The 231,348-nt window shown below is 37.4% G+C and overlaps 10 protein-coding genes across 28 annotated transcripts; all 10 read left to right on the top strand.

Annotated features, from left to right (window-relative positions):
• The first annotated feature begins 418 nt into the window (after positions 1-418).
• fastk (Fas-activated serine/threonine kinase) lies at positions 419-13,320 on the top strand. The gene is made up of 10 exons (XM_079613450.1): positions 419-1,073; positions 2,583-3,399; positions 5,536-6,009; positions 7,236-7,384; positions 7,537-7,753; positions 8,520-8,679; positions 8,764-8,855; positions 9,677-10,343; positions 10,442-10,556; positions 11,615-13,320. Exons 2-10 carry the CDS (start codon positions 2,625-2,627, stop codon positions 11,699-11,701), a joined length of 2,736 nt encoding a protein of 911 aa, XP_079469576.1. The 5' UTR covers positions 419-1,073; positions 2,583-2,624; the 3' UTR covers positions 11,702-13,320.
• Positions 13,321-13,767: 447 nt separating this feature from the next.
• tmub1 (transmembrane and ubiquitin-like domain containing 1) lies at positions 13,768-23,802 on the top strand. 2 transcript variants are annotated; one of them, XM_079613503.1, is made up of 4 exons: positions 13,768-14,010; positions 14,211-14,328; positions 18,417-18,985; positions 22,675-23,802. In XM_079613503.1, exons 3-4 carry the CDS (start codon positions 18,462-18,464, stop codon positions 23,024-23,026), a joined length of 876 nt encoding a protein of 291 aa, XP_079469629.1. In that variant the 5' UTR covers positions 13,768-14,010; positions 14,211-14,328; positions 18,417-18,461; the 3' UTR covers positions 23,027-23,802. The 2 variants fall into 2 exon arrangements, with proteins under 2 accessions (XP_079469629.1, XP_079469630.1); XM_079613504.1 differs by lacking the exon at positions 13,768-14,010 and having other exon boundaries at positions 14,190-14,328.
• Positions 23,803-24,613: 811 nt separating this feature from the next.
• smarcd3a (SWI/SNF related BAF chromatin remodeling complex subunit D3a) lies at positions 24,614-45,958 on the top strand. Of its 4 annotated transcripts, none has more exons than XM_079613493.1 (14): positions 24,616-24,851; positions 29,139-29,326; positions 31,204-31,293; positions 33,924-33,966; positions 35,328-35,450; positions 35,541-35,663; positions 36,173-36,268; positions 40,222-40,323; positions 41,664-41,825; positions 41,923-42,020; positions 42,467-42,602; positions 42,782-42,904; positions 43,143-43,244; positions 44,627-45,958. In XM_079613493.1, the coding sequence occupies exons 1-14, from the start codon at positions 24,840-24,842 to the stop codon at positions 44,678-44,680; spliced, it is 1,452 nt and encodes a 483-aa protein (XP_079469619.1). In that variant the 5' UTR covers positions 24,616-24,839; the 3' UTR covers positions 44,681-45,958. The 4 variants fall into 4 exon arrangements, with proteins under 4 accessions (XP_079469621.1, XP_079469619.1, XP_079469620.1 ...); XM_079613492.1 differs by lacking the exon at positions 24,616-24,851 and adding an exon at positions 26,677-26,901; XM_079613495.1 differs by lacking the exon at positions 31,204-31,293 and having other exon boundaries at positions 24,614-24,851.
• Positions 45,959-47,302: 1,344 nt separating this feature from the next.
• Positions 47,303-54,071, top strand: abcf2a (ATP-binding cassette, sub-family F (GCN20), member 2a). Its single transcript, XM_079613288.1, has 15 exons — positions 47,303-47,486; positions 48,371-48,554; positions 49,116-49,328; positions 49,436-49,618; positions 50,001-50,172; positions 50,393-50,488; positions 50,987-51,089; positions 51,179-51,274; positions 51,360-51,479; positions 51,581-51,670; positions 51,762-51,872; positions 52,001-52,063; positions 52,197-52,325; positions 52,416-52,619; positions 52,740-54,071. Exons 2-15 carry the CDS (start codon positions 48,410-48,412, stop codon positions 52,854-52,856), a joined length of 1,842 nt encoding a protein of 613 aa, XP_079469414.1. The 5' UTR covers positions 47,303-47,486; positions 48,371-48,409; the 3' UTR covers positions 52,857-54,071.
• Positions 54,072-54,356: 285 nt separating this feature from the next.
• On the top strand, positions 54,357-64,215 carry faim2a (Fas apoptotic inhibitory molecule 2a). Its single transcript, XM_079612505.1, has 12 exons — positions 54,357-54,488; positions 56,151-56,313; positions 56,462-56,595; positions 58,488-58,552; positions 58,640-58,693; positions 58,798-58,848; positions 58,989-59,028; positions 59,127-59,164; positions 59,938-60,025; positions 60,109-60,204; positions 61,856-61,909; positions 61,993-64,215. Exons 2-12 carry the CDS (start codon positions 56,157-56,159, stop codon positions 62,137-62,139), a joined length of 924 nt encoding a protein of 307 aa, XP_079468631.1. The 5' UTR covers positions 54,357-54,488; positions 56,151-56,156; the 3' UTR covers positions 62,140-64,215.
• Positions 64,216-64,986: 771 nt separating this feature from the next.
• ttc19 (tetratricopeptide repeat domain 19) lies at positions 64,987-70,131 on the top strand. Of its 3 annotated transcripts, none has more exons than XM_079613579.1 (10): positions 64,987-65,297; positions 65,484-65,569; positions 67,034-67,144; positions 67,731-67,769; positions 67,870-67,926; positions 68,097-68,158; positions 68,265-68,359; positions 68,438-68,592; positions 68,776-68,938; positions 69,316-70,131. In XM_079613579.1, the coding sequence occupies exons 1-10, from the start codon at positions 65,027-65,029 to the stop codon at positions 69,480-69,482; spliced, it is 1,206 nt and encodes a 401-aa protein (XP_079469705.1). In that variant the 5' UTR covers positions 64,987-65,026; the 3' UTR covers positions 69,483-70,131. The 3 variants fall into 3 exon arrangements, with proteins under 3 accessions (XP_079469705.1, XP_079469706.1, XP_079469707.1); XM_079613581.1 differs by having other exon boundaries at positions 65,253-65,297; positions 67,039-67,144; positions 69,316-69,850; XM_079613580.1 differs by lacking the exon at positions 67,034-67,144 and having other exon boundaries at positions 65,001-65,297; positions 69,316-69,850.
• Positions 70,132-76,037: 5,906 nt separating this feature from the next.
• Positions 76,038-105,343, top strand: slc4a2a (solute carrier family 4 member 2a). Of its 4 annotated transcripts, none has more exons than XM_079613512.1 (25): positions 76,038-76,250; positions 80,610-80,675; positions 84,492-84,650; positions 90,206-90,362; positions 90,735-90,991; positions 91,066-91,202; positions 91,279-91,511; positions 92,452-92,591; positions 93,453-93,509; positions 94,929-95,109; positions 96,072-96,207; positions 96,358-96,547; positions 96,642-96,747; positions 96,850-97,034; positions 97,658-97,874; positions 97,989-98,192; positions 98,293-98,441; positions 99,319-99,513; positions 99,791-100,003; positions 100,111-100,200; positions 101,314-101,480; positions 101,568-101,821; positions 102,941-103,110; positions 103,239-103,412; positions 103,752-105,343. In XM_079613512.1, the coding sequence occupies exons 3-25, from the start codon at positions 84,591-84,593 to the stop codon at positions 103,830-103,832; spliced, it is 3,753 nt and encodes a 1,250-aa protein (XP_079469638.1). In that variant the 5' UTR covers positions 76,038-76,250; positions 80,610-80,675; positions 84,492-84,590; the 3' UTR covers positions 103,833-105,343. The 4 variants fall into 4 exon arrangements, with proteins under 4 accessions (XP_079469638.1, XP_079469636.1, XP_079469637.1 ...); XM_079613510.1 differs by lacking the exon at positions 76,038-76,250 and adding an exon at positions 91,979-92,098 and having other exon boundaries at positions 80,539-80,675; XM_079613511.1 differs by lacking the exon at positions 76,038-76,250 and having other exon boundaries at positions 80,539-80,675.
• Positions 105,344-107,193: 1,850 nt separating this feature from the next.
• Positions 107,194-118,931, top strand: ubtfl (upstream binding transcription factor, like). 8 transcript variants are annotated; one of them, XM_079613521.1, is made up of 20 exons: positions 107,194-107,334; positions 110,566-110,672; positions 110,809-110,990; positions 111,198-111,281; positions 111,409-111,564; positions 112,372-112,436; positions 112,531-112,651; positions 112,851-112,961; positions 113,064-113,191; positions 113,415-113,556; positions 114,356-114,397; positions 114,510-114,620; positions 114,735-114,890; positions 115,106-115,216; positions 115,700-115,785; positions 116,075-116,264; positions 117,010-117,057; positions 117,436-117,501; positions 117,770-117,889; positions 117,984-118,931. In XM_079613521.1, exons 2-20 carry the CDS (start codon positions 110,615-110,617, stop codon positions 118,068-118,070), a joined length of 2,064 nt encoding a protein of 687 aa, XP_079469647.1. In that variant the 5' UTR covers positions 107,194-107,334; positions 110,566-110,614; the 3' UTR covers positions 118,071-118,931. The 8 variants fall into 8 exon arrangements, with proteins under 8 accessions (XP_079469647.1, XP_079469646.1, XP_079469643.1 ...); XM_079613520.1 differs by having other exon boundaries at positions 117,767-117,889; XM_079613517.1 differs by having other exon boundaries at positions 117,436-117,567.
• A 587-nt stretch (positions 118,932-119,518) lies between these two features.
• On the top strand, positions 119,519-166,757 carry asap1a (ArfGAP with SH3 domain, ankyrin repeat and PH domain 1a). 3 transcript variants are annotated; one of them, XM_079613568.1, is made up of 30 exons: positions 119,519-119,706; positions 120,132-120,216; positions 121,695-121,821; positions 135,464-135,536; positions 140,087-140,232; positions 141,603-141,677; positions 146,276-146,325; positions 146,560-146,689; positions 147,608-147,693; positions 148,768-148,843; positions 149,212-149,298; positions 150,571-150,671; positions 151,766-151,835; positions 153,567-153,654; positions 153,844-153,892; positions 154,721-154,884; positions 155,072-155,205; positions 155,879-155,970; positions 156,112-156,298; positions 156,493-156,578; positions 156,676-156,791; positions 157,619-157,686; positions 157,874-157,981; positions 159,455-159,680; positions 160,109-160,270; positions 162,513-162,588; positions 162,800-162,864; positions 162,955-163,511; positions 164,475-164,597; positions 164,679-166,757. In XM_079613568.1, the coding sequence occupies exons 2-30, from the start codon at positions 120,158-120,160 to the stop codon at positions 164,751-164,753; spliced, it is 3,456 nt and encodes a 1,151-aa protein (XP_079469694.1). In that variant the 5' UTR covers positions 119,519-119,706; positions 120,132-120,157; the 3' UTR covers positions 164,754-166,757. The 3 variants fall into 3 exon arrangements, with proteins under 3 accessions (XP_079469694.1, XP_079469695.1, XP_079469696.1); XM_079613569.1 differs by lacking the exon at positions 160,109-160,270 and having other exon boundaries at positions 119,586-119,706; XM_079613570.1 differs by lacking the exons at positions 119,519-119,706; positions 120,132-120,216; positions 160,109-160,270 and having other exon boundaries at positions 121,191-121,821.
• Positions 166,758-167,050: 293 nt separating this feature from the next.
• Positions 167,051-184,682, top strand: fam49ba (family with sequence similarity 49 member Ba). The gene is made up of 11 exons (XM_079611915.1): positions 167,051-167,512; positions 175,666-175,755; positions 177,539-177,660; positions 177,805-177,910; positions 179,053-179,189; positions 182,231-182,308; positions 183,091-183,207; positions 183,460-183,539; positions 183,649-183,775; positions 184,019-184,089; positions 184,256-184,682. The coding sequence occupies exons 2-11, from the start codon at positions 175,683-175,685 to the stop codon at positions 184,320-184,322; spliced, it is 978 nt and encodes a 325-aa protein (XP_079468041.1). The 5' UTR covers positions 167,051-167,512; positions 175,666-175,682; the 3' UTR covers positions 184,323-184,682.
• The last annotated feature ends 46,666 nt before the right edge of the window (positions 184,683-231,348 follow it).

The raw sequence follows: 231,348 nt of genomic DNA, 5'->3' as shown, positions 1-231,348 counted from the left end.
TTCTACGTTATTTGTGTATGTATACTGTATTGTACATACATTTTGATTGATTTTGATACTTGATTTTTATCTTAGTGTCTGTCTTTTTTTTCCTCTCACTTAAATTCTGATTTATTTATTTTTTGTAAAGCACTTTGGATCAACTACGGTTGTGTTAAAATTTGCTCTATAAAAATACTTGACTTGATATAACACTTTTAGACACACTAACTTTGGCCCAAGTGCTGTTAGTTTTCAAAAGCTTATTAACATGATCCCTCAAGAAAAATTAATGTTAGTGTGATTAATTAAAAATTCCTTAATGATAGATAGATAGATAGAAAGAAAAGCCTATAGAGACGTTAATTGTATGATAAAACAAAAACTATGATATAACTCAGAAAAAACTAATATTATGGAAGAAAAAAAACTGACAAACACGTGTTTCCGGGCTGCCTCTGTTGACTTCCGGGAACATGGCGAACACCGGGGCGGCGGACGACCACTGGCGGAGTGCAAGGGGAGTGTAGCGGAAGACTGGGCACCCCGAGGTTACCAGGCCCTGACAGACGAGTCCGCCGAGGCGACATGAGATTATGAGTCTGTATCGAGATCATACAGATAAATAGTTCCGATCAGGCAGCTTTACCTTCACCTACACTGATAATCACTGACTTTAGCTGCTGGGGAAGTCGTGCATGTTGATCAAGCCATGCCCTGCCGGATCGCACCAGATTCACGCACTGTATTTTTAGCCATATTTTAGTACAACTCTTAGCGTTTCGCGACACGGAGCAAAACAACCGCAGCTTCAACGCGCAGATACTGTAAAATCATCGGTGTAGCAGTTCGTTAGCAGCGCTCAGCTCTGCTCTTCTTCCGGGGCCTCAGCAGATGCTCCATAAATCCAGCTTTTACAACATGTCAGTCCACTTAAAACGTTTATTAAAGATCAGTTTGTGAATCCACACCGCTGTGCAACACAGTCAACCGTCGAATCGGCAATAATATTGCCAATGCCACCGACTCCTGCGGGCAAATTCCTCCTCCTGACCCTGCACATCCATCCACGCGCCATCCTCTGAGATAAACATGTAAGCCTGCTTTTAACCATCACGCGAGGTCGTATGGCAGCAATTGTAATGTTTAATCTTTTTATAGTGGTGTATTTTTCAAGACAAATCAATATTTTCTGACTCGAAACTATTAACAAGTGACAAAGGGAATGCTAGAAGTTTAGGTCAAACATCTTGTCATTATTTACTCGTCGTCATGTTGTTCCAAACCAGATTGACTTTCTATCTTCTGTGGCACAGAAGGTCGAATGAGAATGGGAGCTGTCAAGCTCCAAAAAAAGCACAATTTAAGTAGTTCATATAACTATATTGCAAGTCTGTAACCATTATTCTAGTCTTTGGTGTCAAATGATCCTTTTGAAATCATTCTAATATGGTGCTCAAGAAACATTTCTTCTTATTATTAATGTTGAAAACAATGATGTTGTTGATCAAAATTTATTTTGTGAACCATTATTAAAAAAGCATAATTAAAGTGGTTCATATGTCTATTTTCCAATTCCTATCTCTTTAAAGGGGACAAATGCTTTGGAAATGGTACAACCAATGACACACCAACATGAGACAATGACAGCAGATGCATTTAATGTCAATCTCTGTTTACAGCAATTAAACTTATATTGAAATATTCAATATCCAATATATGCATTAGTGCTGGTTTGATATGCATTTTTCAGTGCTTTAGTAGATTTGGTCCCTCTGAACCTGAATATGTGATTAAACAACTGTTAAAAGGTTTGGAGTTGGTAAGGCTTTTTAAAGATGATGTTGAAAGTCAACATGCTCACCAAGGCTGCATATTGTTACAATTTAAAATAACTGTTTTCAATATTAATGTATTTTTTTTCCTGTGATGGCAAAGCTGAATTTCCAGCATCATTACTCCAGTCTTCAGTGTCATCTGAGCCTTCAGAAATCATTTTAATATGCTGATTTGGCGCTTGAGTAACATTTCTTCTTCTTATTAATCTAAAGACTAATCTAAATGTATTCATCTAAAATTTAAACTAAAGTTCCATATAACAGTTTTTACTTGAGAGAGACATTTTTTGACATTATAAATGTCTTTAATACCTTTGATCAATTTAATGCATCCTTGCTGAATGAAAGTATTAATTTTTTTTTTTAAATAACCTTACTGACCCCAAGCTTTGGTGTACATTCAAATCTAGATGCACATTTGATCCGTTTTAAAGTTTTGTATCTGGATCAACCTCATAATCATAATAATTGTATTTTTGTGTAATGACAATTCATAAACGTCTGATTCAGATGTGAGGATGGGATATCCTCTCCTCCTCTCAGCCCCTGAAGGAAAGGGCACATCAGTTTGACAATTCTCAAGTTACCATCTATTTCTGGAGCTGCTCCTGCCTGCTTCATTGGTGTGGAGATGACTTTCCATAAGTGCTGAACCATAATTTTGCATTTCACTGTGGTTCAGCACTAAAATCTGCTGTATACAGATTGAAAAAATCATTTGGACTATGAAGTGTATTTAATAAAGGATGTACTTTCTATTTGCAGGAATGTTCTCTTGAACTTTACATTTGAACCACCCTATATACCATGCTGGGGCTGCCAGTTCGCTTTGGCCTTTTAACCTGCAGGAGATTCTCCTCGCCCCACCAGCCTTCTCGCCTGCTGAGTCTAGGTGCTCTTACTAGTATGTACACCACACGCATGTACAGCGGTGGTGGGGGCAAGCCAGGTCGGCGCATCAGCCTGATGGGAGGAGGGCCGCCCATGTTGGAGAACCACCATCATCCACTCCCTCCACATCACCCTCATGTCCATCATCCTCAGAGCTACCCACCCGTTTATCAAGCCCGTCTAGATGCCCACCGGCCCCATTACCAGACCCACCAGCACTACCACACGCACCCTCAAGTCGCCCACCTCCCCCCTCCGCACTACCAGCCTCATGCACATTTGCACCACGGCAAGAAGAAGACCTGGAACTTCATCCATGAGAAGATGAGCTACGACACCTTCTTCACCATGAAGCGACTGATCGATCGCTCACGCACCGTGGATGAAGTCCTCCGCTGGGTCACGCAGAATCCAGGCAAGATCTCGCACAATCATTACCCCATTGCCCTACAGAAGATCGGTCAGCTCCTGGTACTGCAGCAGGCTGGAGGTCAGGCGGGTGGCGGCGGCGGTGGAGGGGCGGGCGAAGGAGCCTTGCCAGCGACCTCTGTTGGAGGTTCAGGGGAGAACGCTATACGACACATTCTGGATAACCAGGACTTTCAGACTCTCTGTGATGCCATTGTCAATGACTGCTCCAAGTTTGACAACTTCAGCATTGTTAACTGCCTTTATGCTGTTGCTGCTCTTGGTGAGTCCTTCCCTTTCAGTTCAATGACAATGTACTCAGATTACATCGACGGGAACTTTAAACGTATATTCTTTTGCACTATTATTAGTTTATTAATTAAAAACGCACATTTTTTACATTGTCCATGTGACCTCAATCCTTAAAAGGTCAGATTTCCTTACTACTTAATATTTTGTCTCTGAAATATCAGGGATATTTTAAATGAAGGTGATTTACAGGGCTTGAAATGTCAGTGACTTATTACAATTTTATCAGTTTTCACGACAAGTCGTGGAGCTTTCTATAATAAATATTACTTTTAAGTTAAAAAGCTGTTATGCGCAGTGCAAAAATATATATTTTTTTCAATTGAAAAATATTTGTAACAAATTAAACGAATTGTTATAAAATATTAGGAAAATATGTTATTATAATAATCATTCAAGAAAAGAAAAAGAGAAAAGCCTGCACACAATATATACTCAAAAATATATTTAAGAGAAAAGGTGGTTCAAAAAGGGCTTAGTGCAAACACAAAATACAATTTCTGTGCCAGCTCAAGTGTATGCTGCTATTAAAGCAAAAGGACATGGCAATACTAAGTACATTATTCACCAATACCAACAAACAATGACACTGATATATTTTAAGATATGTCAGTGCAAGTTACTTTCAGTTAAAACAGCTCAAACGTGCATTTAGTCTGAGCCTAGGCTTAAGCCTTGTCTGTGAAACCGGCGGTTAATCTCCTACAAATCTGTACCCAATAGGCTTTAATATTATGCATTTCCAAGTGTTTGAATAATAACAACACCTCTTTTTTATCAAACAGATCCTTTATAGTGGTTATACCAATGTCTCTCTACAACGTGAAACCATTATTCCAGGCTGGAAATCAAAATGTCTTTGTATTGGAGTAATAGGCGACAGAGTTTTGGCTTTTCTTTCCCAACTCCTGATTAACTTCCACACATGTAATGTGTTACTAACAATCCTGTTCTGCCCTAGACCAGTTATTTTTTAATGTCTAAAACAAAATGAACCATTGCCTGAGTTGAGTGATTCAATATCCAACCAAACTGAATCTGGATCATGTTCACCCATTCAAAATTATACCGAAACTGTGATATCCGGAATCACAAGACATCCTTTATTTCTGGGAAGTTGCTTAGTAAATTTTTGTTGTTTCTTTCGGTTCCCAAAAAAAGAGCTGAACCAGCCATTAATACGTTTAATTATAGTGCAATTTTGAAGAATTGGGATAATGTGAAATAAGTACAAGAAACGAGGCAATGCTATTATCTTGGTCAAAGCAATCCTTCCTAACATAGACAATAGCAGGGGAGTGCATCTATCCGAATCCTCATGTATAGTCCTATACATGCTGTAATTTTATATCCTGAAACTTTACTAAACTGTTCAATCATTTCCATAATCACTGGAATAGACTTCTCCGGTTGAGTAACAAACAAAAGGATGTCGTCTGCATACAAAGCAATTTTATGTAGTCGTTTATACAAGTATCCAGTGTAAAATTTTGTTAATTAGAATACACACTCCACTATAATTTGAAGTAAACGATGCAAAAAATACATGGAACAACACAGTCTCTCTGGAGCTTCATCTCGAAGCAGAGCTTATCAACCTTTTTATTCTTCAAAAAGGAAATAACATTTTTCCCTCTTCCACGATCAAAATTTTAACGTTGATTGGTCCATTGCTGTAGAAACGTTTCTCATTTTCAAATTGTTTTATGTCAGCTTAAAAATATTTAATTTAAATTATTTAAATAAATTATCAAATATTTGAAAAAGTAATAATAATTATTTATTTAAAGAAAATAAAAAAACCTATACAATATTCATATAAAATATCTTTAAGAATATTTTCAAGAATTTATTAAAAGGGAAAAAAGTGCTCAGTTCCAGTGCAATATATGTTTCCTGTGCCAGCTAAAGTGTATGTTGTTATTTAAGCAAATGTGCTTAGAAAATTGTTATAAAAGTAGATTTTTTTTGTTTCAAATAGTTTTAGGTGAAATACAGCATCTGACACTCCTGTCACTGCTTGTTGTGTCATTCAGCCATCAAGTTACAGTCTATATTTTCTACATCTATATTTTGACTTTTAATCGTATGTGCTCTCCATCTCATTTAGGGCTGCCCAGTGACTCTCAGATTGTGCAGGTGCTGGAGGAAGAGTCCCAGGCGCGTCTGTCCCAGTTCAACCAAAAGGACATCTCCATGGTTTTCAGCAGCAGCATGAAGCTGCACCCGTCCAGCCAGCATCCGTTGATTGAGTCATGTCTCGCCGGGCTAGAGAAGAACATCGAGAGGGAACGCCACCCCCAGACGCTCTTCCTCCTGCTCTCCTACTACCGCACTAAATGGAGAGCGCTGCGGGCGGCGGATGGAGCCTCCCCGGAGCTGCTGGTGGTGAACCGGAAGATCCTGCGGTTGGTGAAGCACACGCTGGCCAGCGTTAGCAGCGTCAGGGACCATGAGATGGCTCTGCTGGATGAGATGCTGTCAGCATGTGCCAGGGAGGCTAGCAACAAGAGCCTCGAGCTTATCTTCAGCTCTCACCTCTTCTACCAGAACAGGCAGGAGAAGTTTGTGAGCAGTCTTGCAGGTGAGTTAATGACACATTTGTCTTCATAAGGTTAGCCTGTCATTTTTCACTACACTTAAAGGAACACACCGACTTTTTGGGACTTTAGCTTATTCACCGTATCCCCCAGAGTTAGATAAGTCCACATACCCTTTTTATCTCCGTGCGTGCCGTAACTCTGTCTGACGCACCCACCGCTAGCCTAGCTTAGCACAAAGACTGGAGGTAAACGGCTCCAGCTAGCATACTGCTCCCAATAAGTGACAAAATAACGTCAACATTTTCCTATTTACATGTTGTGATTTGTATAGTCACAGCGTGTACAAATAACAAGGTCACATGAGAAAGTTATCTTCTAACCGTATACATACTGGGAACTATATTCTCAGAAGGCGAAGCACTGCTACTTCTGTGGAGTGATTTGCTCGCAGCACCCAAGAAGCCCTGTGGTGAGGAGCAGAGAGTTCGCTCAGAGTGTTGCGCTAATCACTCCGCCCAAGTGCTTCGCCTCGTAATTTATATATACGCTACCTTTCAAAAGGTCAGGGTCGGGTTTTGAAAGAGTTTAACTAGCCAACCATGCTTTAAAAAAAAAAAAAAAAAAAAATGTAAAAACAGTAATATTGTGAAATTTTCATTAAAATTTAATTTATTCCTAAAATGGCTAAGCTGAATTTTCAAACCATGACCAAATCTTTTTATGCATTCTTCCTGAATAAGAGTATTGATTTATTTAAATAAATACAGTATGGTTGTGTTATCTATCTATCTATCTATCTATCTATCTATCTATCTATCTATCTATCTATCTATCTATCTATCTATCTGTGTGTGTGTATAAAGCATATTTTCATATTTCTATATTTCATGTATTATATATCAGAAAACAATTCAGAAATATGGTGAAAAATATACTTTGTATTTCATATATCACATGAGCAATTTCTTTAAAACATAATAGGTGTGTGATGTGTGAAAAGTGATGTATTTAAAAAATCCATCATAAAATGCTTATAGAAGCCAAAAGATAGACTGTTGTGGTAAACCGAATTTTCTGTAAAAATTCTGAAATGTCTATGAAAATTATAATGTGTCCAAGGTGAAATCTAATGGTGATCTTCCAGCAGGGGCCAAACATTGATCGCTTGATATTTATAATGATAACATTTTTGCTAAAATTATGCTAAATAATTCCTGTTGCTAAGATCTGAATGAGACTAACTTTAAATCCTTTTTTGTCTTTTTAGAGGAGTTGCCTAAAAAGGTTGATAGCATCACGCCTTACACCATGGCCCTCATTGCCAAGTACATCGCTCGCCATCGTCTCAGAGAAACACGCTTGCTAGACACTATCGCTGACTTCTTGGTCAAGAAGGGTGAATACCTGGACAGCAAGGTTAGGCAAATGGACTGGTTTCAGTACTAAAGGGTTGTTTATGTATTTAATAAATAATAAAATAAAAACTGGCTTCCTTTTCTGTGTTATGTAATTGTTTTGAAACCAGTGTATTGTATTTAAGATTTCCTCTTTCAATTTCCTCTGTCCAGGTGATCCAGAAGCTTGTTTTCCCATTCAGTCGTATGAGTTATCGGCCAGCTAATGAGGCTCAGTTTTTTTCCAAGCTGGAGATGGTGCTTGAACTAAAGGCTCTGAGCTCTCCATTGGCAACTGTAAACATCCTCATGTCCTTGTTCCAGCTGGGACATTTTCCTGGGCTTGTTCTTCACCGTGTCTTTTCTCCATCGTTCATCAGCAATGTCACCAGTGAGTTGGAGTTTGTCATTACTGAATGCGCGTTTTGAAAGCAAGCTAACTGGCATGTTTGTTGAGTGCTAAGAAGACCAGCACTTCTCTCTTGAGAAGATAAAATAGTCAGTCCTTATGTACTCAGATGGTCAACAGCTTCATGTTTGATTTTGAATGTTTAATGTTTTATTTATAATATCCTAGGCACCCATAAGTAAACACTGAAATTGCTTTGGAGCAGGAAACACTCATGCAAACAAATCATAGGGAACATACATCAATGGTGACCTCTGCTGGTGGATTTATTTCTTTAAAAACATTAAAAATGAATTCCACAAAGGATAAAGAAATTTCTAGAAATCTAGGCTAACTGACTAGAAATTAAATAATTGAATTGATACACTACTATTCAAAAGTTTAAAATAACTAATTTTTAATAACTAGTTTTAATATATTTTAAAACGTTATTTATTACTGTGATGGAAAAGCTGGATTTTCTGCATCATTACTCCAGTCTTCAGTGTCACATGATCCTTCAGAAATCATTCTAATATGCTGATTGGGTGCTCAAGAAACATTTCTTATTATTATGTGAAATGCTGCTTTTTTTTTAGTGGAAACACTGATTTTTTCTGATTCTTTGATTAATAGGAATTATTAATTAGAATGGATTATTATTTGATTAATTTCAATTGATTTCACCCAGGCATGTTTTTGGCTGAATTGTTGACTGGAGAGGACAGTAAAGTTTGAGCTTAACTCTGTTCTATCTTTTTCCATATAGACAGCCCGTACGCCCTGATCGTACGTCGGTACCTTTCACTACTGGATTCAGCCGTAGAGCTGGAATACAGGGAGTACACTGGACCTCGCCTTCAGGACACCCACAAAGTGCTCATGTTTGACCACGCTTTAACTGCAGATGAGGTGAACCGCAAATACAGGTAAGTGACTTTAGAAGTCTGCCGGTATCCTGAAATAGAGAAGTGGCACAAATTTCCAGGTAACAGCGAGTATTTGTGTTTCAGTTATAAAGGTCTGGTTGCAGAGGCACTCCGGCAGCTTGTTGGCGAGCACGGCTACAAACAAGATGAAGTTCTCGCACCAGGATATTACACGGGTGATTTTCTTTTTGCAATCCAGACATTCGTTGGGTTTTTACGAATTTATTTAGTTGTACCCGCTTTTTGCCGTGTTTGCACCGCAGGAACTGGGAACGATTTTAGTTCTAGGAACTAAATTAGCTCCTACTTCAGAGTTAGGGTCTAAACCAGCACAATAAGAAATACCAGTGATGTAATTGTACACTGATTGGCAGAATGCACCAAACACCAGCACCCGCCATTAAAAAAAAAAAAAAAAAAGCTGCGTACACAGTCACACACAGTTTATAGCCTTTATATTTACTCCACAAACTTACTCTGTGAACATGGAAAACTGTGATAGATGGACCTCTTAACCTTTATTCTAAGGAGAAAATCCAACATGATTATTTATTTCTGCTCAGCTAGCGTCATTGTTATTCAACCACACGGTAAACGTGTACCATTTACTTTCTTTGTATAACATAACAGTTCTATCTAATAACGTATCAGACAAGACTGTTGTATACTAATGAAGATGGAGATTGGGAGCGCTGTGTGCTCAGGCTCTGGCGTTCTCAGTGCCGTCAAAATAAAAGTCACAACAACAAGAGCAGCTTACATCACTTCAGAGTCCTAGTGGCGGTGCGAATACAACCAGGAAAATGGCCCTAGGGTATCATTTAGATTTTGAGGAACCGCCCTGGTGGCGACAACTAAGTTCCTATAACTACCCTGTGCAAAAGTCCCTTTTGTCACTTGGGATGAAACCATCTGCTAAATGCATAAATGTAAATTTGTGCCACAAACGGCATGCTCAAATTCTATGAAATTGATGTGCAGTTTTCTCTTACGGCAGATTTCCTGCTGTGGATCGACAGCACAGGCCGCGTCCTCCCCATCAGAACAGGCACACCAGCAGCATCATTAGCCACTGGTTCAACCCCATGTGTAGTACTGAACCTTAAAACTCCAGATGGGTCCGGATCTGTCGCGGCCCTCACTACCGACTTCCATAAGTTCTCTCCCTTTGCCCCGTCACTGGAGGAAGGGGCTGACAAACGAGCTGGAGAGGAGTCTGCCTTCCTCTCCGCTCACATGCGTCCTCCAGCGGCAGCAGCAGGATCTCAAAGGGTCGGCCCTAATGGAACGGTCTCGCTGGACTACAACCCATATTACACTTCAGATTATTACTCGACTCTAGCCAAGGAACACTCTCTGGAGAGCCAGGACAGCTCCACCCTCAGTAGCCCCTCAGACTGCCTGACCCAGACAGGACCCTCCGTTCCAGGGACGGTTGCACCGCAAGACTCCCTGTTCCAGTTCTCCATTGGAAAAATCCTGGAGGACGAGGGGGGTGCTGCGACAGGAGCGAACCCAGTGCCGGACTGTGAGATCACTACGTTTTACGAAAGTGTGTCATACCCAGAGGGTGGCGAGAGTGATGTAGTGGCCGGTTCTCCACTGCAGCTTCACAACCCTGACAACCCTGAAGCTGACCGGACCTCAGGAGAGCAGGTGAAGAGGTCAGTCCTTCCTGAATCAGTCAAACTATGTGTCATCTGGGCTTGAATGTCTTGCTCATCATCTTTAACACATTCTTTCTGTCCTTCCTCATATGCAGGGTTATTATGTCTGTAAATGATAAATGGCATTATTGCCATAATTCTGACGTGCTGGTGGGATCCAGGGCCATGAGAGATCGTCACCTGCACTTACTGGGCTACGTTATACTACAGGTAAACACTGAACAATTTAGATTTATCCTGTTATTAATTACACTTGCAGGCTTAAGATATCATGCTATGTTATGCTGTCTAGTTTATTTAAAACAGTAGAGATTAATTTAAATGTTCTCACACACTCTATGAGTGTGCGTGCGTGCGTGTGTGCGTGTGTGTGTATATAGTTATGGGGAGTATAAAAAATCTGTAATCAAAATCTAATTATCTAATTTCCTATATAAAAATTAAATTATATACTAAAATGCAGTGAAAGTCGACACATTTACATTAAAATGCATTTGAAAACTAGTTATTCTAAAAAAAAAGTGTTTGAATGGGAAACATATCATTAAGAATCTTTTTAAAGAAATTAGTATTTCTATTCAGCAAAGAAGCATTAAATTGGTCAAAAAGTGTCAGTAAAGACATTTATAATGTAATGGAAAATTTCTATTACGAATAAATGCTGTTGTCAACATTGATAGTAATAAGAAATGTTTCTTGAGCACCAAATCTTAGCATATTAAAATTATTTCTGAAAGATCATGCGACACTGAAGACTGCAGCAATGGCTGCTGAAAATTCAGCTTTGCCATGACAGGAATTAATTACATATTAAAATTATTATTCAAATAGAAAAGTTATTTTAAATTGTAACAATACTTCACAATATTACTGTTTTTACTGTACTTTTTATAAAATAAATGGAGTTTACTGACCCCAAACCTTTGAATGCTAGTGTGCTTGTTATATTGTAAAACTTTCTAAAAAGGGGATTAACTGTTAGTCCTATTACGTGTATCATGTAAAAGATGAAAACAATTACCGAAACTTTGTATCCTGTAAAGGGACCATGGTGCAGTTATGGTATCGCATGCTAGTACTACTAGTATTGAACAATTACCTATTATAAACTATTGTATTTACATGGCATACCAATGTACTGAACAAAAAAAATACCATGGTATTAGCAAGATACATTCCCAAAAACAACATATTGTCATGTCATGGTTCTACCTTACTAATGCATGCAGAATTTCTCTGTGTCTCATTTAACTCTTGTTTTATTGTAGTTGCCCTATCTGGAGTTGGAGAAGCTGAATGGGATTGAGGAAGTGAAGCAGTACCTACACAAAAAGCTCCTGGAGGTTATTTTATGACGACATAAACGAAGCGAGTGTGTGTTCATGTGCTTCAGTGAGCATGTGCGACTTCTGCATTTTCAAGAGGTTTTGTTGTTTTCAGAAAGACTATGGTGTATGTATGTGTCTGTGTGTGTATGTGAGCGTCTGTATGTGCGTTTGTACACAGAGGATGTGAACAGTCCTTGTTTTCAGGACAAAACATCAGTTGACACAAGGAATCTGGGTGGGTGTTATTGTCATTCTTTAATTATTCAGAGGTCTCCTCTGGGCAAAAATCAAAAAGGTTAATGTAGTAAGTCTAACTGTGCCTGGAAAACAGCTTATTTAACGTCATCAAGAATACAGTACTTCCCTCAGTGAGTGATCGAGGACCATTTCATTCTCAATGAACAGTATATTCAGCAAAACTTCTGAAATGTTTTATATTTTGTCCGGAGTGAGTGTTTTTGGTATATATATTCGGGGGGTGAGAGGAGCGGGTGGTTTATTACATGTTCCCCAGCATTTTATTTTTTGTTTTTGATGGTGTTCCCAGATCCACTTTCATGTCCTCTCTGTTATTTTGGTGTGTTTAGGTGCAGGCTTTAGAGTAGGCAATAATTTTGTCTTTTGGGGCAAGTATGAGGAGCATAATATATTTTATGGATGCGGACACAAGTGTGCAGAGGTCTGGTGATGAGCCACAGATATTTGTATTTCAGATGCTGCCACCACAGCCACTGCTGCTCTTTGGTTTTAAACCTAAAATAATTGAGGGTTTGGGGAAAAATATGGACATATATATTAATAAATAAGTGAAGTTGTTGATTGAAAGTCTTATGATGTGAACTGTATCGAGTTACAGAATAGAAATGTTGGAATGTACAATAATTATTATATGCAGGAATGGGTTATGTTTATATATTTTATTTTCTCAAAATGAATGATGCTTTGGTATCATGTGAGGGGAAAAGCAATGCACAAAATCGACTGCAGGATAGTTATTAAATAATGTTTTCATCTCCCATGTGGAGAATGTTGCATTTTTAGATTGTGCCTTTAGCGTATGGATCTGTCCTCATTGTAATCTTCAGATAAATTCTAAACAAAACGTTTAATGAAAGTTATATGAATAGACAAGTAAAATTTAGCAGCAATTAAAAAAAAATGTTAATTTTATCATTAAAAAGAATGTAATCCATGGAATCTAGTTGGATTTGTCACGTTAAAATTTTTATCACAGTGACGGGCAACAATTAAGTGTAATATTTAAGTATTATCATAATCTATTTTACTAAGTACAACATTTTGCATAGTTTGTTTTAACTAAAGCCATGAAGGTTTGTTAAATGAAGGCCTTGCTTGCCTCTACATGAATATGAAACGTATAAAGATCCTAAAGTCAGATCTTATTAATATGGAAGATGTATTTTGTGCGAGTCAACCATGTACCACTTTATCTGTGTGCATTTGCTTTGCTCTTTCTTTAGAGGGAAAGATAATTTATTATGGGAAGTGAATGTAAGTGGACTGTGTGAGTGAATGTCTGTGTCAGGTAGCAGGTGGGGAAATGGATCGAAATGTCTGTTTATATATACATATTAAAATGTCTATATAAAAAAAGATTATTAAAAATAAAAAAGCAGATAACTGTCTTGAATTTTTCTTTTTTTCAAACTAGGAAGAAATCCTTTTTAAGCCTCCCCTTCTTGTATCTAGTTGGAACTGATATGCAGAGTTATTTTAGTATAATTTATATACTATTAGAGTATTTATTAACATTTTAAATTAGCTTTTTTTTATAGTTTTAGTTTTGTGCTTTTTTTTTTTGTATTTTTTTTTTTTTTGTAAAATTTACTTCAGTTTTATTTTTAATATTTGTGCTTTAAATTAAAGCCACCATGAAATAAAATGAACTTATTTTTTTATAGAATATTGCCTTATTATAAATTATGAACTCAGCAGAAGTTTTTCAATATTAATACTTCAGCTTCATTTTTCAATTATATCTGCTGATATGTCCTATTAATGTTCCCATCAAAAGCTGAATATGTAATTATGAAATGATTGGCTTAAAAAGGTATTCTGCAATCATCTTCAACATAATGGATTCTGCCTGTTTAACAGTCTGAGCAGATGGTAGTGGCAGCTCAAGTTTGTCATTTACTGTCTGACACAACTAAGCATCTGTGTGTGAAAGGACAGACAGTAAAGACAACATATTCAGACTATCTAGTTGCAAAATACATGCACCACGTGGTAACTAAAGAGAAGTGCATGTTAATTTGAATGTAACTCAGAAGCTATATTGGCACCGGCAGCACACTTGACAGGTAAAATGTTGAGTTCTATTGTATGTTTATATGGACATTGTATTTCTTAAAACATAATTTTCATTACACAGGAGACAGAAATTGTGGGTAAGTAAATTTTGACTGAATTTTCATTTTTGGGTGAAAAAAAAAAGGCGATTAAAATGGTTTAATTTCTGACTATATTATTTCTTGTATGATTTGTGTCAAACCAATAAACCTTTATTTTGAAGAAAGATTTTTTTAACCGGAAGTAGTATTTGTGGCATCGTTCTAACCTGCCAGTGATCAGGAAGCGCAGACGTTAAACGGTGTGAATCATGGACCATCATACGATGTGATATGTCAACGGTAAGTCATTTTGGAGCCTCATATAGGTTGTTTACAAAGTTTAAATTCTACTAATTTCGAGGACACGATAAATTGAGGCGTAACAGCTGTGTTGAGCGCGTGTTAGCTGCTCTCGAGCTTGTTTCGTGGCTGTAGCGGTGCGCGAGCGCTCACCTGCATGTACGTTCACAGACAGATCTTCACTAATAAACACACACCTGATGCTCTTGACCCCTAAACTCATGGCTTTAGAAAAGATGAGAGTTGGACGTTGTTGTAAAAAAATAGTTAACTTCAACTTTTTCTGTAGGTAATGGCTACGTGGCTGTTGACATTTAGGGTGTATTCACACCTGCCTTGTTTGGTTCGATTGAATCGAACTCTAGTTCGTTTCCCCCCTTGGTGCGGACCTTTTGGGCAGGTGTGAATACAGCAATCGAACTCTGGTGCGGACCAAACAATCGAACCGAGACCCAGCTGAAGAGGTGGTCTCGGTACGGTTCCAAACGAACTCTGGTACGGTTCGTTTACGATGTGAACATGAACCGACCCAATATCGGCCCAATATCAATATCGACCCAATATTGTTCATTCAAGTGCGAAAGAGAATTCCATTCCGGCGCGCTGTCTGGCCACACAATACTGTTGCGCGTCATTCTGCGCGTCGTGTGTGCATCATTGGCAGTGTTGTGCATGAACGTGTTCACTGAACGCGTTCATATTTTCGCCGAACGCTGAACGAATCACTTTTAATACAATGAACGTGAACGAGAGATTTTTCGAGAGAACTCATCTGATTTTTTTGTACATATTTGCCTATTTGTTAGGATTTTAGTATCATAATGATTAGGCTAATAAATGCACGCACAATTATCCGTGAACTTGATTTGAACAAATGCCTTTCAACTTGTGTGTGCAAAATTCAGAATTAAATTAATGTGCAGAAATTTGTACAAATAGAGAGTAGGATATGTAGGCCTAATATACTGTTGTAGCCATTTAAAAAAGCGCGTTTCATATTTGTTAATTTATGTTGATTTATGAAAAGTGAACAGCACGACCGAGATAGGATGCGCAATATGAGACATGGAGCGGGTCAGACATGATTTTGACCGTTGAAGTTGAAGTTGTTATAGAAAGCCTTTCTTTAAAGTGAATTTCGTTTTGTATAAATTGTATCTTAATTTTAATACATTTTTCATCAACCAATTGCCTGTATTTAATGAATAGGCCAACGAAACAAATATAACGGAGGCGCCCGCGCGCTATTGCACGTGAACTGAGCACATCCTAACTTAACGAATCTCAGTGTATGCCTCACACAGACATGACAAATACACCAAATACACAAAGCTTGAAATGTCTTTAAACGAAATAATTCAAAACGAAAAAAGAAAAAGGCTACTCTCTGATTATGTAATCCATTATTAGGCTTATTTATGTTCATTTCTCTCTATAAGCGCGTTCTCACGGAGATGGCGATCGTCAACTTCATCTTTGCAGCCGAGTCGACACTTTTAGAGAAAACACTTGTTTATTAATAAAAATCAATACACGCGTCACCGGATTTACAGATGCACGCACACATATTATTTCGAAATAACGAGACAGTAAAATAACAAATATTGCAGTAGCCTACGAAATATCTCCAAATTTATTTTTAATTAATTTTTATATTTTTTATATCTCCGAGCCTTTTTTTGTTGCACTTCCTGATTTCCCTACTTGAGAATCCTTGTCCAATGAATGGACGACCTTAGCACACGTGTGGTTTTGTTTACACATTTTGGTTCACTTGCAAAAAGAGCAGTGTGAAAGCGAACCGTACCAAACAAAAAAACAAAAAAAATGATTTGGTCCGGACCAAAGCAAGTGAACTATCGGACTTTCCTGGTGTGAATACACCCTTAGACTTCGTTTCCTGTTCTTATTCGTACTTTTACATTATATTTCATGATTTAACGTTAGACGCGTAAATTCACTTGCTGTTCATGTTATCACACCTTTTGATTTAAATATATTTAATCATATCCCCTTTAAAATGTATTGCTTTTAAAGGGATAGTTCACCTCAAAATTAAAAGTCTGAAATAATTTACTCGCCCTCATGTCTCGCCGTATGGCTTTATTTCTGTTTTCGCAGAATGACAGTTAATTGAATGTAAAAATGCTATGAAAGTGAAAAGACTGAGGCTGTCAGCCCCTGATATTCTGCCTACTTTCTCCTCTTTTGTTCTATCGGTAAAAGGAAGTCATAGAGGTTTTAACTATATTCTGATAAACATATTTGACCCTTTTTGCTTTTTTTAGAAAAATGTGCTGTGCCATTGACTTCATTCATAATCAGAGGGGCAGTCTGTCATCAGGAGGCATGATGAGATATGGCCTGAAACTTGCTGATAGATGGCCACAGTTAAAGAGGGGAGATATCTGATTTACTGAAGGGACCACTTCGCTGCTTTTGTGTTCAAAGGTTGCGGCTTATGCTTGTAACAGTTGGACTGTACACAGAGATTATTACTGCTTACACAGTCATGCTCTGGGAAAACAAACTTTATTGACCAGTTTATTAGCTTAAAATGATCTTTAGTTTTTAATGCAAGACAAAAAACATATACACTGGTCAATTTTGAGATTTTGGGCTTCCTCTTTCAGATAAGTGGAAAGAAAACATCCAAAATACACTTAAGGGTTTACTTTAGTACACTTTATCTATTTGCGTTTCTGGATTTCAATTGCACTACATATCTGTAAAAGGCCATTTCCTCAACATTAGTTCCGCTGAGCCAGAAATCTTTACTTCAGTATGCCAACAAAATGAAATTAGAATTGTGAATCTGGCTTTGTCCAATATTTTTGTTCTGGAAATGTAGATACCGTAATGCCGTATTTGATTATTTAAACGCAACTTTTAGAAAACGTCTAAAACAGTTGTCTTATTGTACTTCAATTTGGGAAATATGGTGATTATCTATTACCATATATACGGTAGTTAATTTTTTTTACCCTATTTACCTGTTGTCTTGCCTTAAAGATGATCTCAATCTTTTATTGCTCTAGAAACTCCCATCTATGATCATTGGTTCAAATTTGGCTCATTTGAAAAACACCTAAGTCTGGTATTTATTCTGGTATTATGGGTAAAATAAACACTTTAATGGGGTAAGAATTTGTGTAACATTTTTTAGATTGAATTTCAACTAAAGGTTTTTCGATTATTTTTGGCATTTCATATTTTATAATAACTTCTAAATGATTCTGCTATTACTAAATGGTGTACATCTTGAAGGTCACATTCGTATTTCACAAATAAATCATTGTAACCTAAAGGTGCAGTAAGTGATTTCTGAGAATCATCGTTGAACACTGTTGATATTTGAAATCAACCCAAACAAACGCACCCTCCCTTCATTGTAGTGATGCTCCGATTGATCGGATATTGGCTAAAAATAGCTTGATCGGCGAACCCCAAAAGCGCTGGGGTTTGCATCAATCTTTGCATCATTTCTTATTAATATGATCAGGGTTCCCAATCATGGTCATGAAAAACCTGCAAATATCTGTGAATTTTTAACGTGTTTTCATGCAATAGTCAGAACAGTTTATTGAATTTTTTCTCTTCTGAGAAAATTGCTTTATTCTCTTAGTACCCTTTAAAAGTGTTTTATTCAAGTTATTCGAAATGTAGTTTTAGAATTTATAGGAACAATTTTTAAATAAAGTTTTCACCATGAAAATAGCCAGAGAAACTGTCATGGCGTTAAAAAAACAAAATGAGGCAGATCTTTCAAAGTTATTTACATGTTTATAGTGAACATCGATTGTTCTAGTATTGCTTCAAAAAGTGCTTGTCCAGTAATAAGTATAATTGTAAATCTAGTCATATAAATTGCTTAATATAAATATAATATAACATAAATCTCTGATTTATAGTCTTTGATTTAAAATATTGATAAGTGATTAAAAAGCCTTATCCAGTTATGACTGGAAAGGTCAGGATATTTACTGAAAACTGTGGGAACCCTGAATGATGCATAATGCAGAGCTTCCATTTGATAGAAATAATGAACTGGCATGAATGTGATCAGTAATTGTGAACATGTGCTTTAGGTGCCTAGTCTGAAGTTGCCTTAGTCCAGGACATAGCAGACCAGGATGGCTCTAATAGAGGGGGTGGGTGATGAGGTCACCCTGCTCTTTGGAGTGGTGTTCCTGGTGCTCGTCCTGGTTCTGGCCTGGGCTTCCACTCACACTGTTGAACCCCCTGAACACCTCCTCTCACCCAGCCCAGGGACCTCCCCCTCCACAGAGACTGACAGCCAGGAGCCGCTCCCCTCGGGTAACACGGACTCGTCGCCCAGCGGTGTCAGGGAGAATGATAAGAGTGAGCCTGGAACAGAAGCGGGAGCGGTGGGACAGTCCTCGGATGATAGTAGGGCTGGAGGAGGTGAGGGAGGCCTCCTGGAGGAAGCAGGGATTGAGAGAGATGGGTTGAGACATCGAGATTCAGCGGGTCCCTCGACTCAACTTCCAGCCAGCGCCCCAAGTGCCACACAGCCTTCGACCGAAGAAGCACCGAATGACACCCAAAGGAACATGGTGCTCAGGCTGAAGTTCTTGAATGATACAGAGAGGACAGCGCAAGTGAATCTTCAAGACACGATTGGTTACATTAAACGGTAAGCAACTGAATGCTCAACCTAAAATAATTTTGGTATCAAATGTTTGTTATATTTAAGATAAGACACTCAAGGCAGCATACAGATAGCAGCAGATGAAAACAATTAGCCTATTTAGGTTATAATGGTTTAAAAACGGTTAAAATTTAGCTATATAAATTGGCGAAATAACAACACCCCACAGAATTAAATTAAATATTTAACTTGTATATATATAGTTATATTTAAAAAAGATTAAATTAATACATTTAAGTAATTTATTTATTTATTTATTTTTTAAAGCTGAATGTACTGTGGGGTGGGGGACTGGGGGTAGTTTCTAGTCTGCAAATTTCTTAGATTTTTATTTATTTATTTTTTATTCTATGTCCACCCAGGGATAGTCCACCCACAAAATCATAATTTACTCTCTTGTCATTCCAAGCCTGTATGCATTTCTTTTTTCTGCTGAACAAAAAGGAAGATACTTGAAAGAATGTTGATAACAGTTTCGTACCCATTAACTTCCATTGTATTTTTTGTCCAATGATAGTTAATGACACTTTTTAGCTACTAAAACATTCTTAATATTCTTCAAAATATCTTGTTTTGGCTTCCACAGAAAAAAAAAAGGTCATATAAGTTTGGAACAACACGAGGATGAGTAAGTGAAGACAGAATTTAAAATATGGGAAAGACAATCTCTTTAATTTCCTGCAGTTCTGTGTCCTGTTTGGTACAGTACCTAAATTCAAATTCAGAACTTCAATTGGATTTTAACAGAAGTTCTCAATTCGGTACTAAATGCTTTTGCTTCTGTTTGTCTCCTGTTTTCACATTTATAACAAGATAGTGTATAGTAACCTTAAGAAAGCATTTTTGGTGTTTTTTTAGCATTTTGGTGATTTTTGCATATGGATTGTATCCTTGGCTACCTGCTAATTGTCATCAGGCAACATACATTTTTGTCAGTCAATAAGAAAGTTTCTGCCAAGAAAATTTCAGCAAAAACAGCCCACATACAGTTACCGACCAGAGACCTTTTGTTTTGTTCCAACACCACTTCTCTTTCCTATGCAGTGTGTACCACCATTCTTTCAGTCAGAAGAGAGAACCAAAAAACAGACCTCCTTGAACCTCATGAGACACAATTATCCATTCTTACAAGCAGTAACCATTCTATTAAAATGAGGCAGAATGGTCCTTCAAGTCTTCTGGAAACATGAGGCATTGAGTGTGTGGGAGTTCACATCATGTTTGCAGTAGGTGAATGCGCCCTTTTAAGAGGTCAGATTGGAGAGTTTCAGTTTTGAAAAGTTATTCATTGGGGAAGGCAGCTTGTGTGTTTGCAAGGAAAATCGCTGCACAATCCTCTACATTTGTTGTGGAGTTTTTCTTCTGTTTTAAATGGAATTTAAACATTGCTGAGCAGCTTTACAAAATATCTACATTCTCTGCAAACGATAGTGTTTAAAACAGTATTTCATTCAGTTTTTTTGTTTTTAAATTCTTCAGTTATTCCAAACTACCTAAGAATGTTCCATTAAAATAGTTTAAATGCACCAGCACAGCATTTTTAGATGACAAAACTAATTTTTTTTGTGCTTGCATTTTTGTTTGAATGGTGTGAACTTGAAAGGTTTTTCTGATTTTTTTTTTTTAGGATTTCTGAAGGCTGTGAGGCCTTTTGTTATTATGGTTCTTTGTCATTTGTTTGTCTGGAGCTAAACAATTTGACCAAAAAAATCATATTGCGATTGACATTGTGATTTGAACTTTAATATGGTAAACTTTGTACATCTTTTATATCAAAGCTAAACTACAATCAGAATGAAAGAACAGCTCTTCTATTCTCAACCCAACATAAACTGCTTTTAGAACCCCTTTTATTTAAAGGGGCTATATAATATATAGGAAATGTTCATGGATTACTCACTATTTTTATTGGCGATGTGTAAACAGCTTGAAATGAGACCTTCCCCGACTCCCTAGATTGTTTATAGGCTGTAGACTAATTTTTATGTGATGGACTCGGGACGTTTCTGCCGGGTAAATGAAAAGGATGTGATGTTTATGCGTGCTCTAGAGAGCTTCTCTTCAGCTCTGTGACGCATGAAATAAATGCTTATGCTCAGGATAATGCCGAAAGAGCTATTCTGTACTGGAATGTCAATGTGTCATGCAAAGAAAAATGATTCATTCAAACTAGGGCTGCACAGTTAATCGCAATGAAACCGCACGCGATTTGGTAAAGGCTGCGATTTATTTTATGCGCAGCTTGTCATTGCAGCACGGCTGATCGGTAGTAAATGCTGCTCCATCTGAACGCCAGAGGGCGCTCTCATGCAGACATGCTAAATATGCCCTGCCGCAGAAGTACGATAACGTACATCTTTACAGGAAATTCGTATGGGCATCATCTCACAGAAGGATGCTCACCTGTCGTTATGAAGTGAGAGTAATAGCATGTTATTAAATGTTGTCTTTGGTTGGACAAGTGGTTCATAAATGCTTCACCTGTTTTGGAAAGATGTTTGACGCGTTGCTTTTTCAAATGTGAGTCAAACTCAGTGTTTACAGAGCCGTATATCAATGACAAGCTGCGCATAAAAAATAATCACAGCCTTTGCGATTTCATAATCGTGATAAGCCAAATCGGTTTAAGTGTGATTACATGTAAATTGCGATTAATCGTGCAGTACTAAATATAGTTTATATATATATATAAATATTATATATATATATATATGCGAGCATAAGCAATGACTGCAGTTCAGGTCGCTAATAACAAGGGTTTCTGAATTCTTCATATAGAATAAAAAAACAACCCAGTTCTAAATGCATTCACAATGTAGGCTACCTGTACTTGAAATTTGTTTTGTTCACTTTAATTCTGTCCCCGCCATTGATGGAATTTTCTCTGTTATATGGTAGGGGGCGCTATTAGGCATCTTCTGTAAGACTACTGAATCTCCTGATCAAAACAGAGGCAAAGAAGCAGCAGAAACAAGCTATTGCAGATGCATATGTAATTAATGCGATCATCGATATTAAACGGCATACGAATCAAAACTGCCTAATGGTACCGAATGAAATGTTGACCCAGGACGAGCTCTAGGACTGTGAAGCCTTGAGGGTTGTTGATGGACTCGATCTACTCCATCTATGTTTTGATCATCGTTCTGAATCCGATCCAGACGTAGGTTTAGACAAAAACGTGATTTTCTCAAAATTATGCTTTTTTATTAAACGTACCCATTAAACGTATTGTTAAAAAAGGAATATATGAAGCAAGATTAAAACGTTTAAGCAGAGGTTTTGTTCTTTCTTTTGATATATTGCATGTTTTTGCAATATTGAATATTTACAACAAAATATTCTGGGGGCCATGAAACTTTTTGTGAAAATGATCAAAAATTCTGGTGCTAGCTGGCAATTTTTACTGTATTTTACTCTGGTGTTAATAGGGTCTCAGTCTACATTTCATTTACACTCTTCTATGGTATGATTATATTGATTATTGTTAGGTGTGTAGCCTATATTTCTGACCTTTTTTTTCCACCTTCATGCAGTATTGTGAGGCGTCTACTTAAACCAGTTTCTGTGGTTAAACAGTAATTCCATTGTTGTGAGCACAGATTCAAGCAGACCAGAATGTGTAGCTGTTTGTATTTGTGTGTATATAATCTTCTGTTTGATTGCATTTTCAGAACTTACTTTGCTGGACAGGAGCACCAGGTACGTCTGATTTACCAGGGCCAGCTCCTTCAGGACGATGCCCAGACGCTGGCCTCTCTCAACCTGGCTGACAACAGTGTTCTGCACTGCCACATCTCGCAGCATGCCACACGAGCCATGCCTGCCGGGGCACGGGCTGCTGACCAGGTGCATGTGGCTCTCAACGTGGGGAGCCTCATGGTGCCTCTGTTCGTGCTTATGCTGTCTGTGCTCTGGTACTTCCAGATCCAGTACCGGCAGTTCTTCACTGCACCTGCCACCGCCTCACTCGTGGGCATCACCATCTTCTTTAGTTTTGTTGCGTTTGGGGTATACCGCCGTTGATGGCTGATTCTGTCCAGTTATATTCAGCATATACGTGTTTGCGCACATACAGATACTCATTCTTTGCACTTGCTCACTTACCAGTGCCAGTGGCAATGTCTTCTGGGATTTCTGGACTTCTCAGTTTTTGCTGAAGGCTGTGATTTCAGAGAAACATCTCTGAGGTTGTCTCTTTTTTTTTTTTTTTGTTATTGTGGTTTTCGTTTGTGTTATTTTTTGTTCATCACTTTTGCCATTTTTCATCTGCACCAAGTTTATGCTTGTCACAGATAGGAATATGCTATATATTTTATTTTTAAAGAAAACTAGAGATGTTTATTGTGCCTGTCCTCTTTTTCTTTTCTTTTTTTTCTTTCCACATGCATGCTGCCAGTGTGAAACTGGGGCTTGCTTGTAAGAGGGTGTATGAAATGATGGTGTTCGAGTTTCAAGCAGAGGCTCGTCTGGCTGTTTGCCGGACTCAAACTGTAGTAAAGCAGGTCAGTAGAGCTGCTCTTGTATGTTGGAACAATTCAAATAATTTGTGTACAATAAGGCTTTTGAAATGGAGATATAATCTATTAAATCATTCTTTTATTTACTGGTGACTTGTCATTTCTGAAATGCTTTACCGCTGCTCATATAATTATTATGAGAATGATTTGTCTGTTTTCTCCAAAATGGTGCAGATGTTAGTGTTTACTATAGCCCCAAAACTGTAGACACTTCTGGACACTAAAGAAAATGTCTGAATGTCATTAAATAAAAAAATTAATATAACACCAAATGGCATCTGCAAACAAATGATCAGTTTTTCTCAGAACTAGATTCACTTTTTCTCACCCATCTCTCCAACCACTTTTAACTGACTGGTGTCATTGAAAATGTTTGGTTTCAATGTTAGGATGTTTCAAGTTACTTCCCCTCAAGTTCGCAATGAGGTCCTGGCAGAGTAAGTACAGGTGTAGTTAATTGCATTTACAATGACATGATTCAAAGTTTGACAAGAAAATGTGGCAAAAGTGAAAACTACCACAATAGCGTTTGTCTTAATTTTGAAGATTATATATTTTAAATTTATATATTAAATAAAATATATTATATATTCATATAAAAATGTGCTTGTGCTTATTTTCTTTTAAAATAAATGCCACTTGGTATGACGTTTCGTTACATTCAAAATACATTTCAATTTGTGAATCAAGGGGGGTTTAAGTATCCAAATAGCTTTCAGGGTCACTACATATGTTCATATAGGCCTATGTGTGAGTGAGTAATGTAAATAAATGCATGTAAAATAGGCTATATGTGTATTTGGGTACATTTAATGTTTAGGTAAGTAGGCATCGGTTCTCCCTCAGCTTTCTTTGGCCCTCACATTTGAGTCTCACTAAAAACCTTGTAGTATTTACACAGGAAAGATTCTCTTTTGTTGCACTGTGCATTTGAGTTCATCTCGGTGGTGAACAGAAAAAAAATCCTTTATTCTTAATACGATAATGTACATTTATAGTTATCTGGCCGAAATGTACAAATTGCTTCCATTTTCCTGTAGTTTGACGACGTTCCCTTAAACCTTCATTGAATCGCTTGTGTTGGACGATCCCCGCGCCTGCGCTGCTGCGTCTGCCGCACTCACCGCCGCCAGAGCCCGACTGAAATCACAGACACGGGGCCTTCCTCGCCTGCATCCCTCCATCCAGCGCTCTTTCCCAGGGGAGGGGGGAGTAGCCGAGAATCTGTCTGGAACAACGAGGAAGTTGCTGGACATCCACCGCGTGTAATTTACAGGTTTCACCTCTTCAGCTGAACTGAGAGCATCAAACTTGCAGCAATGGAAAGAAAGGTATGAATGCAACGCCATCGCTCACAGCGTCATTATCCGCTTCAATCTCAGATGCGTTTTCAGCATTCATTATTTCTTGCAACGAGAGTCCTATTCAGACGTCTACGCTATTGTAATTTAGCTTTTTTTATGCATTGATAATAATTGCCAATGTTATTTGACTATAAACAGTTTAACGCTTAATTGACACCTGTCTATTGAACTATTGCTCTTGTCATTCAGTTATTATGTAGGGAATGCATCATCTTTTTTTTGCACCCATATGAATGCACAGTTTTGAATAGCTTAGAATTACCATATCTGGTTATGATCAACAACAGTCTGTCTCAAAACTTCTTCCAGCTGCTTTGATACTGATGTATCATCTAACTTGTATACACTGCTGATGAACGTCCTTGTTTAGCACAACATCTGCATTGCATTGTGTCTGTGCTTCCAGACAGTGTTGTTTGCAATACTGAAGTTCGTAATTCCAGTGGCCTGTACCTCAGCAATACAACATTACATTTACTCCTTTAGTGCATGTACGGGATATTCAGTGCCTTTCTCATAAAGAGACCATGACTAGAAACTATGTAGGCTATCTAACCATACTGAAAATAAGTTAACTAATAGGAGCATGATTGATCTTTGAAGCACATTTTCTGTGTGTGCATTTGGACAACTGAGCTCACAGCTTCCCAGAGCCTGTTTTCCCTCTGCAGCACCCCTTTCACTCGATTGAATGGGGCATTGCCATTCTTCTGTATTAGCCTTTATGGGGGTCCTTAAAGGGGGTCTTCTACTACAGAAATATATTTTTCTTCCTCTTCTATATAGTATTTGTAATAGTTTTTGTAATATATTTTGTAATAGTGCTTAGTTGGTGCAAACAGTGCAAAACTTTATGCAAATCAGTAAAAACAATTATGACAATTTACATATTTGGGTATTATAATGAATAATTTACATATTTGGATGTTTATATCACAGTCTCTTCCTCATTATCAGTGGTATTAAAAAAATACCACTTTATTATTTGTAACTTAAAACATTTTAATCTCTCTACTTTAATCTTGAATTTCAATGATTTACTGAACAACTTGTACCCAAACCTACAAAAAAATGTAATGTATTAGTTGACAAACATTATATTATGCAATAATATCTCATCTTTTGTTTTAATGTTTGTTTGGACCATCTGAAAGATTTAGCAGCATATTTAAATCCAACAGAGATGGGCTTGGGTTAAAAGGAAAGTTCATGCAAAATGAAATTTTGTCCATACAATGCTAAATTAACTGCGGACCAATGTTGTTTGGACCTCATGTTTTTCTAAATATATTTTGTGTCCCACAGAAGATAGAACACCACACAGATTTGAAACGCCATGTAAAAGATGACAGAATTAAAATGTTTGCGTGAACTATCCCTTTAATTGCTTACTTATAGACAAAATCGAAGTATTCCCATTAGGGCAGTTCACAGACAATTCTTCAAAACCCTGCTAGTAAAAACATTCCTTCAGAGATTCCCTATGGTTAGTCATTCAGACTTTACCATGATGTAATTCTCGGACTTAATAACCAGCTTTGAGATCACACAGGTACTAATTTACCGCCACATAACTGTCCATTGGAACAGCACAATGGCTGTGTTTTGGTAGTCCTGCTTGCCGTGTGTCACTATTTTCAGCGGCATTCCCCAACACATTGGTGGTCCAGCGACAGCCCCCTTCACAGCCCCCCCATCCTTCCCAACCCAGAGTCTGTGAGGGAAGCTGCACTAATACAGAGAGAGAGAGAGACTCGACTCTGGCCACACGCTGACATGCTTTAAAAAGAGAGAGAGAGAGTGGAGAAAGGGAACGTCAGAGTGAGGAGAAGGAGGGAGGGAGCACTCTCTTTTGGAGGAGAGGAAAAGTGAGGGAAGCGCACAGTGGCAGAGGTACCCAGGAATAGAGGAAACAAAAGAGGGACTGGGGATTTTATAAATGGACATGGAGGATTCTGCCGGAGGAGCTCGTAAAGCCACCAAGAGTAAACTGTTTGAGTTTCTCGTCCATGGAGTGGTGAGTGAGTGAGTGAGTGTGTTTGTGCATGTGGAAGCGTGTCAATAGCTCTGTGGCTCTGCTCACGGGAGAACTAAGATGCAGTCGTTGTTACCGCTCATTTTTATCTAGATTATTAAAAAGAAAAAACAGGAACAGCTGAGGAGGACAGAGTGTAGGAGAAAGGGTGTAAGGTTATTGTGTTTAACAAATGAAGGAGGATACACAAGAAAAGAGAAACGCCGGTGCTGGAAGTAAGAGAGATACTTGTATTTTGAGGGACGAGTACCAGTATGAAATAAAGGATGCTCTTTTGCTGTGTGTGCAGGAGGGTGTGTATCAGGAACACCCTGAGGGTAGATCACACTTAAATATCCTGCTGTGTTATTTTATTCAGTCCTGAACATGTAGTGGAAGCAAACTTGATGTATGTTTCATGGTGTTTACTGCTTACAAATGTGGAAGAATAAAGGTTATGGAGACTTTTGAGAACTTTTGGTGGTCATGCAACTATTTTGAAGTGCTATTTGATATCAAACCAAATACAAGGTATTATTTCTAGAGGCTTATTGCTAAAACAACCTTCAAGACATACTGACCCTCTATGTTCCAGTATTATTATTTGTATTCCACAGTGGATGGATTGGGGTTGAATGCAGGCTTTTAAGGGGTGGTTTCTGGTGATCTCCATGGTTTATAAATAAAGATCACTTGGCCTATGATTGCTAACTGACCTTGTACATTTTTTATTTAGTTTTTAGTTTATCAGTTTATGAGTTAAATACCTTTTCATTATTACCAGGTTGAACCACTACAAACCCATTGATATATATTTTCCCTTTTAGTAAAGATTTACATGGTTATTAAGTCCAGAAAGTGTTCTTCTGTAACTTATCCTCTGTGATAGTCTCCTCCTGTGCCCTGGACACCTCCATTGCGACCTTGAGAGCTAGGGATTGGCAGAGACCTGCACTGGTTCCCGCTGCGTCCACATGTTCACATCCCACTGCCTCTTCACTCAGATGTTCTGAGATTGGACCAGGCCTGGACACCCCTGGAGCTTGGCCTACTTTGGAAAGCGATGATCGGGTCATGAGGGTCACCGCACCATACGGGATCGTCTCCATCAGGGATGTACTGTACCCGCACTGTAGGGAGGACTGGAGCTGGGGACGTTGGCTCACATTCTGGATGTTTCCACAACTTTGGTGCACATCCAGAGTCACAGGGACTTTGCAACTCTGCCATTATGAGTCATGAACAACAGACCTCAAATCTCCTCTGCAGCACACAAACTGAACTGAGAAATAATAACAGGACAAAAACGATAAAATTGCTCGTTTCAGTCGAGTAACACTTCACAATGAGGTTAATTTTTATTTTTGTTTTACATTAATTGATTGGTGTTGTGAACAACAATGAACAACATTTTACAGCACTTATTAATCTAAGTATTTTTTTTAGATATACTGTTGTTTTTATGTTATAATATGTTGTAAGTATATATGCTATGATGTTAAAATTTAATTTGCATTTAATTTGTTAATTATTAATTAAATCATAATTTATACAGATTTGTGAAACAAAAATGTTGCATATTTGTGCATGCATAAATGAACAATAACCTAGAATAATATATACCGGTACTGTAAAATTATTCACAATAATACATATTTAATTTTAGCTATTGCATTAACTGCTGTTAACGAGTTGATTCTTATTGTGAAATTTACATTTATTGTGATTTCTATTCAATTCCCATCAGATTTATTTATACAGCACTTTTCCCAATAAAAATCAGTCTAGGTTTATATTGGAAAAATGGAAAAAAATATATTCTCTGTTTAATGTCTAATGGCAGAAAGGACAATGTATGTATTGATATTTGACATCACACTTTGCACAGTTGCCCTTTAGACTGCATTTGACTGACTTTCCCAGCACCTCTGTGTTTCGGTAGAGAGCGAGCAGCTGTCGCTTCAGAAATGACAGGCACAGGTGCGAGAGGCCCTGGCCTAATTCAGCTGCGGGTACTGGAGAAGGAGTTCATTACAGCACCCTGTAGTGCCTTAGCGTAAAATGGTCTTTGTGTATTATGTGAACTTGCTTTAATTGTGAATAAGTGCACATGTATCTTCATATTTATTGTGTGTCAAAGATATTTGGGGGAAACTTCCTATAACACGTCAAGTGAGTTCAACAAAGACATTTTTTGGTACCTGACCTTTACTCTACTTTTTTTTTTTTCACCCCCACAGCGTCCAGGGATGACCTCAGGGGCACGGATGCCCCATCAAGGAGCTCCCATGGGTCCTCCTGGACCTCCATATGGAGGAACACCGCCCATTCGACCAGGGATGCCTAACCCAGCCCTCGACCCCAACCGAAAACGTCCTGCCCCGACCCAGCCTGTGCAACCTCCCCCTGTCCAGAACCGTCCCAGGAAGTGAGTGACACTCTTCTCTGACCTCTCACTTTTTATGTTGATTTTAGTTCTGTGCACACAACAGATGAGAAATAATAGACATGTATTCGCTGAGCCTTTCTTGAGGGCAAACTGGGCGTATTGGTTTTGATGCACTACTTAATGCCTGTATGAAATTTTATTACGATTTTATAGTATTTTTCTTTGCTCCTACAATTCGCCTGGGAGCCCTTACCAAGTATAGCGATCTCTAGTGACTGGAATATTATGTTTGGCTAGTTCAGGTGCTCTAACTTTAGACACTAACATTTTGATCGCTATTAAATGCCAAAATATTTCTTGGTGAATATTAATAGTAAACACAGTTATCATAAGTAATCACTTAGGCACACTTACATCTAATGCATTTTAAAAGTGAGGATCACAGTTCCCTATCTACTCAGAAGTGCAGAGCACTTGAAATGAAGTCTGAAGTATGCAGTGCATTACTGTCTCATATGTCCAAGTACAGGCTGTACTAAATGGCACATAGATATGTCACTGACACTTTATAATCAGAACTGGACTGTTTACTAGCTTGACATCAAAATTTGTTTATAGATATTCGAGTTCTAGCCAATAAGACCTAGCATCATATATTGAATCTTTATGTCTTGATTGATTCTCACTGCTCTCTTTGTGGCATTTGCTTCAAAAACGTTTTACATGCACATCAGGATCATGTGATCACAAAGGGCAAAATTGCGTCCTCAAAGTCACGATCGCCTCTGAACTTCACTAACAGGCGTGTGGTAGGGACCTTCGCGAAGGGATTACATTGCTCATTTTCATTGAAAACGACCCTGCTAATAGCATTCCCTTCCCAAGGGCATAAAAGTGACGTTTGGAATTCGCTGTTAGTTTTCTCAGCTTTTCATCTGTCTTGTTGTTGTACTGTAATTGTCCTTGTATTTTTATTTCAACTGTTTATGCTTGTAAGGGTGTCTGTTGTGATCATTAATGGGAAGCTTACTAAATTCAGCAGATCATGTTTAAAATTCAAATGGTTTAACACATGTTAGACTTTTATTATGAAAATACAAAACATTAATCTTAATGCATTCTGAGCTAGAGTTGCATCAGCTTTACAATACTATTTAATAGTGATGCACATATATCCTGCTTGATATAGCATACATTATGAAAAATGGATTGTAATGGGTATCCATTCAGTAAATATTTAAATAAAGATTACATTTTTGTCCTTATTGAATTATTAGTGGTTTAAAAAAAAAAAAATCCAGTAAGAAAAAAAGTCTCTATTAAACTCAAGGCTGCATTCGTTTGAGCAAAAATACTGTTCAAAAATACTATTTTAATTTTCAGCAGTTACTCCAGTCTTCAGTGTCACATGATCCTTCAAAAATCATTCTAAAATGCTGAGTTAGTGCTCAAGAAACATTTCTTATATTGAAAACCTGTTGTGTTGCTTAATATTTTTGTGATATATTTGATGCATTTTTTTCAAGATTATATTCTATCAATAATATATTAAACAGCATTTATTAAACAGCTGTTTAATATATTATATATATATATTATATTAATATATTTAATATATATATACAGCTGTTTATTAAACAGCATTTATTTCAAATAGATTTTTTTATTGTAAGTGTCTTTAATGTCACTTTGGATCAACTTTAACATATTATTGCATTGATTTGCATTAATAAAAAAAAAATTCAACTGAAACCTTTGAATATAGTCAGATATTGTGTATAATATATATATACACGTGTACAATAGTGACTGTTACCGGGAAAATAAAACTCTTAATATCGGCCAATGTTATTCCATCTATAATGCATCTCTACTGTTTAAGTAACTAACTAGAGGTACCCCAAATCAACCTATAGGAAACCACTTGGATTTCCAGCAACAAATGAGATATCCGTGAGACAGATGGACATGAGAGAAGCCCAGTCAGATCCTGCAATTGGATCCAAGTAGGCTATTTATTCTGCTGCATGTTAGTTTGACAGTTTGTGATGGACATGTCGCTGCCTGATCTGTTCCCGTTTGAAGCATCAAACTTGACATATTTCCCCCAATGCATGTGTGCACTTGAGGTAACAGATTAAAGTAAACCCCCCTCAAAAAAAACTTTCACTAAATGGACACAATAGTCAACATGACCTGAGGATGAGTGTCCTGTTCCAGTGCATGTGATGTAGAACATGCGCTTGCGGTTCTTTAGCTGTGAATGCGGACTGCATGACCCTTCTGTCATGCTGTTTGTGTTAATTCAGAATTTTCTCTCTCTTATTGTTGCCTTACGTTCAGTAACACACATTTTTTTTCCATCTAAATGCATTAATCAAGAAAATGTGATGAGGCATTTACTCTCCCCCCACTGCATCTCGGTCTCCGCTTCTCAGCCTCTCCCGGAGGAGCAGTGTGGCTTGGGGTGGACGAGTCGGACCATGAGAAAGTTTATTCTCCAGAGGAATGGGGATGTGAATGTGGACAGATATTTCCTGCTCCAAATGGGTCATGTGCTCCTCGGCTCTGGACCTGAGGAGCTCTCGGTGTCCGTAGGAGTGTGGCATGTCTGTCAGTGGAAAAAGTTTATCGAATTATATGCATTATGTTTGGGAACGTCTTTCTGTAAACGGCAATTGGATGCGACTCCAGATTTTGTGGTCCAAATTGATGCTGGGAATTACATTTTAGAAGTCTGTGTTTTCAGACATTTGGAAGGCAAAAATCTGGTTTCCCAAATGTTATGGGCTGCTCACACAGGACATGTTCTTATGTTGATCTGCACTGTTTTTCTACACTGATACACAAATATCTCATTAAATTTACAGTAAAAAAAATATCAGCTGTATTTGCCTGAAATCCATTTTGACAATGTTTCCAGTACTACAAGATGACATATTGGTGCCTGTATATTTTTCAACTTTTAACGGTATATTTCATTAAGGGTGTTCACACTTGGCATGTTTGGTTCATTAAAACGGACTCTGGTGTGATTGCTCTGTTAGTGCGGTTCATTTGAATAAGTGCGAACGCTGCCATCCGAACCCTGGTGCGCACCAAACAAGTGAACAAATGAACTCTGGTGCTGTTCGAATGAAATATGAAGGCAACAAGGAGCAAAGACATGTAAACGAACCAAAAACAGGAAGATGAGACCCTAAAAAGGACAAGAATTCTCTAGCACCTGTTTTTTCTCGTCATTGTCGCGATGTTTCCCGTCACAGTTCGGTACAGGCTTTAGAACCGTGTGTGTGAGTGTGAGACAGAGGGATTCCCGCCACTGTTTCGACTCCTTTACACATTTTATAAGCTCACGTTCTCTGCTGGTCAAAATACCATCATATGTAGGCTACGCAACATACAACAAGAGCATTTATCCCAGCGCACAGGATTGCTTTGGCTGTAAGGCGAGTTCAATCTCAAAATAGGCCATACGTCATAAAAGCTGACCAATCAGGTTGTGAACGTATCCCTTCCCTGTGCCTTCGGTATCTTTAGGTTTGGTGTTAAAAATGCCAATGTGAACGCTAAGCAGACCGGGACTAAATGTTGTTGTTTTTTGTCACAAACCAAGCGAACCGAACTGAACTACAAGTGTGAACTTGAACTAAGTGATACCAAAAATCAGTTTTTTACCTTAAGTAATAACCACCATAAATACTAGTAGTAAAACAGAGAGCCACATGATGCATCAGAGTTATTTGAAAATACAGTGCACAGGTTCATACGCAAAAAGACAAAACAATATAATAAAATAATGCAATAAATATTAACTAAGTTACATAAATTGTGACACAAATCACAGATGTGATGTCACTTAGGGACTCCTGGGAATGTCCATACTGTTTTTTCCCCCCAGTAAATTTTATGGTAAAAAAAATAAATAATAATAATAATCTTGAAAGATTTTACAGTAAAATGACATATAATGCAACATTTAAACCATTTACACTTTTTAACTGTATATGGTAAGGTAACTTGCAGTTAAAAAGTTCATAGGTTTTTCCTGTAGCATTTTACAGTCCCTTTCTGTAAAAATGACAAACATTTGTATGGTATGTTAACAAAGGCAAGGGGGTGCATGTCTTGCTGTTCTTTCAGCATCTTGTGACATGAATGAAGAGGTTTCGAGACAGTTACATCTTTCGATTTTTGAATGCAAGAACGTGTCCTGTGTGAAATCTGTCCCCTTTACAATAACTGAGACTGCCAGATGTTAAATCAGCAAGAAACCTCTCCCATAATTATAATAGTGTTATTTTCTATTTGTCTTTTTCCCTCTTATATTCTCTCTCCTCTCTCTCTCTCTCTCTCTCTCTCTCTCTCTCTCTCTCTCTCTCTCTCTCTCTCTCTCTCTCTCTCTCTCTCTCTCCTCTCTCTCTCTCTCTCTCTCTCTCTCTCTCTCTCTCTCTCTCTCTCTCTCCTCACACACTTACACTCAAACACACACACAGCTGGAAAAACGTCTGGATAGGTCCCAGTTATTCAGCAGATGGCCTGTGGACTCTGATATCAGTCACCATAGTAACATGCTTTCTCTCCCTCTCTCTCTTTCTCTTTCTTTCTCTTTCTCTCTGTTTTCCCCCATCCGTAGTGCCAAGAGAAGAAAAATGGCAGACAAGATTCTCCCTCAGAGGGTGAGGTCCATCACTGCTGCTTTTATCTGTTTGTCTGTGTTTGTTTATTCATCTCTTAATTTTCAGTGCCATGTCAAGAGTGATCGCACAGTACAGGTAATTGTGCTGGGTTCTTAATTTTTTCCCGGGGGTAAAAAAGTGAAAGGGGGTGAGTAAGAGGACTCCACTGTGTCACAAAGACTTCTCTTGTGTATTTGGTGTTTTCTGTCAGTGGAATAGGGTTTGATTCCCAAGGAATGTAATGGTGTGTGTGGTTGCATGGAGAAGTAGGCTGTGTGCAGGAACACGACTATTTAGGTAAAATGTCTCCATCGGGATGAGACGCAGTAATACGCCACAATAACAGGAATTGAAATGGGCAATCCTCCTAATGTCTTTGTAGGGCTTTTTACATGCAAAACAAAAGGTCTTAATTCATTGTGATGGGGTTTGTAAAATACTGGTGGTCACATGGGATGGAGAGAATGATGCAACACTGTGAAAATCCGGAGAGAGTCAAGTTACAATTTTACTGTGTGTGACACAAGGACATACATGATTTGTTTCAGTAACAAGAAGTATCAAATGAGAATCAGAATGTTAAACTGTCATTGACTTGGTAAAGTGGTGCAAACGCATGGTGAAATCTTAATCGTTTGATGTTCGCAAAGAATAGCTGATTTGGTGCGGCTTTAATATAGGCCTAGAATTTTGATAAATATAGACTAGGGTATTGTCAGAATCAGGATATGGATAATTACTCTTTATAATACTAATGGAGTTTTACCTCAAATCATTTCCTCATTCTAAGGTAGTAAGAAAAAAAAATCATACTAAATATGAGTTCACTTGCATTGAGGATAAAATGTGTTTTAGGCAGTGGGTTTTTGTCTGCTAAGAGCATGAAACCATTGAAAGTCAAACCAAAATTGGCAATTGTCAGGTTTGTTAATAATTTTGCATATACTATATTTATACAATAATTCTATTAATACAATAATGTTATAATTGAATGTTATCATTTATTATAAATTAGTTTTTAAAATCATAAAAATACATTAATATAATATTTCTTATATAAATATAATAATAACGTTAATATACCCATGTTTTTTATATATATATATTGGTGCACAATAAAAAAACAATTTGATACTGTTTTTAGTTTCCATTTAATCTTCCAAAATCTGGGACCTGAAACAAAACCAGCTGAAAACCACTGCGCTATGCTTTAGTGCCGCATCTTCAGTCATAACTGAGATTTATAAAAAAACAGAGAGTTAATGGTTCATGGGAAATATTGTACTATACCATACACTTTATGTGTTGAATATTATCAAACTGCTTAGAAAACATTTAAAATGAGTGATGCATTTCATTAGATCCGTGAACTGGTGCCAGAGTCCCAGGCGTACATGGACCTCCTGGCCTTTGAGCGCAAACTTGACCAAACCATTATGAGGAAGAGGGTGGATATACAGGAAGCCCTCAAAAGACCAATGAAGGTATGTGATTTCAGTTAAAGTACACATTTATAGTGAGATTTTACATACCGGTAGTTAACTACGACATGAAAATGTGCTCTTCTGTTCTAGCAAAAGCGGAAGCTGCGATTGTACATTTCAAACACTTACAACCCTGCCAAACCTGACGCAGAAGACTCGGAGGGCAGCATTGCATCCTGGGAGCTGCGTGTAGAGGGCAAGTTGTTGGATGATGTAAGCACTGAGTTTGCATTCATAATCTTACCATCTGTTCTATAATGCAGTGTTGAATTAATTTGTCTTGAACAATCGTTATTATTATTATTTTAAATGTTAGTCAGAATTTTTTTTATTTTTTTTTGCTGCTTGTTCAATTAAATTAATTAAAATGAGCAAATGTAACAATTCCTGACCACTTTGTCACAACTTAATTTCATTGCGTGCAATCAGTTGCTGTTTAATCAATGCATGAATAATTTTCATTGACCATAACCGAATCCAATTTAGTATTTTTTTATTGCATCTAGCATACATAACATTTATTTAAGCTTGTAGGCTAGAACAAATCTATTCAATGCATGCAATCTATTCTAATTGCATGGGACAATTTAATTATGTTAATTTAATAGTTTTTTTTGTTGATATTATTCTGCTGATGCTAATCTTTGTTTAGGCTTCATTCAATTTTCTAGTTCTTTTTAAGTCCCTTTAATTTTGTATCTTTTATTCCCTGTGCACTTTAGCCTGGAAAACTAAAGAGGAAGTTTTCATCTTTCTTTAAGAGCCTTGTTATTGAGCTGGACAAGGATCTATACGGCCCTGACAACCACTTAGTGGAGGTGAGCATTAACTCACTCGACATACGACAATAAACCATTGCCGAACCATATTTGATATTCAATCTTAACAAAAGTTGAAAGCATTTACAGTTGTGGTCAGAATTATTGGTACCCCTGGTAAATATGATCAAAGATTACTGTAAAAATAAATCTACATTGTTTATCCTTTTGATATTTCATTCAAAATATTCGCAAAAATCTAACCTTTCATTTAAGTTAACTGTGTTGCTCATGACGTCATAAAAAGTGAAGCCACCATGCCGCCATATTGGTATTCTCTAGTAATGCTCACACGTTCTATAGCATTAATAGGAAATTAAGTGAATTTACTGAGAAAACAGCCTAATGACACATCGTTTTTATACCTGCAGGCTTTATTGTATAGGCTTTTCGAATCAATTTATGCAACTAAACACAGCTATATGTTCATGTTTAATATTTTCTCCATAATTATGTACATACATTTTTGTGTTAGGTTACCTTCTGTCGGAAGTGTGCAGTTGACACACCCACATTAACTATTTCAATATATGACTTGTCCTCTCAAAAAAAAAAGACCATAAACATTACAGATAACATCTGAAGTAAAAATTAATTAACATATATCATAAAATGAATCCTGTGAGACTGAGACGCTGCAAATCGTGTTTTGGCTGTAAAACAATGATGGCCTCTGTCGGTAGGGAATAGTAAGATGGCCGCTCGAACACTTCCGGTGGGTTCACCGCCTACTGGCAGTTTAGAACGCAATGAGCAATCCAGTCATCATACAGATCAGTGGGAGGTAAATCACATTATTAAATAAATGCTTTTCTCCAAAACACGCTGCCCATAATTATTGGCACCCTTTTACTAAATACTTTTTGCAACCTCCTTTTGCCATGATAACAGCTCTGAGTCGTCTTCTATAAGGCCTGATGAGTTTGGAGAACACCTGACAAGAGATCAGAGACCGTTCCTCCACACAGAATCTCTCCAGATCCTTCAGATTCCCACAACTCCATGTTGGTGCTTCTTCTCTTCAGTTCAGCCCACTCATTTTTTTTTTTATAGGTTTCAGGTCAAGGAACTGGGACGGCCATAGCAGAAGCTTCATTTTGTGCTCAGTGACACATTTTTTGTGTTGATTGTTTTTTTCTTTTTTTGATCATTGTCCTGATGGAAGATCCAACCACGGCCCATTATATTATATTTCTAGAAGAAGCAGTCAGGTTTAGATTTTTTATCTGTTGGTATTTGCTAGAATACATGTATCTGAACAAGATGTCCAGGCTCTCCAGCAAAAAAATAGTCCCTCAACATTAAAGATCCATGGGTACTTTTCAATCCTTGTTTGCACAAAACTGGTGGGCTTGCTGCCAAGAAGCTCTTCTTTTTTTTCTTTTTTTTAATCATCTGACCTTAGAATCCGGTCTCTTTTGAAGTTTCAGTCATGTCTGACAATTGAATATGCCAGAGTTTATTTTTGGATGAGCAAGGAGGATTTTTCTTGAAACCCTCCCAAACAACATGTGGTGATGTAGGAGCTGTTTGATCTTTTTTTTGTGGCTTTCTGACCCCAAGACTCAACTAATCTCTGCAATTCTCCATATGTGAGGCTTTGGTCACTCGAACTCTCCTCCTCACCATGCATTAAGACAATATAGACACAAGTCCTCTTCCAGGCAGATTCTAAACATCTTTTAGTTAATTGTAAACTTCTCAATTTTTGCCTTGATGGTGGAAATGGGAATTTTCAATGCTTTAGCTATTTTCTTATTGCCACTTTCTATTTAGTGAAGATCAAGAATCTTTTGCTGCACATCAGAACTACATTCTTTGATTTTACTCATTGGGCTGAATGATTAAATGAAATTTGGCCTTGTTTCACAGGAGTATAAATACAAGGAAACACAGTCATAGCTAGACAATTTCAAGTTTCTAGTCACCCTGATGTGCTAAAAACACACACACTTTTTGCGTGTTTTTTTTTTTTAATGAAAAATCAATAAGATAAACAATGCAGATTTATTTTTACAGCCATCTTTGGTCATGTGTTACCAGGGATGCCAATAATTCTGACCACAACTGTAATATGGGAGAATATCAAGAGTCTTCTTTGCATTTCAAAGGTTGAGGACAGTAACACAGGGTGAAATCGTCACATTTCAATGTGTCCACGAGCATCTCTTGTCCTCTACTGTGTGACGGATTGAATTGGAATGCAATAGAAAAGTCAATGTCATAATGAAAAGTTCAGTGAAACATTCTTCATGTAAGACATGTCTTAGTGGTTTCCATAGCAACAGTTACATGAGGAAGTTGCCCATGACACTGTGGAGTGATGACACTGCAGCCAGCACAGAGTTTTGGGCAGCATTAACGCGAGAAAAGAAATGCATTTCGGAAGACAAACACTTAAAAAACCTTTTACAGCACCCTGAACTGAGAGGCTTTGTATTCAGCAAGTGTGTTTTACTCTATTTTAGTGGAGGAACCATTGTGCATAGGTGCTATTCAGACACTCAGGCATTTACATTACACAAGGGAGCCTTCCCAGCTGCCTCACGCACTTAATATTTATATGCACTTTGTTAGGGACATTCAGGTTTAGGGAAGGCATATTCACAGAAGTGGTCTGCGGCTCTCGAGGAGTGACCCTTGTGCCTCCGGCCCATTGGAACTGGCTGTACGCACCGCATTTGAGTTTATTCATTCGGCAGCTCTTTAAATTGTCCTTGGTGACTGTGGGTTTTCATCACAACAGACACCAGATTGAGCCGGGCGATAAAAAGAGTGATTTACCTGTGTAGAAGGACGGCATTGAAAACACCTCCAATGTCAAGCAAAGCTAATTGAGTCGAGCTGTGAGTCCTTGCCATTATGTTGTCTTTCAAATAGCGCTGAAACGTGAAGATTCTGGGAAAATGCAAGTGAGATCTCATAAGTGCCTAATCATTTTATTCACTCACAAGCTTAAATGTATCCTGCGTGCATAAACAGCGCATACGGAGGGGGGTGTTAAGGTTTTCAATGGCTAATGTGGCTCAATAATAATAATGTACAGGCAAGTTATATTACTGGTGAAACACTCTCATAATCAGGGTTGTAGATTTCAACAAACACATAACCATAAATATTAAAGGAACGGTTCACCCAAAAATTTTCATTATCCTATAGTTTACTCACCCTCAAGCCGTCCTAGGTGTATATGACTTTCTACTTTCAGCCGAACACAATCAGAGTTCTATTAAATAATATCCTGGCTCGTCCCAGCTTTGTAATGACATTGAATAGTGTAGTTATTTTCCTTACAAAAACCCATCGCTTCACTTCAGAACGCATTTATTAACCCACTGCTGTCGTATGGATTACTTTTATGATGGATGGATGGGCTTTTTTGAGCTTCAAATGTCATTACAAAGCTGGGAAGAGCCAGGATATTATTTAATTGAACTCTGATTGTGTTCGGCTGAAAGAAGAAAGTCATATACACCTATAATGGCTTCAGGGCAAGTAAATTGTAGGATAATCTTCATTTTTGGGTGAACTATCCCTTTAATTTTGGGTGTGTAGCTCTGCTTATTAAGTAAAGTCAGATTTACGATTATCGCCTTGTGTGCAATAAAATGGGCAAAAATCCCACAGACTGAAGAAAACACTAAAAAAAGGACCCAGTCGTATCTAGTAACAAGAATATCATAGAGACTACCGAAAACCACACAGAATACTCTAGAAATCAAGTAGCAATTGCATAGCAACCTGCTAAAAAATCACTCTGAACACCATAGCAACACTCTAACAACCACTAAGAACATCTTAGCAACTGCATGACCTGGCAAAACACCCTTAACACAGACGAACACTACTGATATAAAAATTGAGTTTAAAATTGTATTGCACATCTTGTGCCGCAGCGCAGTTATATATTATAGTCCTTTTGCTTAGATTCCGTATGTGTTTAATCCTAACAGTGGCACCGCACCGCTACGACCCAGGAGACCGATGGCTTCCAGGTGAAGAGGCCCGGCGATGTGAATGTGCGCTGTACCCTCTTGCTCATGCTGGATTACCAGGTGCGTGCAGGAATGCTGGATTATTACTAGACGGTTTGTATGCCGTAGTTGGTTTTATGTGTCTTTAAAGTCTTTAAATAATGACTATGTGAAAAATCTACTCTGGGGTCTAAAAGTTGGAGGCCACTCTAAAAATGTGGGATTCAAAATCGAATTTAAACCTTGAAATAAAGTTTAAAATAAAGATTGATTTATTTTAAACTACATTTATTGTAGCAATTATTTTGCAAAAATGTGTAGCACCAAATAAATGTATTGAGAAAGACACCAGTTAGAAATGAATCTGCATAATGATAGCTTAAGCTGGTCTTTTCCATTTTAAAAAGCACTGTTAACACCTATAGTGGAGTCATTAATCCCTAAAAGTTTGATTGCCCTTCTCTATTCACTAAAGTAGCTATACAGTGGCTTGTGAGTAAATGGCTCATTTAATTACAGCAGTTTTCACTTTGCTAACTACATCCTGATGGGAAGAAGCTCAATCTGTTAGAAAACTAAAGCTATGTTTTTAAACAATGGAGTTTAAAATCGTGAAAAAACATCTGCAATTGTGTCGTTAGCATGAAATCTCCTGTTTCTAGCTGAACCACATGCTATAATCATTATCTAAAACTAGTTTATATTTTATAGATTTGTCACACAGAAGAATTTAAATGAACTTGTGAAGTCATTATAAAATAAATAGTTTACAGCAGCTAAGAAGTTCAGGTTCCCTCATGTTGTATATACACTACCTTTCAAAAGTTTGTTTTTTAAATAAGTCTCTTATGTTCACAAAGGCTGCATTTATTTGATAAAAAAAAAAATATTATTTAAAATAATTGTATTCAATCGAATTTTTTTTTACATTTATTTTAAAATGTTATTTATTCTTGTGATGGCAAATCTGTACTTTCAGCATCATTACTCTACATTTTTTTGGTGTCACATGATCCTTCAGAAATCATTCTAATGAGATGATTTGGTGCTCAAGCAACATCTTTGTCATTATCAATGTAAAAAAAATAATCTTGTGATTACCAATGTTGAAAACTGATTATTTGATGAATAGAAATATCAAAAGGACAGCATCCATTTTAATGCATCCTTGCTGAATAGAATATTAATTTCTTTAAAAGTCTTACTGATCCCACATTTTTTAACAGTAGCATAAATTTGAACTTAAAACCTTGCTGTTGAATAAAGCGCATTGACATGTTATGTCAGCTACTCAAGTATACTGAATTGAAATTGTAGTAGGGATAATGTAGTAAATATGTGATTTTTTTATAACTGCACCGCTCTGTTCAGATATTTCTGAATACGTTTATTTCATTTCTTTTATTCCTTGTGCATTTCAGCCTCCTCAGTTTAAGTTGGATCCTCGTCTCGCACGTCTCCTTGGCATCCACACTCAAACCCGCTCCTGCATCATCCAGGCATTATGGCAGTACGTCAAGACCAACAAGCTGCAGGATCCTCATGAAAAGGAGTACATCAACTGTGATAAATATTTCCAGCAGGCACTGACATACTTTTGTCAAATAAAATACTCTCTTCATTTTGGTGGTAACATTTTGCCTGATAAGCATACCTGATAATTTTTTTTATTTCTTCCAGATCTTCGACTGTCCTCGTCTAAAGTTCTGCGAGATCCCTCAGCGACTAACCAACCTGTTGCTACCGCCGGATCCTATCGTGATCAATCATATTATTAGGTAATTAGTCAAAAATGTACAATGTATTTCCATTTTTTGTTTCCTCAAACAATAGCAGTTTTAAGGCCTGTGACACAAATGTACCTTTTAGAGGGATGATTTACTTTAGAATTTAAAGGGATAATTCACTCCCCAAAAAACGAATTCTGTTGTTAACACACCCTCATATTGTTCCAAACCTGTATTCTGTTATTTTTTTATGGAATACTGCAAAAGAAAAAACATCATTTTTAAAAAATATTCTTTAAATAGTTTTTTTCCTCACAACAGAAGTTCATTGTGTGAGTCTCCAAAAAGGACAAAGTTGTCATGTATTGTTGTGTTACACTTGAAAAAATAACAGCATATAGCTTTAAAATGGCATAAGAGTGAGTAACTAATGACAGAATTTCTATATACAGGTGAACTGTTCCTTTAAATGCCTTTTTTTGTTTTTATTTGATCAGTGTGGATCCAAATGACCAGAAGAAGACAGCCTGCTATGACATTGATGTTGAAGTTGATGATCCTCTTAAGAGTCAGATGAATGGATTCTTGCTGTCCACAGCCAATCAACAAGAGATTGCATCCCTAGACAACAAGGTCAGAAGGAGCTTTATTGTTCAAATGTGAGAGAGATCTTGGCAATAAATAATGTATCATTTGAATATTATCATTATGTTGCTTTATTTAACTCCATATATAAACCCTATGGCATGAGTTTCTGCATAACATATGTACATTCATAGTTTAAATTCACATCATCACCTTTTCTCCTTTAGATCCATGAAACTATCGAGTCCATCAACCAACTTAAGATCCAAAGGGATTTCATGCTCAGCTTCTCCAGAGACCCCAAAGGCTACATCCAGGACTGGATCTGCTCCCAGAACCGGGATCTTAAGGTGAATGTTAACCATGTGTACTGCTCTAAATCATATGCACATACGGTATTATTATATCAAATATATATTTTTAAAAAAGCCTTTATGCATGTCCAAATCAGGTTTGTATACGGTAAGTTAAACATTGAACATTTTTGAAACAATGTCTACACCTAGTGGGGGAAAGGATGTAACTGCTTTTAAAGAAATTTTATTTTTTTGTCGTTTTGAACTGGATTGGATGTATTTTTGGTTGCAGTTGATGACAGATACAGCTGGTAATCCAGAGGAAGAGAGAAGAGCAGAATTTTATAACCAGCCCTGGTCTCAGGAAGCTGTCAGTCGCTACTTCTATTGCAAGGTGAGGGGAACATGACTGAATCGTGTTTGATACAAAAGTTTGGGCTCTGTTAGATTTTGCTGTATTTGGCCGAGCGGTCGTTAGGGTGGCTGGCCAATGTATCCGATTTTTCTTATACATCAAATAAGTAAGCTTGACCAGAGTTCTTGTGGGGAGAAGAATTTATAGAAGGTTGTAGTGTAGCACAATCCTTCAGCAGCGATGTAAGCTTGTCGGCCTTTAAAAAATCTTAACCCAAAGTTCTGTCTGTGTGACATTACTCCAGTCTTCTATGGAAGCTTGCTTCCACCACAGAAAAAAAAACACGTAAAATATAAACGTAAAATTGCACATTTTTAGCTCACAAAAGTTTTTCTTTTTTTCCTTTTTGCAAATTGCAAGAAATAAACTCGCATCAGATTTGCAAGATATAAAATTTCGCAAGATATAAAATTACAGATATAAACTGTGTGACAGAACTTTATACATGAAGACAAAAGGTCTACATACAAAGGAAAACTGTTAGAACCTCCCACAGGAGATTGATCTACACTGCAATCTACTTTGAGCAATGTTGTTTCTTTGACATTCACACCCATCAGTTTCTATAGGCCATACGTCTGTATGGGCCATTTGGTTCACACCTTTACAGACACTGTTTCAGTTGATTGCATCTTGAGGCACAGTAACAATGTAAATGCATCTGACTAAAGTTAACTGAAAATACACATAATCTTTCAGCTCAGTAAGATTTAAGAAAAAGTGACAGTGAATAAATGTATAATATTTAAAATAAATGATTTTCTTTTTATACTTTCTACTTATCAAATAATCCAAAAAAAAAAAATGATAACGGTTTCTGCAAAAATATTAAGCCACACAACTGTTTTCAACATTGATAATAGTTATCCATTTTTCTTGAACAGCATATTAGAATGATTTCTGAAGGATAATGTGACTCTAAAGACTATGGATGGTTGTTTCTGCCACTGAGTAAAAAGGAAATTGGTAATTTTTATCTCAGAATTTCGAGATATAAACTCGAGAAAAAAAGTCTGGAACAAAAGTTGTACTTTTTTTCCTCAGAATTGCGAGTTTATATCTTGCAATTTGCAAAAAGTAAAAAAAGTAAAACTTTTGTGAGATAAAAATGTGCAATTTTACGTTTATATTTTACGTTTTTTATTCTGTGGCGGAAGCAAGCTTCCATAGAAGACTGGAGTAATGATGCTAAAAATTCAGCTTTTGCCGTCACAGGAATAAACTACAATAAAACAATAAAAAACAGTTATTTTAAATTTAAATGATATGTCACTTATCAAAGGAAGTGTATGTCAGAATCAAAAGTGATCATTTCACTTGCTCTTTTCATTTACAAATGTATGTTTTTTTCTGTTATGTAGATTCAACAACGAAGACAGGAGCTAGAACAAGCTTTAGCACTGCGAACCACTTAACTCAACTAATCTGTTTCTCCAGTGGCGTGGCCACTTTTATGCTGGCGGTCTCCACACTGGCAGTTTTGTTTTTTAATGGACATGAAAGTATTAGACCCCCTTCTCAGTATTGAGGTTTGGACTGATTTTAATCAATGAAAAGTGTACTCTTATTTTATGTTTGTTTAATGTACAATGTATATAATCTCACAGTACAATGAATTTAAGAATGTAGCTTGGGAATGACACTTTCACACTGACTACACACAAATACAGCGGCTATTATAATTGTTTATCAGTTTTGTGATGCACATGAAGTGCAGATATGATACTGTCTCTCTTCTTGGAAAGGTAAAAATACAACGAATGAAACTTTGATGCCTGTGAAATCATTTTAACCATTAATGACATGCCAAATGTTAATATGTAAGTATAGATATTAAATCTGTCATGTTTTTTTTTCTACCCGCTTGAATATGACGCCATATTCTTCTTGCAGCTTTCTTCTATGTTTTTTCTGTCTTTAAATTTGCACTGTGCAAAAAGAGTTAATGAAGAAATCCACTGGATTAAAATAAGCCAGCTAACTTTATTTGCAATAAGTGACATTTATTGTCATCATTTTGATACGTTCTATAAATGGAAATTAACACTAAAGATTCATGCTACAATATGCTAAATCATTCTGATTTGTGAATACTTGTCTTAACAATACAGATTTTTGTGAATTGTTAGACTCTAAACATGATTTCTCATATAGGCAATCTTTATAAATGATGGTTGACAATGTCTTCATTTTCAGAGGCTTTAAATGCCGGTAAAACAAAAAATGTGTTATAAATATGTTGTGTTGAAAAAACAATAATGCATGTTGCATGTGAATATTTTTGTTTTTTTAGGGGTTTCTTTTTTAGCATGATTCAGAAATGTTTTTATTTTTATATTTGTTGCCTTATTAAATCACTGAGATGCACCAGAAGCATTAACCAAAGGTTAAGTACAGTTACATCATCATTGCGAATGCTAATAAATTACTTAATTTTACTGAATATTTCATCACGTAAGTAAGTGATGGCATGTATTCCTGTGGCCTGAGGTGTGCTTGATGCACAAGTGTAACAAATGAGAATTAAATCTGGTATACATGAATGTCAAAAAGTGTTCATATTCAGATGCATTAATTGACCCTTTACCTTTTTACAATACATTCTTATTGTGTTCTGTATTTTATTTAAATACAGGTGCGGTGTGTGTCTGTAAAGGACATTTTGAAAAAGATTAATAAAATCATGATCATTATTTTGATTCTTTCTTTTAGTTGAGAAGTTGGTCCAATTCATAAAACGAGTATGAATGAGTTTTGCTCCACAGATGTAGTATTGGGGGAAATATGAGAGTGAGTAAATAGGCTACTGACAGAATTATCTTTTCTTCTAAGGAAAAAATGAACTATAAATCATGAGCAAATAGCATAACCTTGCAATTGTCAGGTCTGTATGATTCACATTAACTGCAATTTGAACATATTACTAATTGTATGTCATTTTGTGTGACTCAACCGGGAAACAAGACAGGCCCAGACAGTGGTGTAGTCTACGTGATACGCAGGTATACGCCGTATACCCACTAGGAAATGCCAAGTATTTCCGTATACCCACTAAAAAAGCGTGAGGATACGTAACAACTTCGTTTTGTGACAGAACTTTCACACTTTCATTCATAAATTCACCACGTCTGTGTTTGCAATGGACACAGATCAAATCGCGTGAATATTAAAAACTCAAAGAGACTGCAGTTGTTCAACGCGTCTCTGGGAATGAGCGCTCAATGTGTGCTTTACTACACACACACACACACACTGAAGCAAGCGCGTGCTTGTGTCAGCGCTTCACTGTAGCTATGAGGACATGATATAGCTACACATGTGCACTTCATCACAGAACTGCTATGAGAGTCACTTCATGAGAATTTCACCATTTCATTTGATAAAACTATCGTCATTCATTCGTATCATACACACACAGAAACTGTAATGTCTTTACGACAACCTGTCAAAATAAAAGTTCGGTATAAACTCAAAGAAATTATGAAAGAAATTGCACAGTAAAATGTACTGTAAAATAATAATAATGATGAAATCTATTAAAACTTATTTTTAAAAGGAATATCAAACAAGTTTTCATACATGTTTTAATTTAAACAGTAAACTTGCCAAAACAATAACACAATTTTCTTTCAAAAGCACCATTTCTAAAAGTAAATTTGTATTTGTGCCTATAATGTTTCATTTTTATTTTTTTTATTGTCAGCTGATAAAACCTGTGCTTCAGGGACCATATTCATATAACATCTAAGGCTAAATGTAGAAAATCAGTCCAGTCTCCTCAGCTGTAAATGTCATTGGCTGTTAAAGTCTTGTGTTGCTTATAATAAATTGACATGTTGATAACACTTAGTCTCATAATGCTCTCAATTACATGTTGTTGCATACTGTATGCATTAGTGAGTGTGGTGGTGCTTATGGGGTGATGAGACGGGTTAGGCGGGGGGGCATGGGGGGGGGGGTCACAGTATACTCACTACAAAAAACTAGACTACACCACTGGGCCCAGATATTAAGAGTGATTCTACAAGAAAACTGCTAACAGAGAGCGGCTTTGCTGTTATGCAAAGAAGTGGGTGGAGATTTATTATGCATCGGCATCTGATTGGCTGCCGTGCCGGTATTGGTGACACGCGCCTCACACCGCTCGTAGCGCTGCGCGGGCCATGAGATGAGACGGCTTCTCCGGTGCTGCTAGTAGCGCTTCGTCAGGAATAGATCTAGGTAAGAATACGGCCTAATTCAACAAAGGTTCATTATTTACTTGTGATAGTTATATATCTCTGTGAAGATCGATGTCTACAAAAAAATTCATACCTTATTTACTCGTTTAGTTTGGTTGTCCGGACATCTTTCGGATTAACAGGCTAGTTTTACCGGCTGTTAGCTCGCCGGCTAGCTCGTGGGGACAAGAGAGTCGCGTGCGTCCCTCAACCAGTTTAACATTGTTTATCGGTTGATGCCTCTATTATAGATGTTATCGCATTTTTTAAAATATAAACTAGTTCTATGTCCAGGGAATACGATTTACTCGTGATCTGGGATACACCGTTATGGCTAGCACTAGAGTTAGCATGGTTGGTGAAGTGGCACATTGGTCGGGCCTTTAGAGTTAACCGACACATTTTTACCTCTTGAGAGCAGCAGCGATGGTATGTCGCTATATAATCGGTAATTTGTGCTTTCCGAACGCATCACGATCTCGTTCGTGTAATAGGCTCTTTTTTGTGCCGGTATCACTTTATCATTGCCGTTATACGCCTAACGTTAGACTGCGTCAGGGAAAAGTACTGGCCGACTGTACTCCACGTGAGCCGAGCCGAACCACTGCCCTCTGCTGCCTGAAGCTTGGTTTGTAAAAAAAAAGGCTTTTTTATTTTTCTTACAGAGAATACATGTTTATGATATACTACTTTGTATATAATACACAAAATGTATTAACAATATGAGAAAAGAGCAGTTTTGTTAAAACAAAATATGCATAAGTGACTAATCGAGTGTCGATTGAACCGGAAGTCGTTTGGGAACAGTGTGTACTTTTTTTTTTTTTTTTCAGTCCTAGTAGAGCATCTTAACCTCCAACTAATCTTTTTGTATCTCTCCCTCAGATTTTCAGAAGTGCTCTGTTCCTGTGATCTGCAGCTAAAATGCCATCCGATTTAGCAAAAAAGAAGGCGGCAAAGAAAAAAGAAGCAGCCAAAGCTCGCCAACGTACGAAGAAACCAGAGGATGGAGTGGATGGTGATGAAGAAAAACCTGAGGACCAGCAGAACGGAGCAGCCGAGTTCAATGGTAAGAGGGGCCATTAAAAGACCGTTCTACGGCCTGTTCACACCAAGATTAATATTTGGTGTAATCGTCTCTGTACTCTGAAATTGTTATTTGATAAACCATAAAGAATGGGTATTTGATAACTACTATTAATGCTTGGATTAATTCATTCACATTAACCGTTGTTGAGACAACTTTTGCAGGCAAAATCCTGTTTTATTAATTAGGAATCCATGCCGTTGTGGGAGGGAGAAAAGTTTTCCACCAGTTGAGTCCATGAACTTTTGCCAAAAAAAGTCCTAATGTGACCACACCTTTTACGATGATATTTCTGCTATTATATAATTGCAACCTATGATAATAGGGTGACTTTGCATTTTTGTTCTGACGTTTTTACCCACTGATGTGAATTGACATCGCATTGGAATATTGGAACGAGTTCTCATGCTGAACATTCGTGTTAGTGTAACATGTCTTTAAACTTTTGTAAATCTGAGTTTCCCCCACCAAGTGTTTCAAAACTAAAAAAATGTATCTTCCTCCTTGAAATCCATTTGAATAATTTATTTTCTTTTATCTTAGGGGTTGCCAGTTTGACGAAGGAGCTGGATGAGTTTGAGCTGAAGAAAACTGAGGCCCGTGCAGTCACTGGAGTGTTGGCATCTCATCCCAACAGCACTGATGTGCACGTCAGCAGCTTGTCTCTCACCTTTCACGGACAGGAGCTGCTCAGTGACACTAGTTTGGAGCTCAACTCTGGCCGTCGATATGGCCTTATCGGACTCAATGGAACTGGTAAGTGTAGAATCTGTTCATGTTGGGCTAATAAATCTCCACTTAGTGGCTTTAGAAGTGATCTCAATTTACATAAATAACTGACTTGCATTTAAACTTTTGTGTAGGTAAATCAATGCTGCTGTCAGCAATTGGTCACAGGGAGGTGCCGATTCCAGAGCACATAGATATCTACCACCTGACCCGTGAGATGGCACCAAGTGAGAAGACCGCTCTGCAGTGTGTGATGGAGGTAGATGAGGCGAGGATCCAGCTGGAGAGAGAGGCTGAACGACTAGCTCATGAGGACTGTGAGTTTCAACAACTGATCAAAAGCACATGGAGTAGTTTGAAAGGAATAGTTTGCCTGGAAATGAAAATTGGCATTTACTTGTTCAAAACCATCAACTTTATTCATCATCAATTGTTTGATCCCAAGATGTGTGAGAACCAATGAGGGTAAATATGTAATGAGTATATATAGTGAACATTTTTCAAATAATTTTTCCACGTTTTCATAGGAACTGTTTTTGTAACAGCTTCCTTTCCTAGGCGTGGTATATTGAATATCTCGGTTGGAGAGGACTCCTTAATTCTGCACTGTGTTTAAGGAATCTCCTTGAGGAACACTTGTGTGTTTATTATGCTTATTTGAATGTTTGTTAATTTAACTTTAAATTTGTTAAATTTTAGCTGAATGTGAGAAGCTGATGGAGCTGTATGAGCGTTTGGAGGAACTGGATGCTGATAAAGCGGAGATGAGGGCCTCGCGGATCCTCCATGGTCTGGGCTTCACTGCGGCCATGCAGCAGAAGAAACTCAAAGACTTCAGCGGTGGCTGGAGGATGCGTGTTGCTCTTGCTCGGTGAGTCTTCAGAATCTCTTTCCGAAGTTCAAAACTCCTGGGAAATGATGTAATAAAAGGCCGAATGATAGCGCAGTTGCTTTGTGCTAACTGTGCAATGACAAAAACTGTCCGAAGCGAATTTTCTGATCCCTTTAGCTCTTTCAATGAGCGCATTTGCATATCTTTCAACTATCTTTGGAGTCTTGGTTCATTCGTGGTTGGGTTTTTTTATCTTCAGGGCACTGTTCCTCAAGCCTTTCATGTTGCTGTTGGATGAGCCAACAAACCACCTGGACTTGGATGCATGTGTGTGGCTGGAGGAAGAGCTCAGCCAGTAAGTCTTTCTTTTTTTTTAAGTCTTTGGTTTTCATTTAGTTTTTTTTTTTTTAGTTTTTTACTATGGGTTGTTTCTGATGACATGATGTAAACAAAAGGCCGAATTGTAGCTCTTCCATCAAGCAGTTTGTTCTTGTTACGGATAGAGCTTTGACAAAAACTAGACCGAAGCGTTTAACTGATCTGTCAGCGCAACCCAGATGCAGTTTTGTTTTTGTAGAGGTTACGGTAACACTTTATTTTACTGTGTCCTTATTACACGTTATATTTACTTGCTGTAGTAATAACAAATGAAGCATAATTACAAGCAGCTAATCCTAACTCTGTAATAAATTCATGTTAATTAAGAACTCTTTACCCAACTGTTTAAATGCACTGTAATGGACACCTTGACATAAAGTGTAACCGTTACTTTACAAAATGTATTGTTCTGTTATTGTGTTGCAAACACCATGCTGAGAGCTGTATGATAAAGTGTTTCTTTTTCCCCTGACAGGTTTAAAAGAATTCTGGTTTTAATATCCCATTCCCAGGACTTCCTCAATGGCGTTTGTACCAACATTATTCACCTGCACCAGCGCAAGCTTAAATATTACACGGTAAAGAGACAAATTATTTTCCCTGTAAAGCGGTTTTCCTATAATTACAAATGTGCAATTTATTTTATCATTCATCCTCTTGTGTAAAGGGTAATTATGACCAGTATATAAAGACCAGAGAGGAACTGGAGGAGAATCAGATGAAGCGGTTTAACTGGGAGCAGGACCAGATAACGCACATGAAGGTAAACTATTTCTATATGTACCCTTTGTAAATATTGTTCAGCTTGTGATTGTGGTTATTTAAATAGTTTTCCTGTTGATCCGTAGAATTACATTGCTCGGTTTGGTCACGGATCTGCCAAGCTGGCCAGACAAGCTCAGAGTAAAGAGAAGACGCTACAGAAGATGGTCGCCTCTGGTCTTACTGAGCGTGTTGTGAATGACAAGGTGAGAAAAGAGCTTTCTGTCTTGATATGTAATTTACCTTTTTAATGCTTTTAGTCAGTAGTAGAAATTACTTCTCTTTTTTTTTTCTCTTTTTCCTTCAGACCCTGTCATTTTATTTTCCTCCCTGTGGGAAGATCCCCCCTCCTGTCATTATGGTTCAGAATGTCAGCTTCAGGTATTCGGATAATACGGTAAGCAGAACCATCTAATCTTCAAAAACACGTTTTACACACACTTCTTCTCTGGATTGAGGTTCTCACATGTCTCCTTTGTTTTATATAGCCGCATATTTATAATAACCTGGAGTTTGGAATTGACTTGGACACACGGGTGGCCCTTGTAGGGCCCAATGGGGCTGGCAAATCTACTTTGCTGAAGCTCCTTGCTGGAGAGGTAAGGAATATTTTAACTTAAATCTATAAACCTAAAATCATACCAAGGGTTGCATGCATTTTATGTGGCTTGGAATCTTTAGTATCGTGGTTTATTCCCCATTTGTAAGGCATTCTCTCTTCTTTCAGCTCCTGCCTTCAGATGGTATGATTAGAAAAAACTCCCATGTGAAAATTGGGCGATATCATCAGGTCGGTGCAGACCATTTGTCATGCCATTATTATATTATAGTTGATGTAACTTATTAATAAATTCTGCCATAATTAGTTCTGTGGCACCAGACTGATTTCTAATAGTATTTAACTTGCGGGGTTTCTTCTATAGCATCTAACAGAGCAATTGGAGCTTGACCTTTCTCCTCTGGAATACATGATGAAGTGTTACCCTGAGATTAAGGAGAAGGAAGAGATGAGGAAAATCATTGGCCGCTATGGACTCACTGGCAAACAGCAGGTAGGTTTTTTTTTTTTTTTTTTTTTTTTACTCGCTTTGATTTTTAATCTGTGAAGTCCAGACTTCATTTTTATTTATTTATTAAACTAGGTGAGCCCCATTAGGAATCTGTCTGATGGGCAGAAGTGTCGTGTCTGCTTTGCCTGGCTGGCCTGGCAGACTCCACACTTGCTCTTTCTTGATGAGCCGACCAATCACCTTGACATTGAAACTATTGATGCTCTGGCTGAGGCGATCAACGAGTTTGAGGGTGGAATGATGCTGGTTAGCCACGACTTCAGGCTTATTCAGCAGGTAATGTGAAACTTTTGGTTAGGTTTTTGCCCATCTTGTTGTACATGTCATTAATGTTTTCTTTGTCAAGCTAATGCCGTTGATTTGATTACATTGTAATATTGTTTTGCTTCCTTGCAGGTGGCTCAGGAGATCTGGGTTTGTGAAAAGCAGACCATCACAAAATGGACCAGGGACATTCTGGCTTACAAGGAACATCTGAAATCAAAAATCGATAAACAGATGCATGATTTATAGCCAATAGAGCGCCCCCCATCACATAGACGACAGTTCCAACTTCCAACATCTCTGCCAACCAGACTTTTGCTCTCCAGGAAAAATACAAGCATGCTTGTTAGACTGGAGTCCGTTACTGGGGTTGCAAGGGGAACTCAGTCATGTTTTCTTTTTTGTGTGTTAACATGCATCACACTATTTGGACTTTACTTTTGAAAAACCTATTAAAAACCATGGTTGTGCACTTACATTTTTTTTTTTTATTAGTGGAGGGCAGGTCTATAGGACAAAGACTGTAATATGAACGATAAAATAAACTTCAAGGAGTCTTCATGAGTTTTTTTTTATTGTATCAAATATTGTTTAAAGCTGTATTTGCCATAAAGATGTCTAATTAAAAAAGCGTACATTAATTGATTTGGCTTGTGCATTTTCTTTGGTTTCTATCTTTGTACAATTTGCTCAAGATTTATTTCCTTGATTTCTAAGAGCAGAGAATCAACGGTTCCGTCTACCTAGTTGAAATATGCCTCTGTAGCTTTGCAATCAAATTCAATTAAGAAATGTAAAAAAAATTATTCACACCTATTTTCTTATCTTTACTCTATTAATTTACATGTTTGTGTACAGGCTTGTGAGGGCCAAATGTGAAGTCCATTCCTGCCACATAATAATTTTTTTTTTAGCATAAGTCAATTACAAGATAAAAAAAAAATTGATCTGACGTATGGAAGCACATTCCCGGCCGCCACATAAGGGAAAAAAAAGATCAAGTCGAAATTACTACATTATGATTTACTAAATTGAAATTATGAGATTAAAAAATTGAAATTATGACTCTCACTAATAGAGTGAAATAATATGTCAACTGACTAATGAGGACATTTTACTGGTTCTAACTAGTTAAAAAGGTTTTTGCTATGGTGACATGTCTACTAAGTAGCCTTTTTCTAGTGCTAGATTATAATTCAATGTATTCTTTAAAAAAAAAAAAATACTAAGAGGCATTGTTTCTTTTCTGGGAATTTACATTTTGGTTAAATGTAATGTTAAAAAATTGTCTATATATTTGGATCTTATTCATATCTTTATTTTCTATTTTACTATCTGTATACTGTTGTTGTTGTCTCTGTGTACTGAAAGCTTCTTCTGTCCTATACTGTATGCTTCTGTCACCAAAACAAATTCCTTGAGTATGCAAACATACTTGGCAATAAACCTCTTTCTGATTCTATCAAAAAATATATGTGTGATAAATGTGTCTCCTAAATGCGAGTTATTTTGTTTTTCTAACTTGCATTGAGATTCAACAGGACATGTTTTCACTGTAAAACAAATTTGCATCATATAGAGACGGTACGTTTTGCAAAAAAATAAATGCTATCACTTAACGCTTTTTTTTATTTTTATTAATGCATAAAACAATACAGAAGTAATAACAGATAACAACAGAATACAAAAACAACAAAAAACAAAACAATGGGGGGAATAATATAAATTAAACATATTGACAAATTATGAGAATTACATGACACTGAATCGCTTCACACGTTCGCGTTTGTCATTTCCGGAAACACCGGAAATACGTAATTGAACGATTGAGTTCATTGTTTTTACTTGGATCTCGAGTGTCACATTAGCAGTTACAGTAAGGTAAGTTGAAATACACAGCTTACTCTAGAATTAATTTGTTAGAGCCTACATTTTGATGTAGGTTCTAACAATGTTATTCGCATATGCGCAAAGCATTTGTCGTCTCCTGCACCATAGAATGGGCTTGAAAAGAGTCACCGATGTGCTAGCTAAGCTAAGCGCTGTCAACCGTTATATCAGTCCTGTTGCAAATTATTTTAGTATAACAGTAAGTTACTCCCCTCGTTAAGACTAATAATTTAGATCTAATAATTTAGAATAAAAGACTTGTGCTTTGTGTTTGATAGCTCTACATGCACTAGCCGGGTCAACATGAATCTAAACTGATGTTTTCTTTACTACTTATAATAACTGTATAACGTTAACTGTACTGTATCATAGAAACAATAATTTCTAACTCATAATTATCAGTATGATAACAACTTTGCTGAAGAAAATCTGTTGTGCACAATTGTACTGCATGCCTTCTGCCCTCTTATTTATAGTTTGAATATTACAACAAAATAACCTTTTAGTATAATTGTAAATGTCCACCATCAGGTCATCATGGTACACGTGTCTTTTTGCTGTCAAATATTTAATGATTTTTATAGAGTAAACGTAAGAATACATTTTATATTATTAGTAATATTGCAAAATGAACTTTTACTAGACTGTAGCAACCCATGTTCACACACACATATACATGTATCAAGTCAAGTGTGATAGGCATCTTAGGAATGTTCTAAATAAAACTAGTCACTCTTGATCATAAAACTAAGCAATTAAATATCATCTTACTAAGACATATTTTTTGGTGAAATTGTATGACACTGTTGTATTTAAAAAATATATGATTTTATTTTGACTATTACCGGTAATTCATTGGTATGTCAGGCTTCACATGGTTAATCTATAATCATTATACATTATAAGCCCAGTTAAAAGGAAATATTATTAAGCTGTTCTCCCTCTGGTGTTCTTAAGTATTTTTTCTCAAAAAAAAAATTTATTTAGATTTTTATTTTTATCGAAATGGTTCAAAACTTGATAAAGGTTTTGGCACTTGCTATGTGAAAAAAAAAATCATGGACATGATTCGAAAAGGTTAAATGGTCTTGAAAAAAATATTTCACTCTTATCTTGAGTTTTGTGCTTCTCACAATAAAAAATTACAGCATTGGAAATGAATGGGAAACACATCTCATCTAGTGGAAACGTTTGGTACTGCGGCCCAAACAAAAGATTTTCTAGCAGGTTTAGAGTAAAGCATGTTTTGGAAAATCACATAAAAATTTAAAATAGTATTTTGGTGAAATCTTTCATAACAATAAACTTAAATTTCTATAACTTTTTAAAACATTTTTTCATAAATTCCCCTAAAATACCATATATATATATATATATATATATATATATATATATATATTAAAAAAAAACATTGAACTAAAATATAGTACATTTATTTAACTGGAAAAAAAAGTTAACCTTATTGTCTGCCATTGGCTTAAAATAGGAAAGGATCCAAGTTTTAGGCTCATAAGGAATTCATGTGGTGAAGAGTTCCGAAGTTCCATTGGCTTTGTGGCATAAAATATTAATGCTAGTCAGGGTGCTGGAATAACAGATCTACTTGTGCTTGATTCCATTCTCAATGATTTTTTGTATGTTATTGTTTTACAGTAGACCATGAGTCTGCCAGCAGCCCCACCCAGCTATGCTGAAGCTACAGCAGGAGATAAAGAACAAGGAGCTGATAGCTTCACTTACACTTCCCAGCTGCCACCAATGCCACCACCAACCATGCCCATGCACCCCAGCTGGGCTTATGTGCATCCCGGCCCTAGTATGTGACATTTTATTACAGCAATTTTGGATATGGACGCACAAATGTTTAAATGCAAGGAACCTTATCTTTACTGTAAGAAAAGTCTGAGGATAAAATTATGTCTGTCTTTTCTGAACGTTGTTAATAGTGCAAAATGTCTCTTTAGGTCCAGGATATTCCAACGCGTATGCGGCAGACATGTCCTCACCCTTCTCTGATCCGAGCTCCAGCAGCAGCTTCGATGGCCTGAGTGGAAGCACCTGGGAGGACAAGAATGTCCGCCGCATGTTCATCAGGAAGGTGTGAAAGTTCTCATTTAATTGTTTTTCTATTTGCAGTCTGCTTGACAGTTCAAACATTATTAACAGATATGAATTGGGTTGGATGCAAGTAAGCGGTCTATATCATTAAATGAGTTTGTTGCTCATTTATAATTAAAAAGATGTTCAGGTTAATCAGGGCTCATGAGGCTGTTATTTGAGATTTTTACTCGGCCTGCCAACATTTTTACTGGTCTCACAACAAACAAAATGCATTTTATTCATAGCAGCATATTTGTATATTTGCCTCTATATATACAGTAAATATGATTCAAATATTATACCATTTTAAAAAGGGGTGGTGGGGTGGATTGATTCACATATAAAACGTAATTCTATCTTTGCTGATTCGCTTCACAAATGAAAAAAATATTTTTTCTAAACTATTACATGTCTTTAACTTCGTGTAGAGTGTTATAAATCACAATAAGCCGCAAAAAAAGGACTCAATCCGGTCAACTCAAAGCTCGCGCTAATGGACACAGCCGAAGCGTGAGTTCAGATGTCGCGTCTCAGATGCATGTGATCCCGAATTCAATTGTCTTTTACATTTACATAATTTGAATGGTCAAATACACACACGATTATGTAAAAATGCACATCGTGTGAAGTATTCACATAAATGTAGTCTGTAAAATCAGATGTGTAACATTATATTAGATCCATGCATTGTTCTTAAAGGGACAGCAGTTTAATAAACTGTTGGTGCCTGTTTTGTTAATTTAATTTTTTTTTAAACCCAGAAAATCAGTCACTGCTTTTGACTGAATCATTTTTGTATCTTCATTATGAATCGATTTATATTTAACAGTGAAGACTAGGGCTGCACGATATTGAAGAAGAATGCGGTATGCAATAACTTATTAAATAATGTGATATTCGACATGTGATTCATAGGATATTGCTTTTGTGACCACCCTGTATATTTGGGTCACAAAACTATTTAAGTATTTGTATATATTTTATTTTGTATTTATATATGTCTATTTAAATTTTTAGAAAACGGTTAGTTACAATCCTTGATTCTGATTGGTCAATAGCTGTGCTTTATTCACGATAAAACACTATGACCGCTTCACCCAACGGTTCTATGTATCACTACACAACACCCCTAGCAACCACTCTTAGCAACTTAAACACATGTTTGATCTCATTGATATTGTTCATTGTAGTGTACCTGCATTTACAGTAGACATAGCATTTTCCTTCAGGTCAGTCCTATATTCATAATAAAAAAATCCATTTGAATGTCCGCTGCGATATCTTGTCCTTAGTTAACAGTTAATGGGTTTTCCGTGCCTATAGTCATCTGTCAGTTGCGTCTTCCTTCTCCTATTCTATTTTCCTATTCTATTCTATTTCTATGCTATATGCGTTGACCTAAAACTTTGACTTTTTGCACCTTTTTTGAAGTAGCCTATTCAAATCATTCAGATATTGCAATCTGTTGCGATATGTCAATTTTAGAGTTAGTGATGTCACTAACCCCTTGAAGAAACTTATTGTAGTCCCTACCAGCCGTTTGTTGCAGTCCTTAAAAATCGATTTCTGTAAAATAAAATACCTCCATTTGCTTTGAACTTTGAGCTATGTAACTTTGCAGATGTTGTTTATGCTCAATCAGCAACATTACACACTAACTAAAGTTAGAAAAATTTAATAATAATCAACCACCCCTTTAAAATATGTAAAAATAGAAAACAGTTGTAGTAATATTTAAAAATATTACTGCATTTTTGATCAAACAAATCCAGCCTTGGTGAGCATGGGATACTTAACTTTTTTATTTTTATTTTTATTGTTCTGACCCCAAACGTTTGAACAGCAGCGTACGAACCATCTAGTTATGAAAGGCATATATATTCTTTGCAGGTCTTCTGCATCCTCATGGTTCAGCTCATGGTCACATTTAGTGTGGTGTCACTCTTCACATTTTGGTAATTGACACACACAACTCAATTTTATCCATTTATTCCACTTTTAAAAGAAAGCAATGTCACTGAAGACTGTCCTGTCTTTCACAGTGAGCCAGTCCGGAAGTTTGTACAGTACAACCGGGTTTTCTATCTGACCTCATAGTAAGTGAACTACACACTGTGCTCTTTCCTCTTTAGAGGCTTTAAAACTTTATATATGAATTATGTTTGTTACCCTGTGAGTGACACTGCTATGTTTTGTCCAGCATGACTTTCATGGGAACATACCTGATGCTTGTGTGCAGCACAAACGCACGGTAAACAGATACTGTTTGTTATACACTGTTCTTGTATTTGAGTTCACCTTCTGGGTTACATAGGAGATGTGTGATATCAGGAATTCTGAGGTTCTTTGATATCCATCACTTATTGAACAGTGTTTATGTTTCATCTGCAGACGAAGATACCCAACCAATATGATCCTTCTAGCCATTTTTGTAAGTAATCTCATTGTCTTACTAGTTAAATGATAGTAAATGTTATAAACAAGATCTTTCAAAAGAGAAGGATGAATATTCTTGTTTTATATTTTTAGACTTTGGCAATGTCCTATATGGCTGGCATGCTCGCCAGGTAAGACAACATTTTATTTTATTTTATTAATATAAAAAATTGACCACTATTAGAGGTGAAATGTTCTTTATAATTATTAAGAGGAATTATTTTTACATTTTTAAATCTCTAGACTAGAAAATGTTAGTGGATATTCACAATTTGAAAGTTTAGAGTCATTGCTCTTATTATATACACACCATTAAGGTCACTATGTTCAGTCCATTAAATAGTAAAATAGGGGACAAAATGAACCCAATTGTAGCCATGTACACTGCCGCTTGTATAGTTGTGTGTGTGTGTGCGCTTGTACAACTATCTCTGTGAGGACTATCTTTCTTAGGCCCTGTTTACACCTGTCATTAAGATGTGTTTTGTCAATCCGATCACAAGTGAACAACGCTAAATACTGGTGTAAATTGGGTCTAAACATTTTGAGCTTGTCTAGCTTAGATCACTGCCAGAGGTAGTCGAAAACGCATTCGACCGGATTGCTTTCGTAGTGCAGACGCTCATGTAGTCGAATGTGTTCGCACAGCCACAAAAGACGCCTACTCGTCTCCACCTACTGACCTTAATGCCTATGAGAAGCGCGCTTGCCAGACGGGATTTAAACTGTGTCGGCTGAAGACGAAAAACATACCAAGCACAATGTTCTCTCACCATTCCTGATTTCTAACACACACTCACAGCTAGATATTGCATTGTGTCAATGAATGTCCTCTCAAAGATAGATGTACAAGAATATGTGCGTGTCTAATTTGCAACACTACTTTCACTCTTTCTATATACAGCTACCATAATACCAAAGTGGTGATGTTGAGTGTGGGCATCACAGCACTGGTGTGTCTGGCCATCACACTCTTCTGTTTCCAGTCCAGGGTGAGCTCATTTCATCTTCAACGGCTTCTGTCAAGTGCTTCATTTATGTGCCATTTGATAGAGCATTGTCTTCTGTCATCTAGGTTGACTTCACCACCTGTCACGGATTACTTTTCTCTCTCATGATGGTGCTGATGGTAACCGGGCTTCTGCTGTTCTTTACTGCACCATTTGGATATGTAAGCTTCTAAACAGATATTTAAATATTCTAGATTACTTTGAAGCTGTCACTATTATGATGTGTCAGTCCGAATCCGATTATTTGTGTATCCGAGTGGAGTCTGATCAAAATTATTGACAGCCCACACTGTGTATCGCAACTGTTCAGATCTGATTTGTGTGTCCTGTATGGTAGGTATACGCCAAAAACAACAACTGCAACGTGGTTGTCTTTTTTACAACATGACAATGTGTAGCTGCCGTGCTGGACTATTGCATCTTCTGAGGCAGCGGCAGAAACGTAGGAGGCTGGTATGCGTTTAGTCTCCGCCGGTCTCAAAACATGTCTCCGTTGTATTGTAATTTTCTGCTCGACAGGCACAACTACACAACCTTGTTTCTCCAGCGATATTCAGTGTGTTTCCTTTAAAGGGGTCATGACATGGGTTTTTTTATTTTATTATTATGTTCCCTTAGGTGCAATTATAGTATTACTATAGTTTTTTTTACAAAAAACTTTTAAAATGTAGTGATTTATGACCCTTTCCCACCCTGTTTCTCATCCTCTGATTCAAACAGTCTGTTTTGGGGGTGTTTCCCCTTTAAGAGTTCAGTGTTAACGCCCACTGTTATGATTGGCTAACGTCAGTGCCTATGCATCAATTATTAACGCCCCCAGCCAGAACCTGTGCGGATTCGGCGTATTTAAAAAGTAGTTTAAAGTTTTAAATACATTACTTACAGTTTGCGTCGTCGTTGTTGAGCCCAGAATAGTCGGCATGGACTTATCTTTGAGCAGCAGTTTTCTGGCAAAGCCAGCATCATTTTGGGATTTGTTCTCAAAACAGTCATCCATCCTTCAAAGAACAAACGCTTAAATTAACACTGCCGTGACTGAGACGTCCGCAAAAAATAAAGTGCATCCATTTTCCCCTGACGTCTGGATCTTTCGCAGCGTATTCAAAGATGTTGTTTGTCCACAGCCAGGAACAGCACATCTGCGGCATCGTAATTTCCCTGTACACAGACCCACTCGCTGTCCGTCGACTGAACACTTGTGAGGCGCGCGGCGCGCGGGCGCGACAATGATACGAAATGAGCGTAGTCTTGCGCTTAAAGCGTAGTTGTCTTGTGACGGAGGCGGTAATATGCAAACGCTGGTACGTCACTTCGTACCGTGACGTCACTTCTTACCATGGATCCAGAACGAGCTGTATTTAGAGCTTGATTAAATAAATGATTCGTTTATAATGGGGAGGACGTCTTAAGCTATGAAACTTGCAGGACGTTTTAATGACACAAAGACCTCTTATATACCAAAAGATCAAGGCAAATTTGGTTTCTCATGTCATGACCCCTTTAACAAGTCTGATGTTTACGTTTTTCCTGGCTGGCATGAGAAAGTGACAGCGCAAAATCTGATCAGAGCAGTCAGGCTGAAACGTATTTCCAGACAAACCGCATATAAATATAGCTCAAAACGGATTTGTAAATTTTTTTTTTTTTTTTTGCTGTTCACACTTGCTAAATAGGATTGCATTCCAATCGGATTTGGACTGACACTCTGAATGAGGCTATAATCACTTTAAACGTATTATATTGGAATCATACTGAAGCCATAATTTTGATATCGGTCCAACCGTAGAGTGTCTACTCTGTCTGTGGTTTTAGATACCCTGGTTGCATACCGCTTATGCTGGATTTGGTGCTCTGGTTTTCACTCTGGTTAGTACCCTCTGGTTATGCAATATTGTCATGGTTATGCGTTTCATACAAGATCTAATAATCTTCCTTTTGTTGTGCTTTAGTTCCTGGCGTTCGACATGCAGCTGCTGATTGGCAACAGACGGTACTCTCTGAACCCAGAGGAGCATGTGTTTGGAGCCATCTGCCTCTACATGGATGTGGTCTACATATTCCTCTTTTTCCTTCAGCTCTTTGGGAGCCGGGAGTGAGGTGTTCATGCTATACCTGGGCTTGAGCCTTTGTCCTCTGTTACACACACACACACACACACACATACACACACACACCCACCCTTCTCAGTTACTCCAAGGTTTGGTGAGGAGTGAACAGTCTTCCTTCATTCTGTGTGGAAGTTGAAGTTTGATGTGTGCTGTTATTTTCCTTCTGGTCATGGTTAGGCAGCTCTTTGCACACCTAGTATGCACCCTTGCTGCAAGATAACCATACTACCAATCAGATGTACACATGCAGGGTAGACAATCACTGCACATCATTTTTGTGATTTCACTTAAAGTGATTTGAAATGCCCTAGGTCATCTGCATAAAAAAGTTTAGAAGTCCAGCATTCTATAATGAGTTAAAAAAAAATCAATGTGTTTTTGAGTGTGATTTAGTGGGGAATATAGTGACACTACTTGTCAATGGTTATTATCCCTTCGTTTGCACGTTGTATAGTTGAAATGAATCTTAAACCTTGCAGGCACTTAATGTGTAACGGTCTTTTCAAACTGAGTTTTGTCAATCAGCAACATTGTGCAGTAAAATTGTACCAGAGCCAGAGAGGCCCGTATGTGACACTTTGTTTTCATCTTGTGCAATAACCTGCTCTTGACTGGGGGTCTGAAGCTAGACCTTACAGGAACTTGTTGCGGTCAGTAAATAGTTTGTGCCTCTGAATGCTGGTTACTAATGAGGTTTCAGTCATGCTGTATGAAGCCAGTGCAGATTTATAAAAAATATATTGTGTGCCAAATATAGCATCTTTAGATGATGGCACTTGGTCCAAGTCCAACAGGTCAGTTGTGAGGTCTGCAATATACGTCTATAAATTCCCTGGTAAATTAACTCGTAAGTGTGTGTGATGCTTGGGAGTTTTTACTCATTTTCAAGACTCATAATTGCTTTTATTCACCTTTTAAGTAAAACGTTTTAGATACTGAATTATCAGGTCCTGACTTATTTGAAAAGAGACGACTTGTTACATTCAGAAGATCTAATGTACTTTATGATAGGTTTCAAGCACATAGGGCTTATTTCCCATGGGCTTTAATATACCTCTCTTGTCTCTTATGAAAGTATAGATGTAAAGGTCCGAAATTTTCGCACGTTAAAAAATAAATACGACCTCATGTTGTGTCAATCACGCTTGCACACTGACAGTGAAACTTTCGTCCGTCATGAAAAAATTCGGATCAGGTTCGATTTTCTGCTTTTTTCGCATCCGTAGCAAACATTTTGAATGGTGTTTTGACAATTCAGAGCCACCGAATCACGAATACGAAAAAACGTATGCAAAAATTTCGGACTGAGTGTGCAAGGACCTAAGAGTGTGTTAACATTTTAACTTGGGAAACCATTGCTTTATTCTAAGAACTTAAAATAGGTTTTAAAGTCATTTACACTCTATCCACATTCCTCTTTGCTTGCATTTTGTACTGTTTCTGTAAACTACACATTCATCTTTTTGATGGATAGATGTTTTATTTGTTGCAGTGGATTATAAGAGATTTGGGTAGAAAGCCTTACATACCCATACACTTTATTTCTCGATAAAGGCTATGCTAACCTACATTATTATTATTCAAATAAATGGCAGTTTAAAGAACACAAATTTATGTTTTGCTTTTAGATGGACATGTGCAACTTTGTTCCCTTTTTAAGATGAAATGTATAAAGGCTTTACAGACAGCTTAATTTTAAGCTTTTTTTCAGAGGAAGGATTGAAATATTAAGTGATTTGTATAATTTTGTTTTGTGAAGTTATTATTGTTCATGTGAATATTACGTGTGAGTGACTGTGTATGGATCACCCTATGCCTTTCCTATCCCTCTCTTTCTGTGCACTTCTGTGTCTACAAATGAATACGTTTAACCTAAAATTATTGCATGAACTGTGATGCAGAGACCCGCTGTGTGCTAACCTAGAACTGAAAAGACATTATTACAAAGCATTCCCTCTTTTTCCTGTTAAAAAACTAATGGCGAGTGGGTCATAACAGGATATTGTGTTGTTTTGTAACCTCATTTGTGCTTTAGTAAAATAAATAAACAGAACAGTAAATCATAAATTTATGTGTCTTTTGTATGCTTTATTCCTTGTGTTCAGTAACTTTTTGTAAGTATTTGAATATCATCTGTAGACCTGGCTATTTTTTAAAAAAAAAGATGTTGTTTTAGAGAATAGTTCACTTAAAAATGAAAACCCTCAAGTTGTTTCAATCCTATCTGAGTTTCTTTCTTCTGCTGAAAACAAGGGAAGATATTTTGAAGAATATGTAACCAAACGGTTATAGGACCCCATTGACTTCCACAGTTTTTCCCCCCCTATGGAAGTCAATCAATTGTCTGGTTACAGACATTCTTCAGAATATCTTGTGTTTAGCAGAGGAAGAAAGACATTCATACAGGGTTGAAATAACTTCAGGGTGAGTAAATGATGACAGAATTTAAATTTTTTTAATGAACTATTCCTTCAACCTATTTTCAACCTCTTATGTTTGTGCTGTTGTTTTACAACCAAAAATTGAGTCATTTCCTGCAGGATTATGTAATTAAGAAACTGGTTCTTGACAACAATATTCTGAAGATAAAAAGGAAAAAATAAAGACCTATTTTATTCTTAGAAAAGGGACAAAATTTATCAAAAAATGTTACAAATATTTTTTATTGAAACTAATATGATTTTATAGTAATGCCATTTAAACTGCCAGACATTAAATATAATACTGTAATAAATAATTAAATAAATATGTAATAGTAGTGTTATAAACCCACATTCAGGGCACAATTAATAAAAAAAACAATAAATCTTGTCTATTCTCAAACTCGGGCGTGTCACGTGACCACCACGCCTGACGTCATTGCTTAATCACAAATATGGCGCTGCGCTCTTACTGTCGGCTGCTGGCTGCACAGATAGCTCGTTTGAAGCATGGTGTAAATGACTGTACAAGAAATGTATCCGCTTCCAGTTTATCGTTTGCAAGAATTAAATCTCTGCGTGAGTCGGCCGGAGTGTTTGTGCTGTCGAGCCGCTGGCACAGAAGGTCATGGCATCCGGCTGTCAGTTCTTCACAATGCACCAGAGAGAAGCGTCATTCAGACACGGCAGGGTTCAGCAGGTGGACTCTTGCGTGGGGTGTCATGGGTGAGTTTACTTGTAGATTGTCTGTGAATTGAAAACATTAGCATCTGCATTTGACACATGACGTAACATGCGTGATGATGTCATAACGTTCATGATATTTACGTAATGTACCACCTCGACCCAGGGTGACCTCTGCTCTGTATAATGATTACATTTATCTGACACTCTGATTTGCTTTTGCATCAGCCTTTTCACTTTTTGGAAGCTCTGATGAGAGGACTGAGGAACAAAAACTTGAGGATGAACTTATTCTGCTCTTGAAGAAAGCCAAGGTATAGTGTGATGCTTTGAGTTCTCTCTTAACAGACAAACAAGTATCACATTCACATCAAAACAGTTTAATCTACATTAGTCAAGCATAGCGTAGTCTGAGACCACACACAAAAAAAGTGAAAACAGAGGGACAAAGCAAATATTACGATTTGTTTTTTTTTCAGTTCAAATTATTGCTTTGTTGTTCTGATAATGTCATTTGTGATTAAATAGTTTGTGTTAAATAAAATAAATATGTAAATTAGAAGACATTTCTAAAATCTGCTCTAAAAGGGAACATTATTCACTTTGTAAATATATTACTATTATATAGGCCTAGATACACTTTTTTTGTGGGTAAATCTGTCAACTGAAATCTGCAGACTGGCTCAAACTTTCAGCAACTATCGCTGCCTCGTCTAAAGTCATGACCAAAAGGTTTGGTGGTGACAATTTTTGTGTTTTGCAAAGTATGCTGCTTCGGCATTTTAAATAATTGCAAAAGCTATAGCTAACATCATTTCACTAATTATATCATCTTTACATGGGAAAGTGTGTACGAGTGCTAGTCTGGTAAAAATCACTCTATCATTTTGATTGGATCATACGAACAGACTGAGTGCTGTAAAAGGAGGAAAGAAGTGCTTCCAATCATTGTGTTCTTGTGTTAGCAATGGTTACATCCAAAGAAAGACTTGCAACCATCATCACTTTTATGTGATTCAAAGAATATCGGACCTGAAGACCCATTTACCAGATGGCAGCAAAGAAGCCACTTCTCTCCAAGAAAACATCAAGGAAAGACTGAAATTCTGCAGAAAGAACACGGATTGGACAGCAGAAGACTAATGCAAAGTAATTTTCTCTGTTGAAGCCCCCTTCTGACTTTTTGTAACATCTGGAAAATCTATTGTCCAGAGACGAAAAGGTGAACGATACCATGTCGTGCCAACAGGGAAGCATCCTGACTGAGCCCAGCCATCTTTCTTAATCCTATAGAGAAACTGTGGTCAATCCTCGAAAGATGAGTGGACAAGCAGAAACCCACAAAGTGTGATAAACTCCGATCATTAACAAAGCAAGAATGGATTGCCATCAGTCAGGAATTGGCCCTGAAGGCGATATCCAGCATGCCAGAGCAAATTGCAGAGGCTATAAAGAAGAAGGGTCAACAATGTAAACATTGACTCTTTACATATTGAATATTTTTGCCAATAAAAGCCTTAAAATCTTATGAAATATTCATCACTGTTTTCCAGTACACCATAGGAACATGTAAAAAATAATCTACAAATACTGAAGCAGTAAACTTTGAAAAACACAAAATGTATGTCACTGCCAAAAGTTTTGGCCATGGCTGTAGATTTTAAACGGGGGGGGGGGGGGAATCATCTTGTCGTGTATTTCTGTCTTTAATATGAAAAAATAATAATTTTCATAATGTTTATTTTATAAGACTGAATGTTACTAAACCTCCTTCACAGTACAGCATGATGACTGGGGAACTGGACGCAGCCAATGTTTTCTTACACAAAGCTGTCAGACTGGCACATCAGATGCACAGTAATGATGCCATTATATATACGTACAGCCTGGTATGTTTTTTTTGTCCTTTGTCTTGTCCTCCTTTTTCACCTAGACCAGTCCATTTTTTTCCTAGAGTTCTCCTTGTTAAACAATACGTGACCCTGGACCACAAAACCAGTCACAAGTCGCACCGGTATATTTGTGGCAATAGCCAACAATACATTGAATGGGTCAAAATTATCAATTTTAGGATATTAAGTAAAAGATCATGTTCCATGAATATATATTTTTTAATTTCCTACCGTAAATATGTATAAAATAAAATAAATTGTGAGTTGATGCAGCAAAATCTCGAACATAAATGGACATCTTCAAAGACGATTTTCTTGAATGTTTCGAATGTTCGTTTTTTTTTTTTTTTTTGCACCCTCAGATTTCAGTGTCAAATAGTTTTATCTCGCCCAAATATTGTCCTATCCTAACAAACCATACATCATATGGAATTTATTTATTCAGCTTTCAGATGACATGTAAATCTCAATTTAAAGAAAATGACCCTTGTGACTGGTATTGTGGTCCAGGGTCACATATATTACATGACAATGAAGATTAAATGAGAGCATAATTTAGCTTAATGTTCCTCTCTCTTCACAGATGGCAAATCTTGCCTTTGTCCAAGGTCAGCTGGATAATGTGAGTATGGTTGCACTACTCCACTGACTCGGTGCTCTACATTAGTATGCATCTGTAGTGAGTGTGACCATGTGACTCTGTTTGTTGTTCTTTGTTGCAGGCTGAGAAGCTGTTTAAAGCAGCCATGAGTTTCATGCTGTCAGGGGGAACACCACAGGTAAAAACACTCAATGCCTGAATATTTCTGCATGTAATTACTTTTTTATGCAATGCTCATTACTGATTCCTTCATTTCTGAACATTGGTTGACTAATTATCCTATAAACAAATCAGAAACAGTGAGAAATGTTTTTTTTTAAACGGCTTGTACCCGTTTTGTCTCAAAAGGATGACAATGCAGTGATTGAGATGTCGCTGAAGCTGGCCAGCATATATGCTTCTCAAAGCAAGTGAGTTCTGATCCTCTGCTGAAAGAGTGAAAAGCGGGATAAACACTTGACTCATTCGACCTGTTAACCTCTGCGCTGTTCAGTAACTCGTACTTTTCATTTCCAGGAACGAGTTGGCGGAGCATGGCTTCCAGTTCTGCACTGAGTCTTTAGAAGCCAAGATTGAGAAACAGAAGGACCTTCTTCCAGAAAGCCTGACAGGTATGTTCGGTTTACTTCCTGTGCAAACAGGTGATTTGTGTTTTATTCGACCTCTTACTAAATGTTTGCTTCAATTAGATGAGGAGCGCAAAGACACCAGGCTGCTGCTCGGTCTTAGTCTGGATGCGAGGGCACGTTATTTGGCAGCTAATCGTCGTTTCACAGGGTCTTGCAGGGATTACCGGCATGCGCTGCAGATCTGCCAGGAGGAGCAGGGAGAGTCCCACCCACAGGTGACGGTCCCTTTGTAAGACATTACACTGGTTTGCAAGTATAAATGTACTGGTGGTACATATATCTTAGTCATATTTATTCAATCAAAATAATTCCAGTCATTTTACAAGATCTTCTGATGGTCTAAGTGGCAAGAAGGTGTTTGTCCCATTAAATGGTATTGTGTAATGAATCTGTTTCAGACCCTGGTTCTGATGAGTGATCTGGCGACCGTTTTGGACCTGCAGGGGAAGCACGATGAGGCGTTGGCTCATGTAAAGAAGGCCGTTGAGCTTGCACAGGCAGCGGGTCACCCTGATCAACATGTGCTGCTTGGGAATATGGCAGGAATTCTCATGCACAAAGGTTCAACTGCTCGCTTTAGTTACACTGACATTTACCATTTTAACTTGTTTTAATACACACAAACTACCATACAAAAGTTCGGGGTTAGGAGGATATGTACATATTCTTATCATTATCAATGTTGAACAGTTGCTCAACTGCTTAATATTTTTGTAGAAATCATAGTCGATTCTTTGATTAAAAAAAGAACAGGATAAAAAACAATTCTGTCAGTTTAATGCAGCCTTGCTTAAACAAATTTGTTGACCCCACACTTATGAATATTATATTATATTGTTTTATAATTACAAATAAAATGATTATAATATTAAAGAATATTCTAGAAGATATTCTCAGGGATACACAATTGTCAATGTTGTTTGTCTTTTGTTAACCAGGGGAGTTTGAGGAGTCTGGTAAACTGTATCAGGAAGCCCTGGCTCTGGCACGTGCAGCAGGAGATGAAGAGGCTGTTGAGCAGCTTCAGGAGGGACTGAAAGAGCTGACGGACAGGAGAGACAGGCCAGCGGAGAGCAAAACTGATGAACAGGACATCAAGCAATGATCCAAACAAAACACTCCTGACTGGAAGTATAATATACTTGAGTAGAGCACAACATTAGGACAAATGTATCAGTTTTTGTGCAACCTCTAATTCAGTACACAACTACAGTACATTGTCTAATGCCCTTTTTATACCTTACCTCCCATTAGACTTATTTTGTAGTCTTGCTCTTGGTCTGTATTTAATGATTTCTCTGTAAAACAGAATCAGGGAAGATAGACTAGTGGACTGATGACTGAGTGATAAGTCAGAAATGCTGTACATCATTTTGTCTGTTGAAATAATGTGCAATGAAACATGTAATCGTATTTAAAGCCAGGTTGTGTTAATGTGTTTGATGTGAGAAGTTATTTGATAAACATATGAACAAATATTTGGTTTACATTTTTTTTGTGGTTTTGACGTCCTAAAGCATGCAGTGCTTTCTTTATCAGGAACATTAGCAATGCCCTGTAGAGGTCAGTATATGTTCATATTTCTTTGAGTTGAAGATTTCTTTGAGTTGTTAAGTCTAACAGGTTGAATTGAGGAGTCAATACTTTAAACATCAAGATGCAGAAACCTAAGTTCAGTTTCTGTTCAGTTTGTCTTTATTCATTTATCAACTAATATTTGGTTGTGGATTTTGAAGCAATACATAATAAAATGCAAAAAAAAAAAACATAATACGTAAAACCTTAAATATCTAATTTAACTTCCACACTGAAAGATTGCATCTGTTTAGCTTACAATATCTTTTTAATGAAAATATCAAATGCTTTTCAAAATGTGTGACCAAAGTGAAGCTGGTGCCTAGAAGTTTCTCTGTTATTTTTAGTGCGTCAATTTAAAGGAAAATTAGATTAACTCGGTTACTTAATAACTGGCCTTGAATCCTTTTCACTCTTTAAACCATTAGTCAAATGTTGGTCTTATTCTCTGAGAAGATGCTCTTTTTCTCAATAAAAGTTAAATATTCTCTCATTCTATGGGGTAAAAAAAAAAAACACCTTAAAAGATCCAAATCAGCAGCTCTGTCAGATTTGTTCTGTGCTTCACTAAAGATGTTTTCGACAATTCCTTTTAAAAGACCTGCTGTGTCATCATGTTACCAATGTATTTGAATCCACACATGATATTTTAAACCTGTAATTATTAATAGTGGGAACAGCGAGTGCAGTCTTAATAAAGAAGAAGGATGCATTTGGGCCGGGTGCTCTGAGTGTGGTCTTGCCGTATGCCTGGGTGGTAAAAGATGCAGTGGGATCATGAGGCTGAGATCAACATGACTCAACTAGTAATTAAGAATCTCATAGAGTGTGGCTCATCAGATAAGAGCAGCTCATATTTTCATTTAAACTCCAATCTTATATCAGTCTAAGGGGGAGGGGGGCATAGGGTAAAAGAAAAAGTTTATATTGGCACAGAAATGAATGTTGTGAGTCATGTTGTGCAATGCCTTTAGGGCTGAAATCTTGTTGCTTTTGTGCAGTATTTGACTTTAACCTCCCTTTGGGAAGTGCAGTGGGAATTGGAATAACACATAAAACATATTTTTAACATGGACATTTATGACATTAATCAATTTGTCCAAATGCTTTTTATGGCCATTGTGTATACAAATATTAATTTGTGTATATCCTCCACTCTGAATTTTCTCAATGAGCATTGGGGATTTTGTTTATTCCGTTTTGCAACTAAAATCACTTCTCTTGCTCTCTGCCCTCCACACATGTGAACAGTAATTGCTAGTTAGTAAAGGAAAATGACAATTTACATGAGCTTTCCATTGTGCTGTGATCACTTTTCTTTTCACCGCATGATTTCCTGTCCTCTTACTCTCACGGAAGTTTGAGAGAATGACTTTTGACTGTTTTTGCAGTTCAATTGTTAAAGTCACCATGAAATCAAAATTAACAATTCTTTTTTTTAATGGAATATTGCAGTGTTTATTATAAATGATTTATCCGTGCACATATTTTTTTATTCAGGATATGCCCTACTAATCTTGAATCAAAATAACTTACCCCTCCCTCTTGCAGCGACATTTCTTATCTTCCCTTATGGCGTTTTTATTGGCATGATGGCGGGATCAATCTGTCACTCACATAAGAAATACATTATAAAATACTTCATAAAATCTATCCTGTTAACTCATCCATTTCTAAATATTATGATATTATTGATGAAACGTGCTCTTTTTGTGGTTTTGTTAAAGAAACAGCTGCTCATTTATTTTGTAATTGTAGTATAACCAAAACATTTTGGGCTGAAGTACTTATGTTTTTAGCCATACTAATGTGACCCATACCTCAAACCTAAAATAAGATATTTTTTATTATGAAAACCCAAAGCTGCTGTCCCTTGAATATGTTGTTAATCTCTTTATCTTGTGTGAAAAATTATTTAACAAGCAAAAATGACTTTAGTCTCCTTTAAGTGTTGTTGTAGTTAATTAAAAGAGATACAACCAAAGACGTGAGTAAAAAAAAAAAAAAAGATGTTTTATTAACAAAGTTCGGGAAGAGCACGTTCAGATAATTAAACCTAATTAAACACATATGGAGCACATTCAGACAATCAAACCTCATTAGACACGAGTGGACCACACCCTGTTAATCAACCCAATCAACGAGGTAGAGGTGTAGGCTACTGCAAACTTACCTCCGTTCGTTGACAGTTTAACAGTATCCCTCCACCACCCCATCTCCTCACTTCTAGCCCTAAATACTCTTACGACAACGGGGGACTCTGGGTTCGGGCAAAATTTCAGAGCTCGGAGCCCTCCCCCAGACAGCACGCCAAATACGCATAATCTTTACTCTGTTAAATTGATGTAAGGGTGAACTTGTGAATAATAATAATAATAATCTGTCATTCACATGAGTTCGCAGCAGACAACAATCCAATCAATTCCCGATGGACAAAATCAAGTCCCGCACAACATTTCTTCTTGTTCGAGAAGCCGTTTCACTCGGATATACCAACGCATTCTCATCCTAGGGCGTCATATACTGACACTTTTGACATTTCGTCTACATCCAACGCACATGGCACCCTTTAGCGTCAATATGACACGCACAGAGCTTTGTTCGGTTATGGTTGGGTTTAGGTCTGGGGTAGGGTTAGGGTTAGACCGCTAGGAGGCGCCTTCTGGCCCATATCTATCTGCGTCTCATATTGACGCTAAAGGGTGCCATGTGCGTTGGATGTAGACGATAGGTCAAAAGCGTCAGTATATGACGCCTTGGGATGAGAATGCGACGACCCAAAACATAATGACCACCTGCATATATGCTGTTGGTCTACCACGTCTTGCCAAACAGTGCAGACCCACGAGGAATGCACTCTACAAGACCCCTGATTGTGTCCTCTGGTATCTCGCACCAAGACATTTACAGTAGATCCTTTATTCCAAGGTGGAGCCGCACTGGATTAGACTTTAGAGGAATTTGGAGGCCAGGGCAACACCTCGATCTCTTCATCATGTTCATCAGACAATTCCTGAACAATGTGAGCAGTGTGGAAGAGCGCAACATCCTGCTGTAAGAAGCCACTTCCATCAGGGAACACCGCTGTCATGATGAAGTGGTGTACTTGGTCTGCAACAACGTTTAGGTAAGTGTCAGTTCTGTCAAATTGATGTCTAATGACCAAACACTGGGATTCCCAACAGAACATTGCTTAGAGCATTACACCACCGGCTTGTCGTCGTCCCACAGCGCATTCTGGTACCATCACTTCCCCATGTGATGTAAAAGAAAATGGGACTCATCGAACAAGGCAACCTTCTTCCATTGCTCCAAAGTCAGTTCCAACACTTGCAGGCCCATTGGGACTTTTGGCTGTGGACATGGGTCTGCGACTAAACAGTCCCATATGCATCAGGGTGCAATGCACTGTGTGTTGTGACAGATTCCTCCTACTCCTTCCTAATCATCATTACAATTTTGTGTGACTTATGCCACAGAAGGAATTCTGTCAGTTTGCTCAGGACAGGATAGCCTTCGTTGTCCTTGCGCATCGATGAGCCTTTGGTGTCCAATGCCCTGTCACTGGTTTGTCCCTCCTCAGACCACTGTTGGTAAATTCTTACCTCTGCTGACCGGGAGCAGCCCACAAGCCTTGCCGTTTCAGAGAAACTCTGAAGTCTGACCATAAACATTTGGCCCTGTTTTGGTCAAAGTAGCTTAGTTCTTCATTCTGGGCCATTTCTCCTGCATGCATCCAACACGTTTTTCAAGAAAATTATTGTTCACTTACCATCTAATCTACACAGTGGCCATAATGTTTTGGCTTGTGTTTTGGCTGTACATCACTATAGGAAGGAATTGGGACTAAAAACTTCCATTTAATGGCAACATTAATATGCAGAAACTATGAATGAAAGAGATGTTGTTGCACAAGGATACATCTTTGAAGTCCATCACACAAAATTATGGATTTTATATTGTATTTTTATTGTTTTTGGTACATTATTTCTCTATGCACTCACTTTTAAATTCGAGCCGCCAGGTGCCCAGAATCATGTAAGCTATTTGGCTGACAGTTTATAACAATAATGTCTTCTGCTTATTGAATTCTTGCCCCATGCACGCATGGTTAGTGTGTAGCTTCAGGCAAAAGCTCCTGTTAGTGCAGTAAAGCTGCAGGTCATTTTTCCAACAGCCCCTCTGATTATTTTTTATGCTGAGTTATTATTGAATTTGCTGTTTTTGTTTTTGTTTTTGGATGTGTATTATGAACAATGTCAAGCCAGGGTTAATTTTTATGAACGCTTTACTGCTTCTGTAAAATATGGGTTTCTCTCACATGGAAGAAGAAGAAAAAACACTCCAGATGTTCATTTATCCATGTCTCTTTTTTTTAATGATATCTGCTTCAACACAACTTCTTAGCTGTTAGGCATTGATGAAGGAGTAAGACCATATTATGATTGCCATTTATTATCTTTTTGGACTAAAACTAGAACTGTTAATTTAAGTGATATCACTTTGGTATGGTCACATAAGTTTAAATACAAATATTATTTTGTAAATGAAAATGTTTGAAACAAGGGAATAAAGTAAGTATAGTGCTTATAGTCATATGACTTCAACATCACTGGCACCATGAGAGAGACCCTGTGAAAAACTGTAAACTGAACACATTTTAAAAAGTGCATCTTCAAGCTTGGTTAAATAACCTATGATGTAATTACTGTAATCAATCATTTTATTGCTTGCTAAACATATTCTCGAACAACTGAGAAATTCAATTATGTTAAACGTATGGGTAAACAGAATATTTGCTGGTTTATTTCCAAACAAATTAGTTATTATACTGGATTATATCAATGGCTTCTCTCAAATGTTTTACTTCCCCCACCTTTTAGAGTAAAAAAGCCATTATTATTGCTGAATCAGAAGCCTTTAATTGTCTAGATATTTGTGAGGCAGGTTTGCATAACACTGTTCTGTCACAGGATCCCTAATTATTAACAACACTGACACAGAGACGATTATTCCCACAGAACACCTGCACAAAGGGTGGTCATTTTTCATTCTGCTTCACTCTCATCAATATTTGCAGATGCGTAAGGCCTAATTATATATATTATCCTTTGCTTTCACAGGATTATTCTGTGTTGGAAAAGAACTGCTTGTTTATTTGCCAGTAAGAAAAGGGTACCATGCTCTTGTTGTAGTGAGATCAAAATAAATGACCTTGATTTCATGCTAAACAAACTGTTATTCTTCCACATTTTTGTCTTAGGTTCACTGCGTGCTGATCTGTCATAATTGTACCTCAGCAGAATAAGTTCATTCTGAAAGGGCACTGCAAAACACTGATAGTAACTCAAACTATTGACCCCTGACTATTTTTTGACTAAAGGTCACTAAATTGACCTTTTAAGTTACATGGTACCTGGCTGTGCAGAGCTACATGTGCATTTTTTTTTGTAAGAAGGGACAATTAGTCACCAGTATATGCAATAGATCAGACATGGAGATCACACTAAACTTTGGGAAGAAATAACAGATTAGGTTATTTATTAATAATGGGTATGTAGAGCATTTCAGCAGTAACAGGGACGACATGTTTTGAGTTTGAATTTGTGTTATTACCAAAATGTTGCCATTAAAGGGATAGTTTACCCAAAAATGAAAATTCTACACACTCTCATGTCAAATCTGTATGACTGACTTTTTTCTGTGGAACGCAAAGCAAGATATTTTGAATGTCTCAGTGTTTGTTTGTCCATCCAATGAAAGTCAATGTTGTTTTGAAACACTGACTTTCATTCTATGGACAAAAACTTACTTTCTTTTGTGTTCTGCAGCAAAAAGAAAGCCATTCAGTCTGAAATGACATTTACTTGTAGAGTTAACAATCCCTTCAAGAACCACTCTAATAATATCACAAACTCATTCCACATTTACATCAAAAACAACGTCAAGACTAGCCCTAACACAGCGACAGACACGATGGATTGTTCGTTTGCGGGTTAATATTTGTGCTGTGAATCTGTAATGTGAGTGCTACGTTTTGCACTTCTTCCCCAGGGATTTAAAAGCTGACCAATTAATCACACGCACACACCATGCACCACTTCTTGTATATAAAGTGAGTCTTGAGTGCCCTTTGCAAAAAAAAAAGTTGAGAGGGCATGCAAAGGTTTCCAGGCGAGACCTCCCTCTCCTGACAACAGCAATCACTCATAGTTGACTTGGAGCAACTACATCATCTTTTTGTTACAAGAGCACAAATATTCAGCATTTGGAAAACTGGACACCTCTTGCATGACAGGTGAGTTCTGTTTTTTTTCCCTGTCTGGTGAGACTTACTGTGTGCACCACATAGTCTTTGACTAAAACTGTCTTCTGTGAGTATGGTACAATTTCAATCATTTGTTTTACAATGTCTGTCTTTTTTACTTTTTGCTCAACCTTTTTTTAACGTCCTTTTTAACCGGTCGTTTCATTAACTTCTTGTGAATTCTACATGGTCAATATTTGACTGAAGTTGGCGGAGCGTGTAGCTCAGAATGCGATATTGTTGGAGCTTATTTAACATTTAACATGTTTTCTTCGCACGGTACATCAAGTCCAGACAAGCGATGAGGTCGGTAATCGTTTGAGCTCTGATGTTCACTTCATGTTGTCATCATATTTATTTAACACACCCGATAAACACTGCTTACTCGCGACGCTGCTATCAACTGCGTGCACTGCAAGCGCGTGATGTCAATTGTAAATAATGCAGTATTGATCGTTTTTAACTAAATGACAATAATGTGAGCCTCGTAGTTTTTTCGCGTCGCTTGCAGACAGCGTAACGTTAGATGGTTGCTTCAAACCTCTGAATGCCGCATCATGTCCACGTTTTCCTGCGCGTTTCTTTTCGTACTGAACGTGAACAGGGTTTGTTCTCTCCAGACCGACCAATTGACATGAAACGAGTTCATTCAGACACGTGCATTGACTGCGGTTGTGACCTGTCATAAGGGTTCTGGAAGAGCGTTTGGCAATGACGGTAAATGAAATACTAACGTTAGTTAAACTAGACAGAGGTGTAATCAGTGCAAGAACGAACAGCACATCTATGTGAATGGTAGGCTAGTAAGTAAGCATGGTAAGAAGAATAAAAAAGAGTCAAATTGGACTGCGGTTTGTTTGAAATATCATGGTCATTACAACACCGTGGTAACGAGATTCCGAATCTTTAATTAAATTAAAATGGGCTCTTAAAGCATTTTCCAATAACTGCAGCATAAAATATCTCGTAAGACTTTATTTAAAGCTGCAGTCCGGCACTTTTTTGGGTTTAAAAATATAAAAAAAGACATTTTTGAAAAAAAACGTAACCAGCCAGTGTTCAAAACGATCTGCTTGCCTTACCTCGATTCAAAACGGTAAGCTTGTAATAATGATTTTAATTCCAGTGGTACTGGTGGATTTCCGCGGGAATTTCGAGCATGTCTTTGCGTCATTACGTCACTTCTGTACACATAGAGAAGGAGTCCCCGGCTAGCGTGTGTGGATGATGGTGGAGATTTAGCTTAGCACTTTGTATGGCGGATCCCGAAAGTTTAAAGCGACAATCACCAGTGACAACTGGAGATTCACCAGTTGTAAAACCCAAAGACTTCGGACTTCAGAGTGGCTACAGAAAAAAAAATATTTTTCACGTTTTGACGTGATATAAGCAATCGTTAGATTTAATCAGCATGATATAGCTACTGCAATGCTTCCCCCACCCCCCGAATTTGGTCAGAACAAACGTGAATGTTACTTACTTGTTCAGATGACATTTTCCGATGAAAATTCTAATGTTGACCCTTTCAAAAAGTATACTCTGAGATTGCTGATGACAGTACAGTATCCACAGCGACGCGACAGCGACAGGTTCCCCTCGATACATAGTGTTCATCCGCGCTGTTTCATGCCGATTTACTACCCACGCACAGTTAATAATTCCGCGAATAACTGCAATTGCAGATTTCTAACAGAGATGGCGACAAAGAGGAAAAACGACGGACTGCAGCTTTAAAGGTGACGTATAACACATAGCCAACTACATGTAGGCTAGCCTACTTAGACTACTACAACAATAATTTATGCATACAAGTTACTAACCCTGAACCAAACCCTAACCGTAACTCTCATCATGTAGTCAATTAATATTACTCAGTAGCCTACTATTTGAGTAAGTACAAAAACCATGTCACCTTAAAATAAAGTGTAACCAAATATAGTTTTTATAAAGTCTTAAAAGTGGATCTTAATTGGACAATGATGTGCATGTAAACATGGTCAAGCACTGTTCATTGTACACAGATTTTCTCTTGGTTTGTTATTAGGTTAGCTTACTAAATAGACATTATGAATTACTGTTTTTCCAGATCATTGATTTATTTTTTCAGGTCAGTTTGACTTTGCAGAGCAGTGTTCATCGGAACGTACTTAAATATACTTTGCCATTATGGATGGTTGCTGAATGGGGAATTGGCAGGCTTGTTTTTGAGATAACTCCATTTGTAAATGAAGACCTTAACAACAAATATTTGTCGCTGTAAAAATAACTCCCTCTAACACCCTGCACCCTCCCTTCTTCTGCTCCCACCACAGCTGCTGGAGCTGAAAAAATGTTTTGACAGTGCTTCGGGATAACCATAAACCTAATTGTCCATAATAAGCCCACCAGTTGCTTGTTCCCTCATGCCATATTTCCAATTTACAGTTCCAGTTTTTATTGCATAATATTTCATAATAAACAATATTATTAATTTCACAATGCTAGTGGATATACATATTTGTTTATACAGATTAATCTAATCAGCATAATAACATTTGCACTTAAATACCTGTATTTTTATGCTTATTGCTTTGATTTTTCGAAGGTTTGTACTGGGACTTTCTCAAGTACCATAATCAGAAAACAGACAGAATCAGCTTGTGGCCAAACCCTTGTCGTGATTGCTGAATGCATCAGGGTGTATTTATGAAAAGAAAATCTGCATAGGTCAAACAGGAAATGACAGTGTTCAGTTATAATTTACCGTTATAATAGCATCCTTGTAATATGAAATTAAAACGTACTGTTTCAGTGCTGGTGGCTGGATTGCATGTTGTGGAACAATTCAGCCGTGAATTCACGTCATCGCAGGATCACGGTTATCCATTATTTCATAATGTTCAAGACTAGGATTACGTTTATATGTTAAATGCGTTATGAAGACGTCATTTTGCAATTAAGACTATAACCTCAGGAAACAATAAAGATATGAGGCAAATTTCCTAGAACAGTGCTGGACATATAATCAGTTAAACACAAACTGTTGTACTGCAGTTTGTCACAGAGACTTAGTAACGTCCAGTGGTGGCTGAGGTCATTATCAGGATAAAGCGTATCTCCACTGATAGAAGAAGCATGCGAATTTGCTTGCTTAAATTTTCTTGTTTTGGCTAGAAAAGCTACTGAGCTTCTCCATATTTTATTATTTCATAATTTAACTCTCGACTTTAAAGGATTAGTCAATCAAATAACTAGTTTAAAGTAATATTCCAGGCTCAATACAACAGCAACAGTATTCCAGGCTTAATAAACAGCATTTGTGGCATAGTGTTGACAATGACAAAAAAAGACTCATCTCCCGTTTTCTTTAAGAAAAAAATGACAATGGATTACAATGAATGAGGCACTTATAATGGAAGTGAATGGAGACAATTCTTTGAGGATTTAAAAGCAGAAATCCTAAAATTAAAACTTATTATTATTACTTATATGTATTATTTGAGTTGTAAACCTGTTAATGTCATTCAGTTGTTTAAGGGTTTATGTTTTTTTCAGAAACAAGGTTGTAAAACTGGATACAACAGTACACAGAAAAGGTTAATATACAGTTGTTTTCACACTAGAAACATGTTAACTCGCATATTGTTTAAGTCTTGTGACGTTGCTATTGAAACAATGAGTATTTTAACGCTTACAGATTGGGCCCCTTCACTTCCATTGTAAAGGGGTTACTTAATGCAACCTATTTTTTGGGGGGACATTTTTTTTTTTTTGTCAAAATAATAATCAACATTATGCCACAAATGCTCTGAAATGAGCTTGTACTGAACCAAGAATATTTCTTTAAAGTGTTCATTTCGTCTATCGTGAAAAAATTACGGTGACACATTTCAGATTTTGTATCCAACACTGCTATTCTTTCATATAGTCAAAATGAATCGGTGAATAGAAAAATCAACTTTGTTTAATGCATATGCAACTGCAAACTGTCACTTTTGTGCACACTTAATAAAATAAAAACATGTACTTGGATGTGTGTATCTTTTCAAATGATTCTTGGAGTTAAGGCCATAGAGCTGTATTGTTGAGTCATGTCCCGTCGGTCACATGTTTGTCAGAGGGCTAAAGGAGGAAACTTAATCGAGGGGGGAGGGACAGCTATCAGTGGGTGCCTCAAGGTTGGAAGTGAACGGCATGTGTGTGTGACAGATAGAGAGAGAGGGACAGAGAGAGGTTAGGGTAAAATGTAGTGTGCTTCTACTTCCAGAACAGCTTTTCTGTTCTCCAATCACTGCCTTTTTTCACCTCCTGTCCCTCCTCCTCCTCTGTGTCTTTTTCTTTCTCTGTCTTTCGGTGGCTGTTTGGCTTCAGTGGGTGTTTGCCATCACACTACAATGACTGCTGTAGCTGTAGTCTGCCTGCAGTGAGCATTCTGAGGTAAGTCTGTCTCTTACTCTGTTTCTCTGTTAGCAAAGCTTTTCTTCGCTATAAAACAAAGAGATAGTTCACCCCAAAATGAAAATCATTTTATCCTTATGCTCACCTTTATGTTGTTCTGAACCTGTACGCCTTTTTTTCCACACCATGGAAACACAAGAATGTTGTTAACCAAACCATTTAGGTAACTATTGACTTTCATGGTATGGACAAATAAGATGCACTGAGATGCTCTCCAAAATATCTTCTTATGTTCCACTGAAAAAAGTTAGCCATTAGTTTGATGTCTTTGATTTTCTGTTGGATATTCATTTTCATAGAAAGCGTATGTTCATATTTTTGTAGAAGAACAGCCTCATAAAGTGTTTGCAGTTGTATTTTGCTGAATTGAACTGCAGCCCTTCCTGTTTTACAAAGTGTTTCCTGCTGGAATTTTTCAATTTCGCGCACACTATCAGGGAGAGAGGAATGACACGCTTGGAAATATGCTTGAAGGAATCGTAGTGACGTTTTTGCCTGTTTTTGTTGTTGTTGTTATGATTGGACTGTGAGAGATCTGTCTCTTTCTCGCTTTCTCTTTGGCCTCTCATCCTCTGTGTATATCCAGCCTAGTGAAGATGAGGATCTAGAGTTACTCTTGGTATCAGAGCAACAATGACTTTGGCCCAGATTAAGATCATTAGATGACTCAGTGATTCTTCTAATGGACTGAAATACTGAAGGATTTACTCTGACAAACAGCTGCTTTTTCTCATTAACAAATCTGCTCTATTTAATGCTCCTGTAGCTCAAATAGTAGCAAGCAACATAAAGATTTTGGCTTTGATTTCCAGGGAATGCATGGACTGATAAAATATATTAGCTTCAGCTTGAATGGATAATAAATCCCTTTGCCAAGTGAATACATGTAAATGCAGAAGAATCTAAAGATAGTGCTATCTATGTAATGCAATGTTGAGTGTCTACACGGCTCTGACTTTATTTCTATTTCCGACTGTCTAGTGTCATCAGACAGGCAAATAGCACAAATGACATAGCAATAGGCAATGTTATGCGATAATTGCATGCTGTAAAGAAACTGCACTATTGGACTGTTTTGTTAGAAACTATAATTTATATCACATACTTCTGTATTTAACGTTCACATGGAAGTGGTATATGAGCAGCATAAGAATAAGCCTCACAGTGTGGATGTTCAAATAGTCTCTGGGGAGCATCTCTGCTGAATCACTGTCCTCAGTCACCTTTAGAGTACAAACACACAGTGGAACCCAAAAGTCTGCAGATACATTGAAAATCTGGGCTTTTTTGTTTGAATATAAATGAAAAGAAACATTTGACAATAATATAAAACAAAAAAATATTGACACAATTAAAACAAAGAAAAGGTAAGCGAACTAGTGCATTATTGTTTGAGGACACATTGAAAATCTTTTTATTTATTTAAATCTGCACATAAAGCATAATTTTGAATAAAAAAAAACTAAATTAAGCAAAGAGATGCTGTGAAATATTTGAGATTGTACAATATTTCTAGGTCTTCAAATAAGCAAATTGAGGACATTGACCATCCTTTGTATAAAAGGACAGATTTTCTTGTTGGATCATTCTCAAATCATGCTGGACATGATCATCAGGTTTTGCACAAACATGTGGAGTTAAAGGTAGGGTATTTCGGAGAGGCTAGCATAGCAAGCTAATTTAAAAGCATAAGATAAGATCCCAATAACATAAACAACTTAAAGAGCATTGACCTGTACTACCTGACTGCTGCAGATTCATATCGTCGTTGATCGTCGTCCATTGAAACGCATTATTCGAGTCACAAACTGCTCCGAGTATAACATCACAGGTTTCCATCTCTTCCCAATTACGGTAGTTATAGCGTGAAAGCAGCATAAGCTCCTTGTTTTGGCTCAGGAGGTAATGTAAAAGGTGATCGGTGACTGACGTCTGTCTAACTCTGCATAGTATGAAAGCGCTGATGATGTGTGACGTCTGTGCGACCAGGTGCGCGGAGGTATGGACACGTCCGAATGCAATGATTAGATGAGCATTTTATTGTCCCTGTACGTCTTTCACAGACGATATTTAAATACATTTAGACCACTTTACTCAGTGATTGTATGATGTGAAGAGACGTTCAACCAACATAACAAAAAATATTTCTGGAACAGATCACATAAATCACCTGCCTTTAAAGCAGCTTGAGTACTGCTGTCATTAAAGGAAAAGGCCCTCTTAAAAAACCTGGTTTCACAGACATGGCTTAGACTAAGCCAGGACTAGGCCTTAGTTAAATTAGGACGTTTAAGTAGCTTTTATAAACATGCCTTAAAAAAACATTACTGTTGAGCATCTCGAGACAAAACAATGGCGATGACATAGTTAAAGGTATATCAGTGCAAGTTGCTTTCAGTTAAGACAACTGAAACATGCATTTTAAGAATCAAGCACTGTCTGTGAAACCAGGAAATGAAGTACAAGTGCACGAACAGGGCACCTTCACCACAATGTGGTCATATCCTCAACACATGGTTCTTAACCATATCATTGCACAGTTTAACATGGTACGTTGATGCAAATAACATTTGTAAAAAAAAATCTTTGAAGAACTTTATGTCCTAATAATAAAGGAAACAGTGCACATGCACTCCAGCTATTATAACTACTCAGCCTTGAAAAAAAGTGTTCTCTGTTTAGGCAAGTGCATGCTTCACCAACGTCACACACATTACTTAACCTTTGAATGGAGGGTGCCACAGGAAACTTTAAGAAAGAGTCAGGGGAAGTAGATAAGCTGAGACTGCAGTGGCAATGTTTTCTCATATTTAGGCCTTCACAGGTATGAATTATTATTTTGAAGGTGTTTGTATTCCAATGTTATTCTCTCTTTATTTTTTTGAATTGCCATATCGTTTTTGTAATGGCTCGGTGTTAATCTGTTCTTTATAAGTGGAATATTTTAAAAAGTACTGATGGTTCTGTAGGAAGAAATGCATTATTTGACCTTTCACGTACTGTGACCTTTCACGTACTGTGATCTTACACCTGCCTACATCTTTATCGATTTGAATAAGGTTATGGCTTCTAATTTTGGTGTTTTCCATTGACAAATGTTGCAGAATTTCCTGTGACCTGGCCAATTTATATGAAATGCTGTTACTGTGATATTGTATATGAGCTTTGACCTTGTTGTTGACTGATGCTCAGACAGATTTACAGTGTCTGAATATCTCTCTAATGGAGCGTACAAACACCAAGTTGAAGATAAAATATAGCATCGAAAAGCACATCTTCTAGCTTTCAGTTTTCTTGAGATTTCAAGAATGGGGAAATGCCTTTCATGGAAATATGATTTATATTTCACAATTGAGAATGTATTTTTAAACTTGAGAATGTGCATATGTGATGTTGCAATCGTTTATATGAGTACAAATTATTGTGTGGTTTACTCTCATCATAATCTAATGAAATGCCATATAAGAAATGCCCAGTAGAAAATTGTTCTACTGGGTCTTTAAAAGACTTCCAGCAATATGCATTTACAGCTATTCACAGAATTGATCATTTATGTTACTATTTAACTATATGGATCTTTACTTTAGGGCTTTAAAGCCATTAATGGACAGGCTTTAATAGCCATTTAGGATTGAGAGCTTACTCAGTGCTGCATTTCTAAATAAACGTAATTGAGGAAAAAAAAAAAAAGGTTGTCTCTAAGACATTGCTGAATGTCATTGTTGATATTATTTAAATCGATGTGTCATGGAACTTTTAACCAAGAATATTTTATTTTTCTGTGTATCACATCAGGTTATGCTGCCCGAAAGTTCCCAGTTGAGTCTGAGTGAAAGAGAAAAGGGCTAAAGCCAGCGCACTTTACAGCATCACCCACAAACCTGACCATAAGCAATGAGTGACCCTCAGGACGCCAGTGACGTCCCTTCTGCCGCAGGCTTGACAAGACATTTGGTAAGTAATTTTTTAACTTGTTCATGTTTTAATTTTTAGACTATGATGATCATTAAGCAGTCATACGTTTTGCTGTACGAGTTTTACATCCATATTACACACTAAATGTTAGTAAATCTGGCGAGTTTACAATGACCCTGATTACTATTTTATGGCATATTCCTGCTGTAAATTATACAGGGAAGTGTTTCAGACTGATTCAAATGGGTAAATCGTCTTTTTGAACTATTCATAGAAGAACTGCATCATAAAGAGTCATTCTGTTCGGGAATCGGACTACACTGGTTGCGCTGTATGTTTTTGAACAGACTCATAAGAGTCCTTTGCTTGTGTATCTAATTACACTGGTCCGTTGTATGAGTTTTTGGCATACAGCCCTAAAGCACAGCTCAATAGAAAGACATTTTGTAGTTCCACTGTATCCACTGTAAAAAAAACACACAAAAAAAAAAACACAGAAAATGTATTGGTAATATTCTGACAATTTAATGCACAGTGATGTTTAGGAACATCATTAAGTTCCTGTTCGGCTGATTTGTAGAGACTCTAGCAGTGGTCAGATCTCTTATTGAAACAATTGCCATTTATTCTCCTCAGGTCTGATTCACTAGAATAAGATTTAAAAACAATCAGTGTAACCATGGAGACAGAGCCACCTAATGTGCCATACCCAGAAATCAATTTACATCTGAGGAACATGTTGTGCTATTATACAGCTGTGATGAAGACATGCTGTGCCGATTGTGTCTTGGTTTTTAAATATTTTTATATATGTCCCTGAGAAACTGTAGTGTTTTAATTAGCCTTTATCTGGGTGGTTTTCTGCTCCTCGTGGCTTAATGGACTTCCTCCTTACGCTCAAGGTGGGTACAGGGGCGCTCAGCAGTGACAATCGAGAATTTAAACCTACTATTAACAAAACTGTTATTGATCAAGGCTCATATTGATGACTTTTCAGTGTGAATAATGTTGCATAATAGCTCCTTAAATAATAAACTTAACTGGAATAAGACTGTAATTACTTTAACCCCCTGTTTCACAAACAAGGCTTGAGTCTAGTCCCAGACTAAATACATGTTTGAGCTGGTTTAACTGAAAGCAACTTGCACTGCCATCTTAAAATGAGTCAGTGCCATTGTTTTGTCTCAAGATGCACAATAGTAATGTTTTTCTAAGGCACATTTAAAAAGCTACTTAAATGTCCCAATTAAACTAAGGCCTAGTCATGACTTAATCTAATCCTTGTCTGTGAAACCAGGATTAAATGTCTTCTAATTTAGGTTATATATCAGTGTTGCAGTGAAAATTGCATTAATATACAGAGAAACAAGGGTTGCAAACAAGATACACACACTGCAAATATATTTTTTGTATTGTTTAATAGTAAAAATAGCTTTAAACAAGATACATTTGCATCAGAAGCTACATTTTGTAACACATGCAGGGCTTATATTAAGCCAGGATTAGGCCTTAGTTCAATTAGGACATTTAAGTAGCTTTTATAAACGTGCCTTAGAAAAAACATTACTTGATGTGCATCTTGAGACAAAACAATGGCACTGATATATTTTAAGATATGTCAGTGCAAGCAAGCTTTCAGTTAAAACAGCTCAAACATGCATTTTAGTCTGGGACTAGACAAAAGCCTTGTCTGTGAAACCTGACAATTAAGACTTATTTTCAGAAAACCCTGAATTGATTATACTTTTCTTACCCCCATTGAAATTGTTCTAGGCATAAACCTAATTTATTTTAAAAATATGTAATTCATTCATAAAACTATATTATTATTGTGAAATACATATTTCCTTAATTTCAATAATTTACTTAAGTACATAAACTATGAAAATAATGTTTAACTATAATAAGTGAAGTGTAGTCAGTAATATGTATTTTTATGTAAAACCAGACAAAATTCCTAAATAATGAAAAAATTCAGTGCAGTTGATTAACATTCTTCTAATGATGTCAGTTTATTATATAATTTCATACATAAAGTGGAAATTGTCACAGGAAATGGCTCTTAAAATAAAGATCTCTTCAAAGTGGGTGGGACGGAACATCCTAAAACGTAATTTTAATACCTGATTAGAAGTGTGATTAGATGGTGTTTGAAGATTATGCAGACGATTAGGTTTTTTGTGTGTGTGATGAGATGAGATGAGAACAAATGTCAATCAGCGGATTCTGTGTGAAGTAATTTTCTTTCTGGTAAAACGATCATGTAATTCTGCAGGATCGCAGCTCATTCATTCATTGTTCCAGAAATTAAAACGGTGCTCAGATCTCACAGAGGCAATTTCACTTCTGTGGGAAAATGTAAGTCAATATGAGTCTCTCACTGTGTAGATGGAGAGACGGAAGTGAAGTGATAGGAGCGTCACATTTCATCCTTTGTAAAGAAAAAAGAAAAACCCTGTGTAGAGAATTCAGTATTCAGGAACACAATACTTTGAGTTATATCAGAAATATTTGAGTCAGGTGTCCATGATAGAGCCAAATCAGAAAGGTGGAATGTGAGTGTGTGTTTACAGGGGCCTCATGCACCTGGGGAACCAGTAGCAGTAAGTAAGTACACATACTTTTTATCTCGCCGAAGGCACCAAGGTAGGACTGCTACTGATTCCCCAGGTGCATGAGGTCCTAACCAGGGCGTCACAACAAGATTCCAGGGACGTATTTTCATACAACTTTAGGGATTTAGGGATTTGGGATAATATACGATTCTAAGCGTACACAATCAGTTCCATCCATGTTTGATATTTAAAGGGGTGGTAGAATGCCCTTTTCACAAGATGTAAAATAAGTCTTTGATGTCCCCAGTGTGTGTATGTAAAGTTTTAGCTCAAAATACCCCACATAGGCCCTGTCCCAAATGGCACCCTAAGCACTCGCGGTCTTCCTCTGAGTCCGCACTTTCGTGACGTATAACGCCTGCTTTGACTGTCGGGAAGAAGTCTGCTGCGGAGCCGGACTCGGAAAAAGTGCGCATCGAGGGCGCAAATCGATCGCAGAGGGGGCGCTCACGAGCACCCTTCTGAGAGATAAAACGACAAATGGGACACGTACCCTACGGTCTCACGGACTTAACGGACACGCCCACGCGGGAGCCATTGTAAGTCCACAAGACCGAAAGTGAATATGAAGTGTGCCATTTGGGACAAGGCCATAGAGTGTGGAGCTACAAGACAAAAATCGTCCATCTTGCGCATGTTTACATAGAAAAGAAAAACAATTGAAAATCAGAGCAAAAACTTTCTGTGTGAACAGTCCTTGGGTCTGGTGGAATGGGATCAAAGGGATATATCAAGTATTCCAACTTTACTTGATATACAGTGAAATTTAGTTGTTTTGAGAAAAGCAGCTTTGATATTTTGACTTCTTTTATGTTCCAAAATATTATGCAAATGACGTGTGAAAGGTGAAATGTCATTGGACGGACCAAATTTAGACATGTGAATGGGTGGTTTCAGGCACAGTATTTTTTTCTTAAGAACTGGTAGTTCTTCAAATAAGAAGAAGACGGCGCGTGTAAGGGATCGGGATTTGACTATAGATATGACCGATGATGTCATAGGCTGGGGGTGTAGATAAGTGTCTGATTACTTCATGCTGCTTCCTTTACTTGACAGCTACCTAGTGTGGTTGCCATGGTTATACACTGCAGATACCTTTCGGTGTCCTGACTGTCAGCTGGTCACTGTGTATTGTGTTTTCTGGTCCACAGCATTGGGTATTTGGTATTCTGATGTCTTACCAGGCTTCTTAACAAGGCTAACCAACAGCTTTATAAGGAAGACAATGCTTCATCTGTGTCCTCGACACGTTTAGCATCCCGAACTTGACTTCATGATCTACTTGAGTAACAGCCTCTGTGAGTGGCTGTAGGAGTGTTGACTCACTCTCTGTGGCATAGGGGGGATGAACTACTTGATGCCGTGTCTTGGTTAAGCGTGTGCGTGCCAGAGCCTGGTATCTGTGGGCATGTTAGTTTTACCCGGACAGGGCCCCTCCTGTCAAAACACTGAATTAAATTGAGCACAAGATCACAAGCCTTAGTTTATCCTCAGGATAGCATACCACAGACAGCGGGGGAGAAGACACGGAATGAGAGAATGAGCGTAGAGAGAGTGAAAGAGAGCAGACGTCCATAAACATATACAGATATGTAATGTACTGTGCAATACCTGGAGGAAGAAATCCATTTGCGTTCACTTTTATGTCATTGGCAGGTAATTAAGTGGCGCAAGACCCCTGGAAGTGTGTGATTTGAAATCTGACTTTATGAGCACTCATTTCTGCATCCAACTTTTCTTTTTACCAGTCACCTGAGCTGTAAATGCAGTGTGACTGATTATTTGGCTGATGACAACACTGATTCACTGAAGGCAAAAGTACATTTCATTATTTCTTAAGAAAACAAAAAACAAAAAACTAAATTAACAAAATATTTGCAAATCAAGTGTTGTTTGCAAAATAATGTATTTCATCAGAATGCACAGGCAATGTTGAATGGCAGTCAGTGGATTTTGGAGCCAGATTGTGTAGTTCCAGCATATACTAGCAAGGGTTATCCTGGCAAACCTTGAGCCCTTGTTTTACCACATTATTTTTGTTCCTTGTACTGGGCTTTTCTTGCGTGAATACATTACAGTATTGATAAGTATGGACCACATAGCTTGTTTATTGAATATTACAACAATCAGTGATAAATTGTATTTGTTTGTTTGTTTATCATAGTTTAATTGGAATAATTAATTTATGATGGAATTTCCTTTTTTTGGTCTTTCCTTAGAATGTCTTTTGTATTGTATTTATATAATATTTATACAAAGTATTATCTTGCCATTTAAAAGTTTGTGATCGGTAAGATTTTTTTAAAGAAGTCTCTTACGCTGCAAGGCTGCATTTATTTGATCCAAAATAAAATATTGTCAAATATTATTATAAATTAAAATAAATTTTCTATTTTAATATATTTTAAAATGTAATTTATTCCTGTGATGGCAAAGCTGAACTTTCAGCATCATTACTCCAGTCTTCAGTGTCACATGATCCTTCAGGAATCATTGTAGAAACATTTGATTATTATCGATGTGGAAAACAGTTGTGTACAATTTTTTTTCCAGGATGCTTTGATGAATAGAAAGTTCAAAAGAACAGCATTTATCTGAAATAGAATAAGAGGTTTTTGTAATATTGTAGTAATATTTCACAATAGTACTGTTTTTACTGTATTTTGGATCAAATAAATGCAGCCTTGGTGAGAATAAGACGTCTTACAGATCCCACTTTTGAACGGCAGCATATATTTTCTTCTCTTTTCTCCTTATTTGTGTTTAATACATCTTAAATAACTTTTTGTTTTGTTTTCTTATGCATCTGTCATGATTATTAGATGATAATTCTTAAATCATTGTATTATGTAAAGCACTCTGAATTACCATGGTGTGTTAAATGTGCTATAAAAAGTCTTACCTGGCTATAATATAAAAATAAATTGAGGAACCCGAGAATGCATGTCTGCTAATATTTTTCTCCCTGGTTATGTGTAGCCTGTTGCAGTGCATTCTCCCCCCCAGCGATGTGACGATGATGACGAAGGGGACCTGAACAAGACTCTGGGAGTGCAGCGCTTCCAGCAGATCCTCACTCCCGCCCCGCGCGTGCCCATCGAACAACACCGCACATTTAATGAGGAGGACTTTGAGTGTGAGAGCTTGACTCCCTATTTATAAAATTGAGCTATTTGTCTCCAAATTTGAATATTTTTTAGATGGGAGTATAATAAGAATTGTGTTCCCCTGAGAAACTTTGCAGTCTCTGGCAAAACATTTAGCATTCTTTCCCAAAACTATTGTGTTTCCTGAGAATCTTTGCATTCACTCTCAAAGCCTGAAATATAGGTTTTCATCCTACCTCATATTATTTCCATCACAAAAGTTTTCTGAGGGAACGGAGAAGTTTTGTGAGAGAACACACTATTTCCTCCCATCTATTTTTTTTTTTTTTACCATCACCATGTCCCTTAAGGGGCTCCATGGTGAGGCTCTTCTAAGTCTGTGATGTTTGTGGTATTTGTAGATCACCGTCACACCTCTCTACACGTTCACCACCCTCTGTCTAAACACCTCCCAGAGGGCCGGAGGAAAAAGCCCGGGAGGAAACGGAAGGACTCAGGACGGAGGAGGAGTTCATCCATGGGAGCAGCTCCCCCGATAGATGAGGATGATGAGGATGAAGAGGTGGATGAAGATTCCTGCAGCCAGCAGGACAGAGAGGGCAATGTCACCACCACACCTACACCGGACACGGACACAGAGGTGGTAGAGCGGGCAGAGGTAATCAAGGCTCACATACACATACACACACAACATGTTATGACCTTGCTAACCTTTCTCTCTTCGGCCTGCAGTTTTTTGTATCACAAGATGACCCCAACTCCACTGTAAAAAAGAACGGTAAAGCCTCGCCTCATCGAAAACTGTCAATTATACCCCATTCAACACTTCACACCAGTATCAGCATCCCAGAAGATGTTGCAACAACCGTGTAAGTGAACACGCACGCACACATAGATTACCTACATGTATGTGCTCACCCTAACCTTGTTCTGTTAACTTTGCAGGGGCAGAAATTGGGCTCGTAATCTACCCAATGGCAGACGAGTGTCCGCACCATGTTTGTTTCCAAGCTTGAGTTCTCCAGACGGCAGCTCTAAGCTCGGCCGCAGTTATGATCTGCAGGAGCGCCGCCGCACGGGCAACATGACGGGCACTGCGCTAGCACACTACCAACACATGCCCACTGACGAGAGCGAGGCACAGACGCTCGCCACGGTTGACCTGGATGGCATTAAGAGTGAGTATGTGTTTGTGTACAATCTGACATTAACTTGACAATGTAAGACTGGACTGGAGAGTTTTAACATTTATTTATATTTAAATATATTATATTTTATTATATTAGGCACTGTAAACGAGTAGACGAATAAAAAAAGTTAAAAAGAAAAGTATTTATTTGAAATATTAATCTTTTGTAATAAAACTGAATTATTAAATGTTAAATGTTCTAAAAAAATAATATTTAATAATTTATAATATAATAAAATATTTCCGAAATTCCCCTGAAACCTGTTTAAATGTCTTCTAGGCCTAGGGTATATAGTATACTATTATATATGATATATTATATTATATTGGTTTTTAGTTAGATCGTTTTTCAGTATTAAGTAGTATGCATTTCAGTAGATCATAGATCATCAATGACGTGTTTTGAGTGCAGGAAAATTTATTTGTTTCCCCAGCTTCTTTTCTGTTTTTTCTAAGGTTACAAAGGACTTCTTTATTTACCTTTCTGTTCTCAGTCTTCTGAGAATAAATCATGTTTTCAGTCTGTACATCTAACCATCTATGGCTGTGATTCAGGAATGTGGACATTCTCAAAGGGTACAGAGCTTCCCACTACAACCGTGCCTTTGACGTCTCTTTTGTATCCGTGTGTGTGTGTGTGTGTGTGTGCTGAATATACAGACAATTTGACCAAACAATAGATCATTTTGAGACATAAAATTGAGTCATGTTCTAGTGACCGCTCAGTGGAGTTTTTCAGTTTGTGTTTCTGTGTTTGGATGCTGAGTATTGTGTGTAATGTAGCCAGTATTGCCAAGGAAAGGTAAGCACTAAGTTACTGATACTCACAGACCTTCTGGTGTGTTACAATGGATTCAGTGTTGTACTGACTTGTTTGTTGTTTTCAACTCTTGGTTTAGTTAAACATTGTCTTGCTGGCTTTCTTGCAGGTCACAGGTTTGAAGATGTTCCTGGTGTGCGGCGGCACCTGGTTAAGAAGAGCGCCAAAGGTCAGGTGGTTCACATCGGCAAGGACCACAAAGAAACCAGCAGTCGTATCCGGACAAAGCTGGATCGAACCCCACATGAGGTGAGACGGCAGCCAACTAGATAATCTTTCTCCTGTCCACTTGGAGCTGTTTTCTAGGTGTTGCATTATTGATGAAATAAATCAAAATATTTGCATATTATGTCATCAGTATCACCTTAAAGCTGAAGTGTGTAGTCTATATAGTGTCACTAAATGGAGTTGTAAAAATATGATTATTAAAATCTTAAAGTCCCCCTGTGGTGAAAATCAATTGTTTATATGTCTGTGGTGTTTTTAATATGCTTTAAGACAAACCATGTCACCACCACTGCTGAGTATGTTCTCCTTAAAACGGCGGTGAACCAAAGACAGTGGTTCTGACGTCACAAACTACATTGCAACCATTCATGTCAACGTGTGATTGTCAAGAGGTGAATCTCTGAGCTGGTGTGAGTGAGTGGAGGCGGGGCTAATAATCATATTCATATAACCGCGTATACTAAATGAGGCAAGGCTGTACGTTTAAGCTATTTTAAGGCATGAAGAAAAATATTTTCAAGGAAAAAACGTTTAAATGTGTGTAATTTTAGTGATCAAAGATTAGTTTTAATGGATACAATTATTGACTACAGGGGGACTTTAAAAGGGGACACTTCCCTATCTGTCACTGGTTGGTCAAACATATAGCCACACCTCAAACTCACACGATTGGTTGAGTCAATATTTCTGTGTTTACCTGGTCAAAATGCTCAAACGAAAAGATTTTTAGGAAATCAACCCAGTAATAGTTTAAATATCTAGCAAATTGCACTCTTTTAGCTTTGGAGTAGGAAATACGGTAATAGTTTTAGATTGCATGCTGTACAAATAAAGCTGCAGTATCACTACTATTGGCTCACTGAGCCTGCTGTTGTTTATTAGAGGAGATCATGGCCCTGCTACATGGACCACAGGGTTCGTCATGCCAAACAGCTGAAGGTAGGGCGGCAGAGAGCTGGTATGATTGGTTTGTGGAACAGCTGAAGCTTGCGTGTGGTGTTTAACTACCACTTGTTTGCTGATACCACATCTGTACCTCTGGTGTTGTGGAAGGCAGAGAATGGTCACAATATCAGAACTGTATAACCAAGCTCATACTGGCAAAACTGTACTCGCATAGAGCTGTTCAGTTATTAAATAATGGTACTTTTTTGATTTATGAGTAAAATAAGTTCTTAAAAAGTACTTAAAGAGACTTTGATGTTTTGTGCTACAACATAAATTACATGCAGTCATTATGTGGATTAAAAACTTTTACAGATTTCACAAAGATATAAGTTTATGTAGTTTTCCAGTCAATTATGTACCATTCAAAAGTTTGGGGACAGTAAGATTTTTCCAAAATAAATAAATTTAAAGGATGCATTTAAAGGATGCATTTAATTGGTCAAAAGTGACTTTAACATTATTACAAAAGATTTCTATTTCACATAAATGCTGTTCTTTTCAACTTTCTATTCAGCAAAGAATCCAGAAAAATGCCTTTCACAAAAATATTAAGCAGCAAAACCATTTTCAAAATTGATAATGATAATAATAAAAAATCTTGAGCACCAATTAAACAATGATTTCTGAAGAATCATGTGACACAGAAGACTTGAGTAACGGCTGCTGTTTGCCACCACAAGAATAAGTAATTTGTTGAGGATATATTTAAATCTAAAACAGTTTATTTTATTTTAAATTGTAACAATATTTTACAATATTACTATTTTTACTTTATTTTTCTTCATATAAATGCAGCCTTGATGAGTATAATATTTCAAAAACAATAAATCTTACCAAACACAATTTTTTTAATGGCAGTGGATCTTATCTTAAATTGCTATTTTCAAAGCACACAACATATTCAGGATTCACAGCTGAGGTTTGTAGTTTAAAGTCTCTTCAAGTAGTGTTAACCACATACTGTATTTTACCCATTAATTTAAACCTCTATTCTAAAAAAATTTTTTTTTAGAAATTCCTCAGGGAACTTCAAATGCTTGAAAGTAGTTTTAGGACAACAAATTGAACAGCTCTACTGACAACACAACAACAGTTGAAATATGCAGACATTTTTGGCTGGCTTGCCTGAAAAGATTGCTCTTGTCTGAAAGAACTGCAGAGACAGTCTGCTTCCTCTAACAAATGTTATAGCATTACCTGCCATGATGCATGAACTATATAAGTACAATTTTTTGCTAAAGGTTGTGATGTGTTGTAAACTTTTTGCTTTAAACGTTTTGCATTTCAAACCTGACTCAATTAACACGTACTTTCTTATAACTTAATCAGATGATTTTTCATCAAAATAGCTGTATTGGAAAGGTGTATAAGTAAGTTCATATACATTTATGAGTGTATGTGCTCTCTCAGGTGTTTGTTGAGCTGAATGAGTTAGTGATGGATAAGAACCAGGAGATGCAGTGGAGGGAAACGGCTCGTTGGATAAAGTTTGAGGAGGATGTGGAGGAGGAGACCGAACGCTGGGGAAAACCTCATGTAGCTTCTCTCTCATTCCGCAGCTTGCTAGAGCTCCGCAGGACCATTTCACATGGTGAGAGAGAGGACAGAGACAGAAATGACTGAAATACCATTATTTTATTATTGAATCAAATATAACAATATTTTATTTTATATAATAATATTATATAATACTAAATATTTTATTTTATTAAATTGTTTTAAAATTATTTTATAAAAATATAATATGTGAATTGATTGCTTGCCTATATACTTTTTATTCCATATATATTTAAAGAGGACCTATTATGCTTTTTTACATTTTTAACACTTTTTAGCTTTTGAGCATGAAGAAGTTCTGTAATGTTAAAAAGCATAAAGTCCACTCTAAAATTAGTTATTCTTTATATCAGTAAGCGCAGACTCTGAATTCCCTGAAACACTTTGATTGTAGCCTTGAGTTTTTTCACAATATTCCTCATTTAAATCGTTTAAATAAAGCGGGAGAAAGAGAGTATGTTTTCTCCATACATAATAAAACGTAATTTTGTGGAAATAAAAAACATGGAAATAATATTTATCCTCTTGTTTAATATTTTTATTTACTTTGTGTCAGTGTCGTAGTGTTTTTTTAATTTCTTTTTTATGTTGTAGAGTTAAATAATTAAGATCATTTGGCATAGTAAAATGGACCTGTAATGCGGTCAACACCTGCCTGGAAAAAAACTACTTTAGCCATGAGTTTCCCTGAAAATAATTGCACACCTAAAAACGTTCGTCAACCAATCAGATCCAAGCATTCTGCCCCATAGTATAAGTGAAAAAGAATGTGTTTTTTAAACATTCAAGCATGAAAACCTATTCTAGTATACCCTAAAGACAAAACTAATCAAGACTTTGTAAAAGAGCATAATATGGCATCTTTAAAATATATTCTGAGCACTTTATTTCAGCCAGCTTGTAACTAAAATGCTTTCGCTGTAATTATGTTTTGTGGTGTGTTTTTAAAGCAATGTCTTTTGGTGTGTCTGATGTATTGATGATATAATTTTGCAGGTGCAGTGTTGTTGGACCTGGACCAGAAGACCCTTCCTGGTATTGCTCATCAGGTTGTGGAGCAGATGATTATCACAGATCAGATCAGAGCGCAGGACAGAGCCAACGTGCTCCGAGCCCTGCTCCTCAAACACAGGTTAGTTCACATAGGTTATGTGAACATTAAATAGCATATCTCAAAAAGCCATAAATAATATCCCCTTTAAGATACTCACCTATTCAGGAACATCTTACTCATTTGGATTATGCAGCTGAATCTTCTGCTTTTTGTTCTTCTGTTTGTCAGTCACCCGAGTGATGGCAAGGAGCACAGCTTGTTTAAACGAAACATCTCTGCAACCAGCCTTGGCTCTCTCATATCTCATTACCATAGCAATAACCATATCGCCGCACCCGAGCCCCCTGCCACAGACCCGCTCATTGGAGGACTACGTAACTTTGAGTCACGCGGTAGTGTAGACTTGGACAAGAATGAGGTACTGTGTTCATTACAGTCTGTATGTGTGTTTTTCAGAGTCACAGAAAGGTAAAATAGACAAACAATAGACCTTTTCCTCATTGTTTCCACAGAAAGACACACCCCAGTTTTTTGGTTTGCACAAGGCCAAATCTAAACATGAGCTAAAGTTGCTTGAGAAGATTCCTGAGGATGCAGAAGCGACTGTTGTCCTTGTGGGTGAGTTTACTGTCTGTTCTTAGCTCTGTGCTATCACAAGAGTAGGCATATGACATACTACATCTGTTAAAGCCTTGATGCAGATGATCTCGATTTTCACAGGTAGCGTGGATTTCCTGGACCAGCCCACCATGGCCTTTGTGAGACTGCAGGAAGCAGTTCTGTTAGAGTCAGTTCTAGAAGTGCCGATTCCAGTACGGTTCATATTCGTGCTCCTTGGCCCACCCAGTGCCAATGTTGACTACCACCAAATCGGCCGCTCCATATCAACGCTTATGTCAGATAAAGTAAGCACATAAGACTATCAAGTCTCATTAAATAACTGATAGTTCAACAAAAAATTATATTCTGGCTTATTCTATATATATATATCCTTAAAACAAGACTTTCAGAGAATTTACTCGACCCTTTTGAAGTTTGATGAGATTTCTTAAATGTTTCTCTTAGCCTCTTATGCTCACCAAGGCAGCAATTATTTGATCAAATATACAGTAAAAGCAAGTCCAAGTTCAAGTTCAATCAACTGTATTGATCCCACAAGGGGCAATTAGTTAAGATGCCCCTTGTGGGATAATAAGCAGTAATAATATTAATATGTTTATTTATTATGTTTATTTATTAATATATTTTTGTGGATACTGAGATGCATTTTTCAAGATTCTTTGAGGAATAGAGAGTTCAAAAGAACAGCATTTATTTGAAATATATTTTTTGTAACATTGTAAATATCTTGACGATCACATTTAATAAATTAAATGCATGCTTGCTGAATAAAAGCATAACTTTTTTTTAATAAAAAAACAAAACAAAATCTTACTGACCCCAACTTTTTGAACAGTAGTGTTGTCTAACTGCTCTGTGAGCCAATTTTTCCACTAAGTAAAAATGGTATTTCGAACGTCCCTTCCAGCACTTTCATGAGGCGGCATATTTGGCAGATGAGCGCCAGGACCTGCTGACAGCAATCAACAGCTTCCTGGACTGCAGTATTGTGCTTCCTCCATCTGAAGTTGGAGGAGATGAGCTGTTGCATTCTATCGCTCGCTTCCAGAAAGAGATTCTGCACAAGAGACATGAGCTAGAGGCCAAACTACTGGCCAAGGAACTTAAAAGCCCTGAGGACACGGGTACAAGGCTCTTGCTCATATACAGAATACATAAGTGAACATAAGTTATCCAAAATAAATGTACTGAGTGACCATTTTATCTCCCTATTATTCATTCTAAATGTATTCTTTCAGCTCTTCATCCACCTTTGAAACCTATAGACGATCCTCTTCAGAGGACGGGTCGGCTGTTTGGCGGGGTTATCAGAGATGCACAGCGCCGCTACCCTAAGTACATCAGTGATTTTAGGGATGCCCTAAGTCCTCAATGCATGGCCACAGTCATATTCATTTACTTTGCTGCCCTTTCACCTGCTATCACCTTCGGAGGACTATTGGGTTAGTTAAAGTTGTTCTTTTTATTATTTAAAGCACTGTTTTTCTGATGCAACTAAAACAGGGTACCATTGCCTGATCAAATGATTTCTCTCTTCCCCAGGTGAAAAGACAGATGGTTTGATCGGTGTGTCAGAGCTGATTATTGCCACTGCCATGCAGGGAATGTTGTTCTGCCTGCTTGGGGCTCAACCTCTGCTGGTGGTGGGCTTCTCTGGACCCCTGCTAGTATTTGAAGAGGCCTACTATTCAGTTAGTATTTATAATAAATAAATAAATACAAATTCACTAAGATCAAATTGCGCCCACTGATAGTGCTTTTTAATTATGAGCAAATTGCATTCAAATAGCACTGAATTGTGAATAAAGTGCAATTTATATTTAGCCTAATTTGTTACAATGGTGTTTTTAGACTGAAAATGACTGATTAAATTGAAATACTCGCTGTGCTATTGCAATGCATTTAGTACTCGGTTTAGTAAAGGGTATTCTATGTAACTTTTGGCCCTCTAGCATTTAAAAAAAAATACCAATTTTGCGGAAGAACAATGTCTCTGTGACAATTTATAATTGAAACTCTTTAAAATGAACTCAGATTATCTATTCAATAAAATACCTTAATCACCTGTTGAGTTATGGGAAAAAAAACGCCATCTCTGCGTTGCTTTTACAACATTTCCGATCCCTCAGTTCTCGCCATCTCCGAAAGCCAAGCCAATGTTGATTCTTGTTTTATTACGAGCTCTGTTGCGTTCTCTTTTTGCCAGCAAACTTGCCTCTGTTCAGTGTTTTTTTTTTTTATTCCCTGGAGGTTCGATATTTAGCAGGTTCATGTCTAACTTTCTTGCTCGTTGTGACAACTAATCTATGGCACACCCACACCATAAACACATCAAAGACACGCACAGGCGAGTCTTGAGTATTGACTCATTATTAAAAGTTTGTACATTTTGTTAAAAAGTTACATAGTGTAACTTGAATGAGACTGTTTTAATGTTGATTTGCTGCATGAAAAAGTGGTGCAACTGTTTAGTGAATTCACCCCACAAACAAACTCAAGTGTAAAACGTTTCAATGAAATGATATAGCAGGAAAATCTGAATGTGACCATGAATCAATGTGTTTGTAGTTCTGCAGGTCCAATGAAATCGAGTTTCTGACAGGACGTGCATGGATTGGAATTTGGTTGGTCATCATTGTAGTTCTCACGGTGGCCTTTGAAGGGAGCTTCCTGGTGCGATTTGTGACACGCTTCACCCAAGAGATCTTCTCCATCCTCATCTCTCTCATCTTCATCTACGAGACCTTCTTCAAGCTGGGCAAAGTATTGAGATGCTATTTGTTGTTTAAACTAACGTTCAATAGTTTAGGGTTGATACGATTTTTTAAATGTTTTTGAAATGTTTTTAATGTTTAGGTTCACCTAGGCTGTATTTATTTGATCAAAAATACAGTAACATTATCTTTGCTAAATAAAAGTATTATTCATTGGTTTAAAAAAATCAATAATTCTTACTGCCCCCAGACCTTTGAACAGTAATGAATGAGATAGATTTAAATGCAATTAGCAGATATTCACACAGTCTTTGTCTACTGTGCAGATCTTTATGGATCATCCTCTCAAGGGTTGCTTTATGCAAGAAGAAAATGACACTGCTTTACCAACACCCACCAGTGACGGCGGACCTGCAGTTACCTCTCAAACGCTGAACCAGCCAAACACAGCTCTCCTCTCCTTGGTGCTCACGTCAGGCACCTTCTTCATTGCCTTTTATCTGCGTAAATTCAAGAACAGCGCTTTTTTCCCTGGCAGTGTAAGCTAGTATCCCAATGTTCATGCTAACATGGTAGCATTTACTTGATTCTGTGTGTGATGAAGTGTTATTGACCATAGTGATATTGAATCTTATTTTTCACACAGCTCCGAAGGGCTATTGGGGATTTTGGAGTTCCTATTGCAATCTCCACCATGGTTCTGTTGGACTACAGCATTAAGGACACTTACACACAGGTGAGGTGACACATGAAGAAATGTTTATATAATTTGATTAATGTATAATGTAACTAGTTTATTCTTAGCATTGGCCACACAAACATTCAAATTCATTGTACATCAAGCTAGATTTTAAATTACACATTTCAAAAATACTAAAGACCAGCATGATATTAAACCCACATTTTTTAATTCTGTCATCATTTAAACACCTCAAGTTGTTCCAAACCTGTATGAATTTCTTTGTTCTGCTGAACACAAAAGAAGATATTTGGAAGAATATGGGTAACCAAATACTTGATGGGCCCATCAACTTGGTTACATATTCATCAAAATATCATCTTTTGTGTTCAGCAGAACAAAGAAATTCATACAGGTTTGGAACAACTTGAGGGCGAGTAAATGACAGAATTTTCTTTTATGGGTGAACCATCCCGCTAGCATGTTTTTTTTAGTTTTAAGTTTTTTTTTAGACATATGACATTTGAAGTACTTGAAATTGTAGGAAATGTTTAAGGAAATTAAACTTAAAAAAGAAAAATGTTTCTTTTTTTTAAAATAACAAATTTAAAAAAGACTAACACACATCCACCCCCCACACATTATTTAAGACACATTTTTTAACTATCCAAAGATTTAAAACAGTATTTTTAGTCTTTTTTTTCAATATGCTTTTTTAGAGACTTTTGAAAAGGGAATTTAAGACATTTTAATACTTTTTAAACATCTACCCTATCCCCATGGTTTTACTATTTGAGACGATCATCTTAGTGCTTGTAAAGAGGCAGTCACATTTACTATTGTTCAGTGATTTTTTTTTTCCCCCCACAGGCGATGTTCAGATATTTTTTTAATAGGAATCCACATTATCTGCAATTTTGTATGAGGGTAAAATATTTCCCCACACAGATTCGCCATGTTGACCAACAGAAAGCTGCTTGGTTTAAAATGAACTTCTTTGTGAGCTGTGCTTCATATATTGCTACACTATCAATATTTTTTGCCCGTGAAACTTTGCCAATGTGACCATGCTTTAAGGGTTATAAGTTACCACAATCTTGTTATTTGATTAGAGACTGGATTATTTATATCTCTGCATGTCTTTATGGTCTTTCTTTCCTCGCTATATAGAAATTAAGTGTGCCTGATGGCTTCTCTGTGACCAGCCCGGACAAGCGCGGTTGGTTTATACACCCACTGGGCTCTGATGGCCAGTTCCCCATCTGGATGATGGTTGCCAGCATTCTACCAGCTCTGCTTGTCTACATCCTCATTTTCATGGAGACTCAGATCACTACGTGAGTCACAGGCATTCACTAATCTGATCTGACCATGCCTACTAAAACCTCCATTACATTATTCCTCTATTTTATTTTCCTTTACAGTCTTATTGTGAGTAAGAAGGACAGGATGCTGGTTAAGGGGTCAGGGTTTCACTTGGACCTGCTTATCATCGTGGTCGCGGGTGGGATTTCAGCGCTCTTCGGGCTGCCATGGTTGACTGGTGCTACTGTTCGTTCTGTAACTCATGCGAATAGTCTCACGGTGATGAGCAAAGCCGTTGCCCCTGGTGACAAACCTCGAATTCAGGAAGTTAAAGAGCAGAGAGTAACAGGATTTCTGGTGGCTTTTCTTGTAGGTGAGTAGCTTAATTTCAAGGATGATAAATATATATCTGCACCATATTGGTTAGCCGCCAATTTAGTTTATCGCTATTTGTTTATATTGGATGTACTGTATAAATTGGCTGGTATTAGATTTTTATTTGTTACATGCCTATTTCTCCTATATTTACATTTTGATTAAATTGCCATAATCTAAACACTCAATCTAATTTTAATCCAATACTCAAATTAATCTTTAAAATACTAATTATTTAACACTTTAATAACACTTAATAATAATACTTAATAATAATTTACTCAATATTATACTTTATAATAATAATACTTTAATAATTTAACACAATTAAATTTAATCTTTAGCAAATATCACAATAATTATAATTTTTTTCCATACTGGTACATTATAATGTTATGATGCCTAATTTAAAATGCTTAAAATTCAAAATAGTATTCAAAATATTATAGAATTTTAATACTGCCATTAATTGCTTATAAGCCATTACATGAAAATAATTATTGGTTTATAGAGTGCAACAGTGCCCGCCCACTATTTTAGGGATATTATACTATAGGGATTTCAAAAAAGTATTTGTTAAAGCATTATAAGCCATGAACCAAGCCAACCAGCTACAAGGAGAATCATAACATTACAAACTTTTATTCGAAGCAAAAAATGTATTTGAAAAATAAAAATACAAAAATACAAAGGTACAGGACTGTGCATTTTTTTGCTTGTTTTGGCTCTCTAATTGGTGGAATTTTCTGTACAGCAACATGGGTAATGTAGTTTTTCAACAAGAAATCTGCTGTTAAACACAATTATTTTAAAACTAAGTTGAAAGAATGCTGGCTAAAAGCTTCACAGAAGTAAATACTTTTAATTAACAACCTCATAGTTCACATTAAGGCTGTCTTTAAAGGTTTATCATTCATCATTGAAAGTCAATTTACCTAGAAATTATTTTTTTTCGTTTTTACTTCCGGAACCCGACAGTTGCTCTCTAATGGTATCAGCCAGAATTTTTAAATCAGAGCGTCTCTAGATAAATTAGTAGTGAATGGGCAGTTGTGGCCCATTTTCTTTATATTTGTTGTTCAAAACTGACAGTATATAAACCCTCTTCCTTCCAAAGGTCTCTCAATTGTGATTGGAGATCTTTTGCGGCAGGTTCCTATCGCTGTGTTGTTTGGTATATTCCTCTATATGGGAGTGATGTCTCTCAATGGGATCCAGCTAACAGAACGCATGATGCTGCTATTCATGCCACCGAAGTACCACCCTGACCACACCTATGTCCGCAAGGTCCGTTTCAGAGATTTCAGCTAATCACAGTATTCCATTCTTAAATCAATATTCTGATGACATTAGGTCGGGAGTGCCGTTCTCTTCAGATTTAGCTGTGCTTTAACCTTTTGACTCGTCTATTTCAGGTGCGTACTCTCCGCATGCACCTGTTCACATGTTTGCAGCTGGTGTGCCTGGCTGTGCTGTGGATTGTAATGTCAACCGCAGCCTCTTTAGCCTTCCCGTTTGTCCTTGTCCTCACTGTGCCATTCAGGAGGTTCCTGTTGTCCCGAATATTTACTCAACGTGAGATACAATGTGTAAGTGTTTCTTTTCTTTTAGTTTAAAGGCAAAATGATATTTGTAGATATGGTGTTTAATATAGTGCGTTCAATACTAAAATATAAACCTGTTTTAGTTTTACACCTAAATTTGGCAATGGGGTAAGACAAATAAACTTTTAAGATACATTCTCTAAAAATGTGTCCAATGATATCTTATGTAAACTTTTTTACCTCATTATATTTATATTTATATTAGTTTTCCTTGTATTACAGCTATAAAGGTGTATATATATATATATAACAAGACTGATACTAAAATGTGAAATCTTAATTTGCCCATTGCCTGTAACACTGTTGACTTTGTCTGTGTGACAGCTTGACGCGGATGATGCAGAGCCGTCATTTGATGACAGAGAAGGCCAAGATGAATATACAGAGATGCAAATGCCAGTATGACCTCATTCCTCACTCATTCTGTCACTACATGGGCTGGCCTGACTTTCTTTTCAGGCAAAGATGCCCAAATGTACTGCCTGTCTTTTTTTTTTTTTTTTTTTCTTTAATCAATGTTTGTCTCATTTAGTTTTTGCTTATTTCATGGAGACATTATATTTATACATATGTAAAAGTATTGAATAGTTGCTCAGTGTCACTTGTATCTGTTGCGTGAAGAAATGTTTGTCGCCTGTACTATTAATACTTTATCTGTTTATTTATCAGAGTTGAAATGTTATTGTGTAATGTGTGTGTGTTGTGGAGCGTCAAATGAATTTATGATCTCCAGTCAGCTCAAAATGGTACAGGAAGCACTTAAAGGTCAATTTAAAATGAAGCCGTTTTTACTGCTTATCAGTTTGTTTTATTTCATTGGAAGATTGCATATAGTGTACTGCTAAAAATGAACAACTGTACAGAATAACATTAATGCAAATTGTGTATGTGTGTGTATATATACATATACTGTATGTATGTATGTATATGTCTGTGTGTTCAATATTTTTGTAGCTAAACAGAAATATATATCTATAAGCATTGCTACTAGCGACGAAACACTGTTTGCAGTCACAAGTTTAATTGGAAGATGAAAAGATATGTTTTTCACAACTGTGAATATGTTGTCTTTTGAAAATGGTTGCATAGCTATTTTGAAACCAGTTTTCTCACCAGAGCACCAAAGAGGACTGTGTTTATATCACACAAACACTAAGGGAATCTTATAAGTAGTCTTAAAAGTTAAAATAATTCATGAAGATTGATTGGTTGATTATTATTTACCCAGTTTGAATGAGAGAAAATGACAGAGAAATGCCATGGTCATTGATAAAAGGAATGTTTTATGGAGTCCGAAGGGTTGCGTTTTACACTATCTCTGCTATGTTGAATAATGTTGATGATTTAAATATCTCCAAGCACACTTGTGAAATGGTTTGATTGTTCGCTGCACTACTGTTTAGTTTTATTAACAGGTTCCATAGGTTAATATTTGTTGTTTGAGGTACTGATGTAGAATGTAAACAATTAAGAAGCAAGTGTAGATTTGGTATAATTATGTATCATGTACATTCCAGTCACCAAGATGATCTTGCTAATAATCAATTTTATAAAGAAGGGACTACATCTAAGATGTTGTTTAGTCTGTTGTGTATGGTTTAAAAAATGTCAAATTGTGTTCCCATTCTAAAACAGTTCTCTACTGTTTTCATAACTATCCCACACACTGTAGTAGTGCCTTTTTTCACTCGATTGTTCCTTTCAGATACAATATTGCTTTTAAAAAGCTGAAGTGACCTTAGCAAGAGAACACAGCAGGTGTGATTGAGAAAGAGGTGTTCAATAACATATTTTTGTGATTATTAATTAATATATTACTATGGAATGTCAATGATTTGGGCGAATGTTTTGGTTTTAGCTCTGTAAATATTTAGATGCAGGCCCAACAAAATAAAATAATGGAACTGATTTTACATAAGACTTTTTCTCTTATTTTTTATTTTACACACATCAAGCAAATTAATCATGAGATTGTGTTGTTATATCTTGCTGAAGTGCTCAAATGTTTTCTGTCATTTTGACAAAAATTTGTGCATTTCAAATGGTAATGCATTTCGAACCATTAGAATATCGTCAAATTTTAAAAATAACCGAATATATCAGCCATTGATGTCACTAAATGATCCACATATCCTCTATATTGCGTGCAAGATTTATGTTCTCTCTACTATGCTAGAAAGCTATTTTACAACTGAAGTTGTATGTCGGTGTAACCTGAAGTAAGACAAACTGACAAGAAAGCACAATGTAGTCATATGTGCTAGATATGAAGTGGAAAACTTTGCAAATTGCAATGTTGTACTTGTAGACTGGTAGTGATGATGATGCTATGATGAATGGCTGCTCACTCTATTATTAACGCACCTCTGCTGCCATCTCATGGCCACTCAATGCTGGTAGCAACAATATGTCAGTAAGCATAGAGAAAAGAGTACATGGCCCAAACATACTACACTTTGACTCACACACACTTCTGCAGCATTAATTAACATTTTATAATAACATTTTCAGGAATTTTTAAAACAAACAAACATTCAATTAACTTATTTTGATGGAAATGTATGAAACAATTGACTCACAACCGAGCACCTCCCACACATTTTTCTTTTTCATAATGGATGGAAAACACTGCAATTCTCAAATACAATGAACTAAACAAACAGTTTACATGAACATGTAATATTACAGTCATATCATATTATATACATACACATATTATAGCCACTTTGCATGATTTTCTTACATACATTGTTCCATGACTTTAACATTTTTATTAAAAAAAGAAATTAAGATTTTCTGTTAATATCTGAAAAACCATGAATGTAGGAATCCTGAGAAGATTTTGAATTGACCAAATACAATAATAATTTTAGATAACTCACTGTTCATGCCTGTTCAGCTCAGTACCTCACACTGATGTGACAAAATGCTGCATAAATAAATACTAATCATAGTAGGCTAATCAATGAATGATAGACTTGTTTTCTTAGTCACTTCAATGATCTGTGTGAAGCATCTCTTTTGGTCAAACTGAAGGGGTTGAGTCAGTCACAGCTGCCTCCTCCTTTCCTCGTGCCATTGGTCAGTTTCACATAAAGAAATCTCGTGACGATTGTGTACAATCAGAGAGCACGAGAGAGAGCGAGATACAGTCAATGACACTTTTACTAAGGCTGAGGGAAATCGGTGCCCGACTGTGACAGTGATTCAAACGATGGGAACTATAAGCACAAGCAGGCACCAGCGTCTCTGCAAATATGAAGATAAACTCAGCTCATGAGCTCAATAATAAGAACCGTCTGTTTTTGGGCTGCAGAGACGAGATTTCTGGAGCGCGGAGGCCGTGCGAGTCTCCGCGGCAGCAGAATGAATGTGGGCACCCAAACTAATCGGTTTCGCACTTGAAGGAGTTACAGGGTTGGCAAAGCGTCCTCTTTTACATGGCAACCAGTATATATTTTGTCCTGTTAAATGGCCAGCCATAAAAAGAGAGCTATATAGCAATTGTGAATTAATATTAACGTAGGCCTAGTTTATGGTTGTTAGATGCATGTACGGTAGATACTTGGTTTTGCGAGTTTAAGCTTGAGAAAGTCGAGCTTTAAAATTTTGAAAAATACATAAACATTTTATTAATATAATTTAGAAATGTATCAATGTTAAAAATAAATATTATTTTTAAGTTTTAGCCTCCGCCTTTTTTTCTCGCATGTTTTCCCTCGGAGTTCCTCCCCCTGCGGCGCTGGGCGGAGTTTCATACCGAACCAGACGCTCCTTTTGTCGGATTCGTTTCGACCTGACTCCCCGGGGTTTACGGCTAAAAAACAGATACTTAAATACAATAAAATCGTTTAACACGAACACATCGCTAATTAATAAGCACATCCGTGCCGGAATATTGAAAAAGGTAAGAGATTTGATAATTTTTGAGCCCGTTTGGAACGGTTTTCAATTTGCTCGTCACCGAGTCTTTGTAACATTCATGGCGGCTCTGCAGTGAGAGCTCTGGGGCGAGAGAAGGCACAAGCGCCCGCTCATACCTCTATTTTTAATTCTGATTCGCCGACACATTGCATTATTTAACTGATATTTAAAATGTAACCAGAATTAAACATTTAAGTATTTTATTCATGACCAAATTGATTTTATAGTGAAATAATGCATTTTATGATATTGTCACAATCCCTGCAAAAAAACGAAATCTGCATGGAAATACACCTAAATTTTCAGTAAGGATGCAACTGATGAGCGTATATAAAGACATCGATTCACATTTTTAATCGGCGTAAGCGCTATTCGTCGTACTTTTCCCAGTAGCTCGCGCGCTAGCTGAGGCGTTCGTGCCAGCGGAAGCTGCGTGGTGACTCCTGCCGGAATAAAGACGCCATTACCGGGGTTGCAAACAGACCAACGGTCGGTGCACTAAACTAAACGCATCTAACACTCATTAATTTAATCAGTTATAGTGAGCTTTACACGAATTGTTAAAGTAAGTAGGCGGAAACTTTGTTATTGACCGTACTTTTAATAAAACTCAATGCATTTTTGAACAGTTTAGTCATACTTTTGGTCAGAAGTGATTAGTGCAATACTTCTTGAACATAACACGACTATTGAGGTTTATTGTTCACAGAAAGACTCGAACATTGCAGAAAGAATAACATTTTTGCGTTTTTAGCCTTTTTGGCTCAGTTGACCTTGCGCGCGGGCGAGGATGACACTGTAACCGGGAAACCGGCGCCTCGTGCGGGCGCGCAGCGAGACACACAGCTCGAGAGGGACGCGGGCACGTGCGAGGTGCATCAGTGACTTCTCGGTGATTTTGCGATATATGAGATATATAATACAACACAACACAGTAAATAGTGTGAGACCGGTAAAGTAAAAGTATACATGCGAGCCTTTCCTCAACATAATAATTGTATTATATCACGCAAGATAAACATGCAAGTAACGAATGCCAGTGAAACACTGGACTTAAAGTTTGTTCGTTGTTATTAAATTTGAAATAAACACTAATTACACGAGAAGATATTATACAATCATGTAAACGTTTAAAAAGATGCTGCAGCTGAAGCAAACCAAATATGTGTTGAATTGTATGTCATATCTCTTACGGATCAGAAAATAAAATGTCTGTACTATCTTTTAGTGAAGTAGCGTTACTCGCCTATGAATGTGCTGCACTGGCAGAATGTAAACAGAGAGCGCTCGCGGAGAACGGGAGGAGAGACCGAGACTTCCGCGGACACTGATGCGCTCGAGCCTCGAGCAAGGGTCGTGTTCGTCCTCGCGTCTCGCGGTTACATAATCCCAAAGGAAAGTATTTCCTGCCGTTCTTTGCCAAGATGACCCCCGACACCATGTACGTGTGTTTCTCTCGCATCCTCAAACCGTGACATGAATCGTGTAGGAATCCCAGTTGTCGGTCCTTTATGGCTTAGCCGGTCGCTTTAAGTGAACCAAGATGAAAATCGCGGCTTGGTCATGTAACGTTATAGGCGTTGGAAATATGCGATCATAGCATCCCGTCATGGTTTCTCGCCGCTCGCCGCCGCTGGTGCACTGGTATGGCCACAGCGTGATGACGCGCCCGTGTCGAGGTGCTCCAGAGGCGGGGCATGGACACATGATGTTCCTCTGGGTGGCAGTGATGACATACAGTACATTTCATTAATCGTTCACAATTAGACGACCATTTACAAAATAATAAAAAAATCGAATCAGTTTAAAACATTAATCGTACATTCCCTTTCATTACATTCATATGTCCCAGTGTTGTTTTTGTTAACTAAAACGATTCAAAATCTAGTGTAATTGCTATTAATGCAGTAGTGAGTGACTTATCCTTCATTTTCAACTTCACTAGAGCCTGTTCTTTAGATAGTAGTATTTATGTACTTACTCCAGTTGTGACTAGTATTTATTCAATTATAGTCATTAGTGTGTTATTAAATTGTTTCTTTGTTATTAGACACTCAATAATGACAAGTAACTATTCCTATAGTTACTGGTAACATATTACATATTTTACTTTTGAATTGTATAAGGATCTGGGGTACAGATATCTATGGAAGCTTGTTTCTACCTCAGATTATAAAACATTTTAAAATATAATTGCGACTTTTTATCTCACAGTTGCGAGTTTACAATTCTCGCAATTCTGACTTTTTATCTTGCATTTTTGAGAAATAAAGTCAGAATTGCGAGATAAAAAGTCAGAATTGTGATCAACCTTGCAATTCTGACTTTTTTCTCGCAATTGTGAGGTTTATATGTTGCTATTCTGACTTTATAACACACAATTGTATTGTGATTTTATATCATGCAATTCTGACTTTATAACACACAATTGTATTGTGATTTTATATCATGCAATTCTGACTTTATAACACACAATTGCGACTTTATATCACACAATTCTGACTTTATAATTCGCTATTGCGACTATATCACGCAATTCTGACTTTATAACACACAATTGCCACTTTATATCATGCAATTCTGAGATAAAAAGTCAGAATTGCGAGATGTAAACTCGTTTACCTTTTTCTTATTTTTTTATTCTGTGGTGGAAACAAGCTTCCCTAGATATCAGCTATTCTCTTCCGACTAGTATATTACAATTGACTATTCATGTGTTTCTAGTGCTTATTCTTTAGTTACTTGTAACTGTTCAGATAGTTATCAGTATCTCTACCAGTTCTCCCAACACTAATTGAATAAACAATGGTACCTGTTTATTAAAATGTGTATTCCAATTGTTGCTTGTAACATTTGAAATCTTACAAGTAAAATGTATGAGTTATTACATAAACTGCATAATATATATGAAAAGTTAAAAAGGAGTTGTTGCTAACAAGAAATTGCTACTAGTAACAGGTCAAGGGATATGTATTAATATCTCTTTTTTAAAAACTAATATACAATATAATATTATATAATAAATACTTTTTTAGATATTGCAATAGTGACTGGTTGCAAAGGAATAAGCACTAGCATCTAATGAATGTCACTATAACTGCTAGTTTAAATGAATAATGTTGAAAAGGTTTGCCACATTCAGTAGCCCATAATTACATCCTAACTCTGAACTCTCTCTATCTCTATCTCTATCTCTATCTCTATCTCTATGCAGGCACTTGGCCAGTGAAGTGTCAAGGTGGAGATTGGTGAATTCTGTCATCATGAATGGCAGCACCAGTGTGTCTGGCGCCCAGACAGGACGAATCAAAATTGAGTCAAGTACGCTCGCACGCTGTCAATTAAGGACATATTCACACAGACACACAACAATTACACTGCTTTTGTCAGCATTAAAAAACACCCTTTGTTTTTGATCATTCAACATGCTCAATGCTTTGGTGTTGGTTTTTGTTAGATGCAGATACATGGAGCAAAGAGGACTGCATGACACTGCTGGAGAGGATACGCAGTCTGTTACCTGATGGAGACACAATGAAGTATAAAACCACAGAGTCTCATTTTGACTGGGAGAAGGTGGGGTTTGGGGCGTTCACTGGAGACATGTGTAAGCAGAAATGGCAGAAAGTTTCCACAGAGGTGAGCCAAATTCCAGCGAGCTAAAGCAATAATGTGCCTGTTTTCCAAATAAAACTGATAGGCGTTTATGTGAAAGACATTCTGTTTAGATTGTCCATTTAAAGATTATTTTACTTTGAGCTTTGCTGGCACAATAATAAGCAGAACATTACAATTATTATTTGCCTTAAATCAAATGGAGTTGATTTAATAATTTTCCCACCCTAGGTACGTAAATACAGAACGATGACAGAGCTCATTGTTGATGCTATTGAATATGTGAAGAACCCGTATAAGGGGAAAAAATTGAAGGTGAGAATGTGAAGATATCAAAAGTTCTTTATCTCTTTTATCCTAATCAAATTTCATGTTTTACCCTGATGTGTTGTGTCAACTAATAGAGCATTTTCATAGTTTTTATGCATTTAACTCTGTTTAGACACATCCAGACTTCCCAAAGAAACCCCTTACTCCCTACTTTCGCTTCTTTATGGAGAAGCGAGCCAAGTATGCAAAAATCCACCCCGAGATGAGCAACTTGGATCTCACCAAGATTCTGTCCAAAAAATACAAAGAGCTTCCTGAAAAGAAAAAGGTTAGTTTTTGTGGGTAGTAGACATGAAATACTTTTGGGAAGTTTAGTTGTCCTTCAGTGTGACATGCTTTACTTGAAACTTCTGACTATTTCACTTGAAGACTGTATTTTCTGCATTCTTTTCTAATTATTATGCATGCTTCATGCAGTGATGTTATATAAAACTAATTAAAAGTATTTAAAAATCTGTTTTGGTTATTTCAGTAAAGATTACCTATATTAAAGTATAAATATATTAGATGAATAGCTTAAACTTAATAAAAAAAATAGAAATAGTGCCTTGTAAATATCTGAAAAAAATAAGTTGGAAAAACTAAAATGACAGTTTTAGCTAAAACTGAAATAAAATGAATTAAAGCTATAGAGAAAAAAAATAAAGCTAATTCTAAATATGAATAAATACTTAAATATTATATTAATAATAATAAAAGAACACTTTTATAATTTCACATCAATTGAGAATATTTTTACTTAAAACATTTTTCTCACTGCAGAACATTTTAAATGGCAAAAAGATGATTACAGTTGTGAAAAAATTTACAGAAATGGTAACCTAATGGTATAATATAAACATTATTTTGTACATTCCCATACATTTTTACCTAAATTGGTTTTGTTCATTTAAAAAAGTCCAGTGCTTTGGTATTTACCTTCCTACTATACAGTATGTGAAGTGCTGGCGTTTGTAGAATTTCATTATTTTCAAAGATTTGAGCTGTTTTTCTCATAAAGTTCTTGTAAATATTACTTTTGAAGGTAATTTGTTTTGCTTTTACATTTGCATTTGTTTTTCTATAACTTTGTCAGCTCAAGTACATTCAAGAATTCCAGAGGGAGAAAGAATCTTTTGAGAAGAACATGGCACGATTCAAGTTAGTGTCCACGTTCCTCTGCACAAAAATACCTAACACAAGTATGACAGTTTTTTGTACTGGTCATTCAGTGTGAAGCTTCTATTGTTTTTAGGGAGGACCACCCAGATTTAATAGAGGAGAGAAAGAAGTCAGACCTCCCAGAGAAGCCCAAGACCCCTCAGCAGCTATGGTACAACCATGAGAAGAAAGCCTACATGAAAATTCACCCAGAGGTAACAAAACTTGGCAGGAAAAAGGCCCTAGTGGTCATATAGTCTTGGTATAGCAACTCAAGTACAAAGAGTTAGAACTGAGTAACTGAATCAAAGTCCAGCTTATGACTGTGTGTTTTTACTTATTTTTGAGCGCATTTCATCATATTCAACTGTTTATGGATGGACCTACTTACTTTTCCATGTTTGATACTTGTAGGTAAGCCAGAAGGAGCTGAAGGAAGTATTACGTAGACAGTGGTCACAATTACCAGACAAAAAGAGGCTGAAATGGATAAGCAAAGCTCTAGAGCTGCAGAAACACTACGAGGTATGGCTTTGTGTTCTCACTGAGGCTAAGGTGATGAAGCCTTTGATGATTTGAGTGATAAATTACATTGTAAATGTTGTAAAATATTACTTCCTCATACAGGAAAGCATGAGAGTATATTTTGAAGCTCATCCAGATGCAAACTCTGATGAGCACGTCAAGTCTGTTTTAACCAAGGCTGAACGGCAGCTCAAGGACAAGTTTGATGGCCGGCCAACCAAACCACCACCGTATGTTTTAAACCGCTAAGTGACATTTGGTTTTCTCAGAAATCTCTTCATTTAGATGTTATGCATGGCTTATATTGACTTATCTTACCAAGATATGCTGCTCTTAGAAATAATGTTGTTGACCGTTTTAATATAAACTAGTGGTTCTTGTCTATATATTTGCAGTATTTGTCATATATATATACAGTTTTTTAAAGTATATTTTTATGGTTTTGTTCTGCAGAAATGGCTATTCGCTGTACTGTGCTGAACTAATGGTAAACATGAAGGACGTGCCAAGCACGGAGCGAATGGTGCTATGCAGTAAGCAGTGGAAGATGATGACCCAGAAAGAGAAGGACATGTTCCAGAAACGATGTGAACAGGTCTTGTAGACCCATCTACTCTCGGTTGTTTAAAGCAAAAGAGAAAATATTAAAAGTCAGTATCAAATATTAGTTATCCAAAAAGGTTTCTGTGGTTGACCATTGGCTGACCCCTTTTGGGGTGGCTGATGGCCAAAATGGTAGACTTATGCTCATCAAGGCTACATGTATTATATAAAAAATACAGTAATATATACAATACTATATTGTATATACAAGTAATATAGTTAAATATTATTACAATTTAAAATAACTTTTTCTATTTTAATATATTTTCAAATGTAATTTATTCGTGTGATGGCAAATCTGAATATTTAGCAGGCATTACTGGTCTTTAGTGTCACATGACCCTTCAGAAATCATTCTAATATGCTGTTTGGGTGCTCAAGAAGCATTTATTTTTCATTTTGTGCTGCTAAATATTTTTGTGGAAATAGTGATGCAACTTTTTCAGTATTATTTGAACAGAAAGTTTAAGCATTTATTTGAGATATAAATCTTTTGTATCATTATACATTTCTTAACTGTAACATTTGATACATTTAATACCTTCTTGCTGAATAAAAGTATAATTTCTTTAAAAAAAAAACAGTGTTAACTGAATTCACTTAAAAAAATGATTCTTCATTGACATAACTGTCAGTAGATTTTGGAACTAACTAAGGGGGAAGGTAAACACTCAGGTTAATTGGCAAAGCAGGCATGGTTAATAATAAATATAAATTATAAATAACACAGTTGTTACATTAACACTGGCTCAGCTATAACTAAAAATTACAATGTTTATCTGTCTCATCAGAAAAAGAAACAGTATGAGATTGACCTTCAGAGGTTTATTGAGGTAAGTGCAAGGCACCACCAATTCATACTATTAAAACAGATACCGTTGAATTCTTGATCAAGGGAGGCTCTGCTTATTTTGACACTTTGTCTTAAACGCCGTCTCTCTGCAGAGTCTCCCAGAAGAGGAGAGGGAGCGTGTGTGTGGAGAGGAGAAGCTGGGAGGCAAGATGAGCCTAGGGGGTGTAGGCAGCCCCCTGAGGGCCAAATCCCCATGTGTGAAGGTGGGCATGTGCAAGATGTCCTTGTTTATATATACATGCATGCTGTTGTGCTCTTGTGGTATGCTGTCTGGATCAGAATGAGTACCGTAGTAGTTTCTTCTTGTTGTGCCGTAGGAACGGTGTCGTGACCCTGAGCTGGATCAATGGCATGGCCTTTCAAAAGAGAAGCAAAACAATAAGAATAAGAAAACACGGCTTCCTGAAACACCGAAGACTCCAGAGGAGATGTGGCAGCAGAGCGTGATAGGAGACTATCTGGCTAAATACAGAGTAAGAGCAACATGAATGATTTTCATAAGTTAGGAAGAGACCTCTTACTGAATCACAAAATGCTAAATTTGTATTAAACATTCCTGTGACATCATGCAAAATCTATTAAGCATATTTGTATTAATTGGCTTGCTTTGGACAGCCTTTCCAAAGTACTTGAGCTACCACTACAGTCTTTTCTAGAAACCCTAAACTTAAACCGCTGCTCTTCACAGAATGACCGGAAGAAAGCGCAGAATGCAATGGATGCTGCTTGGAAGGCCATGGAAAAGAAGGAGAAGATTCCTTGGATCAAGAAGGCTGCTGAGGACCAGAAGCGATACGAGGTTCAGTACCGGACCGTGGTCAGTGACCAGACGTTTTGACCACTGTCTTCTCACCTGTGCTGAAGAAATGTCAAAATGTTGGTCACCCCTAACTTTCCTCCTCCCCAGTGTAGAGGTGGAGGGGTCTGCAATGGATACACTTGTATCTCAGTGTGTAAATGCTTAGTTTGTGCTGTTCCCAGCTGAAGTTGGTGGAGCTTGCACTTTTGTTTGATGAGTGTGACTCAACATCATTGCAGTGATGTTTAAATGTCTTCATTTTAGCGTTCTGTCACTTATTCTACCATATTCTAATGAACCTGGCATCTTGATGTGTTAACTTTTGTGTGTGTGTATATATATAGATAGATATATTTTGCAGTGGTTTATCAGCCTGCTCTGTTTTCGTGAGCATTTTAACATAGTCTCATGTCTTGTCTTTGCGTTTAGGAGTAGAAAAAGTATCTTTACTCATGTTTCTTCTTGGTTTTTTTTATTCTGCAGAGGGAGCTTTTAGAGATGAGGACAGTTCTGTCAGGACAGGGACAAAGAAAACCAAAATTTGATGGCGAGCCTAAGAAGCCCCCGGTGTAAGTGTCACATTTTTAGCTTGTTGCTTCCAGAGAGACTTTCCTTCTTGTAAAAAATGTTTTTGGTTACATTTTGTTTAAAGGTGTCCTTGTTACGGTGTAACTACACATTTAACTACTGAGTAATATTAACAACATGCACTTATAATTAGGGTTAGGGTTTAGTTTAGGGTTAGTTGCATGTGATTAATTACCTTACATAATTTACTGTTACTACAGTAAGTACGTGTAAGGACCGTGTAAAATAAGGTGTTACCAAAGCTTTTCTTCTTTTCCTTTCCAACCTCAGGAGCGGGTATCAAATGTTCTCCCAGGAACTCCTAACTAACGGTGAGCTGAATCACTTCAGCCTGAAGGAGCGCATGGTGGAGATCGGCAAGCGATGGCACAAGCTTAGTCAGACCCAGAAAGACAAATATAAAAAACAGGTGGAGGAACAACAGCTAGAGTACAAAGCTGAGCTTGAGGCTTGGGTAAAGGTAAGAAGTTTGTTGAATCATCCAGTATTGCAGATCAAATACACTTTGTTTATTATTGGGTCAATGGCATGATGCTAATTTATTGTCCTATATATTACAATTTGGGGAAGAGGGGAGACCGACAACACAGCAACGGCTTAGATTCAGACTTTATTTCGCTCTCATTGAGTTAAAACCATCAAAGCACAAATGCACGCTGCAATTTACCATTACACGCAACACAATATACATGGTTTTGTGAGAAGTAAGTGCATCTTTCACTTACTGTATGCAATCTCACTGTTTAAAGCGCCTGTGAATAATTAAGCGAGGCGTCTTCTCATGGGATAAGGACACACATCACTGATGAGTCATCACTGTACTATAGTACAAGAAAACTTCACATCCTGTGATGTTGACACGAAGATTAATTTAAACCCGGAAGTTGAAAAAAGCGCAAAAAAGTCTAAAATTAACTACAGTAGTTTTCTCCTACAATTAAAACTAACGAATGGTAACATTGCCTTCTATCATGTTCAACACACTGTTAAACAATACTAAAATCTCAGGAAATTTAGTTTAGGGTTTTTGACCCTTTAAGAAATTGACACACTTGTTTTAAACTAGATTTTAAAAAGATTTTCCTTTTCTTTACCATGGACAATTTTGCATGACTTTTACCTTATTACAAAAATAAATGTGTGAACAATTTGAGTTTGGAGATTTGTAGTGACATATTTCCCTCTCGTTTTTCTTTTTTTCCTAGTCACTGTCCCCTCAGGAGCGTGCGGTTTATAAAGAGTTCTCCACTACGGTAAGTAATTGCACATTTTTTTGCAGCTGTAACCTGCGCTTTATAATATTAGAATTACTTCTCACACAGCATTCATATAGCTGTGATTTACTCTTCTCTATGCCGCAACCCTCTGCACTGCATGGCAAGATGATTTAGTTGATTGATTTTGCTTATAGAGGTTATTTCTGTCCCTGCCACCACATGTGGATTTATTATTTTCTTTCTGTCTATTCAGAATCACATACGTCTCTCGGCTCAAACTAACATGACTTGAATGGATAATGTTCTTAGGGTTGTACTGTGGGCCTAATAATCATTGCTTAAGCTTGAACGTGTTTTTTCCTGTGCTGCTCTGTCCTTGCACCCCCCTACCCCACCTTCTCTTTGCCCTCATAGAAACGGCGAAGCACAACAAAAGCACGAGGTCCTGCGGCGAAAGTCCGAGTCACCAAGACGAAGGCGGTAGGTGCCAGACCCGCGCCGGTGGGTCCTGGGGGGGGCAAGCGTTCCATGGCGTACCGGGCCAAGGTAACGCACGCTCTCTCTGGGCAACTCACCCACACAGGCTGTGGACTCAGTATAAAGTGTCTTAGGGTGTTAATCATCTTAAAGTTTGCTAATTGACGTGTGCTGATGGTGTGTGTGTTTGTAGGTGTGTACACAAAGAAATACAGTGATACACATGCATAGCTGCTTGTTTGAAAGATATGTGACTCTTGGTTTCCAGCAGGACACGTCGGACTCCGATGACGATGATGACAAAACAGACACCTCAGACTCGGAGGATGAAGATGATGAGTCATCTGGCAGCACTGATAGTGATGACACACATGATGATGAAGATGACGAGGTTAATTTTCCTTTTGTTACATTTTTAGACAATCTGCTCTATTATTATTGACGGTATTCATCATGCATTTCTAACATTGACACATGATACACAGAATGAAGATGACGAAGATGATGATGACCGGTCAGACGGCTCCAGCAGCTCATCATCAGAAGATAGTAGTGACTCTGATTCAGACTAACCTGTCCCAGCCCCTCTTAGAGGGGGCTGTGCCGGACACGCCCCCTTGTAATACCCCTCCCAGAAAACAGGGAGGGGGTTCAGTAGCTGTGAGCTCACAGCATGCAGTAATCTTGCTCCCTATCTTTACAGGGCAAGAGACAATATGGGGGCCAACAGCTCTCCCCATCACCACGTCCATGCAACAGACTTAGTCAATCGGACAACTTTCTTTGTTGTTTTTTCTTTTAACGGAGCTGTGTTACATGTGTGATAATCGCATCAATTTTTATTGCCTTTATATAGGTGTGTTATTAAAATCTGTGTTGGCTGTTTTTTGTTCTTTTTATTTTAACTTGAAAATAATTTGTTCAAAGCCGGTTGAGCTTTCATAAGTTTTTGAAAGTATCAGGGTTGCTTGGAGGTGGATGTTAGGGTTGAAAGACTTGGAATGGAGATGAAATCCCCTGTTCTCCTGTTTATATTTGTTTGCCTCAGCTAGTTGCTGGAGCTCTGAGGACTATACGAGCTGCTCAAGTCTTGTTACGAGCTGCTCAAGTCTTGTTTAGAACGTTCTGTTGCAGATCCTCCATAATAAATGCACTTTTTCCCCTCTTGTACTTAATTGTGCATTTTCAGATACATCAAAAAAGTGATATTTATTAGTGTTTTACTAGGGGACTTTTGGTATGTGGATGAGAGTGTGTACCAATGTGCCAAATGATTCAATCCATTGTCATAAAAACATGACCGATGCATTTAAGAGCAACAATTTTCAACCTTTACAGATCCAGACTTTTAACCAACCCAGAGACCCTAAATATAGAAATGCTAGATTTCATACTTCTATTTTTTTTATAATAATAATAAACGTAAAAAATAAATCTATATTCCGTGAAGGTCCTGCATATACAACATATATGATGAACTTCATATATAATAAATGTATATATTCATATAATAATATAATATATTAATTAAATAATATATATTGAACTTCAAGGAGATGGAGGATGCTGATTAGATCGTTGCCTGATTTAAAACATTTGCTCACAAAAAAAAAACTTAATTTGACATGCAGTTACTATTTATTGTAGGCCTAGCTGTTTTCCAAATACATTGAAAGTAATTAAAAATGATAATTTTTTTACAAACTTGATTTCTTTATTAATTTAATTGTTTAATTTAAATGATTGTGTCTGATGACCTTAATATACTTTGATTGTTAGTTTGAGTGAGTACCATTGCTGATCAGCATTCTCAGAGAACGAGTTTGTCATTTCTGTCAGTGAGGCTGAATTTAATACTGCATAACGCGTTCATTTCGCCAGCGGTATCAGATTTCCATTTAAAAGTTAAGCGTTCCCAGTTCCTGCCATTAGTTGTGGTCCTGTGCAGGATTCCCTCCTCCGGCCCCCTCCAGCCCACATGCTTGATTTTCGCTTCCTGTCCAGCAGCTCCAGATGGGGCAGATCAATGCGCGCATTCCAGCTCATTGTAACTGTAGCGGCATGTGATTTCAGCCCGTAATGTCCGCGCGCTGGATTGAGCACAATGCTGTGAATATGGTGCCACTTGGAAACACGGAGCTCTACGCACAATCGGCTTTGCAAGTACTTTTTAATCTATTAATACGGAGTGAAACCGCAGCTGGCTCGGTAAGTTATAATAAGGCGTGGCTTTTTTCCCCCCTGAGTGGCAAAATTAGTTTAGACAAATGTGATGTCAGCAGCAAACAGAAACTTCAGGAGAGGTTTATTTTTAGGGTTTGTATTTTTCCTTGGAAAGATGATAATCGCACTTAAGTATTGAAATATTTACTTCTTTGGAATATCCATCTTAAACTGGAGAAGTTGTGTCTTGCAACATGCAGCTGGTTGACCAACTAGCATGTAAAAAAAAGAAAAAAAAGAAGATTGACCAGTTCAAGATGCTGGCTTTGTTGATGGCCCAAAATTGGTCTAGCATCTTGGACCAGATACCAGCTACTAGCCTTAGCTGGATTTTCCAATAGGGAACGGATGTAGTTGATATGTTCTCCTCTCACTGATATTAATGTATTTTTATTGTCTCTCAATTTGAGGCTGTTTTATTGAGGTGACTACAGAGATGAGGTCCTCATCCTCGCGTTTATCAAGTTTTTCCTCCAGGGATTCTTTATGGAGTCGGTGAGTAGAAAATGCACTGCTCTTTTTTATGTTATACAACTAAATATTCCATCTGAACATCATATGTGCCTCTAGTAAGTTTAATCTGCCTCCAGATTTGCACATCAATCTATAGCTATACTAACACTCCTCAATTTACAGCAGAGTAAAACTATTTTTAAGTTTAATCAAATAACTGCCTGAACTCTTAAACTGTTTCACGCCCCCATGGACAGATTGTGGTCCTGGGAGGCCCTGGGCACCAGCCTCTTTGGATGCCTCCTCTCGCCACAAATGATGTGTAATATATTGCAGTGCAAGAAACTGTGAGATATATACTATATATATATATATAAAAAGCTCTGTGCTGAGCTGAAGTTCATATTAAACGTGTACATTTGAGACAAACCATTACATGCTTGTGCTGTATTATAACAGCATAATAAACAAATGACTGACTGTCATTAGATATATAACTGAATTTAACTTAACCTTGACTGCATCTTAAACATATCTTGCTTCAGTGCATGAAACTGTAAGTTCTAGATGTGTTCAGTATCAGCATTAGGGCAACAACAACAAAAAAACTCAATTTACAGACTACATTACATTTATGATCTATGAATGGAATAATAAGAAATATAACCTAATTATAACCTAATGCATAAAAATAAATGACCAAACTGGACCCTTTTTTATTTTTGCACAATTTAGTTCTGGATTTAATTTTTTTTTACTCATACTAACATAATATTAACATAGGCCTACTAAATTCACTTTACCAATTTATTATTTATTCTTGGGTTTATTTCATTCTGCGTAATACTTTGATAATGATTATTATTTGAACCATACTAATTTGTTTATTCGTTTGATTTGACTTCTTGATTGAAAAAAAAGAAATGTATTTTATAAAGTTGCTAAGGTTAAGCTTCAGACGCATGCGCAGTTTCTCCTCTTGTTTATCCCGTCATCAATGGTGGGAGGAGATGAGCGTGCGTGCACGCGCTGGTGTCAGGGAGCTCAGACCGTCAGGACGGGGGGGAAAACGGAGGAAAGAGAAAGGGAAAACAGAATGAAACCGCTTCCGAAACCGGAACAACAATAATTTAAGGAAATACTCAAATTATCATACTATTTTAAAGCTAAATTGTGGAATGAGGGCATTTTAAACCAGCATCTTGTATCTTACATTGAGAGAACAAGGAGAGGAGCCTGAGCCGTTTTATGTAGATGCAAGTGGATAATTAAGACAGGGGAAGAGGAAAGACGTGGAAATTACACACAGCGACCGTCTCTAGGGACGGGAATTGCACAGTGAAGAAAAAGGCACTGTCTGCCACACATTTGGCAACGTTTCTTTTCATTTTACGCATTGCCTTGCCATTCAACCTTCCCCAAACTGAGACATCGCTCCGTTCTTGACCACCCCTGTCTAATTCATGGTGCTATTGTGATTTTTCTCCCCTCCATTTTTATTGGGCGACTGTGTTTGCAAGGATGCCGGATCAGATCTCCGTGTCCGAGTTTCTCTCGGAGACGACGGAGGATTACAATTCCCCCACGACATCAAGCTTCACCACCCGCTTGCAGAGCTGTCGAAACACGGTCAATGTTCTGGAAGAGGTAAGGCCGCTCTTTCACTGTTAAATGAGGGAGGCTAACTCGCACTATTGTGCAAGACAAATAACGGTCCTTGAACGAGCCCAATCCAATGGAGGATCCACTTTAAACTTACTTAACGCTCATTTCTGTCCTGCAACCTCTAAATTCTCCTTGACACTCTCTTTCTCGTTTGAAGCACCGGTCCTTCCCTGTTGGGTTGCATGTAACGTTAGTTCGGTAGATATGGATTTACAATACACAGAATGCGGCGCTGATGAACAGTCATATATGAATATATCCATTGTTAACAGTAACACTTAAATTATTCGACAACATTGCCTGTACCCGTTTCTGCTTTTCATTCGTAATTTTTGTTGTTTTAAGGCTATTTTATTGTTTTGTGCGCATGTTAACGATATTATTTTTTAACAACAACGAAAATCTGTGTTCTCTTGGTTTCATCAATTGGTGCCTATTTTGTAATACCATAACATAATTTCATTTAAGCTGGAAGAGGTCTGTTGGATTTTACATAAATTCGTAATATTTAATAAATTTTATTGATTATGTGCACACAAAAGAGAAAACGTCATAATTTGGAGTGTTGGCGCAATTCTCTTGAATAACTCTGATGTCATTGAAGATGTGCAGTGAGTTGGGAGCTATGAGTCAATAGGAATTTGATCAAATTTAATTTGTCATGAAATTAACGTTACAGCCTTCAATATATTTTGGCTATAAAGATAATAATAACAGCACTTTTGAGAAATTATCGGTTTTAGCTGTTTTATTTTACATGTAGCCAGTTGCCCCTTATGGTAGATAGCTGCCATATTGACATCACATGACCAGTCAGGCAAAGTTGTTATTATTAATATGAACTATTATACTATTATTATGTTGACTTCATATAGTGCTTTACAAAGAAAACAAGCAATACAATACATATGTTTTGTTCAAGTCTTATTTACAGGTTGACTGTGTGCATAATTATCATACAAATATGCATTAATAAATAATACTTTTTTTAAATCAACAATAAATTAAATTATATATCTAACATATATATGCAGGGATATTCAGAGATTGTAAACAACCTCATACAAGTGAAACTGTGATTAGATCAACCTCGGTTAATTAGTAAAAGGCAACAAATGCACTGGAACATAAGCGGAGACAGATGGGCTAATGGTCCGCATGACCTAGATGCCTGTATGTTATTATGTTCATAGATGAGCAGAATGGTAGAGTCAAATGGGATTTGGGAATCTGCATAACCTTTACTTGTAAGGGGTTTTAATTTTTGTAATGTTTATGTATGTCATTTGGGATAATATACCAAAGCCATCATCAACTTTTTCATTTCACTATGTGAAACTATTAAACCATTTATCATAATGAATCAAGCTCTTTTAGTTCATCCATAGACGTAAAAAGGCATTAGTTTAGATTATTTGCACGCTTTGATGTTTTGGAGAAGGAAACGTAAGACTCAGGAACAGCCAGTTGTGCTTTCCTAATTCTCAAAAGGCAGAAATCCCACAAGTCATGCCAGCATCTCTCATCCTCTGTGGATCTGAGATTTGTGATGTTCTAAGAATAGTTAATGTAACAAGGAGAGGTTATTCTCCTGAGCAGTGGTTCCAGGAGCAGAAAGAGTGAGATAGAGAGAAGGGATTAACCTACTTACACATGGGCCAGTGAACACCTGACTTGCCAAGACAACAGAGAGCTCTGCAGGCGGATGAAGGGGCTTCCTCTTGCTCTGCCACAGAGCCCACTTTCTATTGACACACGGTTTTAATGGCCAAGACTGACATAGTGATCCCTGAATGACTCTGAGAGACATGAATGTCCCCACCATGAATTAGCAATGTCCAGGGCAGTGATAGGAGGTATTGTGAGGCAGAATGAATGGGTGGTGAATGAACAGCGCTCTGAATAATACACATGGGTAGGCTGACCGTATTTTTTTTTTATAGCGATGAGGGTGTTAAGAAGACGAACAGAATGCTCAGGCTGGGTTGCGTAAAGAGCCCGTTAGTGGTTTTAGCTAATTGTTTCTGGTGATTTGGAGAGACTCCTCCGTGGTGTCTCGTTTTGGCAGCTCCACATGTTCTTTTGACCTCTTTTGAATACATCATCTGGAATCCAAAGGATTTCTTCTCTCTTATTTTATTCAGAACATAGACTGTAAAAAAAGAGATGGACGACGCATCTCCACTCCAGAAAAATTAAGCCAAAATATCCCAAAAACGGTCGTTGCCGATTACGTCAATCCAAAGCACATCTATCAATCATGGTGTTACACCTAGTTTTTATAGCATCAAATAACAAACAAAAACCAAACTTATTGGGAAAAACGAACACTTGAACATACGTCTGCGTGACAAGAACTACCTAAAATGACAAAAAACGTCTTTGATTTTTCTAGTATTGCTTTTGCGTACCTTTTGATTACATGGAGAGGGCGGGGTTTATGACGTATACCGCAGCCAGCTACCAGGGGGCGATCGAAATGCTTTGGCTTCACTTTTCAGGATTTGTGCGGCACACTTGATTCAGAACTAGAGGACACGGGAATTTTAGGGAAAAAAAGGGGATGTGAGGACAGATGACATGAATTTGCGTTGCCCTATATGAGCGCCATCATGTTTCAGAGCACAGGCACTAACTATCAGGCTAGATCTCAGAAGACCAAAATAATTATAATTTTTTCTCCACACTAGGTATGTTTACATGCACTAATTTTCATCAATCAGAATAAATCTAATCCAATATCAGATTCTGAAAGTTTAAACAAACTGTTTTTAGTTAGGGCTGTGTAACTAACGATTATTTTGATGATCGATTAAGATATAGATTTTTTTGTTTGTTTTGTTTTGTACAATTAGTCAATCTATCAATTTTATTTATAATTTTTTTATGATTAGTCGAATATTCTAATGATTATTTTAAAGATCAATCTAATAATTTCCTGTGGATTAATCCTTGATGAAACATGACAGGACTGAGCGTAGCCTAAACAGTGTGAAATGTTGACGCAGTCCTCGCAAATTGACGAATTTTTGTAATCGATGGAATTACGTGAACGTTTCGTTTTAGCCCTAACCCTAAACATTGCAATCCAATTCACATATTCATTTACATGTATTCTACACAAAACTTCAGTGCATTCACAGTACCCAATCGCCGTGTTTAGAAATGGAGAAAGCCGCTGATGTCATCGGAGCTATGTAAGTTTAATTGTCATTTTTGCCTTGATGACATATTTTAAAAGAAAGCTGATATTTATGTAACAATATTTAGTAAATATTCAGTTTCATCCCATGATGAGTTTGTAAGTCATCATGAGACTGAAGGTATTATTCAATCAGATTGAGAAAATAGTTATAGATTGTGTTAACATGCTTATTTTTTTCCTGTTAATCGCATTATTTCACCAGCCCTTTAAATCAGATCGAAATTTCATTCAGTCCAATTTGAGCTATCAATCTAATTATAAATGCATTATTTGTGTGCATAATGGTTGAGGCTTTGAGTCTCGTTCATGACACAGTGTTCTAAAAACACGCTCAAGTTAAAATAAATTAATCAAATACGTCTCTAGACCTTGCGCTTTTTTACATTCCTTTGCCCTGGCCTGCATCTTACCTTTTTAAACGCAAAACACGTTCTGTGAATTCAAACACACTTTTTTTTAGAGCAATGAATGTAATTTATAATTTAGCTAGGACTCAAACAGTAGTTTGTTCTCAGGATATAAAATAACACACCTCAACATTTGCTCCATCCTTCACTCCATTTTGTCCACAACATCTTTGACCTAATCCTGCATTCCATACAATGCCTCTCCATCTTGATAATGCTTTCCATGGCACTGTGCTGGTATATTCTCATGAGGACCAGATGGCAAGCTAATGAAGGTATAGACTGCTTATCAACAAGCTGCTGGCATGCATACTCAAAGACAATATTTTTTTAACAAAATTTCTGTTCATAATTTCCATTTCAAATAGTATTTGTGGAAATGTCAGAATGATCAGCTCTGTCTTGAGGGCTTACATGGAAACTTGCTTCTTGTTTATTGCTTGTGTCGTATTTTATACAGCACAATCGAGTGAAGGACGTAAGAGATTCTCTGTTTTAGTCCAGTATGGAGTAATGCCTGCCCTGATAATCCTCTCAGAAAAAAAAGTAAAAATGTCCCTGAGTGCTTAAGGGAAAAGTCCCCAGTGACTGATACTGCAGTTAGCACTTCATTTACATGGGCATAGAATAAATCCCTTGCACAGAGACACGCAGTTATATTCTGCACTGCAGCAAAACCCATCCAACTATAGACCGGAATCACTCATTTTATGCCTGAGGTGGAGCTTAAAGCATTAAAGGGAACCATAGACAAAACAGGACAGAAACTTGGGTATTTTATGGTCTAATGTAATGTGTTTAGGATGCGAACACAATGATCAAACTCCTCTTCAGTAGTCTGACTCTGTGGGTTAAACGGGTCAGTGAAATACCTCCTTTACTTGACAACAATGACGCTCATATACAACCGCTGCCTAGTCATCCCTGTCTCTAGCAACAACAAAAAAATGAATAAAAGATGTCCACCCTTCACCATTTGCTCATAATATGCTGCATTGTTTGCTCCAGTGAATTACAAGGAGGTACAAGAGCACTGTATTATTGAGTACAATAGTTTTCTTTTTAATTCTTGACTTTTTATTTATTTGCATTTTTTGGATATCTATTGTAATTTTGTGTAGTTTGAAGTCCAAGCAGAGATTACGACAGTATTGAGGAATCTCATCATTGCTTTTTATTGATGGCTCTGGAAACAATGAGTATATTTGCCAACACAAAAGACCACATGCTGACAGTTCACCATACAAATGTGATTCTGATTTTAAAACTATGTTGTTTTTTCCCCAAGCCATTTTTATGTTTAAATTTTTTTAAATGTTGTTGACACCTGCCGGCTTGGCAGCTGTTTTTTTTGTTTACACATTTATTTTCTGTGCATTCATTCATGCGTAATAGTGCCTGCATAGTAGTCATGGGAACAACGATAAAATGCTCTAGTGACCTATTTTATGGCAGACCTGATCTGCAGCCATTGATTTGTAGCCAGATGGGAAATCAGAGGATTTACACCACATATAGTTGCCTTGAAATTCCTGGTGCATGAGATCTATGGGATTGTATGGTTTGATGGTAAGCCATGTGACGACCCCAATGGATACCGGCCCATCTCACTGCTCTGCGTTCCATACAAGCTCCTCAAACGTCTTATCCTGGCGCGTCTCAATCCAGTGGTCGACTCCCAACTGCCAAAAGAACAAACTGGCTTTCGAAGCGGTAGGTCAACAACAGACCAGGTGACCCTCCTGTGCCAAGACATAGAGGACATCTTCCAGACAGGAGAGAAGGCCGGCACCGTTTTCCTTGACCTCACAGCCGCATGATACTGTCTGGCTGCACGACTTCATGGACTACATATGAAGCTTCTGGAAACCATCCCAGACAAGCGCATTGTGAGCCTCATAATGGAGATGCTGAATAACCGCAGCTTTCGGCTACACACCAGCAATGGCCAAAGCAGTAGGGTGAGAAAGCTCAAGAACGGTGTCCCACAAGGCTCAGTGCTGGCACTTATGCTGTTCAACATCTACGGCTACACCTCTAAGTTGAAGACCCCACGGACGTTCCTGGCCAGCACCTGCCCAGAAAGCAGTGGACAATCCTCAACCGCCTGAGGACAGGTGTGGGGCGCCTCGGGGCTGCAATGATGAAGTGGGGCATCATCACAGATAGTCCTCAATGCAAGTGCGGAGACCCAATACAAACTGTGGAACACATTTTCACTAGCTGCCCCATATATCGGCCACCTAACACAGCGAACGTGGTTTAATTTACCTTGATCATAGGACGCTGGACTGGCTCGCTTCAACCGAACTGAACGTCTAAGGACATAAGCCAGAGAGAGAGAGATAGTATGGTTGGTTTGATGTTTCAGTGCTGACCAGATTTATTTTTTTCTCTGCATTATGTTTTCATTTAGCAGGAGCAGATTGAGCTGTTAAATCTACTTCTTTTAATGTACATTTACATTTACATTTATTCATTTAGCAGATGCTTTTATGCAAATTGAAGTTCAAATGACTGATTTTCCAAAGCCATTTGATTATCCTATCCTGGTAATTTAATTAAAATTCTGCCTTGAAATTAAAGGGAATAATTATAATAATTACCTTATACAAATCAATAAATAAAAACTTAAAGTATAGCTTTATAACACTGACAAATTTGTTTAGTTAAACAAAGAAATCAAGTTTTGTGGCTCTCTGGAATACTTCTGATTGATTGGTTAATTCTGTGGATTCAGTTGCTCACTTTCATTCGGAACGACCATTAAGTCCCGTTCCCAAAAACAATAACTATAATGATAACTATATTAGCATTCTTACTAACGCTCGATAACATTCTGTTTATTTTAAGCAGAAGTTGTCTGCACTTTAAATGCTTGAGTTATTTAGTGTCAGGATGGATTCTGATGGCTGTCAATGTTTTTATTGTTCATTGGCTGAAAAAAAAATTCAGAAAGTGTTTCCAACGAAATTGTTTCTCTGTGTCGTTATCATTATAGTTGTGTTGTGGACTTTTTTTATATGTGGACTTTATCTTTGTTGTTCTCGTCCTTGGTGTGAATGGTCCTTTAGCGTTGCTGCAGCTTGCAAAACGCATAAAGAGGAACTCCGCTTTGCTTGTTCATCTTAAACGTGAGCAGTCGACTGGTGGTTATGTCATTATCAGTCAGAAGTAGCGCTTTCTGTAGCAGTCTGTGATTACTGAACAGTGGCTGCTTAGTGTTAGTCAGCAGAATAATAGTGCTGCTGCTGTTGGCTCTGGCTCTACTGCTGTGTGATTGTGCTGTGTGTCTGTCATTGGAGAATTGTCCAGGCCGAGCTCAGCTGGATGGTTATACAAGCGAATGCAGTTGCTGAGGGAGAGACAGTGTGCCGCGTCTCGTGTCCTTGCGTTGAGGTCACCAGACGCACTCTCAGGCATGGACAAATTGTCTTCTTCACCAGCCTTCAGGGCTGACCAGCCCCTCTGTCATCAAAGGCCACCCTGCTCAAGTTAATGTGCCACTCTGCCTGGCACTGATATAAAAATTCTGGCCAAAACCAGTAAGCCGATAATTAGAGATGCACCGATTGCAATTTTCTTGGCCGATTTTTGCCAAATCCGATTTTCTTTCAAAGAACTATAATTGACAGCATATACAAACAAAAAACTACTTTTCTTCAATGGAAAATTTTATTTTCATAAAAAAACAAGTAAAAAGTACCAAATAAACAAATACGCACAAATCAAACAACAGCACAAATATATGCAATAGAATAAAGAGGGATATGAAATAAACACAGCTTGAAGTTTATCAGGTGGTAGTGTATTCAGGTAAGAAATTACAGAAATTAAAGTATTCAAATGTAAAACAACACTGGATAGTCTTCATTGTAAAAATTAAATACAGATTAATGAATTAAAGTTACGAAAGTTATTCAGTCAAGGGCAGAGAGGGAATATTCAGAGAGGGAACATTCATTTTGTTCAGTCAGCAGTGGGAATATTAGGCTGCTGCCACTTTAAGAGTTTATGCACGGATCCGATATAATGTTATACAACTTGCGTTATCTTTCTCAACTAATTAAGTTCCAAAAGTGACTGTGTTTAACTGAATACTCACCAAGACAGGTATTTGGCCATTTAAGCACAGTAAGCCATTCATTTTGATACTTGCGACTCACAAGCTGCTTGAGACTGAGAGGCGGCTTGTGCGCTCCATTTATATAGATTAGTTGTACACGTGCTTTTGGTGTGAGAGCAAAACCGGCAGGAATTAGGGAAATTATGCACAAAATAAGCACTGTTTAACCGGAGCAAATGAGATGAGTGAGAGGCGGGTGTGTGTCACTTCACGGTCAGAGAGAAGAGAGCGAGAATGCGCAGCTGACGTTATTGCCTGTGCAGCTGGCAACAAAATGGACTAGCCCAGAATCTGAAAGACGTAAGGATGATCGGCCGATCATGCGGAAAATCGGTCCTGGTCGGTCGATCTGTGCATCTACCAATCATTTTTCTGGCGGCCGATAACTGAAAAATGTACGATATTAACGTTGTATACTGCTTTGTCTAAATAAATTTAAAATAACATATTAAAATCTAAAATAAATTGCTTTAAATGCTGCAAGTGAATTTAGGCATCACAAAAATCAAGATTATCAATGTCTAGTATTGAGTAATACTGAATTAGAAAATCTGTAATATGTGCCAGTAACAAATATGTCACACACTACAAAATATGTCAGAGTCATTGTTTTCTGACTGCATAAAAAAAAGAAGCATTGAACCAAGTGTTTCTTTTTGAGTCCCACAAAAGTTTTCACCTGCCTCTGTGTTTGTGTTTATATGTGTATCTGTGTTTTATTAATAAGACTTGAACAGAACATGGAATCCTCAGAACCAAAGGCATACCTAGCATTCTGCGTGAGTATCAGAGGGCCCGTTGCTATGGATACGAACCAAACAGACCATCATTTACACAATGACCTGTTCTTCTCATATCTAGAGCCACAGATTCAATCAGTGCCAGCGCTGAAGTGGTGCTTGCCAGGCCTGTGGGTGTTCAGTGGCTCAGCGATCGGCGTGTTGACTTCATGCAATGTTTCCATTGCGTTTCTCTCGGACATTTGTATCTTTTTCTTCTACAGTTATTGTAATTAAAACAGACAGAAGAAAGTTGGATCACCCTTGGCCTGCAGTTCTGACTCATAAACCCCATGAAACTTTGGTCTGACCTTTTTCCCTTGTGCTGTACACTCCAGCCTCTCCACAGCCTCAGTCAAGTCTGCTGGCTTTGGCTTGGCAGAGAGAAGTAATTCCTTAAGGAGTTCATGTTTCTTGTGGCTGATAGCTGGTGCAGGTCTCCCCTGACCTAAATGTTCACGGCAGTGTGTTCAAATCTTGGAAAAGTTTTCTAGTAAAAGACCCTTTTGGCAGGCCATAGAGACTCTTTTCTTGCTTGGCAGGCCTATGTTGGCCTTCTCGATTGGCTGTCTTGATAAAGTCCAATAATCGATCTGGTTGTTTGTAGTGTGAATCTAATGGATTGTGGTTGCTTTGAGTAGCAGGAAAAGTGTATTATAGCTCTGTTTTTCCACCAGTATCTTGTTTCTGAGGGATCTACAGCTTTGAGGTTTGTCCAAATGAATGCTGTGCTAGGTTGGGTCGTTTTTTTTGTTTATTGTTTGCTCCTTTTTTTGGCCCAGTGAAAAACATTATTTGACCGGTTTTGAGATATTGTCGAGAAAGGTGCTTTCAATTTAGGCTGGGATTACTGAGCGCTCCAGGAAGAGAGCCAAGGGCTCAGTGATGCCCATCGGTTGAGTAGGTGAACAGAGGGTCAAGGTTTGATGTGAGTGAGAGTATTAGTGTGTGTTACTGCAGTCTATCCAGTCATAAAGAGGCAAATGCTTAGTCATGGAAGGACAAAGTAACCCTTTATTGAGAGTGTCATATTGTTCTGGTGCCAGTGAGTGTAATGTTACATTTGTTCTCGATAGAGCACTTAACTTTCTTTGTCTGTATAATAACTGTAGTGCTGCTTTTAATTTTTGGTCTCTCTTCAGGTTCCAGATGGTGGTCTGAAAAAATGTAGCTGACTGACCATAAAGGAAATAGTTCACACAGAATGGAATTTCTGGCATATATTAGGGTGTGTTCACACTTGGCATGTTGGGTTCAATTAAAATGAACTCTGGTGTGATTGCTTTGTTAGTGCGGTTCATTTGAATAAGTGTGAACGCTGCCATCTGAACCCTGGTGTGCGCCAAATCAGAACTCTTGTGGAGTTCGACTGAAAAGTAAACGCAACACGGACCAAAGACATCTAAATGACGCAAAAACAGGACGCAATGTCACAAGATGACTAAAAAGGACAGAATGCTCAAGCAATACCTGTTTTTTCCTGTCACAGGAGCTACACTGCCCATTACAGTTCGTAATAGGTTCGGACCGTTCAGCCTTAAAAATGACAGTCTGAAACACTAAGTGAACCAGGAGGATTAAAATGTATGATTTTCTTTTTTGGTCTGGACTAAAAGAACCAAGAGAACTGAACTACAAGTGTGAACAAACCCTTACTCACCTTCACAGACATCCCGCCTCTCCCAGAAGTTCCCGGAGTCTTTTGCATATTGATAGCATCTCCCTGATGCCCGCAAATGATCTATAATAATGAGTTATTGCAGGGTGGAATATCTGCCTTCATGTCGCTCTGTATGACTTTCTTTCCACGATGGGACACAGAAGGTGAATGTTTTAAGAATATCTTGTCTGCTCTTTTTTCTATACAATATAAGATAGGCTATATCAGGCTGTACTTGTAAATGATTATTTTAAGGATAACTTCAAATGGATAAAGCAGGTAAATGTTTTTTAAGGTGGATGAAACTCATAAGGTTGAGAGATTATCCAGATCATAATGGAGATGTCACCTGCTGAGCTTTTATCTTCTCTGCTGTGCTCAGAGTTACTGCTCTGTTCACTGTGGTCACGCTTAATAGCCTACAAGACCATTTGAGGATATGGTTAGATTGTTGTAATTAGTTGTGTAATGAAATTACTTTCTTGGTCATACATCAGAAGACTGATAGTTCACACTTACAGGGTAACTGAATTAGCTGGAGACTATTTTTTTATATATTCATATAAAATATATGTATATATATATATAAAGCAGCACAACTGTTTTCAACATTGCTAATAATAATAAATGTTTCTTGAGCACCAAAGCGGCATATTGGAGTGATTTCTGAAGGATCATGTGACACTGAAGACTAGAGTAATGATGCTGAAAATTCAGCTTTGCCATCATAAAAATAAATTACATTTTAAAATATATTAACATATTACTAATATATTTTTAATCAAATGAATGCAGCTTAAGTGAGCAAAAGAGAATTATTCCAAAAACATGTCCTATTGGTTTATTTGTGTTGTGACTTGCTTGCCTGCTAAACTTCCACCGTAAGTGCATTACTTTCCGCTTTTTACAAATAATTTTGTGAACCCTTGTTTTCCATTAGAACGTTACCCTTTCCAATAGAAATATTCCTTTAAATCTTGGTATTTGGATGTTGTTGCCCATAACAATGAAATAGCAAGCAAGTGAAATGACCAGGGATAAAAAATAAAATAAAAAGCTCTGAAGAGTCTCGACCTGGCGAGTCTGTCTGTCCCTGGATCACAGTGGGCAGTCCAACTTTGGTGTACCAGTGTCCAAACATAGCTGCAAGAAAATGAGAGAATGGCCGCAGAGGGAAATCATTTATCACATGAGCGGCACATAACTACTACTTTCATCACCACAGGTTCTTGATCAGTGTGCCGCAGCTGTCCAAATGCTCATTATTTCTCTGCCTCAGCATGCCTTGTGTTCGCTGTTGGAGGAGGTACATGAACACAATGAGTGGTTCATAGAAACACAACTCATCTCTAAATGTATAGCAGGACATCAGTCTACAGACTGGATTAGAAATGACATGTTTCCTGTCAGGTTCTATACCGACCACATAATCAGTATAGAAATGGCTCTTTTTGTAATTTTGTGTTCCTTATTTAAAATGGCAGGATTTGCATCTGGTTAAATTGAGCTAACATTATTTCTCAATGGTAGAGCAAACAAGATAAATGATTGGTCCGCTATGGTCTGCTAACTATTGTTTGATATCCGTCATTTTTGGAAAACATTTAAATATGGGCAAAACAAACAATGTTAACTTACACCAAAGCTAAAGTATTAAAATGTATTCAATCGTATTCAATGAATACACCAACCTTCAACATTTTGGTTGGTATTATTTTTAAAATGTTTTTGAAAGAATTATCTTATGATCAAAAACAGTAAAAATAGTAATGTACACTGTATATGTTATAACAGTCGTATTAATATTTCACAATATTAATACAATTTAAAATAACAGTGTCCTATTTTATTATAATTCAAGATAATTCATTCCTTTAGAAAACATTAAAACATATTTTGTGTATACCATAATCAATTTTTTAAAGGATTTTTGGACGAATGGAAGTAAAAAAGCATTTATTTGAAATAGAAATCTATAAAATGTCTATACTGTTTTACTGTCACCAAACAGCAGTGTACATATGACTCATGAATAATGGTTATTTTAATAACTTCACAATTCATAATAAAGAATGTAAATACAATACTTAGGTACTATGACAATTCTACAGTATGCATTAATATCCACCTATCTTTTGAGAAAACACTTTATTTTCAGAGAGCTGTCATGAATGTTGAAGGATTTGTTTTAAATTGTGGCCTAACGCTCTGTCTTTCTTATAATCACAATTGAAGGGCTTCTTTTAAAACTCCACAGATTATTTTTGGTGTGTTTGGGAGGGGTGTGTTTGTATTGGTTGCTGTGCCTGTTAGGACACACATCTGTTAGTCACCAGCTGAAACAGAGCACATGAATGCAGTATGAATGGCAAAGCCTGTTGGTCATGTTCAATGAATGCACTAAATCCGCTTTCCGTGACTAACAAATTAAATTAGTAAAATGCAATATATTCATAATTTCATATATATTTGCTTTTTTCCCACAATATCAAGTTAATTGCTCTTGAGTCAGCCTGCCTCTATTCCATTCACTTGCATAATTTCCTTTTCATCCAGAGAGACACACGCCTGATAAAATCAGGGAGGGAGGAGGGCATCAGCCAGGACACAAGTTCAAAGTGTCTAAAAGAGTAAAGCAAAGAGTTCACATACAGGAAATGCATGTTTCCCTGGAGATGGATTTGGTTTCTGTCTTTTAAAGCCAAAAGATTTGGTTTCTGTCTTTTAAAAACAGAAACAAATAGATAGAGGAAAGGAAAGGAAACAGGATTCGTTGACACCCTGTTGTTTACTGTCATGCATCAAAATATTTTCAGAGATTTCCAGGAGCGCATACCCTCAGGGGCATGTCCTGTTCTCCGCTCTCAGTTTCACAGCGGTTTTGATTTTTGAAATAATATCCACAAGATGACAATGAAGTGCGGTCGAGGGGTTCTCCCCATCCTGTGCTGCGGTTGCTAGGAAACTGCATGTCAAGGGTCTTTCGTGGTATGTTAAGTTGTGTAGTGTGTACCCATTAACCGCCTCAATTAGACACTCCATGCTGTCCTGTCCGAGGGGATTCTGTCTAATGTTCATTAAGTTTATTAGTTAGTTGAATTACTTTTAATCAATATAGTTTTAATATTTAAATATGTCAACAAGAGTGTAGGCTAAGCTGCTTTTCTGTTATAAATTTGGTGTTACAGGGAATATCTCTGACATTTTCCCCACCTGTCGGCCCATCTGAGCATTGGAAATGCCTCCAAGTCTTTGCAGCTCCTGTGTTGTCATGGTTACAGTGTGATTATGGGATTCCCAATGTTTGGTTATGCTCCTCGGATGGGTGTGGCCAGTGATGTGATTCCTTTGGAATTCTAAGATCATGAATCATAAATGAATCACAGACCTTTTTTAGCCGTGTTTTATAATCACCCTATTCTCTTCTCTTTATCTCTGTCTCTCCAGGCTTTGGACCAGGACCGAACAGCTTTACAAAAGGTCAAGAAATCCGTCAAAGCAATCTACAACTCGGGTCAAGGTGAGTTTTGACCCAGCTGAGGGTGTTCAACAGTAAAATTCTGGGAATAATAAAAATATGGCCTTAATCTTTGATAAAATGTGTGGCTGTAAAATTTTTATTTTCCATTTCATAATTGAAAGAATTGGGTTTAATTGGCACAATCATGGTGAAGCACCAGTCTAACCCACAATCCTGAAGTGAGAAGTCGCTGTTACCATGGAAACGGGAATTGCCATTGCACTTCCTTCCTATCGTCTCTTCCCCCATTCTCTCTTGGCAAGCTCAAATGCTTACTTGCCCTCTAGGGTAAATCAGCATGAAAGGTCAGGAAATCCTCCAGACCATGTAACTAACATCTCATGAGTGTGACACAGTGGTTTCTGGCTCATGCGGTTGCATTATCAGCTTGTAAGTGTTCAATGTCATACCGCTCCTATTGGCCAAGCTCACAGGCCTGATGCCAAATGTCAATGGCTGTTTGATCAGGGCTTCATAATGCTTAATGTTTACGCTCAGGCTTCTCTTGTGGACCTGAAATAGACAAAGACATAGGCATGTTGGCAAGGTTGGGATCAGGGCTGGAGATTGAGAAACGAACAGTGTTTGAATATAAGCATATTTAGGACTCTAAAACAGGGCAGACATCTGTGTTTTGCTGCTGTGTGACCTTGAGATGGGTCACAATGGTCGACTAGATGAGAAAAGCATAAAAAGACTATAAAAGATGATAAAAGATTTAAAAGCACAGCTACAGCCATACACATCCAGATGGATGTCTTTGGCAGTTTTACCAGCAACATGCTATGAGTTTTTATTGTATTTGTTTTTTTTAAATCAAACGGTCAAACTTTTAACGAGTCTTAAGAAATGCATTTGATTGGAGTCAAAACCAGACTAATTATACTGGGCTTTCATTTCAGAAAAGAAGAAATTAATTAGAAATTCCAGAAATAATGATGATGATTATTAGATTATTATTTTATTCATCAGTTTATATACATTTTATATATATAATTATATTTATAAATATAATACTAATATATATGCGTAACTAATAATAGTTTTACAGTTGCATTATTAATAATCATTTTATTCGTATAGGCTAATATCTTTTTATGCATAAAATGCAGCTCAAAGACTACATTCAAATTGTCAGTTTTTGGGATTGACAACCACATTTACCTACAGGTGTGACTCTCAATGTCTTGTTCAAACAGGAACTTACAGTAGCGTTGAATATATTACTTATATTATACTAATATAAGTATTTGAACATATTAGAACATATTATTTAAACTGCATTGGTTACCCATACGATACAGAATTCATTACAGTGTTGTATGTTTTTAAGGCTCTGCATGGCCTAGGGCCATAGTGTTACTAATTGAATCAGTCTTTCTCAATCCAGTAGATCTATGCGCTCAAATGATTAATTGCTCCTCATGGTTCTGCGATCTCGTATAAAATGTAAAGGTGATCGGGCATTCTCTGTTGCATTCTCTCCTAGGCTCTGGAATGACCTTCCTCTGTCTGTCTTCTCCCTACATTGGGTGTATTTCAGAGTGCGCTTAACTTATTTGTTTGCTTTAGCATTTGAAAAAGCTTTGTAAGCTGTGTATGTCATTATGTTTGCATTGTTTATATTTTCTATTTTTTTATTTGATCTTTTATCTTCTTCTGTACAGCTTTTTGGTTACACTTGTGGTGTTGAAAGTGCTCTATTAATAAAGTAGAGTTGAGTTGAGAATATTGTCTGTACTGTATGAACATGCAATAGAAAGATGGCGACGTTTTGATGATAAAACTGTCGTCACTTTTGATGCGACAAGAGTCCAATCGAGCCGTGAGTTCAGACATCAAATCGTTATTAGTTGACAGCAGCTTTTATATCTGGAAGGAGAGCGGAACATTTGACGTTGCGCTGCTCGCACATTGAATACAAAACTGACGGTGGAGAACAGTGACTGGATCTAAAACCTTCAGATGACACAGTTCACATCTTTGTCGATGTAAGTGACCGTAAGCGCAGAGCGGCTCTCACACTGTATGACGTGACAGACAACTAGTTGTCCAGTCCGGTTCCATTCACACAGCGCAGAGAATGCAGTTGTCATTCCAGTAAATTACTGAAATGTGTGTAAATGTAACCAATACCAAGTTCCTTAAATACAGGACTAAAAACCATATTCTGTTGCTGTGTGTGAAGATGGCCAAAGTCTCAAAGTGCTTCACAATATAATTCGAAACAAAAAAACACTTTAGAAAGGAACATTTTTGTAATAAATTTTGTGTTATTTCAAGTAATAAAAAATTAATGTCTCTATCCAATCTTTTGAGTGGAAGTTTATGCATTTGTGAGAGATTCATAAGCTCATAACAAAGACATAAACAGTCAGAAATGAGAAACTACATTTTTTTGTTCCATGGGTTGTTTACACAATACCCTGAATGAGAACTTTTAACACACTGAGATTCCCACAGATTGTCCATAACGGCTGCAGTAAACCTTCCCACCTGTTTGTTTAGAGAAGGTGACAGTCCCCTTATTTCTGGTGCCATTATATGAACGTAGCCTCTGATTGTTATACTAATAATAGGACATGGCTGTGACCACATGTGACGATTTAAGTGATGTGATACAATATGTAAGACTTCCTCTTGTGAGCTGCAGTGCTTGATCATCAGATTGATTGGCTGACCTCTCTCTGACCTCAGTATTCCTCAGAGAGCACACGGCCTCTACGCCTCTTCAGCAATACAGGGGCATTTCCATCGTGATTCAGCAAAAGGCAGCAGAAATGTCACCTTTTCAGTTTGTGAACGAAAGCAGCCGCTCATGTTGCACATCACTGCTCGGTGATGCAGTGTATCTTACTGTGTGCAGCAGGCAGAGGATGTAAACCGGCTCCCGCTGTGTTATCCACTCTCTGCTGTGTGTGTTTGCAGGTGGCCTCAGTGTCATGATCCTGTTTAATCAGATGTGATTGTATAGTAAGCACTCTAATCAGCTCCAGATGATTAATACCTGAGCTCTTGACACTTGGCATGGGGTGTTTGTTCTCTGTTGAATTCCAGGTCTGCTCATGTCACTTGAATGCTCAGTCTTGTTTAGATCTGTCTGCAACCTTTTAATCCATTTGTGACATGGTATGATCTACTTATCTTCTCTGCTGACATCAGTGGACCATGTTCACCTGTGTTTACCCTAAAAGTCTAGATAAGAGTTTGTTTATCATGACCTTAATTCTTTTTATATTATGATATGACTGGGACTCCATGTGGCGATAGTCATTTTTACTTTTTATAGTATTTTTGCATCCAGTTGACCATTTATCATGATCTTTTTTAATATAATGGGTTCTATTAGTATAAGTGTTAGTAAAAGTATTAGTATTAGGGTTCATTTTATATATAGTGCATTTAATGCATACAATTAATTGAAGATGCAATGCAATCTTTAGCTTTAGCTTAGCTTTAACTAATTATTTTTAGTATTAGTAGTGATATTTATGTATATAATTTATGAATACAATATACAAAGAATATACAAATCATATTATTGTTGATAATTCAATTGAATGCAAAATAAATTATTATTAGTATTAGTATTAATTTTTATATTATTAATACATTTCTAAAATAAATGAACAGTTCTATACAAATAAAATAAAAATCTTACTTCGACTTTTTTGTGTTATTTCATAGTTTTAATGACTTCACTATTATTCTTTGGAAAATCGTATAAAAAAAGAATATTTATGTCTGTCCAATCTTTTGAGTGGAGATATATGAATTTTCGGAGAGATTCAAATGATCATAAATAGCTGACATAAACAGTCAGAAATGAGCTCATCTATCTGATTCCCTCAGATTGTCGAGTTCATAACGGCTGCAGGAAAACTTCTCATCTGGTCATTTAGAGAAGGTGACAGTCCCCTATTTCAGGGTACCAGATCTCTTAGCTCCACTCAACAAGACAAATGACCTAATAACGCCACTGTGCCATGGGCTGGGGTCCCAGTGTGGAGCTATGGGAAGATGATGAAGCAATACCAGATGATGTGGTGTCCATACTGTGTTTTCAAAGTAAAGATCAGTGGAGACCCTAAACTTGTACAGCACTAAAGATGGTCATATTATAAATTCTCTTCATTATTTTTATTACACAAGAGACTGTTGTATATGGGCACCTGTATTATTTTTCTGTGGGCACTGATGACCTTGACCTGTGCCAAGTGAGGAGCAGCTTTAGCACATATGTGTATTGAAAAGGCTATTATTTGTTCACATGACATCCTGTGGGCTGGGATTCTCACAGGAAGCTGCCCTAGTTGACAAATGTGCAGGGAATTGAGGAATTGTTTTTTTCCTCCACATGGTATGCTATTTAAAATTTATTTTTGTGTGTGTTATATGACAACTCCATCCTCTAGGGTCATTTTTTATGAGTTGTATGGTTTTTATGTTAACCAGTAGGTAGGGTTATAAATTCTTGAATTTCTTGAAGATCTTTGAATAAAGTACATTCCAATTCTTTCATAAAATGCATGGTCTGTTTTGCTTTACAGATCATGTGCAGAATGAAGAGAATTATGGGCAGGCACTCGACAAGTTTGGCAGCAACTTCATCAGCCGAGATAACTCTGATCTGGGAACAGCCTTCATCAAGTTCTCTGGCCTTATCAAGGAGCTGGCTGCTCTCCTCAAGAACCTGGTGAGGGATAGTGTACTGTTTTATGTATTAATGTTTGTATGATTTTATGTATTGTAATATTAGAATGTAATAACTTTAAATTATGGATAATTATATGCAACTAACCCTAATCCTGGTGTTACCTATTTTATTTTATTTTAATGAGGATTATTTGAACAGCTTAGAAACTAATTAGTTTAGTTAAAGCTGCAGTCCGTAACTTTTTTGGGTTAAAAATTGTCCAAAATAAATTTGAGCAAGTACATAACCAGCCAGTGTTCAAAACTATCTACTTGCCTTAGCTCGATTCAAAACGGTATAAGCTTGTAATAATGTTTTTAATTCCAGTAGTACTGGTGGATTTCCGCGGGAAATTCGAGCCTGTCTTTGCGTCATTACATCACATCTGTACACATAAAGAAGGTGTCTCGACTAGTAGGCTATATTGCGTGAGGATGTTAGAGGTGGAGATTTATAGCCTTTTCTCTCAGCACTTGATATAATAACCTTAGATAGTTAACTATAGATATTAACTATAGATATTAACCTTATCAATTTGATGGCGGATCCAGAAAGGTACAAACTACAATCACCAGTGACAACTGAGATTCACCCGTTGTAAAATGCAAAAGACTTTGGAGTGGCTACTGAAAAAAAGAGACTGCAACCGGACCCATGTGAAAACAAGGATAAATATCTGAAGGGCATTAAATGTAGTCACGCAATGTTGATTGTTAACATTAACAATTTGAGAACTAAGTATAATTTGCACGGATTTGATGTGATATGATAAGCGATCGTTAGATTTAATCAGCGCGATTTACTGCAATGCTTTTTTTACCCTTAGTTGGTCAGAACAAAAGTGGATGTTACTTATTAAGATGACATTTTCCGTTGAAAATTCTCAAGTTGGTCATACTTCCAAAAACACTGGCGCGTTTACTGACAGCCGCACATTCTCCTCAAAACATTGGATTTATCCGTGCTGTGCCGTGCCGAGGCACAACCCACGTAAAGTTGATAATTCCGTGAATAACTGCAATCGCAGATTTCGAACAGAGGTGGCGACAAAGAGGAAATACTACGGATTACAGTTTTAAGTAATGAAAAGTTGAGAAGAATTGGACTAAGAGCATTTTAATTGTTTATCACGATTATTTAGATGTTTTAAAACCAACCAACATCCACAAATGAAAAGCATATTTAAACTAATACATGTACTAAAGTAACAGTAATTTTGACATTCCCACACATTTCATACTTTTATAAATATCCTAAAATAGTAATTTAAAGCTGATAATTTGATTATTCTTGTACAGTACATGTAGTGTGTTCCCTGATCATAAGCTGTATGATACTTGTTCTGATTCTCCTCTGACTCTTCTCCTCAGCTCCAGAGTCTCAGCCACAATGTCATCTTCACCCTGGACTCTCTGCTCAAAGGAGATCTGAAGGGAGTGAAGGGGGTAAGATTTACATCCCTGTTTCTGAACTGAACTAATTGGAAAGACCCCCTCTGAGGAACACCCTGATTTACTGCCCCATATTGGTTTTAAATGAGTCCCTTTGGACCAAAAAATGCACACTGTAAATCACTATGGAGTTAAATTACAGGGTTCTTCACGCCACTGTCGTCTATGAAACACAGTACTGAAGGAATGGCCACTGTTAGTGCTAGTAAACAGTGTGGGAGTGTTTAACGCCCTTTGACTCAGTCGGTTTGAAGTGTTTACTGGTTGACTGGAGGAAAGAGCTCAGGCGTCAGACTGACCAATCTTGTCAGCCTCTTGTTGATGTCTCAGGCTTGAAGGCAAACATGTAGTGATTGTGAAAATTACTTGCACTAAGTGTAGGGCCATCTCACACTGAGCTGTTTTGGAAGGGCTGTCTGATTGTTTTTACATTAGCATGACCCAGGCTAAGAGCTTCAGCAGCATCAGCTGAATTTCTGAGTGGAAGTGATGAGGCTTCACTTTTTTGCTCAGTAGACAGAGGTTACATACCTACCAGCCCCCACTCTTTCTCTCTCACTCTCTTATCTCACTCATACTTTGTCTCTCTCTTTCTTTCACCCTCTTACTCAGCGGAAACGAAACCGTTCTCTAAAACCCTTATTGACAGAGGCAGAGGCAGTTGAAGGGTATAAGTGCAGTCCCTGGAGGACATTATCAGCTCTCTCTAAAATCTTTCCTGCACTGGAACAGATGCCTCATAACCCATTAACAAGCACCTACACCAATGCTCCTCTATGTTTAACCAGGACTCGCTCAGAGACTCTTAAAGAGATAGTTCACCCAAAAATGAAAACTAGCCCATGATTTACTCACCCTCAAGTCATCCATAATATGACATTGTTTTTTCAGACGAATACAATCGGAGTTATATTAAAAAATGTCTTGGCGCTTCCAAGCTTTATAATGGCAGCGAATGGTTGTTTCTGTTTTGAAGTCCATTAAAGTGCATCTGTCCATCATAAAAGTGCTCTGCATGGCTCCTGGGGGTTGAAAGATTTTGTATTTAGTGATGTTATCATGTCGCCCTTCAACAATCTTAACCCAAAGTCCTGTTTGTGAGACAGAACTTTATAATAGGGTTAATAAAGGCTTTGTGAAGTGAAGCGATGCGTTTGTGTAAGAAAAATATTCATATTTAACACGTTACAAAGTAAAATTCTACTTGCCGGCCAAACGGTCACACTATTTGCACCCAAAGTGCAACTTACGCAACTTGTGATGTCGGAAGTAGCGTAGTGCGTTATGGCGTTGCGTTAATTAAGCAGTATGTCGCATTACTCACATAAGTTGCGCTTCTCAATTAAGTGGAATCTGAATGTTCGTTTGGCCGGAAGCTAGATTTTTACTTTATAAAGTTTTAAATATGGATATTTTTGTTACACAATCGCTTCGCTTCAGAAGGCCTTTATTAACCCCCCGGAGCCGTGGGGAGTTCGCTTATGATGGATAGATATACTTTTATGGACTTCAAAACAGAAACTGCAATTCACTGCCATTATAAAGCTTGGAAGAGTCAGGACATTTTTTTTAATATAACTCTGATTGTATTTGTCTGAAAGAAGAACTTGAGGATGAGTATATATATATATATATATATATATATATATATATATATATATTATATATATATATATATATATTACATTTAGTACATTATTATAGTTCTTAATATAGTTTTAGGATTGTCTCAAGAAATTTAACATTAACCTTAATTAATCAAAATTAAACAAAATATTAAATTATAATAAAAAAAAACAACAGGATGAATTAAATCTTATTCTAATCTTAAATCTAATTTCTAGAACATATACAGTGTGTGTGTGTGTGTGTGTGTGTGTGTGTGTGTAATATATATGTGTGTGCTGTCAATCGATTAAAAAATATTAAGTAGATAAATTTTTTTAAATAATGAATCACACATTTTTCTGTAATTAATCTTGATAATTGCACCAGGCAATAACTTATATTTTTTTAATCTCTAAATTAATGTAGTAATTAACCAATAAACAACATAAAGAAAGTAGCCTATATTTTAAGAAATATGCTGGGTAACGGTGCGTGTTCACTGGCTTGGAGTAGAGTGAGCGTTTTCAGTTCATTCCTGTGGAAGTGTGGCATCACGCTCACGCGTGAGCAAGAAGCTACATTTCCATAGGACTGAACTGAAAACGCTTTTTCTGCTCTTCTCGGGCCAGTTGACACGCAGCGTAAGAATGCGGCAAAATGGATTAGCATTTCGTCGCAGACAAGTCTTGCCCTGTGCACTTGCCCTCCGACTTTTGCAAGAAACTGCTGTCTTTTCAGTGTAAGAAGCTGCTCGATATTTCCCGCCCTGCCTTCCTGTTTCAGTGGAAATTACATCAACACACTGAATAATGCTGCTTGTTTATATTTTAACTCTTTACATTAATGTAAGACTTCATGTAACTGCTTTTGAGGATACCTGACAAAATGGGCATTTTGGCATAATTTTGTGTGTTTTTGTCCTTTCAAGTGTTGTCTGAAGCGGCTTTCTGTGCGCACGAGTCATGTGTGTGTCACACAGAAAGGAGATTCACTGACGTGGGCCAGCACTGCGTTCTCTTTTGTGTCTTGTTGCGCTTGAATGGTTTAAAAGCATTTGCATGAATAAGAACGTGATCATATATTGTAACGCTAGCCAAAGGAAGGTAGGGGAAAAAACGGATGCTGGGTTCATTTACATATAGATTTTTATTATATTTTTTTAACCAGGGATGCACCTCTGTCTAGTACAATTCTGACAAATACAGTAAGCCCATAATTGTTTTCATTTATCAAATTTTTTTACAAAAAAATGCCCAATTTTAAAATGCTATACTATATTGTTTTAAATGCTAAAAGTGAATTTATGCATCACTGAATTATTAAATTCAGATTACATTTAAAGATACAATCGCTGCTAGGGGTCGCTAACCTCTTACAATAATAAAGGTGTAGGTTGATGACGCAAAATTTCCTGCGGAAATATGGAACTTGTCGTCAAGCCGATGGATCTAATAATATTTATGGATGAGTGAATACATTGATGTTTTTATCATGACTGTGGTATGAAGCAGGGCACGATTGCTAATAAGCCTGCGGATATAAAGGAATAAGGACATTTCATTCTACCGAACTACCCACAAGTGCTGAATTAATACTGAATTAAAAGGTCAGTTTATTAGACGAATTAAACTTGTGAGGTAACGCAGCGCTGTTTCACTTGGCCTACACTATCACACTAAACTGCATTTGAGTGTGTTGAAAGTTATAATGTTATTCTATGTGTTAGATTGTTGGCTGTATGAGACTAGCAGTAAGCTAGATCAACAATAGAATAACATTCTGATCATATTCTAACATTTCATCATGTTGAACTATATAACATTGATTAGTTGTATGTACATTTGCTCACATGTCTAAAATAAAGTACATACAAGAGGCAAGAGCTCTGTCAAGTCCAAGATTGTCATGGACGTGGAGCTCTCGGCATCTCGAAAACGCCATGCTAATATTGATCCTCGTTTTAGTTCTCCTTTTTTCCCAAAGTCTGCTTGCCATTGTCCATAATGTTTGAACGACAAAAACAACAGCGTGCAGCTAGACGTTGCGCTATGCAGTTGTCCTTGTCTGTCGCCATGGTTACTATGGCAGAACGAGCAGAAACCAGGGATATCGCGGATATTACTTTAGTGACAGGCGACAAGTGAATGGGGATTCCGGGACGGACAATTATTTAAAATTGGAATTTCTCTGAAATTAAAAATCTTCGGGAACTTTTGGGATATTGTAGGTACACAATTGCAGGAAATATATCACACTGTGATATTTTATTACAAAATTCTTACATATTGTAACTGTAACAGTGTTATTAAATGTGTTTTTAACTTTAAGTGAGCGTTAGATAATGGTAAATAAATACTATATGTTATAATTGGACAGTGCTGAAAAAGTAATAAATATCGGAAGATAACCGACATATCAAGCAACCCTACTTTTTAGTAGTTAATTAACACAATCTTTTTAACTGAATAAATGTCTGAAAAAAAGTGCTCTGACTTAAATGTATTTTTAAGAAGCATAAAATGCTGTAGATTTCTGGATTTTGCTTTACCAGCTGTAAACAAATTCATGCTTATACCATTGCTAAGAATCCAGCAAACTGATACACTTCAGATAAAGTAACACACTCCAAAAAGACATCTGTGTGTGTTTCATGATCAATTATTATTTGAGCAGATGTACATTTGGGTAGTTGGAAAGTGAATAACGTCATTAAGTTAAGAGAATAGGTTCCTGAGAGTGGGAAAATCTGATATAAACGAATTGCATTACCACAGTCCATATCAGTCACTACTGTACATCAGCAGTCTGAGTTTTATAGTAGTGTTCTGATCAAATCTCTTAAAATGTAGATGATTTCTTTGTGATGCTTTATATTGTATAATAATGTGTTCAGTTTAACAACTGTAGAAAATGGTCTATAACTCTGCACAGTAAACCTAATTGCTCCTTGCACTATTTATTTTATTTTATTTCCCTCAACACAGGATCTTAAAAAGCCTTTCGACAAGGCCTGGAAAGACTATGAAACCAAGTTGTAAGTATCATTACCGTGTGTTTATTTTTTGGTCGTTGTATACAAAATGTTGTTTAATGTAATGTGGTGATGTACAGCAGTTTTATTGTCAAACACAACAATATATAATCATCCTCATCAGTAAAAGAGCCACTTGTGGTAACCTCTGTCTGAACTTCTGCTTATTGTTTCTCTGTCTGAACTTCTGCTTATTGTTTCTCTGTCATCTTCTGTTTCTTGTCTTTTTCGCCATAGCACGAAGATTGAGAAGGAGAAGAGGGAACATGCCAAGCAGCACGGCATGATCCGTACGGAGATCACCGGCGCAGAGATCGCAGAAGAGATGGAGAAGGAGCGGAGGATCTTTCAGCTGCAGATGTGTGAGGTGTGTGGGCTTGTGAGGATTTCAACTTTTTGATCTCTTTCCTCCTCGTTCTTCCGAGAAACGTTAGCTTGACGGTAGTTTGGATTGTTCAGCAACTTTAGGTTGTCTCCTTGTTCTCTTCTGCCATGATGTCTGCTCTAACTTGACGTGTTGTGAAAGGCCAGGAGATTTTCTGTGTTCATATTTTTTACCCAGCAGCAAGTTTTGAAGTGGCTGTTTGAGACATCACTGCATGGCAGTGTCTTAGCTCATGAATATTAATTAGGCAGTTGTGACGTTGCTAGGTAACATTACTGAACTATCTATTCACACAACCTGATTAATATTCATGAGTCAAGCCTTTGCAATAGTGGGCTTTGTGTAATCAGGTGCAGAATATGCTTGAGTACAGACATACCAAGATATCAGACCTGCTTTGTTTGATCACGTTTTACATGATATTTTACTGTTTTTATAAATAATGTACACGTATATTTCCAAGATGTATTGATATGGATATCAGGTCTGTGTTAAGAGTCTTCGGTCGTCTTTGAGATGCAAACAAAAATTATTATATCAACAATTTAATATACATAGTAGTACAAACCATTTAATCATAACCAATAGGTTTCAAGGCTCACTTCAATCAAATCAAAACTGTTTTATTGGATTTGGATTTCATAATCTAAACAATATACAAACAAACTTAATAGAAATATCAATTAAAAGAAATAACGAAGGCTGAAGTGGTCCCCTCCATATTTCTGTTTAAACCAGATGTGTTCGGGTGGAGCATTTAAACAATTCTTATAGTTGAGCCACTTTAACCACTTCAAAGCGTGTGTGTGTGTGTGTTTAGAAGGGAGCAGCATCTCAGATGTTCTTTCCTATTAACACACCAATGTCTCTATGTGCTTTATTATCTGTGGTTCCCAACAGTACCTGATCAAAGTGAATGAGATTAAGACCAAGAAAGGAGTGGATCTCCTCCAGAATCTCATCAAGTATTATCATGCACAGTGCAAGTGAGTGTCCCAGAATCCTGTTTTCTTACTGATGTAAGGTCTGTTGTTGTAATTCCTTAGAAATGTCTCTTAAATTAGTTACGATTTCAGTATTTTGATATTAAATTGAGATATTATTTTCAAAGAGTTTGTAATTGCACACATTTATTAAATGTACACTATACCGTTGGTAAGATTTAAAAAAGAAGAAGAAGAAATTAGTATTTTTATTCAGCTGGGAATGCATTCAATTCATCACAAGTGACAGTTAAAGGCTGAAATACACTACACGACTTTTAAAACCTGAACAGATTTTAGACATTTTTATCGCTCATAATGTCTGGAGAAAACAGCGCAGACACAGCGGTGTGTCAACCGCCTCCGTTCGTGCACGCTATCAAATGGGGTAAACTTTGAAAGGCGACTGGTTTAACTTTACGCATATGCTAGTGAATGTGTAAAAAAATGTTTTGATATCCTCTGGTTCTATGGAATCATTGTCTGAAGCTAAAAAATCTAAAAATCTAAAAAGTCTGTGCCCATCATACACTATGGGATATTCTGTGAAATCTGCCAACTCCGACGGGCCAAATTTTGGCAACTATTGTCGACTCCTCCAGACAGCAAATCATGGCAAAAATTTGAGCAAAATTTGTGTAGTATTCCAGCCTTAAAGAATCTAAAAAAATCTATTTAAAATAAATGCTGTTATTTTTAACTTTTTTTTTATTAATCAGAATCCTGAAACAAATGTATCACAGTTTACACAAAAAATATTAAGCAGCTCAACTGTTTTCAGCTGTGATAATATTAAGAGATGTTTCTTGAGCACCAAATCAACATATTAAATTGATTTCCTGAAGGATCATGTGACACTGAAGTGAAAATTGTAATAATAAAATGTTACTAATATTTCATGATATTACTGTTTTACTGTATTTTGATCAAATAATGCAACCTTGGTGAGCCATGAGCGTAAATTATTTTTTTCAAAAACATAAAAAATCTTAACGACCCCAAACTTTTAAACAGTAGTATGCATAGTGTTGAGCAAATGCATGACAACCTTTCATTTGTGCTTGTATTTTCTCTCAGTTTTTTCCAGGACGGCTTGAAAACCGCTGACAAGTTGAAGCAGTATATTGAGAAATTAGCAGCTGATCTCTATAATGTTAGTAAACCTTTACATTTGTGCTTCTTTAAGTCTGTTTTATAGTTTTATATATGTTGTTGGTTCTGTTACTATGCATGCAACTCTGCTTATGAGAACATTATGATTATATTAAATATGATATCATAAAACATAATCATTATTAATATGTGAGTCTATGAGTGAAATGTGATCTCGTATTCAGACAGGAAAAAGTAAAGCTCAACCCCAACTGTTCCTTTGAAAAAGTAATAAAGGTTTATTGGCAGTGCCTCCTCAAGAAAGTGTTTACTCTTATGCAGACATGTTGAAATGAGGAAATAGCAGCCTGTTTGTTTTATATTGTTTATTTCTCCCCATATTGTAACACTGTAAATCTGTACTGTCAGATCAAACAGACCCAGGACGAAGAGAAAAAACAACTTACAGCTCTCAGAGACCTCATCAAGTCGTCCTTACAACTGGACCAGAAAGATGTAGGTACATCACCGGAGGATGTGTCCTCTGCCTTTAATCTGCAATGACTTAATGAGACCCTTTTGTCTTTGACTGATCACTGAGGGTAATCTATCAGAATAGTGCAATCACTTCCATATATGTCATGCAACAATGGGTTTACATGCTGTATTCAGCATTAAAGATATGAACGAGTCCAGATGTGAATATGCTTTTCATGTCCAGTTTGTCCTGACATTTACTGCCTCTGAGAGACTGTAGGTTTTCAGTGTTTGTGTGCGAGCGAACATGTTCTCATGAGAGAGAGGACACATGGACATGAGGGTCAGACAGTGACAACATAAGCTCTTTTGTAGAGCCCAGCGTTTGATCTTTTATGTGTTTTGTTTGGAGTTGATGTCCATTTGAACCGGACGTTTCTGGTCTCGATTGAATAACAATGCCCTGCGTTGTATTATCCTCGGACACTGCTGTGAACATTGCAACGCTAGGTTTGCGCTTATTTTTATTCAGCGCACACTGCAATAATAATAATATGACATCTGTATTTCTGACTCATTTCCTCCTTTCTCTTTCACTGCCTTCCAACTGAAGTCTAGGAGAGTAAGTTCATAAAAGTAACATTTAGTGTTTCCAGACTTTTTTTCCTTTATCTGATTTTATTATATGTGACCCTGGAACCCTTAACCAGTCATACTGTAAGTCGCACGGCTATATTTGTGGCAGTAGCCAACAAAACACTGTATGGGTCAAAATTATTGATTTTTCTTTTATGCCAAAAATCATTAGGATATTAAGTAAAGATCATGTTCCATGAAGATATTTTGTAAATTTCCTACCTTTTAATATATATAAAAAATATTTTTGTGAGTGAATGCAGCACAATCGCCAACATATAGACAACTTTGATTTAGATTTAGATTTTTTTGCACCCTCTGATTCCTGATTTTCAAATAGTTGTATCTCGGCCAAATATTGTCCTATCATAACAAACCATACATCAATGGAAAGCTTATTTATTCAGCTTTCAGAATTAAAATAATTGACACATAAGACTGGGTTTGTGGTCCAGGGTCACATATACTGTATACTGTGTGCGCAAATGTTGCATTTTTCATTTAATACAATAGAATTTTATTATCATACTGTGGTTACATTTGGTGCTAGAATAAAATACTGAATATTTCTTATTCATTTTTACATATAAAAAAAAAAATTCCCAGATTTTCAATGTAGTTTGCTAATTTGCTCGATACGGTTTATTCATTGAAAGTGTTTGTTGTGATGTGCAGGATTCTCAGAGCAAGCAGAGCGGTTACAGTATGCACCAGCTGCAGGGCAATAAGGAGTTTGGCTGTGAGAAGAAGGGCTATCTCTTCAAGAAGAGTGATGGGTGAGCTCACACACTGATGTGAAATGTAGTCAGACGAGTAATGTGACTTAATTCAACACTACATTGCTTCTGATCACTGCTTCTTCCAGCTCTAAAGTGTCAAGTCACTTAAATATATAGTATAAACATCAGGCATCACAATGCTTTACCATAGAAGATGTGTCATTAGGCATTTCCCTTAAGTAAGCTCATTAATGGCACAAATCCCATGTTATAGTGTTGTTGTTTTTTTAAGAAAAGAGTTTATCTAACACAATACAGTACCAAACGTTTGGGCATAGTAAGGTTTTTCAAAAAGAAAGAAGTACTTTTATTTAGCAAAAGTGACAGATTTTTATAATGTTAAAAAACAAAACAATAAACGGCTTTTAACACTGATAATAATAATGTTTCTTGAGCACCAAATTAGCATATTAGAATGATTTCTGAAGGATCATGTAACACTGAAAACTGGAGTAATGATGCTGAAAATTCACCTAGCCATCACCAGAATAAATGACATTTAAAATATATTATAAAAGAAAACAAATAATATTTCACAACATTACTGTTTTTATTGTTTTTTTTTATGTAAATGCAGCCTTGGTGTTCGAGACTTGAAGACTCTTTTCAAAAACATGAAAAAAGTCCCACTAACCTCAAACATTTTAATGTTAGTGTATACATTTTTTTAAATGTACACTACTTTTTTTTTTATTCAGTTTTTTTTCTCTTAAATTTGTACATAAATTGTAGTACTGGCTGTGTTGAACCAATTAAACCTGTAATAAAAATGCACACACACACACACACACACACACACACACACACACACACACACACACACACACACACACACACACACACACACACACACACACACACACACACACACACACACACACACACACACACACACATTGTGAACAGGGTTGCACTGATTTCAAACCTTATTTAGTACCTTACTCATGGAAAACTACCTTCTGACTTTGAAAGAATGTGACATAACAGAATTGTATTCTTAAATTAAATAAATCAAACATTTTCCTCATTTGTTCCAATTATCAAGCCATCTTAGAGGTTCTAAGGACGGGTGTAATGATTTTCATTCACAGGATCCGTAAGGTGTGGCAGAGGAGGAAGTGCTCAGTGAAAAATGGCATCCTCACCATCTCCCATGCCACAGTAAGTACTTCACTAAGCAGAGTAATACTACGAGATATACTCACAGAATATGCTAATGTTTGCTTTGAAACGATGTTTGGTCTCATTTAATTACTACTTATCTATCGAATGTAATATTTTATTAAGTATAGCTGTAGCTTTTAAACTGTTGTATATAAACGGTGAAGCAACACAGCTTTCCTGTAGCTGTGGTAAGAGCATTGCGTTAACAACGCAAGGTTGTGGGTTCGATCCCAGGGGATTGCACATACCTATGTATAAATATATAGGATAATGCAATGTAAGTCGCTTTGTATAAAAGCGTCTGCCAAATGCATAAATGTAATGTAAATGTAAGCTGGCACAATTTAAAAATCTTAAGGCTGTTTGTTTTCTCACTTTAGCACTCATTCAAAACTATCACTCACCGTGTAAAGGTGAATGTGGGGGGTAGTGCTGCCCAGTTACCATAGAAACATGTACCCTGTGCGATCTGACTCATACACTAATGATATTAGCACAAACGAGACCCAGCGTGCTCCGGGCCCCAGGTGGTCGATGAGTTTCCTGGTGTAATCTGCTGTAAGGACGCTGATGCTCAGCAGACGCCGTGTGAAGCGAATGCATTTTGCTCTCTCGTCTCTGTGGCAATGTGCTCATATTCCTGTCTGATAGCATTTTAATATGCTTGCAAACCCTAACCTAACTGTCTACTACAGTCTACTCATGTAGTTTACATATAGTTGCAAAGTTACTCATAGTTAGTAGAATGTCTAAAGCGGACCATCGAAATAAAGTGTAACCTACATGAGTATTGTACAAGAATGTTTACTGAATATATAACGAACATTAATATTGTGGTTTATACATACCTCATTGGCTTGTCTTAAGTCTGAAACCGTTGATCCTGTGTTGGATACTCCATTGCAATAATTACATTTTATTTCTTATAAACTGAAAAATATTTTCACTTGTTTCTGAAGTATGATTTCTACAATACTGCCCAGATGTCACGCATGAACTGCGTTGGCAGTCCTGCATTTCATCAAGGCTGTTATTGTTACCAATATGGAGCTATAGCAATCTGTTTTACCACATTACTTCCAGCAAAGGCTTTTGTCCCTAGAGTTTTTTTTGTGTTTAGATTTTCTATTTTTTATTTTCTCAGCAAAATATTCTCTCTGGGATTTGAGTTAGATGGTAATATGCAAAAACACATTATTTATATGAGTGTTTCTAAAATATCTGTATAATTAAATATTGTTCTGACTTCTTATATTGACATGTGTTTAGTTACATGCATCAATGAATAAATCAATTTATTAAGAGTTCATCCTCTCCTATTATTATTTTGTTTTCTTATTTCTCTTATCTCTCTTTTTTTTTTGTAACCTGCCCTAGCAATTTTTACTGACCCCACTACACAAATATATATAAATGTTATTTTAGCAACATATTTGTATGTGTGAGCAAGAAATCGGTTTATATTTTTCCATAAATGTTTTAAATAAATAAAATATAAATAAATAATAGTTCAACTACAATAATAATAATATAATAATAAAATAATACATTATTACCTTAATGGAAACTATAAATTCATAAACAACTGGTAAACCGTGTCATTTGATGGTTTTCCAAGTCACACGTTAGCCAGGTTAATGCCATTACACTGGTGACATATTTGGCCTCACAGGGCAAGTGACAAGTCCATAAACTGGCTCCAAAACTGACTGTAATTGCTCTGTCCAGTCCAACAGGCAGCCGGTGAGACTGAATCTGCTGACCTGTCAGGTTAAACCCAGCGGAGAGGATAAGAAGTGCTTTGACCTCATCTCCCGTGAGTTACTACACAGAGCCTATGTCCTCTGCCAAACTTCAGAGTACTTCCATCCGTGCCAAGTGCTAGCAAGGCCTCCAGAAGTCTAACTCCATTACACAGGCAGAGACTACTAAGTGTAGTGTTCAGAGGCAGTTAACATAATGCACTTCTTCCCCTAATAATCTCTCTCCCTCTTTCCATCTGCAGATAATCGAACATATCATTTCCAGGCAGAGGATGAACAGGAGTTTGTGATGTAAGTGTGAATGTGTTAGTTCGAGAGTTGATTCCATCTGTTATTTCTCTGTGCTCATGAGTGAGAACAAGATGTGAGTGTATCGGTGCCTCTGTGTTAATGAGAAGAATATACTAGGGATGTGCTATATATAACACAAAATATAAGACATATAAACAATACATCACAGTTTTCACTAAATATTTCTGAAGGATCATGTGACACTGAAGACTGGCGTAATGATGCTGAAAATTCAGCTTTGCCCAATCACAGGAATAAATTACATTTTAAAATATATTAAATTAGAAATCAGTTGATTTGAAATTGTAATAATTAATAAATGAAGTCTTGGTGAGCATAAGAGACTTCCAAAACCATAATAAATAATTGTATAAAAAAAATAAAAAAATTCCAGTCTTTGCACTACATTAATAAGGTAACTAAAAAAAGTAACACATTTCATAACCTATGTATTCATATATCTTTACTAAAACTTCTGTGAACATTTTTGAGTGATGCTGCAAACTAATCATTGATTTTTAAATAATTGAGCTGATTCCCAGAAATACATTTAGTATGCTTATTGGCTAAACAAAAAGCTAATGTAAATCATTGTGAGATTCATGTTGCTTATATATTATATTATATATTTTGCTGTGGATTAGTAAGCTTGTATGTGTCTGTTGATATTTAAATATCTGTATAGCACATATTGATACATAAATATGTGTTTGCGTGCAAATCTGTCTATGTGTGTGTGGTATTTTACATAACTTATCACATGTGCATGCCCATCTGTGGTGGTGTGCAAGCGATTAATGCATATATATGTTCATGTGTGATGAGCAGATGGATTTCAGTGCTGACTAACAGTAAGGAGGAGGCTCTGAACATGGCGTTCCGTGGGGAGCAGAGTGCAGGAGATGACAGTTTGGAAGACTTGACCAAAGCCATCATCGAGGATGTGCTGCGCATGCCTGGAAATGAAGTCTGCTGCGACTGTGGAGCACCAGGTTAGCCAAGTTTGTGTGTGAAAGTTTTGTAGCAGTGGCATCCGACACAGTCCCCATTTTATCAATGCAGTGAGGTTTCAAAACAGAGTTTCATAGATGCATGCGCCACCTTGTGGCTTAGAGGTGAGTGGCAGGACACAGCCCTCGTCGACTACCATATAAAACCCAATTTTCTCCCATTATCTAGAGCCTAAATGGTTATCCACTAACCTCGGCATCCTGACATGCATCGAGTGTTCAGGGATCCACAGGGAAATGGGTGTCCATATTTCCCGCATCCAGTCCATGGAACTAGACAAACTCGGCACCTCTGAACTCTTGGTAATGTGAATGTAAATCTTGTAATCTGCACTACCGTTTTAGAAGTTTAAGGGTCACATTTTTTTTTAAGGAAATGAATACTTTTATTCAGCTAAGATGCATTAAAGTGATTAAAAATTATGGTAAAAAAAAATCTGTAAACGGTTACAAAACATTTCTAATTCAAATAAATGTTGTTTTTTTAACTTTCTATTCATCCAAGAATTATGAAAAAAATAATCAGTTTCCACAAAAAAGTAAGCAGCACAACTGTTTTCAACATTGATAATAATAAATGTTTCTTGATCACCAAATCTGCATATTAGAATGATTTCTGAATGATCTTGTGACACCGAAGACTGGAGTATGATACTGAAAATTCAGCTTTGCCATCACAATAAGAAAAGTTAAAATAATATTTCACAATAGTTTTACTGTATTTTTAATCAGCATATTACTGGTTTTACTGTATTTTTGATCAGATAAATTCAGCCTTGGTGACCATAAAATTGTTTTATTTATTTTGGTGGACCCCGCATTTTTTAACGGTAGTTTGTGTACCGGTATATATAAATTAAAAAGTGTTGACTTTTTAACATAATCTCTTTGGTGAATCAATGTATTACTAAATTATAGGTATGCTATGATCTGTTAACATGCTAGTTACTCACAGCCGATTGCGATCTTTCCACAGCTGGCTAAGAATGTGGGTAACAGTAGTTTTAATGAAATTTTAGAAGGGAATCTGCCGAGCCCTTCACCAAAGCCAACACCATCAAGTGACATGTGAGTACCGGCTTACCTAGCATACATTAACAACTGTGGACAGACTACAGACTTTAACTATTGGAATGACCCTTTGTTTAGTAGTTAATGCACCAATTCATATGTAAAACAGTATGTGCTTTTTGAAATGAACTATTTTAGGACCGAGAGGAAGGAGTACATAAACACAAAGTACGTGGAGCACAGGTTTGCCCGGCGGACAGCCACTACAGCCACAGCCAGACAGGGCGACTTGTACGAGGCCGTGAGAACTCGAGACCTGATGGCTCTTATTCAGCTCTATGCAGATGGAGTGGAGCTAATGGATCCATTTCCAGAAGCAGGACGGGTATTGATCTTTGACTAATAGTTTGTCATAGATTAACTGATTTATATGCTGCTTTTTTAGAGAAGTATAGTCATTTATTTCCCAGAGTGTATATAAACTGACCGCAAGGATATGCTATATGTAGCATATTTAAATGAATGGCAATAGTTCTCAGTAATGTTGTCCTGATTCTGGTACTGAATTACTGTCGACAGGACCCTGGAGAGACAGCGCTGCACTTTGCTGTGCGGATGTCAGACCAGACCTCGCTGCACCTGGTGGACTTTCTTGTCCAAAACAGGTAACGGACAGAACATTCTGTAGTGTGTATTAGTCCACTGACACCCATTAGGAGAGAATTAAGCTGCAAGATGGTAAATATGCATCTGTGTGTGCAGTGGAACTCCAGACAGACAGACGGAGAGTGGAAACGCTGCTCTCCATTACTGCTGCACATATGAGAAGTCAGAGTGTCTCAAACTGCTGCTCAGGGGAAAACCATCTATTGACCTGGGTAAGTGACTTATCTTTAGCAATGGTGTTTCAACAGAGACAACATCTGGAGTTATTTCAAAATAAATAAAGGCAGCTGATTGTTGACATTTATTTAAAGCTAAAATTTTACAATTGGTGTAAATAAACTTTTTAATAAATGATAGAAGTCTGATCATTTGTAATATAAAACTCTGTTGTTTAGTGTAATGCATGGCCATGTGAATTATTTTAACATATACTTCCTTTATTTAGATTCTACATTAATTTGTTGATTAAGTGTGTAAATGCAGTATTCATAATATAAACAGTAAAACACTTATATTATGAAAAATTATTACAATTTAATATTTAAAAATATATATATTCCTGTAATGGCAATTAAATGCATCCTTGCTGAATAATAATAATAATAAATAAATGGAGAAATTCCAATAGGGTCCTCTCACCATCGGTGCTCGGGCCCTAAAAAACAATCTTACTGACCCCAAACCTATGTACAATCACTTTAACATTTCATATAAAGTCATAAAATGATTTGCCAGAGATGATTTGAACTTTTGCAGAAGTTTAAAAACCTCAGCTGTAAATACAGGCCTCTGGGACCCACATGCCGGTCTGAATGCTTAGAGGCTCATCTTCCAACAAGTTTCATTCCTCGAATTCTTTTCATTTCTACTGAATAATACACAGGTGTCACCACACCTAACCTGGGGGCTTTGATTTTGGCGTCTTGCTTAGTTTTAAAATATGTCATTTTCCCCAACCTTAATATAGAACTACAAATGAGTTTTACCAGAGAGAATTACCATAGTAGTAGCAAGGCTGTACCTATGTGTTTTATTTCAGTTAATCAAAATGGGGAGACAGCTTTGGACATTGCCAGACGAATGAAAAATGCACCGTGTGAAGAGCTAGTGAGTGTGATACTTTATATTCAATGCTTAATTTCTATGTTGCTGACACTATGGTAATTTTGCCATACAACCACCTGCAATTTCACTATACAGTCATGTAATTGTTCAAAACATGACCTTTATTTTCTGGCATTAATGTCAGAGAGGAGACGTGTATTATGTTAATGGTTTGTGATTGGTTGTGCAGCTGATGGAGGCAGCAGCTGGGAGGTTTAATCCTCACGTGCATGTGGAGTATGAGTGGAATCTGCGGCTGGAGGAGATTGACGAGAGTGACGATGACCTAGATGACAAGGTTTGTGCGCCCACCTTTTGCTTTGTCCAATATCTCCCTATACTAGAGCTCCCCTTACTCTCCCTCTTCATGCACCTGTAATAAGCATAGGTATAATGAGTAATATTGTAGGTATTGTAAATGTAAATTCTGTCATCATTTACTCACCCTCAAGTTGTTCCAAACCTGTAAGACTTTCATTCATCTTCAGAACACAAATTAAGATCTTTTTGATGAAATCTGAGTTTTATGTTATGTAACTACCACTTTGATACTTCAAAAAAAGTTCATAAAGAGATCGTAAATTTAATCCATATGAAATGAGCTGTGTAGATAAAGTTTTCTGAAGAGACACGATCGCTTAATATGATGAACAGATTTAATTTAGGCTTTTATTCACATTTAAATATAAACAGAAGCTCAACCGTAACTGCTTGACGCGCGAGAACAAACCTCATTGGTTCTTGTGGAAGCTCAAACGTTCTGCGTAACACGAGAACAAACCTCAGTGGTTCTCTCACGTCAAGCAAACATGCTTGAGCTTCCGTTTACCACAACCGATGTGTGAGTTGATGAATGTTTATATGTGAATACAAGCCTAAACTCAAGTTGTTCATCATATAAAGCGATCGTGTCTCTAAACTGAACTAAACTACTCAATTCAAATGGATTAGTTTTACAAACTCTTTTTTTTTTTTTTTAATTTTGTTTTTCCACAACTTTTTGAAGTGTCAAATTTGTGTAGCTGTCAACGGAAGGACAGAAGGTCTCAGATTTCATCAAAAAAGATCTTAATTTGTGTTCCGAATATAGAAGAAAGTCTTACAGGTTTGGAACAATATGAGGGTGAGTAAATGATGATGACAGAATTTTCATTTTTGGGTGAACTATCCCTTTAAACTTGCAAAACTGTATTATGTTTTATTCACAAAAGTTATATATTTTGTAATTGTATCAAACTAAGATAATGTACAGGTTTAAACAATATCCTATTTTTTAAAAATCTAGACAAAAAAAACAAAACAATCTTTTGCAGAGTTTACATAGAAAACAAATAGTATATAACTGCCAGTAGGGTAATGCACAGATACAAATTGTGATAACTGAAGTCTATATAAGAATCTATATAATGGTTGTCACATTAGTCTTTTAACAATAGGTGGAAAATGCTCTTGGTCCACTGTGCGAACAAAGCTCTCTTGCCACTCAGAAGCAAAATGATTTGATAAGCGACCAAGTTCCTTGTAGCGCTTTAAATAGTTCATTTTATACCATCATAAATGTGGAACCCTTATCTGCAAAGATCCATGACTCGAGAAATGAGAACTGAAATTAAAATATTATCACGCTTGAATGTGCCTGACAGCACACACCACCTCAACGCCACGTATACACAGTGCCACCCCTAATGCATTCACTTGTAATCGCAAGGTTTTGGAGAGGCTGTGGACTAGTCTCAAAATCAAGTGATGTGTAATATTTTTCCATCTCCAGCCCAGTCCGGTAAAGAAGGAGCGTTCTCCCCGACCTCAGAGCTTCTGTCATTCCTCGAGCGTGTCCCCTCAGGAGAAGCTGTCTCTGCCGGGGTATTTAGGACACAGGGACAAACAGAGACTCTCCTACGGAGCCTTTGCCAACCCTGTCTACAGCACCTCCACCGAAACACCTGCATCTCCGGTATCAGAGGGGCCCACAATAGCCAGCAAGACCACTGGGAAAGGTATACATGCCTTTATGCATGACACTGCAGATAAAAAAGAGCAGCCCATGTACCAGGAAAGGTAAATTGTTTGCATGTACTTGACGTGACGTCTTTACATTAACTCTAATTGCGGGGGAGGTATAATGTGCAATCGGTTGAGGCTGACCCTTAGTGATTGTAAAACATCCTCTCACACCACAACCACTGTTTGCTTGCAAACTGAACTGGAATGTGCAACCTTTGGCTGTCGTTTTATCTAATCAGATATCAGCCCGCACCTGCATTCTGCGACCATGTTAGCTGTCGTTTTCTTGGTTGTGCTTTTGGAAATCACTTTACACTCATCACTCCTGACATGATGGGAGTGTTGTCTTTGCCCTTGTGTTCCGGTGCGCTCGGGCCTCACTTGCTTCCCGACCAATCACGTCATCTCGTCACTCTTTCAGCTCCGTCCTCTGGACCGCCCACCTCCCTGCCGCTGGGATCACAATCGAGTGCAGGAGGCAGCTCCACTCTGTCTAAGAAGAGAGCGCCTCCTCCACCTCCCGGACACAAGCGCACCCACTCAGACCCCCCCAGCCCCGTACTGCAGGGCCCGCAGAGCAAAGGTGCGTCCAGGTGGCAACACCTCAGTTTTGTGATTGCAGAAACAAACGTTTTCTGTCAACACCTCTGAAAAATTCTTGTCATTTTGTTGTTTTGTTGCTCATAGTGGTAGTGGTGTTGGTGTGAAATGGGAGGGTAGGAATTCTCAGCCTGACCTCAAATGGCCATTACATAATGAAGTGATATTCTGCATAAATAATTTTTAGGGAACTTGTTCTTGAGTGTGTTAATAATCAAAGACCGAGAGCTTTCTGGGAGGAGGCATGACATATCAAACACCCAAAAATATGAATACAACTAGCACTTAATGTTACATTTTCTTCAGTATTTTCTCTTTCCTCACCCCACAATGAGAGTTAAAGTGGTTTTTCTTAGTAATTAGCTTATGGCAGCTTTCTTTTTGTTTTGTGATTCTGAGCTTTGCGGTTTCATAATTATCATTAATTTTGTTTGTGTTGCATTGTTTTAAATTAAAATATCCTATTACCGGTAAATTGTTTAAAGGTAAAATGTGTAATGTGTTCTATTAGCTTCACCTAACAGAAGAACTCAAATTAAAATGGTGATTTAAAATTAGTTAATTATTAGGATTAGATCAAATATAAATGTAAGAATTTGTCAAAATTATAACATTGTTTTATCAACTTTTTTTTTTTTTAAGTCTTGGGACACACAAAAGTCAACTGTATTTGTGAAAAATACCACTTTTCAAACTGGTTTCCCCAAACACTCTTTCATTGGTAGGATAAACAATCTAAAAGATCTAATAGTGCCACAGATTTATTTGATTAGTTTTTTCAGAGAAATCAACCTTCTTTTAGTTGTCTTGGCATATTAAAGTTGCAAAAAAATCGTTGCCTTCATTTGCTCACTCTCATGTCATTCCAAACCCATAAGACTTTTGTTCATCTTTAAAGATGCTGTTTGAGCATAAACAACATCTGCAAAGTTACAACGGTCAAAGTTCAAAGCAAAGGAAGATATTTGATTTTAAGAAAAGGACTAAAACAAACTGCTGGTAGGGACTACACGACATTCCTCCTGGGTTAGTGACATCAGCAAGCCTGAAATGTACATAAACCCCGCCCCCGGGAACACGCAGTCCATGTTGAGAAGAGGAAGAGTTGTTGTATAAGAGTACATTTGTGAGTCAGCTCAAACTTTAGCATCCATCTTTTCACATGCAATAGAAAGTCACTCTGTGTGCATCTCACAACAGTTCCTATACGAGCGATTACCATGACAGAATATCCTAATTGAAGATAGTTAACTCCACATCATCAACATAAATTCATCAACTAACCATTCTGAGACGTCCTGTTGCATTCTACGTGTTGTCACTTCTTCTTGAGTCTCTCCATCTTTGTCTGACTCAGTTTTAACATTAAAGGCAGAACAGTTTCTGTCATTTTAGTGTGTGTCTGCGTGAGGTAATCGCAGCTGCAAACACAGGCGAGCTCTTGAAACCCCGCCGTCTGTGCAGCTCTTTTGCATTTAAAGGGCCAGGCACAAAACGGTGCGTTTTTGCAAATCCTCAAAAAGTGACAACTTTAACATGCTTTATAAAAATATCTGTGGGGTATTTTGTGATAAAACTACACACACACACACACACACACACACACACACACACACACACACACACTCTGGGGACATCACAGATTTATTTTACATCTTGTGAAAATGACATTTTACCACCCCTTTAAATTAAATCCGAGAGATATTGGTCCCTGAGTCCATGCAACTACCACTTTGACACTTCAAAAAGTTCATGAAGAGATCGTAAATCTAATCCATATGAATTGATCGGTTTAGTCCATATTTTCTGAAGAGACACAATCGATTTGTATGATGAACAGAACTTTCTCTTTATGAACATTTTGAAGTGTCAAAGTGGTAGTTGCGTGGACTGTCAATGGAGGGACCGGAATCTCTCAGATTTAATTTAAAATCTCTTCATTTGTGTTTTGAAGATGAACAGAAGTCTTATGGGTTTGTAATGACACTAGGGTGAGTAAATTACAGAATTTGTATTTTTGGGTGAATTTTTTTTTTGGGTGAATTTTTTTGTGATGCTGCGATTTGAGAAAATATTTTAACATAAAAAAAAATCTTGGTGACATCAATGAAGGTTCCTGGGACATAAAAACAAAGAGTGTAAGACATGGCCAAAGCTCTTAATGAAATACGGGGACTTCAAAACCGCTTTAAACCTCTTCCCCCTTTTTATTTATAACCTCACAGGAAGTGAGTCTACACCTCCTTCTGTGAATCGGACATCCCCGGCCAATAAGTTTGAGGGAATTCAGCAGCAGCAAAGGTGTTGCACCACACTGACATTCAGTCATTGAATAGTCCTGTATTGCACAAAAAAACATTTGTGCATTTTACAGTATGTGTAATAGATCTTAACTGTAAACAAAAAATGTAGACCATCATAATTTTAATGTTATCTTTATAAATCCATCATGAAGTTTTTTTTCTTCTAGTCTGTTATAAAGAAATTAATCACAGGACCTTTTTGATTTCAGCACTACTTCTATGAACACAAAAGCAGCATTTGGCCCACGAGTTCTTCCCAAACTACCTCAAAAAGGTACATTTAACATGGCTTTAAATACAACGGATTTACTTAAATTTCACATTTTTACCTTTACGTTGACCTGCCCATGTCTTACCCTTTCAGTGGCACTACGAAAGATTGACACAATCCACCTCCCCTCAATGGACAAGTCTGGTCCCGAAGTGTTGCAGAAACCCCCACATGCCCAGGACACGCCTCCCACCAGAGCTTCAGATACAATAACCAGACCCACTGAGCCTCCACCTAAAATCCCACAACCCGCAGAACGCTCCCAGCCCCTGGAGGTGCCACAGAAACCTCACATCTCAGACCTTCCCCCTAAACCGCAACTGTCTGATCTTCCCCCGAAACCGCAGTTGTCGGATTTACCCCCAAAACCTCAGCTTTCTGACCTGCCCCCGAAACCACAGCTTAAGGATCTTCCCCCTAAGCCGCAGCTCTCTGACCTCCCATCCAAGCCTACGTTGTCACCAGCAGCTGAGACCACGCAGAGGCAAACGACACAGGAGGAAACCAGCCCGAAGCCCCAGCTGACGGAGGTGCAGTCATCCAGTCAGCAGGAGGAGCTCTCTCCCAGACAGGCCAGTGAGGAGACTAATGGTGCGCCTGCAGGAGCTGTGGAGATGCCTGTCCCGATGCCACGGAAAATAAACACAGTAGTGAGTGAAAGATATTTTAGAGAGTGTTATATATATGTACAGTGTTATATGTACAGATATTTTAGAGAGTGTTTATATATATGTACATTTTTATATGTACAGAGAGAGTGGTTATATGTACAGATATTTTAGAGAGTGTTTATGTACAGTGGACCCCAAAAGTGCACAAATAATTTTCCCCCTCATTTCATTACCTATATCTATTGTTTTATCATTTTAAACCTAACACAAAAAATTTGGCAAAATATTTAGCTTAAAATGTGCACTTTTTAACTTAAACAAATCTTTAAAAGGCATTAGTTTATTTATTATTTTATTAATAATAAAAAAAAAAACTTATTTAATTTTATTTTGTTTTTAAATACTCTACCAATCAAAAAAGTTTGGGATCAGTAAGAGTTTATTTAATTTATTTAAGAAATTAATACATTTATTCGGCAAATAAATACGCATTATGGATCAAAAGTGACAGTAAAGAGTCCAGACTTTTATAATCTTACAGAAGATTTCTATTTCAAAGAAATGCTGTTCTTTTGAACTTTCTACTCATGGTTCTCAAAAAAATCATAGTTTCCACAAAAATATTAAGCAACAAAACTGTTTTCAACATTAATAACAATATTAAAATGTTTCTTGAGCACCAAATCAACATATTAGGTGGATTTTTGGAGGATAATGTGACACTGAAGACTGGAGTAATGATGCTGAACATTTTAAAATAGATTTTAAAATATATCAAAATAGAAAACAGTTGTTTTAAATTGTCACATTGTTTCACAATATCACTGTGTATACTGTAATTTATGTTTAATCAAATAAATATAGCCTTGGTGAGCATAAGAGACTTCTTTCAAAAACATGAACGAAATATTGCATCCAACTCCAAACTTTTGAACAGTAGTTTATATTGGAAAAATATCAACAGGTGTAACACTAAAATAACTGAGGATCATCTCTTTGCAGGCAAAGAGCAAAATAAGGCGCGTGAAAACCATCTACGATTGCCAAGCAGATAATGATGATGAGTTGACTTTTGTGGAGGGGGAGGTAATAATTGTTACAGGAGAGGAAGACCAGGAGTGGTGGGTAAGTAAATCTGTGGCGTGCACTTGCTACTAGTATTGTTAATGCACATTGTCACATTCATCAACCTGCCTTTTTTTACAGATCGGGCACATAGAGGGGCAGCCTGAAAGGAAAGGGGCCTTCCCAATGTCCTTTGTGCACATTCTGTCTGACTGACAGTGGATAAGCGGCGGCCGAGAGGCTTTCCAACTAGCACAAGCTCCGCTCACTCTCTCATATTCTCCCTAGCCTCACACTGGACTGTGGGCATTGCCTCTGTACATAGCTGCTGAAACCCAAACGGTCTCCAAACAAACGTAACATGAAGAATCAAACCCATGCTCCCTTAATCCTCAAGGGTGAAATGTGTAAACTATGTGTTGTTCATAAACTGTGTTATCCTGCCTACCAGTATTATCGTAGCCATGGCAGCCCAGCATGCCAAACTGGGTTTGCAGTAGCTATACATGGAAATCTAGCACTTAACATGTATGCTGTAACTTTGTGTATGTGTACACATATAGAAATATGTAAGTCCATTTAAAGTGTGTCTTTGTACATACATATGCACAGATGTAAGTGTATATTTATGTACGTATGTATAATGTACAAGTGTGCAAATGTATGTTAACCCTGCTTGCTTATGGAGCCAGAGTGACTCTAGACATTTTAGTGTACTGTTTTAAAAGAACAAAAAGATCATCTCTTAAATTTTTGGATGGCATAAGTGATAAGTGAAAATACAATAACATACCAGTGTTTAAATTCCCAGCACAGTGGCATGCTGGTCAGGGATCAAAACCAAAATGTAAAGGTTTAAACATCTCATCTGCTATACATAGACGATCAAAATTGGCAATCATTCCGTTTGCATCACTCACAAAAAAAAAGAAGAAGCCAGAAATCTTTATTCTGAACGCATCAATGAGTAGGAGACCAATTTACAGCCCTTGAAAATTGCTGGTGTAATGTTACCACTTTCTACCCATATTCTCTCCATACCAGTGTGTATATGGTGGCTGTAACCAAGAACGTCACTACATATAACCAGTTATAATTTAAGAATAAATCGCTGAAAAGCTCATATCGATCAAATATTTCAGTGTCTATGGTGGTTACGGCCTTGGTCGCATCTGTGGGAACGCTTCATTTCTTCCCCATTGTTGTTTAACGCCAAATCTGACAAAACTAATGCCTCAGCTCTGGGAAAGTGTCCTTGTCAATATTGTTTTATTAGATCATACAATAACCTACCTTATCCATCTGGTCTCATGACTTAAATTATAAAGCTTCTCTCATACATGGATATCACTGGTCAAACGTTGTTGGCTTTGTATAAAAATGGACATATGTTGAGCAGAACACAATCTGTTAAAGGTTGCTTATAGTGAGTTGTATTGTTTGCTTACAGTGACTGTGGAATGTGGTATCTTTTGGTTTGTTTTGTTCATTTAAGTTGAATTAAACTGCAAGGGGACCCGGTCGGCAGTGAGTGACTGACTCGGTATGACTCAGAATGAACTAAAGCTGCCTCTTTCTCGTTACCCTATCAGGGAGACCAGCATTCACTCTTGGTTTTTAACTGTTGTTGTATTAATGATAGAAGATGTATTAATGAATGCCACCTGTACTATATTTGATGATGATAGTATTTGACATTTATAGGGCTAAAGTGTTTCAGCATGGAGAGGAATGGACCCTTCAAGTGTAGTTTATTATGGGTTTTGTTCCTCTGTTTTAGGTCATGTTACATTAAAATAATTTTAACTAAAGGATAAAAAAAAACAAGAATTCAGCACAAAGAACATCTCTGCTCAATGAACAAGACAAAACGACTCCGAGATTGTGGTATAAAGTTGCCGATGCACCGTTCCCGGACTGTGTTGTTTTGACCCCTGTGATGTTGGATAATGTCTGTCTGTTTAGATGTTTAATCCAGCACAACTCCATATGATGGATTCTTGTGTTTGCTAATATTGTAGCATACTGAAGTCTGGAAACAGTCAAAAGGACAACGTCACATCTACGTGAATAAACTATATTCAGTCCTAATGTTACATTTAGGATGAATTTTGCCACTCTCTTCCTTTTTTTGTGTCTGTTTGCTGCACTGTAAGTTCAGTCAGAAAGAAAATCAAACTTGGCTATCAAGTCTTCAAATAAAGTCTTTAAGTTGAAACCATGTAGTCTCAATGTTGTTGTTTTTTTAATTAAAACTGCGTTATTTTATATGCTTAAGGGATTTTCTCTCTGATAAAAGCTCATGGTATAAATTAACAACTTTTAAAACACTGCACATTTGAAAACGCTTTTTTTCTCTGAACTTTGAGCTTGGAAGTGGTATTAATTTTATTATATGATTCATTACCTCTTTCCATGCTGAAAATCAGCCTGTATAGATAATAATGTCTAATAATGTAGGCTGTTAATTGTTTCTCACTTTGTGTATGTGTGTGTGTATCTTTGAAAATGACCCATACCATAACACACAACTTTACCCCATTTGTGACAATACAGTGCAAAAGAACTAGACTAGAGCATTTCCATTACAATCAACGCTCGCTGCTTCATTGGTAATACGAGCGTTTTGTCGTTTCGCTCGCGCTGACTATGTCTGAGTGCCAGCCTCAGTATAAAATAATAAAACGTATAAGTGAAAGCAAAATCGTCCAAACTACATTGCGAACGCAACAGGCATAGCAAAACCAGTCTGCTTCCTTCCTCTCTCGAAATCAATTCCTTTTATAGATGTAGGCAGAGCCTCTTCAGCGCTCCCATAGTCGAGTCGAGCTCAACCTGCGCGTCAAACGCAACACTTCTGATTGGCCAATCCGGAAAATGTAGACACACGCCACATCTTCACAATGATCCGCTGAGCAGGGTGTTCTTCAGCGTTTCCCTATATTTACTTTTCACTGAATTGACTGGAAATTGAGGTAAGAATCATGGATTAAGATGCATTACCTTTCCACTATGCAACCTGACACCAGGCGCGAGAGAATGTTTGTTTCCTTCAGCGCTCAGGTGAGATGAGAGGCTACAAAAGACAACCTGAGTGTAGGCTACAAATCACACAAACTAAACTCAAAGAAAGATTAATCATACTTTAAATTCATGTTTGAAGATTTTAAATAAATCATATAAAGCTATAGAAAGCATCGAAAGTCTATTGGGAAACAAAGCGTTTGATCACTTTTTCATTTCACTTGACTTGACTTGACGTGTGTATTCTTTGTAATGGACGGTGCTTACATATATGGCTTTGAATTTTGTGCCTGTATTGTGTTTTACGTGTATTGTGCGTATTTGTCTGCTGCTGAGCAGAAAAAGAGTGAATTTTATGATAAAAACCGAGACTATTCTTGTGAACAAAAGCAATGGTGCGAGTTTTCAGACTTCCTCTGTGTTCAAATAGATCATGCCACTTCCTGATTTTGTTTATTCAAAACACGCATTTCAACGCACAGTAAGTTCCTACATTTTCACTGTCATAAAGCCACTGGTTCAAATCTAGATTATTCGATGTACGGAGATACCCATTTATTTTGCAATTGCTTGGCTGTTTATTGAAACATGGTTAGTCATTTTCACATTTAATAAAAAAAATGTTAATATGACATTTTGCGCGGTTCGTTCATTCAGTATAACCAATGAAAATGATTCCCACTCAGAAGCCAATACATTCCCATAACTTTACATGACCTTACCAGATATTTGTGATTGACCATTTTTAGATAGCCTATTTGTGATTGACCCTTTTTGTGACCTGGTTTAAACGTTTCATGGAAGCAAGCTACATAATATAAATGTTAAGCTGATGTAATAATTTAGTAGATAGGCCAATTGTTTTTAAACCCCCTTTCTCTTTTCTGTTCACATAGGTAAATTATCTATTTAATGTATTGTTTGCATAAAATAATAACGTTTTTTTTAGGAATACATAGTAATGTATATGCTTAACCACTAGATAGAAGTTAAGCATACATTTATTTTGTATTATTATTGTGTCACAAGCTAAGATTATTAAAAAAACATTTCTAGATATTGTTCATCAGACACATAATAATCAGTGTAGGTATGCACCGATATAAAAAAAAAATGGCGGTACGATAACCGATAATTTGTTCTATTTGAAAGCAGATAACCAGTATAATGGCCGATAAATCCAAATCCAAATTTTTATAGTTGGGAGCCTGATTACAAAAACAAACGTCTTACTATTAAAAGCCATGTCCCAAGCACACAATTATAATGTTCTCCTTTTAATTTTATGTAGCCTATGGCAGACTTGCACTGCACATGTTGCAGTTGCACTGAACTGTATTTTACTTTTTTGAAGTGATTCTAATCATATTTTAAGCCTTGTCTGTTGAACCGGGTGAATATTTATATTTAAGATTAAATATTCACTTAAAACATGTAACACATCATGTTAATATATGCAATATAGTTTATAATAAGCTTTTATAAATGATGTTAATATACAGTAGTAATATCTGCCATAACCTAGTCTGGACATCTCCACGTCTTGGTGTTTTAATGCTGACCACTGCTCTGGAAGTCATACCGAATTGCTGCTGTGTCAGTAGTTCATGTTCTTAATTAAAACCTGTGGCCTTGCACATCACAAACATTTCCCGCGGAGGAGGACAGTGACATTGAACAAATAAGCTAATGGATTCATACATGAACGACAAACAAACAAAAACGAATTTGCTTATATGCAAAAAGTAGTTTTTGTGGATTTATTAAAGGTCACTATGATACATTTTTATAGTTAATATATTGTTTCTAGTAATGCTTTAATGAATTGAATGTCCACTATTATTTTTTTTGTTTTTAATTACACCAATTTAGGGATACACGATATATCGGCTAGCATATCGGTATTGGCCGATAGTATATGTTCCTTTGTAATGTTATTGTTATCAACCCGATAAGAAAATTTGACCGATATATATTAAAGCCGATAAATAATGAATTATTTCCTTCAGCTGAGACCCATCGATTCGCACTGTTCGCCATGATGGTTTTGAAAGTCTTAAGCTCTCAGACTTAAATGCATGTTTGAACTGTCTTAACTGAAAGCAATTTGCACAGGCAAATCTTAAAATATGTCACTGCCATTGTTTTGTCTCAAGATGCACAGCAGTAATGTTTGTTTTGTAAGGCACGTTTATAAAAGCTGCTTAAATGCCCTGTATTAACTAAGGCCTAACCCTGGCTTAGTCTAAGCACTATTGTATCTGTGAAACCGAGCCATCAGGTGTTATGTAAAAGGGGAAAAGATCAAAACCGTGTTTGTTCATTGATTATTACCTAAAAGCTAAACTGATGGACTCATATATATTCATATCAGATATATTCATCAGCAGTGCTGCCACCTGCACAGCTCTAATCACTGTACGATGCTGATCAATCGCATCTGCTCTCTGCAAACAGCTACTTTGTGATGTCTGTTGTGCTGTGAGATGTCATGCTTGTGCTTCTGGAATTAGCGGAGCATTCCTGTACTGCAGGGTTTGTGTAGTGGCACTTTACATGCCCTTAAGGCATGTGTGACTAACTGAAGCAGTACACCCTTCACAAGGAAGCCTTGTCTAGCGAGGTTTTTTTACTTTATTTTGATGCAGCGTTGAAAATCAGTCTATATGTTTGTTTGTTTGTATTGGAGTACATGCAGAAACTGTACGTTAAATAATGTGTTGAGTGTTTGCATATGTACATGTTTACAGTGAGCTTATACTATCTTGCGAGCTTATACTGACTATAGCTTTCCGTTTGAGAAGTATTGTGAAGGAGGTTACCCTTTTTGAATGTTGGTTCAATTTCCTGGTTATGCTTTGTGGTAGGACAGGCTCGCTTTATCGGTCTTCACAGTCAAACAAAATCAACAGAAAGTTGACACCCTTTTGTGGTCGAACTCTTTAAAAATGCTTCTGCTCATAATGCCCCAAATACATGCACATGTCCAGCTCACAGAATCACATTTGAAATAGTATCCGTTCCCTCAGGTCGTGCTGTGGTAAAAGTGCAAAATGATCTTTAGACACTAAGAACAACAGCATGTGTATTTTTCAGCAGTACATGAGCAAAAAAAAAAAAAGAAAAAAAGGAGAGAACAGAAACACCTGTGCTGTCATGCCAGGGGAAGCGTGTTCTTACAGGCCCGATAGCTGCGGCTCACGTTAGGTTTCTCGTGTTCCTGCCTGTGGCATTTTTCCATGCTGCTTGTTTTTTTTTGTTTTTTTGGAAGAGGAATAGAGAAGTGAATCTAGCATTTCAGTAGCATGTAGAAGTTATGTTAGTGAGTGCAATAAAGCATTTGAGGGAGCAAGAACAAGTTCATGATGGCATGTTTGACCAGTGAAGGTAGTCGGTCTTGCATGTGAGAATGATGTTGTACAATCATCTTTCAGGAGGAACATATTTGGGCCTATGAGACCGTAAACAACAACTAAATAACAAGCACATGATACACAGAGTTTCAAACTATCTTGAAGATTTAACCGAATTAAATGTGTGTTCTGAGGACAGAGAATCTCTATCATGAATCTTCTGATTCACCAACAGGATCTCATAGCAATTCATATTTCACGTTTTGGCGAATTGGTGTCTGATTCGTATTCGTACAATCTGCTAACACCCCACTGATGGTTATGTATAGGTTTGGGGTTAGAGGTGGAACTCTATGCTTGCTTTTTTCTTCATATATTTTTGTCCGACTCACAAACTTGCCATCTCGTAAATAGTTAAGTTTTCTCATGAGATCATGGACTCATCCTGGAGTTGACAAGGGACTGCAATTGCCTTCCCCTGTGAGATTTAATGCTAAATTTAATCTATAAATCTAAATAAAGATGCAAAATAACCCGAAGCTGAAAACTCAGTATAAGTGCACAAATTCACAACAAACTTACTATGGCTGGCAGTTGAGAATTCACTCTTTCTGTGTCAGTGTCACTTAATGCTGCTTTGGTGTTTTGTCTAACCAGAGGTGTCAAACCATAATTTCTGCATCTTATTATCACCCCTAAAGAGGGGGAAGGCACTTGTTTAAATTTAATTATAAAAAAAGGATGTTCATAAAATGCTTTGTTTGGTCAAAGCCATGGCTTGGTGGTTAAAGAAATTCAGGCACTCTTTTATTTTATATAGCCTATATATAACATTTGATTAAAAAAAAATGTTGACATGGTATTAATTTGTGTATAACGTCAATAAAAAGGCACAAAAGTAATTTCTTGTTCCTCCTAAAAATGTTTTTTTTTTAGGTTTAGACAACTTGAAATGTGAAGTTGTATTAAGAGGCTTGTATTTTTTTATGTATTTAATAAACATTTAAAATTCAAGGCTTTTTAAACTTTTCCCAAAACTTTAGTACAAGGATTTAAGTCAGCTTTTAAAGTTTTGACAAATTATCCATAGTGAAAATGACAGTGTATTTCTTTGAATTCAAATTCCTCTCCCTTATATTCAAAAAAAGCAATGCATCCTCATTCAGTTTAAGTTCAGCAATTAATTTAGAATTTACAGTGCATTCTCAATTGAAAATGGTGCATAACCCTGAATTAAAGTCAGTCATAGCTACGAATGTCCACCAGGAGGCAATAAAACCCTTCAATTTCTAGTGTCTGTACACAGATATTGTAACCTTCCTATTATGAATTAGATATGAAATGAAAGAACGAAAGAATTTCTGTAGCTTTTTCAAGGTCAAATCAGCTTGATGCATATTTTGATCCCATTTTTAAAGTGAAAATAATATCATGTGTTGGATCATCACATTAGCTTTACATTTAAAGGTTGTCATGAGTGTAGTTGTCGGTTCATTGACACCTCTGTGTGTTTCAGGGAGAATGATGGGGAGGAGGGTGGATGTTGTGTCTGCATCCGTCTTGTGTGCAGACGGGCTCAGTGTCTCTCACATCCATGATCGCACAGGACGGGCGACGTGGGTTTCATTTTTTAGGTTCATGTAAAGTTCAGCCGTGCTCCCAACACAAGTTAATCAGAGATGTTGTACAGCAGATCTAAATAACATCATCTGCTCTACAGCAATATGGGGCAATAACAGAAAAATCACCAACAAATATTGTCATAAATATTGCTTCATAGCAGACAGATTCTTAACAAATGTGTCATGGCTAATATACCGAACGTTTATTTGATCAAATCTGGGTGTCCTGTGGTATTTCGAGGGTCTAAATGAAGGGCGCAGATGTCAGAATTTCCGTCATGCGGCGGAAGGAGTGACCGCTATTTCTCTCTGACTCATGCCTGACGCTCAGCCCTGTTACAGCTGGCCAGACATGCATGCTTGTGTCCATGTGTAGACTATCTGTCTGTCTGTCCAGGACACGCGCCTGTGTCTCTCTTTCTCTCCTGATAGGAAATCAAGCTCTGGTGGCGAGCTGACACATAATTAATCAGAGCACAGTGCCTTTCTGAACAAATAATTATATAAATAATATATTTAAAAAAATTATGTAATTCATTACAAAACAGAATTATGTATTTATTATCATCATAATAAGTGACAGAAATGATGACTGTTAGTGTAAATAATTTAATTTTGAAATTTAGATTTTATGTGTGTGAGAAATTCAATATATTTAATCATAAATATAAAGATTATATTTTCTATATGTATTTTCTATATAATTTATTTACAATAATAGCCTATATCAAAAATATATATTTATTATTGCTATCTATTTATTTATTATCATTATAATAAGTGACGTAATAAAGATAGTGTTAGTGTTATACATTTCATGTGCTATTAATATAATAGCTAGGTTAGGTATATAATTAAATTAGAAAATTACAAATAATTTAATAAATAGAATATTGAATTGTCATTAAATGTTATTATATATTACATCATATTACATTTATTATTATCACAATAAGTGTTTTTAATTCATTAAGTTAATATAATGTAATGTAATTAAGGTTATAATGAAAGGGACAGACTCTCTGTGTGGCCAAAGGCGTGCGTGTGTGTATGATGGTTAGCCGTGTCTGCCGAGGGCAACCTGCAGCGTATCTGCCCATGTCTTGCTATGCCAGGGTTAATGTTAACCCAGTGTGACGTGGCACGGGTGGAATCTGGGTCAAGAGGAGCGCTATCTGTGCTCTCTCTGCACTGCCGCAGCAGACCGCCTCAGACTGCAGAGCCTCCCCTCACCCACGTGACTTCCTCCCCGCTCTCTGTCGGATAAAGCGGGAGAGGGGAGGGAACGGGTGGGGTCATATTCTTCTCTGGTTGGGTGGTAGTAGTAGTAGTAGAGGCAAAAGCACGTGGAGGCACATGCTGCCGAATGCTGCAGTGGGGAGGAAACGGCCCACTGCACTCACACCTATAATCTAAAACACTCTCTCTATCTCTCTCAGACCAGCAGAAACTGTGATAGCTACACATTCTTCTAATAGGAAATTAGATTTTACTCCTCCTCATTGAGATCAGCACCTAATTTAAATTGGGAAGTATATGATTGTATTTCGCCCCACTTCAGATGTAAGCCTACTCATTTACTATTTACCTTCCTCTTTTTTGTAGTCTTGTAGTCACAATACATTTTTTTTTTTTTTGCTTTTATTAACGCTGTTCATATTCATTTTGTAAATAGTTTTGGTAATGTTGATAATTAAATAATTTCATTCATGATTTATAAATTAATATTTAACCATTAATTGATATTATATATCATTTATATATTCATTATCATAATAAATGTTAGCTTTATTCATTAATTTGATTTAGCAGTTTTTAAAAGCTTTGCTAGAACACCCTACACCCTAAATACCCTTCTTGTAGTAATTTGTTTTTTGCTTTAATAGTTTGTTGAACTATAATTTGAATGTATCTTATGCAGAACTGAATTAAATTACATTTGTAAACAATCTTAAAAGCTTGCAAGGTTTACTTTATCAAACTGTTCCACTTTTGTGTCCAAATTAGTTTTTGAGTCATGTGTCTCTTTTCCTAGTGCCGCACTTATGATTAATTTATTCAAGTTCTTTTTTAAGTCCTGTCGAGTACTCCTGTGCTCCACTCCTATTGGCTGTCGGCACATTTTGTGTTGAAAAATATTTTAGGCTCCATGGAAACAGCAGAATGTTCGGTCTCTCCCCCCTTAGCCAATAGGATTGCAGGTTGTGTATGAGTAACCTCAGTTTAGATGGTACCATCCCTCCCCAATCTGAGGGGTGTAAAGCTGACAGGGGGGCTTAGGAGGTTCAAGACAGCAGTGCTTATTTAGTCCCTTTGGTTGCTTAAATCCGAAATGGCACGTGAACACGAGTATGCCAAGATATAAAGACAGCACACCCCCGCTCACACTGCAGCATGCGCTGTAGGTCAGTGAGGCGCTCTAGCAACCCATTTACCTATTTTCAAGGCAGTTCGTTTGAGGGCAGGAAAAGTCCTTCAAAGAAATAAACAAAGTTTCCTTTCGGGTTGAACACAAAAGTCTGTCCTTGGGCTTTGAATGTGTTGACATGCTGTGTAACTGAGGTCTATCCGTTCCTCTTGAGCATCCTCAGTTGGTTTTTCATAATGTTATTTGATCTGTTACTCGCTGTGGGAGCGCTGACTCCTGCGCTGAGCTCAGAGCAGATGAATAAGAATGAGAGGGCGCTCTTTTCAGGGAACATGATTCTCACAATGATTTAGTCCTGAGCTCAAAGGGAGGGGTACTTCGGAGTGTCAATTTTGGACTATAGAGACCCTGTGACTGCTAGAGGGCGACATGATCCTGCAGTAGGATCCACCCATGCGTGCTGCAGTCTTACTGCGTTCTCAGCGGCATGTCCTTTCACCTGCAGGAGCTGGGGTGTGTGTCTCCCCTGATTTCTGCATTGCCCCGAGCAGATGTTCCCTGTCACGCTCATGTGTGCGTGGCCAGATGTTGCTGTCGAAAGCACAGGTGTCGCAGTTCTTGATGCGAATTGAGTGAACCTGAATGTGTTCTTGTATTTGAAGGCAAATAAAATGGTGCATTGACATTCAAAGTGCCACGAGCATAAATCGTCATTCAGAAAGTAGTTTTGCGTCACTTTTCCTTTTCTCCTTGTCTTTTAGGTGTCTGACAGGTCGGGATGGGGAATCTGATCAAGGTTCTCACTCGGGATATTGAGAACAATTCAGGGAACTTTTTCCTGGACTTTGAAAGTAAGTGAATAATATACCGTCACAAGTAGGGCTGCACGATATATGTATGTGTGCATCAGCTGTTGGCACATCCCAGGATGTGTGATGTCAAGGATAGGGATTGTAGTTGATGCGTACGGACCAGCCACTGCACGGTTCGAAATGGACGTGATTCTGGGATTAATTGCAAAGTGTTTAAACATTAAAGGTATTTTAAACCATATGAGCACAAGAAGACGTGAAAGAGAATTCCATTCGGAACGGGCGCACTGTTTTCTATGTTCTTCTTCACACACAGAGCAGCACAGACAGAATGCAAACACTGAATCTTTCTCGTCTGTCTGTGCTTAAACGGGACACGTACACGCAAAATTGTCAAAATGCCCGTCTTGGTGAGTATCCTTGTAAGCACGCACAGGCGCTTTTGGCTTATGTGAACGTAAACAATTGAGAAAGAAAATGGATGCGTATTATTTTGGATCTGTGCATTCTGTCTTAAAGTGACAGCAGCCTAATATTCCTGCTGCTGTCATTAATGTTAATCAAGCAACAAAATAAAAAAAACAAAGATGAATTATATTTAATTTATACAGTGATGAATATGCATTTCTGTACCTGAATGCAGTTAGACTTGCCTGAAAAACATAAAGCACTATTTATTAAATTTGAATTTTTGTTCTATTGTATCTATGTACAGTATGCTTGTAAATTGCTTATTATTTGCTCCGCAGATTCACTCCCTACAAAATCACCCCAATCATTCTAGAATAATTCATTCTTTCCAAATAGAGCTATTCAAAACATCTGGTTAAACCGTTATCATATTGCAAAATAGGGCTGTGCGATATTGAAGAAAAATGCGATATGCGATAACTCCTTAAATAATGCGATATTCGATATGCGATACGATAATGCTTAAAGTGTGTAAAATAAACTAAAATTATCTTTAAAATATATTTAAAATGATATAACCTACATGTGTTTCACATTCTTTGTATGACAAGAAAACATCCTTATAACTTCTGAAAGTGAACATCAGTGTTTTACTGTAGCATAAGAAGTGTTATTTTAACATCAGTGTAAACCACAGGGTTTCAGGTTATCCTACATTAATAGGTTTATTTATTTAATAAAATATACTGAATCATAAAATATAAAAATAAAACATTGCTTAGTTTTCACTGTATGATTAAATATATCCTGATACTTATTAAAGCTAAAAAAAACTGTATTTTGTTCATGACCCCATTTATTGCAAGCTGTTGCGATATGCATATTGCGATATATACATTTGCGATATTTCGATAAATTCGATATATTGCGCAGCCCTATTGCAAAATATATCGCAGAAAGACAAAATATCGCAATGTCAGTTTTTTCAAATATCGTGCAGCCCTAGTCACAAGTTACAACCTGTATATTACCTGAAGTCAAGGGCTGGGCGATAAATCATACACTTGCAATATTCACAGTGATTTTGCTGGTATAAAATTGAACAAACTGTCAATATTGTAATAACAATAATTGCTATTATAAATAACAGTATTCATATATAATGTTATTAATATATATATAGATATATTAATTAATATTTATTATAAATAATTATAATGGTTAATAATGGATTATTAATAATTATTAATATTACTAGGTACTATTAACTATTGCTATTTGCTTATTACCATAACTGTACATAATTATTAAAAATGTAATATATTTTTAAATAATTACTATAACAAATTAATATGATAATAATGACGATTGCAGTTCCAGCCGCGATTCTGAGCTGATCTCTCCTCTGCAGATGCCAAGCCCACAGAAGCCGAGAGGAGAGTATGGGAGGAGGTCAACGGGGTGCTAACAGAGGCTGTGATTGTTCTACAGGAGCTGCAGTCATACAGCGGAGCAGGTGAAGCCATCAGACAGGCGAGTACATCTAGAGTGCACTGCAGGTCCTTCTGACGTCGGCCTGTGCTCGGTGTTGCTTTTCATGACACAAACTCCTTTTATTTCGTTTGTCAGCAATGTCGTCCCCAGCTGTATTTAAGTGTGCGCGTCTTGTCTCTTCAGGCCATACAGCATCCCAATGATGAACGTGTGCAGGAGGGAGCGTGGGCCGCCGTGGTCCCACTGGTTGGCAAACTAAAGAAGTTTTATGAGTTCTCACTTAAACTGGGTATGTCTTTTTTCCCCCACTTTTCTTTAATGTGCACAGCACACAAAACTATATATAACACGTACAGCTATTTTTACCTAGAGGCACAGGTGATAAATGAGAGGTCATTTTTAATGAGTGCCACAATTCCTCACAGGTGTATGGTCCACTGACCCATTTACCATGTACTGTAGAATTTGCATCTGCTTTGAAGTGTTTCGATTTTCAGTGAGACTTGATTCATCAGTATGATCAAACATGTACCAGTGCACACGTCAGCAGCCGACAATAGTGAGATTATATAAGCCCAGGCATTATTAAACTGTCCTTACTGTTACATCAGCTCATATGCTCCTTCACAAGCCTTTCTGTCATATAGCTATACGCAAGTAATAAAATAAATATGTAGACTGACTGTGTGATATAATTAAGCAATGTCACATGAGCAAGACTGCTGTTGTACAGAATATGAGCAGTCTGTGGACTCGTACCCACAGCTGAATCACAGCTACATTAACTGCTGAATATGTTTTTGAGCTCTAAAATATTTTAATAATCTTGTGAAATTTCTGTTCCGACTCAACGCATGTTCCCAGGGAACGAGTCATAAACAGAGCAGCAGTGCGTCATAATTGGATTATCATGCTCTTTGGTCAAGGCCAGTTTCTTTCACCACATCTAGCAAAAACACAGCTCTCATCATCTCTGTCAGTACACACCGCACATCTACTGTATCATTAGTGACAAATACATTCTCTTCAAAAGTTTGGGGTTGGTAAGATTTTATTTAAAAGAAGTCACTTCTGCTCACCAAGACTTTATTTGATCAGAAATGCAGTAACAATGGTAATATTGTGAAATACTATTACAATTTTTTTGTGATAATTGTGATTGCTTTCACTTTTTGTGCTGTCTGTCTGTGGGTTTGAGTGATTCAGATGGAGGGTCTGTTGTTTAGAATTAGGTCATGACCTAATTAAACATGACATGGCCCTTAATCACACATCAACACCAGCCAATGGCAGTGCTCTCTGGAGGAGAGGCTCTGGTGAAACATCAAAGGGCAGACTGTGGTCTTGTTCAAATTTTGGAGACCATAACCCAGTATGCATACCTATATTCAGCATAAGAACTATCAGTTCTGTTTCTTCTGTCTCTTGTAGAAGACTCTCTTCAGGGCCTGTTGGAGTTCCTCACGAGCTCGCGCTGCAGCCCAACTCAGCATCTGGAGCAGGAGCAGGCGCTCGCACGGCAGTTCGCTGAGATTCTGCATTTCACCCTGCGCTTCGATGAGCTGAAGGTAACCAGGCAACCTCTGGTCACACCCACTCTGCACTTTTCTTCCAGTCTAATCCTTCATGAATTGATCTCTTTCTAACCTGGTTTGGAAAACCACTGCGAAATCACAACAATTAGGTATAATAAGAGGATTTGGAGCAAAGACCCTATTTATCTCAGCCTCCTAAAAATCTGCAGGTAACTGACCATTAGAAATCTGTAAATTATATTTAACGTTTATACATATTAATTTATTAATGTATTAGACTTACAAATGAGAAACACCACAAGCAGTAATTATGCAATCTCTCTTCAAACTGCAGCATTTAAAAGGATCAAACGGAAATGGCAAGAAATGTTTTCTTCCATATTATGACGTACATCCAAATGCAACGGATTATTGAAAAGCAAAAAATGTAGGGTGCGGTGTTGGTTCTACATATCGGTTGTTCATTGGATGGAGACAGATCTAAATGTGAGCTTACAGTCGAATGTGAGGCTCTGTTTACACCTGGTATGTTTTTGTCAATTAGATCACAAGTGAACAACACTAAATACGAGGTCTAAAACGTTTTTGAGCTTGTCCACTTTCGACTACTTCCGGAGTTAAGGCCCTTGCACACTCCGGGGTCCGAAATTCTTATCTGATATTTTCACACGTTAAAAAATGTATACAATCTCACGTTGTAAGATCAATCACGTTTAAACACTGCCTCCAAAATTTTTAGTCCATCATAAAACAAATTGGATCGGGTTCGATTTTCTGCGTTTTTTCGCATCCGTAGCAAGCATTCAATTCAGAGCCACCGCATGACAAAAACAAAAAACCCATGTGAAAATTTTGGACATGATGTGCAAGGACGTTTAGTCAAAAACGCATTCGACCGGATTGCTTTCGTAGTGTAGCAATTCGACCACATGACAACATTTTGTCATGTGGTCGAATGTGTTTGAACATCCGCAAAAGACCCCTACTCTCCACCTACTGACCTAATGCCTTGACATTATGAGAAGCGTGCTTGCCAGACGGGATTTTAATCTTTGTCAGCTGAAGACCTAAGTTTGGTTTGAAGATGAAAAACATACCAAGCACAATGTTCTCTCACCATTCCTGATTTCTAGCAGGTCTGCTGCTGCTCTCTGTGTTTTTGCGTCATCTCTGGTCACATTCATATGTAAATTGCACAAGCTTATTTCCTCCATTAGTTCGAAAGATCTGAAAAAGCCCATACATTTACCCATCCATAGACCCTCAGAAATCAGGACAGAAGTGGTTGAAAGTGGACAAAAGAGACGGATTCAAATACTAGGGCCCCGTTTACACGATGGGAAAACGCAGATATTTCTCTGCGTTTTGGCCTGTCATTTACACGAAAACGCCGTTTTTATCCCAGAAAACGATTATTTCTAAAAACTCCGGCCAAAGTGGAGATTTCTGAAAACGCCGGTTATATGTTGTCGTGTCAACTGGGAGAAACGGGGTTTTAGGTTCTCTCTTGTCGATTCTGAGGATTCTGATTGGCTTGCATGGCTTTATCCTTCTCCTTACACTGCCGCCCATAGGTTTGGCATAGTTATGATGGCGCTCGACGGCGTATTTATGCGGGTTGTGTGCACGATGTTTGTTATTATTGAAAACGGAGGGGGGGAAATATTCGTTTCTCTAAATACCCGGCTATGTGTAAATGTGGCCTAAGTGTAAACGGGAAAGTGCCTCCCTCGCCTTGTGATCCGATCGACCTAAACACTCTTAATCACAGGTGTAAACAGGAGCAGGTTTAAGTAGATTGATTGGAGAACTCTGGCACATGTTATGAAATCAGTCGTTTCATTGGAAGATAGTGTTATGACATTTTGATTAAGAATTATAAGGTAAAAAAAATTAAAAATGAAACGCACAGATAAAGTTCAATGTGTATTTATTTTTATTTCTTGCCGACTTTAAAGTAAAGATGAAACGGAAGTAACGACAAATGTTTTCTTCTGTACTTTGAAGTACATACACTTACGAGTGTAACGGATGGACTCTTCACATTTCCGGGGTTCTCCGAAGCAGAAGTCTTCATACAGTAGTTGGGTAAACTTCTATAGTAGTGAACGGGAGACCGCGAATAAAAATTTTATATTCCCATTTGCTCCAATAGCAAAATAAAAATAATCCATTTCCATCACTTTTCAAAAGTGGGGAAAAATAGAAAGATTGATTACAACAGTCAAAAGAGAGAATGATGTCAAATTTGCCGTCACTCCGTCTGCCATAGTATTAGAAACACCCTGGCAGCAGTGTAAATGTTTTTTAATTTTTTAATTTAATTTGATAAAATTACAAATAACACAAAGTATAGTGTTATAAAATGATATTACCTTTTTAAAAATGAAAATATGAAAAACTTTACTAGATTTACGATGTTGATAACTATGGGAACACATCTTAAATGTAAATGTGTTGAGTCTTTGAAAAGGGTCCATTATTCATAAAGAAAAAGGGTGGAGAGACTTGGTTCTATGCATCGGTTGTTGATTGGCATAAATTAATACATGCTTTTAAGGCCAGGGTTTAAGTGGACTAAATCATTGCAGAATCTGACATGCGTCAGCAGAGAGAAGTCTGTCGTTTTCTACTACATCACACATAATCCGATTGCTATAGAGAACGTGTATGACAGAATTGATTTCTAAGCCACTGAATTTTGTATCCAATTAGTTAACTTAATTTGCACGCAAGTGATTCAGATAATTAGTTGAACTATTGGAACAGAAAGTCCAGTTGCAACCAATGACTCATATTAATGGAAACCAATGTGCAGTTGCTTTCAAAGGTGCCTTAGAGAATCTGTTATTGTCTAGAATAGATTATTGAACTGATGAAGTCTGTCACCAGACCCAGTGGTGAATGAAATGGCTATATGCTCATTGGATTTTGAAATTGTTCACTTGACTTCATACATTCACAGTAAAATAAAAAATGCATGAATACGGTGTTTACATGTTTCCCATATTCAGCAGAAATTCAATTTTCAGCTGCCAGTTCTGCATTTAAATGCTCATCTGCTCTCTCGCCAGATGACCAACCCCGCCATCCAGAATGACTTCAGCTACTACAGAAGGACTTTAAGCCGCATGCGTATCATCAACCAAACAGTGAGTAAACCTGCTCTGTATGGAAATATGCCTCATTATCAGACGGTTTATGTTTTAGTAATACCCTGTTCCCCCGTGTCCCAGGGGTTAATGGGAGCTCTTCTGTTCTCTAATGGTCTGGATCATTAGGTGGCAGAGCGGCACAAGATCCTGACTCAGGGAAACATGAGATATCGCATTCATCTCGTTCTCTCCATCTTTTCCTGGTTTTTATTTTGTCCGTTTTCCTCCCGTATGCCCGCTTTTATCTTTTAGCTGACACAAGGCTTCAGTGCATTTGGTTGACGTTGAGATGGAAACGTGCGCTAACGACTTGAGTCTCATTAGCGTGTGCTGTATCATCAGGGAGCGGCTCAGCAGGGGTTGACACAGAGGATCGTTGACCTTGCCTCGCCAATTAAAAGCACTCTCTGTGAGGAATAATTACGACAGCCGCTTTCATCTCATGAAACATGAGCTCGGCTGTGGAAGAGCACGTATTAGGAATTCTGGACATGTCTGCAGTCTGTGGATTAAAGCAGGATTTACATTCAGTTTTTAGCATACAGTAATGAATGAAATGTTTCAAGTCAGCTAAAATGCTTTTTCAGCACACCAGAATACCCAATTTCCACATCCATTTCCATGATTAACTACTTAAGTAAAGCTGAGCAAGGAAAAGCGCATCCATAACCTCCAAAAAGCCCATTGCCTTAACTGACCCCTTTAGTTTAAATCTTCAAAAGTATGGATTTTTCACATTTAGATGCTGGAAAAAGCAAACATGTGTGTTCTTTCTGCAGGCAGAAGAGCATAATGAGGTTGACAACGAATTGGCCAATCGCATGTCTCTCTTCTACGCCAATGCCACGCCCATGCTGAAAACGTTAAGCGATGCCACAACTAAATTTGTATCAAAGGTAGGTGGTTGTAAAACTGTTGAAGTTTGATTATAACATGCCTTACACAACCACTCAAATGGATATAAACTAAATAGACAAACAAGTACAGATGCTCATGAATAAATTCTACTTAATTAGTCTCAGAAAATGCACAATATATGTCAGTAACACATCTATACAAGAATGTTTCTCATTCACTTTCACTTACAAATCACTGTTTTCTCATTACAAACAAGCATAACCAACACATTTTGCTCTCTATCTGATCAGCATGCAGAACTACCCGTAGAGAACACAACAGATTGCCTGAGTACGATGGCAAGTGTGTGTAAAGTCATGTTAGAGACACCGTAAGTTAAAACAATTGTTTAATCATTGTGCTTTTGTTTCTTCTGTAGCAGGCTGTAACTTTGTAATTCATCTTCTGTGTGTGTGTGTGTGTGTGTCTGTAATGATCAGGGAGTACCGCACTCGTTTTGCCAGTGAGGACACAGTGTTATTCTGTCTGCGCGTGATGGTGGGGGTGATCATCCTATACGACTATGTCCATCCAGCTGGAGCTTTCGTAAAGTCCTCCAAAATCGATGTATGATTTTAGTCAAATTTGTTTAATTTAAATATATTAATTTAATTATGCTGATTAATGAATTAATTTTTTATATATTTGTAAATAGTTTAATTGGGGATTGAGACAAACCTTATTGTAAATTGTTACCAACTAAATGAATGCGCTAAATAGACCACCCTAATTAAAAGTAAACTATATACAAATAAAAAACCTGATTTAAAAAAACCCATAATGTTATTGTCTGTTTTTTTTATGATGCAGATGAAAGGATGCATTAAGGTTCTGCGATTCCAGCCGTCCAACAGTGTGGAGGGGCTTCTCAATGCCCTCAGGTCTGTGAGCTTTATTCTTTTTTAAAAAAAAACCTCATATAGCTTTATACCTTATAACATTACATAAGTGTTGATGGACATCCATATAAGTCTTTGATTCTGCTGAAAACATTGTGATGTGATAAGATTTTCAGTGCATTTAAATGTTCTCTCTCGGCTCTCACAGGTATACAACAAAACATTTGAACGATGAGTCTACCTCCAAGCAAATCAAAAACATGTTACAAGCTTGACTGTGTCTGCCAAAAGTATTACCTCTCAAATACATTGGATGAGACGCTTCAGCAGTTTGAGTAATACGATGAGAATAGCCATGTATCTTGTGGCAGCTACTGTTATCAGTCTAATTTTACTGTTGTAGTTTTTTTTGTTTGTTTACTTTTACTGTTAGACTTAAAGTCATGTGTGGCCTTTAGATTTCAATACACGCTTCTTTGTTGTGTGGCCGTCCAACAAAGAGGAGCTTCGTTCAATCCCTTCCCATATTTCCTCCGGTTAACTTGCCCAGACATTTTGCTTTTTTTAACGACATAATTTACTGTGATTTTTATTAACATGACTCTTTTGAACTGAATAAAGCTATTTTAACCAAATGAACTGTGAATGCCTGAAAGCTCTTACAGGCAGGGCTCCTTTGAAACGGGACAATGAAATCACACTGTACTCTCACCACTTTACAACGTACAAAATAATTAGCTCTAAACCCACATCCTTTTGCCCAACAGAGTTCAGGATTATTCATCTCCCCTGACAGTGTCTACTCCAGCACGCCATTATATAATAACATCCACTCCAGACTGTATTCCTGTTTTCTTCTTCTCTTTTGAGAAAATGTGGTTAACATTCAGCCCTTGCTATGAGTAAGCATCTCTTCAACTTTCTCCCAAAAACCAGAATGTTCAGAAATTCCAGGCTGTCCATTTGATGGTCAGCTGACTCAGCTGGATTAATCAGAATGAGGAAGGAGAATGAGATTCCCACATCATCCAGCCCAGGAAGTGGGAGTTTGTTTTATAGAAGTATGAGTAATACATTCCCTGCTCTAACACTCTGTAGAGTATTTGATCTTGCCCCCTCTGGGAACGAGCTCCATCTGCACGGGATACCCCTCCCCGTTTGTATTACCATCCTATCTGTGACCTCTGCCGTGTTTTTCTCTCACTCGCGCACACGGTTTCCTCCTGTTTGTCTGGCTGCTCAGCGTGTGTCATCAACAGGCTCATAATTTCCCCACTGCGGAGTGTGTGATTCTTGCCCCCGCTGTCCTCTCTCCTAGTCGGAAGCACACTGTTTTTTTTAAATGGCTTTCCTGATGAGCTTGGACACTTTTCCCAGGAGGCTGGTGTGGGGCCAAATTCTTGTCTATTCACTCCTGCTTCTGTGTGTTCTATGAGAAGGGCAACGTCTGATGACTTCCTGCCAATAACACTGCGTGTGCGACCCATGATTCCAGAGCACTACCTCACCGTATGGGTGCTGTTATGTAGAGAAAACACCATATGTTCATTAGATTTCCCACTGCAGCCTAAAGTCTGTCTTCACAACAAGTAAAGTTACTGAAGACAAGCACAAAAAAGACAAAGAAAAGTTCTGTAAATGCTAGTTTAAGAGGTCACATGATATGATGTTTTGATAAATTTATCTAACTTCTGGACCTTGTGCTACTTGCACCCAGTTATCTGACAACACTAAAATATTAGTGCTGCTTATCCATTTCAATTATTCCATTAACAAAAACTGAACTGAATCAGAACTTAAATGACACTGACAATAATGAAGACAGCTTGTCAACACCATTTTTTTTTCAATATAAGAAAATGAATTGTTATATTAATAATCAAGTGCATGCAAAAGTAGTAAAGTTGTAAAAAAAGTTTACAGTAAAACAATAAAAACTTAATTTTAATCCATTATTTTATTTTCTAAAATAATAATACAATAAATATAATGTAATACAATAAAATAAAGTGTATATTAAAAATGAATAATAATAACTATTAAGATGATTTCCCAATATTTCTATGTCTAAGGTTTCTGACCTTAAATGGGTGAAAGAGGGTGAAACTGAGGAATGTTTGACCTCGGATTCATTCAGAATCTTATTACATGCAGAAGTGAAACATTCTAATGTTGGAACTGAAATGGAAAACTGATGCTGGAAACTAATGCCGCTGTAATGTTTGGACTGAGTGAGTCAGTCGGATTTGAGAACACTGGGACTGCTGGATTTGGTGTATACACTCCTACATCCTGTTATCGGAAGCATTCTTTTTGGACTTATCTCTGCAGTGCAGAGACAGTACAAAGTACATTTTCTTGAGTAGCTACATAAATGCACTTTTTGAGTATCTGTACTTTACTTGAGTATTATTTTTTCTGGAAACTTTTTACTTCAACTTCACTACATTTGAAAGACAAATATTGTACGTTTTACTCCACTACATTTCTGTCAAGGTCCTTGAGTAGAAAGTAGTAACGTCAGTCAGGGGATGATTTTAGTTGCAGGGGTTTCATTTTAGTTGGAAAATTTGGGAGTCAGATTGACTCCAGAACCCGATGTCGGGATGACGTCAGAGCCCGATGTCGGATTGACATCAGAAACCGACGTCATATTGACGTCAACATTTTTCTTTTCCCCGTTTTTCATTTTCAACCAGAATACAACAACCCGTCTGTCCAACGTTGGAGATTAACACCAATCTAAGGTTGGATTCTGACATCAACCTGATTTTCATTTTCATCCTTGGGGTTGGTCTTCTATGTGAATTTTGTCAATGTTTTGAAGCAAACTAGCTTATAGATAACAGTAAGGCTAACATATTCATACTAAAGCTAACAAACTTTAAATAGGGCACTATTTGAGGGAACAGCCATTTGGGTGTCCGAAACCATTGAGGACCATTGTGTATTTGAGTGCACTTATTCAATCTCACATTTAATCCCACTACTGGAACTGTGTTCTAGAAATAAATTTGATATTGATATGAGGGTAGGTGGCAGGCATAGATTTAGAGGCATAAGGTAGCCTTAGTATTAATACATAGCTACAACATAATAAAATATTGCATTGATTTTTACTTTTGATAGCTACTTAAGTAGGACTACTTTTAAAAACGAGTACTTCTGTACGTTTACTTAAGTAAAAATCGGTCTTTAGAACTTTTACTTGTAACGGAGTAATTTTTGACCAATAGTAGGCTATTTGTCCTTTCACTCGAGTTGTGTCCTGCTGCTGTGACCCTGCGGCTGTATCGCATTCTGACATGTTTTATTATTTTCCTGTGGTGTGTATGTGTATTTGTGCCTGTACTGATTCTCATTGGGGAACAGATGACATTAATAAGTGCAGCCTTGAATCTGCAGATGGCGGCAGTAACTTGTGAAACAGTGTAAATCCATATGGTGACCCAACATACAGATGATGACAGAGGACGAACCCCATAAGAATTCTCTCGGAATACACCAGATTAAATCAAAACCATTCCTATTTTAAGATTACATATCTGATCTTGGACTCAATGTCTGTCACTCATGTACCTGATTCAACAGGTCCGTCTGTTGTAATGAACTGTTGAGCGCAGCAGATATTTAACGGAAGGGCTTCTTAGCATGAAAATACCGCTTACAATGAGCGCTTCCTGATGGGACATCCGCTCTGATGTCTCTGAGGTCCACTCAAAGTCATTTTCAGCAGCAAGAAAAAAAGGGCCACACAAGAAAAGAGAAAAAAACAGAAGTGGGGAGGAAAATGTGAAAGGGTGCCCTGGTTGTGATTTTTCCACAATTTCTTCTCTGATGTTGAGGTAAAATCAGGTAAAAAAAATATAAAACATTTAAAATGGTTAAATAAAAGTGGGGATGAAAGTACTAGACACCTGTATGAAGTCAGTTAATCCCACAAGAATATAAAAACAGTTTGATTTAGCCCTCTTTTTCTAAAAGCCCACAAAAAATGATAAGGTCAGAGTTTTCATTTTTGGGTCAGCTGTCTCTTTAAGGGAGCTGTTCAGAGATCCCCCTGGTGTTTAAGGTGTACTGAACTGCACCGTGGGTGGGATCGGGCTGCAAGACAGTGGCAGTGGTCCAGCTGTCGTTGTGTAATCGTATTACTGTAATTAGCTAGTGTACTCCCTAATCCACTTCAGTCAAAACACTGGCCAGTGTCTGACTCACAGTCGTCAATTACCAGCAGACAGGCAGATTCTCTTCTGCAGCAGCAGCTCTAGTTTATGAATGCTGTGTTTGTGGATTCATCTAAGGGTTAATTCAAGGGTTAGGTCCATGTACCACGCTATTTTCGTCTGCCAATTTAAATTACTCGTTGGTTGTACATACAAGCATACAACAGCCAGTGTGACTCCATGAATGTTGTAGAAGCTGTGGATATATTTCCAATAGCTTGACTGGGTGATACATAAATGATGTGGGGTGAATAATAGACAAATTAAAAGGAGGAAACAAATAAATCAAATGCTTGTCTTTTCTATGCAATCGGTGGGCATTTGACTGAATGTCTACAGGTGTGTCAAAGTTCCCTGAGGTTAGAGTTTATGTGTGAGGCCTGCAGGTGGAGCAGCAGCGCTAGCTTAAGCACCATCTATAGGTAAAGCCTATAGATGTCAGACACTATGAATATATGGCTTGCTTTTTGTGATAATGGATTCTCAGGGAGGCAAACTCAATCAGCCTACAAAGAAGCTAAAGGACAAACTCTGCCCTTGTGAGTGAAGATGTGGTAAAATCACTGGGTGTCTCATCTTATATCAAGTCTCTGTCATGATCAATAATGATCAATCATCTCCAATGATTTCACATTAAATGACCTAGTCGGACATTCTCTTTTCGTTTGTCTTCAAGAAGGGGGTTGGATAAAACTGATGCTGAGTTTGATTGCACAGCAATTTCTATGTTTGCTTCTAGATCAAAATAACCGAGAGCCATGTATCTTTATCTCATCTGTCCATCAAATCTAACCTGATTTGCATATTCGTATCTTTTGTCAATAAAAATGCCTAAAGTAATTAATGTTCACTTTTATGTTGTGTATATTACAAAAAATATAATTAATTAAATATGTAAATTATTTACAGTAAAGTTTGTTTGTTTTTTCAATTAAATTAATCTTTTTTTTTGCTTTTTTTTTTTTGCAAGGATGACAGTAAATACATGTATAATGTTACAATGTAATCCTGAAAAATGTATCCCAGTTTCCACTGTGAAAAATATTAAGCAGCACAACTGTTGGATTTTTGAGCAGCAAATCAGCATATTAAAATGATTTATGAAGGATCATGTGGCAGTTTATAAAATATATTTAAAGAGAAATCAGTTATTTTAAAATGTAAAAATGTATTTATTTCTGTAATTTCTTGTAAAAGCTGCTAAGATATTGTTGTAAAAAACAAAACAAAAAAAAACGTGTGTGGTGAATTAAATATCTTTTCTTTACATACAGTAGCAGTTAGCAGGAACCAGCACTTCACTTTATGCATTCAGCAACAGTCTGCTATGAAGGATTTAACTTTGAATAACTAGACAAACAATAGTTCCCCTCTGAGCAACGCTCTGCCATGTGGGTAGCCCTTGTGTCAACAAACAGCCTCATTACCTCTAATATGATTTCCTCTGGTATTTCGCTCTTTCTTTCTTTCCTTTATTGGCTCACACAAAGATGGGGGGCAAAGTGCAAAAGACATTTGGAGACTAGCGATTACAGTTCAATCCTGGAAGTTGTCATTGTTGTCAGCGACTGGCCTGGCTCCATGACCCTGCTCTCTGGATCAACTCTTGCTGCCTCTAAAACCCACAGAGGTGCAAACAGCTCTTTCTCACTTCACACAGGCATTAGCATCAATCCAACAAACTAAAATGACTGCTGAGATGTGTGAGTATCTCACCCTCATGTTGCTCAAAACCTGAGGCTCTTTTTCCTCCAGTTATCCCTCCATGGTATAAAGTCATACAGGTTTAAAATAACATGAGGGTGAGTAAATTATGACATAATTTACAAGGGTATATTGGGTACTTATATCCCATTAAGATGAACCAGCATACTCAAACTGTTTATATTTTATACTACAAAGGTGGGAAATAAAATGCGGGTTCCTTACACATGCCCTAATCTCATATCACATCAGCCTGGATTCTTGATGTTATTTTCACAACATTACCAGTGCTGTGTCGGTATGACTCATTGTTTCTGGTATGTTATAGAAATGATTAAGCTCATAGTTTGTCTTAACTAATTTATTTTCAACCCAGCCCAATTCCAATTCATGCCCAACTCCAAACCAAACTTGTCTTTAAATATTAACCTGAGTCTTTGATTAATTAACTTTGCTGATAAATTTGAGATTAGGTGATTCATTATGGGCTTTTCTGCAAGAGTGTTTCTTCTTCTTTTCAACAGTGCACTCTTTAAAATAAAGGTTTTTCATTGGCATCGATGGTTCCATGAACATCCATGGAACCTTTAAATTCCACAAAAGGTTCTTTAGATTTTTCAAATGTACTAAGTACTAAGAAAAAAATAGTTATATTAAGAACAATTCAGTGAAGAGTTCTTCTGTGCATTGCTGTGAAAGGACTCTTTATTTAACTTAACGTTAACAATATCGATCCTGAAATATCTGAAACGGTTCCAAAACTATCAAATTAAATTCTTTTTCGTGACTTATTGTAATGGGGAAATATATAGAAAATTGTGTCAAAATGCCATCTGGCCAAGTATTCAATATAGTCAGTTTTGGAACATAAATAGTTGAGAGAAAACGCATGTTGTGTAACAGTATATTGGATCTGTACAGCTCTTCAGATCAAAGAATAAAAGACAAAGAAAATCACATTTGTAACTTTAATTGTAAGCATTAATCTGTATTTCATTTTTACAATGAAGACTATCCGTGTTATTTTTTCCTTTGATTAGCCTACTTTAATTTCTGTATTACTTACCTATAAATACTACTATTAGACCCACCTGATAAACTTAAAGTCGTGTTTATTTAATTTGTCTCTTTATTCTATTGTATTTATTTGTGCTATCATGTGCAATTTGCTTATTTTTTATTACTGACTGTTTACCTGTCTTTTTTGACAACAAAATTACCCCCCCCCCCCCCCCCCAAAAAAAAAAAAAAACCTATGAGATAATAACAACAACCATTATCTATATGGTGGTATATAGGTTTCCCTGTGGTATCGAATATCGATATATTTTGAGGTATCGCATCGAAGTTGGAAATTCCAGTATCGTGACAACATTATGCCTTAGAAACACAAAACACAGCAAATTAACCATAACTGAAACAAATAAAATGACCTTAATTTCACAGAAAAATAAAGTGTAGTTAGTGCGTTTTGCCTTTGCACGACAGTAGAGGTCTGCTTTCTGAGTATATGAGCCATAAATCAGATGCGTTTAGGTGGAAAGTTTTTGCACAGCTTGTAGGTACCACAGTGAGTCCTCAGGGATCTCCCACTGCTACGGTCCATGACTTCAGTGGGCTGCCGATTTTACACAAGGGTAAATAAACAACACTTGCCTGCTGATATATAAACAGACACTCGCTCCTTCTGGAGTCAGTTGTAGTCTGTGACAGTTGAAGTTACTCTTGCGCAACAAGGAACTGCGCAGACGGCTTTGGCAACAAAGGCAGTATTATGTGGAGAGGGTCAGAGAGGGCTGCAGTCAGAGATAAAGGGGTAGTCAGATGCTCGGAGAGACCTGTGGCTCTGTTTCCTTCTCTTTCTGTCTTTATCCAGATGACTGGAAATGAAAATAGTGCCATGAGGGCACGTGCACTGAATTTCAACTTCCCAGGATGTGTTAGAGGCCGAGCGGGGGTCATTCTTCACCTCTGTGTGAGGTGAGTTCAAACACAACAGAGGCTTTTATGGTTTCCATAACATCAAACTCTCAATCGGTCATTACACGACAAATGGCGCACAATGCTGGACCTGTGCCCACTGTCCCGGGAGGTCTCAATAACTCTGGGAACATGCTGGGCTTACTCTTTCACAATAGTGCCTTCTTATTCATATGTGGAGAAACGTTCTAGTGCAAACATCTGCACTTGAATTTAGTTCCACTTGGGTGATTCAGTTCATTCATAATGAAGCATTGCTAAGATCCTCCATCACACTTTCTTCCATGATGTGGTTAAACTACGATCAGGTCTGTCATCCTCATATGAGTCTCTTTCATGATCAATAATGATCAATCATCTTTACATCAATGCATCATTCAAGCCCTAATTATCTCTAATAATTTCACATTACCTAACCTAGACTAGGATTTTCTTCCCAGTTATCCGTAAGAAGGCAGTAAAAATGGATGGAAAACCTGTTAAAATACGAATGACAAAATGTTATCATAAAGCATGAGATTATGATTCCACAGCACTTTCTTTATGTGCTTAGATTAGCATTAAGACAGTCATATTTATACTTGTCCATCTAACCTGTTTTGCATCCATCTTCTTATGTATTCTCAATACAACAGTAATTAATGTTTAACACAATAACAGCATGATACAACAGTAGCATACTGTACATAGTTACATTGTCTATTTTTCCTATGCCAACACAAATCATTCTGATAGTGACATCAGCATGTCAACAAGCAACACACACAGTTGTAGCATCCCCGAGTGAATCCATGTTTTTGAACAAATTGGTTGAGTGAATGAATCAATCGTATCAGCGTTCACTGTCGAGGTCCCACTCCCCATCCAGTGCCCAGCCAGAACCACCCAGACGGCGAGGATCGGCGGCCTGAGCCCACCGCAGGTAGAGTGAAGGTGACCATCGCGAGTTAGCGCCCACAAGAGTGACCGAGCAGAGCGTGCCTGACTAGGTGTGTAAGCCGGATGAGCCATCCATCGCCTGGGGAGAGTTGTTGGACTTTGAGGGTTCGCAAGTGAGATCCCCCACCATTACTGAGAGTGAGATTTTGGCCAAGTCTCTGGATTATTTTGAGTTTGGAGAGGACATTTTTCTAGCCCTAGTACTGTTACCTAAACAAGTCTGTCTTATGCCTGTCTTGTTGGCCCTGCCCAGCCCCCTCTCCCACCTCCTCTCCATACTATTTCGAATGCTCTATTTTATTTAATTTTTTATTGGTATGCAATAAAGACTCTTCCCCAGTCTTCAGCCATCTGTGCCACCCAGTTACCACCGTCTCCCTTCAGTCCCTCTGTACCACCTCTGCTTCCTCTCAGTAGCGTGGTATCACCTGTCGGGAGCCATCTCTTCCTGGGCACGAGGAGCCCGAAGTTTCGCCTCCAGCCTCGGTGTGCTATGCTCTGCCTCAACCCGTCGCCCTGGTTTCTCACCGTGGACCATCGGCCATTCGGCCTCACCGGACTCCTTTGGCACGTCGGCTCCACCTGGGTCAGACATCGCTTCACCTCTGATGCGGACTTGCGGACCGTCCACTGCTCTCTGGTCCTCCACCCTCGGTCGCTCTAACTTGCCCTCAGACCTCCGGATCCCCCCCTCGATATCGGGAGGTCGTCACTGCGGCTCCGTCATGGCCGCCTAGATCGTCGTCATCTTTCCACCTCCTCGGCTCATCGGTTGCGTGGTGGGCTCTATCCATGCCGTCAATGTCTCCAGTCATCCCCAAGGCGACCCTTATCAGTGTTCCTCCATGCCCCCCCCCCCCCCCTCCCTCCATCAACGCCGCCGTGGGGCACTCCCCTGGATGTGGCCTGGATGAAGAACCATCATCCCCTGCTCAAGGTCATCCCTTGGCTCACTTCACCTTCATCATCTCCTCCCGGTCATCCGTCCACCTCCAGAACCTCCTACTGCCTGTCTGTGCCATGCCTTCGCCATCACCTCATCCTCTTCATCTCCTCTTCTCCACGGTGTGAGGTTGTGCCTACCAGGAGGGGCGTTCTGTCACAATCACGTTTGTTTGGACTCTTTGTGTTTCGTCATCTTCTGCCTTAATCATTCATTAGTTGTCACAGACACTTATTATGTTCAGTTGTGCACTCATCAATCACCATCATTATTATCTGTATATCTGTTCAGTTCTGTTTCAGTTCAGTGTTTTATTGTATAGTTTATTGTGGAAGTATTGTACGTTGCTCTGTTCCTGTTCAAATTACCCGTTGGATTTATTAAACATTACCTTATTGCTTTCATCTTCTTTGTGTGTTTATACAACCACCCCCGCGTGACAGATTTCCCCATTTGTCCCCATAACTTAGGACCACACAAGCACACACGTATTTCTCTGTAAGTAATGCTGAAATATTGTGTTGTAAAATCAGTTGAGTCTGATAAAGCAAATATCCTTCTTTGTCAGGAACCAGCACTTCCTTTTATGCAGGTGAATGATTTAACTTTGAGTAACTATAGGCAAACAATAGCTTCCTTTTTAAGCAACACTTTGCCATGTGGGCAGCCCTTATGTCAACAAATAGCCTAATTACGTTTAATGTGATTTGCTCCCATTTTTTCCCCCCATCGTTTCCTAATTTGCACATAAATGGGGGAAAGTGCAAAAGGCATTATGCCCCTGAGCAGAGCACTAAAGCCCAGGGTGCATCAGGGGGACTGTCCGTGTATGGACAGAAGATAAGCAGAAGGTTTTGCTGACTCACTGGCCTTTATAACCATGATAAATGATGATAAAAAATAAATAAATAAAAATAAATAGGTCGTACATAGTGTCATTCATAATGTCCCATACACTCCCTCTCCCCCTGCATGAACATTACGCTTCAGAACAGAAGAATTTGCCATGCACCTGAGCTGTAACTCTACACCACATGCATCTCCCTTCATCCTTTGCTTCTCAATTACAGATTTGTTGAATAATTATAAGCTTTTATTGTGCTATCGACCTGCTTTAGAAGATATCTGATATCAGCGGGTCATTTGGAACAGGAGCTGTCTTTCATAGAAACAAATCATATAGGCCCATTACAGACATTAGAGGGATTATGACCTCCTCATGTTTTACTGAAATTAATACAATGAAAGAAAAGAGCAATATGTGTGCGTCATATGAAAATCTATACTCTAATCTAACCCTATCATTCAGATTTAATTTGATGTCAATGGCTCCATCTTTGATAGATTTCTTGAAAACGAATTCAAAAGGATAAAACGTCAATATTGTTAAGTATTTATACAAGCTCTCTCACCTCTATAGGCCAAACACTGTTATTCCGAAATCATGGAAAACCATTCTCAGAGGAATTTTGTAAGACACACTTCCTCAGTGTAAATAATGTGAGTATACCAAACTATTTGATGGTTGCTCAGCATCAAACCTTTTATTATGATTGTTGTTATTATTAGGTTCAATAAACAGAATAATTATTTCCATAGACAACCATTTACAAAATATACATGCAAAATTGATTGCATAATAAATAATGTCTGTATGCTTTTCACTTTTTTCCCCCTGTGAAATTGATGTTTTTCCATCTTAACTAATTAAACTATAAGTGAACTGTCACTTTTGTCAGAATGTCAACAGTCGTTTAACTAGTCTGAAGAGAGCAGACTCTGTGTAAACTCTGTAATCCATTAGTTGTGAAATCACATACTGCATTGTCAAATATGCCGTATCTTCAAAGAGGAGCAATGAATTGAGCTTTAAAGTGCCGCAAGTACAATAAAGAGATAAAGGTTCCCAAGTTCACTGAATTTCACTGATATTCAAGTACAACCTGTAGGAATGCTTTAGATTATACTTTGTAAGAACAACTGCTTTAGGTTTATTTAGGTGCACAAGCATAAAATGAAAGTTGGAGAAACTGGACTGTAGTTTGTCTCACGGTTATGCAAGACTCAAAATTAGTGTTCATCTAAGACAAGTTTAATTCTCAGAAATGGACCTGCTATGGTTTTAGTGCTACTTACGATTTTCTAGAGTATAAATTTGTAGTAATTAAAATTTTCTTGTCACACATAGAAGTGAACTACATCTCTCATTAAAAGTCGCACACCAAAATGTTCGTCTTGCCCGATTCTAATTAGCCTTTAGTAAACAAACGTCTTTTTGAAAGTCTTCTCCTTTGCTCCTCATTGGGTGAAAGGGGAGGGAGGTCTTCATCTTATCCATGGGAGTTTCCCTTTGGTGCTTAAACGGTGGGATTCCTGGAATTGTACTCATTTTGAAACTTAACTGCCAACGTGACAGGTGTGCCAATATAGTATACGGCTCATTTTGAAAATCCTTTCTGAGTAAGCCTGACAGGATGTGAAGGGGCTCACAGTCTATGAAAGTATTCTGTGCTGTCACAGATAGAACATGTTTCAAACATTACAACATGTTACAGGAAACATGAGACATGTCTTGTAAATGTTTAAGGTATGAACACTGTATGCACTGCTATACATATATACATATACTGTATATGCACACGGTACACAGTATATATAAAGTGATTCCAAAAGTCTAAGACCATATTGAAAATTGTATATTTAAATAAAATTTTAACAGAATGTTTAGAATTTTAGAACTAAAAGTTATTATCATTATTTATAGGCTAATGAAATAAGCAATTCTCAAAACATGTTACATGATCATCAAGTTTCACACAAACTAAAGCAAAAGGCAGACAAAGCAAATATGAATAGATTCATAAATTCCTATATAAAAAAATATAAAAAATAATAATAAAATGATTTAAAATGCTGGGATGAAGCAGACAGCACAATGCATATTTTGTGATCAGTTCACCTTGCATATCCTCTTATTTGAAGAGGCATCATAAATCACTTCCTTGCTGATCTTGCAAAGCTGGTCATTAGCCCCCTGAATTTTTTTTTTTTTTTTTTACTATGCTCTTACTTTTATAACATATTCTCTGTTCCATTTTAAAATGGCATAATGCTAATTTGAATCTGGGTAACACTTTAGATGTAAAGTGTTCTGTGTAAAGTGTTCAATACTGTTCTGTCATTTATGAACAAATACACAGGAGCAAATGTTTAACGCAATATTAACATTCTATTAACTGCTTTTAACAAGACACTTTGATTACTCTGTAAGTAATAGCGCTTGGTTAAACCTCATTCAACTGAGCGTTATTACTTACTAATTCATTAATCTGAGTTTCTTGTTAGTTCATAGTATAGTTAATAGAATGCTAATATTACATTACTCATTTGTTCCTGTGTAGTTATTCATAAATGACGGAACAGTATTCTAAAATGTTACCTGAATCTGCTGTCAGTGGAGATACTTTGTTGGAAACCTTCCCTTTGATATGGAAAATTCGCTGTCCAATATATATGAAATGAAGTGCAATCATAAACTAAAGTAATCCACAAACATGACAGAACACATTGTTTTGTGGTTACCGATGATGGCTGATGAAAGCTAAATGCAATGTTACTTTTCTGACAATGCAGCATTGTTAGATTAGAAAGCAAAGTTGTTTGTGAGTTCAATGAAGAGAATCTGAAATCAAAACAAAGGATGAGTGTGTGGGTTATGTAACTGTGATTATGTGGCATTAGAGTAATCTGCTCCACACTACTGCAGACGGAGCAGCTGCTCACAATCGCTTGCTCACTCATAAGAGAGGAACAGCAGTCATGATGTTACACTGAAACACACACACAGCTCAATTATACTGCCAATGTGCTCACCAGCTCAGTGCCACAACGCTCTCTCTATATATTTTGAATGTCACAGTAGTCACCACTTGCTCATGGCATCTCATTACACAAGCCCCCTCGCTATTGCATTTATAGTGCAGTATCACATTAAAGTCTATTCACATGTCCTCTGAAGTCCTGTGTGAGCAAGGCCCAGGATTAGGTCTCGCTATCTCATTACGGCCCATGTTTAATGGCAGACGCTTAGGGTTTCCAGGTTAATGTCCATATATATTGCTCACCCATGACCCTGTTTCCCTGTTTGCCAAGACAAATGTCTGTTTAAATTTGGTCCCCACAATGTAATATAAACCTGTACACACACACATACACAGACACACACTCCATGTTGACTAACAACAGGATTTTATGGTCCCGAGTAAAAGAAACTGCCAACTTCAACTATGACAGCTGGACTTTATGTGTCTGAAAACTTCAGCTGTTCGGACCTGAAAACCCGAGGGAAAGGAACTTCAATTACATGTTTTACATGCAAGGGTTGATATTGCTAAACTGATGCTAACAATGCCAATGGGTCATTGGTTTGATAATGTATACATTTATTATAATAAATAGGGATGCACCAACATTAAGCTTCTGGCTGATACCGATTAGCCGTTAATTATTTTATGTTATGGGCAATAACAAATAACAAATAAATAGTCAATATTAAAATTCTGTACTCTTTTGCTTAATGAAAGTAAAAATAAAACCCTAAAATGTGTCATTTTTGAATGTATGCATTTAAAATATAATCTAATCATATATATCTGCCATAATTGTGTTTGAAACAATATTCATATGCCTGTAGGTTGCTGTTCCAGCTGCTTGGCAAAACTACCTGACCCAGTTTCAGGTTGCTGTTCACTGGCAGGATGGATTTATCCTCTCGGCTCCACTTCACATGTCCGGGAGCGCTGATAACAGCTGGAAAAAGAAATCCGGCTCTTCCAATAACATGGAACGTCAGCACGGTGGGTGTCTGGTGCCGTTTGGATGGAAGAATGGCAGAACCACTGTTACAGGCCAGATAAAACCAGACTCAGAGTGTGACAATGGGGAAAGTGTTACACCCCTTTAACTCCTGCTGTCGTAACTGTAGTATTCGTTATAAATGAAATGAATACCAATACGAAGTCCAGTGAATCGCCTAATCACTTCTTTGTCGTGCAAAGAGTGACAGCAACATATATCTGTGAGTCAGCAGAGACAGAGGTACAGTATCAGGTTATCCACAGTCAGACAGATCAAGTAAAGTCAACTGTCTGTGGTGGTAATGAGGAAAGAATGGAGTTTTAAGCCATTAAGCAGGGCTGACCTCAAGGCTAGAGTTCAAAGAGCTTTCTTTTGGCAGCTGTGGGAGTTAAAAGGAGTTGAGGATCAAATGTGAGCAAAGCAGTCAAAAAGTAAATCTCGGATATGAACCGCTGCTACTTCCTCGATGCAGTGAAATGCGATATAGGCTTCTTTGAAAATGTGCTGGATAAAAGTTAAACTGTCAGTGTGGGTGGTGAGCTTTTGGAATAACATTTTCATTTGCATTTAATGTGGAAGGTGCCGTTTGTGCCAAATCATTTGATATAATGCAAATATTTTGAATTCATAATGAGACTCTAGTTGATGCATTACGTTTCTGAAAAAAGTTTCTGCCATTTTCATAAAAGTACTGTGACTTAATGGCACTAATTTTCATGACACTTGATACAATAAGCATTTGGACTTTGAAGTCATATGACATGTCATTGCTTTAGTTTAGATAAACTATGAAACTATTAAAACTATTAAAACAGCACAAGAAAATGTTCCAAACTTAATATTTCACAAAAAAAGTTTGTTAGTTTTAAAATCATTATTTTATTTAATAGATTAATAACAATACAAAAATGACTAAGAAAAGTGATGTTAGAGCTTGGAAAAGGTATAGCATTTGTCTGCAGATGCCATTTAGTTTGATATATTTTGGCGCCACAGTAAAATGTCCTTGAACTGCATTTTTAGTACTTTTATGCTAATAGGCAAAATGTAAAAGCTGGAAAGAGCATTGGCATACTTTTACTATTTCAGATTATGGCAGATCTACAAGACCATATATGGCATTTCCTTCCTTAGTAAATGTTGTAACAGTGCCAGGCACATAACAGGCTCAATGTGTGCCAAGAGAAAGCAGGAAATCACTCATATATCTTTAAGATAAGAAGGGGTCGGCATTTTGGGTACACAAAGAACAAAGCGCAGCTGTCACGGCTGTTTCCTGCGTGTGCGTTCCGCCATTGCTGTCTAATATTGTTATCTTCTATTGTCAAGTACACATTATCAGACAGGTTTACTCAACTGGGCTGTGAAATCGCATTTATGTCACACTTGCGTGTGATTCTATTGAATCTGCACATCTGCATCCGGGTCATAAATTATCTTCAAATGTGCCGAGTGAGTCAAATATTGTTTTGTTTTTTTTGTGTGGAATTTTTTACCTTTATTTTTATGAGTCAAAATAACAAAGTAGGCTATATAAGCATATCAGCACATGCCCACGCATGCCGCTCTTTGAACGTTCATCTAAACTATGTTCCTTCAAGATAAGGAACCAAGTAGCGATACAATACTTGTGAAAGATATTTACAACCATTTCGTGCAGTATACAATGGGGTAGAACAATAAAGGCCCTTGAGGAACTTGTCTGTAGACACTTGAATTGCCCATGCAATCGAATGTATGTTACATTGTGGATGTTGAAGATCAAAATGATCTGGGAGGCCAAAAGTTGACCAATGGAGAACAACCCAAACCAAACCAAACCAACCCAAACCAAACCAAACCACTATAACGACAAAGAAGTCTTGTGACCACACTGGCTTCTTGTGAACTCATGGCTTTTTGTAGCTCCAACTACTGTGTGCCACATGTTTCTTTATCCTCTTGTGGTCAGCCCTCATGAAGAACACCCGCCAGTCATCTAATCCATAATTGTTTGCAGGTTCTGCTCTGAAAGCTTTATTCATTATGACCCCCGTCAGAGTTGCCCAGCACCGCCATCACTGGTTTTGGTGTGTGTGATCTACAGCTATCAGATGTGCTGTTGTATCATACATTTCCAAACTGCAGTTATAGTGTAAACCTAAATAATGACATAGCAAAATAATTTTTCTACCACACAGTAGAAATAGACTGCTACACAGTCTGCTAAACAAAGCTCCTTTGTTTTTCACAAAAATAGAATAGGGGAATACGAAAAACCTGGCAGTTGGTCAACGTGTCTCTTTATAACGGTTATGACAGAAGAAGGTGTCTCCCATAATTGCTCCAAAGACGACCATCCCGCATGGAGTATATTGTACTCTGACATTGTCAGCAGCACAGCATGACCGCTGCCAAGGTACAATGGCTCAGAGCATAGTGAATTTCATTTTGTTAAGAGTGAATTACCCCCATCCCCCCATCCTGCGTGACCACAGGGTGCTCTATAACCAAAGCACAGGTAATACCGAACCGCCGGTTTACTGGAAAACAGAGGTCGTTGAATTAATGTGCTGGGATAGATAGGGGACAGGACAACAGAGAATGACTGACTCATCACAATTACTGCTCTTACTATTTTCTCTTTTTATTGGTAGTTTAAAAGATGGACAGGTGGGTAAATAAAGGTTGTATTCTGTTGTTTCCTTTTATTTTTTCGTCTCAAAACGAAGACATACAATAAATGTTTTGTCTCATGCTTTGACTTCACAGACACTTCAACATTTACAGCGGCAAAAAAAAAAGGATTCTACAGACGTCTGGGTGATGAATAAGTCAGTGCTGTGAAATTAAAAATGCATAAGTTCATCTGAAGTTTACTGGAACTGTCTAGTCAGCAGGGATTAGGGCTATAGGGTTTAAGGCAAATGTTTTTATAAATCCTTATGCTTTTTATAATCATAATCTTAAGGGTTTGCAAAATCACATTTTACTGAAAGTACATGCAAGCTGTATTTACTGAAGCATGCACAATATGGCATGTGTGTGGCATATGGCAAACAGGAGCTCTGTGAATTGACTGAGACACTTAACCATATTCTGGCCCGACACAAAAACTTCACTCAGTTTAATTAAAGAGGAGCAGATAAAGCTATCAGATACCCCACTCAGCACTCCTCACATGCCGACACCTAAAGCCGCTGCCATTATGGGTATTAAATAGCTGTGCTGCTCTTGATGCATTTTCATTAAACTGTAAAACAATTGCACAGGGCTTCAGACAGCTGATCTGTTTGGTGGCACAATGCTGAAAAGTATCTTTGTAGTCAGAGACATTTAAGCTCACACAAAAGTGCAGTAGACAGCAGGCCACATCTGACAGAGTATTTATTAGACTTTTTTAAAAGGACATATTCACTTTCATAAAATATTGTTATTATAAATGGTAAAATATAAGATCTCTATAGAAATGCAAGAAAATGTAGAAAGGAACACTAAGAAACTTTCCCTCCAAAAATAAACCAAATTTAAATAATGAGTAAATACATCATCAATTCTTCTTCCAAAACGTGTTTTTTGTTTTACCCTGATATGGTAAGCCTATGGAGGGTATGCATTGACATCACTTTCCCGCCGGGACACGCCCCCTCAGCCGGTCAACCGCACAGCTCTTTCCCATTTAATATGTGTTTTGTGTGTTTTTATCAGCATTTACGCTGAACACCAGTTGACACTCAGTCTTTTTGCACTAAATGCAGTGACGCACCTACCGTGACGTCATGTGCATATCCTCTATTATAAGGTGTGTTCAACGGAGTTGATCGATCAGTGTATGACATCAAATTACCCAAGAGCGATTAGAGAGCTTACGGCTCCGTATGCTTTCGCTTACTTTGATGTCATACAAATGTTGGCAAAAAGCGCCTCGTAATAAAACGAGAATAAGAATCAACATTGGCTTTGCTTTTCAGAGATGGCGAGAAAAAGATCTTTCGAAATCTTTTGAAAAAGATTTTAAATGTGTAAAAGCGACGCAGAGATGGCGTTTTCATTACTCAAAAGGTGATTAAGGTATTTTATTGAACAGATAAATTGCCATATGTAGCTCTCTAACAGAGTTCGTTGTAAATAATGATCTATTGTGAAGGGTCATTTCATTATGGGTTGTTGTAGTGCTGTGCCAGCTTGAGACCTTGCCATCTGAACTGGTTATAATCCTACAGTGTATGTTTTATGATCAGTAGGAGAATCATATTGATCGCATAGTCACGCAGAGCTGAAACACAACCAAAACAATGTTTTTCCGCAAAATGCATGCAGTTTTGTTTTTAACCGCTAGAAGGGCCGAAAGTTAGATAGTGTACCGTTATTAATATATTAATAGAATACATCATATGATAATATATCTCTGCTTCAATTAAGGTATATTTAGTGTCCCATTAAACCCAAATATTAAACTGACAAAAAAAAAGGAAAGAAATAAAATTAAAATAAAATAATTTATCCATATACTCAAAAATATGAGGCAATCGGCCCTCCACTCTGTTTCTACTTTAATTGAACTAAATTCACATAACTTAAAAATTTAATTGGTGCTCACAACTGTGACCAGCAGGTAAATGTTAACCTTTTTAACTGAACAGTTAATGGTCCTATAACTCTTCCCATCCAATAAGAACATACAGTTTGTAATTTCTCTGTGGTGGGTACTGAAGCCTGCCCTTGACAGTGACTTATAAGCTCCTTCTCACCTCCAGTTCACACTCAAAAACTGAGAAAAACTAAGAAAACTTATTCAAGACCCAACAAGTGTGGTTCAAGTGATGATGCTGTGATGATTGTTGTTCATGGTGATGGTTTACTTTCATCCAGTTCTTATTTTGACAAGCTTCATTATTTGCCACCAACGGTGTTGCAATATGTGACACATAATCTGTGAGAAATGTCATAGGCATTCGTTTAATTGATCACTTTTCTATTTCTAAAGTATGAGTGTGACAAACCCACAATTGAGTATGTGGTTTTACTCAACCATTCAACGCTGTTTGGAGTTGGGAAGTGGGCAAATTGCTTTAAATGACTGATTTCCATTTAAAACAATTAAAGTAAAGGATGAAATGGAGAGTGGTTTCACAAAGAGTTGCAAAATTCATCTCCTCTGAACCAAAATGCTTTGAATTTTAAAGGTACAATTCACACAGAATGGGTGTGTTCCAAACTTGTATTCATTTTTTTTTAAATCTGTTGAGCATAAGAGAAGATAATTGGAAATTGTTTGTCCAATGAAAGTCAGTGTTCAACCAAATTTCCATTTGGGAACAATAAAGTCTACTTTGATTTTGAAGTAAATGGCCTTCATCTGGACTAATACATTCTGAATAGCTATGTTTCCATTCAAAAATGCAAATTTTAACTTATGCACAAAATTGGAATATCGCATAAAACATTTATGAATAAATTAGTGTTTCCATCCCATGATTTCAAGAGAACAAAATCGTCAATTGCTGGGAAATTGGAGCACAATATCTGTCATAAAAATGGAAGTTGCTGCAGTCGATGAGGCCACTGTCTCTTTTTTCCAACATCATAAAAAATACAGAGACACTTCTGGAGGTCATTATACCCAATCATTTTTATGACAGACTTTGGCTCATGCATTTCAGAATGATCAAACCAACATTTGAGATGCTGTGCAATGAAAATGGCACGCTGGGTAGTCCAGTTATCCAATCACATCCACTGTTGAGGCAAAGTCAAGTTTTTCATTGTGCAGCGAGAGATTTGTTCATCGTAAATGTATCATCCTCAATTTGAGCACGTAAGTTTCTTTATGCACATCTCTAGAATGTATGCGCATCTTGGGACTTTCATCAAGCGCTTTCTTATGCAATATCCCAAAAATTGAAAAAAATATCCATAAAAATGGATGGAATGACTAATGACATATTATGTCAAACATCTATAAGCAAAATCCCAACTAGGCTTATTAGTATAAACCACAGGATTTTTTTTTATTTCAGAGAGAGTTGATGGGAATGACATAAAAAACTTTAAAAGACAAAAATGAATCTCATCACTTGTCTTCTTTAATCTATGAGAGTGTACTTCAAGACAAGTATGAGAGAGAGAGAGAGAGAGAGAGAGAGAGAGAGAGAGAGAGAGAGAGAGAGAGAGAGAGAGAGAGAGAGATAATTATTTAATACATTAATGCATCATTTTATAGCAGTACCTCTAGAGAATTTCCAGAGCTGGCCACAATAGAGGGCACTTATTTCCTTTAATAATTTGGCAGTCTCTTAAGTGCACTTCCTGCTCTGTTTAGCATCTCTCCGTTCAATGTTCCGTCCTCTGCTCCTGTGGCCTGGGCCGAGCTCACTACACTGTGTGGTCCAAGGTTACAAATATGATTTACAGCAACCAGTGAGAGGAGCCTCCTTCTTAGAAAGTGGGGAACACATACTGCATCCATGTGAGAGCAGGAATGTGCTGCTGCCGTTAGTGTGCTGTTTATCTGAAGCAGCGGTATGAGCGTGTGAGACTGTGGAACGAGCGCAGGAAAATATGCATCATGAATACTGGCTCACAAGTGAGCTGTGTTACATGTTTAATTGCACTAAGGTTGTGTTTACAGTATAGATATTTGTTAGTATTACTGAATCTGGTACAGTGTTAGATGTGTCTAATATTTGAAGCACTTCACACAGGATAGTCAAAAGTATCTCTTTCTGTGAAGCGTCAGGCCTGGGAGATTATTGGAAATGAATGTGTTTCCCAGTTCTTGGAAGCAGAAATATCCATGGAGACTTCTGGTCAGCGCACCTTGTTGATTTATGAGGAAGTCCTGAGGGGAGTTTCACTCTGTCAATAGCACAGCTCATTATACATATTCACGCATCACAAACAAGACCTCCAATATTTCAGAAAGCCTCAGACAAATACCATCTCTTAGGTAGAGCAGCATTCATTCTGCAATGCTAGAAATGAACAGTTAAAGTGTGATAGACAAAACTTGAAATGCTAACACACAGTTGTACTAATTTGAAAATAACAAAATTTAATGATATCATTTGACTTTGATTGAATAATGTAAAATGTTAAATTTTCTATGTGTTTTTTTGCCCCCACAACAAACATGGTTATGTTAACGGTGTGGTTTTATGCTTAGCTTTAGGTTTTGGTTTTCTGTACTATTTTGCCATCTCGTACAAATGATCTTGACTTATCACGAGAATGGATGTATACGGTGTTTAATGCAATGGCATGCAGACATCTTAATGTGACTCAAAGGGATGGTCCGGAGTAATTTCAACCTAGGGTCCTTTGCACCATGACCTCGAGCCAAACACCACCCCAGAAGCGTTTTTTCCCCTTGGTCAAACATTATTAAAGTTAGAGAGATATCAGCCGAACGGCTTAGTGCAGGCGCTAATGGATACGAATGTTGTATCTAATAATGCCCGGTACATTGGAAAGTTTGTAAGTACATCAGGAGTTTATTTAAATAACACTTGCATGATGCTACCGCTAATATGAACGCCGAGGTCACTTCCGTGATTTGGGAAAAGGTCGTGGTCATGGTGCAAAGGACCATAGGTTGAAATTACTCCGAACCATCCCTTTAAGTGTCCAAAAGTGTATAAATACTTTTTGAGGCCACTGAATGCTTTAATACTATACCAGTAAGAAATTATACCTTGTACGACCTCTCTAAATCCTCCTCACGATTGTACATCAAAACATCAAATATAGACTACGATTGGACAACTAGCACAGCGGTTGTCGCGTCACATTGCAACAATGTTTCCAAACCAGATGTGATACAATAAAATGACAAAGTTCTCATATGAATTTAATATAGCTAATAACAATAACTCAAGTAACTATAGTAATTTGTCATGGCAACATGGGTTATCAAAGTCACCACTGATGACTGATCAAAGCAACAATGCCTCAATCCAACCGTAGCACTTTCAGTCCAGAGCTTCATTTACATCAGCCAATCATTATTAGCTCTTCAAAAGTGAAGAGGATCAGGAAACAGAAATGATCACTAGCATGCTTGGCTGCATCTGTGAAAGCCTGTTAGCAATTAATTTCAGCTAGAGCCTGACATACAAAAGTAAAGTTTTGTGAATATTTAAATTAAATATGTGAATAACACTAATGTGTTATAAGGTTATACATTTTTAAAAAGCAAAGTGCAAATGCATGTAGAATTAGCTACTCAAAAAGTAGCTGAGCCATGCGTCTGTCACATTAGATGGTGACCAGTGACCTCGTCTAAGCACATTCATGCACTCAATAGGTTTTTTTCCCATAATTACTGCTAATCACTTCACCTCTGACCCCCATAATTGCTTCCTATCAATGCCAACTGTTGACATTCTTAAAATAGAGGATAAAAATGGGGTTTAGTGAGGGCTGAAACAGCCAGGCTTCCATTGACCCAATACAACACCGATAATTACACTTTGAATCAATAGCCGTTGTCTAAGGATAATAGAGTATATGCCTCTAAAAAAGACTGCCTTCAGTGAAATATATGGTGTTTGAGGGATAATATTAGATTATGATATAATTGAGAATAATGTGGCAAGAGGGCAAGAACCAGCCAGAATAAAAGCATGTTTGTGTTCGCGAGAGAGAGAGAAATAGAGAGACTAAAGGCCATGTTATAGTGAGAAGAATATTATCCACTGTCAATTCAATGCTTAAATGCATGGTTAATTTCTGTATTGTGTTGGGGAATCATTACCTCTTAAAGTCATGTAAAATATTAAACATGGGTGTAATAGAAACAGTTAAGATCATGGTTAAAAAAAATGCCAGTCACTCATGAGTGAATATTTGGAATAGTCTTAGAGTTTACAAACGAACAACACGAGGTTGCAATGTTAAACCAAGAAAAAATGTCGTCCTTTGTTCACCCTCATGTTCTTTACACATGAGAAAACAAAACAATTTATTTTTTGTTCTGACATGTCCAAAAACTGATTTGTAATTAGTGTTATTTTTTTCTTTTTGAAAATAGCCGTATCATTACTACAACAATAAAACAACATACATTTGGAATATTTTAATAATTAATATAAAATTAATTAATTCATTAATATAAAAAACACTAATATAATCTGTTGAGCTGAAAATGACAATTTATTTTTGCTTGTGATTGTTAAGCTTAAAATGCAAGAAATATCTTACTTCAGAAAGAAGTGCAAAAAGATGAGTAATTTAAGCAAACAATTTACTTTCTGGATGAATACCATTGTTTTCTGTTGAAAAACCAACTTGACTTTGTGAAATAGTCATTTATTTTTCTCAAGAAAAAATGGTTAATTATGATAAAATAATTAACAATTAGAAAATATAAGGAATTTAAGTAAAAAGAAAAATCTCTTGTTCTCATTCACAAATATGGTGTCCTTTGGAAGAGGGAATGTCCTATTTTCAATAATAACAGGAAGGTGAGAAAATTATGACAGAATGTACATCTTTCCTTTAATTGCAGGTCCTAATGTCTCTTCAACATTCCTTCACAAGCAGTTTTTCAGCTTCAGTTCCCAGTTCCCACAGGAATCATGCCAGCATACAGCGGATGTAGAGTTTTACAATAATAACCAGAAGCTTATGGAATCATTAGACAAAGGTAATGTGCTGCTCATTATTTATTAACAGTGGTCAAGGCAGAGTTAAACTATCAGACCAGCTTGTTAATTGTAATTCCCACAGGAACTATTCCACGTGTGTACAGTGGAACTCAAGACACGTACAGTTCAACCAGCGCAGACATACATCTTAAAATAAAATACTGGTTCTGAAAATCTAAAATCATACAAAATGATTAAAAGTGCTCTTTAATACAACAACACATCAAACATATTCAAATAAAAAGAAATGGCTGGGTTTTTTTTTTTTTCAGTTGACCTTGATTCCCCTCCAAACTCCGACCTCGTGGCAGGATCCAGAGGAATCCTGACGGCCCCTAATTAAACTGGGAACTTTATTTTTAGGCGTGTGGCCTCAATACAGCTGTTCCCTTTTATTGAGTAGCAGTGGTGGAGGCTGAAGTTGTCTTTAGGTACCCTCACTGTGGTGCACACAGACAAAGTGAGCCCTGTCTTTGGTTGGCTAAACGGCGTCTCTTCGGATACCGGATTGCACAATGAAACCAGAAGCCCCAGGCACGAAGCCCGAGCCACTGAAGTGGTCAGAGAGGAGACTCCTAAAAATATCCCTAAGTCTCTTACTCTCTCTCTCTCTCTTCCTCTGTCTCTATCTCCTTCTCCTCTTTTAATTCCACTTTTCACCATCATGACTTCTTCTTATTCCTCATCCTTCCCTCTTCTGGTTTACAAATAACAAAATGTGTCACGCATTGCTCATTCTGCAGAAGTAAGCCGAAGGGAATTAGTTGGGGCTGCGTGTGTCAGAGGCCTCAACCAAACATGACAATTCTGTCATTATTTATTCACCCTCATGTCATTTAAAACCCTTAAGGCTTTATTTTTTTCTGTGTAAAACAAAATATTGGTAAGATTCTTAAAATTCTTCTTTTTTTGTTCAACAAGAGGGGGAGTAGTGTGAACTATCCCTTTAATGGAGAGCCTGTCATGCCCTTTCCCCCTTCTTTTCTGTTTAGTGTTAGTGGATATCTCAATATCTCAAAACCGCTCAGAATGCAGATAAAACCTTATAATTCCAAGGTGGCGATAACTTTGCAAGTACATGAACTTATTCTACTTACCCTAACCCTATCCTAATAGTCTACTGATAGTTTAATGATAGTTAGTTGACAATGCTGTTGCAAATATTACTAATAGTCTTAGAATGTCTAAAGTGGACCATTAATATTAATTGTATAGCCAATACTTATACAAGCACACTATTGGAAAGGAACAAATAGAGGTATTTCTGACCCCACAGGCACTTCCTTCACAGGGTTTTGACAGGCTAGAAGTGCCTTTTATTAACACAGCGGACTTGTTAGTGTCAAGTCAGAACAGAGACTTTGGTAACCTTATAACAGCTTGGAAAAATTCCATTTTTATGACAATGTGCAGCAATGACCTGAAAAAGCCCATGGCATTGTGTAAATGATGAGCAAAGCAGTCAGGTATTCACAGCTGCGCTGATATTCAGTAATATGACATGATTCTAAAAATCAGTTGATCAGTTACATGAGTAGGGTGACCATTTATGGCTCAGTACAATTTTTCTATCAAAGGTGACACTAAAGACTTTTAAATTGTAACCAAAGATTTCTATATCAAATTAAAGCTGTTATTTAGAATTGTCTATTCATCCTATTCCTGAAAAGCATAACAATGATAAATTTCATGTCTGTAATTTTCAATAATAAAATAATATTTCAATTTAAAGCAACATTGGTGGGGAAAAAATATAAATTTATTTCAAAAACATGAACATTTCATAACTGTCCATCATCTTGGATGGATTTTTGAAATGCATTATAGGATTGAATCAGTCAAAACAGAAACAGCCTTTGCTTTAGAAGTGTGTGTAATGCTTTAAAACACTAGCTACATAGGCAGCTCACAAAGGTTTTGGACCAGAGCCATCCTCACCTCGAGAATCTCTTGACTGATGAGGCAGATCAGAAGATGAGCACAGATTCAAGGATCTCCTTGCGATCCATATTTAAACCACTATACCTCTGCGCATTCAGCGTGAACTCCCGTATATCACTACTAACATTTGGAGACCTCACAACTCCTGATTTATAAGCTCTTTTATAAATCACACACTCTCACATGTCTGTACATTTAAGCCTTTACAGCCCCGGATGCTATAAAAACCTCCATTGTCTCCACATTTCCTTTGTTGTTGTAGCGTCTGGAGGCAGTTTGGGGAGATGTATGGAAAGCCTGACTGAGCCAATGCTGACATTAAGCCTGAAAGAACACTCTGTGTCCAGGCAGAACAGAGGACACACACACACACAGGCATCTAACACACTCACCCAAATTAGCGAGCCAGAGTCGGCTTCCCATCTGATGCATAATTACAATAGTCACTGCAGTTGTCTGGGCACAAGTTCAACTCCTCCTCAAAGAGACAAGATAGTTAACAGCTAGCATTTGTGTGGCAGTGAAGACTGATATAAGAGCTGACCAACCACTAATTACGACACCTTGATTTGAACCCTTCCATGCGTAAAAATAAAATGGGGATTTAACCATTATGGGTGACCACTGTATAACACTTAACAGTGCTCGTTTTCTGTGGTTTTATGGCTGAACCCCAACCATCTGCAATCAATGAAAACATCCTACCAAGAAGTGCATTATTCACAACCAACCACATCATTTAGACTTTAGAGGCCCCTAAACAATGCTTATTTAGGGGCGAGGGTGGTGCTATATGTCTCATGCTGGTTCTCATTAGACTGTACTGTGGAGTGAATGGATGCTTCAGTCTGTCTCCTTCAGTTAAGCCCACTGATGTGAGGCTGGGGTTGCTTCTATTTTAGAGAACGACTGATCTGTAATTTTGGAGACTTAAGAATCGCTGAACCATAACCTTGTGAGCTCATGAATTAGAGCTTGATAAACTCATAGTGCATATTTGGCTAGATTGAGGCCAATGAAATTCAATGTATTAAAAAAAAACATTTGGATTAGAGCTTTACAATTAAATGTACACTCTAAAAATGCTGGGTTGTATCAACCCATGTTTGGGTCAAATATGAACAAATCCAGCCGTTGGGTTTTAAAAAAATTGTGTATTTGAACATTTAGGCAGCAGTATTTGTATGAATAACATTGTATTACATAACAAAATATCAAACCACGTGGCACTTATTTTAAAGAAATACAGAAAGAAAGAACATTTATTTGAAAAAAAGGTTTGTAAGGTTTGAAATTATAATATATATTGTTCAAAATCATGACACAGTATAACACTTTATGGTTATGAAACTTTGTGGAACAAAACTGGAACGTAGAAAAATGGATAGGACAAATCATAGTTTAAAATGTATTTCACTCAAAAATGAAACATCTGTCATCATTTACTCACTCTCATGTCTTCCAAAACTGTATGACTTATGAAAAGATTTAAAAAAAAATGTTGTCCATAAATTGAGTCTCAATGGTGATTAATGTTATTTTGAAGCCAATTGACTTTTCTTTTTTTTAAAGAACCGAAACAGCTGAATTATTATGTCATACAGGGTTGGAACAACAGTTTAGTATGAATGTTTAAATACTTTTTTGGGTCACTGTACATTACCAAAGGCCATCCTGACCACACACAAAAAAAAAAGGGAAAAAAAGAGACTATTAATACATTACAGGCAAAGGAACAACAGAACTGCAAATTCAACCAAAACTGCAAAGGATCCAATTACACCCCATAATGGGACATGCACAATGTGAGTGACAAAGCCTCTCGGAGAGACGCCGTTGTGTACACAGAGCCTGACAGCACATGTGAAAGGATTTGATCCTCACCCCACCTCCATCTCCGGCCTGCTTTAAACCTAGGATGCAGCGCCACAAATAAGTCAGCTGTAGTAGGGCTCTGATCCATGAAAGCAGCAAAAAACACTCGGTTTTCATAGATTTACATAAATGAGTATGAATGATGAATAACGGCAGTTGGAACCTGGCCTGGGAACAACATTATGGATTTTTCAGCTCTTTCCCTCCAGCATACTGAGACCCACCGCTTTTGTTGAATCTGCTTGAGTACTGAGCACTTTAACAGCCATTTGTCACTGGCACAGGTAGTTCAGAGTTAGGCACACCCTGGGTAAACCTCCACGGGCTGCCATGATGGGACTTGTTTGCATGTAACAAGCAACATTGCCTTTCCCAGCCTTAGCTCGACACAATATTTTAAATGGCAAAGTGCTGAGTAGGCACCATACGATACGCATTATAGTGCCAAAAGGCAGCATTCTTTCCAATCAGCCTCTTTCATGCGAAACAACTGCAGGGATGCACTGGTGACATATAACTCTGTATGAATGTAATGAATGCTCTTCATGAGGCAGGTCTACGCATGAGTATGGTACACTGGATCTCTGCCAGTGCAAATACTCTCAGTAACTGATGTCTTTGGCATGCACTCTTTTTTTTCCACAGTAATATGAATGGGTAAGCGGTTAATCTTAGTCACGACTCACGCACAATGCAGTGACGGATGATTCGCTTTTTTTCATAATAGTGTATAGAGAAGTGCTTTCTGAGCACATTGGAGCCATTGTGTTAAATGAAAGCAGCCGAAGAGTTGAGTCTTATCAAATAGCTGGCAATTTAAAGATCAATGGCATGTTTCTCCAGAGACACTTCAAGATTGCGTCAAAGAAAGGCTTGCATGAACAGACTTGCAATAAATATGGCCTGTAGAAAAGTTTATCATTATATTCACACTGTGCTTCATGACTCATGACATCAGTTTTTTTACTTCAGCAAATTGTTGTGTGATATTGATTAATTACTTTATACAGCAGTTCTATAAACCAGAAGTAAATATCGAGAAACATACTATTATTTACCAAGGGCAAAACATTTACTTACAAATAAAAGCATATAAACTTACAAATTATTTTGAACTTTTGAACTTTCCATTCATCAAAGAACCCTGACAGTTTTCAACATTCAGAATAATAAGAAATGTTATCTGAGCATATAAGAATGATTTCTGAAGGATAATGTGACACTGGAGACTTATGATGCTGAAAATTCGGCTTCACCATCACATGAAAAAATGACATTTTAAAACTTGAAAATTTGTAATTTAACAATATTACTGTTTTTAATGTGTTTTTGTATTAACTGTATAGTGTATAAAAAAAATCAATGTATACACTGACTGTCTGGAACTAAGGACTTGAGCTTAATTAAAAAGCAGATTATAGATCTTATATCTTTTTCTCTTGTCAAGACCAACAGTTCCGAGGAGGAAAAAAAAAAGATTTTGGCCAATAAAGATGGCATGAATAAATAAAAATGTACATATGTTCTAAACCTATTTCAAGCTTTAGTATTAAACTAATATTTTCATTTGAACAAATTCAGAGCATAGATATGCAATCAAAATGGTCTGGTGTATTTGCAGTATATACTATCTAGTGTAAAAAGATCTTCGGTATACATTCTAAGTATGGATACATGAACCCCAACACTTGCCATGCCCATTGATAGGCACGTTGAATGGGCCGTATATTTCTATATATAAATATCTCTATTTTGCTGGCACGTTTTGCTCCTCTTACACAGTGACTGTTAAGCCAATGATCCCGATTCAGAGAAAACAATCATTTTTGTGTTTCTCTGTAAAAACCGCATGCATGACAGGTGCAGCTGGATGATATTCCTAGATCTCTCACCTGTCTGTCTTTAAACAGATCAGACACAAAATAACTTTAATACATGAATAGATAAAAAAAACCCAGCAGTCGTATTTATAGTATTCAGGTGTTTGAAACTTCTTCTCAATTCCCTTGCAGGCTTCCTTATCTGACAGCTCGCACTGCTTCATCGGTCTGCTGGCTGTCTGCAGCAGAGCCACAAAAGCTTGTGTCTTTTTCTAGTTACAGTTCAGAGAGTTCCTTTAAACGTGGATATGCGCTCACCAATGAAACCACATGTCTCTGTGTATATCGAGGTTTCCCTCTCTAGTGATCTGTTTTATGCTCTCACCTGATAGCACATCTTGGCACAGGTTGGTAAATGTGCAGATGTGAATTATTGAGAGCAACTGTGAACAAACAAAGAGATATTGTTGTTGTGAACTCACTGATGCATTGATGTGCATGAGGTGTTGGCATATAACTCTTTCACTTTCCTATAATGGGACACTTGGTGTCCTACATAACCCCCATGAGGAATCTCCGGGAATACAGCCAATCACTTGGTGCTATTTGCTGCCATGTCCAGCATTGAGTACAGGACAGGCCGATCCTAAAATACCAACATAGATTTTAGAATAGTCATTGGCTCATTTCCAATAATGCCGTAAAGAACATGCAAGAAAGTTTGTTTCTAAGAAAATCTATAAATACATGGTGAAGTAGCAATGTAGGTCTTCAGAAGTGTTTGTTCTTCTTGTAACTGCCACTGCCAGAAATTAAAAGCGCACGACAAACTGATATTTAAGTAGGCCTAATGTATTTTATAACAGATATTTAAATAATACTTTATGCTGCTAGTCAAAAGTTTGGACAAACATATTTCCTATTTACAAGATTTTAAGGTCTCATTTGCTAACAATGTATTAGCTAAGCAATATATTTTTTTACAGCATTTACTAATCTTTGTTAATGCTAATAAAAATGTCCATATTCATGTCCCAGACAGCAACATTGTCGGTCCAGATCTGGCTCACGTCTGGTACGCGTTAAATCCACAAGTACCAGATGGGGTCCGGATCTGGGCAGTGTTGCATGGGGTTAGGGGTTGCATGTTGGGGTTGCATGTTGCATCATAAGGAGCACAAATTCATTCAAGTGTGTGCAAACTTTTGTCTGTTCTTGTGCTTTAACAGGCACTGACAGTGTAAGACGCATACAAGTGCTACTTTATGGCTCATAATGAGTCAGCAGTGATCAATGATGAAGTCACTAGTGATCATGATTCACCGTGACAGTTGATATCAAACGGAATATCAAGCTGTATTAGATGTGACACAATTCCACACGGACAGACTCTCTATTTGATTAATGACAGCATGACGAAGAGTGTCCTTCTCACTCACTAAACAGTCACCCTCAAATCGGAAATAAGTTTTGTTTACGTGCCAGAGAAGCACTTGAAAGTCACGTGCCCCGTTTTGCTACATCTAGGATGAAAAACTGAAGTTGATTATATTGAATCCTCCACAGGAAGATAAAATGTAAGGGTTTTGTCCCCCAAACACACACACAGCCAGGCCTCTATTAAAGGCTGGCACGGCCTCACCAACAGCTGGTGAGGGCAGTTAACAGGGCTCGGCACATGGCTTTTATACCTAAAATGTGCCCTTCATCGATTAAAGGTCTCTGGCTCTCCACTCTATCAACAAAGATGAAGAGTGCAAAGAAAACAATTGAGACAGCGCTACCTCATTATTCAGGCAATGTGCCAAAACAACAGTCACAGGCCTGGCTGGACATTACCATGGTGACCGCAACGCCAGTCAGCCAGAAGAGCAGCTGGTAAATTGGTAGCAGATTAGGCAAACAGACTCACAGAGAGACAGGCACTGTGTGTCCAATGCAAAAATGAATAAAAGACAATCTGTAAAAGCCAGAGAACCAGGATAAAATGACTTGTATTCATACTCAGCGTGGTTCAGTGCTGCTGCTGTTGCTCTGGATGGAGAAATTTTGGCACCAGATGATGCATTTCTTTTTTGTTCGAGTAATTCTAGACTTGGCCTGCAGCTGTCAGATGTTTAGTCCTTCTGTTTGTAACGTCCTATTTTTTTTAACACCAAGACTGTCAAGCAGTTCTTGAAACAGTTGCAATCAAAATTATTCAACCCCTTGACCTGCAAGACATCTTGCTACAGATAACTATTTTTTAATGAAAATAATTCAACAAAAGCATCAGTAAACTATTATAGAAAGTTTATTAATACACATTTGAGTGATTCTGAGAATGTAAAGTTGATGAAAAATGAAATTGGCTCCAAATATCTATGTACAAAATGATTCAACCCCCAAAAGTCAAATTGTGCAGAATCTTTTATTCTTTATAACCTCCAATAAACGCTTCCTGTAAGTGCTTAGAAGCTTCTGTCACATACTGCAATCTTGGCCCATTCCTCGCTTGAAAAAGCTTCCAGGTCACTGATAATCTTTGGTTTTCACATTACCACTGCTTTCTTCATGAGATTTAAATCTAAAGACTGTACACGCCACTCAAGAACATTCTACGACTGATGCCTGAACCGAGCGTAAGTAGAATGAATGCAAGTGATGAATACTTTGGGAAGACAAGTCCATTAATCATCAAGCTCTTTGCCAAAATGGCTTGATACTTCAAAAAATCCATGATGTCCTTCATACGGTCAAGATTTCCACTTCCTGCAACAGCAAAGCACCTCTATAACAAGACTGGACCACCTACATGTTTGACTATTGAGATGGTGTTCTTCTGCTCATAAGCTTTGCCTTTTTTTACACCAGACATACCGGTGATCCATGGATCTAAAGCGTTCCAGTTCATAAAACTCCATAAAACATTCTTCCAGAACTCCACAGGTCTATCCAAATGAATTTTAGCATATTCAAGTCGGCCTTTATGTTCTTCTTGATCAAGAGTGGCATTCGGCAAGATGTCCCAACATGAAGGCCATGCTTTACTGTTCTTCTTATACCCTGGATTGCAATGTTTCTCCCCCTTTTATCTAGCCTGGCTCCGCCCTCCTACGTACTTCCGCTCAATTTTCTTTTTCCTTCAATACTACGTCTGGGCTTGCGGTATATTCTTGGGTTTTCTCCGATCAATTTTTTACCGGTCCAATCAGCGAACAGAGGGAGTGGTTGAGAACGATGATGTTGAGGTCGTGCGCTAGTTTGAGTTGACATACGTCACGAGACTCGCAACCAAACGTTTGCGATTGGTTATGGCAGATCCAGAGTGGCTCTGGGCAGATCCAATAGTTTTAAACTTCAACAGAGTACCCGCCTTCAAGGAAGTTAACGCTTGTCAATGGAGAGTGGCCAGACTCTCTGTACAAATGAAATGTACGAGAGTCTGGTAGGACCAGGCTACCTTTTATCAGGTCATTTGGCAAGTCTTTGGCAGTAATTGAGGGGTTTTCTCAGTTGCTCTGATTAAACATTGTATTCCCCTTAATGATATTGTTATTTTTCTTCAACACCCTCAAGTGTTTTCTGGTACAACACATTTTAAACTTATGAATAAGGCTGTCTTGTGTCGACACGCCCCACGGAAGAGAGGGGTGGGGTGAGTAGTTGCTCATTATAATTTAAAGAGACATGCACCGAAACGTTTTTGAGGAGATAAAAGGGGTGTTGTTTTACATAACCATTGAGGAACCAAAGTATGTTACAAACTTTACATGAAGACCCTAAAGAATCATACCAACTTGTGGAAAATGGGCATCCACTGACCCCTTTAAAAATACACCATTCAAAGGTTTGTGGTCGATGTTTATTAAATGTTTTTTTAAATAAGTCTCAATATAAAATAACTTTCCTATTTTAATATATTTTATCATTAATTTTATAAATTAATTTATTCCTGTGAATCAAAAACTGAATTTTCAGCATCATTCAGTGTCACATGATCCTTCAGAAATCATTCTAATAGGCTGATAAATGGCATGAAAAATAACATTCGTGGTATAATAGATACACACTTTCATGACTCGAGATCGTGTTGCAAATGCACACATTGTGCACACAATTGCACACATTCACTTAATAACCTAGAATACTGTCTAACACTTGATGGCTGCTCTGTTAAGTCTTCGTCGTCGGTTAGGAACCTGGGTGTGCTCTTTGATACCAGTCATTTGAAAGTCACGTGTCTAGTATCTGTAAAACCGCATTTTTCCATCTTAAAAATATCTAAATTACGCCATGTGCTCTCATTGACAAATGCGGAACTAGCGGAATTTGTTAATGTGTTTATGACCTCAAGGCTAGATTATTCTAATGCTCTACTGGGTGGTTGCCCTGCACGCTTAACAAACAAACTACAGCTAGTTCAAAATGCAGCAGCTCGAGTTCTTACCAGAACCAGGAATATGACCATAGCCCCGTTCTGTCAACACTGCATTGACTGCCTGTTATTAAACATCATATACATTTTTAAAATATTGCTGATTACTTACAAAGCACTAAATGGTTTAGCTCCGCAGTACTTGAGCGAGCTCTTAATGCATTATAATCCTTCACGTCTACTGCGATCTCAAAATTCCGGCCAGTTAATAATACCTAGAATATCAAAATCGACTGCTGGCGGTAGATCCTTTTCATATTTAGCACCAAAACTTTGGAACAGTCTTCCTACCATTGTCCGGGAAGCAGACACACTCTGTCAGTTCAAAGCTAGATTAAAGACACATCTCTTTGACCTAGCATTCACATAATGCATTTTAGACTTCTATAACTCAATGTTAGGCTGCATAGATTAGGTCAGCCGGAACTGGGAACACTTCCCTTAAATCCTGATGTACTCGTTGGATTTTCCCGGATCCAGGCCGTATCCAGATCTGACGAAGGACCTTCGCCTGGACTCAATGACAACGCAGTGCTGAAGTGCCAACTAGCCTCTCCCTATGGAGGATCCCTTTACCACTCTACAGATAAAGCATTGTGGAAAATTCTACTCCATAGTGATAAAATAAAATAAAATTCTGTATCAGATTTATAGGCAGGACAAGTAGTTTGTTTAGGCTTGGTTTGTAGGGAATTACAAACATTTGCACATATATTCAAACGCACATAACTATAGAATAAATTCTTGATGCGCACGTGAGCGCCATCAGCGTTTATCACAGGTTCGCGTTTAAAATCTGTTTAGAGAGAACGGTGTCGTCTTAGCGGCCCCTAATTTAATAACAAATTATCCTTTCAACGGAAGTGAATCAATCAAAACTAACCTTAGCTGGAAAATAACATTATTCAAGAACCGCCATAAAGCCAAAACAATCTGTTACCTTAACACAATCTGTTACTTATCTCTGTAAAGCAGCTTTGAAACAATCTACATTGTTAAAAGCACTATATAAATGAAGATGACTTGACTTGACTTGACATTAGCCTACATATTATAAAGGCTAACTAGAATAATACATTTTCACTAAACACATTTCAACTACTTTTCTATTACTTATTTGAATCTTGTACATTTCACAGACTTTCATTTTAATAACAATTAGAAAATATCACAATTTTAAAAAATCACTGATATTTTCACGATCTTGCAATACTGAAGTATGGCAAGGTATAAGGGCTTTTGACAGTTTGATTAAGTCGATTAATCTGTCAGACGTATTGATTTTATTGTATTAAAATATTGGGGCAAATAAACTGGCCACATTAAAAGAATGCAGTTGTAAAAAAGCCCATTGTCCTTCATGGATCCTTCTTCTTAGCTGAAAGCAGCAGCCTTTTTTACGATAAGTTTTACTGAAGATAAGATTATTTTTGTTCGAAAGGAAAATCCTCTATACCCTTAGGGGTCCAAGGGTGTAAAAAACTAATTGAGGTTCAACTCAATACCAACGGAGAGAAAATAAACACACACAACAATAATCCCTTAAGTGCCCATAAGTTTTTAAGATGGAAAACAACAGTTAAAATGTAAGGCATTGTTGAATGATTGCTGTGTGTTGATGTCAATGAATCGCACCCTCAGTGAACATCATGTGGCGAGTCTGTTCACTTCAACAGAGACTTTGCACAGTCGTCTCTTTATGGCTATTGACGGACTTCATAAAGAAACATGACAAGCTGCAGGCATGAAGAACCCATTGACACTATCACAAGCTACTATGCCCATTTAACAGAAACAGAAGGTCTTCACGCTCGATTAACAGAACATTCCTGACCTTCTAATCACAAATATTATACCATGACCACAGGCTAAAACACTTTCAAAAACAGAGCCATTAAGGGAATATTGTCCTGTAATAACATGCAGTGTTGTTGGGTTAGTGTATTTTTGTGCTGCTAAATGCCATACAGGTTTACAATAATAATCTTTTGTGGAGCAGGTTTAGAATGACAAAAGGGTGAGGAAATTCTGACAGAATTTTGGGTGAACAAACACCCCTTTAACAAATAAATCCACAGTTAATCGCCATATTAACTCAACCTAACTACCATTATGCAGATAAATAAACAATCATTTTGAAATCTGTTAGTCCTGAATACACCATTAAACACCTAAAATTCTTTATGCAGTGATTCTTGCAAAAAAGAAAATAAACACGTAACTTGAAGAGACACCATCTTTAAAGCCAGTGTTTGTGGCAGTGTGCAAAAAATCTTTCCCAAAAATAACCTGAGAGAAAATCAGGAGAAATGTGCTAATACAGATCCAAAAACCTCCGCTGTGTTGCCTCTGGGAGAGAACGCCTGTCTCAGCTCTACAGGGAAGGGAGAGATTTTATCTGTCACTATAGGTCTGTGTACTGATGTTTGATTGATGACAAGCAAGCCCAGATAATCACAGCTTCTGCAAAGGGATGCAGCTTCCACGAGACAAATCTATACTGAGTAGAATCACACACAAACACTCACAAAAAAATATTGCACTGTATGACAATGTATTTGACTTTTAAACCAATGTAAAACACTAAACTCTCTACATGATGTGTACATCTCTTATAAAAATATCAGGAATAAGATTAGTTGGATTATTCAAGTATTCAAGGTAAAAAGCTAATAAACAAATAGGTATTGCCACTGCCACATGGTCTCAAAAAGCTCTCAAAGGCACTTCCATATGAATCTGTGGGGAACCATTTCAGAGATGAAAGACAGGGAACGCGTGTAGAATTTTAATGCCTCCTACATGTGACTGAATATCACATTCCATTACAATTTCATCTCATGGGACCCAAAGTAGTTTTTTTTTTTTTTTTTTTTTGTGTCATACTAGGGTCCGTAATGGCATGGGACGTGCCTGGACATGCTTGTGGATTGATGCTGGATAACTGATGAGCGCAGCATTCCAACAGAGCGAGATGTGACGTGGGGGTGGGTGCTAATGCTAATCCTGCTATTGTCATTCTATGGCTGGCTGAATGTGCTCAGCAGAAATGTCATCTTAAATTTGCATGCAAATCCCTCCTTTTTTTCCCAAATGCTCAGTGTTTATTGAGAGCTATAGGTCTATTATGAAGGGACGAGTTCAAAAGGCTGTTGAGCAACTGATGCAAGAAAATGGACTGTGTAAAACTAGTCTATCTGTCTGTCTGTATGTCTATCTACGGCCCTGTTTACAGACAGATTTCTGTTTAAACCTGGTGTTTTAATCCATCTCTTTTGTCCACTTCTGTCCTGATTACTCCGAGGGAGGGGTCTATGGACGGGTAAATGTATGAGATTTTTCAGATCTTTTAATAAATTGGAGGAAATAAGCTCACAATTTAACCATGAAAGTGATAGTATCTATCTATATCATGTTTGCACCTTAATTTAAATCCAGAAATTCAATTTGAATTTTAAAGGCATTCTCAATTCAATTCTGAATGTTGCAAAACCCTGGTATGCAGGCAATAATTTAACCTTGCTTCACTGTCGCTAAACTCACTGTCAAGGCCAGAGTGAAGCAACAGTATCCTTCACGTCAAATTCAAGGCAAGTTCAGCAGCAATCAAACTCAAAAAAAGGAACTTGGTCAAATACTGTGTCAAAGTATGAACATTTATGTTTATTATGTTAGAAGAAGAACATTATTTAAAACCCTTTCAATGAGCAAGGACACAAAACATTCACTATATGGAAAAATCTCATTCAGGACAACATCACAGGCCACAATAATCAAAGCCATTCTCTTCTTTGTTTTACAACTTTCTTGGGGCAAAAAGCACTTTTGCCCCTTTCACAAAATGGGCTGTTTATAATTCAAAGCATACCCTTTTCCTGGTCATATATCGTCTAGCTGTACTGTTGCTGTGTTTTCTTTCCACTGTAGGGTTATATAATGCGAGTGAGGGCCTCTGGGTTTGGCTGGGGTCCAGTCTCACACAGGCCTCTCTGTGCTGCTTTTTCCTGGATCCCTCCAGCTGCCTTTATCACCCCAGCAGCTGACTCTCTCACATGCCTCTCTGCTCCTAATGAGGGCCTTTTGGGCAAGAATTGTGCCGCTTTCTTGTTTTACTTCTTTCTTTCCCTATCTCTCTCTCTCGCTCTCTCTTTCCAACTGCCCCCAAGCCATTTGTTATCCTTGTCTTGGCTGCAGAACAGGGCAAGTCCAGCTGACGCGCACCTGCTTAGTGGCTGTGAACAGGACAGCTTTAGAAACGAAGAAATAACGTCTTTCTAAGTGGGCCAAATCTCTATCTGAATGGAAACAGAGGATTTTTTGATGCACAAGGAACAGCAGATTTTTATCAGCTGAACTGCATTTATCAGTCCAACTGCCATACGCCCCAGTAGAGAGTGTTTATCGGATTGCTGACAGCCCATGTAAAATGTTCAAAATTGGAGTGCTTTACTCCCTATTTTTGCATCTCTTTGATTCTTTTTCAATCCTCACGGCCCTATTGTAGCACCTATTGTAAAACCCAATCATGTGCTACAAATTCGCATCTAACATTAATTTGGTTCCACCCCAGATGTTAATAGGCAGTTTCACCAATTTTATTCAGTGTGCTAATTAAAATGTGACTCGCAAGCGTTAAAAAATCTCCAAGGGAGTCATTAGAATGGGGCTGAACTAAAGTCAAAAGCTATCAGGAGGAATCATGGTATATACAGCGATCAGAGAAGGTGTGGAACATTATGTGTTTAGAATAGTCTATTACAGTACATGCTATATCTTCCTGTTACTTTCTGTCCACCAACACAACACAAAAAACTCTTCCGTTCAAACTACAGGGCATCACTGAAAATGTCCGTCCGTCCGTCCGTCCGTCCGTCCATTCCATCCATCCATCCATCCATCCATCCATCCACTTCAGTTTTGGTGGTGTGAATTCACATTGTTTCTAGATTATTTTGCAGAGTAATCAGAATCATTTTAAAAAAATTGCAAAAAGATCCATTGGCAAATTTCACAGAAATGACCAGCTAACATACTTTCACTAATAATATCTTCAGCGCACAGCAAAATGTGAATGAGTACAAGTCAGTATCATTCTGATTGGATTATGAGGACTGAGTGCTATAAAAGGAGGAAAGAAGTGCTTTCAATCATTGTGTTCTTGTGTTAGCAATGGTTACATCCAAAGAAAGGCGTGCAGCCATCATCTCTTTCATCAAAATGGTCTCACATGCAAGGAAGTTAATGCAAAGAATATTGCACCTGAAAGACCCATTTACCAGATCATCAAGAATTTAAAGGGAGAGAGCGTCAACTGTACTTAAGAAGTCTTCAGGACATCCCAGAGTGTCCAGCAAGCGGCAGGACCGTCTCCTCTTGAAGAGTCGGTGAAGGAATCGTCTCACCACCAGTGCAGAGCTGCTCAATATTGGCAGCAAGTGTGTGTGTGAGACTGCGAGTGTATCTGCAGCACAGCGAGGCCAAGACTTTTCGACAACGGCCTGGTGTCAAAGACGGCAGCAAAGAAGCCACTTCTCTCCAAAACCAAAACATCAAGGAAAGACTGAAATTCTGCAGAAAGAACACGGATAGGACAGCAGAAGACTAATGCAAAGCTATTTTCTCTGTTGAAGCCCCCTTCTGACTGTTTGGAACATCTGGAAAATCTATTGTCCAGCGAAGAAAAGGTGAACGATACCATGTCGTGCCAACAGGGAAGCATCCTGAGCCCAGCCAAATGTGGAGTTGCTTTTCATCCAGGGGAGTGGGCTTTCTCACAATTCTGCCCAAAAACACCACCAGGAATAAAGAACGGAATCAAAATGTCCTGCAAGAGAAACTTCTGCCAACGATCCAAGAGCAATTTTGTGATGATCTGTGCATTTTACAGCATGATGGAGCACCGTGTCACAAGGCAAGAGTGATAGTGAAGTGGCTCGGAGATCATTACGTTGAAATTTTGGATCCGTGGCCAGGCAAATACCCTGATCTTAATCCTATAGAGAACCTGTGGTCAATCCTCGAAAGATGAGTGGACAAGCAGAAACCCAAATTGTGATAAACTCTGAGCACCTGACCATTAGTCAGGAATTGGCCCAGGTAATAAAGAAGGGTCAACACTAAATATTGACTCTTTGCATATTGAATATTGTTTGCCAATAAAACCCTTTAAAATCATATGAAATGTTTATCAATGTGTTCCAGTATACCATAGGAACATGTGAAACAATAATACAAATACAAAATTTCCTTACATGTTGTAATGCAATGTAAATTTTTCAGTTGTTTAATGAATTAATTTGCAAAGTTGTAACAAATCTTTTTTTTTTAAATGATGGGGTAGTGTAGATTGATGTGAAAAAAAATTAGCATATGGCAAAAAATTAAATAATTAAGGGGTATGCATACTTTTGCAAGGCATTGTAAATAGAAAAACATCAGTGCTTAAAAATAAAAAAAGAGACATCTAAATTTTAACACCTTCAAAACAATAAGAGAGGAATTGGTTAAGGGTTCAAACATATCCCAAATGCTTTCATGTATAAAAATATCTGTATATTTAACGAATTATGTGATGGAAACAACATTGGCATCAGTTCATTATTTTACCTGTGTGGGAGAATTTTGAAAGGTATTTTTAGTTGTCCAGAGAAACCAAGGATGGTATAAACATCAGAGAAGCATCAAACGTGTTCATGCAGAAAAATGTCTGGTGGCAGACTCGAACAGCGCTGAGACATTACAAGTGACTTTGATAAAGTTAATCCTCCATACCTCGCTACAGTAGCACAGATACACTGACAGCCAAACTATTTTAGGCAACACAAATAAAGAGCAGGTCAACTGCGGGTGTGTGGAGGGAACTGTCAGCTCGCAAAGACAATTGGGTTTGATGGAGGAGCTGGTCCCAGCTGGGTGTAGGAATACCGGGGAGATGGAGAGATAGGAAGAGGTGGGGAGACTGGTAAGAGAAAAGAAAACAGAGAGGGGGGGAGGAATCAGGCAGAGGATCAGCAGGAAACAGCTGAGGCAGAAGGTACGGTGATCCATCACATCCTGACTAACTGGCTCAGGTGCTCCACATCCTCCCAGACATGTTAGATAAATGATGGGCTTTGGGGGCCAAAGGGGCTTAGAAACTGGAGTTTTAAATCCCAGTGGATTTATCCAACCTAGTGACCAGTCATTTTAGTTTTGTCCATTTTTTTTGGGGTGGGGGTGGGGACAACCAGGTTAACATAAAGGAGGAACTATGCTGATTTGACAGCGCTGTGGCCATGCTGCATTTTTATTTAGCTGATCTGCACACAAATCCGAGGGCTGGAGGAATAAAATGACCTTCAGAACAGTGAACCAGTTAGTGTGCTGCTGTCCTCAAAGCAGGGCTAATAAATCCTCCTTACTGATCTCATGGGGATGTAAGAGCCCATCTGACAACAGTCACCTCATTGTGTCCTAAAGACCTCCATAAGACATAAAAAGGACCTTTTTCTCCCTGAAATGCGCAGCATCGGTTCAGGGCGTTTACACAGCTATCGATCAGTTCTCTTCTTCCGCAAAGAGTCACTGTTGAATTGAATATAAATGACTGCATGACCTCTATGTTAAATGTATTAGTATTCAGTCAGCAAAAGCTTCAGGATCAACTCAAGGCTTTGCACTCCATGGAAAAAAAGAGAAATAAAAAGGTGACCTTTCATTCTTCTTGAACATCACTGCATCCTAACAGGATATTGGGGTTATTATTAGTTACTGCTCTGTGCTGATGATTATTAAAAACAAAATTATATATAAAATCAACTAGTGGTCAACGAACAATGACCTGTTAAGCTGGTATTGATCTCACGCAGGATCCTGGCACTGTTCTTGTGATTCTATGTAACAGCTTGAAGGAAGATCCCAATCAGAAAGTCATTAACCGACCATGTACTTTGTATAGAATCAATCTATACACTTTGATCTACACGTATTGAATGGTGATCTATGCCAAACCAACACTTTGATCATGTTCTTTCTCTAAATTTGACTACACACAACATACATTTACATTAATTCATTTGTCAGACACTTTTCAAGGTATTCATTTAATCAGTTTCTGATATGTTGAACCCACGAGCGCGTATCATGTTCTACCAGTTGAGCTACAGGAAACATACACAAACAAACAACGTTAACAAAAAGTTAAACAATGAGATAATTTAATATTTTGTTATTTAGTTGTATATAATATACTTCATTTAGAAATGATTCTTTTCTATTTTTAAATACTAAAATATAATAAAATAATATAAAATATAATAAATATGACAATTCAGTTAGAATTATTATATTAAATATGGATTATAAAATATAATAAAATATTACATTTAAGAAAACAAAAATAATAATAGTAAACAATGAGATATAATTAACAATATTTATTAACTAATTGACTAATTGTTTTATTATATTTCTATTATATTTCTACTTTTTATATTGTGTACATTGTTTTTTATTCATTTTTATTAAATATTATATTTCAAAAATTATATATGAATTTAATATATATTAGTATATTAAACTTTTTAATAAATTAAATTACCACACAGTTAAGTCATTTATAAAATAACATTTTAATATATATAAAAACGTATTAAAATATAATAAATGACATTTCTGAATTATATATATATATATATATATATATATAAACACGTAAAGTAAACACTTTATATAAAAGTAGAAAATATAACATTACACTTTTTTTAAATGATAGAAAAATACCTTTCTGAAAGCGAGAAAAAAAAGGGTGAATGCTCTTTGAAGACTGTTTATCTGCTTCAACCTGTTTTCATTGAGTTTCTCTGAATGCAGACAGACATCATGGAGCGAGGGGATGAGGACAGTGATTGGCGCTGAGTCAGCAGGAGCCGTCTGGTCACCCCAGAGAGACTGTCAGCACTTTCTCACTGCCTTCACTACACTCCAGATCTGTGGACTGAGAGAGATGTAAAAACATCCCTCCGCTGCTATAACTTCAGTGACAAGTGCTTTAACAGGGGTTGAGGTTCTGCGGTTTGACCACTGTGTGAACTTTACAGGCCGGCAAAGCCCAAGCAAGCACACTAACACTAGGCAAACCGCTATTGTAAATCATGAGGTCATTACTATACTCATCATGGGAGATAATTCTGTACCGGTCCACATCAGGGTTTAGCCATCGCACCCACATTCATCACTCTCTGGCAAATTATGTACAAGTGACAGGTGCCTCATTCCTGACCCGACTTAACCTCGGCCACGGCCAGAATAGTCAAACTCGGAGTGACCCGAGCCACTGCTGTTGAGTCAGCACACAACACATTAAGGTTTAATTTCATGAGGGTTTATTAAAGCATTCAGGCCAAAGGGCTATGGTGATGAGGGAATGCCTCTGAAAGGTCAAGGTGACAGTCCTACCATGCTTTTCATTCGATATACACCGATAACCAGGTCATCAGTCTGCATGTCTGATTCTGACACAACACATTACCTAATTCTGTTTTACAGTGCCTGATTCTAATATTCAGTGGTCAAATATGTTTGAATAATAGCTAAACTGTATTATGATTTCCTATAGCTGCGTTTAATGCATTTAATGCATCTTCGATCACTCCATGGTCTCTTTCTTCCCACATAATAACATAATAAAAACTCACAACAATATTTCAAAGCCATGTATTTATTTGTCTAGTAGCAGTGCAATAAGCAGGACATTTTAGAGCCAGCTGGTCACCTGATCACCCTGTCAGGGTTTATGTACTGAAAATGACCAACTGACTGTACATTACCCCTTCTCCTGTGGAGGTTACATTTGTAATTTTAAATTGTATTTCTCTGTAAAGGCGCCAACACTCCCCCAGCAGTAATAATAGACAGTAATTCATCATTTGAGGGTCTCAAGGAATACACAAAAGAAAAGAGAAGAGCGTGGACATGAAAACTGAGCCGAGCGCTAGACGAGAACATACAGAGGTCAGGTCTGTAATCATATGACCCGATCAATAATTAACCAAGGTCACCTTTAATGACAGCGAAGCAATGTGCCATACATTATTCATACAAACCTCTGTAAGAAAAGACAAAGGTGAAAGTGAAGCTAAGATGATGGCTGGACATAATAAATTGAGAATCAGAACACGGATCTCTCTCAAGAGACATCATTTTCATACTCTTGTTGGTCACATAAAATGTATGTTGTTTACACAAGAATATCTGAACAGTGTATATGCTCTGTGATGAATAAAATTCCTCCATAGTTCCTATTCAATGAATCACCACAGGGTTGGAACCTGTAATATAACTGCAGTTCACTCAAATGCCACAGGCGGTTCAAAGAGACATTCATCTCTGAGCTAATCTCCACGGGAAGGTGCAGTGAGAGAAGACGGAGTGTGAACGTCGGCAGTCGAGCGCGGTGGGACCACTTGTGCTGCGAGGCAAAAGAGAGAAAGTTTGGGCCAAAGTGGAGTCTTGTTCATATCCCACGTGGCAGAAGGGGATTTCCGTGTTCTCCCTCACTCTGACGCACATTCACTACACTAAATACACAGGAACAGATAAATGATGCAATGTCAAGCAATCCAGAGGGATCAAGGCTGCATGCCAAGAAAAAAAAAAAAAGGACAAAGTCATGACTCTGCCGGCACCCTGTTAACCCTGTGATGAACCCTCATTCAGCAAAATCTTGATAATGGATTTCAAACATTTTGCAATGTATTGCCTCAGAAAGAAACATGATAAACGTCTTTTTGTGCAAAGAAACTGTTTTCCTGAAATCGTTCCCTTGGAATTATAAGGTTCTATCTGCATTTTGACTGGTTTTGAGATATTGAGCTTTAAAGTTTTTGCATTCCATTCGACTGTGTAGAAAGAACTTTTTTATTTTCTAAATAAAAAGTTCCAAAATGTACACAACTTAAAAAACAACATCACATAATGTAAATAAGTTGTCACAGAATAAGAATATGTGAATAACTAAATTTTGACAAAAATGTCAGATAGAACCTTATAATTCCAAGGGGACGAAATGTAATGCAAATTACATTCCACATCTTACCAATTGTTCTTCTATGTATATACACTACCGGTCGGTATGACTTTTTTAAGTAAGGGATAATCCAGTTAAACTATTTCAATGCACGACGTGGAGGCAAAGAACCACTCAACGCAAAGCATTCAAATGATTATTGCACAGCTAGCAGTGGATTATCCTGCTTTGGTCATTCGCCAGCATTGACGACTTAAAGCTGTTATTGATGTTTGCAGTGCAATATTTGACTGAAAGGGTAAAAATTACAATAATTTCTGTCAGTTACGACTCACATTCTACCCGCTTTAAATAAATCTAGAAACATAGATAAAGTAGTGCAGTAAGAATACATTTCTTTGAATTAATTATCAAGAGATAGACAGAGAGAGTGAGAGATGAGTGTGTATTACCTGCATCTGTGCAGTGTCTCTCTCAACAAAGCTGTGAGTTTACTTACATCAAAACCAGCGATGTTCCCCCCTCGTTTCTAAGAAATATAATGTAGTTATTCAGTATTGAAGCTATTTATAGAAGTTGCGGAGCAACGTTGATAACAAATGTCTGTGCTCCTGAATGTTTCTGTGTGCGCGCAGAGCGATCTCCAACCTCTGTGTGCGAGTTTTTGTGTGTGTGTGTGCTTCAATGAAAGCAGCGCATTAATATAGAATGTGATTAAACTGACATTTTCAGAATCATTACTCCAGTACTCAGTGTCACATGATCCTTCAGAAATCATTATAATATGCTGATTTGATGCTTAAGAAAAATATATTATAATTATTAATGTTGAAATTTTAAAATGGTAAAATATATAATATTAAACAAAAACATTAAATATATGTGTTACAAATATAATATTTAAATTACATAAATATATAAAATCATGTCTCTATACTGAGACCTCCTTTGTCTCATAAGCATTATAGATTCCCATGTATCTGTATATACTGTGATTTTGGGAGAACTAAAATTTCAGAACTTAATGTACAGCAAGACAAATAATGCATACAAACTGACCTACTACATCCCAATAAATGTGCTCTGTGCCCTGTTCTCTATTAACCAAGCCCTTAGGGGGAACAAGTTGTACACCTCTGTATTTCACCATTCAATATTTATGATATTTGTAACCCACGAAAAACTGTTGTCCACACTCCACAGAGGCTGATCTAGAGGGGTGATTTCAGAACACTTCGGGAACAGAAAGAGCTGAACAGTAGCTATAAATGCTTAAGTGACAATCCATCTTTCTAATTAAACTTTATCAATGCACCACATTCACTTCAGGGCCCTCATTAGTCCATTTCTCTGAGCCATTAGAACAGCGAAATATGTTGCCACGTTGGCCTTATAAAAATAAGGCAAAAACTGTATAGAGTAAAAGAGATCAGAATATATGGCCATCACACAACTTTACGCATTCCACCTGCTCTAATAGTGCCCAACTTGAGCTCAATGCTCAGTTTCAAACGACTGTCACTTCCCTTTGAAGTTGTGACTAAATATTTGCTGACATTGAGGGAGCGTGTGTCCTTTTCATGGTGTTTGCTCGCTAGTTTCCACTGAACTGGCCTTCTTCAGAGCGCTGGTACACGTGTGCCTGGCCTGCTGCCCTTAGATAAAGAACAGAGAGTGTTAGTAAGGGGGGATGGAAATCAAAGGAAAAGAGTGATAAAGAGTAAAAAAAAAAAAATGGACTGGAAAACCAGAGACAAAACCATGTGTTAAATGAGTTCAGATGCAAGATTCAACTGTACAGAATTAAGAAATGCTCACATAACAGCTTACCTTTTTGCATAATGTGCATGTCGTGAAAACAAACACACAGGTTGCACGTGCCGATTGCATCCGGGAGCCCCTCAAAGGATGTTTAACTTGTATTACTGCATTTAATGCTGAAATATGAGTTGAGCTGGCATTAAGAGTGAG

The sequence above is a fragment of the Phoxinus phoxinus genome (genome assembly GCF_949152265.1).
Source record: "Phoxinus phoxinus genome assembly, chromosome: 5".
NCBI lineage: Eukaryota > Metazoa > Chordata > Actinopteri > Cypriniformes > Leuciscidae > Phoxinus > Phoxinus phoxinus.
Note: the sequence above shows the minus strand (reverse complement) of the source record. Positions and strands in the feature narration are given on the sequence as shown.

Bases quoted from the DNA above. Each gene is read 5' to 3' on its own strand.
- fastk (XM_079613450.1), top strand. From the start codon at position 2,625: ATGCTGGGGCTGCCAGTTCGCTTTGGCCTTTTAACCTGCAGGAGATTC. The intron at 7,385-7,536 runs GTTAGGCAAATG...TCCTCTGTCCAG, and splicing joins GTGAATACCTGGACAGCAAG to GTGATCCAGAAGCTTGTTTT. The intron at 10,557-11,614 runs GTAAACACTGAA...GTTTTATTGTAG, and splicing joins TGGGCTACGTTATACTACAG to TTGCCCTATCTGGAGTTGGA.
- tmub1 (XM_079613503.1), top strand. From the start codon at position 18,462: ATGGCTCTAATAGAGGGGGTGGGTGATGAGGTCACCCTGCTCTTTGGA. The intron at 18,986-22,674 runs GTAAGCAACTGA...TTGCATTTTCAG, and splicing joins ACGATTGGTTACATTAAACG to AACTTACTTTGCTGGACAGG.
- smarcd3a (XM_079613492.1), top strand. From the start codon at position 26,824: ATGGACATGGAGGATTCTGCCGGAGGAGCTCGTAAAGCCACCAAGAGT. The intron at 29,327-31,203 runs GTGAGTGACACT...ATCAACCTATAG, and splicing joins GTCCAGAACCGTCCCAGGAA to GAAACCACTTGGATTTCCAG. The intron at 36,269-40,221 runs GTGAGCATTAAC...TAATCCTAACAG, and splicing joins CTGACAACCACTTAGTGGAG to TGGCACCGCACCGCTACGAC.
- abcf2a (XM_079613288.1), top strand. From the start codon at position 48,410: ATGCCATCCGATTTAGCAAAAAAGAAGGCGGCAAAGAAAAAAGAAGCA. The intron at 48,555-49,115 runs GTAAGAGGGGCC...CTTTTATCTTAG, and splicing joins CGGAGCAGCCGAGTTCAATG to GGGTTGCCAGTTTGACGAAG. The intron at 51,275-51,359 runs GTAAACTATTTC...GTTGATCCGTAG, and splicing joins ACCAGATAACGCACATGAAG to AATTACATTGCTCGGTTTGG.
- faim2a (XM_079612505.1), top strand. From the start codon at position 56,157: ATGAGTCTGCCAGCAGCCCCACCCAGCTATGCTGAAGCTACAGCAGGA. The intron at 58,553-58,639 runs GTAATTGACACA...TGTCTTTCACAG, and splicing joins GTGTCACTCTTCACATTTTG to TGAGCCAGTCCGGAAGTTTG. The intron at 61,910-61,992 runs GTTAGTACCCTC...GTTGTGCTTTAG, and splicing joins GTGCTCTGGTTTTCACTCTG to TTCCTGGCGTTCGACATGCA.
- ttc19 (XM_079613579.1), top strand. From the start codon at position 65,027: ATGGCGCTGCGCTCTTACTGTCGGCTGCTGGCTGCACAGATAGCTCGT. The intron at 65,298-65,483 runs GTGAGTTTACTT...CTTTTGCATCAG, and splicing joins TCTTGCGTGGGGTGTCATGG to CCTTTTCACTTTTTGGAAGC. The intron at 67,145-67,730 runs GTATGTTTTTTT...CTCTCTTCACAG, and splicing joins TTATATATACGTACAGCCTG to ATGGCAAATCTTGCCTTTGT.
- slc4a2a (XM_079613510.1), top strand. From the start codon at position 84,591: ATGAGTGACCCTCAGGACGCCAGTGACGTCCCTTCTGCCGCAGGCTTG. The intron at 96,748-96,849 runs GTGAGTTTACTG...CGATTTTCACAG, and splicing joins AGCGACTGTTGTCCTTGTGG to GTAGCGTGGATTTCCTGGAC. The intron at 97,875-97,988 runs GTACAAGGCTCT...GTATTCTTTCAG, and splicing joins TAAAAGCCCTGAGGACACGG to CTCTTCATCCACCTTTGAAA.
- ubtfl (XM_079613514.1), top strand. From the start codon at position 110,615: ATGAATGGCAGCACCAGTGTGTCTGGCGCCCAGACAGGACGAATCAAA. The intron at 110,991-111,197 runs GTGAGCCAAATT...TTCCCACCCTAG, and splicing joins GGCAGAAAGTTTCCACAGAG to GTACGTAAATACAGAACGAT. The intron at 116,265-117,009 runs GTAAGAAGTTTG...TTTTTTTCCTAG, and splicing joins AGCTTGAGGCTTGGGTAAAG to TCACTGTCCCCTCAGGAGCG.
- asap1a (XM_079613568.1), top strand. From the start codon at position 120,158: ATGAGGTCCTCATCCTCGCGTTTATCAAGTTTTTCCTCCAGGGATTCT. The intron at 120,217-121,694 runs GTGAGTAGAAAA...TGTGTTTGCAAG, and splicing joins AGGGATTCTTTATGGAGTCG to GATGCCGGATCAGATCTCCG. The intron at 157,982-159,454 runs GTTTGTGCGCCC...TTCCATCTCCAG, and splicing joins ACGATGACCTAGATGACAAG to CCCAGTCCGGTAAAGAAGGA.
- fam49ba (XM_079611915.1), top strand. From the start codon at position 175,683: ATGGGGAATCTGATCAAGGTTCTCACTCGGGATATTGAGAACAATTCA. The intron at 175,756-177,538 runs GTAAGTGAATAA...TCTCCTCTGCAG, and splicing joins CTTTTTCCTGGACTTTGAAA to ATGCCAAGCCCACAGAAGCC. The intron at 177,661-177,804 runs GCGAGTACATCT...TTGTCTCTTCAG, and splicing joins CAGGTGAAGCCATCAGACAG to GCCATACAGCATCCCAATGA.